The sequence below is a fragment of the Abramis brama genome (assembly GCF_963993115.1).
Source record: "Abramis brama genome assembly, chromosome: 3".
In the NCBI taxonomy this organism is placed as follows: domain Eukaryota; kingdom Metazoa; phylum Chordata; class Actinopteri; order Cypriniformes; family Leuciscidae; genus Abramis; species Abramis brama.
The window spans coordinates 53,121,160-53,379,819 of NC_139965.1; the positions used below are offsets into that span (position 1 = coordinate 53,121,160).

The 258,660-nt window shown below is 37.2% G+C and overlaps 8 protein-coding genes across 10 annotated transcripts; 3 read left to right on the forward strand and 5 right to left on the reverse strand.

Moving 5' to 3' along the window:
• Nucleotides 1-2,735: 2,735 nt before the first annotated feature.
• On the reverse strand, nt 2,736-24,957 carry emilin2b (elastin microfibril interfacer 2b; the record flags this gene model as incomplete). Its single annotated transcript, XM_084110250.1, has 9 exons — nt 2,736-3,192; nt 3,990-4,121; nt 4,204-4,239; nt 5,248-5,295; nt 5,405-5,581; nt 13,804-15,279; nt 17,526-17,716; nt 22,338-22,463; nt 24,809-24,957. The coding sequence occupies 9 exons, from the start codon at nt 24,955-24,957 to the stop codon at nt 2,876-2,878; spliced, it is 2,652 nt and encodes an 883-aa protein (XP_083966376.1). The 3' UTR covers nt 2,736-2,875.
• Nucleotides 24,958-30,512: 5,555 nt separating this feature from the next.
• Nucleotides 30,513-103,181, reverse strand: smchd1 (structural maintenance of chromosomes flexible hinge domain containing 1). 2 transcript variants are annotated; one of them, XM_084109412.1, is made up of 50 exons: nt 103,138-103,181; nt 102,770-102,964; nt 102,584-102,659; nt 101,896-102,054; nt 97,297-97,379; nt 96,469-96,593; nt 95,564-95,678; nt 94,726-94,845; nt 94,454-94,620; nt 93,275-93,365; nt 92,945-93,161; nt 90,043-90,160; nt 87,516-87,699; nt 87,341-87,412; nt 86,651-86,773; nt 84,819-84,932; nt 84,140-84,246; nt 83,285-83,367; nt 83,000-83,107; nt 79,798-79,875; nt 79,499-79,618; nt 78,769-78,913; nt 74,694-74,787; nt 70,304-70,376; nt 70,082-70,221; nt 69,097-69,231; nt 66,098-66,331; nt 65,818-65,963; nt 65,635-65,720; nt 64,651-64,769; nt 63,179-63,340; nt 62,948-63,076; nt 56,045-56,124; nt 55,137-55,294; nt 54,939-55,054; nt 51,114-51,175; nt 50,705-50,792; nt 50,482-50,613; nt 49,453-49,599; nt 48,712-48,838; nt 47,979-48,098; nt 47,558-47,643; nt 47,301-47,423; nt 41,364-41,545; nt 40,367-40,476; nt 38,753-38,823; nt 38,494-38,668; nt 37,273-37,431; nt 36,482-36,580; nt 30,513-30,725 (listed from the first exon to the last, which is right to left on the reverse strand). In XM_084109412.1, the coding sequence occupies exons 2-50, from the start codon at nt 102,920-102,922 to the stop codon at nt 30,718-30,720; spliced, it is 5,919 nt and encodes a 1,972-aa protein (XP_083965538.1). In that variant the 5' UTR covers nt 102,923-102,964; nt 103,138-103,181; the 3' UTR covers nt 30,513-30,717. The 2 variants fall into 2 exon arrangements, with proteins under 2 accessions (XP_083965538.1, XP_083965537.1); XM_084109411.1 differs by lacking the exon at nt 103,138-103,181 and having other exon boundaries at nt 102,770-103,068.
• Nucleotides 103,182-104,150: 969 nt separating this feature from the next.
• Nucleotides 104,151-113,553, forward strand: mettl4 (methyltransferase 4, N6-adenosine). Its single transcript, XM_084109234.1, has 8 exons — nt 104,151-104,560; nt 104,702-104,767; nt 105,824-106,178; nt 108,383-108,452; nt 108,573-108,747; nt 110,334-110,440; nt 110,530-110,615; nt 112,856-113,553. The coding sequence occupies exons 1-8, from the start codon at nt 104,288-104,290 to the stop codon at nt 113,029-113,031; spliced, it is 1,308 nt and encodes a 435-aa protein (XP_083965360.1). The 5' UTR covers nt 104,151-104,287; the 3' UTR covers nt 113,032-113,553.
• Nucleotides 113,554-137,370: 23,817 nt separating this feature from the next.
• adcyap1a (adenylate cyclase activating polypeptide 1a) lies at nt 137,371-208,484 on the reverse strand. 2 transcript variants are annotated; one of them, XM_084110336.1, is made up of 7 exons: nt 208,193-208,484; nt 142,249-142,344; nt 141,328-141,462; nt 140,918-141,022; nt 139,700-139,834; nt 139,125-139,236; nt 137,371-137,821 (listed from the first exon to the last, which is right to left on the reverse strand). In XM_084110336.1, the coding sequence occupies exons 2-7, from the start codon at nt 142,341-142,343 to the stop codon at nt 137,813-137,815; spliced, it is 591 nt and encodes a 196-aa protein (XP_083966462.1). In that variant the 5' UTR covers nt 142,344; nt 208,193-208,484; the 3' UTR covers nt 137,371-137,812. The 2 variants fall into 2 exon arrangements, with proteins under 2 accessions (XP_083966462.1, XP_083966461.1); XM_084110335.1 differs by lacking the exon at nt 208,193-208,484 and adding an exon at nt 142,674-143,059.
• On the reverse strand, nt 158,095-175,980 carry tyms (thymidylate synthetase). The gene is made up of 7 exons (XM_084110334.1): nt 173,412-175,980; nt 172,040-172,113; nt 171,760-171,934; nt 162,123-162,224; nt 161,118-161,293; nt 160,748-160,819; nt 158,095-158,862 (listed from the first exon to the last, which is right to left on the reverse strand). Exons 1-7 carry the CDS (start codon nt 173,701-173,703, stop codon nt 158,725-158,727), a joined length of 1,029 nt encoding a protein of 342 aa, XP_083966460.1. The 5' UTR covers nt 173,704-175,980; the 3' UTR covers nt 158,095-158,724.
• An 18,353-nt stretch (nt 208,485-226,837) lies between the features above and the next one.
• acer2 (alkaline ceramidase 2) lies at nt 226,838-243,565 on the forward strand. The gene is made up of 6 exons (XM_084109518.1): nt 226,838-227,205; nt 227,369-227,483; nt 230,395-230,536; nt 230,662-230,799; nt 237,494-237,631; nt 239,934-243,565. The coding sequence occupies exons 1-6, from the start codon at nt 227,101-227,103 to the stop codon at nt 240,118-240,120; spliced, it is 825 nt and encodes a 274-aa protein (XP_083965644.1). The 5' UTR covers nt 226,838-227,100; the 3' UTR covers nt 240,121-243,565.
• A 3,890-nt stretch (nt 243,566-247,455) lies between these two features.
• On the reverse strand, nt 247,456-250,447 carry ppp1r15a (protein phosphatase 1, regulatory subunit 15A). The gene is made up of 3 exons (XM_084110377.1): nt 250,182-250,447; nt 249,011-249,826; nt 247,456-247,987 (listed from the first exon to the last, which is right to left on the reverse strand). Exons 2-3 carry the CDS (start codon nt 249,806-249,808, stop codon nt 247,772-247,774), a joined length of 1,014 nt encoding a protein of 337 aa, XP_083966503.1. The 5' UTR covers nt 249,809-249,826; nt 250,182-250,447; the 3' UTR covers nt 247,456-247,771.
• Nucleotides 250,448-251,585: 1,138 nt separating this feature from the next.
• On the forward strand, nt 251,586-257,571 carry LOC311080447 (leucine-rich melanocyte differentiation-associated protein). Its single transcript, XM_084110422.1, has 5 exons — nt 251,586-251,646; nt 253,912-254,163; nt 255,596-255,778; nt 255,891-255,968; nt 256,886-257,571. The coding sequence occupies exons 2-5, from the start codon at nt 253,946-253,948 to the stop codon at nt 257,028-257,030; spliced, it is 624 nt and encodes a 207-aa protein (XP_083966548.1). The 5' UTR covers nt 251,586-251,646; nt 253,912-253,945; the 3' UTR covers nt 257,031-257,571.
• Nucleotides 257,572-258,660: the final 1,089 nt, after the last annotated feature.

The window sequence follows — 258,660 nt, forward strand, 5'->3', positions numbered from 1 at the left end:
ATATGGACCGTTGTGAAAAGTCAAGCTATCGAAGAAACTCAAATCACTCATCAGATGTTAACTCTTCAGAATCAACACACAAAAAACAAGACTGATTTTATTCATTTTAACAGTCATTTATTTGCACATATACTTCTGTAGATGAAAAGCACCAGTTCTGACATTCTGCTCCTGTGTAGCTGTATTCTGTATCTATTTCTCTAGAAATTCTGCACAACAGATATGAAGATGGTAGCAATGATGATTCTGTACATTAAATGACAGTGAACTTTAATATGATAACAACAATTACATAAATTGTTATATAAAATACACCTATTCAGGTAGTTGATACTGTAAATAAAAATAACACGGAGCAGTAATTTTCATGTTAACAGTCTACAATATACGTAGCATTTTGCACACATTTCAATCACAAATGATTATGCCATTGATAAAATATCCAACTGGAAGCTCTTGTCACCAAGACAAAAGTCTTGTGTGTGTAAGCATGAACATGTTCTTCACACAAAACATATCTTCCATAAAGAAAATGTATACAAAATTTATTCAAAAAAGGTTCTAATGTAGATCGATTATCTTATAACTGAATGTAGTCTTGGGTCAAAAACTGTGGGTGGAAAGGGTGTAATGTCTGGATTTGAACAACAGTGAGAAAGTTTTCATTCAGTCATTGGGTGAGACGGATTCTTTTTCATGCCTGGTGATGTAATTGAAAAGTGGTGAATAGTGTTATTGTTGAAGTCATGTGTATGTTAAAAAACATCTGTTTTGGGGTGAAGGTTGCCATAATATACCATAGACTGTATATATATATATATAATTATTATTATACTAATTTCTAAGAGAAAAGATTTTTCACAATTATTAATGAAAAGATATAATGCACTGCAACGTACATTATGGATTCTTTTATAATGCATTATACATAAAGTCTTCAAATAGAGAGTAATCAAATTATCTTTGAGGAGCTCATTACCCAAATTTAACTTTAAAGTTCATCATATAAGAATATCCTGTAAGTTACAGAACTGAAAACTTCCTTGTTATTCCAAAAACAACTTTTATTGTTACCAAGCCCAGCGAATGACTTGTCCTGGAATGCCTCTTTATGACGTAATAGAGTAGTGAAAGACCAGTAGAAAATCAACGCCTACTTCATATTGGCGCAACTTTGTAGAGATGACGAGAGGAGAGAGAAGACTTCAAATTTTACTGTTTAATGTTATTTTACAGTATTATTTTTCTTTATTAATGTTCATAATAATTTGTATAATGTATTTTGTGAAGTCAGAGTATGTTGTACGTGTGCTGAGGAGAGATATGGGATGAGTTATATTTTGCATAGAAGTATGTGTGCAATGTACCATGTTCCACTGATGATGATCCATCAAATGTGTACAGTTGGCATATTCTTTACAAGGAAAGGAATGTTCCACTTATGCAAATGTACCACAAATGTATACACTGAGGGATAGTTTCTTAATATGGAAAGTGGATTGTGCCATGTGTAAGCATGAGGTATACGTTCCATTTTAAACATAAGCAACATGTTTTTCTATCTTACAAGGAAGTTGTAAGTCCCTCAGTGGTGTATATAAGCTCAATGCTTATAGTGTAGCACCCAGAGAAACATAGAGGCATGAGGGAAGAGAAACCCCAGACAAACATTATAGCTGGCATGAGGGGGTGAGAGGAAAGAGAAATCTGGAATGAAGACCACCTTCGCCTTTAACCTTCTTCTATGCCTGTTTCTCTCGTATGTCTGACACATGCATATAAAAATAATAAATAATAAATCTCTTGGCAAAATAACTGGTATAGCTTCCGTGATTCAACCATAACGGGGAAAAGCTTAATTTTCAAATCTACAGAGAGCTAACAGGATGGACCACAAATAACATTAACTTCTAAAAGATCCTTATAGGAATGTGGTTATTTTATTTATTTTCAACAATGTGAATGTCTCACTTGAGCATTATTTATTTGTATGTGGTACACTGACTGTACACACACATTTCACAGTGGATTCTTTGGTAACACAGTTGCAATTTTGGCACAGGCTTTGCAAACAGACTTTTTCGATATGGACTCGTCGGTAATGCCACAACATGTAAGTAACTGTTAATTCTAATGCCTGATCTGTGACCAGTGATTTCTGATATGTAATGATACATGTTCAGTCAGATGATCTGAAACCAGTGAGTGACTCAACGGTCTACTTCACAATGTTTCTCTTAGTAGGATGAAAATAATCTGTTATTTAAACTGTGATTAAATTAGATATAGAATGCGATCAAAGAACGCTATCTTTGCAATCGCTGTAGCTGTCAATCAAACAGCGCGTGCTTTTCAGTGACTGAGTTCTGGATAATCAACGGATCTCTTATTTACATTGTGTTTGCACTAGTTATGATGAAAGCATTCGTTGGTGTGCAGAAATCGAATTGCAATGACAAGATCACATTCATGCACTCACTGTGATCGGCTACAATGCTCATCACTGCAACCTTTCATGCCATAGATCTAAATATAATACTATAAAAAAACATTTCATACGATTAGTTAACCTTGAGAGCTGTAATAGTAAAAGCGTGCTAAAAGTTTTCGAGAGAGTACCACTTGTAATACTTATTTCATATACAAGCTGTTAGCCAATCACAGCAGTGGGCGTTTACACTGAAGTCTTTCAGACACGCCCCTTCAAACAGAACGTTCAAACCAGAGGCTGAAATCAGGGTAGTTAAAATGCCTTTATTTCTAAATTATGACAATTTTTGATGTAAAAATCATACTAACATTATAAATGCACCACATGAAACATTATAAAACAATGCAGTTCATGACCCCTTTAATGTTTGCTGTTGGCTGTCGACTATCGCTTGGCTACCGTTGGGTAAAGCAGAACTCCGCTGAATGAAGACAGAATTTCACTGGATGCTGAAATCGCCAGCCTTCCTGATGTGAGCACAAGTCCCGTCCTCTGGCCGCGCTTCAAATGAAGAGCAAGACTTGCAGTGACCGACCCACCACAGACACAGTCCTCAGAGCCTCTGCTCCCCGTCCCAGCAGTGTAAAGCTTCTGGATGTTGCGATTGGCTACTGAGAGAAAGGCCTCGACTCTTTCTCCTGCTGGAGCAGTCAAGACAGCGCTGAGAAGATAACGTCCGTCCATGGGTGCAGTGAACACACCTGTGAAAATAAAGATTCAGATTACAGCAAAGGCATACTGTATGTATGTAGATTGCTGCTGTTGTTGTTGTGTGTGAAGTCAATCTACATTTGTACATTTTCTAAAGACAAGTATAGCATACTTTTAAAAAGAGTACTAGAGAAATAATACGCTTTAAAATAATATATTTAAGTGTAAATTGAATGTAATGTTTTCATTCACTTAATTAATGTTAGTTAACATTTATATTACATGCAGCTAGCTGAACCTTAGAGTGCTTTTTAACCCACTTAAGTAGGACTTAAGTACATCTTTATGTCATTTCATTATTACTTCTATTGTCTTTGAAATATGGTTTGTGAACTGCCGAATATACTGACAAGCATTTGTGATAAGCTAAAATATACTTTATCATGTCATTTCTTTTAAAACCCTGCATGTCATGTATTTAAATATTTTTGTAATTACACATTTGTAATGAGGAAGTGTCAATTTAGTACATTTAAAATACATAAACTTTAGATGTAGTTAAAATTATAATAAAGTACTTGTGCTTTAGTATGTTAGTCAACAAATCAAAATAAGTGTACTTCAAAGCGCAACAAAAGATTATTAAAACAGTTTTTTTAAATGTATTTTGAAATAAAACTTTTAATTTGGCATTATTACAAAGTGCACTCTTAAGAGTGTACTTAAGTGTGTTAAGAAAGATAGTCATGAAAGTAAACTTTCAACACAATTAAGTGCTTTTATTCACAAGAGCGATAGCAAACACCATAAATGGATCATAAAAAAGCATGATTTTAAAACTGTGTACCTGTTTGTGGATCGTAGTGTCTTCCATCATTTAACAGAACATTGTTGAATCGGATGATACCGATTTCTCCAGGAAATGGCACAAGTGTCAGACCAGCCGAAAACGACACATAGGTCATTACACGCCCTTCTCCTGCATAAACACACAAACACACTCACTTTCCCCTCACTCAGTGACAATACAGCGCTGTAAAATACATGTGAGGTTTAGTTACCTGTGGCCATTTGAATGGTCTTCAGTGGAATCTGTGCTGTAGATATGGAAATACGGCATATTGTAAATATCCTGTAAAAATCCTGTTCAGTTTTATAACAACATATTTTGAATGTTCATCTAGTGTTGGGGAAGCTGCTTTAAATTATGGCAAGCTACAGTTTCATAGAACTTAAACTACAGCCAAGCTACTGTATTGAAAAAGTAACTACCAGTTAGCTTCACTACTAGCAGTAGTGCTACACTGCAAGTTGCGAAATGTAGCAAGAAAAATCAACATATTTTTCAATTTTAGAGCTATTTGTCTCAAAATCAATGACTCTCAAATCTCAAATAGGATGATAGCATTGAATAACCAATAAATATACACTCCAAAAACTGACCACACACATGGAATCCCCCTGGATCTGGTGATTTCATGAGCTTAAGGACCAGTGGATCACAGAAAAGAAAGTTCACCTACTTCAGCTGAAAAACTTAAGTTGAGTTGCTGCCTTAAATATAATCAAATTGGCAGAACAAGTCCTTTAAACTGTTTTTTTTAATCACTCATTGATATCATGATACTATTTCCCCAGAATCAAATGTATCCATTTCTGCGAGGAATGTTTTAGAAAAAAATAAATAATAATATTTGCACAAAATTTTATATTTACAATCAACACAACAAGGTCTTGTTTGTTAGCGTTAGTTAATGCATTAGTAAATATTTTTTACAGCATTTATGGGACTTTGTTAATATTAGGTAGCAAAATTAAAATTGTCCATTGTCTCGTCATCTTATTTCCGAGTGTAATTAACTAATGTTAACAGATACAACTTTTAATTAAAAAATGTTTTATTAGTAAATATAGAAATTAGCATTAACTAAGCTTAATAGATGCTGCAGAAGTATTGTTCCTTGTTAGTTTACTAACGTAGTAAACAAATGATAACAAATAAAATGTAAAGTGTTACCCGTGTATCAAAAAGCTCAAACTCTGATAGTTTAATTTATTTAGTAATTCCCCAATACTGTGTTCAGCTATAATAGAGTGTTGAATACCAGAAACAGAATCAGGACTGAGGGCAGCAGCGGGAATCGGAGGATAACCTGTCAAGAACAATACAACAAATACTGTGAGACAGCAGTTGTAAACAGCTTTGTAATGGAACTCAAACATTTGCAATACATAAACACACACATATCTGAACACAATCACCTGGTGCTCCTGCATAGCCAGTAATGGATGTCCCACTCCCATTGATCCCCTTAGGGGTGCGAGATGAGATTTTGGTCACTCGAGGCCCTTCTTCCCCAGACGCCATGGCAGACAGTGATGGGAGTGGTTGAGATCCCTCCATGGAAACTTTTACAGCTGCTGTACCTTCAGAAACACCTGGAGAGAGGTAGAAGAGTGATGGATGAGAAGAAATAAAGAATGCCTGACAGTTAACAGGTGTGACTGGACAACAATTTTTTAGAAGTCGTCTGCTTTAGAGATAAAATTATGCTATTTATTATGTACTTTGATGTTCTGAATTCAAATATGACAATTAAAAAAAAAAAAAAAAAAAAAACTGGCTACTGTTTCCAGTATATTTAAGTTTTTACATTTTACATCAATGTTTATTGTGCAGACAGTACCTGTCGCCTGTCCTGTTTGTGTAAACAAAAGGCAAAAAACTGTTATGTACATAGTTTAATCCTATCCAGTGTCTACTCGGCACTTCTTGGTCTGTCTCTTGTATTCATTAAATGGAGCATCTCTTGTCACTGTCCAGCATTAGTCTGCAAGCATAGATGGGCTCCATTTGAAGTTATCTGCACCCTTCACACAAGTAAGAAACATCTCTGCTCACTTTGGCTAAACAGAAATGTGTCCCGTTGCAAAATCAAACACTGACAAATGAGAGGGCACGACACTGTATGACGGGGGTGAAAAACTCAGCTCCCGAAGGGCCACAGCAAAGCCATTTGGAGGCAAGCCTGCAAGGTTAGCAAAAAAAATAAATAAAATTTTATAAGAGAAGTTACGGACAATTGTGTGACAGGTATGATTCAGCTAATGGCACTTCTCATTCATTTCTGTGTTCTCCCAAAAACAGTGATTGACTGTTGCCTGAAATTCAATGACGTCCAGGCTTTCTCCAATGGTAAAGCCACAGACCCTTGTATCTCCCAATAATAAATTAAACACACCTGATCCAGCTCATCAAGTCCTTAAGGCTTAGGCCTTGTCCACACTAATACATTTTCATTTGAAAACGCATCTTTTTCTCTCCATTTTGGCCTTCTGGCCACACTGAGACTGCGTTTTTGTACGTGAAAACGACGCTTTTTGAAAACGATAAATTTGAAAATGGCGTTTTCGCATAGTGTGGACTGAACTGAGGTACAGTATTTGAAAGCGATGACGCATGTTTAGTCATGTGACGCATATTGAACCAATAGATATCTATGTTTATACCCGTTTTGTTCCTGTTATGTGCTATTCACTTTCACACTGTGTCTAAAGATATGTTATTGTACACTCTTCATTTCACAGTCCTGCAAACATGAAATTTATTCGCAATTGCTGTCCTGCTGCAAAACAAGAGAGCAGCAGCGTTTCAGACCAAACATATAATGGTGAGTGAGTGCGACCTGGACGCATGTATAGTGAGATATTTTGCTAAATAAATGATCCTGCCAGAAGATTAGCATGATAACTTTATGATGTTTGTTCTGTCTGTATCATCTCAGTGAGCTTTTATAAGGTTTTATGCATGCGCTGTACGGTCCATTTAGCATTTCCCGACGTTTCAGGTGGATGAGAATCCTTTGGAAAACACTTGAAAACGCTAGACGGAGAGCGTTTTGAAATGAAAACTCAGTTTTCAAATGTATCCGGATTAATGTAGACGTAGCCTTATTTGAAAACTTCAAGTCAAGGGTCATGTATACTGACCAATTGCATATCTTGAAAACCAATCAGCAACTTTAAGCATCATTTTCGTTCTCAGCGACCCAGAATTAGAACAGTTTGACCATTTATTTCAGAAGCATTTTGGCTGTAGACCAGTGTAATCAACATCTGGTTCTCTTTAGAATTCTTTTTAATTCAGTGAAACAATCTGACTCCAAAATGATTCTCAATGCATCTCAGCTGTGTAAAGACACAAATGAACTAGGAAAGTAAAAGACTTGATGTTAAATTCTGTGCTAAGATTTGCATAAAAGCCAGTAGAAACAGAAACATTTTCAACTGTGCAAAAGTTTTCAAGTTAAACTGTGCAAATGAAATGCTGCATCAGAAAAATCTTAAATTTAATAATCACAGAAGCACACTCCTCCATTCATGCGAATGGATTGTCAGATCAGGTTAAAACCTCACACTTTAATAGTATTTATAGCACCTAAAATAAAACAGGCTGTGTGACTGAGGAATTACCTAAAAATGTATGTCCATATGCAAGTTAATTGATCTTTATTTCAACTAAATTTCAATTAAATTTCAATTAAAAACCTCTTTAGCCAGTGATTATCCCTCCTCACATGCCATTGGTTGCCGACCCCTGACTTTAAAAATACCTGCATATAATTACCGCTGTAATTAATTTCAGTAATTACGTTAATAATTTTTCTGTTGGTCGTCCCTTAAACCTGTCCCTAATCTAACCTTACCCATATCCCGCCTCAATAGAAGCACAAGTGTTTTGCAATGCAACATGAACACAATAAGTACATTGTATGTCTGATGCAAGTACATAGTAGTTAAAAATGGTAGCACTTTAGTTTACAGTCCGGTTCCCCATGTACATATTATGTACTTATTATAGCAATTACAATAACTGGGTAATAACTAGCTACTAATCCTGAACCTATCCCTGAACATAATCTTAACCCATGTAGTTACCTCATATCACCCAGTACTTTCTTAGATAAGAACACTGTAAGTACGTAAGTGCATGTACTGTAAAATAAAGTGCAACCTTAAAAACAGCTCAAATAAATTGGTTCCCAGAATTGTTTGAGAAAGAATTACAATGCATTGGTGAAAAGGTGTGGCCTATTTTGACTATTTGATTCAATACTGTATCTTAACAAGACTGAACATAAAAAAAAACTTGAAACCTGAAGATGTACGGCAAATTTAGTCATATTCTGAACTTGAAGGGTTGGAAAAAAAAAATCCTTATGAACACCTGGATAAAGGTAGAAGAATTCTTATGAGAGGACAGAATGACAAGTAAAGCAGGTCTGACTGTCATATATCAAATAAAAAATGCTTCTACCCATTTTACATATTCATAAACTTAAAATGTTCTGTGTAATCTTAATAATAAAATAATTATAAATGTCAATGTATATGATGGTTTGTATGGTGGTGAGGACTGCTCATTATTATTAATATTTGATCTGAGTGAAAGAAACAAAATGACACCACTGTTTCGAAAGGCCCTACTGAATTTCTGACAAATAGTTTTGGAGATTTATGTCTTTCCCCATTTAAGAAGATAGGAGCTGTATGTCTGTTATTTAGCCTACTTTAAAAACAGCTGGTGGAGGTGTTACCAAGATAGCTGTTAAGTAAACTGATTTACCTTAAAGGTACTTTGGAGTAACAGCCTCAGAGTCCAGGTGTTTTTTGTGTATTTCCCACCAAATACTTTATGTTCAAAAACCCATAATTAGACAACATTGTGCTCAGTGTGTCTAGTTAAGGTCTCTTCAGCTACTGCTTGTGTACCTTTATGCACACAGATGTTTAACGTAGAAAAGTCCTGAAGGGCACAGTAAAAAAAAAAAAAAAGGGTCTTTTTTTTTTTTTTTTTTTTCTAAGGAGAAACTTTTCTAACGATAAGGTGCTGGGGCAACAATCAACATAAGAATGGAAATGTATGAAACAACATATCTTTTGGCTAAGAATGAACTAATAGTATCAACGTATGGCCACTAGACCGCATTGTTAGAAGCCCTGAAATAAGTTCAGCTGAGAGCACTGGTTAACAGTGAACAAAAATTGATATTATGACGCACAAGACATTTTGGGAGTTGCTGCACTGATACTGTGAATTAATATGAATTAAATTGGTACGAATGCTGCAACTCAAATGTTATTCCTGTTGTAATTTTTGGTTATTTTACAGCTCATGTGAAAAGCTACTTTGGAAGGTAAGCTTTATTGAACCACTGAAGCGCTGCCTTGAAGTAGCTTGCTTGTACGTAAAGCAGCGTGATTTAAATACAGTAATTTTAATGTAACTCTTCCATGTTGTTTCCAACAAGTTGCAGTGTAAAGCTATACACTGCTTCCAGTTAGTTGCTCCCTAACAATGAGAGAAATAGAGAGGGAGCAGCTTCACATGTCACACCCGCTTGTTCACATGATCTCATCCAGTGACAGATCTCTGATCATCAACTTCATAGCAGTGACTTATACACAAAAAAACCCTCTGTGCTGAAACACACACACACACACACACACACGTTGGTACTCCTTTTATTTCAAGGACTTTCCATATGCGTAATGGTTTTTATACTGAGCTAATCATATTTTCTGTTCCCTAACAACACCCCTAAACATAACCCTTAAAGAAAATGTAAAAAAGCCGAAGAGAGTGCACGGCACACCTCTCCTAATAAAATTGCACTGGTTGCCAATTGCCGGCTGCTTCAAATTCAAGGCACTGGTGTTAGCTTAACAGAACAACCAGTGGCTCTGCACCCCTATACCTAAACTCACTACTTCAGACCTATGTGCCCTCCAGAAGCTTGAGTTATGCAAGTGAAGGTCGACTTTTGGTGCCAACCCAAAAAGGCAAAAATCCCTTGAGATGGACTGTTACATGCAGCTGTAATGAATGACCTGCCGAACTAAACTCCGAGCTGCTGAGTCTTTAGCCATTTTCAAGAAACGACTGAAGACGCATCTTTTTCATCAACACTTGACCCATTAATACGAACACTTACTATTCTTTATATCTATTTAAAAAAATAGATAGAACTATATATAATAGAACTAGTCACACAGCACTTCCATATTGTTGCATTGTTGCTGGTTTGATTGCTTCTATTGTTCTCCTCATTTATAAGTCGCTTTGGATAAAAGGGTCTGCTAAATGATTAAATGTAAATGTCCCATATGTAAGGGCACTTGGGGCAGTGCCTCACCAAAATATACATCAATAATACATTTTAAATGTGTTCAGCATTCTGAAATAAATATGTTTTGGATTTTCTAGACAATTTTAAGTCATAAAGTGAGCAGGATATGTTAAAATATAACGCATGACTTGCATGGATGTATTATGATACTGAGTGGGACAGCCCTCCCCAGCTCTACAGCGCCCCACTTTTATCCAATGTAAATCTGTGGTGAAAAATGGAACTGCAGCACGCTCTAATTGAGAGCCATTGGGGCAGATTTTTAGACTGCCCACTTATTTTCACGTTGCCTTACATAAACCTAATAACAATATCAATCCGCTTCAGCTGTGTCTGCATCAAATATTGATGTAATATCTATTGAGTAACTAGTTGGCATGTCTGTTCTTCCTATGTGGAGTAAAGTATCAAATTAATGAAAGTATAAATCCTTTAATTGAAACATGCTCATGTGAATAGCCTTTATAGTTCTGTTGTTTCTTTTCCTCACTGGAATTTCTTGGCAACTTGTTCTAAAACAACATTCGGAGGCAATTAATACATGAAGGCAATTTTAATAAAATAGCATTCTATGCGGGTGAACATTAAAATGCCACCCTCAGACTTAACGCAATGTCTGCCAAAAGTGTGTCTGCATGTGTTCAGGGATTAGAATATAAAACGTACAAAATGTTTATCATAAACTACTGCTAATAATCTGCCAATAAAGCAACATTTGAATTAAAATTTAAAATTTAAAGAGAGTGAGAGAGAGTGAGAGAGAGAGAGAGAGAGAGAGAGAGAGAGACTTTACAACTCTTTATTAAAACATGTACTAAAACGCTAAAATATCATATATTTCACCCTTGCAGACATACTGTTACAATATACACATGCGGAAAACGATTCCAAAATAAAAATAGAAACCTAAATAAGAAAAAATTAAAAATAAAAATTGAAATTGAAATTGACCATTAAACATCACCAATTAAACACTATAGTTTCATCTTCACATATTGACAATAAAGCACCATTCACACACCATTTAGACTCAAATTCAAGTACATTTTTTGTAATTTGATAGAATTTATATTCCAATCTGATTCTTGATTCAACCAAGGCAGTAAACATTTTCAGCGCACTCATATTTCTCCCTTCAGCAGCCATTCTGCAAGTCTTCCAAATGGCTAGTTTAGCTTGTCCAACTGCAAAATTTGCTAAAGTACACTGTTCTCTGTGCGTTTTTGAATACTTGCATCCATAAATAAAGAATGTATTGTTAAAACAAAAACCTAAGCTTCCAAGTATTCTTTCCAATAAGGTAAACAGTGGTACTAGCCTTGGACATTCAACAAAAACATGGAACACAGTCTCTGGATTAGTACAAAAATTACAGAAAGTTAAAACAACCGTATTAAACTTAGAAACAAAGCTATTGGTAGGTAACACACAGTGCAATATATCTAGAGAGAGAGAGAGAGAGAGAGAGATTTTTTAAAAATGCCAACCAACATCCTTTGATATCAGAATATAATAGAAATCATCTTAACAAAAAGGAAAAATACAGGGAGAGAACGTAAAACATTATGGGACACCAAATGACGCAGTGGTTATATCAACGTCCACTCTCCCAGAATGGAGTCCCACAAATAGACCTCCAGATAAAATCTATATAAATACATGTGTGAGCTTTGAGAGATGCTGAAAGGAAACTACCATCTCACAGATCAAATGTCACAGCTGCTCACACAGTTTAAAATGTAGGGTCTGTTCCATAAGTAAACATAAGATAATAAGAAATGTTTTAGTTGTATGTAGGCAGCAGACAATATTATTCACTCAACAACAGGGACTGAATCAATTAGATCCACTTAAAAAAGTTAGTTTAGTTCAGTAACAGTGTACTACAAATTGCCTTATATTCAGGCTCATGATGCATTGGATTTCTTTATAGAGCACTTGGGTTTGTCCTTTGGATTTACTTCAAACAAAGCTAAGTTTAAAAATCACTTAGTGGCTATGTCTTATATGCCATTGGATTTTTCTACATTATTCTGAACGCTTCTAGGTAAAACTGCAAGATAACTAATGTGTCCAGAACATCTTGTAAATTACGAACACAAAATCACCAAATGAGAAGCAGATGCCCACATCCATGCTCACACAAGCACAGACACACAATATAATCTCATAAAAGTCCAGACATTGCTCTGAAGCCTGTCCAGTTGAAACATGTGTGTACAATTAAAACGTAAAGGGGAAATACTACTTCCCCTGGGAATTACCTGCTCACAATACATAAACATTCTTCTGCATTTAAAGGAAATCCCTCTAAAACACTACCTTATGTACACTTTAGCCTACATTTGTAGTGTGGAGTTCAAACAGCAGAAGCTTCCAAAGACCAAAAGGAGACCAGCAGGATATATAGTTTTGACTAGTAGTACTGACAAAAACAAACCAGGGGCCAGTTGCATCAACATAGTTACTTTTTTGTGTCTTAAGAACTAGTCTGAACAACTAGCTGTTATCCAAGAGGAAATCAAAATAGATCAATCTGTTGATCTATTGTTTATGTAATTGATCAGTTTCATAAATTCTGACCAGTCTTAATAAAAAATATATATAAAAAAAAACTACATGACTAACTGGTAAGACTAGTCTAAGCAGTTTATGCAACTGTGGCCAGGATGCGTTGGTGTATAAGAAGTCTGCTTTGGCCAATCATAAAGATCTGATGGAGATGTGATTACTGCACACTGTTTACAGTAACATCTGTCACTCGAAAGTCAACAAAAGTTGTTAAATTGGACAGATAGTGAAACAAAAGTGCTTCTCATTTGTGCAGATGAAGAAAAGGGCGCAGTGTGTTTAAAGATCATTTCCAATGATTGAGAACACAGTTTTGGTGCTGATTATGTGTGAATGAGACATTTTTGGAAAGTTGTGGTTCCAAAAATGTGCTTTGTGTGGCTTTTTGTACTGTCCTTTTCATTAAGAACTTTCTTTTTTTCACCTGCAGCCTTTTTCAATAATTTTTTACATGGTCTACGTTAACTTGTCTTGTGAACTGCTGCATCTGAATTGCTCATGTAAATTAGTCGTTCAGCCCTTCGGTCTTGCATATTATGGTGGAGAAGGACAATCTCAATTCTCTACTGATGTCTTTGTCTCATTTTAAATAAACACCCTCCATCAATTTTCCAATAGAAATAGGCTCCCTAAACTCCAAGTTCTTCAAGTACAATTGCCCATGCAAATACTGCACTGCTTCTTTGGATAAACTAGTCTGCAAAATTACAATTTTGTAATTTTCTTCCTGTAGCTCATTAAGCAGAGCATGTAGCTAGCAATGTCAAGGTCATGGGTTCAATTCCCAGGGAAAGCAAGAGCTGATCAAATGTGTCCCTTGATGCAATGTAAGTCACTTTCAACAAAATCATCTGCCAAATGTATAACTATAAATGTTGTCCCTAGAGGAGCATTGCTTACCTGTAGGTGCATTAGTGATCCCATCCTGCCTGTCTTTTGAAAGGTGTGAATTTGCTTTAAACACATTGATGTCTCTTGTATGTGTTAGAACTGTATTGTTCAGTTGACGGACGCAAGTCCACAAGCCGGTAACGTGTTTGTTCAGTCCGTCTTTAATTCGTTTGAGACTATCAGACATTGGCTCAAACCGTCCGCAAATGCCTTCAATGCCAGCCACCCGTCCATCAAGACCATTAAGCAAGCCATTCATTGTCCTCACTTGTTCTTGGCTTCGCCCAAAATCCACGTCTAGATTTTCCACCCGATGCAGCAGAATTTCAAAAGTTATGGATTGATTGAGGTCTGGTACAGAGATCTCGGTCTTAATCTGCTGTGCAAGAGAGCCAACCTTGTCCTGCAGTTGCTGTGTATGCTTCTCCAAGGCATCTAGGCGTTGATCATGACCTAAAACTGTGGTCAGTAGCTGTGAAGTGATGTTTTCATGTTGAACAGCATTTATTTTCTCTTCCAAGGCTATGCTTTGATCTTCATTTTCCTTAAGTCTTTCCCTTCTTAGTTTCTCTTCAAGATAGAGGCAATGTACCTCTGCACTCTTTTCCGCAAGACTAACCCTTGCCTCCAGAATATGCCCTTGTGCATCAATCTGTGCAAGGGTGGCATTCTGTTGCCTAATGGCATCTTTCAATATCTGCTGGGTGTCCTTGAGATTCTGGACCTCATGACTATCCACCCCTGGGTCTTTTCCAATGGGAAGTTGAAGACGCAAGTCTTGGATCTCTTTGCGGAGTTCAGTCTCTTTAGAATCAAGGAGCTCGGCCAAGCTCAAGTAAGAGGTTTCTTGTTCCTCACACTGCTCCTGAACAGACAGCACTTTGTAGTCACATGCACTCTTCATGTCTGCTATTTTGATGTCCATTCCTTGAAGAAGCTCCTCACGAAGGGCAGAAAGCTTCTCAGTGATGTATGCCTGACATGGACACTCATTGGTTGTAGCGGTTGAGGAGGGTTGAAGTGGTCCAGTACTGGCTGATTCTGTTAGTCGGTGCATCTGTCCATCAATGTTTTGGATCCTAATCTGCAGATCTTGGATACTATCAGTATTGGAACTGATTGTGTTGGAGAGCTGGGTAATGTGGTTTTGCAGTTCATCAGTATCTGATGATAAACGGAGGTCTGATGGCAACACAATGGTCTCAATTTCACCCGCCTTGACACCCTGTGGCTGTTGCAAATTCCCCAACGTGTTTAGAATGAATTTGGTAACATCTTCCTGTAAATCTAACCGTAAGTTTGCATTGGCTGACGTCATAGCTTGCAGGTCTAGTACTGTCTGAGAAAGACGCTCCACCTCTTCTTCTAATACCTGAACTCTGCGACTCTCCTGTTGGCGATCTCCATAACCTCCCAGTTGAGTGTTGTGATGCTCTTTCCTCCCAGGTTGAGACCATGGATGTGTCTCAGAGAACACTTCTGGTCCTAGAACAAACCAAAATTACATGCACTTATTAGGGGTGGAAATCATGCCCCATGATACAATATTATCACAATACTTAAGCTAAGCCACGAGATTCGGGCAATCGTTAAGGTAGAGCTTATAGTTATAGTGAAGGGTTGGGTTAGTGGTTGGGGAGGGATACGCGATCGTCAGCGCCAGCTTTACTTTGGGTCTGATGCTGCTGCCCTGGCACTGCTGTCCTCAGACTGCGGTGACGTGTTGTTCTGTGGTTCTGCAGTTAGATATATCTCGCTGTCTTTTTTTGTCAATCATGTTGTATTATGAATGAGTGCACTGGTAGTGTAGATGGCATTATATAGACAGTTTTTTTTTTTTCTAATCACAAGCGAAAGTTTAGTTGCATTCAAGTTTAGTTGCATCCAAGCATGGACCAAGCAGTAAAAACCAGTGCTGGAAAAACCAGCAATGCAGGTTTGAGAGGTCTCGCGAGAATCACGACTTGCTTTACGGCACGATGTCACATACATCAACAACATATGAAGCAGCCTCTATGGAAGACTCTAGCACGCATTTCAGACGTGAATCATGGCAGAGTCGACAAAGAAAACGAAGAAACGCGGTCGGAAGAGTGCAGAGACTGCTCTGCGTGAGTGGTATTTACAACAGTAACCTTAAATACAAGTACTCCACAGCAACTCTAGGGGTCACTGTTTGAGAAAAATGGAAGTTCCTTTAAGTTCTATTTAAACTAATTAGCAGAGAAATTTCAGTTTATATGACACACAATATGTTGATGTAATAATGGGGCTGGGAATTGAAAATTGATACCAGAATTACTTAAGGTCAGGAATCGAATACTTGTTATAAAATGACCAATTAATTACCAATTCCTTTGTGTGCATTCTAATATGACAAGAAGACCCGTGCGCTGTTAATAACTTTCTCTGTGCGCATGCTTTGGATGTGTGCGCAGCACAGAAAAAGTCATTTTAAAAAGAAAATGTGAAATGTGTCAAAATATTCTCGTAAAAACACAGTCGGTTATGTCTTAAATGAACCTAAACAGTTGACAAAGAAAACGCATAACAGTATATTGGATCCGTGCAGCTCTTAAAGTGACAGTAGCCTGATATTCCTCCTGCCGTCTCTATAATAACGTTAATCAAACAACAAAAGACAAAGAAAATTCACAAGCTGTTCTTTACTAAATAACTTTTGTAACTATATTTGTAAAGTATATTTTATTTACTGTATGTAGTGCAGTGTTATTTTATATTTTATAACATTTCATGTATCTGAATACCTGAAAATCTTAAAAACACTTTATTTCAATCATATCTTTGTTTAGTTGTATTTATTTGTGCGATTGCTAAATTATTAAAGCAATAAGCCCCGCAAAGCCGTGATTTACAGTGAATTTAGAACAGCTAAGGGGTGGTGTTAGGCACGACGCCGAGCGTATTTTTAAACCAGGCAAAAGTTCCTTGTGTGTTATTTAGCCTGTTGATTTTTGTTCATGGTATTCAGCTACAATGAAATGTAGTTCAGTAAGACTTAGAATAAATGTGAAAGATATCCAAGTTATTTTTTACATTAATGGAATCGAAATTATGAATCAATAAGAATAGGAATCGATAAGCAGAATCGAAATCATTATTCTTCAAATGATTCCCAACCCTATGTAATAATCAACATTATTATGTCAACAGAACTCATCAAAATAACGTTTAGTTTCAAAAAACTAAAAAGGTCTAATTAAATTGCTTGCAACCATGGATTAATTGAAGTTGTGGTAATTGGACACCTAAATTACTTTTCATGAGTGTACTAATGTGGATTAAAGCTGCAGTCCGTAACTTTTTTTGTATTAAAAATTTACTACATTTATATAAGCGAAGACATCATGAATCCATATTTCAAACCGTGTTTTTGTCTTATCCTGAATCAAAACGGTACACCTATAACAAGTGTTTATAAATGGACTGCAGCTTTAATCTACATGTCTTATGTGGTAAATAAACAGAATATAATATAAATATTGGGACTATTTTAGACTGGGACGGGTCGTCCCACTGTGGAGTAGCCCAGTACCTGCGTGACTCGTCATAGACATAAACAGAGAGAAGTAGCTCGGGCTACAATGTTCTTCCGCAAGACGCATGCAGTTTTGTTTATTAACCGCTACAATGTCAAAAGTTATGGACTGCAGTTTTAGATATTGCTCATTTCATTTTTTTCCAAATCCAAAGTAATTAAAAATACGTACCCAGTATACTTTGTTGGTGACTGTTGGTGGAAGGAGCATCTGGACGTGGTTCCTCAACAACTTTGGGTTTCTCTGGGGTAACTTTCAGCTCTGTACAGTCATGACCTTGATATCCTGGGCAACACCTCCATTCCAGTTCAGTCACTTGTTTGTAGCCTATTTTGTACATGGGTCTCAGGGGAGTATGATACCTAGAAAGACAGTTATGAATTGTGATGTTAAAAGCAGATATATGATTCAGTTTGAACTATGAACTAAAAGTATGCACTTCACATGTACCTGTAATACAATACACTGTTTTGGCCTCAGATTCCTAGCCACTTTTCTGTAACTACATCAAAAAAATCTCTCCCACTGCACAAGGGTTGTGGGAAACATTAGCCAAAAAGCATTCACAGATGCACACTTTGAACGTATACCAACTGGGCACCTTTTGCTCATTATTTTCAACATGCCACATTGAGGGACACTAGTCCTATCCTAAAGTCATGCCAAAAATTGACATATAAGTGTCCAGGTTGAGAAAATAATTTTAATAAAGTAATAAAGTTTTAAGAAATGCACTTTTTGTATTCTTATTGTGAAAAAAAGTGTACTTAATTATACTGAATGTGCACTTTACAATGTGTTCACTTTACTTCAAACAAATTTGTAAAAATGTACTTGCAGATATTAATGAAAAAAAGCAACAGTACACTTTCCTGACTGTTTTTAACACACTTATGTACACTTTAAAAAGTGCACTTTGTAATAATGTCAAATTAAAATGTACATTTTACATCATTATGATTTAATAATATTATGTCGTGCTTTAAAGGTGACATATTATGCCCCTTTTTACAAGATGTATTATAAATCTATGGTGTCCCCAGAATGTGTCTGTGAAATTTCAGCTCAAAATACCCCCCAGATCATTTAATATAGCTGGTCAAAGTTGGCCCTTTTTGGGTGTGAGCAAAATGCTCCGTTTTTGTGTGTCCCTTTAAATGCAAATGAGCTGCAGCTCCTCGTCCCCGTTCAGAAGACGAACGATCCTTTACACGAGCTTCGGATACAATAACAAAACATGCGAATAATCTCACTCATCCAAAATCTCAGAAATAACCAGTAGCGGAGTACAGCCTTACAGAGAGACTCAAGAAGAGATGTGGCACCTGGACGTTTCTGAATGGTTAGTGGATACATTTATGTAATTGTTGTGGAGTTACACTGATTCATCTGTTTCTGAGGGATTTCCGTTGAAAATAAAATGAATCCACTGCTCTCTGGTCTCATCTGAGGCTGGGACTCTAAATAGTGTTCAGTGCTCTTCTGTGCAGCAACGACAGAACAGTTTGCATGCTTTGCTTGAATTTTGCCATTGCGTTAGAACTAGTTACACTGTTGTCGCTTGTGAAACCTGGTGGCGCCGTGGGTGTAAACGTGCAGATTAAGGGATGTTAATATTATAATAAGATCCTCTTCCTACGTCAGAAGGGGAGTGAAATCTGATCGGCTTTTTTTTTTTGACATGCTTGCAGAGAAAGGCTCACCAAAACAAAGTTACTGGGTTTCACTTTTCACATTTTCAGGGTTGGTAGATGCACCGGGGACCTGATTATAGCACTTAAACGCGGAAAAAGTCAGATTTTCATGATATGTCCCCTTTAAAGAAGTACACTTATTTTGACATGTTGACTAACATGGCAATGGCATTTAATATAAATTTAATCTATAATATATTTTCATTTAATTTCTATTAACATGCAATTAAGTGTCTGAAAACATAACATTCAGTTCACACTTAAGTATATTGTTTTTAGGGATGCACCGATCCACATTTTTTCACTTCCGATCCGATCCCTGAATTTGGATATCGGCCGATACCGATAAAATTCCGATACCAGAGCTGTGTTTGCTTTAATATTTTTGTTATCATTATTGTTTATTTTATATGATGCTGAAATAAACTTCTCTCAACAGGCAAGTATGATATGCACGTATGTATGCATGTAGTATGTGTAATCACTGGACGCGCGAATGGATTCAAAATATTCAAGCGTCCAACTACACGCGAATTTGACGCGCTATTCGCGTTTGGTGTGAACGCACAGTAACGTGGTGCTTTTTTAAATGTTTGATTGCGTTCGTTGTGTTGTACGACGCGAGGGAGCTTTAAAGAGCTCTGAATTACGGCATTGCATTTAGCTGTCTTGCTCTGACTGTGTGAAGCATTTACACAAAGCGGACATGTTGGCTAGCCGCAAACTGCGGAACGGATTTATCTCATAACTCTGTGTCTCATTGAGCCCATAGACTGTAAAAGATTGAGCCGCGCCTCTGTTTAGGAAATCCATTCCGCAGTTTGCGGCTAGCAAAAGTGATTCCCGCCAGCGAGTCTGCTAGCTGGCTGCAAACTGCGGAACGGATTTCTCTCATAACTCTGTGTCTCATTGAGCCGCGCCTCTGTTTAGTAAATCCATTCCGCAGTTTGCAGCCAGCTATAGCAGACTCGCCGGCGGGAATCACTTTTGGAGTCATTTCAGCAGACAACGTTAAAGCGCAGACATGACTCATGGATATCGGATATCTCCGCAGGTTGGATCGGGAAAATCCGATACGTGAATTACGCTGGTATCGGTCCCGATACCGATACTGGATCGGATCGGCCCCATCCCTAATTGTTTTAAAGTATATTATTTCCTTAAAGGTGCCTTGTGTAAAAATTAAGGTAAAAATATCCAAAAAATGAGCTACATGCATCAAAAGAATGAGAAGAAATAAGGGCGATGATGTCATTAAAAAAATGTCAAGTTATAGTGCTGCAGAGATATCAACCTGAATTAGCATTAGCATTAATAGCCACGGCCCGACAGATGTCGTAATACCAGTTTCGGCCATGGGAGGCGGTATGCCGGCAACATAACCACCAGCCAAACATGCAATACACGAATAACTCGCACGGCTTGTGGGCGTACTTGAACCTGATGTCAATCGTGTGGAAAGTAGCCTACAGCCCACTACTACATTCAAATAAAATATGATAAAAAAAGGAACAGAACATTGGCACTGCTTTCCATCGCTGGAGACAACTAATGGACATGAAAAAAATGAGGTTTGACTTCGAACTTGCAACATTTCTTTTGGATTGGTAAGTAAGATGCTGTTAGTATTTCGTTAGAAGTTTGTTTTATATGTTTGTGTAGATTTTCGGGAAGTTATAACATAGAAATGTATCGAAGGCTGTTCGATAAACGTATATAACGTTCATAAATACAGTACTGTAATATAGTACACATAGCACAATCTCTATTGCTCTTTTTTTCTTGCCAACTACGTGACCTATATTATGTATATTAAATGGCTTTCCTGAGGTAAATCTGACATAATTGTTCTCCAGCTGTGTTATTGACCTCTTCACGCTGATAAAAAACACTGATTGGTCGATATTATGTATGAGGAATACATTTTGGTAAGTTGTAGCCTAACGTTACTGTATCTTTCAGTGTTCGTGATTTTTTTACTATTAGCTAGTAGAGATGATCGGTTCACATGCGCTAGGGATCTGTCGTGTAACATTTTACAAGCGCCAAAACGGTATTTATTGTTTGAATTGCGTAATAAAATTGACAGAATCTGAGAGCTGAGATTTTTTTATATCATAACTAACCTGCTCTGTCTAGTCTGTCGGTCTCCGTGTCCTCTTTGCTTCGCGATTTTTCTGTGCGTGAGAAAATTGATGTGTGGGGTGAGAGCGTGTGAAAAGTGTTTGCGTGTGTCTCACGGTTAATGCGTGAGAGTTGGAAGCTCTGGTTACGTTGGCGCTAGCTTGGTCAACATCAGCGAATGATGTCTGTCAAATTAATGTAATTCAAACTAACAATAAAAATGTAATATGAACAAAACGAATATGAACATATTCACTGGTAAAGGTGAAGGGGAGTAGCTTGAAGATATTCATACTCTAGAGTAGACCAACTCACTTTCTGGAGGTATACTGCCCCCATCTGGTATGGAATGTGGAGTATGAATTTATTTATTTTTACACAAGGCACCTTTAATAAGTAGGCTACTCTTTTAAAAATGTGTGCTAAGTAGTACTTCTTCTCAAGGGTCATCTTGGTTTCATATTGTTTTGAAAAACCTTTATACCATTTTCAAGAGATTTCGTGCCTTATGGTGAAATGATCAAGTAATGACATTTTCCTTACACCTTGAATACCTTTACAAAAAATTCACACTTGACATTTGTCTACCACAAGTTACACTACTATACTACGACCGACTACTAAGCAGCACATCTCCTGAATGTGTGCTGCATGTTTCAGAGAGAGCAAAGTGACAACATTAGTCCGGTGAGATTTGAGATCTTACTAATTCGCTGTCTAACCACTCTGTTCGCAAAAGGAGGCATTCCTTTTTTTTCATGAGCCATGCAAACATAAACAAAGTGCAGAATTACGTACATAATTTATTATGATTTACTCCAACAGTGACACACATCTGGAGTGCAGCTTTAAAAGCAAGATGTGCATGAACATGCGGGGACATTCTAATTGCAACATTTCTTAAAGGTTCTCAGGAAAATGTACACAAGCTAAAACTGTTTAGTGCGGCCCCTAGCACTTCAGCGGTCATAAATAATTTGGATACTGATAAAACAGTAATGACCTGCCAGTCGACGGGTCCAATTTAACTGCATTGCTTCTTCTACTAGGAGCAATTCCACTTCAATCCATTCTGATCTCATCTAATCTGATCTCTGGTCACTTCCAGCAATAAAAGTGTCTATGCAAACCCCCCGCCTACTGCACGCTCTCCAGAGACACTTACATCAGCCCTTGCGTGCAGTCAGGATGATGCGGCGGACAGGGCAAGAGCTGCGGCTCCATGACGTTTTCGTTCGCCGCCAACACAGTGCATGTCACGTTTTTATGCACTACAAATGCACACCAGTTTCTGCAAAAGAGTAAAGAACAATCAAAACAAATACTGTACACCCAAGAAAATACCCAGCTAACCGGGAACATTCTCAAAAATTTCTGGCAAAAGTTTCTCTTAAAGTTATGAACAAACACTAATACATTTGTTCAAAGTTATCTGGTTTTTAATAATGTTCTCAAAACGCAAGGCAAAAACATTCAATCATTCCACTTTTTTCTTTAGTTGGATATTCGTTTAACTTTTTAAAAATGTTGCAGAACATACTTGTTTCAGAACATTCAGAGAACATTCAAAAGGAACATTCCCATAATGTTCGCACAATGATAAAATGTAATGCTCATTTAATGTTTGTAGAACCAAGAAAAAAAGCTTTTAAAACCTTTTAAAAACTGACGTTTGAATGTTCAGATAGCATTCAGAAAAAACTTCACAGCTTAATGGGAATGGTAACAGAACGTTCTTAGACCATATTTTATTAGCTGGGTAGCACCCATTACCAAATCCTTTAGAAGAAATTACTAATTATTTGGAACAGAAGTGAAGTGAAAAGCATAATTGAAGCAAGACTGAAGAAACCATATGTCTGTGAGGAATAGGGGAAACCGGGTACAAAATACCCACAAATCACCAATTCAAACCTCTGCAAGAATATCACATTTATGGTGTGCCTTTGTTACAATCTAGCCCACGATCAGGGTAAATAGTAACAATTAAGCAAAAGCAGTGGCCACACCATGCAACATCCTTCAAAAACAGGTTTAGTGAAACAATCCAAAAGTATGCCTTTCTTTCTGTGATTGATCACAGCTCAAATACACTTACTGTTTGACTCAAGAGTGTGTGCATGTGTGTGTAATTTAGTCAACTAGAACAAACTTCCTTAACAGTATTTACTGTATGCTTAATGAACACTCGGCTCGACTAAAAAGTGTTTTGAGTTTGTGTGTGAATGTGAATATTCTCAATCAATGGTGAAAAACTAATGTTGTTAACCCTGAAGTGTAGGCTTGGTGGGCCCAGAGACTGCATAAGGCACATTTACCCACACTTCCATAGATAACACAAAAGTTTTTGTTGTCCAAGGTCTCAGAATCCTCAACACTGGCTTTCAACTTTGTCTTTGCAACTGATCTGACTGACCTGCCCTTCTTTGAAACCTCATCAGTTTGTTTTTTTTAATAACACTGGCAGGCACACCTCTATCTATCTTTCTTTTCCACTGACTTGGCATTCTGTACAATTATTTATATAAGAAACTGTTCTTAGTTTTATATATAAGGGGGTGGTTGTAACACTTTTTTAAAGATGTGTTACACCCCACCCCACCCCTGTCAGCCAGTGTCTAGCTAGCCATATTAGCATAATGGTGGGAAATTAGCAGGTTAAAATGCATCATATTTTGCCTGATAAACTACAATTTAATCTAATATAAGTTAAATTATTTTATCTGCAAAAGTTTAAGTAAACAAAATATAGTGTTGGTCAAAAAATGTACATTCTTAACTCAAAATATTGTTTTTCTTTATAAAATCTGCATGTGCCTATTTATAGCATTGACAAGCATTCATATGGGATCTGTGAGGAAGTGAGTAATCCTGATTTGGTGGTGTTACAACACTCCCCATGTTACAACTATACCAGGTCTCCCCTTAAATCAATAAATCACTGCATAGGTTACAATTTTTTTGCCATTTCTGATAACTCGAAATGTTACAGAGCAGTCTCTATGACTATGGATTCAGTGAGAAAAGGACCTAAGCTGTCTTCTTTTTAAGTGGGGCATATAGCAGCATAATAATAATAATGTGAGGGGAAAATAGATAGGCCGACAAATAAGGATGAAGTTCAGAGGGGGAAAAACCAACTCATTTAGAAATTATCCATAGCTAGTTCTAAATAGGAAATAAACTAATTATTAACAGTTTACCTAAATCAAAGGTCTGCTATTACCTGTTGGTGACTTGAACAATCTTGTGTAAGCTATTCGTTAACAGGTTAAAATGTTAATGTAGCGCTAGTCATTTGTCCTGCAGTTTCACATTAATTACTAAACTATATCAAGTTTCTTATACTAGTTCTCCAGAGGCATGCTATTTCTAGTTCGTTAATCTTGCTAGTTAAAAAATGGTAATACTGTACTCATTTGTTCCTGCATTTATTAATTAATCACATAGTTTTGCATAAATATGCTGACATTTACAACCAAGTTCAGTTGCATGACTAGATCCTGTTTTAAAGTTTGAATCCTGTATAGGCCTATAATATAATATAGATATTTATTCTCAAAACATTTCATCTGAGATAACTAAACCCCGGGGGTTTTACCCCAATGCCAGCTCGAGAACAGAAGGGTTACTTACTTGTTTCGTTGTCTTGAAACAGAGCTGGAATAAGCACTGCCCTGAAACAGACTATACCTCGACGGAGTCCCGTGCGCCAAAGGAAAGGTAATAAGACTAATAATAACCCCTGCACAGAAGTGCACGTAACACCCAAGGACGCACTTCATTTCAAATCACTCAACCAGAGTCAGCATCCACCTTATTCGAGTACTTAATATAAGCTCAACTAAAAATGTTTTTAAAGTTTCTTGACAGAAGGATGGCAGTGAAATGTGACAGTGTTGCGAGCTCGCTCGAGCTTCCTCCCGCCCCGCAGAGCGCGCGCAGCTTTCTACTGGATGCTACAAAGCGCGGCATCAGGTTCCCAACTTCATTACTGTTCTCCCAATAAAATGTACAAAGCATACTATTAGACGCTGCTTTTTACGTGGTTATTTTGTTTATGCCATTTCTTTTAAACGTAGGCCTTTCTCTCAGGAAACCCTAGTCAAACAATCTTAGCCGTGAAAACAGTTGATATTTGGGTTGCTGACACGCAGTTTACTCTATCTACAATTTTTGTTTGTATCATTATTTAGCATATTTATGATATTAATTGAAAAACTGTAATCTTAAGTAACTTTAAAAGTTAATTTGACACCACATGACTATTTAATTGATACTATTTAAATGGTAATAAATAGGCTCTAGCTTAGCCTACCTATTTATTTATAAGTAGCCTACCTTTTGGTGTGGATAACGTGTGTTTATGTAGGTTATTATACAACACTCTTTACAGCACATAGGCAACTATTATAATACATAATAAGCATTACAAAAATGTATGTAGAGACTGAGCTTTCCTGTAAAGCAAGTTACCTGAAAACCAAAACGTTTATTTTAGATTTTGGAATAAACGAACGTGGTTTATTTACAGTATATGAGGGGGGAATGTGTTTGGAAAAATAAGTAAAAGAAAAAATTAAAGTAGGTTATTGATGGCTGACGTGTTGATAAGTTTGGCCCCCTTCATTCATTATTTCCTATATACACACAAACATGCACACACATACAGTATCTCACAAAAGTGAGTACACCCCTCACATTTCAGCACACATTTTAGTATCTTCTCAAGGGACGATATAGAAATGAAACTAGGATAGATTTTAGAGTAGTCAATGTGCTGCTTGGATAGCAGTATATATTTACTGTCCTCTGAAAATAACTCAACATACAGCCATTATTGAAAAAATAGCTGGCAACAAAAGTGAGTACACCCTAAGTGAACATGTCAAAACTATGTCGAAAGTGTCAATATTTTGTGTGAACACCATTATCATCTAGCACTGCCTTAATCATGGAGTTCATCACAGGTTGTTGCTGGGATCCTCTTCCACTCCTCCATAATGACATCATGGAGTTGCTGGATGTTAGACACGTGGCGCTTCTCCACTTTCCACTCGAGGACGCCCCACAGGTGCTCAATAGGGTTCAGGTCTGGAGAAATACTTGGCCACTCCATCACCTTCAGCTTCCTCAGCAAGGCAGTTGTCATCTTGGCGGTGTGTTTGGGGTCGTTATCATGCCGAGGGCATCATGTTCTGCTTCAGAATGTCACAGTACATGTTGGAATCCATGTTTCCCTCAATGAAGCGCAGCTCCCCAGTACCAGCAGCACTCATGCAGCCCCAGACCATGATGCTACCACCACCATGCTTGACTGTAGGCAAGACACAATTTTCTTGGTACTCCTTACCAGGGCATCGCCACACATTCTGGACACCATCTGAGCCAAGCAAGTTCATCTTAGTCTCATCAGGCCACAGGACATGGTTCCAGTGATTCATGCTCTTGGCCAGGTTGCTTTCAGCAAACTGTTTGCCGGCTTTCTTGTGAGCCAGCTTCAGACAGGCATCCTTCTGGGACGACGGCCATGCAAACTGACTTGTTGCAGTGTGTGGTGTATGGTCTGAGCACTGACAAGCTGACCTTCCGCTTCTGCAACCTCTAAAGCAATGCTGGCATGATCATGCGTCTGTTTTTTGAAGCCAGCTTCTGCACCTGACGCACAGCACGAGGACTCAACTTCTTTGATTGACCCTCGCGAGGCCTGTTCTGATTGGAACTCGTCTTCGAAAACATCTGTATGACCCTGGCCTGTACTGCAACTCAGTTTCAGGGTGATACCAATCTTCTTATAGTCTAGGTCAACTTTGTGGAGAGTAACAATCCTAATTATCAAATCCTTAGAGTTCTTTGCCATGAGGTGCCATGTTGAACATCCAGTGGTCAGAATGAGAGAATTGTACTCAAAGCACAACTTTTAACTGCTCTAATACAAGATACACAAATTTGTATGGTCCTGTCAAGCAGACAAAAACTTGAACATGATGAATAGGACATGTGGCTTTGCATGGTTAAACGATGTACAGCTATTATCACTTAGGGTGTACTCACTTTTGTTGCCAGCTATTTTGACAATAATGGCTGTATGTTGAGTTATTTTCAGAGGACAGTAAATATATACTGCTATACAAGCAGCACATTGACTACCCTAAAATATATCCCAAGTTTCATTTCTATATTGTTGTCTCTTGAGAAGATATACTAAAATGTTTGCTGAAATGTGAGGGTTGTACTCACTTTCGCAAGATACTGTTCGTATGCTGCGTCCAAAATTGCATACTGTATAGTAGGTTTAATTCAAATGTGGTTTGTACTTTGCGACCATTAAAAAAGTATGTTCTACCTATTATAAATGTGTGTAGTATGCATGAAATTCGGACATACTACATCCACCATTTTGTCATAGTCATGTGACCTACGGCATCAGTTGCGTTGCTTCACTTCCATTCACAAACCCTATCCCATGGGATAGTAAAGTGTCCATCGAAAGCACATTTCAGAATCTCACCGGAAGTATGTGACCCTGGATCACAAAACCACAAGTAGTCACAAGTAGCACGGGTATATTTGTGGCAATAGCCAAAAATACATTGCATGGGTCAAAATGATCGATTTTTCTTTTATGCCAAAAATCATTAGGATATTAAGTAAAGATCATGTTCCACGAACATATTTTGTACATTTCCTACCGTAAATATATAAAACATTTATTTTCACATAAGCACAATCGCGAACATAATTGGACAATTTTAAAGGCGATTTTCTCAACGTTTAGGTTTTTTGGCACCCTCAGATTCCAGATTTTCAAATAGTTGTATTTACTCAGCTTTCAGATGATGTATAAATCTCAATTTAATTTTTTTTTTACCCATGTGACTGGTTTTGTGGTCCAGGGTCAGATATAGTATGGAAGTAGGCATATTCTGACACAGCATCAGTCCACTTTTACTAGTACAGAATAAGGCAGTTGCTAATAAGTGGCTAAATGGGACTAAAGATGTTGTCGGGGACATTAAACATCACTTAAAATGCTAACTTCCGGGTTGGCCTATAAGAACTCATCATCCCTACAACACTCTGTAGACAATATAGACATGGCTGGGAATCCACAGGAGCTCTGGGAGAGCAGGATGGACTCGAGCAGCGGTTAAGGTTACAAACTCCGGGCTCAGAGTGTCTAGCTGGAGTAGCAACAGCGGCAGTAGTGTTTGATCAGTCTGGGACCACTGGCATGTTTTTAATCGTTTTTTTATTTTTTAAAAAAGTCCGTACAAGAATTAGCAAGTAATTTTAAATATATCGAGTCAATATACCTGAATAATTTGATGATGCTCACACAGGCTCCTTCTGTATTAAAGAGTTATCTTGTGATAAAGTTAAAAAGGTGATTATAAACATGAGTAACTCCATGTCTAAGGATATTCACAACATTCATGCTGCATTAATTAAGAGATATGAAAGCTGTCTGTTGGAGCCAATTACTTATTTAGTAAATTTGTCAATACAAGCAAAAATATTCCCAGAGAGCTGGAAAACAGCAATAATTGCACCGGTCTATAAATCGGGAGATAAGTATATAGCAAGTAATTACAGGTCTATTGCTATCCTTCCTGTAGTCTCAAAAGTTCTGGAAAAGATTGTGTCCGAACAATTAGAGGAAGATTTAGAGTCTAACCAGTTGCTTTATCCACAGCAGTTTGGATTTTAGAGACAAATATTCCACAGAAACAGCTAACTGTTATTTGCTTGACAAAATGAAAGAATCACTGGATAAAGGAAATGTTGTCGGGGTAGTGTTCCTGGACCTAAAAAAGGCCTTTGACACTGTTAATCACAGTATCTTGTTACATAAATTAAATCAGAAGCTTTGCAGTGGTTTAGGTCTTATTTGGGCGGGAGACAGCAATGTGTCAGGGTCAATGGGGTGAAGTCACTTCTGCATGCCAACAACATGGGAGTACCGCAAGGGTCTGTACTTGGCCCATTGTTGTTTACAGTGTACATAAATGACCTATCAAAATGCTGTCTGGGCGTCAACTGTCAGATGTATGCTAATGACACTGGGGTCCAGGTTTCCACTAAAACAACCTGACAAAGGCATTACAGAACATCTCTAAATGGCTTGAGTTATCTCATTTATCTCTTAATGTTAAGAAAAGTTTCCATGTGTTTCTCCATGAAATAGGCCTGTATATATTTGAGGTGCAGATCGAAAATGAAGTAATAGAAGCAGTAAATGAAGTCAAGTACCTTGGGATTATTCTGGATACAAATTTCAAATTTGATAATCATCTTAAGTACATCTGCAAGAAGGTCAAACCAAACATAAATTGTTTTCGGGATTTGTCATGTCACACTGCAAAACTATACATGCATGCAATGATATTTTCACATATATCATATTGCGTCACATCATGGTCACAAGCCCTTCCAACTAAATTAAAACCTATTTTCTCAAATTTACAAACAGGCAATAAAAGTTATGGACCGGAAACCTATGAGATGGCATCATTGTGATGTTTTAAGAAAGCATAAGCTTCTTGGCTTTGACAGTTTTATTGATTTTAATTACCTCAAACTGGTTTTTAAATGTCTAAATAATCATGTTTCTCCACTGTTTTCTAAATTAGTCAGTAGGCGTCAAAGTTCTCACAGGGCGAACACACGAGCCACTATCAGAGGTGACTGTCTTGTCCCAAAGTACAAGACCTCTTTTGGTCAGTCTGCTCTCTCTGCAAAGCGGCCAAAACTCTGGAATGCTTTACCTACTAATTTAAAACTAGAGACCGATGGCAATGCTTTTAACGGAGGACTTAAACAATGGCTAAAAACAAAACAACAGTGCTCGCATGAATAACCTACTACTGAGATATTTTCTGATTATGATGCTTTTGCTTTATAGCTTATGTATGTAAACAATTTGAATATGTTATTTATTTATTTTTGCATCTGTAATCAAATGGTATAATTTCTTTATCCTTTTTGTTAGTATTGTTATTATTACTTTTGTTATCAGTATTATTGTATTTTCTTTCTAAAAGCCTCCCGTGGACAGGTGTTGAAAATTAGCATGTGTGCTAAAACACCCAAGCAAATACATATGGTTCGTCCAATGTAATTGTAATGTCCATGTCAAAAAAAACAAAAAACAAAAAATAAATTAAATAGAGCATACACTGAAATGCTAGTGTACACTGTATTCATACGTGTGTGTGTGTGTGTGTGTGTGTGCAAAAACCAAAGTATACATTGGGCTTTACAGTCACAGGAAAAAGATGGCTTTAGTAAAAGTGTGATTGCTGGAAGGTCTGTTGATTAAAAAAAGGATGACAGGACCTGATGTTACTGAAAAAACGTCTTTTTTTTCCTCAAAGAACGATACAAAATATATTAACATTTTCTTGCTTTCTACTTAAATCCTGGAATTTAAAACAATGTGTAAAGAGTGTAAAGTAAAAAAAAGGATTTACAAAGAACACAAAATAATCTTTGATACTCTGAATAAACTCAAAAAGCATTGCTTCAGCTGTCAGCTCGTTGCATCATGAATCTGTGGGGGGAAAAACAACAACAAACTATTAACTTCAGTGAAAAAGCAACAGACAAGGCAGAAAAAAAAACTATTATGCCAATTTCAAGCAGCCATTGTGCTTTCACACAAGATGCGTTTGCAGTGGTAACTAATCTGTGGCTTCTGAATCAATAAAAAGAACTACAACAAAATAAAATAGTTTCATGGCACAAAAAAAAAGTAAACAATATATACTTATACTGATATATATATAACGATGTACTTGTAGCGAAATCGAAGAACTGTTGTGACAATTTCTAACGAAATTCGGTTGGAGTTATAAACAGCTTGACAAAGCAAACTTTGCGGAAAAGTTTGGCTGGTAAACACCTTCAAACTACAATTTGCCCATGATAATAACGTAATAGGTAGGTGTGGCTCTGAAGCTCCGCCTTCTTTGACATGGAAATCTCTGGTTAATTTCTTCTGTTCAGTCAAGGTCAAGTTTAGACAGTAAAAACATGAACACACTGGAGAGCTGCATTGTAGTAGAAAATGAAGCTGTAATTCTTATTGAAAGTGATACTGACAATTTTTTTTTCATGTTTAAAACTGTAAAGCTGCTTGCTTTAAACAATCCATTGTATAAAGTGCTATATAAATAAATGTGACATGACTTGATATCCACATCACTATGATCAGATTTTCTCATGCCAACATTTTTGTGTTTTTATTTTGTTTTTGAGAGGAAAGCATGCAGCACATATTTACATTATAGCAGTGTGGATGTGTTTAACCCCTTTTTTGAGACAATAGTACCTAAATACACCAAAAAAAAAAGAAAAAAGAAAAAAGTGGGACCAAATAGAAGATGTAGGTGACATTAAGATAAAAGAAAAACTTTAGACCTACAGAATAACTTTAAACTACTAACCTATTTTCAACAGAAGAATTAAAAACTTTTTTTATTAACAATAAATTAATAGCATTTAGTGTTATAGAACCATGTAAAACTATAGTAATTAGCGGTGCACACGAGAGGAATCCTGTTCTAATCCATGCTGATGGTAGGATGTAGTTAGAGGAGGTGTTAGATGGTGAGGATGATGGCTCTGGACTTCATGGGAGGAGGTGATAGGGTGGAATGCCAGAAATCCTGTTGTTTATGGGGGCTGGGTACGTGTGGTTTGATGTCGCTGATTTGCATCCTCTAACTCCAGATCTGAAAGGGAGCTGAGGATATAAATGTGTGCCCAGTTCTGGTTCCTAAGCCTGTTAACTTTAGGCACTAAACTGAGAGCAAAATAGTAAATCCCATCATCCTGTCACGGTACATGTGGTTGAGCTGCGGTTGTGGCGTGGGTTATAGTAGCTGTTTGTCTGCTGGACTTGGTGATATTACTCTGCTCCTTTTCTGTCTCTGTCAACCTTTAGACATTAGTGCCGGTGTTCTGGGATGTTTGATGGGGGTATCTGCTTTTTGTGCAGATAATGGAGGAATGGAGGTGCCCAGAGGTGGTGTGGGAGTAGAAGATATTTGACCTTCTGGTGTTAGTGTTGCATGCTACAACAGTAAGGGGACTGTATGGTCAACTTAAATGGCATAATTCTGGTTCCACATCCTCCTGAGTCGTTCTCATATCCACTGGTTTCTCTCTCTCTGGTTCTCTCTGGTTTCAAATATTGAACAAGACACAAGTTATAATTTAGAGGCAGTGTTTTTTAATTCAGTGAAATCTAGAATTTAAATTGATTTTCGATATTTTAAAGCCATGAATGATCTTGTTTCTTTTGATCAGATTTGGTGTAATAAGGGGGCTTTGTGTGAGATTATTTGTGTGATAACCTGCATTTTGCATCCCTCTTAAGATAGTTGTGTCTTGTCTGTTCTGATTTTATTTTAACAGTGTGTTGATTGACTGGACAATGTTTTAAATTTTGTAATAAATGGATTTTGAAACTCAGAAATACTCTCTCTCTATATACATATTATATATATATATATATATATATATATATATATAAACTCCACAATAGAGATTACATTTTTTTTATCATAGACTGTCTTTGGGCAAAGATGGTTGTCGAGTGGACCTTTGGCATTCAACCATCCAGATGGAGAGTGCTGTTGAGTACTGAATGCTGTCTCTTGGTCACTGCAGTATGCATCCTATAATCACAATTACATCCTAAATCCTTCTGAGAACCAATGTAATGCAAAGAAGCCTACAGTATGATGTGCGAAAGATGCTTTGCACATTTTCAGCTCCCCTGAAGGGCGAGTGTCCAGGCAAGACCACATGGTCTAAGACTTACTACCAACCTACTATACTACTTACTACCAACTACCATAAAACGTTGAATCTACAGGACTTTTTGAATTGTAAATAGCTTTGCTTTGTTGTAAAAAAAAAATTAAAAAAAAAATGTATCTGGAAAATTTTACAAAGAGAATAAACACAGCCTAACTGAATCACTGAATTACTTGTTGTATCTTTCTTCCATTCCCCTGCCACTTCCAGGACTGGGTTGTGGTGTCAGCAGGCCAAGTACCCCCCCACATGCCCTTTTCCCTGGCAACTTCCCCCAACTCCCCTTGAAGGATCCCAAAGAGTTCCCAAGCCAGCCGAGAGATATAATCCCTCCAGCACATCCTAAATCTGCCTCTGGGTCTCTTGCTAGATGGACTTGCCCAGAACACCAACATCTGGAATATCACAGACAAGGGACAGCCATGGTGGAGTCCAACACTCACTGGGAACATGCTTAACTTTCTACCGAGAATGCTGATACAGCTCTTGCACTGTTTGTATAGGGACTGGAATGACATGCATAAGCGGCACTGGTACCCCATAAACCAATAGTGTCCCACACAAAACAAAACACCCCTAGGAACATTGTCATAAGCCTTTTTCAAATCCACAAAACACAGGTAGTCTAGATAAGCAAACTCCCATGCCCACTCCAGGATGTTTGCAAGGGTAAAAAGCTAGTCTACTGTTCCACATACAGGACGGAATCTGATTTGTTACTCCTCCAGCCGAGGTTTGACAATTGGGCGGATTCTTCTTTCCAGTATTATGGCATAGGTTTTCCTACCCTTGGTAGGCTGAGAAGTGTGATTCTTGATAATTGGAACACACCCTCCAGTCCCCTTTTTTAATTATGGGAACCACCACACCCATCTGCCAATAGCCAGGTGCTGTCCATGATTCCTGACCACAGCCTGACCACATCCAGGTCATTCAGTATCTCAGAACAAATCTAGTCCACTTTCTAGTCCAGTTTTTGACTACCCTTATGCTGAGTTCACATTGCACCTTTTTCAAAGTCATCAGAAAATGACATGGTGGAGGGTGGAAGGAATTTAAAGGGGTCCTATAATGCCCCTTTTTACAAGATGTAAAATAAGTCTCTAATTTCCCCAGAGTGTGTATGTTAAGTTTTAGCTCAAAATACCCCAATGTGCCGTTTTTTTGTGTGTCCCTTTAAATGCAAATTAGCTGCTGCTCCCGGCACAGAGGGCGGAGATTCAAGATCTCGTGTGTTAACAGCTCCAATTACCTCACACAGACATGCACTGAAAACTTCAAAAACTTTTAGCCTTTTATGTTCAAACCGGAGTCGGACAAAGATGGAGAGATTCAAGAAGATGTGACAACATGTAGAATGCAACAGGACGTTTCTGAACGGATAGCTGATGAATTTTTGTACTGTAGCTGATATGGAGTTAACTATCTTCAAGTCACTGATTAGCATATTCTGTCATGATAATCTATAAATCGCTCCATATATGCTCCATGCAGATAGAACAGTGTTGCGTGTTCCCAGGGGAGGGGTTTATTTCAATTTTAGGGTTTGTGATGTCACTAACCCGGGACGAAGCTTGTTGTAGTCCCTACCAGCCATTTGTTGTAGTCCTTTAAAAGAAAATAACTCTCTTTGCTTTGAACTTGAAGCGTAGTAACTTTGCAGATGGTGTTTATGCTCAAACAGCAACATTACAATAGACTATCATAGACATATTCATGTTTAAAGGTGCCTTATGTAAAAATTGAGGTAAAAATATCCAAAAAATGAGCTACATGCATCAAAAGAATGAGAAGAAATAAGGGCGATGATGTCATTAAAAAAATGTCAAGTTATAGTGCTGCAGAGATATCAACCTGAATTAGCATTAGCATTAATAGCCACGGCCCGACAGGTGTCGTAATACCAGTTTCGGCCATGGGAGGCGGTATGCCGGCAACATAACCACCAGCCAAACATGCAATACACGAATAACTCGCACGGCTTGTGGGCGTACTTGAACCTGATGTCAATCGTGTGGAAAGTTAGCCTACAGCCCACTACTACATTCAAATAAAATATGATAAAAAAGGAACAGAACCAGAGTAAACATTGGCACTGCTTTCCATCGCTGGAGACAACTAATGGACATGAAAAAAATGAGGTTTGACTTCGAACTTGCAACATTTCTTTTGGATTGGTAAGTAAGATGCTGTTAGTATTTCGTTAGAAGTTTGTTTTATATGTTTGTGTAGATTTTCGGGAAGTTATAACATAGAAATGTATCGAAGGCTGTTCGATAAACGTATATAACGTTCATAAATACAGTATTGTAATATAGTACACATAGCACAATCTCTATTGCTCTTTTTTTCTTGCCAACTACGTGACCTATATTATGTATATTAAATGGCTTTCCTGAGGTAAATCTGACATAATTGTTCTCCAGCTGTGTTATTGACCTCTTCACGATGATAAAAAACACTGATTGGTCGATATTATGTATGAGGAATACATTTTGGTAAGTTGTAGCCTAACGTTACTGTATCTTTCAGTGTTCGTGATTTTTTTACTATTAGCTAGTAGAGATGATCGGTTCACATGCGCTAGGGATCTGTCGTGTAACATTTACAAGCGCCAAAACGGTATTTAATTGACAGAATCTGAGAGCTGAGATTTTTTTATATCATAACTAACCTGCTCTGTCTAGTCTGTCGGTCTCCGTGTCCTCTTTGCTTCGCGATTTTTCTGTGCGTGAGAAAATTGATGTGTGGCGTGAGAGCATGTGAAAAGTGTTTGCGTGTGTCTCACGGTTAATGCGTGAGAGTTGGAAGCTCTGGTTACGTTGGCGCTAGCTTGGTCAACATCAGCGAATGCTGTCTGTCAAATTAATGTAATTCAAACTAACAATAAAAATGTAATATGAACAAAACGAATATGAACATATTCACTGGTAAAGGTGAAGGGGAGTAGCTTGAAGATATTCATACTCTAGAGTAGACCAACTCACTTTCTGGAGGTATACTGCCCCCATCTGGTATGGAATGTGGAGTATGAATTTATTTATTTTTACACAAGGCACCTTTAAACAATAAATATAAACTTTATAAAGTCAAAACTTTAAAAAATCATTACTTTTATATAGATTTATACATTAAGTTGCTCAGGCAAGTGGCAAAACATTCAAACATGGTACTTCTCTTACGTGAGAATGTAGCATCACAAATTTTTGAAGAAATACTGCAGGTCATAAATCAATAAAAAAAATCCACTTCCACATTCAGACTAGTGTCATTCATGTCACCTTGTTTCTTAGGTAATAAATAGTGTATTGTATTTCACGAGGAAAAAACATTATATAGAAGCCGTGGATCAACTGCACACTGCAAACGCATCTTATGTAAAAGCACAATGAGCGTGCAGCTTCTGCACCACATAGTACTGCAAACACATCATGTGTGAAACAGGAGTTATAGAGCAAACACTTCAGATGATCATTGATTTACCCAGCTTGCAAGGTTTGCGACGGGTCCGTTTAGGGGGGACTGAGGGCTCAGCCGTTTCAGGCTCAAGGCTTCGTTTCACTCTTTTTTGAGGAGTTCTGGCTGCAAACACACATACATCCACATTTCAGTCAACATTTGTCAGAATTCACCAATTATAGAAATTACTGAGTACGTAGAAGTTAAAGGAATCATTCCTATCTCCATTTGAAGTAATATGTATTAACATTGCTAAGGCACAAAAAGCATCAAATTAGCTGAAAGTTCACACACTTGCAAATACATTGCCATTCAGAAAGTATTCAGACCCCTCCATTTTTTCACATTTTGATAATTTGCAGCCTTATGCTAAAATACACATGAACAATACATTTTTTACACTTTTAGTCTATTGTATACCACTCAATGACAAAAACAAAAGCAAATCATCAAAAGTCTGGTTTTGCGTTCAGTAAAGTATTCAGATCCCTTCATTTGTTTTTAAATGTTGGCATGTTGCAGCCTTATCTAGTCAACAAAAGTAGAAATGTCCATCCAGCCACATCCAGTTAAGGGTCTGGGCTAATGTTGAGATCCCCTTCCAAATCACTGTGATATTGGCCAATAAACTTAACTCCAAGTTTGCAGAGTCAGACTTTTTCTTAAACCTGAATTAAATTATGTCATATAATAATAGACTGTTGTACTAAGGCTGTCGTTTCTTCATGTAAACTCTCAATGCTTAAGTATACAGTACTGCATTACAAGCATGCTGTGCATGAGAAATACCAATCTACAATGGTAAAAACACATACCAAGGGTTTGCTCAAGTTCTCTTAACTCTTCCTCATGCTGCTTGAGCTCTTGTCGTTTCTGTTTCATCTGAGGACTCTGCAGGTACTTAAAATGATTGTTATAGTCGGATTCGACATCAGAGGCCTTCTGCATTGCACCACTGTACTGCTGTAATAACTCTGTAAGTGAACATTCAAATATAAGAGACAGAGATTACATACAGTTTTCATCCATATGAGGAGACACATCATCTTCTCTCACATAAGCATTTTTTATGACAAGACACCACAGGTAAATAGGCAATTATGATTTTCTGAAATGTTATGTTTAAATGTGTAAAGTATGCATCATCTAATTAAATATGCACCAATTTGCATATATTTCCAGAACTAAAATCTGAACACTGAACAATTATTTTCATTTTCTTGTCATATTAGAAATAAAGGTTTTCACAGAGGGGATTTTGAATATCTCTCTTTATCAATTCTGGAAATTTAGCGCATGTAAGTGCTACTGAAGTGGATATTTCTGGTTCAGTGCAGAAAAAAAATCGAATATTGAGAAAAAAGCCTTTAAAGATATGTATTGTAATTGAAATCGATCAGAAATACTGTAGATAAAGTTTAAGAATATAAACACAAAGGTTCACTTTTAAATGAAAATTTTGTCATCATTTACTCGCCCTCAAGTTGTTTGAAACCTGTATGAATTTCTTTCTTCTGCTGAACACAAAGGAAGATATTTTGAAGAATGTCAGTAACCAGAAAGTTGATGTACCACATTGACTTCCATAGTAGAAAACAAAAATACTATGGAAGTCAATGGGGTCTAATCAACTGTTTGGTTACAGACATTCTTCAAAATATCTTCTTGTGTTTCAAACAACTTGAGGGCGAGTAAATGATGACAGAATTTTCATTTTTAAGTGAACTATTCCTTTAAATATGCATTTAGGATGTTTTCTTTCCAATAGTCTGAAATAAGATGTATTATGGAAGCAAAATAGCCCCAAATCTCTAAACTGACCAGTGGTTTTGCCTATAGTGTCTTGCCTAAGAATAAGAAGTACCATAAGAATAATATATGCATTCCAACATTATACTGAAGCAATACAATAATGATTAACACAACTTTTGTTTTTGGTTAACTGTTACGTTTAATATGAGAGAGAAACATACTAAGTCCAGTAAAAAAAAAAAATAATTATTCCACTGCACCAAAAGAGAAAGTGTGTTAGTTACCTATCTGAAGGCATGTATGGTTGTACTCTTTGGGAAATGGTGCTCCGAAGACTTGCCCTCGAAGTTTCTCGATGGATGGAGCCTTGTTCTGCAAACCACCAAACTTCCCATTGCTGCGTATCCGCTCCCCTTGACGTGTTAGGATCGTGGGGCACTGCATCTTATTTTGAACCACCTACCAAATATTCACGTTTATACACGGCGCTGTGGTAAATATTTGAAGATTCTTCAACACAAACACATACACTCAGTCTCTTACCCCCCGACGATAGTGATTAGCAGAATCCAAATCATCAATCAATATGGTGTCTCCAAGAAAGGTTGTAAAAACTGAAAAGAGTCAGAACACATCAATAGCTTCATTATTTGATTATGTTTGCCCTGATCATATTTACAAGTTTTAAAAATAATGCATGCCAAGTTGCCAACATTTACAGGCTGCCAAATATGATTGCTCAATCCACAATACACACACATGCGCACACCATTAGATCATTTGATACTGCCAATATAGCCTCTATGCCAAGACATTTAGCTGTGAAGAAAGATTGCAAAATAGAAAATTCCATTACATCATTCTATGACATAAATATGGCAGTATTCTGGAAAGATTTAAGAAAGTGCAATGTTCATGCATACAAAACTATACAAACTAAGTTAAGACAACAAATAGAATGCATGCTGGGAGAGGGAGGTGTTAGAGTGTGTTTTCATACTCAAACTCATATTCATGCTCTCAAACTCCAAATACCCATTCAAACAGGTCATTCATGCTCTCATTATTTTCCCTCAAATGAGAATGAATCTATTAATTTGTTAATCATGGGTTATTTTCTGGAAAATCTGTTTTGCATCCCTGTAGTGAAAATTCATCATGCTATTTTTCATCAGTATAACCAGGATCCCAGATTAATACTTAGTGAGCACTAAATGAGAGTGAAAATTGGCTTTGGTTAGTAAATGAGACGCAAGTGCAGCAGGGGTGTCAGAGTATGACAGTTGCCATACTTTGGTTGCCTAGTAAATGGCAAAATATTTATTATAAATAAGAGAATTATGTTTTAAATTATTACATTAGTTGTGAATTAAATCATTTTAATTATTAACAGAAGTAAATAAAGAACAATATATTGAGTTAAAAAGCCTATAACAACTATTAATAACTAATTCACGTGTGAACTGTCATTCTGGCTGTCAACTATCAACCGGGGCACAACACAGACAATAGTTCACAAATACTTTATGGAGAATTTTAAGGCCTTGTGTTGCGCGTTTATTAATCTTATTTTCTCATGTGTACTTTTTGTGCTCTCTTCCACACACTGCGGCAATCATGAACGCTACAGAAATGTACACAGGAGATCAGAGGCTAAGGTCAAGATTTTTGCTAAATAACACTTTACGGTGCGTTTCTGAACAAATCCTATAGTGTGCATTTAAAACATTTGCCATATACAGCATGAGTTGCAGGACATTATTGTTTGGCATTCTATTTTTAAGCTTGAAGGTCACCATTCACTGCCATTAAATGGACGAGCAGCGCATTTTTCAAAATTTCTTTTGTTTTCTGAAAAAGACAGAAGGTCATATGGCTTTAGAACAACAAAACTCAAGTAAAAAAAACTCATTGGGGATCAAAGACATTGTGCAGTTTTTTATTGGTGTATTTATTCATTTTGTTTTTTTGAAACAAACTGCTTTTATTGTAGAATCATAAGGTACTTGACTTTGTTATTTTTTATTCATTCATATATCAGCAGCCGCATATAATCTGCCATTTTATGTCTGAATCTGGCAGGAACGGAAAGTTCATTTTTGACTCTAAATCTACCATTGTGTTGTATGCTGTTGTCAGTGAGTGTGAATGACTTGCCTTTATTGCAGCTTTCTACATGCTCAGGAAAAATTAGCAGATCTTTGACAAACACAGGATTTCCAATTGGACGGAAGAGACACGAGCCATTCCTGATGTGAGGCAATTGCCTAAGACACATGAAAAAAAAAAAGCATACAAAAAGCAAATCGATATTGTTAATCCAGCCCTAGCATTGGTTGTTTAAATTTCAGAGCAGCAAATCAGCATTTTATAATTATTCCAAACTTTTGACCAGTAATGTATATGTAATGAATCACTTCTATCATTCAAAACTAGGGCTGCCGGTTAGTCGGTTCGGTTAGTCGCAGAAAAAAAACTTCCACAGGAATTGGCGAAGCCACGCAGTCCTTGACGGACAGATCGTTAACTCAGCTGGTCTATAAGGTAATTATGTAGGGCAGGAAATCCAAACGTTCACCTATCATTCATCAACCTCAAATATGGCATATCATTTGAGGCATGCAAGTAGTAGCCAAACATTATCCACTTTACATGGCCGTTCGCTCAAACTTTAACTTTAACCTAGATAAATGTGTGCCCTTATTTAGCACATATCGTTCGTGTGGAGTGTGGAAGCTAAATTAGTACTGCGCTTACTTCATGCCTAACTTAATGAGCCTTCCTCTCTAAAGGCACATCCACTATACTGTGGAGATGACGAGTCGGCATCGTCAACTTCATTTTTGCAGCCGACATTTACTCAGAAAACACAAGTTTATTAATAAATTGTTAAAATATTCAGTCAGTTTCCTAGCTGTTTTTTCCAACACATTCATTTTTATCTAAAAAAATGGCTAGTATTAATGAAAAAAATTGGTTATTTCGTGGAGCCTCTCTTAAACATGTCTACTCTCTTTTCCGCTCCATAGCACCTTCCAACACATTCATAATTATTACTTTTGTCGGTGCACTAAAATTCCTTCTCAGCCCTACTAAAAAACACTAAGTATCTGGAAATATTTGGATATTTGAGAATGTATGCATGTATGTGTACCTGTCATTTGGTCTCCAGAAGACGGTCTCGAGGGGTAAGACTTGTTGTCGTCCTTGTGTATCATCATAGATTTTCTTGGCAGCAGATGTTGTTTCAGTAACCACACAGTCCATGTCACCAAGGATATGCCAAGAGATCACCTTCGCTGCATCATCATCCTCCACCTGTGCCAGGTGAGCTACCTACAAATCATTACACAAACATCATCACATGAACTAAAATGTCTTTGACAGGTTGATCCAGTGGTTCTCAACTTTTTTGGACGAATGTCCGGGGCCAGATTTAGGTTTGGGCAGGGGTAGTGTTGCACGATGTACCGATACTTCAAAAGTATCGCGATACTCGGAAATTAAAAACGTCACGATACCTAAATTTATCAGTATCGATACTTTAAAATAAAAAACGCCTCCCTATGGACGTCTGTTTTTTTTCCTGACGCACGCAGCAAAGAACCTGCCGCTGTCAGTGTCATATGTGACAAACTACAGCGAGATGGCTGCATGTGCGAGCACAAGTGGTCCACGACTCGTAGAAAAAGATGACGAGAGGAGTGACATATGGAAGTACGTTGCCTACGTTGCCTACCTTGCTCTGTTGCACGGTGCACTGATACTTCAAAAGTAAACCGGAAATTAAAAACGTCACGATTCCTTAATTTATTAGTATCGATACTTCTAAGAATGACCGCGTACCAGATTTGTAAGGCCGGCGACACACTGGCTGCGTGTCGTGTCCGTTATTATTTCGGCTCCCATGTTAACTGCCTGCGTGACACACGCGTCTGGGCGCAGCTCGAGACGCGCGGAAAACGCGTGCATGCTAGAAATAGAACCGACGCCTATTTTTCACGTGACACGCAAGCGTGTTGGAAGCGTTTCCAGGCAAAATAGAATAGGAAAAGATGTTTCTGTCATTTTGACATGAATACATATTAATCAATGACATTTTGATGTTTGAAAGTTTTGACAAATACAATATAAAATGTAATTTGCACCTCTCAATACAGAACGAATTATTCTGTAGCCTATTTTGCCGTCAACACTGCCGACGTTGTCTTTGCTGCTATATATTTATGTTTAACATGAAGTATAGGCCTTCCACAACTCTCTCCCCACGTCAAATATATCACCAATGAGGCTTATCGTATGTTACCAATATTAAACATTGTTTAATATAATCGCTGTTCATATTTTTATTCAAAGTTCAGAATCAAGATAAAGCTCTTATGTTTCTTATGATAAATGAGATAATGCTGCTAACTTTATATATTTTTTTACCTTGAATGTCATTGCTCTAATTTATTTTTTATATTTCATATTTTGTTCAAATGTTTAATATATCTGCTGTTCATATGTTCATTTATTAGTGTGTTATATAATTAGAATCTTGTCCCGGTTTTAAAATAAAGCACAGCAATGATATTTGAGAGTGTTTCTCCCTTTTCAGGAAAAGTATCGAAAAAGTATCGAAATCGCAATACTTGACTTGGTATCGGTATCGAGACAATAATTTTGGTATCGTGACAACACTAGGCAGGGGTGAATTTAGAATTTAAGCACAGATATGTTCTTCTGTTTTTTACGATTTGTGATTTTATTAAAATCTGAGGTGGGCTGTGTGTTGATGAAGGGCTGTAAAATGCACCAACAAGTCAAAAACTAACATCAGAAAATTGAAGTATTTTACTTTTATTAGCTACAAGTAACGGCTCGACGTGTTATACACTCACAACGGCTTCATTCTGCAGCGGAAAAGAAGAGGCTGACAATCACAAGAGCAAAAATGGGCAGAAATATTTGCGTGCTATCAAGGTATAAATTACGGGGAGTTTAGTGCATCTTCATGAATATGTATCTTCATATTTACTTAGAAATGGCAGCAATTTCAATATCGAGTCACGAGCAAAACTTTAAAAAAGTTAATTTACAGGACTTTTAACACCGGTTCGTCTCCATAAGATTTTTTTTCTAATGTTTCCCAATTGTGTTTCTCTAATAAGTCTGAGTCTAATATTGGTACTGTGATGCATATGTTCTAGAGCTGTGACATGATCAAGGTGTACTGGAAAGAGATACATAAAATTGTTCAGAGGACCTATTTAGCGAGAAAATGTATACTTCTGTTGTGGTCCACTCTTTTTCCTACCTTTTAGAAAAACTAACTTGCGACTTATGCCGGAGGTCTAATGATTTCTAGCATATTTAGTCCCCTCTTTGGAATTTTCTTAAAGGTCCCGTATTACGCCCCTTTTCACAAGATGTAAAATAAGTCTCTGATGTCCCCAGAGTGTGTATGTGAAGTTTCAGCTCAAAATACCCAACAGATCATTTTTTACAGCATGTTTAAATTGTCATTTTTTGGGGCTCAGAAAAACACGCTGTTTTAGTGTGTGCCCTTTAAATGCAAATAAGCTGCTGCGCTCAGCACGCGCTCAGTCTCTCAGGACAATTTCATCTCACGGAATGATGATAATATCAGAAACTCTCAGTAACGGTGTTCATTTCGACCCAGAGTCAGACAATAATGCCTACAGAGTCAGAGTGCTGTATAGAGATGGAACAGGTATAGTTTAGTAGTTTAATTACGGTTATAACGTATTTGTCATCTGCTTGTATGTATCCATTATTAATAGCCTACAAGTCTGCTGTTTCGGACCAGGTCCGAATGATGATCAAACATATACTGATGAGTTTAATAAAGATTATTGTACATCACACAAAAGATGAAGCGTCACTTCAGAAAATCACCGTAAGAGCTGAGTAAACACAGTAAGTTATAAGAAGTGCGCAAGTACATAAACGAATTTCGGTAGAGTTGAGGGAGCATTTTCTTTAAAAACAAAATAATTCCTCCTCGTCTTCAGCGGCTGCCTCAGATTTCGGGAGTAAATAGAGAGTGCTATGTGGATTAATACATCCAGCCACACAACACCTACAACTCTTGGGAGACATTCTCGTCAGTGCAGCAGCTGTGAACTCGATCAGGGCGGGTCTATGTTGAAACGGCAGTGTCTGCCAACACTCGTGGGCGGGGCCTGTGCTTAGTGACGTCACTAAAACAGCATTCTGAAAACAGGTTGTTGGTAGACACTGCTTATGATTTATGGGGATTAATAAAAAAGGAGTGAGTGGATTTTTATCACTAGTGGCTGGTTGTGTACACACACTGCCAACACACATTTATGTCCAAACAGCATGCAAAAGTGAATTTTGCATAAGGGACTGTTCGTTTTTTATTTAAGGGGCCACCGGAGGAGTTTTGAGATCTGTTGTCAAAAAAGACATGACCCTCCCTTCGCCAGCAATACATTTTTCTATGACCCTCCAAAATGATTGTGAAAAAAGGCATGACCCTCCCCGATAATTTATTGATTAGCCTACTTCTGTACTGGTTTGCGCTTGGCAAAGATGTTCAGATAGGCTTTTTTTTTTTTTTAAACCATAAACTCTTGCTTTCTCATCTTACTAGGGCTGTAACGATAGACCAAACCTACGATTCGGTTCGTATCACGATTTTTGATTTTAGATTTGAAAAAAAAATCATGTTTTCGGTGCTGATGCGGTGTGACTCGTTCAACATGTGGGTGGCGCTGCAAATAAAGCATCTAAAAGCTGTCACAAAGAACCGGCAAAAGTAATGATTATTAATATGTCAAATAGGCTATAGCAAGGAGACAGACAAAAGGAATAGCCGGTGCAGCACAGATGTCTACTGATTAAAATATTTATTTAAGGTGCATAACAATGAATGACTAACGTTTCGATGTAAAGTTACATCTTCATCAGAGTCCTTACAGAACAGAGAACCTTCTTTTCAATAGCAAGGAGACATTTTGATTGTTTATTAATAAACAAGTGTTTTCTGTGTCGACTGCAAAGATGAAGTTGACAATGCGTCGCGATCTTCCCAGAACGCGCCATAGAGAAATGCACATTTCATAAGCAGAAAGCAGTCTGTTTTCATTCGTTTTGAATTGTTCTGTTTAAAAGTAGACATTTCAAGCTTTCTATATATTTCTCAGGTCTGTGAGGCAAGTAGCATAGCCTATCTTACGCTGAGTTTCGGTTCATTTATGAGACAAGTCCAGTTCACTCGCCCGCGCCTCCGTGTCATGATTATCTATTTTCTACTATATTTACTTCTTAGGCTATTTATTAAATCCAGATGAAACATTGATTAAAATTAAGATACAATTAATGTGCTTTCTGTTTGAGGTCTCTGTGAAATTTTTAAAGTCGCTTTCAGAGCAGTCATGTCCGTAATGGAGAACTGTCACGCCCGTAACATTGTTTTTATTTTATTTTTTTCACATAAATGCGAACACGAAAAATAAAATAAAAATAATATTTTATGTTCTGTGGAGGCCGATCTTTATTCATCCGGTGGGTATATATCTTTTGGTTTGCACAGTGTAATTTATAGAATTACTAAAAAATATTTTGCCACCTAAAAGTTAAAGATTTTTTGTGTCACGTCACATGTGTATTTCCCTCATATTAAATATAAAACGCATTTGTAGACTGATATTTTTCTAATTTCTTGACTCCTTTCAGACGTTTCAAAATATTGGTATTAAATGCGTTTTCTGAGAATTTATATTTCAAGTTTTGACTGCAAATGTCACGTCCATAACACTGGAATCGCCCAATTTTAACGAATTTATCCTCAACTAGTTTTTGTGGTGTAGGTCTACGTATTTTATTATGTTAACTTAAATAATACTAATAGTAATTTAAAGATGTGGTAGCCCTACATCTTACACATCGTGGAAACAAAATAAGAATGGAAACTAAAATATGGTAGTATCGCGCTACAGCACATTCTATCAGCTGCAGTTCTGGCGCCTCAGTCCCAATACTGTAAAACTCGACGTACATTCACATCACATGTTAATGCAGCGGTAGAGTTACACTCACAGGACACTGTGCACTTATTCGCAATCACAAAAGTTCATTATTTGCTCGTGCTTTAAAGCTTTGCCGGGTAAACATTTCTTTGGCATTCTGTTCTAACATGATGCACTTTTTCTGAGCGCGTGAAGTGCGCGCGCACTTCAAACAGCGCCAAACTGGATTTTTGTTGGGTCAGACCCATCTGATATCGAAGGGGGGCTGATAACGCGAGATCAACATGGAGCTAAATGGAAAAAAAATAGCACCAAACAAGCCACTTTGAAATGTTGCTGTTTTCATGAATATAAAAGTTGGGTGACCCTCCCCTTAGACTAAAAAAAGTTGGATGACCCTCCCCTCAACAAAGAATAAAAAGACATGACCCTCCCCTATTTTCCTCCGGTGGCCCCTTCCATAAATACCGAACGGTCCCTAATAGGGGACCTTTAAAAATGTATCTTGAATGTCTTTATTTCTTGACTTTTTTTGTGTGCTATTACCCTTCACTCGATCCTTGAACTACCAGTTGATGGATGATTGTATATGCCGCTATGAGACACCTGTACCACGGTTTTGATACTGTAAAACTATATTTTAAAACAATTTAATAAAAAAAGAAACGGTAGCATTTTATTTAAAGTGAAAATAAGATAAAAACCCTCATATCAGGGAGAGGTGTAAAAATAAATAGAGAATAATCGCCAGTAACCAAGAGAACAGACAACGGAATAAAGTGCTTGAGAAAAATGTGTCATTGCTACACACAAGTATGGAAGCTCATTTCCACCACATATAGATTGATGTTTTGTCATAATTTTGACTTTGTTATAATTATGACTTATGTCTTATTTCAACTTTTTATGTCAGTGATGACTTAGTATGTCGTAATTAAAAAAATGTATGTTATAATTATGCATAACATATGTTAACAGGCCAGTGTTGATGTTTCAATAAGCATGAAACTTTTACAAGATTCATTTCACCCTGCTGACTCCTGGATGTGCACTTGTGATGGGATCACATGATACAAAAATCAAACACATACCTTTCCCAGAACATGCGGACTGCCTTTGAAAGGGTCAGGAATGCTACATTTCCGTCTAGGTTGATTCGTCATCTCGATCAAAATTGTTTTCTTGGCATTTATTACATTCTTTATTACTGATACCTAGACAGATACGTAAACAAAAATACAAACAAACATCTATGATGATTGGAATAAAATGCATGCTTCTACACAGACCAAACAAAATTGAAACAGCATTTATGTCAGTGTTCATGTGTGTGCATGTCCAGACTCACAGTGGTTAGTTCTGAGATGTCTAAGCCACTTTTCATGAGCTCTGGTTTAAGTTCATGTAGTTTGTGGGATGCATCTCGCACCTGACCTGTAGAAAAAATATATATATATATGAGTCACACATGATCTTGATCCTAAATTAATGAATTAATAAAATTAATGAATTAATTAATGCATAAATGAATAAATAAATGCATTAATACATTAAAAACACACACACACGTGTATATATATATAATATATAATATATATATATATATATATATATATATATATATATATATATATACACACACACACATACATATATACGTGTGTGTATGTATATATATATATATATATATATATATATATATATATATATATATATATATATAGTATTTTTTACATATTTATATATATATGAATGAATGAATTGCCTACACTCAAGTTCAGATTTCAGTTGTTCATTGGTCTCAAAGATGTCCCGGTACATCAAAACGGTTTTGGAAAGGTGATCTTTCTTCTTACTGAGATTCGCAATGACTTCCTGATATTCTGCATCTGGAATAGATCAAAATATAATTTGTAGTAAGAATTTAACAGTTGTAGTTTCCCAAAATTGTGACTTTATGGTGGCATTTATAGGTGTTCAACTCGTAAATCCAATCACTCCAACAAGACTTCACAATCACATCATAATGGGTAGCACCGCACACAGTAAAATCTCATTGGTATGAAATTCAAGTCAAGTCCAATTTATTTGTACACTGCTTTTAACAATACACATGGTTTCAAAGCAGCTTTACAGAAAATCATAAAGTTTGCATTTATAAAATCTTAATATCTTCCTGCCTTCGCATTTAGCAGGTAACTACAATTATTAATTACAATTACAATTAATTACAATTCACATTTTGCAATGATAAACAATCAAGACGTTGAGATTTGCAATAAAGCTGGGGTGTCCAAACCTGTTACTTGTCGTAAGAAACCTGTCGCACTCTTTGATTATGAATTTAGTTAATAAAAAAAAAAAAAAATGTAATATTGATTTTATTATGATATGGACTAAATTTGATCGGTTACAGAAATATTACAATTATAATGTCTAGCTCTTAACTGTCATACTCATTAGTAATGTAACGAATATTGGGCTCTTTGTCTGCTGACTAACCATTGCAGAATCTGAAAGGCAGGCTGTATGGCGTGATGGTAACGCTAGTCTGCTGAAACTCAGGATGGAACTGGAGAATGTACTCAGCTCCATCCTCACCAGGACTGTTCTCCAAAAGAACCAAATCCTACAGGACACAAACAATAACACTCATTTACCAACAATGACCAGTGAACAGGACAGGTTTTTCTTTCAAACCAGAGTTCATGTCCATAATCATCTTTAGGCTGCTTTAATAACCAGTTTTAGGAAAAAGAAGAAATCTGATAAGTGTAAATTTGTGTGTATGTGCAAACATTATTTAATCACTTTAATCTATCACTTTAGGATGTGAGCTATAACATGCAAAATAAAATTAAAAGACTTTATCTGTCCTGCTGTATTTAAAAATCAAATGTTACAATAAAATCACAATAATAAATTCTGTCTTTCGAAATGTTTTGAACAAAAATTAACCATATATATATATATTTTTTTTTTTCATTTCTTTTTCCTCAAATCAAGTCAAATTGTGAATTTATCACCATTGATACAAGGTTAACGAAAACTTTGAGTGTTTTAGTTCATTAAAATAAAGCTGAAATAAAATAAAAAAGATAATACATTTTGGATAAAAAAAAAAACTTGCTTACAAAACATAGAACAAACATTTAAAACATTGCCATGGAAATGAACTGAAAAAACAAAATTTGTATAAAATAAAAAAGCTAATTCAATACAGTATATACTCTAAACACTCACAGTAATGAGAGTCTCCCCGTTAGTAAGGCTGTATGACAAACTTTTTTCTCCATTCTCAAACAAAGGAACCACCATGACTCCAGTGCCATTAACTGTAACCACCACTTTTCCATCTATACCTTCACCAGCAGCGTTATCATACTGGTCCTGCAAAGTAAGAAGAAAACACACAACTGTAGGCCTGATGCACAATTTAGGGATGTCCCCATCAAGTTTTTGTGACCCATCCGATCCGAGTCATTGAATACTGAGTATCTGCCAATACAGAGTCCCGATCCACTATTTTTTACTAGTGCTTTGTGCACACTTCAAGTACAAAAAAGTTATTAAAATCAATCCAATGTATACAGGGATGTGTAGAGAGATTCTCTGAGGGTAACATGTAAAAAAGAGGCATTTATCAGTACAGACTAATTCCAATATAACAATTACTACAGAGTAAAGTGCTATTAAACCTTTTTACGCAATAAAAAAAAAGAACTCAAGTCTGTACTTAAGTGTTGTCTGTGAAGCAGCTCTCTGTGAACAAACACCCGAAAGGTATAGCATAGAATGCATCAGATACCACGGCAGCGCCACATTGAGTTCTCAAAAACTCAAACTCAAAATTGAGTTCTCACTAAACACGATAATCACATTGCAGGATGTGCGATGTCAAGTATAGGGATTGTAGTTGATCCATACGTGCCAGCAGCCCCCCCGGTTCGGAACGCATGTGATTTGTGGATTAATTGCAAAGTTTAATCATCATAGAGTTAAAGTTTTTAAGTCCTGTCAGTTTAAACATCAAGTTCAAGAAGACTGGAACTCGCAAGCTGTTTTGTGTAAAGGTTAAAATTGATTAATTACAGAAAAGGATGATAAGTAAAAAAAAGAGGTCAGAATTTTCAGATTTGCATTTGATTTGAAAGCAATAAGGAACAAGGGGTTTTGGGTTCCTACAGGCAATAGGTGGTATTAGGCATCACATGAAGTTCAACATCATCTGTTAACACATGCAAACGCTAGCTCTAGAAGAGACAAACTCACCATGATCTTTAGATTCAAGCGGTCCACCAATGTGCGATTGGCCCGAATGTTACTATTGGAGACAACAGGAGTTGAAGGTGTAGTCTCAGGGGCTAATTTCATTGCTTTATTGGGAACAACGTTTAGTTCAATCTAAGATAGAAACACAAATGAGTATCCTACAGCAAGAAACAGTAAAGTAGCGTTTACAACAAACTGGATGAAATAAATGTTATGTTCCCACCTGTTTGCTCCAAAGATGTTTGGTTTTGTCGAAAGCCAAAACAAATTGGACAACATACTTTCCTGCAAGTTCTGGAATCAGCTTATCCCTGAAAAAAAAAAAGGAAATAAAAACACAAAAACTTTACAATTTTGCATACACTCATCCATCCATCTATCCATCTATCCATCTATCTATCTATCTATCTATCTATCGTATCAATCTGACTCACCGTCACCCTATCAATCATCTATATCTCTCCAATCATCCATCCATCATGTCTGTGTATCTAAAGGTTTTTTAAATATTATTACTAATGATTAAAAACAAACCTGTTTCAATGTTTTTAAGAAATAAAAGACATACAATACTTTGAAGTTCTTATTTCAGGCTTTTAATGAGATGTAATGTGCTCAGTTGTATATATTACCTGAAGCAGAAGCACTCGTCCTTTTCAGTGTCCTTGCGTTTACTACACTTCAGAGCAGAGGCCTAAGGTAAAACATAAAACACTTCGATTTACTCAAACTTTGAAAATCTCATTTCTTATTATGCATTCTCCTTCTAGGCATGCTATTACAATTTAGCCTGTTTGAATTTGATAAAACCAACAAAATTTGAAAGTTGAGACTTCATATTAAAAGTAACAAAGCTTATTGCGATTATTGGATGGCAGGCATGCTATGTTTAGTATAGTTAACTAGAAGATAAATCTTGAGATTTAAGAATCCATATCAGTATTGATTAAAATTAAGTAATCAATATTGTCAACCCAGTCCACACAGCTGACACGTTTAACTGTTGTTGTTTATTTGGAAGCCAAAATTTCAGTGCATCCTAACTCCTAAAATGCCAGTGGCTTTATCCTGTCAGGCATGTAAACAGTACTTCAATGTTGATAATAGTATATTTAATATAGTTTGTATATTTGACTGAATATAATGTAGCATCTTTATAACCTTTAATAAAAATGGTTTCCTCAATCTAAATGGTTCAGACCTTGGTGACTAAGATCTGCAATTTGAACAAACATATGGTCAAAAGATAGTTGAGCTTCACAAAATAAACATTGTATTTCTATATTTCTGCTGGAGGTCCTGGACATCTCGTTCAGATTCATGGCATCATGGATTCTATCAAATCAACAGACAAATAATCTGCTAGAAATCTTATAATGGGCTGTGGTTGGATCTTCCATCAGGACAATGATCCAAAACAAACACCAAATTCAAAAAATGGGTTAAGGCGGGCGTACACGGTGCGAGTTCGGACACTCGGGAGGTTGTGAGATATTGCACACGTTGCAAGTCAGTTTAACTGATAATCGCGTCAAAGCAGCTCGTACACGGCACGACTGTCCTGCACGAATTCTATCCCGAGCCGGCAGCAATCACGTGAGCTTTCGCGCTAAACACAGAGACCGTCAATGTTGCATGCAGGCAAAGCTTCAGATAGAAAAATGACAGAAATGTGTGTGCAAATGATTTGTTGAAAAGCAGAGAACAGTAGCCATTCCTTTCAACATAAAAGAGAGAGAGAGAGAGAGAGAGAGAAGTGTGTGTGTGTATGTATGTATGTATGTATGTATGTGTGTGTGTGTGATAGTGTATGCGCATGCTGTATGGTTGCTGCCACTGAGGTATAGCCCCATCAACGTGGTTGTGTATGATTTGGCAATATCAGCTGTGAAAATCGGGCCGACTCCCCGAATTTTTTAAACATGTTTAAAAATTATCGGGAGGTCGGGGAGGTGCTCGTAACATGCTTGGCTCGTAATTGCTCTCACACGCTGCGAGACGCGACCATGAAAAATCATCTGCGAGCTCGTAAAAACAGCAAAAATCGCACCGTGTACACCCGCCTTTACTGAGCACAAAATTAAGGTTCTGCCATGGGCATCCTAGTCCTCTGACCTGGATCCTATAGAAAACTGAGGAGGAGAGTGTATCAACATGGACTCTGAATCTGAAGGATCTAGAGAGATTCTGTATGGAGGAATGGTTTCTGATCTCTTGTCAGGTGTTCTCCAAACTCATTAGGCATTATAGGAGAAAACTCACGAGCTGTTACAGTGAGGAAAATAAGTATTTGAACACCCTGCTATTTTGCAAGTTCTCCCACTTAGAAATCATGGAGGGGTCTGAAATTGTCATCGTAGGTGCATGTCCACTGTGAGAGACATAATCTAAAAAAAAAAAATCCAGAAATCACAATGTATGATTTTTTAACTATTTATTTGTATGATACAGCTGCAAATAAGTATTTGAACACCTGAGAAAATCAATGTTAATATTTGGTACAGTAGCCTTTGTTTGCAATTACAGAGGTCAAACGTTTTTTGTAGTTTTTCACCAGGTTTGCACACACTGCAGGAGGGATTTTGGCCCACTCCTCCACACAGATCTTCTCTAGATCAGTCAGGTTTCTGGGCTGTCGCTGAGAAACACGGAGTTTGAGCTCCCTCCAAAGATTCTCTATTGGGTTTAGGTCTGGAGACTGGCTAGGCCACGCCAGAACCTTGATATGCTTCTTACAGAGCCACTCCTTGGTTATCCTGGCTGTGTGCTTCAGGTCATTGTCATGTTGGAAGACCCAGCCTCGACCCATCTTCAATGCTCTAACTGAGGGAAGGAGGTTGTTCCCCAAAATCTCGCAATACATGGCCCCGGTCATCCTCTCCTTAATACAGTGCAGTCGCCCTGTCCCATGTGCAGAAAAACACCCCCAAAGCATGATGCTACCACCCCCATGCTTCACAGTAGGGATGGTGTTCTTGGGATGGTACTCATCATTCTTCTTCCTCCAAACACGTTTAGTGGAATTATGACCAAAAAGTTCTATTTTGGTCTCTTCTGACCACATGACTTTCTCCCATGACCCCTCTGGATCATCCAAATGGTCACTGGCAAACTTAAGACGGGCCTTGACATGTGCTGGTTTAAGCAGGGGAACCTTCCGTGCCATGCATGATTTCAAACCATGACGTCTTAGTGTATTACCAACAGTAACCTTGGAAACGGTGGTCCCAGCTCTTTTCAGGTCATTGACCAGCTCCTCCCGTGTAGTTCTGGGCTGATTTCTCACCTTTCTTAGGATCATTGAGACCCCACGAGGTGAGATCTTGCATGGAGCCCCAGTCCGAGGGAGATTGACAGTCATGTTTAGCTTCTTCCATTTTCTAATGATTGCTCCAACAGTGGACCTTTTTTCACCAAGCTGCTTGGCAATTTCCCCGTAGCCCTTTCCAGCCTTGTGGAGGTGTACAATTTTGTCTCTAGTGTCTTTGGACAGCTCTTTGGTCTTGGCCATGTTAGTAGTTGGATTCTTACTGATTGTATGGGGTGGACAGGTGTCTTTATGCAGCTAACGACCTCAAACAGGTGCATCTAATTTAGGATAATAAATGGAGTGGAGGTGGACATTTTAAAGGCAGACTAACAGGTCTTTGAGGGTCAGAATTCTAGCTGATAGACAGGTGTTCAAATACTTATTTGCAGCTGTATCATACAAATAAATAGTTAAAAAATCATATATTGTGATTTCTGGATTTATTTTTTTAGATTATGTCTCTCACAGTGGACATGCACCTACGATGACAATTTCAGACCCCTCCATGATTTCCAAGTGGGAGAACTTGCAAAATAGCAGGGTGTTCAAATACTTATTTTCCTCACTGTATCTTGGCAAAATGAGGTTGCAAAAAGTATTGAATAAAAGGGTGCCATTATTGTGGCCAATGTGTATTAGAGAAACATTTAATAATTAATTGTTTTACTTCACTGAAAGGTTACATTTTTGTGATTTAAAAAAAAAAAAAAGGTCAAAAAAAGAAAGAAAAAAAAGTCAGACCTTTGTGGTTCACTGTCAAAACTGACCGACCAAAGGAAATTAATGGGTAAGTCTCTTAACTCAGAGCAATTGTTTTTAAATATGTGCTGAATAAAATCTATGTATCAGCAAACACATAGGAATGAAATAGTGAGTCTATAAAACATCCAGAGTGGAAAAGATTTGCACACTATTACAGATGTTATACTGCATTGCATTATTGCAAAAATGACACTTCAAAATGATTAAGATACTTAACAATGAAAAAACAATTAGAATGTCTAAATATATATCTGATTGTATAATTTCTAATTTTCTAATTTTACAAACTTCCTGGTCAAAACCTGCGAGCAGCCAAGGTGTGACCAATTTTAAAAAAAACGTTGGAGGGTTATGAAAAATATTGTGAATTTGTTTTTTCACTCACTGTAGCGGGTGGACATAACCCTGAAGCTATGCCTTTCCAGAGCAGCATTGATAGGTTTGCTGGGCAGATGTTTCTCACTGGCCCACCCTCTTCAGGCATCACAACCACTGTAAAAACTTCAGACAATAGAAAAATGTGATTCACATAGTACCCTATACTCGTATTACAATAAAGGCTTTACTATGCATCCACACACACCTGGAAAGACATCTCCTGCACATAAGGTGGCTGCGCTGTCATAATTAATGCAGAGCTCAACAGGTTTGTTGGGATCAGGAATCACATTTAGTTTTATTACTGGCCCTGGAATATCTTTTCTGCCAAAACTTCCCCTGAAATCCAAATGATGCTCCCCTCTATAAAAGAAAAAGAGAGTGAGAGAAAGAGACAGTGAAAGAGAGAAGGACAACAGTGTATTTGTTTTTTTTTACTATTTGCAGTATTTAAAATAGCATGTAAAAATAAATAAATAAATAAAATGGAATAGTTTATTGAGCCTTTAGACAAACTGTTAAAAAAACAAAAAGTTTGCATGTGTGTTGCATTTTTTATTTTTTTTTTGAGTTTTGATACATCAGGCTTTTATGGCTCATAGAGTACAATATAGGATAATGTTTCTCAACCGGTGGGTCGCAACCCAAAAGTCGGAACACTGATATAGAAGAAAAGGCAGCTCATACTCATAGGAAAAAAAACTTCAATTTCATTCTAAGTTATTATTATTATTATTATTATTGTGTATCTTTTCTGTTGTCACACTATTTGCTTGAAATAAATAAAATAAAAATAAACTGAAGAAAACAATTTGGTGCAGATGCTGATATTTATATGGCCAAAAAGTAAGATGAAATCCTTATAGTTTGTAATGAAAATCAGTGAGATCAGTATAGCAATGAGATTAAGAGATGAACAAATGTGCCTCAAAAGCCTGATGTATATTTAATACTCATGATTAAAAAAAAAAAAAAGTATAAATAATAAAGTAAAAGTTGCTTGTGTTCAGTAAATGATGTGTTGAACTGGCTTTTCAGGTTATCATCATGTTGATCAGTTAGAAGCTGTAGAAATTTGTAAAGTTGAATTCATAGAGCTAAATATGTACTTACTTTGGACCACTTATGCTTTCTAGTATGAAGCAAGCTTTTCCTTCTGAATCTACAGGCTGACTCATCACTGAGGATTTTATCTGAAAGAGAAAAATAAAAATGATTCAAAAATTGTATCACCTAAATACAGTAATTGCATTACATCCAGGTTGATCAGTAGGGAATGAGCTCTTATGTTAAGATACAAACTCAGTTTAGATTTTCAGGTCCTACTCTGTAGGAACTTTTGTTTTGATTAGTTTTTTTCATGTGAAGCCATGACGCAGAAATGCAAACAGTCCAAAAATTAGAAAGTGATGGTAATTTTATGTTTCACATTCATGCAATGAGGAAATCACAGGTTTCAGTGATCAGACATAGTGAATTGTATGTCAGTGATCACAAATCACATTTTTTGCATTGAGTTTTTACTTTGGGGCCTGTATTTTCAACATAGTCTTTCTAAAGCATTTGTTTTTTGATTGTTAACCCTCTGAGGTCTGAGCTGTTTTCTGGGCCCTGGAGGTGTTCTGACATGCTCTGACATTTCTGGTTATTTCTGTTACTTGTGACATTTTCATGGCTAAAGTCTAATTACACTGTATTCAGCACAAACTCTGCTACAATAATATATCAGCAGCATGTATGTAAAAGTTTGTAGTTTTGAGATAATGACATTTATGCGTGGTTTTTGAAAATACAAAAAAAAATTCTCACTGAAATAAGGCCATGAAACCCATACTGATTATTTCTTCACAAGACTTTTGAAAATTGTATGACGTAGCCTAGAATATTTGCTGCAAAACTATGTGAAAATCACCCTGACTGCTCATTCAGATAAGACAATATATTGATTTAAAAATTTTACGACGTGTTTTGTGTGAAAAAGCCTTATGCGAGAGCTCATTAATATGTAAGCTTTTCTCACCTGAGAAAGACAAAGAACCTCCCCTAACGGCCCTATTAGGAGCTATCAGGCCCCTATCATTCTGAGCAACCTTGCACAATACTGTAAATGAGGAGATTTAAAAAATAATGGCTTTTAAATTGTTTGGATTTATTTACAACACAACATAATCCAAAGATACACAACAAATGCCAAAAAAGCACTTCAAAGACAGAGACCTTTGTGCCATTCCTAAAAACATTGTACATACCTTTCATTTCCAAGATTTTCACTTTACCATGTTCACGTACTGAGACTCATGTGAATGTTGAAGTCCTCAGTGGCATCTGGGACCTGAAAAAAAAAAAGTGAACATACTGATATCAAGAGAAAGGCCTGCACGATTTTGGAAATAAATATTAGATTTTTCTGGTTAAAATTGCTTTTTAAAATTCCTTTTTAAAATTCACAGAATACACACACACACACACGTTTCCAACGATATATAATATAATGAACACCAGGTTTGTTGTGCCTTGTAGGCATAAGGTATATGCGCAGTGCGGATAAAATAATAATAACAATAAATAACCTATAGCAGCCTATAAATCTTCCAAAAGAAGCTAGAGAAAAATATATTGATTATCATGTTACTTCAAATGTTTCCATCCGTTATGATGATATGAAATGAGATAATAATAAAAACATGAAGCCATTTGGTGCGTTTTGCTTTCATCCAAAATATGATACATTCAAACGCGATCGCTTGCAAAATATGATACATTCAAACGCGATCGCTTGCAAAATATGATACATTCAAACGCGATCACTCTCAAATATAAAACATTATGGTTACCATAAACATATCTATGTTTGAGCAGATATCCACAAACACAGTAAACACATATGATACATTCAAACGCGATCGCTTGCAAAATATGATACATTCAAACGCGATCGCTTGCAAAATATGATACATTCAAACGCGATCGCTTGCAAAATATGATACATTCAAACGCGATCACTCTCAAATATAAAACATTATGGTTACCATAAACATATCTATGTTTGAGCAGATATCCACAAACACAGTAAACACGGGTCTAAATATTATAATATTCCCCATATATCTAGCAACAGTTCAGCTGCAACGTGACATTTATGCAACAATAACAAACTAGGCTATGTAAGAATTTCTTACCTTATCTTTCTTGTCTTCAAATCGCGTTCTTCTTCTTCTGAGGTAGCCTAAATCCAATGTAAGCTCAGGCACGTCTTTCAAACTCGACGAAAAGTGAAGTGAAGTGTTTTGTTGTTGAGGTAACGAGCGCGTTCGCGTTCCATGTGGAGATTTGCATGTGAATATCTTTTGCGCGAGTAGGCGTGGCCAAATTAACTGTAATGAGCAAGCGTTTGAGAAGCTGGACATCTTGTTGGTTTTATACAAATTACTTAAACAGAGAATATTTGTTTTCGTTTTGAATCCGATCATTTAAAAGTACACACTTAAATGTTTATAAAGGTATATGGCTCATAAATGTGTGACAAGTATTCGCTGAGTTTTGTTTCAGTTTATAGACGTGCTCAAGAAAAAAAAGTTCACCGCGACGGAGAGGCAGAACGCACACCCTGTTTATTTTCTTTATTTTACAAAAGCACAATGTTTTGATTTGATTGTAAGTGGACACATACAAAAGGAGAAATATCACAGATTCTTTTTTTATATTTCTTTTTTCTGTATGACCATAAATGATGGAGTAATTTAAGTTTATAGTGCTACAATGTGGAGAAAATCCGGCAAAACGCGTCGGCGCGTTTGTCGACCTCAGAGGGTTAAAGAGGCTACATGCGATTTTCTGAAATTTAAACTCGCGACTGACACCTGTGGCCAAAAAACGGAACTGCTCTTCCTTTCTGCTCGCTCTCGTACGTGCACACTTCACAAGTCATCCGCTGCAAAGAAGTCAACATTATGTTTACAGAGGTAAGAACAGTCAAATACATATATTGTTTGAGAAACTAAGTTTGTTTGCTGACTAGCGGTGGTGGCAGAGTGATCTGAAACGTTTAACATGAACGCGCTTGACGTCACATCCGCAGACAGCGCGCGAAAAATCCGACCCGACAGAAAATAGGAAAAATAGGATACAGGCTTATAGGTGCACCCACTGTGAGCTGACAAGGTGTCAGTATGCTCATCAGGAGATGTTTGAGTCATAAATGGTCAAATAAAAAGGCTATTGTTACGTTTATTTTGGGGAAAAAGTTGCATGTAGCCTCTTTAATTAGAGAAAATACTCTAGTTGTCAACAGAGGTGATACAATTTTGTATCTTTTGGCATTTTAGTGATATTGCACAGGGGTTTACTCACCTCTGTTGTATACTGTATGTTCAGAAAAAAAAGTACTTTCCAAGAACAGTCAAAAACTAGAAAAATGCATTTCCGGGGGAACTGCAAAGTGTGCTTGCTCGGGTGCAGTGCACTAACGTTAGCAGGTAGTGGATAAGGGTGCGTTGAAGTTTGCTTGATCTGAGAATTTCAACAATAGTACTTTTTTCAAGATTGTGCAAAAAGGTGAAAAGTTATGTGCATTAAGAGACATGTCTGCAATGTAGACTAGTGCCAATGGCATTGTTTATGTGGCTTGGTTGTTGGTTTTGAAATAATTGGTTATGAATATACAGCAGAGAGTGGGAGTGTTTTAGGTGAAGAAATAGTATTGAAAAGAAGTTGACAGTCTTAATTTACTGTATCCAATAAGCCAATACAAAACTCACCCAGCTGTTCTGTGGTTGAGTGTTCCCTTTGATTAGGAACAAATTTACTATCTCAAATTAAGGTCTACCGTAATTAGCGATGCTTTGATTGCTGCTGTCAAGATGGTTGTCATCACCTACAAAGAAACGCTGATTTTTATAGCCTACCGTCAGTCCTCATATTGTAATTAAATGAAAAACGCTATCAGTTTCACTATTAGCTTATTCTAGCGATGCAATCGCAACAACATGGATAACGCTGTTTGGCCTTGCCTAACTTTATATGACATATGCGCCATATGCTAGAGTTACACATCCTGCTGCCTATTCAGGGCTTGAATTTTGGTGCGGAAATGTGGGGATTGCGCATAATTTAAACCATTCCCACAAGGTTAGCTTTTATAGTGCGAGAAATTCCCGCACAAATATATTCGCTTCATCTCAGAGCAAATGATTAAAAAATAAATTCACAGATGCGAGAAAAAAGATGTCGAACTGTCTTTTATTTTCGAATTTAATTCCTCAATCAGCGCTGGACCGGCATTTTCTGTCTTCCGCTGAGCCCTGGCCATAGACAGATCATATCACGCTGTCAATGCAGTGGTCTGCATTGCGCTGATCTTATTCACACTATCGTGTGTAGGTGCAGCATTCTAACACTGAGTCATAATGAGCTGTTTGTGAAGAAATGATCCGCTTCCAAATTATGTCATTTTAATCACTAAATTGAAACATTAAAAAACAATTTGCTCTTTATGGTGTGCGAGTGATAGAGCGCGGCAGCAACGAACCAACTGATCAGCTTGCAGCATAACAACATTGAATGTTCAGCCGAACAGCTGATCATCGCTGTACAGGGCGCCTTATTATTTTTCATCTCCATAAATATATCTAGTAGTAAAGCTAATGCAAGGGCTAGAAATCAATTAATCTTTTGCTGATACTTCCTTGTCATCATGGAGAGTGCAGTTCATGGTTGCATAGCAACGACAGACGCCACGGGACAGCAAGCGCTTGTGGAAAGGAGACAGCGGCGCGCTCGCGCTTTCCACTTGTTTTTACACATCTAATGTGCGTTCCATTCGACAGGGTCCATACGCAGTGTTCACTGCTCCCCTACTCCCTGAGCACGGTATATCAGTTGAAGTGGACTTTACTGACAATAACCGCTCATTTGAAATGCCCTGCAAACGTCATCAAAGAAAGTCAACGACGGGGTCGCGCAGATTATGATATAACATAAATATATATAGGACTACATTCATATTTTAATTTTTATTATTATATTATATATTTACAATTATATATTGCACTATTTTGCAACTACCTAAAATAAAATCACTTTACTTCACAAACTAGCTAAGCTGGCTGCATTCACTGAGGTAAATTATAATCATCAAAAGTAGTATATGTAATATTCACAACAATAACCGTTAAAATACTGTCATTTGTATAACAATGGCGAAATGTATGAATACTTACACATACGTAAACTCCTCCATCGTTAGTTATGACCGTTCTGACTGGTGATGACGTGGTGCGCGAAATGACAGTTGGGTGATCATCGCTCTCCACTTCCTGTGAAGTGATGTATCGATGTTCCCTTATTCCCTATGCCGTGCGCAGTGCCCTTCGAACTGAACATGTTCGCTCCCTTCGGATTGGAATCTCATTTAAGATGGCGTAATACCCTGTGATGTCCACTTCGCAGTGCACAACGCACCTCTAGAGCGACGTTGTTGATTGTTTGAGCATGTGACTGCGCATTTCTCCTTGTTTTCTATTGTTATGCGCAGCATATTTCCCGTGCGCACAAACACAGCCACAGACAATGAATTGTCTGTTCGGTTAGCGAAGAAGAGCATGATGTATTTTGTATAAAGTTTTTTTGTTGTTGTTGTTATTAACTGTTTTGAGAACTGGAAATGCACAATTCATGCATACAAATCTGTATATATTAATAAATGAAGATGATTAAATTAGACCGATGCAAAAAACGAAACTCAGGCCCTGCATTTATTAAGACAAACCTAGTAAAAACGAATGCAGTCTATACACTGACTTGGCAGCTCTGTGAAATGTAATACAACAGTGCCACCTACTGTCTAAATGCATTAACATTAAAAGTGTGAGGTGAAACTTTTGCATAGATATAGGTAAATGGGTTTGTCAATTAGCCTGAAATAAAAAAAATAAAAAAAAATACAAAAAAAATCAGATCTTGTGCATCCTCACATTGGAGTCTCGAGTTAATGTACAAAGTTTGGTTTCTATACGTGACAGAGTTCCTGAGATATGGACGACTTCCTGTTTGGCGACTACGCCGCTGATTTCGTTTGGCTGTGACGGGCAAACGCTTCCGAAAATCAAAAATCCTTCTAGTAACTTTTGTGAGGCTTGGTCCAAGGATCATGTACGTCCAGTTTCGTAAAGTTCGGACCAAATTTGTGACCTGTGAAAATTTAGTTTCGCTTTCTGTTCAGTCCAATATTGCGGACGAACGACATGGACTCGTGATGTCATCTTCGCAAGCAACTTACACCAGTACTGACCGGACGTTTTAAAGTTGGAACGGTGTCTCTGTCTCAAAGGGCCTAGGCGCAGGAGCTGGCCAAATAGCTGGGGGGGGGTTTGCCAAATGATGTAAAATTTTGGAATGTTTTTTTTTAATTTTTTATCTTGTACATCCTCAACATTGGAGTCTCGAGTTAATGTACAAAGTTTGGTTTCGATACGTGACAGCGTTCCTGAAATATGAACTACTTCCTGTTTTGGCGACTACACCGTTGGTTTCGTTTGGCTGTGACGGGCAAACGCTTCCGAAAATCAAAAATCCTTCTAGTAACTTTTGTGAGGCTTGGTCCAAGGATCGTGTACGTCCAGTTTCGTAAAGTTCGGACCAAATTTGTGACCTGTGAAAATTTAGTTTCGCTTTCTGTTCAATCCAATATTGCGGACGAACGACATGGACTCGTGATGTCATCTTCGCGAGCAACTTACACCAGTACTGACCGGACGTTTTAAAGTTGGAACGGTGTCTCTGTCTCAAAAGGCCTAGGCGCAGGAGCTGGCCAAAAATTTTCTCCCAGGAATAATAAGAAGAAGAAGAAGAAGAAGAAGAAGAAGAAAACTTAAGAACAATAAGTGTGCTGCTTTCAGCAAGCACACTTAATAATAAGAAGAAAACTTAAGAAGAACAATAAGTGTGCTGCTTTCAGCAAGCACACTTAATAAATGTTTGTCAACACAAATCCACCAGCCTCCCTTCCCTCAACTGTACCTTTAACTCTGAGTACAGAGTCTTCATCTCAATCTCAACCCGCTGATCTGGTGAAGGATTTCCCCATTTATCACACAGCTGCATGACCAATGGTGTGTCCAAGCCATGGCCATTCATGACCTGGAAAGGCTAAAGAGACAAGTTTTGTATTATGAATACAAAAATATATTATTATGCATTATATTCTGAATTCATGAATTTATTTTATTGCATTTCAAATGTGTGACATACTATCTCTGGCTTCTCCAGTAAAATTATCTTTGCCGGATGTCCCGCAGTAACTTCAATCCGCACAAATTCCTCCATGTCCTGATATTTAAAGTACAACTTTTTTGGGCCAAGAGATCCTGTCCTGAACCGGACACCGCGTACGGACAATTTTCCAGTACTGGCCTGAAAAAAAAGGCATACAAATGAAATGCTAAAATAAAAAAATAAAAGATGAAATGCTAAAATAAAAAAATAAAGACGTACATTTTTGCAAGAAAAATCAGTTTGTTTTTGATTTTTTAAGACTTAAAGATAGAAATACAGTGCACTCATATTACTTATGAATGGGAGAAAGTGCAGCAGACAACATGGAGGAATAAATCTCGCTTTCTAAAAAAAAGAGCCAATCGCCGATTGGTCACTGCAGCTGCCGTTAGAAGCTTCCGGTTGCTATAGAAACAGTCAGTGTTTTGAAACTTGCGTTTAGGACTGCGCGTGCGTACTGGCTGCTTTATTAAGTTGAAATAGTTGCCAATTTCCCCTTTAATTGTGAGTTCAGCAAACAATTTTTGAAATTTCAGGATTCCTCTATTCAAATAGATAGGACTTGATCATGGATGCCTGAAATAGTTGCCCGGAGGAGTTGCAAATAAAGCCGCCGAGTGAACAGACTTTCCTTAAAAGGGACTTTGTTTATTCTGGATTAATGTATTAAAAACGTTACAAAAAATAAATTTCATGTACGTTTCATAAATTGAGTTTTATTTTTTCCCCCAACTTCCGTGTTTTCCATTTTAATATTACTGGATTTAATGATTTAACTCAATTTTAATAATCAAAAAGTATGTACATGTATTTTTTTAAAAATTTTTTTACAATAATGGTCTAATGTTTCAATTTTTTCAAAAATACTGTTGTCGGTTTTATTTGTTTCTACATTTCTACAAATGTATAGTCACAAATGGTGGCAATCAAATAAATGCATAAAACTATTTTAAAAATATTAAAAAATATTTAATCTCATGCCATGTAGTACACAAAGTGATTGGCTGGCAGAATGCAAATCAAGAACAATTTATGTTATAGAAGTTTCTATAACTAAACTACAAGTCAAATATATAATTAATTTTAAAACTATAAACAAAGGTGACCTCTGCCAAAAAGTGTTTACAGTTTCATTACTGTACGTGGTGTAACTCAGAGGTTCTCTGTGCCACAGGATACAAACACAAATAATTAATACAATTTTACAATTCAAAAATAATAATTATTAAAATAATTAAGATGTAATAAAACAATCATCAGGCAAAGTGACTCATGGCACTGCGAAATTCACTGGACAAATAGAAAATTAACCCGCATTTGGTTGGTGCTAATTTCAAACCCTGTATTACACATACAAACAACAATTTCGCATTTGAAGTAGTCTGATTTGTTTTAATGTCATTTTTAGTGATAAAAATGTCCATTTGTTTGTGCCTGTGGTTGTTTACCTGCCATTCTACGACCAGAGTTTCTTTATCCAGGTCATCCGCAGACACACTCAAAGTCTTCACATTTTCAGCATTTAGACAGTCTGTTTTATTCCCGTGCTGATCAATCACTTCTACATCTGAGAGGGAAATAGAAGTTTAATCTTCTTTAACAATCACAAAACTTCTGATTGATCTACACATGAAGTGTCTGTTAAGCGACACACATTTAGTTTTAATAGAAATTACATTAAAGTACACTTTATTTTATCATAAATGCCTGTCAGTACATTCGGCAGTAAACAAGACAATAGAATTATGAAATTACATAATATAAAGATGTACTTAACAACTTAAGTGGGTCAAAAGGCAATCTAAAGTTCAACTTATTGTATTAAATATAAATTTAAACTATAATACAATTTTATTTAAGTGCAATTAATATGCAATCAAGTGTCTGAAAACATTATTGACATATTGGCTATTGACCAATCAGAATCAAGGACTGGAACAAACAGTTTTATAATTAAGAATACACTTAAGTGTGAACTGAATGTAAAATATATTATTTTCGTGATATGCACTCTTTTTTTAAAGTATGCTAAAGTTTACTTCTTTTTTACAAGGCTTTCCAAACACATGAATTTCTTTCATCTGTGGATCATAGAAGAAGCAGTTTTGACCAATGTACTCTTCTCCACTCAATTACAATTAACCAAGTCTGATGCTTTAGCAAAAGCAACATAAAGTATCAGGAGAGTTTCATAACAGTAGATCATACAACTTGAGTGCTATATCACAAGTTGCCTGAAGTCATTCAATAGATTTGTGTTACAAACTTGCACTAACGTTCAAAAGATTGAGGTCAGTAAGATTTGTTTATGTATTTGAAAGTAGTCTTTTATATTACATGTTTCTACCAGGCAATGGAGGTTCTTGCGGCGGTCAATGCAAATCAAATTATTATTATTATGAATTATGACGAAACCTATAGATGGTACTTACATATGTTTCCTGACAGAATTTCGCCCATTTTGACAGACGACTCACTGAGGTTGACCCGCAAACGCTCAGGCTCATCTGGACGAGGCCTTTGGAGAGACACATACAGTATAGAGATATGCTTCTGCAAGAATATTTAGGTATATAATGAAAAACAGTCATAAACAGCACATGTGTGTAGCTTACACAATAAAGAATGACATGTTGACCATGTGCTGGTCCTGGAAAGACACATTGTAGTAATGCTCTCTCTGTGCTTGAGGTGGGACACATAACTGTGGCAGTCTTCCCTGAGAAAGTTCTTCTGCATTTAAATTTGAGGTCCAATTCACCTGCAAGACAAGCACAAAGACACACATCTTACACACAAATGAGTACAATAGTATGTTAGTGCAAACAGATCCAGTCTCTAGAAATAAACCTGAATGAAACAAAAAACAAATCAAATATATAATCAAACTTGCACCTTAATCTTGCTGGTAAGTTTTGGCAGAAGAGGAACCAGTCTATTGCCCTCATCGTACAGTCTGAAGTGCAGGTTTCCTAGTGTGTCTCCTGCCGTCCAATCAATGCGCTCTGAATTTTGCAGCACCATGACATCATCAGAGCCTTCTTCCTGTCTGTAGACCTCCAAACGAGATATTTGTGTGCTGGGCAAGATGTGCAGTTGACGTTCCACACACGCCACTGTTCTATGGTTCTATGTGCACATAAATATAATCATGTGGATATCAAGTTAAACGGTTTAAGCAAATTAAACAGTTAATATACTTTACTATGAGCAAAGGAGACTGAAAACAATTACAAGAATTAGTTGAAAACTTATTTTGAACAATATACACTATTCACCAAAAAAATAAAAAAAATAATTTATTGATATTTTTTGTGTGATGACACAAAAAGGGGCAAGCATCATCACATGATGTTTATAATAGAGCTCTGTGATTAACTGAAAATGAGATTCGATATTAGCTTCCAACAAATGAAAATACGACAATCAAGATAAAACGAATATTGTGCTCTATTCCGTTCCTCCTTAAAAGCCCAAACTTAATGTGCAAATCAGTAAAATCATGTGAGGTGAGTTTCATAAAATGGGACATGCTTATTATTAAATGCATAAAAGAGTACTTGCGCTGTTCCTCAAGTGGCTTTCTGTGCACGCTGCAAGCGGAACATGGATAAGCAAAGTGAATTTTGAGCTTCGGTTGCGCGATGTCAAAATGCAGGGCTTGGCGAGTATTCACGTAAACCCAGTCGGTTATGTCTTAAACGGACAGTATGGAATTTTTCGCCACTAGGGGGCGTTAACCTATTTACAATAACAAAGGCGTAGATTGATGATGCAACATTTGCTAAGAATTATGGATCTTGTCGTCAACCCGACCGATCTAATAATGTTTATGGATGAGTAAATACATCGATGTTTTTATCATGACTGTGATATGAAGCAGTTCGGGATTGTTAAGAGACAGCTATCAGCTCCACACGCGACGCGAGTCCCGCGGATATAAAGGAATATGGACATTTCATTCTACCGAACTACACGCAGAATTACTACTCACAGGTCAGTATATTAGACAAATTAAACTTGTGAGGTAACGCAGCGCTGTTTCACTTGGTCTAACATTACACTATCACACTAAACTGCATTTGAATGTGTTTAAATGTACAGTGAGGAAAATAAGTATTTGAACACCCTGCTATTTTGCAAGTTCTCCCACTTGGAAATCATGGAGGGGTCTGAAATTGTCATCGTAGGTGCATGTCCACTGTGAGAGACATAATCTAAAAAAAATTTTTTTTTTAACTATTTATTTGTATGATACAGCTGCAAATAAGTATTTGAACACCTGTCTATCAGCTAGAATTCTGACCCTCAAAGACCTGTTAGTCTGCCTTTAAAATGTCCACCTCCACTCCATTTATTATCCTAAATTAGATGCACCTGTTTGAGGTCGTTAGCTGCATAAAGACACCTGTCCACCCCATACAATCAGTAAGAATCCAACTACTAACATGGCCAAGACCAAAGAGCTGTCCAAAGACACTAGAGACAAAATTGTACACCTCCACAAGGCTGGAAAGGGCTACGGGGAAATTGCCAAGCAGCTTGGTGAAAAAAGGTCCACTGTTGGAGCAATCATTAGAAAATGGAAGAAGCTAAACATGACTGTCAATCTCCCTCGGACTGGGGCACGTAAAACCGCGCAAATTATACTTTGTTCTCAAATTGTAGTGTTAACAACATCAGCATTGCGTGACTACATTTAATGCCCTTCCGATATTATCTTTGTTTTCACATGGCCCGGTTGCAGTCTCTTTTTTTCTGTAGCCACTCTGAAGTACGAACGAAGTCTTTTGCATTTTACAACGGGTGAATCTTGTCACTGGTGAATGTCGTTTGAACCTTTCTGGATCCGCCATCAAATTAATAAGTTTAATTATATCAAGTGCAGTGAGAAAAGGCTATACATCTCCACTTCCAACATCCTCACACGCAACATAGCCTACTAGCCGAGACTCTTCTTTATGTGTGCAGATGTGACGTAATGACGCAGAGACATGCTCGAATTTCCCGCGGAAATCCACCAGTACCACTGGAATTAAAAACATTATTACAAGCTTACCGTTTTGAATCAAGCTAAGGCAAGAAGATAGTTTTGATCACTGGCTGGTTATGTACTTGCTCAAAAATTTATTTTGGATCATTTTGAACCCAAAAAAGTTACGGACTGGAGCTTTAAATGTTAATTCAATAAAAAGAAAATAAGAAAATCACTCACTGCTCTTGACTGAATGACTTTAGTAGCTTTAATAAGAATCAAAGCAAGATTAATTCTTTCAGTGCAGGCTATGCCGTGTTTTACTTTATTAATTTAGTAAGCTGAATATTTATAGACTTGCATGAAAAACTTAAAGCAATGTTTATTTCATTCTTATTTTTTTTCTATTGTATTTGTCCTGGTGTTTGTACTTTGTTTTTTATTGTATTACTGACTGTTTATTTATTTTCAATAATTTGATAACTTTTTTCCTTACATTAGTTAGTCTAGTATTCTGCTGTGATATCAAAATTATAAAAAATTGCCATAGCAACTTTATTTCCAGCAAATATATACTTGATATATTGTTAATAAAAATTACTCATATAAGGGTTTGGTCATATCTCCCACTCATAACCGTGTTAAATAATCGTGAATACAATATTGACCAATTTTTTGGGGATTTTTGCTGTAATCGAGCAGCTCAAAACCCATATCAGTGTGGCTGAATAAATAGTCCATTACTAAAAACAGACACTGAAATTTGAATGCAAAGTAAAAAATAATTTTTTTGATAGAAAAAAAAAACAGATTTTTGTTTTAATGGAAAAGGCCCGTGATTATCTGCTTCCAATATCAGTCAAATCAGACAACACTGACAAAACACTGACGGCAAATGATGATAAAAGCAGCAACTTACAGGAATGTTGAACTTAGCAGTGAGGATTTGTTCAGTGTTTACGGTCTTCAGCAATAGTGGTTTGGTCAGCATGAGTCCAGAGCCAGTGTTACTGCAGTCCACCAAATCCGCGGGCAGATCAGGGGCTCCCAGCAACTACAAACACACACATTGCACCAATCAGAAGACGAACTTTAATCCTGTGCCAAATTAACTCTGATTCGATGTAATTTAATCATTTTAATTACATTTTTAAAAAGTTTAATTATACAATCATTAAAGCTACTTGATTTATCGTTAAAAGATCTCGATTCAAACACTCCAACATGGTCAGAAATTAAAGGGGGATTGTGTCAAAAAGTCACCAAAATTAATACAAATGCCCAAAAAATTCAAGATATGATTGAAAAACAGTACTTTTATGAGATCTTGTTTTTTTATAATAACATATACATGTAATTAAGCAATTTCACAAGAGCAAGAGAGCTGTTTTCATAAATATAAGCATGATAGCGCTATGTAAATGGAGACTGACTTGATTGCAAATGTGATATTGATTTTTTTATAAATGTTCAATAAACAAGAAGTTTATATTAACTCTTCCCCACCATTGACAGAACTTTCCAAATCTGTCAGACTGCATCCCGCAGTACTACAAACCACGCCCCTACTAATTACACCCCCTACAACGAAACAGTCATTCGGGATGTCATCAGATCCCCTCCCTCTGAAATCGCTGATGTCTCACTAGTACTGCTCTTCTTCTACTTCACTTTCCTCACTTTTTAAGCTTCACTATCTCCACCTAGTGATAATGCAAACAGCTCACCAGAGTCATCCTGTTTGTTTTCCTCAGTTTTTTAAAGAATTTTAACAATGAAATTTTATGAAAAGGGTATGTTTAGGGTTAGGTTTAGGGTTGGAGGGTAGATTTTTAGCTATAATTACCATGAGTCTGTATTAATTTGATAGTATAATTTATTTTATATTTGTTCATGAGTTCTACCTGGCAGCGGACCACGAGTTTAGGATGAGTGGTGATATTTTGGTACTCATCGTGAACTTCCACTCTTAAGTTTGCTGGAGTCCTATTCTCGACAGAGAGCACATCTTCATCCGGAAACACTACCAGAGTGTGCGGCGGGCCTGGAAGATAAATTTCATCTGGATTTTACATTCTGATTTACAGGTCTTCTTTCTCTTGCTGTTTCTGTGTTTTTGGTCATACCGGGTTGCAGAAGAATTTGAAGAGACTGGTTGTTCTCCTTCAGTCCTGGGATGTGCACCTTCACTGTGTACATCTGTTAAAAACACACAAACACACAAATATCACATGCAAATCCAAGTTCTGTGCTTATAGTGTCACTGCAAAAATAATTACTGTTATTAAAGAGGTTTTCCGAACACTCGTCCATCATCTTTGTGTGATAAAACCCTCTCAGTCTCTGGCTTTTGAGGCTAAAAAACATTTTTTAAAGTTCTAAAATGGAAATAGTCTGGTGTAACATTCTTTTATGCAGCCCATATTGATTTTTGAATGAAAGAAGTCCCGTAAGGTTGCATTTATTTGATCAAAAAACTGTAATATTGTGAAATATTACAATTTAAAAGAAGTTTTTGATTTTAACATATTTACATGTAATTTACTCCTGTGATGCCAAGCTGTATTTTGAGCATCATTACTCCAACTCTTCAGTCTTCATTGATCCTTCAGAAATTATACTAATATGCTGAATTTGTACTGTGAAACTTCCACAGGAGAGCTGGTTTGCATACTGTCAAAAGTGTTTTTAATGTAGGTCCGACTACATGTACCTCAAGTTAGAAACATTTGTTCTTGTTTAACACAATGCTAGGGAGATTCACCCCAAGGTCAGATCTTGCAGGGCTCATAGAAGCGGCAAAAAAAAAAGAACTGAACTGAAGCAATGTTGTAAAGAAGAGCGGGCCAAAATTTCTCCACAACGAAGTGAAAGACAGATGAAGTCATATAGAAAACGATTACTTCAAGTTATTGCTGCTAAAGGTGGTTCTACAAGCTATCGAATCATAAGGTGTACTTAGTTTGTCACACATGGCTTCTCCATTTTGGCTTTATTTTTGTTAAATAAATGAAGACACTGTTTAATGTCATGTGTTGCAGGGTTCCAGACTGCGACCATTTTTTGAGAATGTGCAAGTTAAAATTGTATGTGGTCGCATTTGTGCGAGTGCATGGTCATGTACTACTCAGTTAAATTCACGCATGCGCAACAGAACGCCGTTGTTTCAGCAGCTGCTGCAGTCCGTAACTTATGTTCAAAATGAACGAGTACATCATGAATCCATTTTCCAAACCGTGTTTTTGACTTATCCCGAATCACTACGGTACGCCTATAATAAGTGTTTATATTCTGACTATTTTATCCCGGGGTCGGCTCGGCTGCGGAGTTGCCCAGTGCGTGCGTGACTCGCAATAGACATTAACGGAAAGAAGTAGCTCCGGCTACAATGTTCTTCCGCAAGACACTTGCAGTTTATTTATTAACGAACGTACACGTCACGCACATTGCACACGGATGGTGAAACGCGCCAATTAGGAATTCAGGAATTACAAGCCAACGAGCCAGCATACAGCCTCAGACACGACTGATGACGAGAACACAGGTGCGGACAGGGAGCAAAGGAATATAACAAATACATATGTTTATGTTTGATTATGCAAAAATTAGGGCTGTAAAAATGAACACGTTAACGCATGCGATTCATTTTTTTAGTTAAACGCGTTAAAAATATTTAACGCAATTAATGCAGCATCAGATTTTTTCTTTCATCCATTGGCTGCTCTATAATATTTTATCACACTATCATTCATTCAATTGCTAATAAACAATTCAAGCGTGATAAAACGCAAAAATAAGAACTTAAATCTGTACTGGTGGCGCGCTGTCTGTAAATCTCCTCTCTGTGTGATACACACACACACACAGAACTCATGCGCACAGAATGCCGCTTCAGACAGCGCGCAGCCGCATTGAGTTCTCTTTCACGCTTGAACGGACAAAAACACACAAAAGTATGCCAAAATGTTCACTTTGTCGAGTATCCTCGTAAGCACAGTATTAAATTAGTTAAAAAGTGTTAAATGAACGCAAAGAGTTGTGACAACATCGGATGCTTGTCAGATCCAGATCCGCATTGAATGCATCAGATCTTAAAGCGACAGCAGCCTAATAAACCCGCTTCTGTGATACATTAATGTAAAAAAATCAAATCAAAGAAAAAGTCAGAGAAAATTACAGTGAAGACTGAGAGGTGTTTGATAACTTTATTCAATTTATGTAGGCTATATTTCCTACCTAATAGATCAAATATTTAAAATATACTTTGTTGTTTCTACATTAATTTGGAGATGTGAAATTATTACAATATAAAAATATATTAAAAACTTTAATGTTATTGTTAAGTGTGATTAATTGTTTTAATCGATTGACAGTACTAAATAAAATACAATCAAACATTAAAAAACATACGGGGCGTTTTTTTGATAGTTATTTTTAATGGTTTTCATTTAAAAGATTAAAACATTTTGCCAACATGAGGTCTTGTGTCACTGTCAGTCTTTTTACATCAGTGCAAAACTAGGGTACGCAGATTAGGACAACTATTCATCAGCATGCATTGATTAATTCAATGTTGTAAAAAAAAAACAATTTGGTGCGACCAAATCATGTGCTGGTGCGACCAACTGAGAAAGTTGGTAGCACCAGTGCAACCAGTGGAAAAGTTAGTCTGGAGCCCTGAATGTGTTGTATTTACCTAATTTATTATGTACTGATACGTAAAACCATAGAATTCAAAAGGGTGTACTTTCTTTTTCACATGATTATTACATATAATATATATATATATAGACTATTCAACAGGGACTCATTTTCTATCACATAATTTGTCTTATGTACACATTTAATCTATTTATTGCATTATGGGGGATGTGCATTGTTTGAATTTCAGCCGTTTGCTGAATATAATGCTGTTACTGATGAGATTCAGGTGTTATGTCAAGTCAAATGTATGGAAGGTCTCTTGTACAAAGCCTAAAAGAACCCTGTGGTAGCAGTGGTACAGTACTCAAACATTTCATATTATTTTCTATATTGAAAACCATTTTTGTTGATTCATTTTGCTCATTTTCTTGAGCAACAAATTAGACGGCACATTAGACTGATTTCTGAAGGATCATGTGCCACTGGCACTGAAGACTGCAGTAAGGATGCTACAAATTCAGCTTTTAAAATATATTAAAAATATAAAATTGTTATTTTTTTTATTTGTAGTCATTTCAAAATAGTATTGTATTTTTGATCAAATAAATGCAGTCTTGGTGCACATAAGAGTCTACTGTAGAAACGTTTGACCAGTAATGTACACTCATTCTCCAAAACCCCTTCATGCATCTGTTTAGCAATAATATGCTCATTATATATGTACATAAAATACATTCTTGACCATTCTTGAGACTTAACAGTAATAACAGTAGATTGACCCCTTTCCTCTTGATTAACAAACATAGATACCTTCTTTTGTTGTGGCGTCTGCTGCGGATTTGATGCCAGAGGACAGATTTCATTATCAAACATACAAAGCCAACTTGGTCTGCAGAGCAATTACAGTATAGAGTCTGTCTTCTCTTTCATATGGTTTTCCATAAGCTCTCCCCCAAGGCGCACCAGTACATTTCATACATGCCACTACTTTTTAGTCTGTTTAGGCCTCAACCTATTTATTAGCAGATTGAGGACATTCCTTTCTCTTACAAGCCTCTTCAAACACACAGTCAATTACATGAAACAATAGTAGAATAACTTAACATAAATGGCTATATACACATTGACTATGCTTGATTAATTTGATCATTTGCACGTGTTTTAGGTCCTGTCAGTTTAAACATTCAAGCAATTTTAAAACATTTGAGCACATGAAGACACGATAGAGAACTCAATTCTGAACTCGTACGCTGCTTTCTGTGCACACAAAGAGAGCAGCACAGACAGCACGCAAACACCAAATTCTGTTCTCTTTCTCAACTATTTGTCCTTGAATGGACAAATGCAAAATGACGTCAAAATGTCACGTCTTGGCAAGGATCCTCATACACACAGTCACTTATGGCTTACTTGACAGAGACAGCAGCCTAATATTAAGCTGGAACTGATCTTTCTGGACTCAGAGAAGGGCTACTCTCTGAGAAAAAATATCCTGTAAGTTTCAAAACTTAAAACTTCCTAGTTAATACAACAGTATTTATTGAAACCAAGCTGCCAGAACGACGTCATGCGTCGACCACCTATGCGTGCACCTATGCACTTAAACTTGAATTTCTCTGTCCAGGTAACACAAAGAAAGAGTAAATATTGTTCATTTACATATACTACCAACATTGCAAATGTTACAATGCAGGCTAAAATTAGCAAACTCACTTTAACTAAAACACTTCATACAAACAGATAATATTGGTTGAGTAAATGTTTCAATGCCGAATTGGTCGTGAATCTCTAACAGAGTTGCCTAGAATGATAAAATTTGCCCAGTAAAATACTTTGCCCAGAATGATAAAATTATGTAAAACACTGCTTTACCTTGCTTTGACGACTGATCTTTCCCATGACCCTCACATTTTTTATGACAGAAGTGGTCCCGAATGCGATCCCTTCATAACTCAACTTTAGTGAACTAAAGAGAAAGAGAAATTTTATCATCAGAAAAACACAGGGAAATGTCAATTTCAAGATAGAAAATTATCTGTAGCCACCTACAAACACATTTAAGCCGGGTGCACACTGTGCGATTTTTGCCGCAATTTGGACGTCTGAGACAAATTTAGCAAATCCTAAAAGAATCCTCTGGTCCTAAAATCTAAAGTTTTTGAACGTTAGTTTGACATGTTCACAGACAGCCGATTACTGACCGCTGCGATCAAATTTTTATCTCTGACGAAATTCTGGCAGTGTCAGAAGATTTGACTCACAGTCCTGCAGTGTGACTTCTCCTAATGCCGAGTTCACACTGCACGATTTTCAAAGTAGTCGGGTCACAGTTCTTTTCACAATGCACGACCATCTGGGGTAACATTCAGTTTCTGGTGTGTGCTCACTGCACGATGGATCAGTGACAGGAGGTTTCACACTGCATGGCTTTACAATAAGAAGAATCGCCGACAACTTCTGTCAGGTCCACAAACTACGTTTCACAACCAAACAGACGCGAGAAGTTATAAGGAAATAACGCAAGATAACGCGTGCGTGAGACTTGAGTTCTCACGCGAGACTGAATTGTCATTAAAAATGATTGCGATCCAAATTGTCTGTGCGCTGATTTGCAGCAAAAAGGAGAAAAAGAAAAACAGATTATGCAGGAGGAAATGTTTGGGGAGACGAGGGGAGCAAGGATTGTGTGTTGTGGGTAAATAAATAATTTTGTAATGTGCTGCTGGTCAAGCAAATGTTTGTGCTTTGTTTCTGTTTGATATAATTGTAAATTTATCTATTAAAATACTGATATTCTGGTCTATAACTCCTCCATGAACATCCCACTGCCCTGTATTGCTCTCTCATTGGCTGTAGGTCTTCACCAATGTAGTTTTCAGTCAGAACACTTTCACACAGCAGGATTTTGAATCAAATTTTTTTTTTAAATTTTAAAACTTTTTAATACTTTAATGACCCGTGGACTTACATTGGTTAATAGCAGTAAAAAGCAATGAAGAGTAATAGGAAAGGCTTGGTAAAGGGTAAATCAATGGTCAGACAATGTTAGAACTGTAATGAGCAGGGCAGGGCAGAGAGCCGGGAAAGCGGAGCGAGGTCGGTGGAGCGACTGCTAATGAGCGTCTCGAGTCCCATGGAGGAGCTCTGGAAGGATAAAAGGACGAGTGACAACAGTGAAGGACGAGAGAGGACCAGACCGGAACCGCCGCTTTACTTTCGCTTTGTTGTTTGTTTATTTTGTAGGGGTGTATCGATGCACTCAGCTCACGATTCTATAAGCATCACGATACTGGATTCACTATTCGATACATATCACAATATTTTGAACAAAATGTAAAAAAATGAAACTGAAATTAATAATTTTCAATAACTTTGTTGTACATACAACTTAATAAAGAATTTACAATATTCAAAATTTAATTGAATCTTCTGTATGTAATTAACAATTGACTAGGTGTGTCACTGAACAATAAAACTGAACCATATTATGAAATTAGAATTAGGATAGCTGAAACCTAAAAGAGAACAGGTCAAGCAGTAAAACAATGGTGACACCAGAATAAAAGTATTCATGATTCTGAACCTGAAAATAAAGAATTCTTCTATTCATAGACTATAAATAATGTAAGCCCTTTTTTCCTGGTAAAATCAGACATTTGGCATTATCAGGATCCACAAATATTGCCCCATTGCATTATTATACATTATATTCAACATTAAATAAAGTAGTTTAATGTAGTACTATTACTGAAACTCTGAAAATTTTTTCTAACGCAGTACCGGTACTTACGCTTTCAACGCAGGCACTTGTTGAATATCTTTTACACAGAAAAGCCACCCGCCCAGATTAATGCACTTACTTATATGAGAAGAATAAACAATCTACAATCTTTGAATCATCACACTACCAAAACTAAAAACGCAATGTGGTGAGTTAAATTTTGCTTTCACTCCGCTCCAGCACGTGTTCGCTTCAGATGATCAGCTCTAATCTCAAGAAAGCGTGTCAAACTAACTATTCCCAAACTGTAAATGGTTAGTTCTAGCCTGGTTAAAACCAGACCATTCTCAGTAGTAACTGAGTTATGGTCTGGCAAAGCTTCATTAATAACTCATTTCCAAAGGGGCGTCACCAACGGAATGTCTCTGGGCGCAATTGGATAGACCTAAAACCAATCAGAGCGATTGTCATCGTGTAAAGCCATATGCTGCGTCCCAATTCGCCTAAGTTACACTACGCCATAAAAGTATGTACTCTTTTTGTGAAGAAAAGGTATTTACTTTTGAATGTCTAGCAAAAAAGTAGGCAAGCTTTGGGACATACTACTTCGTCATCTTTATCGGACGAATCTGTCGCGTGCATCCTGTCACTTAAACTGCCCTGTCAATCATCTTGTCACAGTTAAAATCCTCTATTAAATCTAATTTAATTTCCTACCGTTTCTGAGAGAAATGTTGTAGCACGTTCATCTGCCAGTGGGTCTTTCATGGAGACTGTCCTCATGTGTTTGCAATTTGAATATAATAATGCATTTGATTTAAAAGTTGGTGCACGTCGCTCAAATGCATCTGGGCGCAATTGGATTGACCTAAAACCAATCAGAGCGATCGTCATTGTGTAAAGCCCGCCTCAACGTTTCTGATTGGTGCCGCGATTTCGACGGATTAGAAATGGGCTTGAATGAGCTATACCAGGCTACTTGCAGAGCAAATCTAAATTTGCCGGAAGTTGTCTGGGTTTTCCCAGGCTAGGTTAGTTCAGCCAAAAATTACAATTCTCTCTTCATTTACTCCCTCTCATGTTGTTTTTGCGCGTTACGCACGCATTTGAACATCTGTTTATTACAGTATGCGCGTTGTAAATCTGTTCATAATATAAAGCCATAGGGCCTTTCTCAATCTGTGTTCTTGTCTGTACTTGTGTTCTTGTGAAACGTCATCTTTTGTGGCCCATTCCCAATACACAAGTTTGCATTTTGGCAAGAACGGTTAAAAATCCCGGAAGTGTTCTTGACACGCCCATTTTACAGAGGATGCATCGGTTGGTAACTTGTGTGAACTTGACGGCAGAAATATCCCAGCATTCATTTCGGCATTCGAGGAAGGAGAGGCAGGTCAATACAATAAGTCGTTTTTCTACAATTTCGTACGCTATTTCATCACTAAATTCACTTCTGAGAACATTTGATGCGAGAAATCAACTGTGTTGACATTGTAGTGTACAGTTGTAGAGTAATCCCTTGAGCTGAGGGTAGGCTTGGGCGATAAAGCCTGGCTGTTATCGTCAATAATTCTCGTTATGTTTGGGTACTGCAGACGGCGTCTGTGCGGGGTATTATTGCGCAATACCAGCAAGAACACATCGTCTCAAACTGTCAGCAGCATTCTGTGTGCTCGTCAACTTGTGTGTTCATTCTTCCAAGAGACAACTAGCAAGAGCGTTCTCCCCAAGAACATAAGTCCGTTCTTTGCATTCTTGGTTTTGAGAAACACCCATAGCTTCTCTTCAGGAGACATGGATTTAGATTAGACCACTCGATTAATTATTTTTACGATGCCTTTATGATCTTGTTTTAGATCTTTTAAGATTTAGGAGAATTGACTTAAAATGGAGGAACAGAAATCTCTTAGATTTCATAAAAAATGCCTTTGCTTGTGTTTGGAAGATAAACGAAAAAAATTTAGGTTTGAAATTACATGAGGGTAAGTACATGATGACAATTTACATTTTTGGGTGAAGTATACTTTATAAATACAATAAGCTGATTCTTGGATAAAACTAACTCTGTATTGCGAGTATGTATCGCTACACCCCTATTATTTTGTGAATTATAGTTCCATTGATCATTTGCCGGTTCCCGCCTCCTCTTTTCCTGAACTATGAACATTGTTACAAGGACATTTCTAAAGTATGTACTCTAGCACGTGTGTATCTACTTTGACCTACCTACATTCCAGCTGGGGTTTAATGTTACAGGGTGGCTGAGTGGGATATTCAAACTCATCCTTAAAGTCTAGAGGAATACTGAAGGGAACTCCTACGTAGACAGGAGAAGAAACGATGCCTAGCTTAAAAGATACTGCTTCACCTTCTGTTGGAGAAACACAGAGACAAGAGACAAAGATTAAACATGGAATCTGACAGGAATTATTATTATTTTTACTTCATTCCAGTGTTACTTTAATTATAATTTGGATACTATTGTATTTTCATTCAAAATATTTAACAAAAAAAATATGTCTATATAGTTTTTATAAAATTTTCCTTCAGTTTGAGTTTTAGTTATTTTAGTACATCAAGTTAAAATGAAAATGAGAAATGTTTTGATAACTAACTGAAAAAAGTCTTTTTACATTTTATTTGTTTCAGTTCATGTTTATTTTATTACTAGAAACAAAAATGATTTTTTGATTTTACGTTGTAGTTAACGACAATAACCATGCTTCACTCATATAACAGAATATTTAATAATTTAGCTATTTAAATGATGATCAAAAATGAAAATTCATTAATCGTTAATCACATCATTAACAACTTTTCTTTTCTTTTTTTTCATTAAAATTTTTTCCATAAAACAACAGTTCATAGTCATCATGATAAACAAAAACAAAAAGTAATTTATATAAATTTCTCCTAACAACAAAAAATAAATAAACAGGGCCAATGTGTGTTTTACCTTTAATCGAGAAATTGAGGGTGTAATTGGGTAGTCTTTTTCCAGCCCATTCTTCGGATTGGCTGTCACTCAGAATAGTCTGCAGATGCAGTGTGTACATCCCAAGCTTACTGAGATTCTCTGGAAGAAAAAACACTCCCTTAATGAATCAACTAATATTAACTGACTGAGGAATTCATTTGTTGCCATATTTATTAATCTTTCTTAGTAAAAATACAATAACATGCACATGGTCATAAATTTAGAGGAGTGGAAAAAGTCATGTGACTGAACATATGTGATGATTCACTGATTTTTACCCATGGTCTTGAACCAGTATTCCCATTTGGGTGAATGCACACCAGTGTACGTGTTAGTCTCGACATCTCCTTTAGGAGCTAAAGGAAGAAAAGGATGCAAGCCCATTATTTTTTTTTATTTATTTCAGTAGCATATTCTACATGAACAATACAAAATAACAACAATTTACATTTCATTGGATTCACATAGTTATATAAAATATAATGATGCAGTCTTAAAGGAGAAGTTCACTTTCAAAAAAACTTTTGCTGATAATTTACTCACCCCCATGTCATCCAAGATGTCCATGTCTTTCTTTCTTCAGTCGCAAAGAAATTAAGGTTTTTGATGAAAACATTCCAGGATTTCCCCCCATGTAATGGATTCTATTGGGACCCAAACGGTAGAAGGTCCAAATGCCAGTTTCAGTGCAGCTTCAAAGGGCTTTAAACGATACCAGACGGTGAATAAGGGTCTTATCTAGCGAAACGATCGGTCATTTCCAAAATAAATAAAAAAGTTTAAGTTTTATAAGCACAAACGCTCGCCTTGCTCTGTTCTGTGATGCGCGTTGAAGACGTCACGTAATACGCAATTACGTTGAAAAGGTCACGCTTGACGTGTTTACAAATGTGCGGAAGGAGGACCATATACACATTTTCAAATGTATTTGTGTCAGTTTATCGTTTAAAATGCCCATTCGTGTGCGTATCCTGGGTGTTTTAATATTAAAAAGCCAAAAAGAACATTTTCTTCAGGACAGAAATTTTTCAAGCGTGACCTTTTCAACGTAATTGCGTATTACGTGACGTCACGAACGCGCATCACAGAACAGAGCAAGGCGAACATTTGTGCTTATAAAACTTAAACTTTTTTATTTATTTTTTAAATGACCGATCGTTTCGCTAGATAAGACCCTTATTCATCGTCTGGTATCGTTTAAAGCCCTTTGAAGCTGCACTTAAACTGTCATTTGGACCTTCTACCGTTTGGGTCCCAATAGAATCCATTACATGGGGGGAAATCCTGGAATGTTTTCATCAAAAACCTTAATTTCTTTGCGACTGAAGAAAGAAAGACATGGACATCTTGGATGACATGGGGGTGAGTAAATTATCAGCAAAAGTTTTTTTGAAAGTGAACTTCTCCTTTAAAAAAAATAAAATTCATGTGCTTTTATGTGATCAATTAAGCGGCATTCTGCAGGTACGCTATGAGACTATGGCTGCGTTTACAAGTGGCATTAACATGTGACCTGTGTCCAGATGTATAAAATTACTCTTTTAGTTCGTTTTCTACGGTTCACTGACAAAAAAGCAATCCTGAAAGCGGCCCTGAAGACGATGATTACTCATAACGGTACGGAGCTTCGTTTCTATTTGGATTTGTCAGCTGGCTTGTTGCAGAAACGTTGTGAGTTCGGGGCAGTGAGCAAAGCTCTAGAATCTCGTGGTCTGTATTTTAGGTTCGTTGTATGTTTTATTTGTGTTACTTCTCTGTTTGTATTTGGTATCCAATATTGACAACTTGTATTTTTTTGTATGCTTTTATTCTTTTGATTTGACTTCATCTTGATTTCTTGTATGCAAAATGCTCTTAAATTAGTAACTTGGAATGTGAAGGGCATAGGTCTTGTAATAGTGCTATAGATATACGCTCTTTTTTTGAGAAATGTTAGAATTTTCTTTGTCTTAATTACAAGTAGCTCATCTGTCCAATACGGAACACAATTAGTTGAAAAGAGACTGTGTCTGACCAATTTACTTTTCTCCTTTTACATCAAATAGTAGGGGCACTGCAATTCTTATTAATAAAAACACCCCATTCATTCTCGAGCATGCAGTGTATGATTCTGTATATGCTCCAAATATAGACTGTCCTAATTTTGTCACATGTGGTCCTAAAGTTTAACCAACTTCGTAAGAGTATGGGATTTTTAGGGGGTGATTTCAATTGCGTACTGGTTGGTAATTTGGATAAATCCTCACCCTAGGTCTCTCGGTTCCTAGGCTGTAAATCCTTGTACACTTTACATAATATTTGTACGAATCACTGTCTGGTGAATATTTTGAGGGAGCTGCACCCCATTAGCAGAGATTAAACTTTTTACTGTCATCCCCACAATTCTTATTCAAGGCTGGATTGTTTTTTCATAAAATGGGATGCCCTTAAAGCGACACTGCAGGGCAAGTTAAGGAAACTAAACAAACAAGAGAAATATTTGTCTACCTCAGATTTAACGTTTGATCTGTACATCAGCATCGAGGAATAACATTATAATCTTGTTCACGGTAGAGAAAGCTGCTTACATGGGCAAAACTAACTGTGAATACTTAAAGGTGCTCTAACTAAGCGATATGGGTGACGTCACTTCTTGTTGACGTTCGAAGTTTTGTCAAACAAAACGGAGGCTAGCTCAACCCTCCCTCCTCCTCATCCCGTCCGCTCCCCCTCCCTTCCGTGCTTCCTGAAACAGGCTTTTCTGATGTAAATTTGGGACTTTGCGCGTTCCTTCTCCTTTTCCCTCTTCTTTGCTATTTGTTCATCGGAACGTCTCTTTGGTCGTGTTTCGGCCATATCAAAATTCAAGAAAATATAATTCTAACGTTAGTCGTTGTCTAGGACATCTCTCCTCTAGCTAACTTCCCTCTTCATGCTTCTCTCTCCTCCACTCCCCACACACCCCTTCATGTGCATGCGCACTAACCCCCCAACCCCCACCCCCAAATCATTCTTGGCGGTTATTGGCTGGAACACTGTTTGTCATGTTTCGTGGTCCAGGCTGGGCCAATTTGGTTTTTTTGCTGTTTGTGGAGACTGGGCTGTCTACAGAGACCACGTTTTTTTACAGTGTGTTCAGGGGACAGGCAGCTAGCAGGAAGTGAGGAGATGTTTACTGTATGTGACAAAAATGTTTCGGCCTAAAAAACGTGTGACATCGCTTAGAGCACCTTTAAGTGTAAACACAGCTTTTGTGTCTTTATCAGCTTTTCCATATATACAGGCCCTGATAATCATCAGAAATACTTATTGCTTGCTCCATTTCAGTAAATCCATTTTTATGAATGAATGAATCTCTACCCGTTGCTCTAGTCTTCGTCAACATGCGCTTGCTCCACCTGCTGGACAGCCGACTAATAGCAGATGGAGATCATATATCGGCATTCTATTACTTTTCCTGCAGTTTCCTAACAATAATAAAGAATAATAAATGTGACTCACAGTGCCAGATGACTTTCAGTTCAACTTTCAGTTTCTTAGAATTGACGGCCACAGGCAGTCGAGACATCGATTCTCCATTTTTGTTCAATATCTCCACTTTAATCGGACCTGGACAAGAACAGATTTATACTAAAAACGTTGTGCTGTTGGTAAAAGATAAGGGCATGGGCTTGTGAGAGTATATTTTGAGTTTTATGAAGTAAAGGTTATTACCTGTGGCTAATCTACAGTATATAATGTAAGTTTAGCACTGCAAAGTGTTTGTATGTGTGTGAGTTTGTTTACCCATGGGTGTCCCAGCTGGACGAGCATCTTTCTCAGCCCAAGCGTTTCCCTCAGGCCATGTAACCCTCAACTGGTCTGGAAGTCTGATGATAAGAAAAAGTAATTAAATCACAAACAAAGAGCCAGATTTACTAAACAGGGCAATCTATCAAGAGCAGTGCAAATTAGCGTAGGGTCGCAAACAAGCAGAGCCGCTGAAAATGCGGGTGATCTACAAACACCACAGGCGCAGCAAATTAAAAATAACGTGGCTTGGCGAACGATATGTCCAAATAACGTCTTCCTCTAGCATTCCAAATAAACGAACACAAGAGGAGAAATTCTCTCCCTTCTCTCACACGCTCTCTGTTCTCTGCGATTCCTCTGACAGCAACTATCGCAGCATGACAAGCGCAAAATCGGTTAAGACATGCTTTTTGGGGGCGTTAAATAATGGTGCAAATACCAGTAAATTGACTAGCGCAAACCTTAGTAAATCATGTTGTGTGATTTACTTATACACTCTCCCATGAATTTTGCATCTGAAAGGGAAACTCCTACAAATACATATGCAAAAATGTCAGCCGCAAAAATAACGGTGTCCACGCTTTTCAAGCGTTAAGCGTTTCCTGTTACCTTACCATATGTGGTGGAATTTTTTTTTAAAATGATTTAACATTGCATTATATGTCATTTTTCTGTAAAAACCTGTCCAATTAATTGTTTTTAGAAGTAAAAACTATGAATAATTAATAACTATGAATAATACCAAATAATTTATGGTAAAAAAAAAATTATTATTATAATTTATTCAACAATCCTCCTTGATTGTTCTTTACTGTTAAGGTGAAATACAGAATAAATGGCGAGTCTTACTTTGTGAGCTCATTATCAATGTGTTCCTTAATGAATGCTGCTGTGGCCTGTCTGTCGATCTTAAAGATGGGAATGATTCTTTGCTCATCATACAACTCCTTCGGTTCCTACAGAAACACATCACAGAGACTTGTACAAAAGCAAAAAAAGCCACAAAAGATCCAAAATGTTCTGAGCTTGTTTACAAGTACAAAACACATAGTACAAACATTACATAGTACAAACAACGGATACATACAGTATTGTCTAGGCCATTTTAGGATCTCTTTTAACTACAAAAATTATTATTAAAATGCTGATTACAGGATCTAAGAATGAAGGTTACCAAAGCACTGTCAACCATTTACAAGACCATCTCCGAATTGCTTGACGTTCCTGTGACCGATCCAAGCAAGTGAAGTTCTGGATGAGACATCCATTGGACAGATGAAACAAAATGATTGGCCTATGATTTTTTTTTTTTTTTTTTTACTCAATTCACTCCTGAGGATTAATAAATGGTACTTTGTTAATGTTGGGGTTACAATTCTCCTTTACAAATGAGAGATTCTGCCTAACATCTGCTTTTGTGGTCCAAGAAAGAAAAGAAAAAATACAGGTTTGGATGGACATGAGGGTGAATGGATGAATGGACAAAATCTTCCTAAAAGTGAATAAATTAATTAATATCCTTCCTCACCAGTGCAATTTGGGCATGTCCTCCAGTGGCGTACACATCATCTTCAACGTGTCCGTGAAGCAAGAACTGAACTATAGAGCCATAGAAGATGGGCTGAGTTTTCACTGATTTCACCTGAAAATGAGAAAGAAACACATTTGAGAACACTAGAAATACAACCTGATTCATAAAAATAAAAAAATGGCCTGACTAATACATATATTTTCATGTTATTTATTGTTTACTGACACTACTAAAGATGCGGTAACACTTTATAATAAGGTCTCATTTGTTAACATTAGTTAATGTATTATAACTAACATGTACTAATAATGAGCAATACATTTGTTACAGTTTTTATTAATCTTTGTTAATGTTAGTTAATAAAAATACAGCACTTCATTGTTTGTTCATTTTAGTACACAGCGCATTAACTAATGTTAACATACAATTTTTGATTTTAATAATGTATCAGTAAAAGTTGAAATTAACATTAACTAAGATTAAGAAATGCCGTAGAAGTGTTCATTGATAGTTCATGTTAACTAAAGTAGTTAACTAATGTTGTTAACTAATGAAACCTAATTGTAAAGTGTTACCAAAGATAGTAACTACACACTTATAAACATTATGATGTCTTACAAGCCCTGACTCTTAAAGGGTGTTCATTCAGCTTTTTTACTTCATAGCGAATAAACATAACAGAAATGACACAAGCTGAACAATCTGGCTTTGTGAAACACCTCAAAAAAATGTAAGTCCCCCTGTGGTCAATCATTTTATCCCTTAAAACTCATCTTTGATCACCAGTTACATATTTAAAAAAAAAAAATCCTGTGAAAAAAAAATGTATTCATGCCTTAAAATAACTTGAATGTAACTCTACACACTTGCTTCATTCAGTATACACAGATCCATGAATATGCAAATGAGCCCCGTCTCCACTCACACAAGCTTGTCTACAAGAAGTCGAAGATTCAGAATGTTAATGCGTTTTATCTATCGCTTTCTACAGCGTCGGACACATACCGGTTATTAATATGATTAGCCTTTGACTTGGCCATGTTATCAAACAGCTAATAATGTGTTGCTAATGTTACACAAGCCATGTTCCCGTTCTCCATCTCAGAGTCAGACAGCTGCCTTAAAAAAAATCAGCATCCTTAGAAAAGCTTTGAACAACTCAGAACGTCAGTGAAGAAAGGTATATAGTTCGTCATAACACTCAAATAAACATCATATACATAATTCACCCACTATATTGCTAAATGCAGCCTACCCGATTTTTCATATCAAAAATATACCGGGATAACCTTTGCGACTCGCCTGCTTCGTAACATAGTTAATGATATGCTAAAGCCCAAATCAACCAATCAAGACGTGATTGGTTGGTTAAAAAGTATTTTGTTACGTCAGAAACACCAGCAATTTCAAACTGTGATTTTTGAGACTGTCTTTGATTCACTGCAGTTTTAAGGAGAAAACACTCAGCAATGGTGTTGACTTATGAATTTGCACATGGTTTGTCTTAAATCATATTAAAAACACCACATAGACATTTAAACAACATTTAAAAGTGATTTTCACCACAGGGGGACTTTAAATTAAATTAACACACAACATGGAATCACCAAAGACATTTATTCACGCATCGATTCTTGGGATTTAATAATCAAAATGAGAATCGATTTACAGAAATCAATATTTTCACCCCAGCCCTAAAATTAACGTGACATAATTTTACTTTTTAGGGAGTAATGTAACATTGTAACATATTACTTTTTAAAAGTGTCACTCCCCTACACTGGTGTTGTATATGACTGTGTGAAAATGTAAAAACTACTAGATCTCACTAATTGTCCTTTTTTGTAAATCTTGCCGTCCCACTTAATGGCTTTGAATTGAGCCCAGGGTGACTGAAGCCGTTTCGGGACATCCTCACGTGTCATCACACCCTGAAATCCTTGAAACATCACCTGCACACACACACACACACACACACACACACACACACACACACACACACACACAGAAATAAAGACACAAAAACACAGACACACAAAGAGACAATCAATTGTTGCCATCTAAATGTGAGGACAAAACAGTGACACAAACCTTGTATTTGGGCTTAAATTTTATATTTTCATACTGAATATTATTATAATTACTAAAGTTAAATTAAATACATGAAGGGAGTAAGTGAGTATAATTCATTTGTGTTACAACTATGGAAGCTTCAAAAAAAAAATTGTATCTGTATTTACTGAGAACATAGGCTTATGTTCCAAATGATAATAACAATAATAAATAACATGACTTCTAAAACCACTTTTTTAAATGTCTTGTATTTAAAGATTTCATCTGTCACAATAAATATAATGCCTTTGATTTGGGTGATTTTCTCACCAAATATTTAATATTTATAATGCAAAAGCACATTAAGCATGTTCAATGGAACCATACATAAAGCACTGATCGAGTAGTTACATCTGCTTTTTCTTTGCATCATTTTCATACTTGCCCTCACGCTAGCAGACACATACCTGCTTATCAAAGCGCTCATGACAATCTTTTAACCAGATAGTAAACTCCCTCTCAATCTTCACTCGCTGCTCCTGGATAAAACAGATCAGAATGTGTATACTGGGCTTTGAATCATGTGCATGCAAGCAGTGTTAAACCATGTGTCTTTCAGAGTTCAGGAGTGTGTTTCTGTACCTGGCCATTGTTCACTCTGGTAAAAATGGTCTCTTTGTCACGGAGTTGAAGCTCCAGGTCCATAAAGGTAAGTTTGTTGGTGCTGACTTGGAATCGGTCGTTGGCGAAGAGAGCTCCTGAAATCCGGTTATAACACTCAAAAGGCACCGCACCTGCTTTCTTAGGCCTTTTACACCACTCAAACCTAACACACATACAAATTGTTATTCATGTTAGGTGAAATTGAACATAAAAAAGGAAATTGTTCAAAATATTGTTATCTTTCTGATAGCTTTTTCTAGCATTTCGATGTCAGATATTTCTGTAAAGAACGTGTTCTTGTTTGCCTTAAGCACTATTTTTTATTATTTTTATTATTGGTCTATATGTTCAAAGAATTTGCATTTCAAGTTAAATGCTCTGCTCTGTTACATTCCACCCCATCTAACTGTTTTTGAACATAAGAACATGTCCTGTGTGAATGTACCGTAAAGCAGCATTTCCCAATCACTCCAAAAGCCCCATCAATAAGTGCCCCTTCCATCCATAAATCTCTTATGCTCACCCAGGCTGCATTTATTTGATCAAAACCACAGTAAAAACAGTAATATTGTGCAATATTATTACAATTTAAAATAACTTTTCTATTTTAATGAATATATTATAAAAAAATTAATTTATTCTTGTCATGGCAAATCGTTTTTTATTACATGACCCTTAATTTCATATATATTTTTCCATGCACATTTGACCAATTCCAAACCAAAGTGAAAAAGTACAAGTTTTTTTCTACAAGTAAAATGGGCCAAAAAGAGAGAGATTAAACTGACACAAAAATTATGAAACGGCCATAAGAAGTATTTAGCAATCCAGAAATTTAAGTTAAAACGTGACCATTGAATTTAAAGCCACACCGTGTAACTTTTCAACCTTCATAATATATTTCCAAGACCCTTGTGATGGTACATCGACTTACAATAGGTTGAATGACACGTCTGCCAGAGCCTGACGGGGTCTGTATCGCTTTTACTGGCACTATGTAACTTCGGGGTTCGGGTAGTAACCAGAGCACAAAAAGAACTACAAAATTCGACTGCTTCACGGCATACGTCACTTCCCCCACCACTTCCTCAAATTCGGACATGAGCGTTTATATACTGTCTATGGACGTGAGATGCCAACCAGCGTTTGTTTTCGGCTTTCGTGCGTATGTTTTTGTCATGGGGGCTGTTGTGTTTAGACCTGGCCACTTCATGCGTTTTCTCATGAAAAGACCAGGTTTAAATGCTCTCCGAAACGCATTCAAGACAGATTTGAATCCGATCGCTCAAACCACTTCAGGAGGAGATCTGAGACGCATTCCAGACGAAACTGGACAAGTGTAAATGCATCTGGTTGTTGAAACCACATATGCAAATTGTACTCCTCCCAAAAATGCTAAAAAATAAATAATAAAAAATAAACGTGTGAGAGCGTGTTATAGGCTATATGTTATTGCCAGATATGACGACGCGCTGGAACACGCATCACCGCAGATGAAGCTGAGCATCAATTCATCAAGCCAACGTGCAAACTATCGCAAATCAAAGTGAAAGTAAGACGCTTATCACACAATCATCATCATTAAAAGTAAAGAAACGAAATGATCTTACCAGGGCTGTTACTGCTCTCTCTTATTGCGGTCTTTGATTTTGAAACTTTAGCTGATGATCAATAAAATGCAGCTCATATCTGTTGCTTTCGGTGACGTGGACTCCATTAAATCTGCATATAGCGCGAGAATTGAAGATCGGATTTAAATCCGTTTCGCAAAAACACATTTATGTGACCAGGTGTAAACAGAATCGTTTTGATAAATCTGATAGCTATCCGATCTGAGAAAACGCATGAAGTGGCCAGTAAATAAATCTCTTATTTGTAAACTTGTTTGCATTCTATGTTGTTGCGCTTGCTTGTAGTATGTCATTTTTTTACATGCTGTTCATTCATCCATTGCTGATAATTAGACCAGTCCAATAATTTCCACATATGTCTAGCTAGCTTTCGATTATCAGAGCTGTTAACAGACTTGCTAACAAACACTCGTTTCTCTTACGTGTTTTTTGCGTTGTTTTATTGCCTAGCTATGCCTCACGAACTAGTTTGCCAGCTGAACTCAGGTGTTGTGAGGTGTATTTATCACGTAGTCCTGAGGGATATCAGACGACGCTGTTGACGTTGATTCCTGCGATTATCATGAGAACAGTTTTCAATATCTCACATAATTATCAGGACATAAATAAGCCTAACGTAGAGGTTGTAAATAAACAAGCACAATTTGCAAACTATTATGATAAATTGCAATAATCATGTCTTCGGAGTCTATGTGTGCCTGTTCCATGCCCTACGCAGGTACCGGTGTACAGGGTGGAGGGTGGGGGGGTGGAGGGGTATTTACGACAGTGCAAGTATTCCACAGCGACTCTAGGGGTCGCTGTTTGACAAAAACACAAATTCTCCACAGTGTGCCTTTAAGAATAAAGAATAAGAAAGAAAGAAGAAAACTTACTCCGAGACAGAAGTGTAGGGAATGAGCCGTCCATTCCAAAAGCACTCAAAGATTGGTCGTTTGCCTCGGCCTTCGGGATTCAAAACTACACAATCTTCATCTTCATCCTCTGAAGGACCTAAAATACAACCACACAGACCGATATAGAAAGAAATATCTTGGTATGCACACTATCTTAGCAGTCAAACTGGAATCAGCTATTATTATAGCATCTCTTTCATCACTGCCATTAGTGTGGAATAGACAGTTTATAATTTATTACTGCATTATTATTGTCATTTTTCTATGGTACGCATTACAGAGTAAGTCTATATACAGTATGCGCACCAGTAAACTGTTCATTGAAGAGGTGTGCTAATACTTTTTGAAACAACAGGAGTTACAATTTAAACAAAGACAAAATGTTTATGCGTATGTTACTCCAACATTACAATGACCGCAGATTTATGGCTGTTCCTCTATTAATCTAGACATTGAAAGTGTAAATGAAAACTTACTGTCCCAAATAACCAGAAAATATTTACAGAGGCCATATTATGCCCTTTTACAAAGACTTGATTTTGTTTTTGGGGTCTATTAGAATAGGTTTTGAAGGGGTGGATTCTGAAATATATATCCTTTGACTGATTTCTTATGAGTGATTTGTAAGTTAGCCTATTAATCAATATTTATCCTGCTAAATATTAAATGATTTGAATAACTTTTACAAGCTTTTGAGATTTACGTAGTTATAGAATTACATGTCTATTCACTGAAACAGCGTGCTCGCTCTTTTTTTTGTGGGAAAAGCACCCAACACATGTTAAAACATAAATTTACTCTTCCAGCTGGCCCTGACAGTCTAGGTCACTGGGGTCACTCAGCCCTGTCTCCTACGTGACCAATTCTTAGTTAAAGCATTTACTTTACTTCTCAACTTTAATCACTAGAGAATAAATGACTAAAACTGTCTGAACCTCTAACTGAGAGAAAGTATATCTTGTCAATATGTTTTGGTAAAGTTTCCTGATCAGGGCTAAAGCTCGATCAACTCCACTGTGTGTGTGTGTGCGAGTACAGACAGACACAATGTGACAGACAAACTGGAGCCTAGAAACTCAGATTCGTGACCTCAGTGGGCCACTTTGTGTCTAAACCGGGAACTTGGTTGTCATCCGGAAAATCAATGGAGATATGCTTCTGACTATGAACCCATATGTGGATATTTTCTATTAACCAATCACAATCATCCAACCTGAAGCGATGACATAGTTTAGTGGTCTGTGTTAAGAGTATAATTGCTGCTGTACTGAGTGTTCTGAACTATTCTTTAGTAAAAAAAATAAATGTCTCTGACTCCTGGTCTTCATTCGTCAAATATCTGGTCCTCAGGTCTTAACTGTAAATTCTCGTACAGTTTCCATGCTTGAATGTTCAAAAAACACATTATTTTTCACATACTTTACTTTGTTGCAGCACCTCTCTTCCCAGTCTTGCTCTGTTTAAACCCGGATATACTTAAAGGGACACTTCACCCATTTGCATTAAGCTTTGTATCGTTCATATACATAACCCGGTCATATTTTTGAATGGTCGTGTATTATTCCCTCATTTTCCCCTGAGACGGGAGAAATACGGATTTCAGTGTTGCAGTTCCTGCTTATAATGATGTAAAAATCATAATTTTGCATTATTCTAAGCAGGAAGTCCCATATCTTTGTAGAGGGGTTGAGACTACAAACACTCGTTCCTCATTTTTCCAGGGGGTGGGACCCACTCATGCTACAGACTTATTACAGATCAGTGGGTGGGACTTCACTTGCAGAAACTAAAAGCAATATCCGCCATCTTGTTTGGAAGCTAAGCTAATAGGTGCTGTTGGAGCCAGATGTGAAGTTACGACAATGGCGGAAGGTACTCAATATGATATGGAAGAAGAGGATTTCGAAATCTCGAATAAGATGTCCGTGGCTATCTTTACGAGCCGCAATATAGCGAAGAGCAGCTGAGGCTGATGGAGGAACAGGAGGCGGCTGCTGTGGAGCCCGGACTGGCTCGAGCTGGGGCGGACTGGTGGTGCCTGTGCTCTCACTGTGCACCTACGGACACAGAGATGGAGTCCGTCTGCTGCAAAGAATTTCAACGATGGCAATTTCTCCTGGACGAAATCTCTGAATCAGACAAGGACACGGACGTTTGTGTTGTGAAAATTAGTGGGAGTGGCTTGCGGAGCTGTGCAATGTGGTGCATTGTGGGAGTTGTTGTCTTCCATACAAATGCGCCCTAAAGCTACTTTCTGTCTTTCCTCGGTCAAGAAGGCACCAAATTCAAAATTTATGTTACATTTCGATTACATATATGACCCACTTTCAATAAAGATTAATGTTCCCACGGGTGAAATGCTCCTTTAATTTTCCACTCAATCACACACACAGTCGTGTCTACACAGCTCTCAAAGTATGGATGAGTTTGACACGTGCAGTACATTTTCCTTTTCTTTTACAGGACATTCGCTTGGAAGGATAGAAGAAGAAAAGTAGCGGATCTGCCATTTCATGCAACCAATGCGTATGATATTCTGCTTTGTTTACTGTTCTTGGAACAGCATGTTTGTGGACCATCCTGATGATGAAATTTACATCACATCAAATCAACTACTAACGCAATTGAACCACTGGAGTAACATGGACTATTTTAACGATGTCTTTAGTACCTTTCTGGGCCTTGAAAGTGATAATTAAATTATTGTCTATGGAGGGATCAGAAAGCTCTCGGATTTCATTAAAAATATCTTAATTTGTGGTCCGAAGATGAACGAAGGTCTTTCGGGTTTGGAACGACCTGAGGGTGAGTAATTAATGACTGAAGTAAAAAATTTGGTGAACTAACTTTAAATTGAATTAATGTCACTGATTTACAATACCTGCTGAGGCAGCATATGGATCCACTGGGTATGTTTCTTGATCGTAGAGGAACGGGTGATATCGGATCAATCCCTCCACTAAGGAATCTCTAGCGCCGGTGGCTTTAAACTCAAAAGTAGAAGCACTGGAGCTGACATACAGAGTCTGCATGTCATTATCAACCTCCCTCAGATTCACCACACGGGGAACTCGAGTGGAACGCTCAAACAAACTGATCTGAGAAAACAGAAAGAGAGAAACAAAAAAACAGGGTCATTCTGATGCATAAAAGGAACTCAAAAACTGAATGATCAATGCATTTGGTGCCAGAAATACATAAGCATCTATACCTGAATGTCAATGTTAGAGGAATGGTCAGTTTTCCTCTTTTTTCTCGTGTCATTTCCATCAGCTCCGTGTATATAATAATGGTAAGTATGCCTGAAATAAAACAAACAGTATTAAATGGCCCATGGCTTGCCTTCAAAATAAATTGTAGCTTTTATCAGGGCTCGACAATAATGACTGCCTGAAGGCCAGGGGCCCGCATAAACGACGCTAAGGACAGTTGACGGAATTTTCACTTGCCCGATCGGGCCAGTGCTGTGCATCGTCACTAAAGTTTACCATTTGCATGTGTTTTTCAAGAGCAAGACGACTCGAGTTCTCTTTCAAATTTTGTTGCACTTAAAAGGACATTTTCACACAAAATAATGTCAAAATGGCCATATTGCCAAGTATCTTTGTAAACATATGTCCTAAATGAACGAAAATAGTTGTGTAACAGTATACTGGATCCGTGCAACTCTTAAAGTGACAGCTGCCTAATAAACCAGCTACAATCTGTTTTAATGTTTATCAAACAACAACAGACACAGAAATCTCAAAGCACAAAATCAATAAAACAAATAAATCAAAAATTGTTAATTTACAATATGGTTACATTTGTTGATGACAAAAGTTGTATCTTGAACTAACATGAACAGCTGTATTTTAATTAACTAATCGTAACAAAGATTAATAAATATTGTAACAAATGCATCACTCATTGCTAGATAACGTTAATTAATGCATTAAGTAACGTTAACTAATTGGACCTTGTTGTAAAGTGTTACGAAATAAATAAAAATAAATGCTACCTATAGAAGCACCATGTATTGCCATCTGCAGACGACTGAGTAGTGCATACTGTTGTGTGTACATCACTTTTAATACAGAACTGATGCACATCTCACAGTTCTTAAGGACACATCAACTATGTACTATTATTATATAGTAGTTGTTAGTTTTTTGCACACAACTGAATGAGTTTGAGACTACTTCATTAAAAATAATTGGCTCATAACAGATATTTGTTTGCAGATTCCAAGAGAGTCATTTTTAAAAACTTGCGTTTTCAGGACTCAAAACGCCACTCTCATGTAAATGAATGGCCAGAACGGATAAAAAGTTTTCAGTTTTTAATTGATAATGGTGTGGTTTAAATACCCCCTAAAGGAGGAGTTTGTGTATTAGTTTTTGGGACGTACGCTAACTCTCTGGTCCACAGAGTGAAATACTGTTTGAGGTAGGTGACGTGTTCTGGAAGGATTCCAGTGATGACAACTGCAGTGAAACTCTCCTTCCCATCTTCTTCAATCACAATAGACTGCAGAAACTGCTCATTGCTGACATTCACATGCGAGCAATCCCCAGGCTGCAAAAGAAAACAAAACACACACACACACACACACACACACATATATTTAAAAACAAAATCCAGGAGCCAAAAATGACATGAGATGACTTGTATTTCCCTCACCTTCCTGTTTCTAATGAAGCCAGAGTAAATATCTTCCTTTTTTAACTCCTTGCGCTCAAAGTCGTCTTTAGACATGACAAATTCATGAACATCTGGAGAGCCTGCAGGTTTACTGATCATCTGAAACACACATTACAAGAATATTTCATTAAAAAATTTTAACATGTAACAAAAGGGTTATTAACTCAAAATCTTTACCTCTGCCACAAACTACTATGCAACTTTTATAGTGCCCTTTTTTGGTGTTTCTCCCCTTTTTGGAGGTTGACAGCCATATGAGGCACTGTGAACATTTTTTTTTTTTTATGTAAAGAGATGCATAAGTGTTCAGAGACTAACATGAGGGCGAGTAAATAATGAGGTCAACTATTCCTTAAATAAACCATGTAAATTATAAAAAAAACAATTAACCAATCATTTGCAAAATCACTACCTGTTTTAAACACCCCATGGTTTGTTCAAGTTCAGCGTGAGCTTACTGACTGTCCATGCAAACTCTCACAAACAATTTATAAAACTTTGCATCTACACTGCAAAATAAAACTCTTATTTTTAACTGTAACTTTGCCTGGTTGATTTTAACTGAAGCATTCACGATAATGCAAAACTCAAGCGTGGACAGTCAGTGGGCTTGAGCTGAACAAAACTTGAAAACGACACACATATGTGGATCAGACCGCTTAATCCAACCTGGTTTATGGATCATTTTAACAAAAATCTTTAATTTGCCATTCCTTAATGGACATATCTGTTCTGCTTTATTGAAAAGGGATGTAACAAATCTACTGTATTAATTTGCAAGTATGATACTTGTTGAAAAAAATGCATGCAAACATACTCTGACAGACTGGCCAATGTAAAACACGGCCTGTTTGCCTCCGACTCCAAAATATGAGATGTCACTGTTCAGACTGCGTGGAACTGGACTTGGTCGCACATAACCGGGTTTTTCGCTATGTCAACAACAAAGAGGAGAAAAAAAGCTGATGGTTATCAAGGCAAGCTTTATAAGACAATTAGTATTTGAATCTATGTCCGCATTTACATTACATGGCTCAAGTGACCCAATTCCGATTTTTTCTGCCACTGTGGTATAGATCGGATATGACCCATGAACGTGTAAGCAGGAAAAAAAGCACATGGATTCCAATATTCTCAGAGTGGTTTCAGGCCTTATTCATATGGGGAAATAAATCTGATCTGAATCGGATACACGGATTTGCGTCTGCCATGTAAGCGGACAGATCGGATAAACCAATGGTGGCGAATGACGTCAATTCAGGTGGACACAAACCACAGCGGTTACAGCAGTGATCATTGCTTCATTCGCCCAGGCTGCACCAAGGGCTCTCCTATGTTTTCACCGCCTTAAGAGACCAATGTTTTGCTGACCTTTAAAGATGGTGTGGAAAGAAAAAGCTTGTATTATCATTTTGTATGCGTCCATTGCGTCATTTTCACTTCTTATACGGCCTAAGCTTTTCCAGGTAAATTCGAATTTGGGTCACTTTTAAAAGAACATGTAAGCTGGTAATCCAAAAAAATCAGATTTAGTCAACAAATCGGAATTGGGCATCAAGACCTGCAGTGTAAATGCGGCCCATAATAGGCATCATACAATGAGCACAGGTCAGCTGGATGTTATTTCAAATATGAAGAGGGCATTTTGGATGCAAATATCCTTGTTTTAACATTATAAGTACCAGCATGAATAGAATTATGAGTAGTTTTGGAGTAGCTCACATATCATTTTCTCGTATAAACTTTGACAGACGGTAAACGGCCCAGTTGTTCAGCTGTTTAGATGTCATTCCACATCCATTATCTATCACCACAACAGCAGGTCCTCCCTGAGACTCATCGAAAAGCTGAAAAACACACAGAGAACAAAACATCTGGATCATGGAAACTAATAGTAGGTCAATGTGCAATAAGTGCCACAAAAAGTAGATTACTGCATAATTCACTGAATGTGAACTGAATAAAATTTTTCTCAGATAACAATAAAATGTGTAATATCTGATATTTGAATGTGGTACTCCAGAGAAAATGCAGGCAAATGCATTAGCATGACCATCAGCATGGCTGTTTTAAAATAAATAGCTAAATATATTTTTTTCTAAAAAAAAATTTTTCAGGCAGAAAAGTTACACTCCTTTATAAGGGGTCTTGTTTGTTTTGATAGATGATAGAGCAGAAAGGTCTGAAAATGGATGCCGAGGTTGCTTCGTTTCTGTTCGATATGTGAGTAACATTAGTTTTGCTAGTTTCACAGAATATAGTGTTATTGTTGTTGAATAACAGTGGATTCACCCATGCTTGAGCAAGCTGTCTGATGCGGCATCTTTAGTTGTTGCCTGTGTTGCATTTTGTTCATTATTTTGGGAGCGGAAAAATGAAGGGAGGGTGTGTTTCTGTTGGTTAAGGGTGTGTTTGTTTTGTTTTGGTTTTTTTTCAGAAATGTCTTATTAAAAATGACTTCCAGTCACACCTTTATAACGTATGCCACTGACACTGAGACAGTTCACTAAGGTTTGTAATAAAGAGTGAGGGTCAGTGTTGAATTCTCACCAATCTGATTTCAATTCTCCTGATTCCCGTGTTTTTTCCTGTGGCTGACAGCGCGTTATCAATGAGCTCAGCAAAAGCATAGGCTGCAACACAACAAAAAGAGAAACACAGCACACATTAAACTGGCACAGTGTACATTAGGGTCATGCCGATATAGACAATAATACTGTGTATCGACGATAGCCAGAGATATCATCAAAAGCATCAGCAATAGGCAATATTGAGAGGATTTGGCATTTCCAATTAATGTATTCAATTATTATTATTATTATTATCAAAATTAATATTAGAATTCATTTGTCGTGCCATAATTTCATAGGAAATTACCACATACACGCTCTGCAAGTATAATAAAAGCTTAGATAGATTAGCTTCCATTACTGTAATCATAATTAATTCTCTAATGACTGGGCAGGATCCATTGACCCTTAAGACAGCGTCAATCACACCAGTTCCTAAAAAGCCTGGGTGTGATGCTGATACTTAAGCAACTATAGGCCTATAGCGAATCTACCTTTTCTGGCAAAGGTCTTCGAACAGGTTGTGGTTGGTCAGTTACAGAAATATTGGTAATATCTCTATTACACAAATAATCTTTTAGAGCAATTTCAGTCTGGATTTAGATCAGGACACAGAACCGCTCTTGTCCGAATGACCTTCTCACCTTATCTGACCTGACAAGGGTGCTTGCAGAATTTTAGTTTTGTTAGACTTTAGCGCTGCATTTGACACTGTATGTCATTCCATCCTCTTTAAAAGGATGCGTGTGTGGACAGGCATCTCTGGTGTTGTGTTTGATTTAGGGTTTTTCCCTGGCTCAAAATGAGGCGGAGGTGGTAAAATCCTAATAATGTATTTTAATAATAAGGTAATTAAATTAGTATTTTTCGTAGATCATTATATAGCCTAATGTGTTTCCCACATTATTTTTGTGGGTGGAGCTCGGTACATCTAGGGGGGTCAGGGGGAAATTTTTTTACATAATTTTAACAGAAATTTTTTTACATTTTAAAGATAAATTCATTAATCTGGTGCACTTTGAGTCACCCAAATCTAATGTTAAAAATAAATAATCCACCCGCAAACCGCCCATATTCTTTGATTTAGATATCTGCATCTGATCATCACATTACAATTATTCAAATTCTCAGTGTTAAGCATGATGATATGGTTTACTCCCTTCAAACTTAAATTGTCAATGTTTCATTACATCACTGTTGGAAAACACTTTTGTACCTTTATCAGGGTTCGTACAGATTCTGTAAAATGAAATTCCAGGACTTTCAAGGACTTTTCAAGCACTACTTTTTTGGATTTCAAGGACTTCAATCAGCACTTATCAAACAATGTATTTGTTTTATTTTTTTACTCAAATTACATATATAGCTCTATATCTCAGACAGGCTGCAGCGTTAATTTAGCGTGAAAAGATTGTATTTTTTCAACAACAACATTTTTTTAATTAGGGATGCACCGATACCACTTTTTGCAGAACGAGTCTGATACCCATTCTTTAATTTCTGGTACTCGCCGATACCAATTATCGATACCTGAATTTTCACTGCATTTGTAATTTTTAAATGTATTAGTAGATAAACCAAAATAATATAAATCATATTAGTTGGCTTAATTTGTTCATCAAATATATATTTATTTCAGTTATTTTCATGCTTAATTAAGCCTGCTAAAATGCATTGTATAAGCTTCTGTTACTGTCACTGTTCATTCTATTGCTCTATCATATTTTATCTATCATTTATTAACACAGCACGTATATTTAGAGCAGCTCCAGAAGGGCTCAGTGCTGAGGATTGGGTCAGTGTAACAAATGTTTAGATACCAGTGAAATATCAATTATTTAATCCAATTTTGATACAACAAAAACTACCAGACTAATTAATGTGAATTTAAAACATTATTAAAGACAAGTAAGCAATCAGTAACAAAATAAGAACAAATAATCGAATTACAAATAGGACAAATAAATACAATAGAACAAAGAAAGGCTACAAATGAAATAGTGTTTTTAGAGTTTTTCAGGTAGATCTAACAGGTACAGAAATTTGAATAAAGTAATCAAATGTGAAAAAAATGCATATTCATTACTGTATAAATTATATATAGATGGATATTTTTTTAAAGTTGAAAAGGGTAGCCTATTTAGTCAATAGCAGTGAGTAATTTATTTGTCCTTTGTTTGAACATTAAAACACAGCAGCAGGTTTATTAGCTGTCCCTTTAAGACCGAACGCATGGCTCCCATTTGAACATGGCTACGTTCACTTGAGATATAACCGACTTTGTTTACTGGGATACTCACCTAGACAGGCGTTTTTACATAAACTTGTGTGAATTCGTACGTTTAAGCGCAAGACGTGAAAGACAATTCAATACAGTATTCGCGCGCTGTCTATCAAGACGTTGGTTTGCGGAGCGCACGCTTCGGATGTTTGTTTGGGGATTAAACTTCTTGACCTGCAAACGTCCTGTGATAATGTAGGGAACCACTCGTTATACATAAATCAGGTAACAGTTCATGTTTTACTTTACTTACATATACAATTTAGTTTTAATCCAAATGACACGTGCTGAGTGAACGATCAGCAATCAAGAGCATTCAACAGAAGTGCGCGCTCTCTCTCGTCATTTAACGTTAATAATAAGCTACATGCCTCGTTTTATTTTCTTTGCCATTTACATCCGACTGAACAAACTTTCCACTGATGTCTGTTTAAAGGGATGTGCTCGACCAGCTCGCGCATCTGTGCCGGTGCGCGCTCAATCCACTGCGCGTTTTTCTCTAATCAGCTCGCGCACCACAGCTGTGTTACTATATACACGCTGCCTGGTAGGCCTATCGGTTGTTGGTATCGGAGCATTTTTACGAGTACGAATACATGAGATCGGTATCGGTGCATCCCTATTTTTAATAATATTTTTAATAATAATTTTCAAGTACCTCTTAAAAAATATGGCTGTTTTCAAGGGTTTTCCAGGACTTAAAGTTCAAAAAGTCAAATTCAAGTACTTCAAGCACCTTGTACGAACCCTGCTTTATAAAGGCCATTTTTCCCCTAATTGTATTAAATGTTTGCTCCATCTTTCATTTCAAATTCTTAAATTTGATCAATATATTCAATTAAAATAATAAGACACTAGGCTGTTACCAATCAAATTAAATAATTTACACTGAAAAATTATAACTGTATTAAATGAGATTATTTTCATTCGAAAGTTTGGTCTGGGGTGTCATTATGCTGACGATACACATTTATGTCAGTTACGCACCCTGACCTTACCTCTACAATTACACTTTTCACAAATTGTTTGGATGAAATTAAAGCTTGGATGCAAGAAAATTCTCTTAAACTCAATGAGTCAAAAACTGAAAGTCTACGTGAGATGGCTCTGCATAAGAGATGGCTCCAGAGATGGCGTCAATGGATCCTGCCCATGGCTCTCTCCAGAGATGGCTCTGCATAAACTTAATTTCAATTTCAACTGATTCAATTCAGTATTTCCATTGTTTCAAGTGTGCAATCTAGGCATTATTTTTGATGCACAGTTGACATTAAATGCCCATATTAAAATGATCTGAAAAACTGGAAATATTGCCAGACTTAGACCTTCTCTCGCCTTGCCCATGGCGGGAAGGCCTGTTCATGCCTTTTATTATGTCTAGGCTTGATTATTGCAATGCACTTCACTCTGGTCTTCCTGATAGATCCATTAAGAAACTGCAATATATTCCCATAAAGGCATCTATCGATTTTAAACCTGATTTTGACATATCTCTGTAACCTAGCTATTGCGTATACTCCAACTCTGTCTCTTCGCTCTTCTAATTCTTGTACTCTTCAGCAGCCCTCATTTAAATTAAAGTCTATGTGGGGGTCGAGCATTCTCTGTTTCAGCTCCAAGGTTATAAGCAAGCTTTATTTCAAACACTGACCTTTAAAAACAACTTGTTTAACACAATATACTTCTCATTTATTCAGTACGTATGGGCCACAAGAGAAATATTAACAAAATTAATTAAGACAGTTATATAGCCTACTGTTATCAGCATATGTTTAAGTAGATTCATCTCTCGTCGTCTCTGAGAGAATATGCGCTGTTAATGCAGCATGAGCGGCCATGCTTAGTCATTTTTTACTTTTACTTTCTGTAATGAATAATTGACTGTGGTTTGAGACTTCTTTACCGGCATAGCTCTCACATAGATTTGCACATTGCTTGTGTGATATCCACTGGCTCGCTTCATGGTTTAAAACTGAAATGTTTCCAATATTGTGACATGACATTTTTCTTTATCATCAACTTTATTTTTTTAGTTCGCAAATTGATGGAAAATTATTCACATTTTGTGTGTGTCATTTCCTGTGATAATAAAAGCAAATAATCAATTATATTAATAAATAAAAAAGTAAATTAAGGATAGAATAAAATAGCAGAAAAATAAAAAAAAGCCCCCCACACACACCGCACGATAATATTGTGTTTCAGCGATCTCACACACTAACGATAGGATGATTTGACTATGAGGATGTATATGTGTATATGTAAGCCAGCATGGCAGAGGTGAGTGTGCAAACTTACGCAACGCTTTCTGTCCTTCACTAGCGTAGTACTCATACATGCCACATTGCACTAGAGTATGGTAGTGCGGCAGATACTCAATCCGCTCTTGAGTCGCCATAGGCAGCTCCTGATTTACAGATTTCAACAGTTGCAAGGTTTTCCCATCAACCAGCTCCTCTGTTACATCAAAACACAAACAAATCCACATCAGTACATAAGAAAGACATTTTTAAAAACCAACTATTTTTACATTTTTATATGTAAAACAACTAAATTAACATAAGTCAATAATAATTTTAAATATACATTTAAAAAAACATTTTCATTTTTGAAAAATATACTGTATATTTAAAAAAAATTAACATAAAAAATTAACATATGTAAATAAAAAACACTATTTACTTTTTACATGTTTTAAATAAAACAAAACTACACTGAAAAACTTTCATTTAACTTAAAAACTTCAAATATTTTCTAGACTTACATGATACATCAGATATTTTCTTTACTTTTTTTACAGTTTTGAAATAAAATAAAAATGATATGAAAATGAAAATAAATAAACATAATATTTATTTAAAAACGTAGAAAGCCCTTACTGTTAAAAAAAATATGTAAATACAAAACTATTCACCGGTTTGGCACGCAAAAAATATATATATTAAAAAACTGCAACCAATAAAATGATAGCTTTCAGAGCTCTTACTGTAAAGTTCTTCGTCAATCTCTTTTCGGTCCGTCGTGCTAATAACGAAACTCTCATTTGTCGACAGTGAAAACTCCTAAAATGAAAAGAAAACCCAGTCCTGTTAACAAGATGTATGACAGATGTCATCATGTTACAGCGTGCGGGTAATTTACCCTGGTAAGTTAAACAGAGCAGCTGTTTTACCTGTCTCAGAGCCTGAAGAAAGCCATTGTAATCGATGTTCGCGATGTCTAGCGTCCTCTCCGGCGCTGCGCTGCTGTCCGGGCGACAGTCATAAACACAAACCGATTTCGAGGTCTTTTTCCCCCGGTCTCGCTCCGCTCCGGCCTCGGTCATGTTCGTATCGTCACACGTTAACGTTACTGCGTAGCCAGCAACCTTTGATACAGAAACAAACAGAAACTCATCGCTTCCTCACTGACATGTTTATCTTGAGGTTTAGATTTGTTCTGTCGTTCACCAGGCTAATATATATGCTAATATTCACGTGTAACGAGGTATTTTGATGGAGGATATAAACTTAAAGATTTCGCGCCAGGAACATCACCCACATAAATTCCTCTAGTTCGTGTGCAGCATCCTTCGGTACTTCTTCTATAGTATTTTATGGCGATTAGCAAAAAGCTTTTGATGCATTACCGCCTCCTACCGGGATGGAGTGTGAAGAAGAAGAAGAAGAAAAAGAAGAATGTTGATGTTATTATTATACAATTATTTTATATATAGGCCCTACATCATGTATACAATAATAATAATACATATGCAAACATTTATAACGAGTAAAATTATTCTTAATTGCTATTTTCTTCTAATTCTATAACTTAAGAATAAAGTTAAGAATATTTTGCATTCCCAAAATTCATTTTTTAAGAAAGTTCTTTTTTTTTTTGGCTTAAGATTGTTCGAAAATGCTCTTAAAAATCATTGTAAATGACCCCTTATAGTTAGAATATAGCATCCAATGTGTCTTAAGTGTAAGATATTTAATGAATTTGTTTCAGATATTAAATACTATGGCCAAATGTACTGGAGGTGACTTTCCATTCCTTATTAGCGCTCAGAGTTGATCACAGTTTGTGGACTTCTGCTCGTCTTTGAGGATTGACCACAGGTTCACTTGGGGAGTTGCCTAAAATCATGCTTTTTAAAAATATAATTATGACATATACAATTTATATAAAATATAAAAGTCATAATTATGACACACTAAGTCATAATTATGAGATGAAAAGTTGAAATTTAAAAGTCATAATTATGGCATTCAAATTTTAATTATGTCTTAAAAAGTCGAAATTATGACATACAAGGTCAAAATAATTATCATAATTTCGACTCTAATAATTTAACTTTAAAATGTCTGTCATAACTCATAATTTCGGCATGTCGTAACTTAGAATTTTTAATCTCATAATTATGACTTAATATGTCATACTTTTAATGTCATAATTATTACTTTTTATAATTGAGATTTACAAAAGCATGATTTCCCCATTCTGGCTTGACGTTGATTCTCCACACTGGTCCAGTCGGTGGCAGTAATGCGCCAAAAGCAAGCTTGCCAACCGCAATTAAACATTAAAAGAAGAAGCAGCAGCAGCATTTATTTATGCTGAAATGAGATGAAACCTGTTTTTATATATATATAGTATATGAATGAAACCGTTGGAATAATTTGACAGTCATTATACTAGTATTGTGTAAATGTCTGTTGTGTGTGGGAACTCCTGGGGCTGGCTGGTGGACTCTTGCACTCACATAGATGAGGGTTTGCAGCGCTGTGTTTGTTATAATAGTGCTGGGCTTGAAAAGCCGACATACTTCAAAAACTGTTTCAAGAGGGAATATTTTAATATTTTGAAGCCCCACGTTCAAATTCGACAAAACACAGGTATCTTGACAGGCAGTATTCCGCTACACACGGCAAAAAAAAGCACTGGTGATGAACTTGCAAAGATTGATCTTCAAACACGAAAGGTATACAACGGAAAAAGCGACACAAAGACAGCCGCATTTATTTATTGTTGGTTATTATTTTAGTTGATATACAGTGCTCGATTATAGGGTCTTTGGAGATTGCTGTATGACTCTTAACAGTTTGTTTGTTTTTATTTGCAGAAACGAAAAAGAAAGCAGCGTGATCTCAATGCAGGGGAGTTAGATGCCCATATTTATCATGGAAAGGTGACATGCTTTATTTATTTCTTAAATTACCGTGTCAACAAAACTTAAAGGAATCTGTACAGATTTCTATTGTATTTACATAACAACGTCATCATTTGGAACTTAATGGGAACAAATTAGATCAAATTTGCCAATCTTGTTTCATTATTATATATTTTTTAAGAGTTCTTTTGGATGTTGTCTAATATTTGTGTGCCATTATTTTCAGTTAAACGCACAGCTAAAGTAGTTTGCAGGCAGGTTTGACCGCATTACAGTTCCATATCACTTTGCTAAATGATTTTAGTTTTTTCAAACGTCCTTCCAGACTAAAACAACAGCAAAATAACCAAAACCCACAATAACACTCACCTAGCAAATAAATATAGTAGACAATAGGATAAAAATGACAAATTTTTTGCCACAAAAGTATATTTTATGTACGGAAACTGTACGAAGATCTTTTTAATGAAATCTGAGGGCTTTTTGTCTCTCCATTGACAACTATGCAACTACCACTTCCAAGCCCCAGAAAGGTAGTAAAGGCATCATTAAAGTAATCCATGTGACCAAAGTGGTTTAACCTCAGTTTTATGAAGTGACGTGGGTGATTTGCGTGTTGGAGATTAATATTTTGTAAATAAAGTGCTAAATTATGAGATCAAAGATGAACGAAAGTCTTATGGGTTTGGAATGACGTTAGGGTGAGTAAGTAATGACAGTTTTCTTTTTCTTCTATTTTTGGTGAGCTTTCAGAATTTCTTTCTACCTCACTTACTTTCATAACCAACTGCATTAATGACCTAAAAAAATGTGACTTTTTGAAACTAACATTTAAATGACATTTGATCCCTTGCTCAGTTTTCCTTGCTCATATTAACCACCTCATCGGGTCCTCATTTTTTCATCTTCTCCATATTGCTTGTCTTGTTTTATAAATGTTGTGAATCTTTCATGTACTCAGTGCATACTAAAATGGATCCTTTAGGATTTGGTTTTTGCTTGCCGTTCTAGCATACAGATTTCCTCTCACACACTCTTTTTGTGCATGTGTTGTTTTGATTTTTTTCTTCTCAGGTCAGGTCAGTGGTTCTGGAGGGCTCTCAGGCTCTTCTGGAAGCTGGACGTCAGTGTGGATACTTGACCGAGGCTTTGAACGCACCACCCTCTGAATCCCTGCCAACGCACGAGTGCCAGCTTGCTGCCTTATGTGACATGGCCAAACAGCTCCCATTAACAGACGAGTCTGTGGCACCAGTGCAGAGGCTGAACGGAGATGGTCTGGATCCACCACTTGACCTATTCTCATACATCACAGAAAACCCATTCGACTGTGCTTATGAGGTCACGTTGATGAGGGAGAAGTACCTATTGCCCCCCCGCAGCCGATTCCTGTTGTCTGACATCACACGTATGCATCCACTTGTCAACAGTGAGTTTTAATTTACTATTCTATTACATAATAGAGTATTTTCTATGTTATGTAGAGCAGCTAAATTGCTTAAAGCGTTCAAGACCAGTGTTATTTTAGTATTATTTATATGCTATTATAGTATTTATTAATATTTTGAATTAGTTTTTATTTGTATATGTTACAGTTTAATTTGAATTTCAGGGTAAAAATAAGGTTCCATTGGTTAACATTAGTTAATTACATTGGTTAACATTAAAAATAAAAAAAATATTTCAAAAGCATTTATTAATCTTAGGTAAAATTAAAGGTCCCCTATTATGCAAAATTCACTTTTGCATGCTGTTTGGACATAAATGTGTGTTGGCAGTGTGTGTACACAACCAGCCACTAGTGATAAAAATCCACTCACTCCTTTTTTATTAATCCCCATAAATCATAAGCAGTGTCTACCAACGACCTGTTTTCAGAATGCTGTTTTAGTGACGTCACTAAGCACAGGCCCTGCCCACGAGTGTTGACAGACACTGCCGTTTCAACATAGACCCGCCCTGATCGAGTTCACAGCTGCTGCACTGATGAGAATGTCTCCCAAGAGTTGTAGGTGTTGTGTGGCTGGATTTATTAATCCACATAGCACTCTCTATTTACTCCCGAAATCTGAGGCAGCCGCTGAAGACGAGGAGGAATTATTTTGTTTTTAAAGAAAATGCTCCCTCAACTCTACCGAAATTCGTTTATGTACTTGCGCACTTCTTATACTGTGTTTACTCAGCTCTTACGGTGATTTTCTGAAGTAAAACTGACGCTTCATCTTTTGTGTGATGTACAATAATCTTTATTAAACTCATCAGTATATGTTTGATCATCATTCGGACCTGGTCCGAAACAGTAGACTTGTAGGCTATTAATAATGGATGCATACAAGCAGATGACAAATACGTTATAACCGTAATTAAACTACTAAACTATACCTGTTCCATCTCTATACAGCACTCTGACTCTGTAGGCATTATTGTCTGACTCTGGGTCGAAATGAACACCGTTACTGAGAGTTTCTGATATTATCATCATTCCGTGAGATGAAATTGTCCTGAGAGACTGAGCGCGAGCTCATGAAGCTCCGCCCCCTGGGTCGTCCAGCAGCAGCTTATTTGCATTTAAAGGGCACACACTAAAACAGCGCGTTTTTCTGAGCCCCAAAAAATGACAATTTAAACATGCTGTAAAAAATGATCTGTTGGGTATTTTGAGCTGAAACTTCACATACACACTCTGGGGACATCAGAGACTTATTTTACATCTTGTGAAAAGGGGCATAATACGGGACCTTTAAATTTAACATTTACTAATACAGTGTATTATTAGAATCAAAAGTATCTGTTGTTATTATTTAATGGACCTGAGCTAACATGAATTAACAAACAGTTGTATTTTTATAAACTAACATTAACAAAGATTATTAAATACTGTAACATATTGTTACTTATTCTTAGTTATTACATGACTCTGTGGAATACTTGATTCTGATTGGTCAATAGCGGCATCCAGCGGTAAGTTATTCCCAAATAACAACCGCTCAAAACAGATAACGCCGGCTCATCCGGGTCACTGAAGTCAGCAGCGCTATACGCCTGCTAGGAACGGTTTTTCTTCGTGGAAGTTTTGTATTTGGTGAGCTAATAAAGTATTCAAACGCAGTCGAATCAATATTTTGTGTACAGTTACTTAATTATGGACTCGCTCTCTCTTGTTTCATACAAACGCAGCTGCTGCCATTTTGTGACTATTGTTTTGTACACTGTTGGATTATGAGATACAAACAGGTACGAATTTAAAACAGTTTAATCTGAAAACAATATATCTTATCCCCATAATTATTTATGTGGTGAAATGCTGTGTAATAAGTGGTATGACTGTATAGCAACTGCTCTCCACGGAAGCTTTGCGTTTAAACACCTAATAAAATATTTCAACTCAGATCAATATTTCATGGCAAGTACCTGCGGGTACTTGCTTACCTCCGCTTCGCGTCAGGGTCCTCATCACCCTGTCGGGGGTTATTCTGAGAGAACCACCGGCTGAATGTACATTATCCCTTGCTTAATGCATTAACCAAAGTAACTAATTGGAACTTATTGCAAAGTGTTTATTGGTCATTAGTCATTTTGTTATACTACTTTAGATGTTTCCAATTTTGCATCCAGTTTTGCATATTGCTACAGGTGGAGACAAGTTTGACCTTATCATCCTTGATCCGCCATGGGAAAACAAATCTGTCAAAAGAAGCAACAGGTAACGTGACTCCACATAGACATGCATGCATACCGAGTTAATGTGGCTATGAAATTATTAAATCTCTGCCTGCAATGAGAAACTGCTCTGCCTGAAATCATATCATGGTATGATTGACAGATACAGTTCTCTGCCGTCTTCTCAGCTCAAGCAGCTTCCTGTGCCAGCACTGGCTGCTCCAGAATGTTTGGTGGTTACGTGGGTAACTAACCGGGCAAAGCATCTGCGTTTCGTCAAAGAAGAGCTCTACCCACACTGGGCAGTTGAAGTGCTAGCAGAGTGGCTCTGGGTCAAGGTACACACAGAACACAACTGCACAAGAAGAGGAAAAGCACCCTGAAACACTAATTAGGAGGAAGAAACACCATTAACCACAGGGGTCACACTTATGATACCCTGAGGTCAAAATAGACTGAAGACAATAAGCATATTTAGGAAAAAAGATTTTTTTCAATAATATTTTTTCTTTAATTATTTTGTATTTTGAAGGGAATTTTGTTGTACTCGACAACATTCACCCCAAAATGATGCACAATGTATATCTATATAAAATAAATATTAGAAAAATATTTTCCAATATTTTCAATTAATTCAGTGATTAAATTCAAATTATAACATAGATATTTAATATATAATATTATATATACAGTACCAGTCAAAAGTTTGGAAACATTACTATTTTTAATGTTTTTGAAAGAAGTCTCTTATGCTCATCAAGCCTGCAGTTAAAAAAAAAAAAAAAAACAGTAATATTATGAAATATTATTACAATTTAAAATAATGGTTCTCTTTTTTAATATACTTTAAAATGTAATTTATTTTTGTCTTCATCAGCAAGTACTCCAGTCTTTGGTGTCTTATGATCCTTCAGAAATCATTCTAATATGATGATTTATGATCAATGTTGGAAACAGTTGTGCTGCTTAATATTTTTTTTATAACCTGTTTATTTAGAATAGAAATCTTTTGTAACAATATACACTACCGTTCAAAAGTTTGGGAACAATAACTTTTTTTTTTTAAAGAAATTAGTACTTTAATTCAACAAGGATGCGTTAAATTGATAAAAGGTGATGGTAACGATTTATATTGTTAGAAATGTTTTTATTTTGAATAAATGCTGTTTTTATGAATAAATGCTGTTAACGTTTTACTCATCAATGAATCCTGAAAAAAGTATTCCAAAAAAATATATTAAACAGCACAACTGTTTCCATCATTGATAATAACTGAGTATCAAATCATCATATTAGAATGATTTCTGAAGGATCATAAGACACCAAAGACTGGAGTACTTGCTGATGAAAATTCAGCTTTATATATATATATATAAAGCCTTATATATATATATATAGGGATGTGTATTCCTTTGTTGCTTATAATAGTATTTTCGGACATAACTACTTTTATTAGATTTTGCATCTTTGTGGACCATTTCACCTTTTCTAATCTTTCCACACGCGCGTTCATATAGCAATTGCAAGTTTCAAACCATTCTGATGAAGTAAAAAAAAAAAAAGTTGAAGTTGTTCAATTAACATGATTGAAGACCACCAGATGGTTAAAGGGACAGTTCACCCAAAATTCTGTCATCATTTAATCATTCTCATGTTATTCCAAACCTGTATCACATTTGTTCATCTTCAAAACACAAATCAGGTTATTTTTAATAAAACCTGAGAGATTTCTATCCATCCATTGAAAGTTCATTCAAAATGTTGAGTCTTCTGAAGTAACTAATGGGTATTCATGAAGTAACAACAAAACATAATAATTAATTACTTGATTTAAGGAGGACTGCAATAATGTAACTTGTTACTTTTGAAAGTAAAAGTCCCCAACACTGCTCAGCTTGTGATGACATTTTGTCTGAATCTCCAGGTGACCCGAACAGGGGAGTTTGTGTTTCCTCTGGATTCACAGCACAAGAAGCCTTATGAAGTGCTGGTGCTTGGCAAGTATCGCTCTCGCACTGACCACACAGTCAGGTAATGTGTGTATGTTTCACATTGGACTCTTCTTTCCTTCCATCTTTTTGTATTGTAATCTCCAAAGCTTCCAAAATTGTGTGTTCCAGGTCTTTAGCAGTGGATGAGCTTCCAGAGCAACGGCTTCTGATCAGCGTCCCCTCAGTGCTGCACTCTCATAAGCCTTCATTGTCAGGTGCACACGCTTAAAACAAATCTGTGCTTCTGCAATATAAAGCTCATTTGTGGTTCATATATCAGATTATACTTCATTTTGGTCTCTGCCTGCCTATCCTTTTGAAAAGGTAACACTTTTTGTACTCACAAAAATAATGCACTTTAAAAACTTAATGTTTTTAGAGACTCAATTGATCTGCATGTTAATTGCAATCAAATGGAAATTAATTATATTTTAAATTAATAAAATGTTAGCTGAACTTCAAAGTGCTTTTTGACCTTAAGTAGGACTTGAGTACATTTTGATATATAATTTTATAATTAATTGTATTGTTATTTAAATATGTATACTGATGAATGTACAAATACATGTTGTGTATTTAAATATAATTGTAATTACACATTTGTAATTAACTTTTTATTACATATAGGCCTTGTTTCACAGCCAGGGCTTAGATTAAGCCAGGATTAGGCTTTAGTTCAATTGGGACAAATAAATGCTTTTATAAACATGTGCATCTTGAGACAAATAATGACACTAACATATTTTAACCCCTTAGCCCCTTAGCCCTTTTTGAGAATGGACATTAAAATGCACTATTCAAGCTTAAATGGTTGTAATTCAAGAATGCTTTGGAGTATAGACCTAAGTTTGGTCTTGTTTTAAAGGTAAAAAATAGCAGATTATTGCTGAAGTGAAAGCACATCAAAAAATTAAAGTATGGAAGTTTAAATTTACATTAAATCAAATATAATTTATTTAATATTTTTATTTTATATAAAATATATATTTTACAAAATATGTTTTACAAAAAAATTACTATAAAATCAAAGCCAAATATCTAACCAAGCTGTGTTCCAAATTTGGAGTTGATATCACAAAAAATGAAGTTCCCATGAGATTTTGTTTAGGCGTATTACCAAAAATAGCCACCGGGTGTCATTGAATTCCATTGAATTTTACTGTATGCATTCTACCATAACAAATTAATAAATTTCTGTCCAAATATCACTTCTGTCACAAAATATGGAACCTTGAGACTCAGACCTTTCTGACAATATGTGTTTTGTCAAGATTAGAAAATATTTTGATCATAAATTATGAAACATAAGGATGCCCAAAAGGGGAGGAGCCTGATAAAATAATTTAGAGTACAGTTTCTATGGTAACACAATGTCCAATTTCAAAACAGTTTTCACAGGATGAATTCTGAGATCATAAGCTTTCAAATTATACCTAATTTATGATAACTAATAAAATATGTAATATAATAAAAAAAAGCGATAAAAAAATATAATACAATATTTTAGAGGATAATATATATATTATACTTTTTAGAAGATAATATTATTTTATATTTTTTTATTGACAAATACTAGATTATATATTTTCTAATGAAATTTTAGCATAAAAACCAACATATCAATTATTAAAAGTGTGTGCGTCAACTTTTTGTGACGAAGGTCAGAACTCCTGTTATTACGTAGATTTTTTGAGGTGCACTCTTGTCATAAATTCATCTATTTCTGTTCCTACATAATTTATAACAAAAAAACAGTCCTAAATATCTATTTAGGAGTCTTAGAACTTTCCAACGATATATAGTTTGTCATAATTAGATTAGGATTAAATAGTAATATAGGGAAGTAAAGTTAGGCGTCCCGTATCGGTCAGTGCATGTTGCTTTCACTTACAAAACTAGGCTTAACGCTTGTCTGTGAAACTGGGGTTAAATGGGGTTATTAATAATTATATAAACTTTAAATGTAATATTGAATACCACACTACAGTTGAAATTATAATAAGGTACTTTACATGTGCTTTAGTAGGCTATGTAAGACAACACTTCTTTTTTAAAGCATGACAAAGGATTATCAAAACATGACCTAACTTTTAATTTGACATTCTTACAAACTGCATTTTTTTAAGTGTACTTAAGTTTAAGAAACATAGTGAATCAGTGATGAAAGTGTACTCTCTTTAAATACTCTTAAGTGGCCTTTTATTTCATTGCTGTTATATTATCTGCAAGTACAGTTTCTTAAGAATATTCTTTTAAGATTTGAAGTAAAAGTGCACATTCAATACAATTAAGCGCACTTCTTTTTCACACAAGTGTATCTTCTGCGTGGAAAAACCCCAGTTGTTTTGTTACTGTTCACTATGGGACGTTTTGTCCTGCTGATGTTGAGGGTCCGGGTCTGCAAACTTCCCTGATTTCTAGCTTTCGTGCTAATTCTTTCTCTTTTGTACTACAGCTGTGCTAAAGCCGTACATTAGCCACAAGCCCAAGTGTTTAGAGTTGTTTGCCCGAAGTCTCCAGTGTGACTGGACCAGCTGGGGAAACGAAGTCATCAAGTTCCAGCACAGCAGCTATTTTACCAGAGAGAGGGCCGAGGATCCGGCCAGGACATCCGAAACACTTGCACAGTAGCTCATGGACTTTTTTTACAAGAATACAAGAAACTAGTGTAAGAAAGTTTGTATTATATACATGGATATGAACTTTCAGTTCAACATGTAAAATGCAGTACAATTGTGTTTTCGTCTGAATAGTGTATTTTATACCAAGCAGAAACAACTATATTTTTGTATGCAAAGAGTACTGTCAGTATTTTACTACATACATTTTAGCAATTCATTATGGGGCTCCACAATAAGGATTTTTCCTTTCTGCGAGCCTGGTCTGGCCAGTAGTTGGGATTGTACTTGGCCTTCCAATAATTTGTCTGTTTTTAGAAACATTTTTAAGTATGTGTGTCAGAAATGTTATGGTATTTTAAGAAAATATATAAAAAATAGTTTTTTGACTTTAACAAATGGACCACATACTTTGTGCGCTAACTGTTTGACTTCCATTGTCTCATGATGGTTGCAGAAATTATGGATCAAAATGTTAACTGTAAAACTTCTTTAACTAAAATTTGCCATTAAACTTTATATGAAAACACCATGTAATTATTTTTGTGCTGTGGTTGTTTCAATATTGTTTCCACTATTTAGTTCTATTCAGTGTTTTATCATTTTGTTTGTATACTTAAAAAGTCTCATTGCACCAGTCTTGGTTAAGTTATACAGGCTGTGACATTTCATGGTACATTTTAGAGTAAAGGATGCCTTAAATTTGCTTAAATTATAAATATTTTTGATAAGCTAATTCACTTTTATTTTAGCAGGTTCCTTGAGATTACAATCTCTCGGGGTTTTTTTAAACATAGCCTAAATAAATGGTATTAAATATTAGAAAAATAGGCATAAAACAAATGGTCAAGTGTAAAAAGAGCAAATTATGTTGAACTTGAGAACGAAATAAACTGGGTAAATTTACGAAGTACACATTACACTGACACTAGTCTACATTTTATAAATAAATTTTATGATAAAACGATTAAAGAACTAAAACTAAATGGAAATATAGAGGCAATACATAATGAAAGATACAAGGTTTTTGTTTCAAGCAGTTGAAGTGGTTTTTTTTAATGTGCAAAATCAGTTCAGTCTATTTCATATTATTAAATGATGACGTTTCTTGATTTTTTGAGTTTGTCATGACTCAAAAGTCAAGGTACAGGTTTGTCACCATATTTTGAGAGTGTACTTTTTATTAAATTGTTTTCTAATCATTTCTTTGATATTGGGGAAACAAAAAATGTACTAGGGGAACAAATGCATTAGCTATCTTTCCTATTTTGTTTTGGGGCATTTTTGAATTGTGACCAAAGCCCATTCATAAGGTTCATCCACATTCCCTATGAGCCGTGCATGATGATATATTTAACAAGCATCTCTTCCATTATTAAAATCTTTTTAAATCATCTTCAGAAATTCACTAGGCTAATAAATTATTTGTAACTTAATGTTATCTATAGTCACTATACATTTCCTTTTTTTTCTATGAACCTAAATAAATCCAGAAGAGTGGAATTACTGTTTTAGGGCAGGATCCTGTAAGTTGGCAAATGCCATCATGCCCATATTCTCAAAATGCCCAAAAGCAATGCGAAAGTGAAAGGTAAATGTTTGTGTTTCTAAGACCTGACATTCTGTCAACTGATGTGGAGACAGGTGGACATGGAATTGCAAGTTTAATTGAAATAAACAAATAAATAAATATGCTGTCGACATGATTGACAGGAGAAGAAAATACACGTCGACTTCACAATCATTGATGCATGACTGAAATCCATTGCTTGACACTTCCACCTGAAATAACCCTTATTAATGAGAACAGGCTTTTTGTGTCTGCTTCCCCTTTTCATTAAAAGAATTGATAATATTTTCCATTTCGATGTCAGTTAGGGTTGTAAGATAGCACAATGTGAATAAAATAATACCATAAAACAATTAACTCCTGTAATATCAACAAGCAATATTAATATCCTGTAGACCGTTCCATTGCATTATGATTAAAAGCAGTATCAATCATACATATATATACTGTATATATATATATATGGTATCAATAATGTCAAAAATGTGATGTGCAGTCAAATGTGTGTTGTTTAAACGAGTGTTCTCACCGATACACTTGTTGTGTCTTTTATTTTATTAATATTATTAAGTACATTTAGGATTTGAAGTGCACTACAAGTGCACATTCAACTTCTTTTTCACAAACATTTTTCAAATAACCATGAACATTTAAATACAATAAAGCAATACACAATATAACAGATATCAAACAGATTAAAGAGCAAAAGAACACAATAAAAAATTTAATTTTCAACCAATATCTATCTTTTCTGGGCAAATTTTTACATTTTTGGTCTTGTGGGTTATATGTTAATTGCTATGTGAAATAGCTTTTTTCGGGAAGTCCTAAATAAAAAAACAATATGAAATTTCTGATCCCTCTTATTATTTTTTAATTGTCAGTATTTTGCAGATTCCGAGTGTAAACTGTAAATGTTTTAAACGCCTGCATTGGGTGGTGTGTCACAGAAATAAAGTGTACATCGTCTATATGTGTGCGGTTTTTGGAGAAATGAAGATGACAAGGAGACCTTTATTAAATTTGTGTTGCGAATGAGATGTGTGTGACTTGTGAGTGTGTATCTACCCACAGTGGCAACAGGGGTTCTTTCTCACTATGCAGAAGGGCAAATGTCCCAGAATGCCTCTCAGCGAGACAGGCTTGTCACTGCTGTTGACCTCCAACCCCATGGAGCTCTTTCAGCTGACAGAATCCAACACATCAGACGCCTCTTGGTTCCAAACACTATTTGACGTGCCCCTATGGAGGTCAAGAATACATTTTCTCTCAGAATGTCTCAGTCACTTAGAAGCAAAATTGCAGTGAGCACATGAAGAGAATACATGACACACAAAGAAAAAAAAGTCCTTGTTTGTGAAAATGTTCACCTATAGGGTGGCGGACCCCTGTTTGAGGTCACACCTTGTCATAGGTAGTTTATAGGAATACTTCAAATGATTGAACACTTATCAAAACTAGCTGATCATCACATCCTTTAACTCGATACAAGGTCTCCCACCTGCCGATCACATTTTTATGATGCAAAAGACACGAGTGTGCCTCGTATTTAGAATAGTCTCTCAGTGTCCACCGTCCGTGAAAAAATATCACGGTTACATAGTACTGATTTACATTACAAAAACAGCTTAAAAAGATGAGCTTTAGTGATCCATTTTGAAAAGAAGTGCACTTTAATATACTTTTAAAATGAGTAGGCAGGCTAGTTATGATGAGTATACGTACTTGTTAATAATATACTTCACAAGGATATATTTCAGTGCAAACTGAATGCAATGTTTTCAGACAGCATGTTAAGTGCAATTAAAATAAAATGCATTATAGTTGAGGACCCAGTTACTTAAGTACATCTCATGTCTATACTTTCAGAATTACTTCTATTCTCTAATGGTGAAATATGGTTAAAGTGAACTGTTAAATACAGACAAACATTGATGGCAAACTAAAAATATGCTTTATTGTCAATTCTATTGAAACTTGTATGTCATGTATTTAGGCTATTTTCTAATTACAAAGGTGCAATTTAATTAGGGATGCACCGCCACCGATATAAACATTTCGGCCGATACCGATAATTCTTTATATTTGAAAGCCCATAACCGATATATTGGCCCATAAATCTAAATAAAATTTTTGAGAGCCCTATTACAAAAACAAAAGTCTCATCATCAAAAGACATGTCCCAAGCACACAATTATAATGTTCTCAGTATAATTTTATGTAGCCGATGTGACAGCACATGTCGCACTTTTTTTGAAGTGATTCCAATCTTTCAATCATATTTTAAGCAATTCAAAACCATCATGGCGAGTAGTGTTCATCTGAAATGTCTCAGCTGAAGGACATAATCCATTATTTATCGGCTTTAATATACCAGCCAAATTTTCTTATTGGGCCAATAATGATAAAATTAAAAATGAACATATATGGGCCGATACCGATAAGGTGGCCGATATATCGTGCATCCTTTTAAATTTAAAAGTGAACTTTAAATGTATTATTGAATAATATTAGTATGTTAGTCAATGCATCAAAATATCACATTCAACTTAAGTTAACTCAACTAATTTGCTCCAATTAAAGTCAACTCAAATACTTTTTTTTCCCATCTAATGAGTAATAGGTAGTATTTTGAACTTGAAAATTAATGTCAAGGCAATTAAAGATTGTTTGGCATTTAGCAATGCAGGCGGTTACAATCATTGTTCTTTCCTCTTCTTTCATTCTGTTTGATTTTCAAAGCTACATGATATCAACATTATTTGCCTCTTAAAACAAGAGGCAAACATTTTACCCTGATAGGAAAATAAATTGCATACAAACGTTGCAGTGAGATGCACATACGTATACCTCAACTCAACACAAATCTCAATGGTGATGATCAACAAATGTTAATTCAATAGAAATATGAACTCTGAAACATATGACAGCTAGTGACAATAACAGTTGCAGCATACATTTAGCCAGTAAATGTAAAGCAATGGTAATTTTTTAAATAATAGTTTCAAAGTTAAGGACAACATTTAGACAAATTTTGGATCTAAATAAGGTCATCAAAGCAACTTTTGTTAGCAACATGTTTAGAGTATTCTTGTGACTCATCCTACTAAATCTTTGTTCAAGCAACTTTTTTTTCAGTATTGAATGTATGACAAAAATAAAGCCCCCTGTAGTCATCTTTGATCACCAAAATAAAATATCTAAATGTTTTTTCCTTGTCATGCCTTAAAATAGCTTGAATGTAACTCTACACCCTTGCCTCATTTATGCAAATTAGCCCCGCCTCCACTCACTCACACCAGCTCAGAGATCCACTCGTTGACGATCACTTTTAATTTGACATTAGAGAGCAAAATAACACAACTATAAATAACAATAATAAAGAATCAGAACATTTTCAACCAATATCTTTTCTGAAAATGCATGTTTTAGTCCAGATCATAATGTAAAAGGTGTTTCTCGTTGATATACGAAACCATACAGTCCTAATAAAAATCACTCATAAAACTCATGTCAAATATAATTTCAAGCACGCACAGAGAAGAAAAATCTGCTTTGATGTTACATTCCAACACAAATTCAATAATTCAGTTACAAAACACAGCAAACCTTGTGGTTATGCGTGTTGATCAGGACATGTGCTTCCCACTGGAGTACCAGATGCCTCAGAGTGAGGAAAGAAGTCAATATTTTATCTGCATCTGTCTGCCAAAACATTTGCGTACACGCATATATAAGCCAGGATTTGTTCTTAATGTTTAATGTTTCTTTCCTGTTTTAATTCACATATTACGGTGAAAGGAAATACAGAGGAAGTTTGCGCTCAAATATATGTAAACACACATACAAAATCAAGTCTTTTCACAATACACATCATTTCAAAGCAGTTTTATAGAAAGTCATATTGTATGTCTATACAGTAGTGTATTGTGTGTTAGACTGGAAAAAGTATCCTGGTATAACCAGTTTTGTGGATATTTGTGTATAGGTCATTTATGTGCAAGAATGTGACCATATACAAAAACAAATATGTGAAGAGCAAAAGGAGTTTCTGTGTTTACCATATTTGAAATTAAATTTGCTTATATGTACATAAAGCAATCATATCTCTTCAGAAGACTAAAGCACTCGATTCATGTGGATTACTTTTACAATACCTTTTTGCACTTTTTGAAGCGTGAACATTTTAGTTGTGTGGACTTTTTTAATGGATGGACAAAAATAATGGGGGAATATTAGAAATATCTTTATTTTAGTTCCAAATATGAGGGAAAGTTATGGGTTTGGAACAAAATGATGGTGAGTAAATGACAGAATTTTCATTTTGGTGAACTATATCTCTTTCTATATCATGGTCACACTAGACTTCACAGTCCATTCACTTTCACTGCTGCATGGTGAAAAAGCAATACACTTTAGGATAAAAAAAGAGTACTTATAGAAATTATGTTCTTTAAAAGAATAAACTCAAGTGCAAGCTGAATGTTTTCAGATTTAATTGCATGTTAATAGCACTGAAAGGAAAATGTTTAAATTTGTAAATGCAATAAGCTGAAATCTAAAGTTCTATTTTTGACCCACTTAAGTAGAACTTAAGTACATTTTTATATGTTATTTCATAATACCTTCTTTTGTGTTTGAAATATGGTTAAAGTGAACTGTCAAGTATTTATGTTAAACTAAAGAATGATTAAATGTAATTTGTTGCAAGTTACAGTTTAGTGCATCTAAAATATATTAACCATAAATGTTATTAATTGTAACTTTAACATCTGATTTAAAAGTCCATCCATCCATTCTTCAAACCTCTTGTCCTATGGGTAAAGTAAAACGTTTAATTTGACACTGTACTTAGGTGACTTAGTCATAAACGTGTGCTCTTTAAGTATTAGTTTATTTCATTAATATTATATTGTCTGCAAGTTCACTTATTTGCAAGTTGCACATTCAATACAATTAAGCGCACTTCTTTTTCACAAGGGCAGCTCATGTAAAGAAGTTTCCTCTAACTGCAGATAAAGAATAGTTGGGAGCCTGTCAAATTGGACTTGTTCTTGTGCCCAAGTGTTGCTCAACGCATGAATAAGAAAGGACAGGCATCTTATAAAGTTGAACTACATGTAACTTCCTTTTCAAAAAAAAGCTCTTCCTTTTACAGCAGTGTTCACCAATCTCGGTCCTGGAGGGCCGCTGTCCTGCAGAGTTTAGCTCCAACCCCAATTAAACACACCTGAACCAACTAATCAAGGTCTCACTAGGCATACTAGAAACTTTCAAACAGGTGTGTTGGAGCTGGTTGGAGCTAAACTCTGCAGGACAGCGGCCCTCCAGGACCGAGACTGGTGAACCCTGTTTTACAGCACGTCCTCCATGCAAGCCTAGCCTGGTAATACCAAACTCTGCTACTTCGCTTTGCTTCGTAGTGAACATGGCTGTGAACGACTTTTGCAGATTATGTGAAGTAAATCTACGCATCCACGGTACAATCAGCATCTACGTCACGGCTCTCAGCCCGCCCTCTGTTCGTTGATTGGCCGGCTGTTTTCAGGCCGGAGGAAAACGGAAAGCTATGACGCTGTCTCAGACTGAGTACAGAAGCGAAATGAAATTGAGCGGAAGTACGAAGTCTGACGTAGTCAGGCTAATGCAAGCCATCACAATTCACAACACCTCCAGGATCCTGTAAAAGAGGAAGCATCTTTGTTTTAGTGCCAACCACGCGCGTGTTTTGAGTAAATTATGAATATGTTCCAGCTCTTTCTACAAGACGACCAGGAAAAGCATCAGCACACTAGATAACAAAATGATGTGAGTGAGTGACCTATGCGAGATTAATATGATTTTTCCATTGGCTTTTGGATTATTGCAGAAAACAAGCTCTGTGATTCTTACATGTTTTGTACATTATGATAATCTTCACATAAGCATATGTGCCTGAATACAAAGCTAACTGTAGGCTATAAACGAACATACGGTCACATGATTTCAACATCACCATCACTTAAGCTTCCAACTCTTTCAGTCTTTAAAAACATTTTCCCTCAAAGTATAAATCATAATAGTTTGCAAGAGCGTGAATATAAACACAACGAGGCTGTAAAAGTGGACTAGTGAGATGAGTTTGATGAGAACACTGTGATGACGTTTAATCAACCTCTGACGTCCCATTTAGCCACTTGTTATTCAAATCAAGAAAAAGCTTTTTAAAAAATCACAAGGGGGTATTACTGATGTATTTTTATGTTGTAGAATAAAACATGAACATATATTGAGCTTGTGGTCACCACAAACCTAATTTCAAAGATTTTAAAATCAAAAACCCATTGACCTCAGGACGATGGAAGCATAAGTGCTAAAATGCTAACTCCTTTCTGGCTTTTGGCTTACAAAAATGCATCATCCCTGCAGCAATAAGTGGCAACTGCAGCAGTCATTCTGCAGAAAGTCTTTCTTATTTATACTTTATTCATAATAATAATAATATGTTTTATAAATAATTTATATACAGTAAGAACATCCCTCAAAAAATGAAAGTTACAAGGGAACTATTACCTGGTTAACTGGTATGCCATGAAGATGTCCTTCTTTGTTGATTGGTGGTAGTGTGTAAATCAGACCGGTAAGTATTTCTCCCAGCATGCAGCTGCTGATCCTATTTTTGTGTTTCAGTATCCCACAGTGCAGTCATCTGCTCATTCTGAACAGTGTGTTAAATGCCATTAGCCAATTAGCCTCCTATAGCCTGAAATGTCACACACAGTATGAGGGTTTACTCACCGTGAAATAAAAATGGACAATTCTTACTTTTTAAAGGAATATTGCAGTATTTATTATAAATGATTTATCCATGCACATCATTATTATTTTTTAACCCTCTGGTGCTCTTCTATCGTTTTTGATTAATTTTTTTTTATTTTTTTTTTACTTCATCGGAATGGTACAAAACTTTGTAAAGGTTTTGGCACTTGCTATGTGAAAAAAAAAAAATCATGGATTCGAAAAGGTTAATGGTCCTGAAAACAATATTCATACATGTGCTCCAAATGACCTCATTGGAAATGAATGGGAGACGAATTTCATCTAGTGAAAACTTTTGGTACTGCGGCCCAAACAAAATCTTACTGAAAGCTCTTTTTTTTTTTTTTTTTTTTTTGACATCAAACTCAAATTTGGAACACAAATATATATTTTATATACAAATTGAAAATAGTTTTTTGTGCATTTTTCATAACAATAAATGTAAAGTTCTGCAACTTTTTTTAAGTTCACTTTTTTAAACTTTTTCACTTCTGAAGTAATTTGCCAAGTGTCGTCTTTGAAAAGAGATCAAACTTAAAGGGATGGTTCGGAGTAATTTCAACCTAGGGTCCTTTGCACTATGACCTCGAGCCAAACACCCCCCCAGAAGCTTTTTTCCCCTTGGTCGAACATTATTAAAGTTAGAGCTTATTTAGAGATATCAGCCGAATGGCTTAGTGCAGGCGCTAATGGATCCAAGGATGTATCTCATAAATTACCCCACTAATAATGCTCAGAATGGTACCAAACTTTTACAGTAGTACAAATAGGTTCTGTACTCATAAAATGAGGCATTAGAAAGTTTGTAAGTACATCAGGAGTTTATTTAAATAACACTTGCCTGATGGCTCATGCTACCGCTAATCACTTCCGTGATTTGGGAAAAGCCCGTAAAAGTCCTGGCAGAAAGCGATGCATAAGGATGTGTAACGACGCCCAGTTCCAGGAATGCACTAATATTTTGTTGGTAGTACCAGTTTGCAACAATTACTAGTTAACACTAAGTTATCAACACTTTGGAAAAAATAATAAAAATGCATCGCTTTCTGCCAGGACTTTTACAGGCTTTTACCAAATCACTGAAGTGACCTCGACATCCGGGTTAGCGGTAGCATAAGCCATCAGGCAAGTGTTATTTAAAATTTAACTTTAATTTTTTTTCCCTTTAGGAATTTGTTTAATGCAGCATCCAAATGTATATATGTGTGTTTGGGTTGTTTTAAATAAATAAAAAAATTATAATTAATAGGACCCTAGGTTGAAATTACTCCGAAGTCCGAGCCATCCCTTTAAGCCTCTAGATTTAGCATTCAAGATTTACGACAGCCACAACCATCCAATCAATTCCTCATGAACAAAATCAAACCCCGCCCCATTTTTTCTTGTTCGAGAAGCCAGTTCACTCGAGGATACATCACAACAGGGAAGAATAGACTATCTCAACTTCCGTTTTATGCAGACTTTAAAAATTATAATATAACCTTTTTTTTCTAATATCTGTGTTCCATATAAATAAATGGTGCATGATTGTTGCAATGCGGTGACTGTTAATTTGCAATAATGAGCTTTGATGCGGTTCTAAGAAACCTCATATTTTCAGTTTCATGTTATTATTCCATATTTACATTGGACATCAAGTGCCCATTACGGTAATTGAACACTTTTCAAATACATCACATCACGTAAGTAAAATGGTTTGTAATTACTATTTCATATTCACTAGTGCAAAATGCCCATGCAAAATCAGTTTTTGTGTGCGTTTTTAGTAATTGTTGGTTTGGTGCCCGTGAAAGAGACTGTGAACGCATTGAATTCAGGGAGCAGGCTAGGTTACTACAAATTATGGCTGTGAATAAACTTTAATATTCAGAAGTGAACAGTGTAGCTGACTGAGTGTTTATGTATACCACAACCTTCTAAGTGCTAGTGCAAAATGCCCGTGCAAAATCAGTTTTTGAGTGTGTTTTTAGTAATTGTTGGTTTGGTGTGTTTGAGTGCTCATTGTTACAATTACACAGCAAAAGTTCAGTGACATTTTTATTTGTGCATGGTAGAAAGCACACAGTGAACTCCGAGAAAACGCTATGTTTGAGGAAACAGTTTGTGAATAGGCTACTACAAATGATGCCCGTGAAAGAGACTGTGAACGAATTGAATAGGATATGTTTAGTTGGTGAATAGCATAGGCTACTATTACACAGTAGCGATAACTCTAAGCGCACCAGAATGAAATATAATATTCAGAATTAAACAGCATAGCTGACTTACAGATTCAGTTAACATCCACAAATCAATAAGCGCGTCGATTCAGGGAGCAGTGCAAAGTGCCCGTGCAAAATCAGTTTTTGTTTGGATTTGAATTTTTTATGATATTATAACCTAAAGATGCTATGTGAAAGTTTGAAACAGAAAATAGTGGTTTTCATCTTGCCACTTTCTTGGTAAAGAAAACACATTTTTACTCAAATTAATCAAAATGGATTTATCACGTTCTGGAACCAAACTATAATATTCAGAAGTAAACAGTGTAGCTGACAGAGTGTTTATGTCAGAATGTTTATTTTTAAACCACAACCTTCTTGGGGCTTCTTTGACCGATACAACCCTCTAATGTCAGAGTGTTTATTTTTAAACCACAACCTTTTAAAAATTATATATTTAACGATATCTTTAGCATTTCTCATCCAAACAACGTCAAACTTGACACTGCACTTACTCGTGCCTGTGGCAAGACACCTGTCGAATTTGAAATCCATCAGACTAACGGTTCGAGAGATATGTGGTTAACACACACACACCCACACACAGACAGACAGACAGACACACAGACACACAGACAGACAGACATTCCTGTAATTTATAGAGAAATGTCAAAGACACTGACATGACACAAGGAGAGGAAGAGAATCAAAAAGAAGATCCTGAGATGTGACCATAAATTAAAACAAAACCTCAGTGAGAAAAAGTAAATCATGGTGAAAAATATAAAGGAAAGAAAGAAGTTAAGGGGCTGACAATTAGAGGGGGTGAAAGTGTAGCAGAAGAAAGAGTACTTCTCTTTGGATAAGGTCTCGGTCATTAGGGCTTCTTTCTTTCCTGCAAATGTTATACCATTGACATTTCCAGCAAGATTAGTCTTTTATTCCTCTGTAATGACCTCCTAAAGGTTAATTATCCTGTTTAATCTCAAACCCTCGCCCTTTACTGTCCTGAGTCAGCTATCTTTTATAACAAAGCTTTGTTGACAGCTCTCTGCAAACCTTTAAATAAATGTAAGTCTAAAAGCAAGTTACTGTCTGATAAATTAAAAATCAATTGAGAAGCATATTGCTCCTCAGATCACCACGTAAACACTGATACTGAAAAGTACTAAACTTCTCAAAGAGGTATTTCTCTCTTTGTCTATGAACACTGATATATGATTTGTTTGCTTTTCATTGGGAGTCGTTTTATTACATCACTGCAAGGATTTTATTGAAGTGGACTTTCTGTGGCCATAAAAATATTGTCTCTACCATAACAGGATATTACATTTAGATATATTCAAAAATGGTTTTGTAGTTGTGTGTACACTAGATTTAATGTAACTTTGCTGAGTAAATATATATAGCCAATCACAGATGTTATAAAGTGCTTATTGAAACTTAATATTGCAGTATTGTAATATTGTGTTGTAAATGTAAATACCAAACGAAGCTCTTTCAGTCCTTAACCCACAATTAATGTTTTATTGTTGAATGTTGTTAATCGTAATAGCCTTTGGTAAAGTAATCTTTTAAAATCTTGCGTCATTCACAACTTTCCAATAATAGAATTAGAAATCTCTACGCATGAAGGTTAATGCATACACCCACACACGGTATTTTTACACACACACGGTATGGCCCAACTGATGTGGCGCAGAACTATGTCATTTGATTAAAATGCTCTATTACTTTCAATATGATGGGATTCACTATAGAACTACAGGGCACGTTAAAAGCACCTAACTGTTTTTAATATCTGAAATACGGCACAGTTTTTATTTAAGAGATGTAAGAGAAATAGAAACAAAGACAGAAAGAGATACAGATGTAGCTAATTTTGATGAAATATGTATGCAGGGCTTAAATTCTGCCAATGGCCGGTGCCAAAATGTACCGGACAGAAATATTTTATACCAGCCATGATACAAAAACAGGCAGTTTTGACATCAAAATATTTGATACCAGTGAAAATTGACATTCCTCTATTCCAATTTGACACCTAAAACTACTAGCTTAACTAATATAAATTTAATAGCCTACATTTTTTAAAGACAAGTAAACAGTCAACAATACAATACATACAAATGAAGTGCTCTTCAGCCAGTTCTAATAGTTTTCAGGTACCGGAATTTAATAAAGTAGGCTAATCAAATAAATAACACTGCATAGGCTTCATATCCTTTTTAAAGTTCAAGAGCAGTGAGTGAACTTATTTATTTATTGTCCTTTGTTGTCTGGTTAACATTTAAAACGCATACAGTGGCAGGATTATTAGGATGCTGTCACTATTCACCCTCCGTAATATCATTGAGCAGTCCATCAAGTTCAAGCGGTCCCTTTCCATTCATTTTATCGACTTCAAGAAGGCCTTTGATAGTGTCCATTGGGATTTGCTGTGGAGTATTCTTCACCTGTGTGGCATCCCGCCACGATTCATCGCCATTTTCAAGAACCTTTATTTGAACTCCAGTTGCGCAATCAAGACCGAAACTGGGAAACTGGGTCAAGACCGAAACTCCAGTTGCGCGATCAAGAGTATTCAAAATACAAAGTTTCAGACATTGCTATAGCATAAGCCAGACAAGGGAGGAAATCAAGGAAAATTTTGAATGAGGTTAAGTGCTCGCGGAAGAGATGAGTTTTCAGCTGTGTTTTGAAAGTTGACAGGGATTCTGCATTCCAGATGAGGGTGGGGAGAGCATTCCACCAGTAACCGTGAATGAGAATGTTCTGGAGAGTGATTTTGTGGCTCTCTGTGATGGAACCACGAGCCGGCGCTCATTGACCGACCGTAGGCTTCTGGTAGGGATGTAGACTCGTAAGATCGAGTGGAAGTAGGAGGGAGCTGAGCCTGTGATAGATCTGTAAGCAAGTGTCAATGCCTTGAACTTGATGCGAGCAGCGAGTGGTAGCCAGTGCAGAGAGATGAACGGAGGAGTGACGTGGGCCCTTTTGGGCTCGTTGAAGACAAGACGTGCTGCAGCGTTCTGGATCATTTGTAGAGGTTTAATTGCACATGATGGAAGGCCAGCCAGAAGAGCATTGCAGTAATCAAGCCTAGAAATTACCAGGGCCTGGACGAGAAGTTGTGTTGCATGCTCAGTTAGGAAAGGCCTGATCTTCTTGATGTTGTGTAGTGCAACCTGGATGATCGAGTTGTCTTTGCAATGGTAAAAGTGTATTGAGGTTGTAACATATTATTATTGTGCAAGCTGTGAAAAGAAGAGTATGGCGAGCTGGATGAGGCTGAGTGCCGTGAGAACGTAGCGAGGCCGGTGGCGTGATCGATGAGCGTGATGCTCGACGCATCGCCGTGATCAAGCCGTGATCGATGATCGACGGCTGCGTGCCGCGCCGGTCTCGTATCTCATCTGCCCCTGTAACCAAATGTGTGTGTTTATTGCCACTAGTGTTCATTTCAGATGGAAATAACTATAGCTAATTGGTCCTGCTGGACAAGTGAGATCACACTGGCACTGAAGAGCCACAGCTCTAAAGTACAAGAGGTATTAAATGAGACCGGCTCTCTGCATGATGAGTGCAGAGAGGATGCCCTCATATGAATATTTCATAAGGATGTGCCAACTCTTGTATATAAAAATGGAAGAGTTTGACAGTGACACCTTATGCATGTACCCCATTGATCAATATTACAGCATAGAGCCCAACACAAATCCACCCACTTAGCTGCATTTGCACAGCCCACAAACACACACACTGGCTGTGGAAATTAATAATTAAAATGCTCATTAAGCTGGTGATTAAAACGAGTAGATAATGGAATACGAGAGCGGGAAAAGAAGAAGTGGAGGATAAGAAAGAGAACAAAGGCAATTTATCATGCGCAAATAAATATTTCTGTTCCGGTAGGCTGGTTTATTTACCTGAACAGACAATGTTTGAAGAGGGGGAGAAGGAAGGTAGAACGAGGAGAAAGGAAGTAGAAAGAGCTTGTTTTCCCTTAAGGCACTTTAATTCAATCACATGCACTTTCATTTTCAGAAAGAGCCTCATTTTTGTGGCACCATCTTTATTTATTATTTAAGATTTGGAAATGGTGCCACTATTTATTTGCTGTTGTTGTTGTAGCCACTGTAGTACTCTGCTTCATTTTATAAGCAACCACTTTTCAGGGAAGTAACATAATTCTAGAACAGTCTATGTGGCTACATTTTTGCAAAACTCAAAAAACACCTATACAGTTTTCTGACATGGACACTAGCAGTAAAATACCAAATTTTTATCTAAAAAAACAAACAACCAGCATAATAAAATGTTAATGGGTGCTTCTCAAATGGAAGGCTGCATCCTATTGAGACTGTGTCCTTACTAGTCCAGTCTTAGGCGTGTTGTCCTCCTCAGATAAAATGCTAGAATGAGACAGTCTAGTAGTTTTTCTTGATTTACCCAGAAATAATGTGAATGTGAAGTGAAATGTGACAACATGCCCCATAGGTTGGGTACATTGTAACATGCGAGGGACATATTGTAACATGACCATATGACAGCTTAAAATGTTATCTGATCTAATCAATATATATATATATACAAGACACACTAAAATATTTTATCAAAAAATACAATTATTAACTTTTTTATATAAAATAATGGCATTTTTTTTAATAATTAAACCTAATTTTTTGGAGTTTGACAACGAACACATCGGAAAACACAGCTATACAGCATAGTTCAAAATTGAATAATAATTAATAAATTCTTACCATGGACTCTCAGTCTTTATTCACCTTTTTCTCATAGTTTCTCATTAGAATTCATAAAAGTATAGAACAGAATTGCATAGTTCTAATAGGGGCACATTGTAACGCAGTATTACAACATTCCCCACCTGCACAACAGGGATTTAAACCCTGCTAGTGTCTTCTGCTGGTTAGCGAAGCATTAACCCTTTGATGCACAAGCGATGCAAACCCCTTCTAATGCACAACATAGGTCTAAAAAGACCCTGCAGTGGTGGAAAGTAACTAATTACAAATACTTTCGTTACAGTACTTGAGTAGATTTTTAGATTTTTTCTACTTTCTTGAGTATAATTAAATTGTGGTACTTTTACTTTTACTTGAGTAGAATTCAAATAAAGTATTCAACTTCGCTACATTTATTTTTCACCAAAAGTACAGAGTACTTTGACAAAGGTGCCGACGGAGCAACAGAGCGAGCTTACATTTCACAAACACTTTTCAAACGACTGCGTGCGGTGGAGGCTGAGCCCTCAGCCCTGCGCTTCAGCCAATAACAGACAGTTCTAAAAGCGCTTCAGCCAATAACAGACAGTTCTGAAGCGCTTCAGCCAATAACAGACAGGTCTGACTCGGGTGCAAAACCAATCAAAACGTCCAGTTCAGCTGGGGGGCGGGGCGTTCAAATCGCGCATTGGCATTCAATCACTGGCGCTTGTGTTTAGAATCCGTATTGCTAACGTTTCAATATTTTATTGAATATAAGTGAGCTATGCTCATATTCTGATTTTAAAATGTAATTGTGGCAACTCCTGAAATGGGTCATCCCATTGATATTACCAGAGCATTGAGTAGTTGAAGTAAATAAAAAACTCGGCTCATAACATGGACACCGTTATTGCATGGACGGAGCAAGAACAATGTAAGTGTCTTGAAAACATTAACACAGTTCAACTGAAAGGTAAAGCTCGCCCTCTTTAACAATACAGTTAAACTAAATGTACGAAACAAACTTTGTACAAAGCTGAAAAACCCTCAACAACAGTGAAATAAGATCGCATGATTTGTCTGTCAATCAGATGCATGTAAAAGCAATAGTAGGCTCCCAGCACATTTTCGGTAGAACGAAAAAAAAGAGCATTTAATTTAACGTTAACCATACCCCACTTAATTTTTTTTTTTTTTTTTTTTTTTTTTTTACTGGCACTTTTTTATTCATACTACATCTCTCTTTTTTATCGGACTTTTCACTTAACCTTCTTTGCTTTCAAATATGAAATTATTCAAACCTGGACTTACTTTTAAAGATTAGTAATAAAACATTTTCTCTTGACAACAGGGAAAGCTAGTATGTTTGCTTAGCATACCGTCAAAAACTACAATTTATGAGTTTAATATCATGTTTTGCTTCAAAATCAAAATTACTTGAAATTACTTCTGTGGTTTCATGTGTGAGAATATATTATTTTATTAAATTCTATAATACAGGCTATGTTGATTAGCATTGCATTAATGGGTTAGTTCACCCAAAAATGAAAATTAGCCCATGATTTACTCACACATAATTACAAATCCAGTGAAAAATGAACCTAGGGGTAATTAACACATGGTTACCGAGTCGATCGTTCCCTGCGATGCGTTTTCATGAAAATCGAATGTATAGAGTTTTATCTTTAAAAACAGATTAGCTCATAACACTAGTATATGGGGCACAGAGTAAGTAAAAGTAAATCGCTAGTTAATACCACTAACAAGGCTCAAAATAGCCTCACACTAACAAGGTAGCATAATGAGGGTCCCTACATGCAAACCGAAGCATTGAGAACTTTGTAAGTGTACAGACAGTTTAATAAGAAGATACTTTATAAAGACAGTACATTATGCGTTTACAGACAGGCGTCATCTTGGAAAACACCAAGTTAGTGTGTTAGTGTGAGGCTATTTTGAGCCTTGTTAGTGGTATTAACTAGCGATTTACTTTTACTTACTCTGTGCCCCATATACTAGTGTTATGAGCTAATCTGTTTTTAAAGATAAAACTCTATACATTCGATTTTCATGAAAACGCATCGCAGGGAACGATCGACTCGGTAACCATGTGTTAATTACTCCTAGGTTAATTTTTCACTGGATTTGTCCTTTAATAAAGGCCTTCGGAAGCGAAGCCATGGGTTTTTGAAAAATACCCATATTTATAACTTTATAATCTAAAATAACTAGCTTCCGCCAGATGATCGTACGCATACTAAGCAAATTGACTTGCACCATAAGAGTAACCTGTGACACATGTATGATGTAGAATGTAGGAGTGTCGTAAGGTTAGACGCCTCTCGTGGTTTAAACAAATAGGGCTGTGCAACAAACTGAAGCTCCTCTTCTATAATATACACTGCTCAAAAAAATAAAGGGAACACTTTTTAATCAGAGAATAGCATCAAGTCAGTTAAACTCCTGGGATATTGATCTGGTCAGTTAAGTAACAGAGGGGGTTGGTAATCAGTTTCAGCTGCTTTAGTGTTAATGAAATTAACAGCAGGTGCACTAGATGGGCAACAGTGAGACAACCCCCAAAACAGGAATGGTTTTACAGGTGGAGGCCACTGACATTTTTTCCCTACTCATCTTTTCAGACTGTTTTTCACCAGTTTTGCATTTGGCTAGGGTCAGTGTCACTACTGGTAGCATGAGGCGATACCTGGACCCTACAGAGTCCAGCTCCTTCAGGATGGCTCATCAATACGTGCCATTGCCAGAAGGTTTACTGTGTCTCCCAGCACAGTCTCAAGAGCATGGAGGAGATTCCAGGAAGACAGACAGCTACTCTAGGAGAGCTGGACAGGGCGGTAGAAGGTCCTTAACCCATCAGCAGGACCGGTATCTGCTCCTTTGTGCGAGGAGCATGATGAGCACTGCCAGAACCCTACAAAATGACCTCCAGCAGGCCACTGGTGTGAATGTCTCTGACCAAACAATCAGAAACAGACTTCAGGAGGGTGGCCTGAGGGCCCGACGTCTTCTAGTGGGCCCTGTGCTCACTGCCCAGCACCAGGGAGCTCGATTGGCATTTCCCATTGAACACCAGAATTGGCAGGTGGAATCACTGGTGCCCTGTGGTTTTCACAAATGAGAGCAGGTTCACCCTGAGCACGTGACAGACAGGAAAGGGTCTTGAGAGAAGCCGTGGAGAATGTTATGCTGCCTGTAACATCGTTCAGCATGACCGGTTTGGTGGTGGGTCAGTAAGGGTCTGGGGAGGCATATCCATGGAGGGACGCACAGACCTCTGCAGGCTAGACAATGGCACCCTGACTGCCATTAGGTATTGGGATGAAATCCTTGGATCCATTGTCAGACCCTATGCTGGTGCAGTGGGTCCTGGGTTCCTCCTGGTGCACAACAATGCCCGGCCTCATGTGGCGAGAGCATGCAGGCAGTTCCTGGAGGATGAAGGAATGATACCATTGAAGGGCCACCACGCTCACCTGAACTACATCCAATAGAACACCTCTGGGACATTGTGTTTCGGTCCATCTCTGACATCACCTGGTTGCACCTCAGACTGTCCAGGAGCTCAGTGATGCACTGGTCCAGATCTGGGAGGAAATACCCCAGGACACCATCCGTCGTCTCATTAGGAGCATGCCCCGACGTTGTCAGGCATGCATACAAGCACGTGGGGGCCATACAAACTACTGAGTACCATTTTGAGTTGCTGCAATGAAATTTCAGCAAAATTGACAAGCCTGCTGCATCATTTTTTCACTTAGATTTCCGGGGTGTCTTTGAATTCAATCCTCTGTAGGTTGATCATTTTCATTTCCATCAAACGATGTGGCATCCTTTCGTTCATAACACATTACCCAGTCCATATTAGTATAGATATCCAGCATGATATTTTTCCCCATTGAGATCTGATGTGTTTTCAAAGTGTTCCTTTAATTTTTTTGAGCAGTGTATATACGTTGTGCGTCGAGTCAGGGGTTCCACCGTAAATCGATGCGTATGGTCGGTCGTCTGGCTGAAGCTAGTTATTTTAGATTATAAAGTTATAAATATGGGTATTTTCCTTACACAAACACATGGCTTCACTTCAGAAGGCCTTTATTAACCCCCTGGAGTAAAAGTGGAGCACTTTTATCATTATAAAGGAAGAGCCAGGACATTTTTTAATATAACTCTGATTGTATTCATCTGAAAGAAGAATGTCATATACACCTAGGATGGCTTGAGGGTGAATAAATCAGGGGCTAATTTTCCTTTTTTGGTGAACTATCCCTTTAAAGACATACATCATTCTTATGAAAATACCTTGGATATCGCTATCATGTGTTTGTCTTCATGTTTCTTCAGTCAAATGTCTCTATTTGCATGTTATTATATCCATATTGGCATTTCCTGAAACGTCATAAGTGAATCACTTCTATGAATCTCACTTGTGGACTTTCTGCGCGAGGTATGAATCAGTGTGTACTGGGCTTCCAGTATGAATGAAACAGAATTGACATGAGAGTGTTTAGCGCTCCATATCGCTATCATCTCCCCATTTTGGGTAAAAATAGAAAAATAATACTAAAGTACTTTGTAACGTAGTTACTTGAGTAGTTTTTAAGCAAACTACTTATTTACTCTTACTTGAGTCATATTATTTTTCAGTACTTATACTTGTACTCAAGTAAATTATTACTTAAGTAGCAATACTTTTACTTAAGTACAATTATTTAGTACTCTTTCCACCACTGCCTGTAACGCAGTTAGATGTTGTAGGAAGAAGGAGGCGGGAACCGGCAAACATTCAAAGACTTTAATAAATAAACAAATACAAAATGAAAGTAAAAGTAAAAGACAGCAGCCCCTCACGGACGACTGTTGTCACATAAAACACAGCATAAGTCCAAGCCTGGTCCCCTCTCAATCTTCACTGTCGTCGCTCCTCCATGAGAGATACGAGACAGGTGCTTCGAACGTATCTTGTTTTCAGTGATCACAAATTATTATTTGAATATTTTCTAGGTTTTGTGTTACTACATCAAGTTAACACACATGGGTCAAAAATGACCCATCTATGCAAGCGTGATAAAATAGAAGAATAAAGACAACATTTTGTTAAAATAACCATTTTAGCAGTTACTTAGATCAACACATTTACTGTAACACTTGAAATATGTTTTATTTGCCACTTTGTCACATATAACATACACATATAACCAATAATACTGAAATTGAACTGTAGTGTTGTGCAACTGTTGTGAATTGTGGTGAATGTGACCGAATGAAAAAACAACTGACAAAATAAAATCACACAGGTATTTTCTCTACACACACACACAATATTTTCTCTATATAGTGTTGATATAGCAACTAGTAAATACACTAAGTTTCATCATGTGTGGATGTATTTAACACAAGTGTGTTACAACCCGCGTTAGTTTGTGTCCCGCTCACCCCTATGTTTTTGACCAACGTTTTCCACTTTTGATGTCATTTCTAGCAAGAAATTACCATTGTAGTAATTAAAGACCCCGTGGTGAAAATCAAGTTTTTAATATTGTTTATATGTCTACGTGGTGTTTTTAAGACAAACCATGTGCAAATTCATAAGTCAACACCATTGCTGAGTATTTTGTCTTTAAAACTGCAGTGAAAAAAGACTGCGGTTTTAAGGAGAATGCGGTTTAAAATCGCCAGTGTTTCTGACGTCACAAACTACCTAGGAACCAATCACGTCAATGTGCAGGACGGGCTTTAGCATATAATTAACGGCAAACTAGCAGGGGAGTCTCAAGAGAAAAACTTTTCTTGTTGATATGAAAAATCAGGAACATTTAGCAATATAGCGAGGAAATTATGTATATGATGCTACAATGTTATGATGAACTATATACCTTTCTCCACTGACGTTCTGAGTTGTTCAAAGCTTTCTGTGGAAGCTGATTTTTAGAAGGCAGCTGTCTGACTCTGAGATGGAGAACGGGAACATGGCTTATGTAACAAACAACACATTATTAACTGTCTGATAACGTAGTCAAACCAAAGGCTAATCATATTAATAACCGTTATGCGTCCAATGTTGTAAAGAGCGATAGCTACATAAAATGCATTAACGTTACCATTCTGATACATCGACTTGTAGACGAGCCTGTATGAGTGAGTGGAGGCGGGGCTTATTTGCATCTTCATGGATCCACGTATACGAAATAAAGAAGGGTGTAGTTACATTCAAGCTATTTTGAGGCATGAATAAAAAAATTAGAGGAAAAAACTTTTAAATATGTAATTTTGGTGATCAAAGAGGAGTTTCAAGGGATAAAATTATTAACTACAACATGGGGACTTTAAATATTTGCTAAGTTATCACCAAAGCTCCCTCTATTTTGCTGTAGATCATTAAACCGTTATGCTGCCTCAGAAGTCTGTCAGAAATCAATTTCATGAGGTACCTTCGTGCGCAAACGGTGCCTGCAGTGTCATTCAGTCCTTCAGACTGACGGCAGAGGGTCTGGACTCCATCGCAGCTTTCATTTTTTAAGGACCGACATGTAAAGCAACAAATCACAGTTTGTTTTGTTCCACGTCATGTTTAGGGGCATGAAAATGTTGAAGTCCATACGATATCAGACAGGCATGCATCTAATAAATTATTAATTCAACTGAGTTCTTCTTCTAATTTTCTACAAAATCCTGTAGAATTCAACCAATCTAATGACAACTTCGAAACTCCTGAAGTGTTTCCCTAATGTTTTCCTAATGCATCAGGCATTCAGCCAACAGTCCATGGGTGTGACATCTGAGGCTGAGACTATACTTGATGCATCCTTCAAAATGAGCTGAATGAAGGACGCGAAACGAAGGGGACCTTCCAATATTGGCCGCAAAGGGGGCGCTTAGGAGCACCCTTCTGAAACCTAAAATGACAAATGGGACACCCGCAAGTTATATTGATATTAACAATGGAGGCTTGTAGGAGCACCACATTTAAAGTATTTGTGTATGCAATAACGATTACAGAGAGAGAGAGAGAGAGAGAGAGAGAAATGCATGACTCATTTGACAAGAACATTTGAGAATGAATTTTAATCAAGTCAGGTGTTGAGTGTTCATTAGTGCCACACCTTCTCTGGGAGTCGTTGGGCTCTTTGGAAAAAACGCTATTGATTTTGGCCCATTTGTCTTCATGGCAAACCTTTGGTTTTCTTCAAAAGCTGACACTATACTGAATAACTGTCTGTTCTACTCTTTTTTTATTTTATATATAAATTCTTCTTTACTTTATTTATTAGAAGAATTCAATCACATTGGCGAGCCACGAAACACCTGCTCAGCGATTATGAACCTTTAAATAAAATTAATACTAATCATCCTGTTTAACCCACATTACAAAATTCTGACAGTGTGTACAATGCATGTTTACATGCAATCAGTCAACTAGCTAAACGGACATGTAATAGAGATTGTAAAGGTCAGTGTTTTTGCCTGCTGTGCTACATCTTTGTAGGGGTCCAATGTGAGATTATTAGCTCTGATCTGTTCTGACGGGAACTAAAAGGTTCTCCTTATCCAGGTGTCTCTGTATAACACCAGTCACAGCCTGAGAATACACACAAATACATACACATTCGTAGACATGTACTTTCTCTTTCGCCTTTCTTTGTCAGCCATACTTTCGGCTCCCACTCTTAGAAATAAGGTTCAGTGGGTTTCTATATATATATATATATATGTATATATATATATGTCCCTCCATTGATAGTCTACACAACTACCACTCTCAAGCCCCAGAAAGGTACAGTAATAAAGACATCATAAAAGTAATCCATGAATCCAGTGGTTTAACCTCAATTTTATGAAGCGACACAAGTGCTTTGCGCAAAATAAGCACAATTTACCACTTTATTAACAAAATATTAAACTCCAACATAAAACAGGAGTCACATGGATTACTTTAATGATCTCTTGACTACCTTTCTGGGGGGCTTGAAAGTGGTAGTTGCATAGGCTGTCAATGGAGGGACAGAAAGCTCTCAGATTTCATTAAGAGGATCATTATTTGTGTTCCGAAGATGAACGAATGTCTTACAGGTTTGGAATGAAATGAGGGTGAGTAATTAATGACAGAATCTTCATTTTTGGGTGAACTATCACTTGATTAAAAGTAAATCCATAATGATAAATGAAAAAGAATCCTTTAAGGTTCTACAACCTTTTCTTCTAAACAATTAAATATGTCTTTGTATTATCTGGTCACATGAAGCATTCATTTTTGCTAATCTTATAATATTTTAAAATATTTTGCTTATTTTTTTATTATCTGATGCATCATATAGTTTCTGGAATTTTTGTTGATGGCATGTTACATTTTGATTGTGAAGATATGGGATCTTGCAAGTGTGTTATATTTACAGTACTGTACATGTATTTATGGTCCACTCCTATGGAGTTTCCTTTGTGTCTTTTTTATTCAATCAAACATACTGCATTTGAGAGTAAAACTAATTATTTTGTAATTAAAAAAATTAAAAGATTGCAAAAAAGTCTTCTTAAGGCTCAAAAATAAAGAAGTTGATAACAAAATTATTTGCAGTGCATGTAAATCTTTGAAAACCTTTATGTTTCTTTGTGCATTCCGAACACTTTTCATCACAAACGCACAAATTTGTCTCTCTTTTCTGCTGTATTTTTTGCGGGTCTAAATCTTTTGCTTGCAGGTTGAAAAGTTTTGCTTGCGAGATGAAGCTGTGTCTCAGTGGGCGGTCTCTACCAACCAGGATGAAAGGCCCTTTTCTATTGGTCACTCTGGATCGAAGTGACAGGTTGACCACGCCCACTACGTTTCCCCGCTGCTGCCGCTCGCGCAGTGTGTCTGAGAGAAGAGCGAACTTTGAACATGGCGAGCAACAGGTCCTTTACTGTAACACAATTATTGTATTATACAATAACACAATTATAGTTATTGTATTGTTACACAATAACACAAATACTTGTGTTAGTGAGTACGTCATTCCCCATAACTTAGGAAGAGTTTCAAAGATTAGACGAAATTGTATTGTTTACAAAAATTTATTCATACAAATCTTACAACACAGTTTTTTGTTTTAGTTTTTTTTGTTTCTTACATATATAATGGTGACCTTGTGTGGCTCCCATGTGTTATATTGTACTAATGATCAACACAAGACACAGAGATTTATCTTAACATTTAAGTAAGGCTTTGGGCACTATCAGTCTCTGCACACAAAATGCGTTTCAAGGCTGAGAATGTTTAATGAATGCTGTACAGATAACTACACACTATGCATAAAGAAGTTCAATCGAAAAAAATGGAAAGGCAGGGCCAGGTGGCATTTTAACAAATTATGTTATGTGAGAAATAGGAGGTGTGTGAGCAGATGATTGCAGCATTTGGAGGGCCACTAATATGCCATCTGAAATTGGTGGCCATTATAAAGATGAAGCAAAGGCACCCAAGCCGCTTAGCTGTCTCCTGTGTCACAAAGCCTGCAGGAGAATGCAGAATTAAACACAGATTGGTTTCACATGTTTGCACATACTAACATGCAAACAAACATGTACATATCACTGACAAGCTTAAGCATATATAACGTTGTCAAAAACTTGCAGAATCAGAGAAAATTATGCAAGTTGGTTTTACCTCAAACCGGTGCACCATTCATTTGACCTTTGGGAAATTCTTTGTCTTGCATGCATAGAGGGATCATTACAGAATACCTCTTTATGTCATACCCAACAAGCTCCTATACAGCTGTGCAATTACTGATATTTATAACCACATACAGTAGATGTGACAGAAAATGGTAACTCTGAACTTCAAAATGCAGAGACGCATATTATCTCCATTGATTAACAGCTTAATGGACGAATAACAGACATTTGACACTGATATGAGAAGAGTGCAATATGAGAAAGATAGAAAACTGAGAAACAGAACAAAGAAAAGAATGAAATTCTATGAAATTTTTAAATACCATATATACCTTTCAAAAGTTTGGGGTCAGTAGTTTTTTTTGTTTTGTTTTTTTACTTTTATACAGACATTAAATTTATAAAAAGTGATAGTAAAGACATGTATATTGTCAAAAGTGAATGCCATCTATCAAAGAATCCTGGAAAAAGGATTCCTCAAAAATATGAAGCAGCACAACATTGTTTCAACATTGATACTAATAAGAAATATTTCTTGTGCAGCAAATAATCATATCAGAATGATTTCTGAAGGATCATGTGACACTGAAGAATGGAGTAAGGATGTTGATTTCAGTTATATTAATTTGTAATAATATTTCACAATATTACTGTTTATTTTCAGTATTTTTAATCACATAAATGCAGCCTTTGTGAGCATAGAAGACTTCTTTTAAAAACATGAACAAATTGACCCCAGACTTTTTGAAGGTAGTGAAGGTCTGAACCACTGGAATCAATTCTAATGCACATGACACACACATTCATAGACAGGGACTTCAGTTCCTTTTGTGAGATTTCAAAAGGGAACAGACGCATGCTCAGTGAAAAGCAGGAAGGACTGGACAGTGTTTAAAAAAGAGTGTTTGAAGATGCAGATTTAATTTAAGTTTATAAGCACAGGAAAGAGCTCATTTTTTTCAGATACATCTATAGAAGTTAAGGTGTTCATAATATTTGAAAGGTGTGTGCAAGAAAGGAAACCGTGTTGAACGGCTTGAGAGATTTTTAGCCATAGATGACAGTGGGAAGAACTTGACGTGAGTAAAAGAGCGTGGAAGGGACGAGAGGCGTTCCTCACCGAGCCGTAGAAACTCACCGGGAATTCAGGAGGAAACTGTCTCAGCCAATCCAACAAAATTGCCTCTATCTCATCCCCATCCGGGAGCTCACCAAAGTATATGTCTTGTGGCAAATCTATATCGTCAGGGCTGTTGTAAATAAAAAAAACTTCTTTCTTAATTTCAGGAGTGAAAGAAAGAAGGTATCATTCAATGTAATGATTGTCTTTGAGACTATTTATTTACTCATATTCAGACTGATGTATTTAATAGACAAAGTATTGAAGCAAGCATGAATTAATAAACAAACAAACAAATTGTTATTTTGCTCAAACTAAAGGACTGGTCCACAAGGCATATCGTTGCATTATCAGGTGCTTCAGTACAAAAGAAAAACAATATTATTATCAAAATATTCGTTTTAATGTCTTTACTTCATACATAAATACATGTTTATAAAGGACACAGGTGCGATCAAATGATCATCATAGTAGTCTTAGTGATGACTAACTTGCTACAAGAGCTGTACATGTACATGATAGTTAGAGACGAATTTGAAAAAGGCTACAAATAGGCGAGCCGCCGTCCTTTGCTTCTATATCTCTGTCTATACCTTTTGCCCAGGACCGTGGCCAGATACTTCTTTACGGCCATTTGCTTCCGGTAGCGAGTGTAGCTGTCCGTGAAAACCCCGTCCGAGTGACGCTTTGAGAGCGGCTCGTTGTCGTCATCTATTGTGGTCCTTCCTCTGTATTAGAGAAAAAGAACAAAGCGTTCTAGAACCCAGGATATTACAGAAACACTTGACACTGACTTAGTGAAAAAAAGTCACATTTGTCTGGATTTAAAGGGATAGTTCACCCAAAAATGAAAACTCTGTCATCATTTACTCACCCTTATGTTGTTTCAAACCTGTATGGACTTTGTGCTGAACACAAAAGAAGATATTTTGAAGAGTGACGGTAAGTAAACAGTTTGACTTCCATAGTATTTTTTCCATACTAAATGGTGCCCCACAATAGTTTATTGCAAACATTCTGCAAAATATCTTCTTTTGTGTTCAGCAGAAGAACGAAATTCATACAGGTTTGGAACAACTTGATGGTGAGTAAATGATGACACAATGTTCATTTTTGGGTGAACTATCCCTTTAAGTGTGCAAATATTAATTTAAAAAAATAAATACAAAAAAAATTAAACTATTTGTGGCAAAAACTTTGTTTCATTTAGTAAATAAGTTGTATATGCTTTTGTATATAAAAACTTTTAGAATAGGCCTATATATAAAAAAGAATACGTTTTGTAAAAAAGAAAAAAAAAGAGTGACAATGGGCAGTTCACACAGGGTTCGTTATCCTAGCTAACACAAAATATGTTCTAAGAACTTATTTTTCTGTGGAATCATTTAAGGGAACATTCCATTTTATCATTCTACAAATATTTTGGTATCGTAAGCTACTTTTGAATGTTCTCTGAACATTCTGAAACAATTAGTAGGCTAACATTTAAAAAAAAAATGTTACACGAACATCCAACTAAAATGTTTCATGGGGGAAAAAAGTTGCATAAACAGTGTAGCCTATCATTTTATTTCTAATGTTTTGAGAACATTATTTAAGTCCAGAAAACTTTACTGAAACGTTACTGTTACCGAAGAACGAACGGACTGTGGGAACGCCCTCTTATTATTCCACAAATCTAATGAATGTTGATAACTGGATGATACATAGTAATAACTATAAATTAGGCATAGCAACTAACCCTAAACCAAATTAGCGATATTTATTTTTAGAGAGAGCAAGATGGGTGGAGAGAAAGGAACTGTTCTTACCCCACGCGTTTTTCCATCAGTGTATGCAGGTATTTCCGCGCTGATAAATGAGCAAGCGCTTTCCTGTAGGCTTTATTAAACATCCCGTCAGCATGCCTTTCCAATCTGCGTGACAAAATACCAGATTGTACAACGACGTTTCAGTGAGGGTTTAAAATTAGGTCAGCCTTATAGCTGCAATATTCCCAAATTATAGGCTAGCACTCGTAACATCCTCAGGCCGGTCGTTGAGAAACATTTTTTATTAGGCTATTCTATTTCGTAATTCAACTCGACACAACTCAAACAAGCAAAAGCGGCAGCCTCGAATGTCTTTGTAACTAGAACAATCACAGTAATAAACAAACATAACTAGGCAATAGAGTAGGCTATCCCGTTTTGGAGTCCGGGTTATGGAAAAGTATAATCACCTTATCGAGGGAGGACTATATAACGTGTATGCGTCTTCAGTGACTGAAGGAGAGCTTCGAATAGTGATCTGGTCACTGTCAAAGGTTAGATCCGTTAATCCCTTGCCCTCCTCGTCAAATCCCGCAGTCTCCATTCTGTAAGACATGAAGTCATTTCATTCTCAAGTAATTACTGTGAAGTATAAGGCCACTCTGCACTTTCAAGACTTATTCGCATATGCTCTAAATATTTAAGTAGCCTATAGCTATTTAAATGCATACTAGCCTATATTAGTCTATAACCTTTAATAACAAGATATAGGAGATATTTCTGTAAAACTGCTTAAGCTAATTAATAGGCTATCAGTGCTATATATTTTTTCTTGCTTATATTGTGAAATCCGCCATAAGTCAGAAAAGATCAAAAGATTATAGTCGTGTCTTTTAGAATTATTTACAATCATATACAAATCAATCCGATTCTACGTGAAAAAAGAATGCACATGCAAATGATGAAAGCCTACTTATTAAAAATGGTTCGTAATCATTTCTTATTAGGTAGCATACGCTCTTAAAAAAAAGGTTCCAAATCATGCCTTTGGGTTCCCCATGCAAAGAGCCTTTCATTTATCTTTTTATTTTTGTGAAGAACATTTTAATAATCTGAAGAACCTATAAAGGAACTTTTGTGCATTGAAAGGGTTCCATGGACGTTAAAGGTTCTTCATGGAACAATGCCAATAAAGAACGTTTGTTTTCAAGAGTGTATAGCCAACAAAACAAGATCTGTTGAAAATGTGTGACACTTGTCAATAAAACGTGTATCTACGTTTTTGTTTTTTTTTAACAGCCTTAGTAGCCAAAAGTCCTGTTTCGCCATCCAGCTGCACTATCCGAAATCCACAAGATCATCGAGATGAGACAGATGTGCAGTTTCCGTACCTGATGTTCGGATGGTTCAGAGGCGAACACACGTTGCATTGTACGAGGAGCCCGTAGATAAGGAGGGCAAGAGTCGTTTTGCTGCTCGTCATCATTCTGTAGAATAAAGATATAAATTAGTAGTAATAGGCTAGATCTTAATCGATTAGAACCATCGTCTCTAACCGCATACAGAGAGGTCTTTAAAACTTTCAGTCTTTGAAGGTCCAACTGCTCTCGCTCCATTCTCTCCCTGTTAGGCTACAGTATCAGGTGTCTCTGATAGCTCGCTGACTTTTTTTTTTTAAATTATGCTTCAAATTTTCCAACAGAAGCAAGCTCAAAACAACCCACTTTCATCTCAAACTGAATTATTTCACACAGAATAGCCTATAGAATCCCACAAAGTCACGTTCCTTTCAGAAGTGGTTCTTCACATAGCCTACCTACGGCTGCTGTCCAGTGGAAGCTGCAACCAAGAATGGGATGAAAATCTCAAGCTCGCTCTAAGACTCTCTCCTAGGCTGCTCTTTAAACTTTTATACGCGTCACTCTGTTATCCTTATGAGCACAGCGTAGATTCTATTTTTCCCCCTCAGATCTCCATATAATGTCAGTCGAACGGATCTGAAACGAGCTATCATTTGTCTTCATCGCTCATTATATTATCGCGAGTTTTATTCCCCCTGCCCTTTCTTCTGGACCCTTTTCACTCCCCACTTTAGAGATCTTGTCGACGTCATCCTCCCTTACTATGGAGAGATGGAAAGATCACTGTACTTTTCCTTTCTCCATATATGGAGGAAGGGAAAGTAGGCTACAGTGATCTCCACACAGGACCCATTTTATGAAATTATACAAATATTTACAATAGTATTTGCTGCTTCATTTGAGTTAGTAAATATTTTCGTAGTAGCCTAGTTTTATCTTTCTTAATTAGCATATTCAATACCACATACTGTATGTAGTGCATACAAATAATTTCTTCAAATAAAATAGCAATCATTTAATAATAATCAAACATTTAAAGGTTTATTTTAAATTCCATTTAGTTTAATTTTAAGAAATTCTTTCATTTCAGTGCACATTAAACATATGATTCAAAAGGTGTTAAAAATCATATAGGCTTCATGATTTAAGGTCACCATGAAGTCAAAATGGACAATTATTGTTTTTATTTATGGAAAACTGCTGTAATTTTTTATGATAAATGATTTATCCGTGTATATCATTATTATTGTTTTTTAATATATGTGTCCTCATAGTCTTTAATTAAAAAAAACTTCCTCTCCCTCTTGCATTGACATCTCTTCTCTCTACTGGTGCGAGGGCAGGGCAACCTGTCACTTACATGAGATTGACTAATAGCAAACCACAACCATCCATCTAATTCCTCATAGACAAAATCAAATCCCATCCTACATTTGCTGTTGCTTGTGCAGTCGTTTTTGATAAGTCACAATAGAGAAGAATGACAATAGGGAAAATTTCATGGTGACTTTAGATCGAAGAATCCTCTTACAGGCTGTTTTGCAAAAGCATCTTAACTTAAAGGGATAGTTCACCCAAAAATGAAAATTAGCCCATGATTTACTCACCCTGAAATAATCCTAGGTGTATATGACATTCTTCTTTCAGACGAATACAATCGGAGTTATATTAAAAAATGTCCTGGCTCCAAGCCTGATAATGGGAGTGAATGGCTGTTTGACTTTAGAAGTCCATTAAAGCGCATCTATTCATGATTAAAGTGCTCGAAACGGTTCTGCGGTGGTTAATAAAGGCCTTCTGAAGTGAAGCGTTCGTGTAAGAAAAATATCCATGTTTAAAACTTTATCGACTAAAATAATAGCTTCCGGCAGACGGCCGTACGCATCGATTTACGCCACAAGAGTAACCCTTGAACTTGACGCACAACGTAATGACGGCAATTGACGCCTCTCGCGGTTCAAACAAAGAGGACTGGGCAACCATGTTCATCATTACGTTGTGCGTCAACCCCCGCAGAGCTGTTTCAAGCACTTTTATCATAAATTACTGCGCATACTTCAAAAAACGAGAACCTGTGAGAACACTGATGGCGTGCACATGCGTATTACAAGTTCAGTCTATAGGTATGTGCGTTTGAATATATGTGCGCAGGCGTGTAGTCCTTCCCTACAAACCAACCCTCAACAAACTACTTGTCTGGCCTTAAAATTTATAATACAGAATTTTTATTGCTTCCGCGTAGCCACGCAAACCATAATTATCCCGACAACGTTTTATCTGTACAGAGGTAAAGGGAAGGGAAGGAGGCCTTCACAAGGGAGAGACTAGCTGACACTTCAGGACTGCGTTGTCGTCGCGTCCAGGCGCAGGTCCTTCATCAGATCTGGATACACCCTGGATCCGGCGGACTGCGGTAAACCTCGGGATAAACAGAGAGACTCATATTAGCGTAGACGCCATTCTTCTTTGATGTAACGAGTACATCAGGATTTATGGGAAGTGTTCCCATAACAGGGTCATACTTCCTGGTTCTGGTAAGAACTCAAGCTGCTGCGTTTTGAACTAGCTGTAGTTTATTTATTAAGCATGCAGGGCAACCACCCATAATAGCATTACAATAATCTAGCCTTGAGGTCATGAACGCGTGAACTATTTGTTCCGCATTTGTCAATGAGAGCATATGACGTAATTTATAAGATTTGCGAAGGAATCACTCTCAACTAATCTGTTTGTAAAAAGGTCTAAAATTGTTTACGATTCTGTTTCATTAGGACAGCTCACCCACGCGGTGAATTGTTTGAAGCAGTTTCTTTCACTGAAATAGTATGTGAATTACAGTAATTTATAATTGTGTACTGTACTTTTATATAGGGAGGTATAAAGGGGTTAGTTAGCCACTTTCATTCATCTTCGGAACACAAATGAAGATATTTTTTATGAAATTTGAGAGCTTTCTGTCCCTCCATTGACAGCTACGCAACTGAAACTTTGACACTTCAAAAAGTTCATAAAAAGATCGTAAAACTAATCCATATGAATTCAGCGCTTTAGTCCAAATCTTCTAAAGAGACTCGATCTCTTTATATGATGAACAGTGTTATGAAACGGCTCCGAGACTCGAAGGTGAAGATCCAAATGCAGTTTATTTACAGAGTAGTCGTACAGGCAGGGTCATCAACAGCGAACAGATCAAAGGAGGAAACACAGAGAATATCCAAATAACAGGCAGAGGTCAGGGCAGGCAGCAATAATCAGAGTCCAATAAACAATCCGAGTCAGGCCAGGCAGAGAAACGATCAGGAAACGGTGAAACAGTCCAAGGTCAGCAAAACAAGAATCAAACACAGGTAAATAACGCTCAGAAATGTAGTAACAGTAAAACAAGACTTCACAGTGAGGGTGAGAATGTGCGAGACATAAATAGTCCATAGAATGAGGATCAGGTGTGACTGTAATCAGGAACAGTGCAGGTGAATAATGCAGTGCAGGTGTATGAAGTAATCAGTCCAGGTAGATGCAGGATGGGAAATGTAGTTTATGAGGAAGTGATCCTAGTCTATTGTGGAGCGCCCTCTGGTGGCTCTCGAGGGCACTCCAGCTGGTTATCGTTACAAACAGATTGAATTTGAAACGATTTTGAGACAAAGAACATCTGACTGTACATGAATCATTACATATAAGAAATCAATGACCACAGTAATTCTAACAGGCATTACAATTAACACGGTAACTTACATGTTGTGGCATTACTGTCAGGTCCATATCTTATAGTAAAAGTCTGTTTGCAAGACTTTGTCGTGTCGAAATTGTGACTGATTTACCGAAGAATCCACAGTTAAATGTACCGGACACAAAAGATGCTCTACTGATACATTCATAGATGAAAATAGGCCAGGCCAAAGAAGCAATGATGTAGAAGTAGGCGGGGATCCGATTCTGCAAAGGTGGTCTTTCGTCACACTATCATGTCATAATGTGACAAAATCCAAAATGATCCAGTTTCAGAGCATGGTTTCAAGAAAAAGCTGGTTTTGGACTAACAAGGAAGGTTTGAGTTGTAATACATTGACATTTCACATGTCAAAAGATAAAAGAAAAATATTTTTCGCAATTCATGACCCCTTTAAAAGTAATTTTAATTCAAACTTGGACATTTTAACGTAATTGGAAAAATTGTCAGATGGTCCACTTTTATGAATCATGCACTGTGATATCGTTTCAAAGCATTCTTGGCTATAAATATGCAGCTATAATAAGCGTTGTCGGTTGTGAGTGAATGTTTCACGTTGATATGCAATAGTTGCATATTGTTAAAACTAATTGTGGTTTTAATATTTGTAAGACTGTCGAGTCTATTGAAAAGGGTAAAGGGAAATCGAATGTCTGACGATGGTAGATTCTGGAAACTGCAGAGATATCCCATAAAAGAATTATGCTTATGCAAACACACTAATATATATTTAATTAGAGTTGATTGGTATACTGCGTCAAGTAGTGTCAGTCATAACCTATCCAGTTTTGTCCTGTGCAATAACCTGTTTGCTTTTATGGCTCATTTGAACATATGTCTCTGTTTGCCTTAATTAGTAACGTATGCTTGTGTCTGTTCTTTATGAGGTAAATATGACATTTATTATATCCACAAGGAAGTGTGCATAACATACTCAACCTGAGTGCAAGTTAAGCAAATAGTGGGGTAATATCATTGTTCAAATTAAAAGGATATTTGGATTCTTCATGCTCATTAGACCATTAATCTCTTTCTTATGTGTTATATACATATATACGTATATATATATATATACTGTATATTGTAACTGATTTACCAAAGAATCCACAGTGAAATGTACCGAACAAACATATAATTCTCTACTGGGACAATCACAGATGAAAATAAATAACCACTTTCCTAGCATTAGGATTCTCATCTCATCCTTCATTCTTGCTAAAGAATCACGAGACATAGTGCTGAGTAACAATACACCAGTCTTGGCAGCAGGTCGTAAATGGAGGCCAGCCAGTGCAGTGGAGGAGGCGATAGCAGCAATCAAACATGCGGCAATTGTGGGGCATGTTCAGCAAGGGAGAGGAGGCTTTGGATTAACAACGAGACGTCCAGAGTGGAACAAATCCATATCACCAGAGCTGAGGAAGATGGTGGTGGAGGAAACACATAGACAGGAGAAAGCAGCAAGGTGGGCTAAGGCAGTCTCCTGTGGTAAACAAGGACACTGGACACGGTGGGATAGGGTGGAGAAAACATCATTCCAACACCAACTAATCTCCATCAGTGGTTGGGTGAAGATGCAGGGTGTGCTCTTTGCTCCAGCCCAGCTTCGCTCAAGCACATACTGACAGGGTGTTAAGTCAGCCTCACCCAGGATCGTTACACGTGGCGTCATGACCAAGTCCTTAATAATAAACCAGATCTTAAACCAGATGGAACTGGATAACATGCTGATTGTTCCAATCCAATCTAACTTCTGACCTATAATGCTGCTTGAATCATAATCTTACAATGTTCGTTCATTGGAACAGTTGGACGATGACATCATGGTTCTCTTACGAGAGGTCTCTCGTACTGCGTAAGTATCTTACGCTAGGGGAAAATCCCTTTTCTGCGAGATATTGAAGCCAAAAAATTATCCTTAATTTTGTATTATTGTAAAACGCATTGCGGCAGCATACAGACATAGGCAAGACGGCTCGTGTGCCTATTGGCTGTTCTGCGGCAACTGCAGCAGCCTATCGAGCGAGGCCTAGCGTGACGTCAGACCCAATGAGGGTGCTTCGCACCCACTGCGTCACGTCCCGCCGAAACGGGCGTGGCTTAGGCCTATAAATCCAGCTCGCAGGCAGCTGATATCTGATTTTTCATCTCTTCAGCGAAGCACACACATCGCTGGATCCGGAGAGAAGCCGCGCCGTCTGAGGAAGCCTTTGCAGCGGGACGAGTCGTCACTGAAGTCGCTGGCCGCGCCACCTTCAATCGCCTTCCTGCTGCGCTGTCCGGCGCCTATATCCTTTACACTCTCTGCTGTGTGTGTGTTCGCCGCCGCGACACACACTGTCTAAAAGAGCTTGCGCCTTTTTTAAGATGCCTTCCTGCGGCTCGTGCAGAGCCATACTCAGCGACGGGGACCGCCATGTGATCTGCGTTTCCTGCCTGGGTGAGGATCATGCAGCTCTCGCGCTCGCTGACGGCGGCTGCCCTCATTGCGAGCTACTGCCTATGGCGACTCTGAGGACTCGCCTGGCATATTTCGCTGAGACTGCACCTCCGCCCGGCGCCCGCTGTAGTGCCGCGCCGTAAAAAGCGCCGTGCTCAGCGGGTCCCGGAGCCTTCCCCCACCCGTCAAAGCTCGCCGGTTCGCCTGCCAGCTTCACCGGCTTCGTCAGTGTCTCTTCCTGACGGACAGCGGCCGCCGTCTGCCGCCGCTTCCGTCGACGACGCTGATGAGAAAGCCGTGTCGGGGGAGGATGATTCCTGCTCTCTCCTGGCATCGGGCAGTGAGGATTGGGCGAGCTCTGTGGATCTCGCGCCCTCTGCTCGTGCATCGTCAGGCAAAAGAGCTAGCATCGAGTCAGAGCTGATTCGCATACTCGCACAGGCCGCGGCGAGCCTCAGCCTCGAGTGGTCTACGCCTGAACAGCCTGCTCACAACCGGCTGGATGGATACTTTCTTCCTGGGGAGCGCCCTTCGCCTGCATCCAGACCAGCGCCTTTTCTTCCTGAGTTACACGAAGAAGTCGCTAAGTCTTGGAACGCCCCCTTCTCAGCTAGAATGCGCTCTTCTGTTTCGCTAGCATTCTCCGCTGTTGACGATGCTAAAAACAGAGGGCACCATTCGCTGCCGCCGGTCGAAGAAGCGATAGCAGCCCACCTATGCCCGCCCTCCGCTGGACGGCGCGCTAAGCTGGCGCTACCTTCAAAAGCTTGCCGCATGGCGTCAACCCTGCTCGGTCGCGCTTTCTCCGCCGCTGGGCAGGCTGCGTCAGCGCTGCATACTATGGCCACACTGCAAATTTTCAGATGCAATTTGCGTGCCAGACTTGAGAAGTGCTACGGACCTCGCTCTCCGCGCTACTAAGTCTGCTGCACAGGCCATAGGACGGAGCATGGCCTCTCTCACTGTGACACACCTGTGGCTAACGCTCTCTGAGATGTCTGAGTCTGAGCACGCCGCGTTCCTCGACACTCCGCTTTCTCCTGCTGGCCTCTTCGGAACTTCCGTCAAAGATTTCGCGGAAAGATTCGCCGAGGTACAGAAAGCGTGACAGGCTATGAAGCACTTCCTGCCGAAGCGCTCCAGTTCTGCAGCAGGCCGTGCAAAACCATCTGCTCAGAGCTCACAGCCTCAGCCTCCGCCCACCGCCGCCACTTCGTAGCGCCGACAGGCCCGAAGCGCGAGCCCGCGCTCTCGCTCATCTGTGCACGAGGAATGTTATGTTGCAGCACACCGAACCCCTAGCCATTCGTGCAGATGCATGAGCAAGGCTACCCGGGGTTTCGAAGTGGGTGCTAGACATTATAGAAAGAGGCTATTCGCTACAGTTTCGCCAACGCCCTCGCCGCTATGCGACGCACGTCGAGACCACGGTAAAAACAGAAGTAGCACACCTACTTTGAGCCGAAATTTTGAAACTGTTTAGCAAAGGGGCCATAGAGTCGTTATCTCAAGCTCAGAGCGAAGGAGGGCTATACAGCAGATACTTCCTGGTACCGAAAAAAGACGGGGGTCTCAGACCCATACTAGATCTAAGGCAACTGAACAGAGTGCTTGCAAAGCGACAGTTCAGAATGCTCACGACCAGAAAAATCCTCGCGCAGATTCGCCGAGGAGATTGGTTTGTGTCAATAGATCTGAAAGACGCGTATTTTCAAATACAGATAGCGTCACGTCACAGGCGATATTTGAGATTCGCCTTCGAGGGCCAGGCATATCAGTACACAGTCCTACCGTTCGGCTTGTCCCTAGCACCCCGTACATTTACGATGTGCATGGATGCAGCGCTCGCACCCCTCAGACTACAGGGCATGCGAGTATTGAACTACTTGGACGATTGGCTGATTCTAGCTCAATCTCACTCGGTGCTCATAGAGCACAGGACCATTTTACTCGATCACCTCGAGAATCTGGGTCTCAGAGTCAATTGGGCGAAGAGTTCTCTGTCCCCCAGACAGATAATATCTTTTTTGGGCACAGAACTGGACTCGCTGTCTATGATAGCGCGACTGTCACCACAGCGCGTACTAGACATTTAGCGCGCAGCGAGCTCTTTCCGCTGCGGCGCATCTGTCCCGCTCAAGAAATTCCAGAGGATGCTAGGTCTCATGGCCTCAGCATCATCAGTACTTCAGCTGGGCTTGCTTCGCATGCGCCCGCTACAGTTCTGGCTGAAAGCGCGAGTACCGCGCCGAGCATGGGCTTCCGGTGTGCTTCGTCTCAAGGTCAATCAGAAATGCATCGCAGCTCTGAAACCTTGGAAAGCAAACGACTGGTACCAATCAGGTGTAAGCCTGGGGACTTCCTCGAGTGTGAAGGTAGTGTCTACGGATGCATCCACCTCGGGATGGGGAGCGCTGCTCGATGGCAGACCGTTCTTCGGCCAATGGTCAGAACGGGAGAAGCTTCTACACATAAACTGCCTCGAAATGTTGGCAGTAGACAACACGCTGACGCGTTTTTGTCCCCAAATACGAGGACACCACGTCCTGGTCCGCTCGGACAACATGTCAGTGGTGTCCTACATAAATCGCCAGGGCGGCCTCAGGTCCCGAAACCTGCACAGGCTGACAGAACGCCTCCTGGTGTGGGCTCAGCGCAACCTGCTCTCGCTGAGAGCAGCGCATGTGCCAGGGCTCCTAAACGTAGGACCGGACAGACTGTCCAGGAACAATGTTCCGACAGGCGAGTGGTCTCTACACCCACAGACAGTCCAGAAGCTGTGGAAGAAATTCGGCAGAGCGGAAGTAGACCTTTTCGCGTCTCAAGAAAACGCTCACTGTCTGGAATTTTTCTCCAAGAGCAGGGACGCGCTGGCTCATGTATGGCCCCGCCGCCCGCTCTATGCCTTTCCTCCCGTCTCTCTCCTGCCTCAGGTGATAGAACGGATCAGGGAAGAAGGATGCTCAGTGCTACTCGTAGCGCCGTTCTGGAGAAACCAACCCTGGTTCCCAGTTCTGATGCAGCTAGCGAGCACTGCCCCATGGCCAGTGCCAGTGAGGAGGGACCTCCTCTCTCAGGCCAAGGGCTCGATTTGGCATCCGTGCCCAGAGCTGTGGTCCCTTCATGTTTGGGCCATCAACGGGTACCCGCTGACCTCCCAAGCGGAGTGTTAAACACGATCACGCAGGCTAGAGCTCCGTCTACGCGATGTCTCTATTCCTCGATATGGTCAGTGTTCTCCAGCTGGTGCACAGCTCCAGACTGTGGGGTGACGGAGGTTCTCTCCTTCCTACAAGAGCTGCTGGACAAGGGCAGGACCCCTTCCACGCTCAAAGTTTATGTGGCGGCCATAGCAGCGTTCTCAAAAACAACACTTGGTCAGTCAATAGGAAGGAAGGATTTAGTCATCCGCTTCCTTAGAGGAGCTAAGAGACTGAATCCTCCCAGACCTCCCTCAGTCCCTGTATGGGACCTTTCTACGGTGCTGGAAGCCATGAAAGGTGACCCATTCGAGCCTTTACAGACGATTAATCTTCAAGACAGATCTTTCAAGACAGTGTTTCTTCTGGCTCTCGCTTCAGTGAAGCGCATAGGGGACTTACACGCGCTCTCAGTAAGCGCGACGTGCATGGAGTTTGGGCCTAATGACTCAAGAGTTATGCTCAAACCAAAGCACGGTTATGTTCCAAAATCCCTCAACACACCGTTTAGGGCGCAGGTCATTTCCCTGTCAGCCCTACCGGTCTCTGACGAGGAAGGAGACGCGAGCTTCCTTTGTCCAGTCAGGGCATTAAGAGCTTATGTGTCTCGCTCATCTGTCTTCAGACAGACGGAGCAGCTCTTTGTTTCATTCAGCGGACGTTCCAAGGGACTAGCCGCGTCGAAACAGAGCCTATCCAGATGGATAGTTGACGCCATTGCGCTGGCGTACACTTCCAAGGGTATGCAGTGCCCGTTGGGTGTCAGAGCGCACTCCACGAGAAGCATGGCTTCCTCGTGGGCCTGGTCAAGTGGGATTGCCTTGCAAGATATACAGTGAGGAAAATAAGTATTTGAACACCCTGCTATTTTGCAAGTTCTCCCACTTGGAAATCATGGAGGGGTCTGAAATTGTCATCGTAGGTGCATGTCCACTGTGAGAGACATAATAAAATAAAAAAATCCAGAAATCACAATATATGATTTTTTAACTATTTATTTGTATGATACAGCTGCAAATAAGTATTTGAACACCTGTCTATCAGCTAGAATTCTGACCCTCAAAGACCTGTTAGTCTGCCTTTAAAATGTCCACCTCCACTCCATTTATTATCCTAAATTAGATGCACCTGTTTAAGGTAGTTAGCTGCATAAAGACACCTGTCCACCCCATACAATCAGTAAGAATCCAACTACTAACATGGCCAAGACCAAAGAGCTGTCCAAAGACACTAGAGACAAAATTGTACACCTCCACAAGGCTGGAAAGGGCTACGGGGAAATTGCCAAGCAGCTTGGTGAAAAAAGGTCCACTGTTGGAGCAATCATTAGAAAATGGAAGAAGCTAAACATGACTGTCAATCTCCCTCGGACTGGGGCTCCATGCAAGATCTCACCTCGTGGTGTCTCAATGATCCTAAGAAAGGTGAGAAATCAGCCCAGAACTACACAGGAGGAGCTGGTCAATGACCTGAAAAGAGCTGGGACCACCGTTTCCAAGGTTACTGTTGGTAATACACTAAGACGTCATGGTTTGAAATCATGCATGGCACGGTTCCCCTGCTTAAACCAGCACATGTCAAGGCCCGTCATAAGTTTGCCAATGACCATTTGGATGATCCAGAGGAGTCATGGGAGAAAGTCATGTGGTCAGATGAGACCAAAATAGAACTTTTTGGTCATAATTCCACTAAACGTGTTTGGAGGAAGAAGAATGATGAGTACCATCCCAAGAACACCATCCCTACTGTGAAGCATGGGGATGGTAGCATCATGCTTTGGGGGTGTTTTTCTGCACATGGGAAAGGGCGACTGCACTGTATTAAGGAGAGGATGACCGGGGCCATGTATTGCGAGATTTTGGGGAACAACCTCCTTCCCTCAGTTAGAGCATTGAAGATGGGTCGAGGCTGGGTCTTCCAACATGACAATGACCCGAAGCACACAGCCAGGATAACCAAGGAGTGGCTCTGTAAGAAGCATATCAAGGTTCTGGCGTGGCCTAGCCAGTCTCCAGACCTAAACCCAATAGAGAATCTTTGGAGGGAGCTCAAACTCCGTGTTTCTCAGCGACAGCCCAGAAACCTGACTGATCTAGAGAAGATCTGTGTGGAGGAGTGGGCCAAAATCCCTCCTGCAGTGTGTGCAAACCTGGTGAAAAACTACAGGAAACGTTTGACCTCTGTAATTGCAAACAAAGGCTACTGTACCAAATATTAACATTGATTTTCTCAGGTGTTCAAATACTTATTTGCAGCTGTATCATACAAATAAATAGTTAAAAAAATCATACATTGTGATTTCTGGATTTTTTTTTTTAGATTATGTCTCTCACAGTGGACATGCACCTACGATGACAATTTCAGACCCCTCCATGATTTCTAAGTGGGAGAACTTGCAAAATAGCAGGGTGTTCAAATACTTATTTTCCTCACCGCCCCTCCCTCTTCCCGGACTCCCTGTGAGTTCCCCTGGTGATTATGCACTGTATGAACCCCGGGCTTTCGCCCTTGGGTCTTTGGTGTCAGATCCCAGCACGCACAGCGTTTTACATTGGGTCCCCTAGCGTAAGATACTTACGCAGTACGAGAGACCTCTCGTAAGAGAATGTACTCGGTTACTAACGTAACCTCGGTTCTCTCTAGAAGAGGGAACGAGTACTGCGTATCTTGCCGTGCATGCACACGCTCTGGTTAGCTTCGGCGATGAAAAACCAGATATCAGCTGCCTGCGAGCTGGATTTATAGGCCTAAGCCACGCCCGTTTCGCCGCTAGGCCTCGCTCGATAGGCTGCTGCAGTTGCCGCAGAACAGCCAATAGGCACACGAGCCGTCTTGCCTATGTCTGTATGCTGCCGCAACGCGTTTTACAATAATACAAAATTAAGGATAATTTTTTGGCTTCAATATCTCGCGGAAAAGGGATTTTCCCCTAGCGTAAGATACTTACACAGTACTCGTTCCCTCTTGTAGAGAGAACCGAGGTTACATGAGTAACCGAGTACGTTTTTTCCAGAGTGGCTTTATATATATAAATGAACTAAATTAATAACTTTTTTACAACAAAAATGAAACATCACTGAATTTACTTAAGCTGGACTGTGACGCTATTTTACTGTGATGGCCAATGGGCAAATTTGACCAGGGTTAAACCCCTACTCTTTTTCTAAAGGACATCCTGGGATTTTTAATGACCACAGAGTGTCAGGACCTCAGTTAACATCTCATCTGAAGGACGGTGCTTTTTGACAGTATAGGGTCCCCATTACTATACTGGGGTGTTACAGTCCACAGGGTGAGCACCCCCTGCTGGCCTCACTAACAGCTCCACCAGCAGTAACTTAGTTTTCTCAGGAGGTCTCCCATCCAGGTACTGACCAGGCTCAACTCTGCTTAGTTCAGTGGGCAACCAGTCTTGAGCTACAGGGTGATATGGCTGCTAGTCATAAGAGCCTTGCCCCCACCCTTGAGGAAAAACTTATTACCATCAATTCTTTACCACCAGCGAGTGAGTCCTGGTTGGTTCCTGTGACACCAGTTATCACTGTTGAGCCCTCTGGAGATGAGATGGGCTCATTCACGAAACATCAGTGAAAGAGGGTGCCCACCTGTTGACATACATACCCTCCCATATTTATTGACATTTTTGTCTCCCATAATTCCAATCCTATCCTGCAACATCAAAGTGCCTGCAAATTTCAAGACCAAGGATTTAATTGGTACGTGCTCCCACATAAAGGATGTTTACATCTCATCCTGTTTAAAAACTGATTATTTGAGTGTGCTGTATGCAGATGAAACTGAATATACTAGTTGTGAGTTGGGTTATTAATTTGTACTAGTGCAAAGTGCCCATGTAAAATCAGTTTTTATGTGTGTTTTTAGTAATTGTTGGATGGGTGTGAATAGCATAGGCTACTATTATACAGTAGCGATAACGTTAAGCGCACCAGAATAAAATATAATATTCAGAAGTAAACAGTGTAGCTGACTTACAGATTCAGTTAACATCCACGAATGAATAAGAGCGACGATTCAGGAAGCAGGCTACACAGTAAACTCAGAGAAAGCGCTACGCTTGAGCAAACAGTTTGTGAATAGGCTACTACAAATGTTGGCCGTGAATAAAATATAATATTCAAAAGTAAACAGTGTAGATAACTTTATGTTTAGCTGACAGAGTGTTTATGTCAGAATGTTTATTTTTAAAACACAACCTTCTAAACATCATCTAAACATCTTCAATGTGTGCTTATTTTACCGATATATTTTGCATTTTTAATCCAAACAACATCAAATTTTGCACTGCACTTACTCGTGCCCATAGCAAGACACCTGTCAAGTTTTAAATCCATCGGACTTATGGTTCGAGAGATATGCCAATAACAGACACACACAGGCAGACAGACATTCCTGTAATTTATAGATAGATATGCAGTAATATAGAGGATTATGAAATCTGTAAGGTTTTGTACAATTTATAACAACTTGGTATACTGACAAGCCAAATGACTACTTGGTGATGTGTATCACTACCATTGTTAAATGATGCATATAAACAACAGGATTTCAGATTTTGGTAATTTTTGTCACTCACCTGTTTAACTAAAAAGTTAACTGAAAGTGATGCATGGCATGATGCTTAGTAAATACTACAAAATATCTTTATTGTCCATACACTCTTAAAGGGGCCAGTCTATCAGTAAGTTAATTTATTCCAATGTACATGAAGTCTTGAAAGTACTGAAGTACCAGTACTCAGTGTTGTAGATGAGCCTATAAATGTGTTGAATGTTTAGCATTATGTTTATCTTTGAGTATACACTAGTTATGAAAGCTATTGCATTAAAATAATGCAGAAATCCATTGCTCTTTTAAATATATTGTTAAAAGCCAAAAGGGGGCAGCAAAGTAGAAGTAATTTTTTTTTGATTTGCTAAGCATGTTTTGTCATGTTTAACTCTACTCTGAAGCACTTGCCCAAGGATGAACTAGATTTAAAGGGATGGTTCGGAGTAAAATTAACCTAGGGGCCTCTGCACCATGACCTTGAGCCAAACACCCCCCCAGAAGCCTTTTTCCCCTTGGTCGAACATTATTAATGTTAGAGCTTATTTAGAAATATCAGCCGAATGGCTTAGTGCAGGCGCTAATGGATCCAAGGATGTATCTCATAAATTACCCCACTAACAATGCTCAGAATGGTACCAAACTTATACAGTAGTACAAATAGGTTCTGTACTCATAAAATGAGGCATTGGAAAGTTTGTAAGTACATCAGGAGTTTATTTAAACAACACTTGCCTGATGGCTCATGCTACCGCCAACCCGAGTGTCGAGGTCACTTCAGTGATTTGTGAAAAACACGTAAAAGTCCTTGCAGAAAGCGATGCATAAGGATGTAGTGTAACGACAAATTATTATTTTTTCCGAAGTGTTGACAACTTAATGTTAACTAATAATTATGGCAAACTGGTACTACCAACAAAATATTAGTGCATTCCTGGAAATGGGCATCGTTACACTAAATCCTTGTGATCACTTTCTGCCAGGACTTTTACGTGCTTTTCCCAAACCACTGAATTGACCTTGACTTTGCAGATTTGCAAAATGACATTCGTAGATGCAACAACTGGGTGCTTTTGAGTCAAACGGTGTTGACTAATAAGTCAAAAGTAAAAAATTTAGACATTTCAACCACATATCACTTCAATTAAAACATTAATTTGGTCCTAAGAATATGGCTGCATTTTGCAGGGGGTTTACAAGACCTCTGATCTGTTCAATGATTGATGCCAACCAACGATGGGACGTTATTGAAGCAGATGGGTAACCAAGCTGGCAGAGTTTCACCCACATCTCTCGGTCATGCTTTCATCTCTAAGGTAAACTGGCTTATCATGTTCATCATTCGTCTGTTAGTGAGGTTTTTTTGCAATTCATGTTTATCTTTTTTAGTTCTTTGTGTGTAAAGGTCATTGCAGGTGATTGGTATTAGAGTTGCCACTAGAGAGCAGTTGAGTGTGATTTTTTTTTTTCTCAATTGAATTGTTATTGAACTCCTTTGAACTATTGAATAGTTCACCCATAAATGAAAATGTACCCTCATGTTGTTACAAATCTGTATGCATTTCTTTCTTCTGCAGAAGATGGGAGGGACAAACCTACATATTTCCAAAATTAACAAGTTGGTGCATGGTTTGTCTGAACAACTAATCAACTAAATTTGACTCTAATGTTTGGTCAAGAAAACTAGTTAACAAAATAAACTGTTAAAGGATTGGGATGGTTTGACATACTCTGACATACATTTACTTATAGTTTCAAGATTCAAAACAGGAAAACCATTATGATTTCATTTGTATGAAAAGTGTTGCAACTTTCCCTTAAGAAACAACTACTGAAGGTAGGTAATTCCCATAATAATTTGGCTGGCTTTGGATTCACCTCATCCCAATGAAATTTTATGGGTTATTCTTCAATTGAAATGAGACAGAATTATTGCCATGTAAAATCAAGTCAATTTAATTTTGTATAGCACATTTTCATAATACACAATGAATCAACATAGCTTTACAAAAAATCATTATGTTAATGTTTATAATATTCGTATGCCGTAGTCACATTTATCAGATTAGAGCAGGGCGATAATAGTTAACATTTTGCAATTATACAAGCAATAAATCCCAGGATTACTCTCATGTACGGTGCAGGGGGGAGATTTTTACATGAAATCTCAAACTTAAATATGTTAAAACACAAATTTTAGTATGTTATGTATGTATATGTTAAAAGTACAAATATGCAACCCTTTTATTATTTATTGGTATTTCAAGTTTATTTCAAACATTGCAAAGTAGAAAGACAGCACTTGCCACTGCCAGGGTTCCTACACATTTTCAATCTCAAAATTCCATTGCTACTTTTCCAGACTAAAATTTCCAAACCTCTCTAGAATTTTCAGACCATATTCAACATTAAGGCATATTCAACATTTTCAGTACTGATACCAACTTGGCGTTCTCGCTCTCTTCTCTCTGATGGCAAATTGTGGGACACATTATGTAAAATGCCCATCTCTGCAAGTATTTTTAAATTTTTATTTATTTTATTTTATATTTAAAAGATGAATATAAGGTCTAAACAGCCATTTGCATTTTGATTGGAGGATGGGGGTCATAGTCGTAGATCTCAAAATCCTCCGCAGAGAAGTCATTAATTTGTTCAACTTTGCGTTTGATCTTGAGTTTGGGGAACGGACGTGGCTCTCGCTGAATCTGTGGGTACAGGACATGTTAGAAACACACTTTTTACACTGTAGATAAGTACACACACCATTATGTCACGATTTCCCATGTCTTGTGTGTTCTAGGACTTTAATTATGAAGTCTATTTTAGGTTTTCAATTAGGGCTGGGTATTGACAAAAATTGACAATTCGATTCGATTCCGATTCACAAGCTTGCAATTCGATTCGATTTCGATTACGATTCGATTCAGTATCGATTATTTTGGATATCAGGTACAATAAATTGCAAATTTTCTCAAGGAAAACAAATCTCTTAACTATTATTGTAAACTATGGGAGTCAGTTGTAGCCAATAGGCTTCACTAGCTTACTATAATATTGAAGGTAAAAATGAACTGATTTGTATACAAACACTTAAAATACACTTATTTATTTTTATAATAAAGTTATATGAAATTATATAAAAAATCTAAATGGTGGCTGTCATAAAAAACTTTCCAGATTTATTCAAACATGCATTAAATATTGAAGAACATTAAAAATTATAATGAATATGTAATATGATGCATTTATTTAACAAAATGCTCCTCTCTAGACTTAATTTTTCTAGCTGACTAACGAGTTTATGGTCACTGGATATGTTTTTTCTGAGGTAAATGTGACGTTACATGACATTGTTTACTAACGTCTTTCCACGGTTGAAACACTGATTGAGCGATTCCATGTCACATGATACGGACTTCGATAAGTTGTACTCTCTTTTAACTCACTTTCAGATGCTCATTCATGTTTATTTCGCGCTGTAACTGGTATTATTAAGGCAGAAGAGAAGATAACGTGCGCTCAGCGCTGCTGCTTCTCTTAAGCTGAGCTGAGCCAGAGCGATCTCATGCCACAGCGCCAAAACGATAATTATGTTTTTGAATTTCGTAAGAAAATGGACGTAATTTTGTAATCTGAGACTTTGTTTCATATCAATAATAACAAAGCACAAAGATTATTGCGATTTATTGGATGGGATGCGCGCAACAATGTTCCATTCATTCATCAACTGAAAACAGGATGACTAATCGATTATTGGGATTTAAGAATCGATATCGTTTCGTAAAAATGAGAATCGATTAAAATCGAGAAATCAATATTTTTTACCCAGCCCTATTTTCAATGTTCCCTTTGTTCACTTCCTGTTGTTCGTTCCTGTTTGCCTTTGTTTCTATAGTTACCCTTGTTTGTTTCCATGGCAATTTATTACCCACACCTGTTCCTTGTTAGGCTTTTGTTACCCAGTGTATACATATACCCCTGTGTTTCAGTTGCCTTTTGTTGGTCGTTGTCTTTACATACATGTTTATAAAGCTGTTGTGTTTCTGTTCCCCATTTGGATTATTATCATCATCTTCCCTGTTTGGAGTCATGTTTCACTAGGATTATTGTCATTGTCATGACTGTTTGGATTATCTGGCTTATCTTTGTCTATATGTTTGTTAATAAACTATTGTTGCAAACAGATCCTCACCTCTCCTCTTCCCTACACAACCATAACAAATATGTTCATAATATATAGGAATATTGATATTGGAATTTTATTTGTAGTTATTGATGGGTGAAGGTGAAAATTTAACAATGAAAGTTTAATTCAAAAATACCAACAGAAATCCAAATGCCTATTAAAGATACTAAAGATAAGTAGATCCCCAGAATTAACTTCCTACAGTTATTTCTTATTTATCATCAATCTCTTACATGGACGAAGAATTTTCCTCCCTTTCCAATATCTATATGCCCTAATGTTTTGAAAAATGAGAGAGGAAAAAACAACACACAATACACTTTTTAATGGGGTGTACTTTGGCTTTTTCACACCACTGTAGATAAATGTAGATAGATTAGTTTTATGGAATTTATGAAACATACCTGCTCTTTCAAAGGCTCAATGTGGTTGGTATAGATGTGGGCATCACCTATTGTATGCACAAAATCTCCAGGCTAGGGAAAATAAAAATGAGTACAAAATATATTCAACTAGTTCAAGTTTGGTTAGTCTGTCCATAAAATAGTATGAATGCAGATTTCACAAGCTATGATCTTCATGAAATTGATTAAATAAAATTAAATAAAACAAGTTGGATTAATGGATACACACGCATATATATTTACTTCCTTTGTGAAAAATTAGTGTTTAATTGTAATCAAATCATGCATAATAATGGACTTTGTGATGATTACCAGATAAGTGTACATAATCCCTTACATTTACAGTATGCAGGAACTAAAATATGTTCACCTTGAGTCCAGTGATGTGGGCAATCATGTAGGTGAGTAGTGCGTAGCTGGCAATGTTGAATGGCACACCCAGACCAATGTCACCAGAGCGCTGGTACAGCTGGCACGACAACTCACCGTCTGACACATAAAACTGGCATAACGCATGGCAGGGGGGCAATGCCATCATAGGGAGATCTGTCAATAAAATGGATCCTTTTGTCATCATGCATACATGTCAAATAAAACAATATTAGATGAAAAAAGGTTTCATTAGTTAACTTTAGGTAACTACATTAGTTAAACTAATAATGAACAACACTTCTACAGCATTTATTAATCTTAGTTAATGTTTCAGCATTTACTAATACATTATTAAAACCCAAATTTGTTAACATTAGTTAATGCACTGTGAACAAACATGAACAAACTGTATTTTTATACAGTATATGTAACAAGTGTATTGTTGACTGTTAGTTCATGGTAATTAATACATTAACTAATATTAACAAATAAGACCTTAGTAAGACCATAGTAAAAGTGTCACCAAAAGACTTCTTTAAAAAAAAACTTAAACTTAAATATTTGACAAACTTAAACTAAAAAGAAACCAAAAAAAAAAAAACTTAACCCTTGGCAACTAACTGAACTATAGTTACTATACTAGTTGCCAACTAAAATTAAAACAAACTATTACAAATCATTTTAATAACTAAAACAACAGTGAAATAAAATATTAGATGAAAAACAAATGAAAATTAAAAATGTTGCCTCAGCAACTAACTGAAAAATGAAAAGGTAAATAAAAAACTTCAACTTAAAAACTTAAAAATAAATGAAAGCTAAATAGAAATATTAAAAAAAACAAAAACTAATAAAAATGATAAACACACTTACCATCCTAAAATTTAAATTAAATGAAAACTGAAAACAACTAAAAGCAAATTCAAAATATTAATAGATACCATAGAAGTATATAAATTATATTAAAATAACACTGCTGGAAGGTTATATATTTGATTGAGACCTTTGGGGTTCCAAGCACACATGATGATCCTCCTGTCTTCTGGGTTTGACTTGATGGTGTCAATCACTTTCTGTAACTGGTCAACACCTTGCCCAGAGTAATCTTCATAGAGAGATGAAAACACAAATTCTTACCATACATACATTAAAAGAAATTTTAAATTTCTCTCAGTTAATGAGGTCTTAAATACTGTATGAATAATAATCGGTGTCTACAGTCACACTATGCAACCTAATGGCTTGACCTGCCCTGGTAACAATTATACAACAATTTTAAAGTGCCCCATTATGCTTTTGCAGATATGATAGTGTGCATTGCAATATAGTTGTTTGTGAATGTAAAAGGTCTGCAAAGTAGGGGTGTGCCATATCATACTGGTATAAATTATTACATGATAAAAAAAAGTGTCATATCGCGATATCACTGATATAGCGACGCAATGACGTATGGCGCATTACGTTCCCTAGCACGCACAACCATAGATATCATATATAAAGGCTAGGGCTGTTTCTCAATTCCAAGAACGCAGAGAACGGACTTGTGTTCTCCTGGAGACCGGTCTTGCCAAGCTTCCTTGGAAGAACGAACTCGGAACCGGCCGCAATGACTTCTGGGACACCAGGCGAGTACTAGCTCAAGTCTGCATTCGATGCATCCTCGGTATCAAGAACACATCCGGGTTCTTTCATGCGTCCTCTGTACTTGCGTTCTTGAGAATTGGGTCTGAACTTCGACGGTTAATGATGACGTAAAACGAGAACACAAGGACGCAAGATCGCTGAAGAACGCATATTGAGAAACACCCTAGATGTCTCGTGCGCGCTGCTGGCCAATGGAGGTCGACGTTCGCACGTGGCGGCCATCTTGCCACAGTGTTCTCGCTCACTCGTTTAATGGTGCATGTATTTTAAAATAACCATAACTTGCTCAATTTTCTACCGATTTTCAAAAGGTTTGGTTTGTTATAAACGTCAGAGATGTAGTTATGACACTGCATACATACACTGCATACATATGAATAATTATCACATACATGTTCAAGCATTCGGAATTACACCCACGTTAATAACGTTTGTAAGAAACCAAACCGTTTGTAAATCCGTCAAGATTTCAGCGAGATAAATGGATTTGTGTGCATGCTGATCATTCACCTTAATTCACTGCTTCACTGTGACAAGATGGCCGAACGGTGATGCCGGAAGTGACTGCGCCATAAGACATCTAGCGTTTATATATGATATCTATGCGCACAACAACACCTGTCTGAGCGCGAGAGCAGCAAGTCAGCCTCCAATGACGATTTAATACCTAAAAAGGAGCTACTTCAATAGTATTTTAATAATTCCCACAGGTCTACCACTTATAATGCGTACACTTATAATTCCCCCGCAAACACTGACTCACTTTAGCATGTACATTGTATGAGTAGCCTAAATGAATCCATACAGATTCTAAAATCAAATCATTGATCGTTGTCCTTGTAGTATGTGATTGGCTGAAGCTTTTTCTGTCGTCGCAAAAGTAAAAAAAAAAAGTAAAAAAGTAAAAAAAAAAAAGTAAAAATTTTTTTTTAAAAAAATCGACAAAAATAAATAAAAGTCGTTTTTTCGCCGCAGCACATTCGCGTTCGGTGTGGAAGCACTCATTACACAAACAGCTGATCAAAAAATAAAACCATCGCGCGAATTATTCGTGCGTCAAAATCGCGTCCAGTGTGAAAGGGCCTTAACAAAAGTTATTTTTCGCGGATTATATTGCTTTAACGGGGGGAAAAAAATGCAAAATTGTGTAAAAATTCCGGTCATGGTTAGTATACTCGTAAACACAGTCGGTTATGTCTGAAATAAGCTTAAAACGCGTGTGACAGTGTGACAGACAGTATAATGAAAACAGTAATGGATCCGGGCACTAGCTCTAAAAGTGACAGCAGCATTAATGTTGTCGTCAAAACAACAAAAGATAGCTTTAATTGTAAGAAATCAGAATTAATAGCCTATGTATTTAATTTAGTCAGGACTGAGGACTAGTGTTATTTTACATTTGATTACCTTATTCAGTTTCTGTAGTATTTCTGAATACTAGTGTTAGACCTACCCAAAAACTTATTTTATTTTTATTATTTTGTATATATTTTTTGCTACTTTTTTCAATTTAATTCAAAGATTGAAATCAAGCTTCCTTGTGTTGTGTAAACTCTTAAAAACAAAATTACCCAATTGTAAAAACGCGTCATTGTGCGTCACTTCCGGATAAATGAAAATGGGCAAAGAGGCGGGATTAGCTGAGGTGACGTGACAGCTAACAGACAGCAGACAAACGGCTAGTAGTGACAGTTAGAACTTTTTCAGAGTTAAAAAAAAAGCACCCTCCTCACAGTTGTCATGAAGAAACAAAACACTTTTTGTACCAGGCTGTAGGGGTGTGGGTGATATATTACAACTGTTGTTTTAACAATGTGCATTTGACATTGTCGAGTATAGCCTATCCCTCACACACACAGAGAGAGTGCATGCATACTCTGCGTGATTTAGTCTTGTAGATTACACTAGTGCACGCTTTCACTGCCTGATTTAGTCTTTATTTATATCATTTAGCAATAAATATCACAAGAGTGCAGTTTTTCTACAAATATCGTGATATTGATTTGATAAGTTTAATAAACAAGAAATGAATATTAAGTGACTTACATTTTAGACACCATATTGCCTGTTTTTGCTCTATTTCACCAATGAAAATAGTTCAAAACAAAGCAACACACAGCAGTGTTTCCTTACTGAGTGAATCAGCTTTTTGAAGAATCAGTTGACTATGATAGATTAAGATAGTCAAATGCTTCTTTCCTTGAACGAATCAGCCGTTTGAATGAATCTCAATGGTTCGCTCATTAACAGTGACTTGCTGCCACCTACTGGCTGTTTCAATCTCACATTTAAAGTATATTTTCTTGTTTTAAATATCAATATTCAATATTGCAAAGATGAATTTTTGTTAATACTGATTTAATTTGATTGGTAACAGCCCTATTGTGTCTTATTTTTATAATTGAATTTGATTAAATTTATGAAATTGACACCAAAGATGAAGCATGCATTTAATTAGGTTTAAAAAATGGCTTTTTATAAAGGTAAAAATGCCCATATTAGGTAAAAATCTATTATTTCTTTTTTTTATTTATTATTATTACAAACAAGAATGAAGTTACAAACAAAATGTAACAATACAATAGACATAAGAGTACTACACCAAACAATAAACACATGTACACTAGACAAAAGACATATCTTGACATGACATTGACTTGACATATCTTGATATGACATAACATTTAACAACAGCTATAGAGGCTGATAATTATTGTAAACAGGGTTGATTAATGGGTGTGTGGGGATGGTCGTGTGTTAGTTTGTGTGTGTGCGGGTGTATATAAGGAGAAATGCAGGGTTGTTGTTTGGCCGGGAATATGGAAGCAGGATCACCTAGGAGGGTTACAGAGAAGAAAAAATTTTTTTTGATTGATTGGCTGACTGAATAAACAAACTGCCTGGGCTTCCATGCATAGCCACATTGCTGCCCGGCCCCCGCACAAGGTATAGAGCTGGTAAGTCCCGCCCCTTCCGCTAACCCCACTACCTCTAGGTTGAAAAATCATCAATGCAAGTGAATGTGAGAAAATAATTATTTTCTGGTCTTTTTTTTGCCATGAATGTGAACATATGTTGTCTGTTAATTTTTAATATAATTTTTCGTGTGAAGAATGCTACAATTTAACGGGTAGAAGTTTGATACGGTTAGACTTTGTGTGAGAGCACTTTGTGGACTACAACTAGTTTTTACATCAGACGGGAATCTGAAGAAAGAACAGCCCATTTGGTTTGAATGGTGACATTTGGGTACAAAACACACAGGCATCTCGATCTGTCTCCATAGATTATCGCAGCATTAGCACCGTGATTTGACAAGTGGAGGGAAAATGTGTAATGGGGTGACGTCACATTAGGCGACATGTAGTCTTTCTCGTTATGTCTTTTCCACAACTGCTAGCCAAAGAATCATACAATATACTGTCAAACTCGTGACATGAAAAATTATATAAAAAATTCACAGACAACATATGTTCACATTCATGGCACAATTCAAACGGGACCAGAAAATAATTATTTTCTCACATTCACAAAATATCGTTTAATAATCGTTAGAGAAAATCCCAGAAAATATTGAAATATAATCATTTGTCAATATCGCACACCCCTACCAAGCTGTAAAATAATAATAATAATAATAATAATAATAATAATTCTTAAAATGCGGGGTATATGGAATTAACTCTCTTTTGGCCAGTTGATGAATTACAGTTTAAGTCACTTCCGTGATTCAAGAGAGAGACCGGGAAGGTTGCCACTTGTTTCCAACATGTGCAGTAAGCAGTAGACCAATCAAAACAGACTGGGCGACCAATCAGAGCAGAGTAGGCTCTCAGAGAGGAGGGGTTAAGAGAGTAAAGGCCAGTTCACACCAAGGGCAATAACTATGAAGATATTAACGAATAGCAGCGTTTAGACCACAGCTAAAAGGATAACGGCACAGAGAAACGATATTGTTGAAATCACTTTCAGAACAATTTTAACAAGCTGATGAACGATAAAAACATTGACAGCCAATCAGAATTCATCCTGCTGTAACAAGCTTGAGCTTTTAAAGCGGCAGACAAGCACGTGTTTAGAATAAACAGAACGATATCGCCTGCTGGTGTGGACTCTAATATAGTTCTTGTTATAGTTATTTTATAGTTATCATTCTTGGTGAGAATGTGCCTTAAGAATTAGGGCTGGAACGAAGCGGCAATGTAATCGATTATGTAAATTAGTCGATTTGCGTGGAATGTGACGCTGTTTATGGTCATCCCTAATAATGATGACGAGACAGTGTAAGCATTTGAACAAAATAGTGATTTTTTTACACAGCACTATATGGTTTTCAGTCCCATAATTTGGGTCTAATATGGCTGCGTTCACACAGCATTCAGTTTTAAACGAGCTTCAGTGAGTGCGAGGCTACGAGACTACGAAATGTATTCTCTGCAACATACTCAAGCAGCAACTTTAATCTCCTGAATGAACAAAACATTTCAGGATTCACACTTGTAAGTAGAGCTGCACGATTAATCCTTAAAAGACCAAGACCTCGATTCAAACACCCACGCGATCTTATGCCTAAATGACGATGATTCTGCTATGTCTTTTTACACCTGTTTCACATCGCAAGCTTCAGCGGAGCATGAACAGCGCATATTTTGTCGCTGCCCATGTTAATGAATGAGAGTGTTGACCGTCACACTTCCGATGTTACCATATTTATAGATATTGTTTTTTCCTAGGGTATGTTGCAACACACTTATTGCGTTTCTATATTTTTATTTGTTCAAAATAAAGAATAAAGACAAAAGAGACAAGACAAAGACTTTAGGGCCTTTGGTTAATCTTCTGCCTTCAGCTTATGTTTGCTTTTGCAGCGAGCTTAACAAAGGCTTAGTTAAAGTCGTAGACAGTTGTCAGGGTCAAACTTTCTTTACTGAAGCCCAATTTGTGAAACTGTAACACAAATGAACAATGATATAAAAAAAAATCTCTCTTAAACCGTTACATTCAGTTCACAAAAATCAAAACAATATTTAAGATGCACATAAATCACCCTTACATAACTTAGAAGATAGCTGTGTTAAGAAGAACAATCAAGCATCACAATTACGGGCCTCGGCTACATCCATGACATGGATTATTTTATTTTATAATGTTTCCTGGGGTGCCCTTATAATGTTAGTATGTTTTTAAGATCAAAAATTGTAATAATTTAGAAATAAAAGGCATTTTTCCTAGCCTGATTTTAGCCTCTGATTTAAACACTCTGTTTGAAGGGGCGTGTCTGCTGTGAGACTTCAGTGTAAACGCCCACTGCTGTGATTGGCTGACATGCTTGCATATGAAATATTTAGCATTACATGTGGAACTCTCTCAAATACTTTTACTATTACAGCTATTATTAGGGGTGTGCCGGTTTCAGAATTGGTGATGGCGGTTATGACACGAGTCAAATGTGACGGTTCGTAACATAACCGTCGGGGGGTGTGGGATGCGACGTTCGTCTGTTATAGGACAACTTAGTTTGAATAAAATTAATATTTGTGTAGTGTTCAATGTTGTTATCAATAGAGATACGCGGATGGGGTATTATTTCATCCGCAACCGCATCACAAAACTCATCATGCGCACCAACGTTTTTTGACCAGATTTCAAAGCTGCACCCGCCCGCCATCCGCTGATTGTTTTGCGGTCTATGGACAATGCAATGCTCTGCTGATGCGAGCCGCAAGAAAGCCCTTGTCTGTTCTAGAAAGGATGCAGCAAAGATATTTAATGCTAATGTATGAGGCATAGGCCTATGCTGAGTTTCATTCATTTACGATGAGATCAACTTCACAATGCAATGCAAGTGAACGCGGCGCATCGGAGCCTCGATGACACGGTTATTATATTGTCTCCTATATTTGCTTTTTATTTATTAAATACATGCAATTGGTTGATGAAACATTTTGTACAAGATGCAATTTGTACAAAACGAAATTCGCTTTAAAGAAATCATGTCTGACGATTTACAAAACAAAACTTCATTAAGTGGTAAAAACCATGTCTCCCGATTGCAAATGTTCATTGCTAATGTTTATTATTGCAAATGTTTTTCATTTGTTTAATAAATCTCATAATGATGGCACATCACTATATCATAGCTTTTATTTCTATCTCAAATGATTGGCGGTCAGTCAAGGGGTACTTGGCAAAGAATCAAATACAGTTGGAAACGACGTAGACCATTAATAATAGACTGTTAACAGATGTTTAGTATTTAGTAATTAGTATTTAAACATTCTCTATGATAAAAAATGTTTGTAAAAAACATTTTAACACGGTTTTGGCGGTTATAGAGTTCTAATGACGGTGTTCAACTATAACCGTCGGTCTCACGGTTATATACTAACCATCACACCCCTAGCTATTATACGTGTTTACTATTACAGCTATCGATATTAACAAATTGTGAGAAGTTTTAAGTATTTAGATCTATTCCCATCACATAAAAGGTTGCAGTGATGAGCATTGAGCAGATGACAGCCTGTTGATTGCGTGAATCAAGATCTTATCATTGCAACGCAGTTTCTGCACTCTCACTAATGCTTTCACCAATGCAAACATGAGGTAAGTACAGTAAGAGCTTCATTGTGCGTAACAGCATCATTGATTTCATAACGAGTTTTGGAAAGTGTCCAGATAAACTCACGCTGTGTGATTGACAGCTTGGGCGACTGGAAAGGGATTGTTCTTTGATCGCTTTCTGTATATTTAATCACAGTTTAAATAAGATTATTTTCATCCTACTAAGAGAAACGATGTGAAGTTGATATTTTAGTCACTGGCTTGATTTACTGATGCATAAACCGTATTGAACGATTTTGAGAAAGATTATCTGTCTGAACTTGAACAATTGCACATCAGAAATTCACATAACCCACTGGTTCTTCAGAGGCTCAGATGAAGGAACTAAAAAAATATTTTGTGTTCATTTGTACATCCAAACACTGACCAGCTGCCATGCTTCGCTCGTTTGCAAGCCATGATGTCTCTCGAGGAAAAACCAATATCGCACTCACGCAGATCATTTTCTCATGGGCGGGCCAAATTCTCTTTGCGGGCAAAGAAGAGAAAGGGGAGGTAACCTTTCCCCTTATGACGACATAAGGGGAAGATTCAAGATTTGCCCGTCTGAGCTTTCATTTTCTCAAAAATACCCAGGGATTGGTTTACACCCATCAAAATGTCTAGCCACTCGGGGACCATAGGCAGGCTAGGGGAACTCATATTAATGTTAAAAAACCTCATAAAGTGAAATTTTCATGTCATGGGACCTTTAACATGTCACATGCAAATCGTTCTCAAACATATGTATAACCTATCAGAATACATGTAATTGTATTTTACCGCTTAGATTAGTCTTTTAAACTTACAGATTGTGCTGTTTCAAGAGCAAAACAAGAAGGATGGACGTGGATGCACCTCTATACTCTGCACCGTGAGCTCTAAAATCCAAAATGGCTGATATATTATTAAAGGCGACGTACTACTTAAAGTGACCACAAGGTGTCAGTATTGACAAAGTAAACTATAACTAAGGCCAGGATAGTTAACCTCTGAAAGTACGATCATCACTCTGCAACATTCAGATCTGTGTTCGCGCAGCTGCTGATCAGGAGCCTCATTTATAACTGTTGCGTTCGCACAAAACAGGCCCTGAAAGAGGCGTTGTGTTGTCATTTTTAAAAACAAACTTGACGGGAAAATTTGTGCACCTGCACGCAAACTCTGACCCATGCGTACAAACATTTTGGAGACGGAGCAGTTTGGCGACACCGGTGGTGAGCTGAGTGACTGACGGCAGATGAAGGAAAACCACTTTAAATCTTTATTGAGTCCTAATCATAAATACAGTGCATGTTCACAATAACAGTTTAAATAAATAAAATAATGATTTAAACTATGCTTTAGGCTACATCTGATATACACATTTATATTTAATATGCCATTCTCAATGGAGTTAAGCACTTAAATGACATGAAATCATTACCAAGAAGTTCCAACATTTTTATATTATAATAAATATAAATATTTGTAGTGGATGTGATGCTTTTGAACACTTTTCCTGTGGCATGCTGTGTTTTAATGTTTTAACTACAGTGAGGATTACTTAGCGCATGATATGGTCTGAGGAAATAATTTCGTGCAAATAATGATAAAAAAACTGCGCAATTTTGCTCACACCCAAAAAGGGCCAACTTTGACAAGCTATAATAAATGATCTGGGGGGTATTTTGAGCTAAACTTTCACAGACACATTCTGGAGATATCACAGATTTATAATACATCTTGTGAAAAGGGGCATAATATGTCACCTTTAAAGTGTATTTTGACCTTAGATGCATGTAAACATTGTAGGAGACTACAAAATTGTACAATAGGGGCACTTTAAAATATAGTTTACTGTTAAAATATGTTAATTCAGTATACATTGTTGCTATATGTAAACTGTCTATATAGGGCTGTGAAAAGATTAATTGCGATTAATCGCATCCAAAATAAAAGTTTGTGTTTATATAATATATGTGTGTATACTGTGTATAATTATTTTGTATATATAAATACACATTTGCATGCATATATTTAAGAACAATGTGTTTATATATAAAATATTTATATTTATATATAATATAAATTATATATAAATATATACAGTATATAGATGCATATACTTCTTAAATAAATACATGCATGTGTGTGTATTTATATATACAAAATAATTATACACAGTATACACACATATATTATATAAACACAAACTTTTATTTTGGATGCGATTAATCACGATTAATCTTTTCACAGCCATTGTATATATATATGGAGAGAGAGATTGTTGCTATATGTAAACTGTCTATATATATATATATATATATATATATATATATATATATATATATATATATATATATATATATGGAGAGAGAGAGAGAGAGAGAGAGAGAGAGATGGATAGTTACCAGTGTGCATGTCATTGTATTCAGCTCCAAAGTGCCTCCACTGAAAGCCATACACTGGGCCAAGGTCTCCTTCCTCACGATCAGTGAAGCCATTTTTATCCAGAAACTCCCTGGAGCCATTAGCATCCCAGATTCTCACACCCTTTTGTGACAGCTCTTTGGCATTTGTTGAACCCTAAAGTTGGATGAACAAAAAGCAATTTAAAAAATGCGAAATGAACAAAAACCAAAGAAAAATAAATACAGAAATAAGATACAAAAAGTTTGGAGTATACTGTACCTTGATAAACCACAGCAGCTCCTCCAGTATGCCTTTCCAGAAAACCTTTTTGGTCGTCAGCAAAGGAAACTTATCTGCGAGGCGCATGATGAAACCAATTTTTGAATTATGATAACATTTCAACATTAGTTGAATTAATTTAATCCCATAAAGCATTCTCTCAGATGATATGATGATGATGTCTTGTGCATAAGAATTAGCACATATATATATATGTGAACACTTACTGGACTGAAGCGACATGGGTTTACTTGATTATCAACATTTTTTGTAAAAATCCTGTTCAAATGTGAGTATCTTATATGATCCATTACGTTTTTGAGGCACATTTATTTGTTCATCTCTCAATCATCATTGTATTGCATTGCATTGTTTTAAAACTACAGAGCTTTGATCATAAATCTAAGCATTTAAATACATTAAGACATATTTACATAGATATCTCTCTCTATATAGCCTATATCTAGTACACAATATACAACATATTTATTTCTATAGTGACAACTGATATTTATATGCATTTTATGCAAGTAGTCTGCTATACATTACATCCTATCAGAATTTCATTATACTTTTTGACCATATCAGCAACTGCATCAAATCACATATTTGTGCTCAGTTTGGTTCTTTTGATTTTTAAACCGAGGTGTTTTATCCTCTTTGAGAATGAGCTCCATATTCTCAAGCCTATATCATATTATATGAGCCATAAAAGTCTGATGTACTATATGATACTCAACAAAAACCACAAGCAAACTTTTTTTTAAAGATATTTACAGAGTAGACTTTACAGAGTAAAAGGGTTTTAGTTCACCCACAAATGAAAATTCTGTCATAATTTGATGACAGAACTAACTCATATGAATTGAACGGATTAGTCCAAATTGTCTGAAGAGGCACAATCTCTTTATATGATGAACAGATTGAATTTAGGCTTTATTCACATATAAACATTCATGTTGCGAAGATGAAAGACCTACGGGTTTGGAATGTACTAAAGTTATTGTTTTTGGGTAAACTTTACCTTTAAGTCACTCTTTATGTATGAATGCCATTTTAACCGTAGAAAATGACATTTTACTTTAAATTAATGTTTTCTCACTGCTTTTTTTATGTTTAGGATCCGAAATGTAATACATTTTTGATTAACCTGTTGCTTTTCATTCAAGTTTTTAATACATGCCTCTGATGATCTCTGTTGTATCAAAGTAGGTTCGCACACAGAAGATCAATAAGATACACTTAACATAAGAAAACACACTGCATTCGTTTTTATACCTGTGCTTATCTGTTTTCCTCTTAAACTTGCATTTATAATCATTTGTCATGAAGTTAAATGCTATGAAGTGTTAATGAAACACGTTTGTCTCACCTCTGAGACTGTATCTGGCCTGTGTCCCGAACACAGAGATCACTCCAGTCCCTGTCCTGTCTCCTTTGCGCCTTCCCTGCTCCAGAATGTACTCGACCAGGTTCAAGTAGCCCTGCTCGTCACAAAACAGAGAAAAGTCTTTTTTTCCTCCACCTGCACCTTCTCTCGTGTTTTCTACGCCAGCACAATGCCCATTTGTCTTTTGCACTTCGGCATTCGGCATTTTCTTCAGTTTAAGATCGAACTCAAAGTCAAAACTATTGCAGGCAAAACCTGTAGCGCGCAAAAACATTTATTATTCCCGCGATTTTCGTCTTCCTCTTCTTCTTCTGGCGGAACCGTGTAAAAATGCATACTGCAGTGCCACCTACGATACTGGAGTATGTAAAAACCATATGGTAAAAACCAAACAAGTCCTGCGTCCCAATGTGCATACTATCCACCCTATCTACCCTAAATAGTATTGACAATTACTAATGTCACATACTATTTAGGATGGATAGTATGCACATTGGGACGCAATCTTCTTCTTCTTCTTCTTAAGGTTTTATTGGCGGTTGACAAGCAACAAAATGGTGTATTACCGTCACCAACTGGTAGGCTATGGAGTGTGGATCAAAATGACATTTTATATCCTCTCATACAAATTATTTATTCTAAGATACTGAAAAATAAAACTATAACATTCATTTCCAGATTTATTTTGTAAAATATCCCCTAGTATAAATTGCATTTTTATTTTTCTTAATTTTTCTATTAAAATCCTTCTTTCAAACTCGTATTTCTGACAGTATATCATAACATGTTCCACAGTTTCTTCTTGCCCACAAAATGTACACCTTCCCGTATCATGTTTACCCATTTTATAAAGTGTACCGTTTAATCTTGTATGTCCAAATCTCATCCTTGATATTACTATCTCATCTCTCCTGTTTTTTCCTGCACTTCTCATCTCTCCCACTTTCCTTTGAATTCTGTAAAACCATCGACCTTTCTTCTCCATATCCCATTGTTTTTGCCACCTTACCTTCAACCTTTCCTTAATAATACTCTTGATTTCATTCTTACTTATACTAACACTTAAGTTAATTTCATTATTTTTAATGGCTTCCTTTGCTGCCTTATCTGCCATTTCATTTCCTTGGATACCAATATGTGCAGGTAGGTACCCATAAGAAATTCACTGTAAGTCCTAGGGCTGGATGATTAATCGAAAAGTAATCGAAACCAAGTCGGTTATTTCGTTTTTTTAATCCTATTAATATTTCCGCCCAATGTGTGTTAATGTACTTTCCCCTTAAAACATATTACCGCGTGTGTAGTCACGTGACTCCGCCCTGTCCCTTAGCTCTGAACGCGCGTCTATTTCGCTTCAAACTCGCTTCCGCGTCCTATTCGCTTTGGACGCGCGAATGGATTCAAAATGTTTAAGCGTAGAACTAGACGCGATAGACGCGAATTTGAATGTGTGTGTGTCAGAGAGAGAGAGAGAGGCACGGACGCGATCTAATAGTGGAAACATAAAAACATCATTCGTCATTATAACATCAACGTCAATTTGTTCATACAGGACATCATTAAAACTGCAAAGTGTTTAGCCTACTTATATTTGTGTAAAACATAGTGCTTTTGTCAAACTGTAAACTCTTGTCAAACTGTAACCTACAACTGTCACCCAACCAAAATCACACACACATTGTGTACACTGTGTACATTTTTTTATATAAAAATATCAAATGATCTCATCTTTTGGACATTCATCATATTGCATTGGTTTCCATTTCTTGTCCTAAAACAGAGCACTAATCTTTTTATTTTTAAGTAACACATTCTACATTGATTAAAAAATAAAATCAAATGTGTTTTTAATGGTAGGCTAGTATTATTTTATACAGAAATAAATTATTTATAATTCAGATGAGAAGTTAAAGTTAATTTAAATTGTAAGGAAACAAATATATTGATCTGAAATATAGCTAATTAATTTTAAATTCATTCAGGTTACCAAACATATCTCAAGGTCTTTTGAATAAAGGGTGGCAGTCTTTCATTATCCAACTGTTGTTGTGGATTATATACTGGAGAAGTATTTGTTCTCCATTTGAGTGAGATGTTTTTATGTGGCTAATTGAGCATACTTTATTACTAGTAGTATTAGTTCAAGAATAAAATAAAGATATCGGATAGATATCGGTATCGGCAAATAGCCAAAGCTGCGGTATCGGTATCGTATCGGAAGTGAAAAAGTGGTATTGGGACATCCCTAAATCTTTCATTAGAAAAAATAACCGTGAACGTATTTACAGTATAAGCCTTGCCAGTGACATAGGATTTTTTTTTAAAATAATCGTTCAATAATCGTAATCGAGGTAACTTGTTTGATTAATTGCGATTATGATTTTAGCCAAAATCGTCCAGCCCTAGTAAGTCCCATCATTTGTATTCTGTATAATGTTTGCTGTATTTCTATTAAAATATCTGGTCTACTTTCCGAATGACTGTATTGTAAGCTAGCCAATGACGAACTCGAGTCCGAACAAACAACTGATTTTAAAGGTCTTATCTCCTCTATCCACTGTATTGCTAATAATATTGCAATCATTTCCCCTGTATAAACCGATAACTCATCACTAATCCTTTTCCTTATTGCTAACTTAAACTCTGGAACAGTAAAAGCGACTCCTACCCTATTGTCTATATTCTTTGATGCGTCTGTATATATCTGAACATAGCTGTGGTAATCATTAATATATTTCTGCACATTACATGAATTCCATTCTTTGTCCCTGTTTTTCTTTTCTAACAATGTAAAATCTACTGTAGTATCTGAGAGTAACCATGGTTTTATTACTGGTAGCGGAATAGTTGGACTATTAACTGATTAACTTTGAATTCTATTGCTTTCTGTATTACTGTCCATCCGAAACTTTTAGTTTTTCTCCTCTCCTTTTCCCAACAGGGCTTTAAAGTGTCTTGTGTAGGATGCTCTTGACTCTGGCCTTGTAAATTAGCCCAATAACTCAATGATAACTGTATCCTTCTCATTTCTAATGACATTTCCCCCATTTCTACCTGTAGTGCTACGATTGGTGTAGTTTTTACAGCTCCTGTACATAATCTCAATACCTGATACTGAACACTGTCTAACTTTCTAAGCGATGTATCTGCTGCTGATCCATACACCACACAACCATAATCAAATACAGATCTAATCAGCCCACTATATATGGCTTTTAATGCCTTCCTATCAGCCCCCCATTCACTTCCTACTGAACACCTCATTATATTTAACACTTTCTTACATTTGTCCAGTATTTTCTGGATATGTATTGCCCATGTAACTCTTTCGTCAGACCACAACCCTAAAAACTTAAAACTTTTCACTCTTTCCAGTACTTGATTATATAATTTTAGATTTACCTCACCTCCAACTTTTTTCCTTGTAAAAAACATTATCTTTGTCTTGTCTACTGAAAATTTAAAACCCCACCTATATGACCATTCTTCAACTACTTTAATAGCCTCCTGTACTTTTTTAACAATAAAATCAATGTTCCTTCCCCTTTTCCAGATTGCCCCATCATCAGCAAAAAGCGAGAACCCCAACCCATTCTCCAGATCCTCAAACACATCATTTATCATTATCGAAAATAATAAAGGACTAACTATACTTCCTTGAGGAGTTCCATTTTCTATCATAAATTTCTCTGAATAACTGTTTCCTATTCTAACTTTTATTGCTCTCCCTAATAAAAAATCCTTAATCCATCTATACATTTGACCTTTAATACCTTACTTACCTAATTTGATTAACAGCAATTCTCTCCACATCATGTTGTATGCTTTCTCTATATCAAAGAAAACAGCCACAACACTCTCTCTATTTATTTGTGCTTTTCTTATATCATGTTCTAAACATACAGCTGGATCCATGGTATTTCTCCCTATCCTAAAACCACTCTGATATTTGGATAAATATTTTTTATTTTCCACATAATACATTAACCTTTCATTTATCATTTTTTCCATTATTTTACAGACATTAGATGTCAAAGCTATTGGTCTATAATTTTCTGGATTTGTGCAATCTTTCCCTGGTTTGCGTATTGGAACAATCACCGCCTCCTTCCAACTTTGTGGTAATTTTCCTTCCTCCCAAATTTTATTGTACATTTTTAATAAAACATCCTTGGATGATTCACTGAGCTGATTTATCATTATATAGCAAATCTGATCCATGCCTGGAGCTGATTTCTTGGTTTTTCTGAGAGCACGATTTAATTCTGTCTTTGTAAATAACATATTTAATTGGTCATTATTGTATTCCTCATTCTGTAATAGTTCTTTATACTCCTCCAATGTACTTTCCCTTCCTCTTTTTCCCTCTTCACTAATATTGTTTGAGTTATGAATTTTAACAAAATTTGTAACCAGCATTTCTGCTTTCTCCTCATCTCTTACTGCTGTTGTTTCTCCATCCCTTAATATTGGATACCCAAATTCTCTTTTTATCCCATTCATTCTTTTTATCATTCCCCATACTTTACCAATTTCTGTTTCCCTTCCCACTGTGTTACAAAATTTCCTCCAAAAATCCTTCTTTGTATTTTTTATGATTCTCCTTACATTTGCTTGCCTCCTTTAATATTCAATAAAATTCTGAAAACTGTGATTCTTTTTTAACATTTTAAAAGCTTTATTTCTAGATTTAATTGCTTTATCACATTCATTTGTCCACCATGGTACAATCTTATTCTTTTTTATACCCCCTTTCTTCGGTATAGTCTGACTTGCCGCTAATAATATCGCATTACAAATATAATTATTAACATTAACAACACCTTCTTCAATATCAATTTTTTCCATTTCTTGCTCACTAATATACCTAAAAGACAATCCCAGACTCCCAATCAGCATTTTCAAAAAAACATTTGTCCACTCCTCCTGTATTACCTTCTTCTATACTTAAATTAACTTCCACTACTATAGGGTAATGATCACTTCCTATAGTCATTTCTCTATTTACATCCCTAAGCATACCCCCGCAAGTGAATTTGATACAAGTGTAAGATCAATAGCTGATTCTGTGCCTGTTCTGACATTAATCCTTGCACCCCTTCCATCATTTAAACATACTAGATCTTTAATCTCCATTAACTCTTCAATCACTGTTCCATTCCCATCATTGCAATTATCCCATAAAGTGCTATGGGCATTAAAATCTCCACAACATATAATTTTTCCTTCTAAATGTACAGTAAGTTCATCCATTTACTCTAGTGATAATCTTTTACATGGATTATAAAAATTAATAATTTTAACATTTCCTTCAAAACTTCTAATACTATAAATTCCAACTCATTACCTTTCTCAATAACCCTATATTGTATTCCATTTTTTACAAATATTATACACCCTCCCCCAATATCCTCCTCTCTATCTCTGCGTAGCTTCATCGATCAATGCTTATTTTCTCCTTATAAGAAGAGTTTCATGTACAAATGTAAGTACGCCATAACAACTCCCATTGGTGAGTTTTGATAAAACGATCTTTAAGTTCTTATGTACATGAACTAACAAATAAACAACATTTTTTACTATACATTTATTAACCTTAATGTTAATTCTGCAAATGTTTATGTTAACTCACAGTGCATTAACTAATGTTAATAAATACAACTTTTGATCTTAAAATATGTGAGATTAGATTATCATTAACTAAGATTAATAAATGCTGTAATAGGAGTATTTTTCATTGTTAGTTTATTAACTAATGTAGATTTATCTTCATTTTTCAGCTATTTCATATCTTTGAATTCCTCTGAGCTGGGATCAATTGACCTAGTTTTTCTAAATTTGGAAGTGAAGTGTATATTTCTATTAAAACGTCATGTTGTTTTACTTGTAATTTCTCTAAATTTGATTTGGCTGCAGCTCCATATAGGCTGTCATACACACGTCCGTATAATCATAGATCTCATCAGTTCAAAACCAGACACAGCTTGTTCGATTTTGCACATTGTTACACTTTGTTTTTCAATATGCGTTCTCCACTTTTTTTTATCATTTCAGGTCATGGTTAGTTTTGTGCCCCAGCCGATAACATTTTAAACGGATAGTTCACCCAAAAATGTAACCCTCATTCTTCCCTCGCAATTTGTAACATGTTTCCCTCGCAGGTCAAAATGACCCGAAGTCCTAAAATTACTTCTTTTTTTTGTTTGTTTAGAGCGCTTATTTTATTTTATTTTATTTTATTTTATTTTATTTTATTTTATTTTATTTTGATAATATTTTTTCATTTTTTTAAGGCAACTTTTTTGGGAGATTTTTTTGTTCTTTACCTTTAAAAGACTAGATTTGATAAATAAATAATAGCACATTCCTCACATTGTTTTAATTTAAAACAAAATAACTCACAATTCCATGCCTATCCTCGTCACAAGCTTGTGTGGTCGATTGTGACGTCAGTCGCATTCTTCAGACCGTGAGTATTACGAAGTGCAGCGGATTTATTCTTTTAGTAGCAAGTTGGTGATTGTGTGAGTATGCTTTTTACACAGGGTTTGGGGATCTGAATTTAATCTTTTCATAATTTACTGTGGAATGTTATTGTCTCGATTTGCTGTAGATTTACATTTAGATAGGCATGGTAACTAAGTTAGGCTACAAAGTGGTGGGTTGTGTGGAAATGAGAGGATGATATGTGAATCAATATTGATCAAATCTTTATATATATATAATTGTTGATAATTTATATTTCATTGACAAAATTATAGCAGATCTGATGACACACTGAATGCTTATTGGCCTTAAGCTGATTCGAGTTAGCAATCAAATTTGCCTCGACAACTGGGCATAAAATGACTATAGGCTTTTAGGGATGGGACGATTAAGTTACAGGTTTCACTATAAACCGTGTTTGTTTATTGCGATTTTAATAACTGGCTGTAAATCCTGTCCAGCCAGCAACAGGCTGACGCAAGTGCGCGCGCAATGTTGTTTTTTTATTCGAGAAGTAATGGCGGAAGGCAGATTAAGTTAATGTTTTAAATCTTACATGATCACAAAAATATTATCCAACTCAGTAAACAAATCAACTCTGATTTCATTTTCAATACAATCAAAAACGGAGACGCAAGACGGCAAATTGTATTTGAATGAAACGAGATGTGCGCTGTGTTATTTGCGTTGTTATTGACGACGGTCATTTTAAGGAAGGAAATGCCACAGAATATAATCTTGCTTAAAAAAGTGCATAGAGCTGCTTTTTTTATTTGTTGTTTGTTGAATTTCAAATATAAAACTTGTTGAAATGTCTTCAAATATAAAACTTGAAATGTTTTCAGTGTTAGCATCAGTTATTTTTGAACACTTTCATCTCGTTTTAACAAAACCGTGATAATATTGATAATCACAATAATTTTGGTTTCAGGTTCTTGTACTGTATGTTTACTCAAATCATCACTTCCCTTTCTCTTTCTTTCATTGTGTTTCACAGATATAAATTGCAAAAAGTATTGCTCACTTCTAGTTAATCTTCTACATCCAACATCAATATGAGTATGTCAATTATGACCACCATTTTTGAGAGTGATAAGGAGTCCTCATCTCCTAAAATCTCAGATGAGCTCATTACGGCCCTTGCTGCGGGGATGTGGTGGGCGATAGTGGAAGCTCAGGAACTCATATTTGAGCATCCTGAGTATGGACACCTCATCTCAGGCCAGTGGGGGGCAGGAGAAACATCATGCCCCACATCCCTGGTCTTCAGTGATGCATCTGAGAAGGCTCATTCCCAGCACTCGGACGTCTCTGATGCAACAGTGAAGACCACACCGCAGGGGAGGCAGAAGATGACGCAGGGAGCCCCCCTTTCTTCCAGGTCCACAGTCTCCACACAGGGAGCACCTGTGCCTGCCAAGACCACAGGGCAGTGGAGAAAGCGGAGGCCTGGGAAATACGAGGAGGGAGAACTGAAGACCACACCGCAGGGGAGGCAGGAGATGACGCAGGGAGCCCCCCTTTCTTCCAGGTCCACAGTCTCCACACAGGGAGCACCTGTGCCTGCCAAGACCACAGGGCAGTGGAGAAAGCGGAGGCCTGGGAAATACGAGGAGGGAGAACTGAAGACCACACCGCAGGGGAGGCAGGAGATGACGCAGGGAGCCCCCCTTTCTTCCAGGTCCACAGTCTCCACACAGGGAGCACCTGTGCCTGCCAAGACCACAGGGCAGTGGAGAAAGCGGAGGCCTGGGAAATACGAGGAGGGAGAACTGAAGACCATGAAGCAGTGGAGGCAGCAGACACCGAAAGCACCTGTGCCTGACAGGTCCAAACAGGGAGAATGTATGCTTGTCCGGTCCCAGCAGAACTCTCCCAGTTCTAAAAAAGTGGATCTCCCCTCATCCCTGGTCTTCAGTTCCCCAAAGGAAGCGCCAGTGCCCATAGGATCCCAAAAAAGAGGAAATCTCAGGATCCCTGATCATTTGACTAAATATCTGATTAAGGCCGCTTTAGAAACACCCATGCCCATCCAGTCTCAACAGAGGGCACCAGTGGCTGCCTCAAAGGTGCTCAAATGCTCTTCACATGGAGCACCAATTGGAGCACCAATGCCAGATAAGACCGAAGATGGGCCAAAACTAAAGACCCCTGAGCCACTAGGGCAGGAGCTGCTGCAGCAGAAGCCTCAAGCAGAAGTCCCTGTGCCTGAGATACCGCCTGTGTGTTGCGCACAGGGAGCACCTGTTATTAACAAGATCTCAGAGAGGAGCACAGAAGCTTCTGTAAGTCCCTTATATCTCTTGTTTTTACTTATTTTAAAATGTATTCAGACAAGTAAACATTGCCTTTAACTATGCTACTATGTTTTCTAGGTCCTCAATTTAAAATCCTTTTATATTTCAAAATGATATAAAAAAAAAAAAACGCCTTTAGATTTAGTCTAAGAAGCAGCCATTAAACCTGCCCAGCACTGCACGATTATATCTGTTCTCTCAACAGGACAACGAAGGTCTGTGTCAGGCACCTCCACAAAAACTGTGTGTGGAACTGAGGCGCAACAACCATCCAGCCCCTCAGAAAACCACTTCACAACCGAACCCGGGAACTCCGAACAGACTTCAGTCCAGGTCCCAGCCGACCCGGAAAAGAGCATTGGTTAGACCCTCCTCCTATCTCTCAATTTTACTAAGATTTAGAAATCAAATACTTTAATAATTTAATCAGGGATGCAAATCATATCCTTTTCAATTCAGACGCCTCATATCGAAATGGTAGAAGCAATTTTTCTTTAGATTTTCTTTAAGAATCATTTATTAAATCCTTTAAGAATCGTTTATTAAATTTATTAAATCCAGCGTTACATGATTATGTCTGTTCCTTCAACAGGACAATGCAGGAATAGAGTGGTCACCCCCACAAAACAACCAGCGGATGGAGATCAAAGTCAACAGCCCACAGTCGGATTCAGGCAGCTTAGACCAAACTGATGATTTATGTAGCATGTTTGCAAAATGTTGTGTAATTTCAGATATTACCATGCCTGACAACATCTCAAAGAGGCAAAAACAAAAGATCCCTGAGCCTGAGATACCGCCTGTGTCTTGTGCACTGGGAGCACCTGTTATTAACAAGATCTCAGAGAGGAGCACAGAAGCTTCTGTAAGTCCCTAATATCTCTTGTTTTTACTTATTTTAAAATGTATTCAAACAAGTAAACATTGCCTTTAACTATGCTACTGTGTTTTCTAGGTCCTCAATTTAAAATCCTTTTATGTTTCAAAATGATAAAAAAAAAGATACGCCTTTAGATTTAGTCTAAGAAGCAGCCATTAAACCTGCCCAGCACTGCACGATTATATCTGTTCTCTCAACAGGACAACGCAGGTCTGTGTCAGGCACCTCCACAAAAACTGTGTGTGGAACTGAGGCGCAACAACCATCCAGCCCCTCAGATAACCACTTCACAACCGAACCCGGGAACTCCGAACAGACTTCAGTCCAGGTCCCAGCCGACCCGGAAAAGAGCATTGGTTAGACCCTCCTCCTATCTCTCAATTTTACTAAGATTTAGAAACGAAATACTTTATTAATTTAATCAGGGATGCAAATCATATCCTTTTCAATTCAGACGCCTCATATCGAAATGGTAGAAGCAATTTTTCTGTAGATTTTCTTTAAGAATCATTTATTAAATCCTTTAAGAATCATTTATTAAATTTATTAAATCCAGCGTTACATGATTATGTCTGTTCCTTCAACAGGACAGTGCAGAAATGGAGTGGTCACCCCCACAAAACAACCAGAGGATGGAGATCAAAGTCAACAGCCCACAGTCGGATTCAGGCAGCTTAGACCAAATTGATGATTTATGTAGCATGTCTGCAAAATGTTGTGTAATTTCAGATATTACCATGCCTGACAACATCTCAAAGAGGCAAAAACAAAAGATCCCTGAGCCTGAGATACCGCCTGTGTCTTGTGCACTGGGAGCACCTGTTATTAACAAGATCTCAGAGAGGAGCACAGAAGCTTCTGTAAGTCCCTTATATCTCTTGTTTTTACTTATTTTAAAATGTATTCAAACAAGTAAACATTGCCTTTAACTATGCTACTGTGTTTTCTAGGTCCTCAATTTAAAATCCTTTTATGTTTCAAAATGATAAAAAAAAGATACGCCTTTAGATTTAGTCTAAGAAGCAGCCATTAAACCTGCCCAGCACTGCACGATTATATCTGTTCTCTCAACAGGACAACGAAGGTCTGTGTCAGGCACCTCCACAAAAACTGTGTGTGGAACTGAGGCGCAACAACCATCCAGCCCCTCAGATAACCACTTCACAACCGAACCCGGGAACTCCGAACAGACTTCAGTCCAGGTCCCAGCCGACCCGGAAAAGAGCATTGGTTAGACCCTCCTCCTATCTCTCAATTTTACTAAGATTTAGAAACGAAATACTTTATTAATTTAATCAGGGATGCAAATCATATCCTTTTCAATTCAGACGCCTCATATCGAAATGGTAGAAGCAATTTTTCTGTAGATTTTCTTTAAGAATCATTTATTAAATCCTTTAAGAATCATTTATTAAATTTATTAAATCCAGCGTTACATGATTATGTCTGTTCCTTCAACAGGACAGTGCAGAAATGGAGTGGTCACCCTCAGAAAACAACCAGCGGAGGGAGATCAAAGTCAACAGCCCACAGTCGGATTCAGGCAGCTTAGACCAAACTGATGATTTATGTAGCATGTCTGCAAAACGTTGTGTAATTTCAGATATTACCATGCCTGACAACATCTCAAAGAGGCAAAAACAAAAGATCCCTGAGCCTGAGATACCGCCTGTGTCTTGTGCACTGGGAGCACCTGTTATTAACAAGATCTCAGAGAGGAGCACAGAAGCTTCTGTAAGTCCCTTATATCTCTTGTTTTTACTTATTTTAAAATGTATTCAAACAAGTAAACATTGCCTTTAACTATGCTACTGTGTTTTCTAGGTCCTCAATTTAAAATCCTTTTATGTTTCAAAATGATAAAAAAAAAGATACGCCTTTAGATTTAGCCTAAGAAGCAGCCATTAAACCTGCCCAGCACTGCACGATTATATCTGTTCTCTCAACAGGACAACGAAGGTCTGTGTCAGGCACCTCCACAAAAACTGTGTGTGGAACTGAGGCGCAACAACCATCCAGCCCCTCAGAAAACCACTTCACAACCGAACCCGGGAACTCCGAACAGACTTCAGTCCAGGTCCCAGCCGACCCGGAAAAGAGCATTGGTTAGACCCTCCTCCTATCTCTCAATTTTACTAAGATTTAGAAACGAAATACTTTATTAATTTAATCAGGGATGCAAATCATATCCTTTTCAATTCAGACGCCTCATATCAAAATGGTAGAAGCAATTTTTCTGTAGATTTTCTTTAAGAATCATTTATTAAATCCTTTAAGAATCATTTATTAAATTTATTAAATCCAGCGTTACATGATTATGTCTGTTCCTTCAACAGGACAGTGCAGAAATAGAGTGGTCACCCCCACAAAACAACCAGAGGATGGAGATCAAAGTCAACAGCCCACAGTCGGATTCAGGCAGCTTAGACCAAACTGATGATTTATGTAGCATGTCTGCAAAACGTTGTGTAATTTCAGATATTACCATGCCTGACAACATCTCAAAGAGGCAAAAACAAAAGATCCCTGAGCCTGAGATACCGCCTGTGTCTTGTGCACTGGGAGCACCTGTTATTAACAAGATCTCAGAGAGGAGCACAGAAGCTTCTGTAAGTCCCTTATATCTCTTGTTTTTACTTATTTTAAAATGTATTCAAACAAGTAAACATTGCCTTTAACTATGCTACTGTGTTTTCTAGGTCCTCAATTTAAAATCCTTTTATGTTTCAAAATGATAAAAAAAAAGATACGCCTTTAGATTTAGTCTAAGAAGCAGCCATTAAACCTGCCCAGCACTGCACGATTATATCTGTTCTCTCAACAGGACAACGAAGGTCTGTGTCAGGCACCTCCACAAAAACTGTGTGTGGAACTGAGGCGCAACAACCATCCAGCCCCTCAGATAACCACTTCACAACCGAACCCGGGAACTCCGAACAGACTTCAGTCCAGGTCCCAGCCGACCCGGAAAAGAGCATTGGTTAGACCCTCCTCCTATCTCTCAATTTTACTAAGATTTAGAAACGAAATACTTTATTAATTTAATCAGGGATGCAAATCATATCCTTTTCAATTCAGACGCCTCATATCGAAATGGTAGAAGCAATTTTTCTGTAGATTTTCTTTAAGAATCATTTATTAAATCCTTTAAGAATCATTTATTAAATTTATTAAATCCAGCGTTACATGATTATGTCTGTTCCTTCAACAGGACAGTGCAGAAATGGAGTGGTCACCCTCAGAAAACAACCAGCGGAGGGAGATCAAAGTCAACAGCCCACAGTCGGATTCAGGCAGCTTAGACCAAACTGATGATTTATGTAGCATGTCTGCAAAACGTTGTGTAATTTCAGATATTACCATGCCTGACAACATCTCAAAGAGGCAAAAACAAAAGATCCCTGAGCCTGAGATACCGCCTGTGTCTTGTGCACTGGGAGCACCTGTTATTAACAAGATCTCAGAGAGGAGCACAGAAGCTTCTGTAAGTCCCTTATATCTCTTGTTTTTACTTATTTTAATATGTATTCAAACAAGTAAACATTGCCTTTAACTATGCTACTATGTTTTCTAGGTCCTCAATTTAAAATCCTTTTATGTTTCAAAATGATAAAAAAAAAGATACGCCTTTAGATTTAGTCTAAGAAGCAGCCATTAAACCTGCCCAGCACTGCACGATTATATCTGTTCTCTCAACAGGACAACGAAGGTCTGTGTCAGGCACCTCCACAAAAACTGTGTGTGGAACTGAGGCGCAACAACCATCCAGCCCCTCAGAAAACCACTTCACAACCGAACCCGGGAACTCCGAACAGACTTCAGTCCAGGTCCCAGCCGACCCGGAAAAGAGCATTGGTTAGACCCTCCTCCTATCTCTCAATTTTACTAAGATTTAGAAACGAAATACTTTATTAATTTAATCAGGGATGCAAATCATATCCTTTTCAATTCAGACGCCTCATATCGAAATGGTAGAAGCAATTTTTCTGTAGATTTTTTTTTTTAAGAATCATTTATTAAATCCTTTAAGAATCATTTATTAAATTTATTAAATCCAGCGTTACATGATTATGTCTGTTCCTTCAACAGGACAGTGCAGAAATAGAGTGGTCACCCCCACAAAACAACCAGCGGAGGGAGATCAAAGTCAACAGCCCACAGTCGGATTCAGGCAGCTTAGACCAAACTGATGATTTATGTAGCATGTCTGCAAAACGTTGTGTAATTTCAGATATTACCATGCCTGACAACATCTCAAAGAGGCAAAAACAAAAGATCCCTGAGCCTGAGATACCGCCTGTGTCTTGTGCACTGGGAGCACCTGTTATTAACAAGATCTCAGAGAGGAGCACAGAAGCTTCTGTAAGTCCCTAATATCTCTTGTTTTTACTTATTTTAAAATGTATTCAAACAAGTAAACATTGCCTTTAACTATGCTACTGTGTTTTCTAGGTCCTCAATTTAAAATCCTTTTATGTTTCAAAATGATAAAAAAAAGATACGCCTTTAGATTTAGTCTAAGAAGCAGCCATTAAACCTGCCCAGCACTGCACGATTATATCTGTTCTCTCAACAGGACAACGAAGGTCTGTGTCAGGCACCTCCACAAAAACTGTGTGTGGAACTGAGGCACAACAAACATCCAGCCCCTCAGAAAACCACTTCACAACCGAACCCGGGAACTCCGAACAGACTTCAGTCCAGGTCCCAGCCGACCCGGAAAAGAGCATTGGTTAGACCCTCCTCCTATCTCTCAATTTTACTAAGATTTAGAAACGAAATACTTTATTAATTTAATCAGGGATGCAAATCATATCCTTTTCAATTCAGACGCCTCATATCGAAATGGTAGAAGCAATTTTTCTGTAGATTTTCTTTAAGAATCATTTATTAAATCCTTTAAGAATCATTTATTAAATTTATTAAATCCAGCGTTACATGATTATGTCTGTTCCTTCAACAGGACAGTGCAGAAATGGAGTGGTCACCCCCAGAAAACAACCAGCGGAGGGAGATCAAAGTCAACAGCCCACAGTCGGATTCAGGCAGCTTAGACCAAACTGATGATTTATGTAGCATGTCTGCAAAACGTTGTGTAATTTCAGATATTACCATGCCTGACAACATCTCAAAGAGGCAAAAACAAAAGATCCCTGAGCCTGAGATACCGCCTGTGTCTTGTGCACTGGGAGCACCTGTTATTAACAAGATCTCAGAGAGGAGCACAGAAGCTTCTGTAAGTCCCTTATATCTCTTGTTTTTACTTATTTTAAAATGTATTCAAACAAGTAAACATTGCCTTTAACTATGCTACTATGTTTTCTAGGTCCTCAATTTAAAATCCTTTTATGTTTCAAAATGATTAAAAAAAAGATACGCCTTTAGATTTAGTCTAAGAAGCAGCCATTAAACCTGCCCAGCACTGCACGATTATATATGTTCTCTCAACAGGACAACGCAGGTCTGTGTCAGGCACCTCCACAAAAACTGTGTGTGGAACTGAGGCGCAACAACCATCCAGCCCCTCAGAAAACCACTTCACAACCGAACCCGGGAACTCCGAACAGACTTCAGTCCAGGTCCCAGCCGACCCGGAAAAGAGCATTGGTTAGACCCTCCTCCTATCTCTCAATTTTTCTAAGATTTAGAAACGAAATTAGAGATGCACCGATTACAATTTTCTAGGCTGATTCCGATTTTTCATTGAGTTTGACCTGCCGATACCGATTTTAGCCGATTCCGATTAATTTTTTTCTAACCACTTTACACAGCACGCACAAATATTTTTTTTTGATCTTTTCTTTAACCCTTTCACGCGCAAGTTTAAAATATTGTAACTGACACCCCCTACCCCCAGAGTGAGTTTTTTCAAGGCGAACGTTACCTTTAATGTTTCCATGGCGACGTGTCACGCGATACACCGCAGCCATAATAATACTGTATGACAGATGTGTCGCTTTTATTTCGCTTTTCCTTTTTTATTCAAAATATTCACAAACTTGCTTACCATGTCATCAACTAGCCTATCTGATATTCCGATTCTCAAATACGTGTAAGTGAGTGTGTTTGGTCGTTTAAAAACCTTTATAAATAATCTTGATCTATAAGTTAACATGAGATGGGCGCCGCAATGTTGTCCTGTCAGTTGGATTTACAGCACGTGAATTCATTAGTTTCTCCCGAAATAAATGCAAGAAAGTGGCCGGTGAACTGAGAAGAATAGAGTAAACTTTATAGTTACTTCCACTATGTTTGTCTGATATGAATAACATATGTCGGCAAATTATATTTGAATAGATTGTTATTGCTGCTTCCACAGACATCAGTGTGTATTTTACAAACTCCAAATATATTGTTTTACTCGTGCTTATGTGTATTTAAATATCTGAAACCTAAAATAAACATTATGAGGTTGAAAACACTGCTTAGTTGTGATATATGACAGCTCTGAACGCGTCCGACTCTGGCTCAGCGCCAGCCAACGTGCGAAAGCACAGTTTGAATCTGGCAGTTCTGCGACGTCACTGAACATTCTAAATGTGGCGCCGTACTCTCAGGAGCACAGAAATAAAAATCCCATATATGAGACCGTACCGCTCAAAAGGTTAATCATGCGGCGCCCGAGTGCATTTGACCGGCATAAAATCGGCATATGTCAGACTGACCGGCCAGTCGCCGGTCATGGCCGATCACGTGAAAATCGGCCAATTCCAGTCACCAGCCGATCAATCGGTGCATCTCTAAACGTAATACTTTAATCATTTAATCAGGTATGCAAATCATATCCTTTTCAATTCAGACGCCTCATATCGAAATGGTAGAAGCAATTTTTCTTTAGATTTTCTTTGAATCATTTATAAAATCCAGCGTTACATGATTATGTCTGTTCCTTCAACAGGACAGTGCAGGAGTGGACTGGTCACCCCCACAAAAAAAGCAGCGGATGGAAATCATAGTCAACAGCCCACAGTCGGATCCAGGCAGCTCGGACCAAATTGACGATGTATGTAGCATGTTTGCAAAATGTTGTGTAATTTCAGATATTACCATGCCTGACAACATCAGATAACCCCTCAGATAACCACTTCACAACCGAACCCGGGAACTCCGAACAGACTTCAGTCCAGGTCCCAGCTGACCCGGAAAAGAGCATTGGTTAGACCCTCCTCCTATCTCTCAATTTTACTAAGATTTAGAAACGAAATACTTTAATAATTTAATCTGGGATGCAAATCATATCCTTTTCAATTCAGACGCCTCATATCGAAATGGTAGAAGCAATTTTTCTTTAGATTTTCTTTAAGAATCATTTATTAAATCCTTTAAAGAATCATTTATTAAATTTATTAAATCCAGTGTTACATGATTATGTCTGTTCCTTCAACAGGACAGTGCAGGAATGGACTGGTCACCCCCACAAAAAAAGCAGCGGATGGAAATCATAGTCAACAGCCCACAGTCGGATCCAGGCAGCTCGGACCAAATTGACGATGTATGTAGCATGTTTGCAGTGTAATTTCAGATATTACCATGCCTGACAACATCAGATAACCCCTCAGATAACCACTTCACAACCGAACCCGGGAACTCCGAACAGACTTCAGTCCAGGTCCCAGCCGACCCGGAAAAGAGCATTGGTTAGACCCTCCTCCTATCTCTCAATTTTACTAAGATTTAGAAACGAAATACTTTAATAATTTAATCTGGGATGCAAATCATATCCTTTTCAATTCAGACGCCTCATATCGAAATGGTAGAAGCAATTTTTCTTTAGATTTTCTTTGAATCATTTATAAAATCCAGTCAGCGTTACATTTGTCTGTTCCTTCAACAGGACAGTGCAGGAGTGGACTGGTCACCCCCACGAAAAAAGCAGCGGATGGAAATTAAAGTCAACAGCCCACAGTCGGATCCATGCAGCTAAGGCCAAATTGACGATTTATGTAGCATGTTTGCAAAATGTTGTGTAATTTCAGATATTACCATGCCTGACAACATCTCAAAGAGGCAAAAACGTCTCCGGTTACTATCGTAACCTCGGTTCCCTGAGAGGTGGGAACTCCTCCCTTCTCCACTTTCGCTGAAATCTTATGGGCTAACGCCAGCTGGGGACAGCTGGCCAATTGATGTGAAGCATGCAAATACTGACAGGTTAGCGGGCAGTATAAAATGCATGGGCGCGGAAACGACGTCAGAATCTCTTTCTTCACGCTAGAAGTCTTATCTAAGTCATCATGGAAGTTGCAATAGAGGACTACTCACCCGATTTTCCTCTCCGCATCCGATGGCTGCTACATTCCAGATATGTGCGGGTCCCATTGACCCGCCCGACCTTCACCAGTTCTGTGTCACCTGCCTGGACCTCGCCGAGGCGGCACTCACGGACGACACGTGTGCCCACTGCGCCGGGCTGCCAGTGCACGCCCTCAGAGGCAGAAGAGAAGTTGCTCGGGCAACACCGGGGATGAGGCACACTGCTGCCAGCGAGCCGCTGGTGGGTCCTCCCCTGCCCGAAGACGAGTTTGACACTGTCAACTTCGCGGACGATAGCTCGAACCCCCCCCCCCCCCCCCCCCACGTCGTTGTGAACTTCGTCTCCTTCGGAGCTGGCAAGGAAGACGACTCCATGTCGCTCTCGGTGTCGGAAAAGGATTGGGCATCTCAGTCGGACCGCCCCGACCAAGAGGGCCCTGCAGACCTCCAGGAGGAGCTTGTCAGCTTCCTTGGCAAGGCCGTCACGGAGCTGGACCTCGCTTGGAACGCACCGGACAAGCCTGTGAAAAGTAAGTTGGACTTGTGGTTCCTCCAGTCAAGCCACCGCCAGGCCGCATCGAGGAGAAGAACCCCGTTCTTTCCAGACGTGCATGAGAATGTGGTGAACTCGTGGGCTGCACCCCAATCGGCGCGCACCCACTCTGCCACGCAGGCCATGTTCGCGCACGTGGACCGGGCGGAAGCCCACGGGTATGTGCACATGCCCCCCATCGAGGAGACTGTTGCCGCGCACCTGTGCCCGTCTTCCTCTGCAGTGGGTTCGGACCGCAGCCTGCCTTTCAAGCCGTGCAGGTTGAGTGCACGGTGAAACGCCCGGGATAGCCCTCCACGCATCCAGGAAGTGACATAGCGGACGTGTTAGCTCTACGGCCACCGTAGCCACTGATGGCGTGTTTTGACCGGTGTGGTGAACAAATGAGTCCTATTGAAGAGATGAGTCCGAGCTTAGGACCCCATTAGAATGCCTGATCTAAATCTGTTCTCGTGACAACTTGTAGCTAACGTGAGCTGTTTTAGTGTTGTTATGTGGTAGCTTTATGTAGAACTAGTGCAAAATGCCCGTGCAAAATCAGTTTTTGTGTGTGTTTTTAGTAATTGTTGGTTTAGTGTATTTGAGTGCTCATTGTTACAATTAAACAGCAAAAGTTCAGTGACATTTTTATTTGTGCATGGTAGAAAGCACACAGTGAACTCGCTACGCTTGAGCAAACAGTTTGTGAATAGGCTACTACAAATGATACCCGTGAAAGAGACTGTGAACGCATTGAATAGGATATGTTTAGTTGGTGAATAGCATAGGCTACTATTACACAGTAGTGATAACGTTAAGCGCACCAGAATGAAATATAATATTTAGAAGTAAACAGCATAGTAGGGCTGGGCGATATATCGCATGACATTGTTAGGCGCATCTCGTCAGTAAAGCCGTTTCCTTGATTAGTAGTAAATCGCCATCACCTGCTTTCAGATGGAGCGGCATTTACAACACAGAGCCGTAGTTCACTGACAAGCTGAGCCATATCATATTAATTATCGCAGGCGATACGTCCCCGATAATTAATGCGATATGGCTCAGGGAGCAGTGCAAAGTGCCCGTGCAAAATCAGTTTTTGTGTGTGTTTTTAGTAATTGTTGGTTTGGTGTATTTGAGTGCTCATTGTTACAATTACACAGCAAAAGTTCAGTGACATTTTTATTTGTGCATGGTAGAAAGCAAATACTGATACCGACATAATGACAAACAATAAATGTGGAAAATTTAACACTAACAACGAGAAATGTTTAATTTCACAATCTATAGCTTCGGTTAAATACTAGTATATGAAACATAAGTTAAAATACATTAATGACTCATTATAACGTAGTACAAACGTCTTCTATAATAAAGTGATTTTGTATGATTTGTATCCAGGCACTAAAGCGATTACCCATAAAACGTGCTTTGAACCAATCGGATTGCTTGGATCTCTTCAGTAGGACTCATTTGTTCACCACACCGGAGCCCCGTCCCTGCGAGGCTAGAAGCACTGGCGGGAGGGCGGCTTGCAGCGGGCATTGTGTGGTGTTGGCACTCTCGCGCCCTCGAGACGCCATTATAATCATGGGTTGTGGCTCTGCGGCACAGTGTTGGGTGCAAGAGGAAGAAAAAGCTCTTTTTGTGAATGGATACATGTTTTTATTGTGGAACTCACACAAACAGCATTTAAATACATAGCAATCGTCGCCCATAGGAACATGGGGGACATGATGCATTTGAACATGGTGCTTGGGGGGCGGGGCTTCCAGCGCACTTTCTCTCTTCCTCTTGATCACTCCGTCAGGAAGACAGCTTTGTAGCCGAGGATGACGCGCTGGCTCTCTCGCGACGCGGGCTCCTCCTCCAACCCTGACGTTTCCTTCCAGGCCATGACCACTGCTTGTTTCACCTGAACATTTCACCTGAACATTTCACCTGCTACACCTTGTTTCCGGTTTGGGGCGGGGTGCCACGGCGTGCTGTCTAGCCGGTCCTTGAGCCTGGCTAGATGCCGAAGAAGAGCGGGACCTCGCAGATGACTGGAGTGAGTGACGGGGCATCACGTGTCTCATCGCCTTGACGCGCTTTTGCGTCTCGGAAAAACGCTCCGTTACCGACTCCACGGCGTCACCAAAGAGGCCGGAGGGAGTGACTGGAGCGTTTAAGAGCGTATTGCGGTCCAAGTCCTTCAGGTCAGCTAGGGTAAGCCATAGGTGCCTGTTAAAGCCCATGTTGCAGGTTAACCACCACTGTCGATTAATGGGTACATAAATCACTCAAAATATGTATATCATTCTTAAAGACCAGTTTTTACGTTTTTTGGTATTAGCGGGGGTTTTTTTACGCAATTCGGTGATGACGTCACGTTGGGGAGAAGTGGAGGAAAGGTAGCCTCAGCCTAGTATTAGAACTATGGAGAATGAGTAGAGAGTTGGTGAAGTGTCCTGGTGAGTTGCTATCATTTAGCATGCAGCAATGAGCACTGGAGGTAGTCTACGAGCAGCAGTGCACAATAACGACACATTTTTTTTTTTTACTGTCATTGAATAGCACCGAGTGAAAAATCAACGTTTTCTTTATATCTAGTGGCAGTGATCATGACGTTAGTTCAGATAAGTACCGGTAACCTTTGTCATAGTGCTGTAGTACTGGTAAACTTTGTCTTTGTCATCTAGAAATAGAAGGCATCATGCTAGCTATATGGGCGTTTTTAAGCGTTTATCTCTTCCTCCGGTGAAAATGTTGTTGCAAATGTAGCCGCTGCGTGTCTGTCGCTGTGTTTGGCAGGTACTTGTGTGGGCGGTGCCGTCCCATGGAAACTGCGTTGGAAAGCTTGTGCTGTAGGGAAGTGACTGAGTGCGTTTTGGTCGCTGGTCGAGGAGCTCACCCCGCGATCAGATGTCAATCTACCTACTATATATTTCTATCTATTTATCTATCTAGCTGCTAGCTATCTATGCTAATGTTATGCTATCTGGCTGTCTGCCTATCTCTCTCTATACTAGCCTATCTATATCTATCTATCTATCTGTCTGTCTATCTATATATCTAGTCTATCTATCTATATCTATGTATTAACCTATTAATCTATAATCTGCGCTATCTGAATACTCTTGTCTACGACTCGTGTCTCTCTAGTCACTCTCAATGCTCTCAAGGCGGGCTTTGGTAAATTCTCTCCCCAAGGTGACGTAATGCAATGCATTGTGGGGGAAAGGAGAATCGTTGCAAACCGCTGTAAGATAGTACCTACTTTTTCATATTATATTCCGTTTTGTGATACCCAACAACATAAAATACAATGGATAACAGTTTAAATGTTTATTACCAACAAGCAAATTGCACAGATTCGTTGAAAAATTAACCCTGCAACACGGCCTTTAAGGACGATAACAGGCCGCGCGCAGATCCCTGATGACATCCGCGTTAGCTGCGCCGCCGCTGAGGGATTGAAGCAGTTTTGCCTGGAACACCTGGAGTATTGCCATGGCGTGAAGAGCAGAAGCTGCCTCCCTTGCAGATGCATAGGCTTTGTTCGCCTGGTGGGCCGTGAACCTGCACGGCTTGGAAGGCAGGCTGCGGTCCGAACCCAATGCAGAGGAAGACGGGCACAGGTGCGCGGCAACAGTCTCCTCGACGGGGGGCATGCGCACATACCCGTGGGTTTCCGCCCTGTCCATGTGCGCCAACATGGCCTGCGTGGCAGAGTGGGTGCGCGCCGATTGGGGTGCAGCCCACGACTTCACCACGTGCTCATGCACGTCTGGAAAGAACGGGGTTCTTCTCCTCGATGCAGCCTGGCGGTGGCTTGACTGGAGGAACCACAAGTCCAACTTACTTTTCACAGGCTTGTCCGGTGCGTTCCAAGCGAGGTCCAGCTCCGTGACGGCCTTGCCGAGGAACCTGACGAGCTCCTCCTGGAGGTCTGCAGGGCCCTCTTGGTCGGGGCGGTTCAACTGAGACGCCCAATCCTTTTCCGACGGCGAGAGCGACATGGAGTCGTCTTCCTTGCCAGCTCCGAAGAAGACGAAGTTCGCGACGGCGTGTGGGGGGGGATTGGGGTTCGAGCTATCGTCCGCGAAGTTGACAGTGTCGAACTCGTCTTCGGGCGGGGGGAGGACCCACCAGCGGCTCGCTGGCAGCAGTGTGCCTCATCCCCGAGCCACTTCTCCTCTGGCTCTGAGGGCGCGCACTGGAAGCTCGGCGCAGTGGGCGCACGTGTCGTCCGTGAGTGCCGCCTCGGCGTGGGCGAGGCCCAGGCAGGTGACACAGAACTGGTGAAGGTCGGGCGGGTCAATGGGACCCGCACATATCTGGAATGTAGCAGCCATCGGATGCGGAGAGGAAAAACAGAGGTGAGTAGTCCTCTATTGCAACTTCCACGATGACTTAGATAAGACTTCTAGCGTGAAGAAAGAGATTCTGACGTCATTTTCGCGCCCATGCATTTTATACTGTCCGCTAACCTGTCAGTATTTGCATGCATATTCAGTGAAATCGACACTATAATCCGACAGAACAACATAAATAAGGTGGTTTTAGAAAAAAACTCCACCTGGAGCGTGTTATTTGTTGTGCAAAAATACACCGCTCCCGGATCATCGGGTCCAATCAGCGCAGGAGGGTGTGAGATCTGACTGTCAATCACAGGTCGTGCACACGCCACAGATCCCACTCCCCCCTCGCGCACGTTACAATCACATGCACACGCCTGAAGTTCGCACAGTAACGAAGAGTGATGGCGGAAAAGATTCCAATTCCTCGGTTAACCTCAAGAGCTAGGAGGTCAGAGCTTGCAACGTTTCTTCTCGACAGGTAATTGTGCTTTATCAACCATTTACTTTATGAGTACTCCATGGTGTTGATCGATGCTGATGAGACTGGGGCGTTCACAGAAAATCTGGTGCACACGCAATGACCAGCACAAACTTGATGGGAGGGTATTAGTTGATAGTGGGGGAGGGGCATGAGAGTTGTAAACATTCAAAATTTTGGCTAAGTCCACTCAATCTTCCAGGGTTGCCGACGGCAGCTTTAACAAAATCTCAGAGAGGAGCACAGAAGCTTCTGTAAGTCTCTTATATCTCTTGTTTTTACTTATTTTAAAATGTATTCAGACAAGTAAACATTGCCTTTAACAATGAAAAAAAAGATAAGCCTTTAGATTTAATCTAAAGCCCCTTTCACACAGCGCAATGATCCCGGCAAATTACCAGGAAATTGCCAGAACGCCTTCTGTGTGAACGCAACCATGACCCGGGATTGATGCCGGCATCGATGCCGGGTTGGGGACCTAGTAACATTGCCGTGTTCAGTCCCGGAACGTGCGCTGTGTGAACAAAAGCCGTAATAATGGTTAAAGGTTCTATAAAGGTTTTTAAGCAGTAACTCATCCAATTAATAATTTGTCTTTCAATTAATTTTACCATTATTTGTTTTATTTTTTAGGTAATATTTTTTTCGTTCAAAACATTGTTCAATGTAAATATTTTTCATTTAGAGCTCAACTAAGAAATATTTTTTTCGACCAATGTACAATTTCAAGGTTACACAAAGGCCAGCGCATGGGCATTTACACAAATCTCAACCAGTCACCAGACCGCTCTTCAAGTCTACGTTCCGTGGATCATTTTCCTGCACCGGAGAGAATCATTGGATGCATCGCGGATAAACTGAAGTAAGTGAAACAAACAACCATTTAAATGTGCTGCTGTATTAAGTAGCCTGTAAATTTTATGCCAGACATGTTGCTCTACTGACTTTCTCTGGTAGATAAGTACATGTACGTTACGTTAGCTTGAAAATGTTAACTTGGTGTTAGCTAGCTTAGTTTACACTAGGTAAGTTAACGTTAATATGTAGACGTTAATCAATTCCTGACCGATTGCAAAAGGGAGCATAAGTTTACCCGTGGCTTATTTTGATTTTACAATGGTAGTTAACGTGAATGTTTAATCATTGAACGTATCTCGAGTCAGCGTCATAAGAATAAAAACCGAAGAAGTTAACCTGATCAACAACTAACTTAAGTGAATGAGCTACATGTAAAGGGACTGGCTCACACGTGTAATTAATGGTAACGTTAGCTAACAGTTGTGACTTGTGACACACACAATGGTCATTTATTTATGGCTTGTATGCATAGCAGTTGCTGCACTGGCGCCATTCGGTTGATGTCAGTATGTCAGTTGGTTTTCAAAAAAGTGTAGTGCAGAGACACTGGGGGGCAGTAAAAAAAAATAATTAATTAATAGGGTTGACGCACTATTGAATCATATTGTAATGATTATTATATCAACTGATAATGTATGGGAGGAGCTAGAGCTCCAGCTTCCCCTCCTTGGATCTAGTGGGCGGGGCCGCGCAGGCGCAGGTATAGTCCGTTTGTACTACCTGTGCAACTTCTATCTCACGGTAAGAAAACTTTGAACTTTGATATGTATATAAAATCTCAATCTTACATGTATTGGTGTCTCGATATGACTATTAATGTTATTATTTTCTGACTCCCTGCAATATTAATCGGGAGTAGGTTAACTTTCGCGATAAACATTATTGATTGCTAATATGTGCTAGCATTCTCCCATCCCCCACAAGTGGTATGTAGTGTGTTTAATCATAGTTTTTATTTATTTTATTTAAATATTTGTTTAACCTGCACAGATGCATCAGACAATACTTTTGCGAGGACAGGATCCCCCGCTGTCTAACGAGAGATGCACAGTGTGCTGCTTAAAATATCACTGTGCATACTGTTAATCGGTGTACAGATGGTGCCCAACCCGAATGAGACTTTTACCGCCGCCGTTCCCGCGGCGGTAAAATTGGGATGTGTATTTGCTGCCTTTTACCGCTGAGTGGCGCTGTAATCACAGACTTTGAAAAGTGTCAGTTTATTCTCTTTATGACGTAATATGCCGCGGCAGTAATCTGAGCTGAGGTCACAGATAAATTCAAGATTACGGTGACGCATTGCTGCCACATACATATTATTTTTTCCCCTCAATTATGTCGTAATAACGAGATCTTATGTCGTTTTAACGACATCTTTTCTCGTAATAACGAGATCTTATGTCGTTTTAACGACATCTTTTTCTCGTAATAACGAGATCCATATGTCGTTAAAACGACATCTTTTTCTCGTAATAATGAGATGCTATGTCGTTAAAACAACATATTTTTTTGCCCTTATAAGGACATGTGTAGTCATGTACAAAATATGCCTTTATCCACATAAAATTGACAGCCTATCGCGCCTTTATCACACTTTTACGTTCAAAAAGCTTAAGCAAACATAGCAGCCCCCAATCATGCAAAATTAATCAATGAGGCCCTTTTTTTAAAATATATTTTATATAGGCCTATAAGTTGTTGTTTTTTTATATGATATATTAGGCTATATAATAAGATTTATTTTGTTAATAGGCTATATCTTAATTACCTAGAGATATAATTAAACAAAAAGTTGTCAAAACACATCTAACAGAACATAGCCTAAGTTGTTTATTTTTTACAACATTGTGTTCTTATTTTGTTTAATTAACGAAATGTCAATCTTCGTCTTTATAACAGAAGATACAATACAATACAAAAATCTTCAAGATGTATAACGGATTGTCATCTTATAAACAGTCCTTTGGAATGGAATAATAAACCCTTATAATAAAGAAAAAGCTTCAGTGATAAAGATCAATTGCTGTACACACAGAAAAGCAGATGAGCCCAGAATATGAACGCAATGCATTTAATTATACGTTAAGCGGTTTCCTTCCATAGAAACCCTTTATTATAAAGAAAATAAAGGTGGCTCTTAACGTGTCTTTCTATGGGAGGATGGGATTGCGATGCAGCAAATCCTTTAAATGGTATTCAATGCAAAACAAAAATGAAAAATACAAGTAGCCAATAAAATAAACAAATTATTGTGGCATTAATTAGCCCATAAACAATATTTATTTTAAAGCCTAAACGAATTTGTTTAAAGAAAAACACCAGCGTTGGGCGTTTATCTGTATAGGCTAAGTGTTTCAGCCGCCCTTTTCAAACTGGCGCAAGAAAATGCAATAGAATTTGATTTGTTAAACATGAAGAGGACTTATCAGTCTGGCATGGCCGCTCGCTCTAACGTTAACCTAGATAAATGTTCGCTATTATTAAGCGCATATCCGAGTGTTTGTGCGGAGTGTGGAGCGCGCACTGCATGACATGGATGCGCCGGTGCCATCACTCGCATTTTCCTATCAACAGTGGAAACAACTTAAAATACTCCATTTCTGGTCATACAGAATATAATAATACATCAGTCGCAACTACTTTTATTTGTGTAAACTCACAACAACAAGAAAACGTTGTGCTTTTGTAAAATAAAAGAAAACGAACAGGACGCGCTTTCATGATCTGTGAATTGGAGCGCGCCTCACAGACATGAGAAATATAACTAACTATATAAAGTTTATTAAAAAAAAATTTCCACCAACGAAAAAAATCCAATCGAAAGCAAATACGGTACCATCTGATTATGTAATCCTGTCCGTGATAGGCGCATATGGGCTACATTACAGCGGAGATGTATGGAGATATGTTTGCAGGGTGCCTAACCGCACTGATTTAGAAAAGACTAGGTCATTAATAAACAATTAAAATGCTTTGTTATTTTTTTCAGACACATTTATTATATCATTAGTCTACTTTTGCCAGTGCTTTGCGGCAAGTTTTGCATGCGCTTGAGCGCGGAATGGCTATAGCCATATATGAACACAGGATTGAATATAAACGTGTGATTAGTCCTAATTGCTTAAATGAATGACTACTAGTCTAGAAAATCCTTTAGTCTATGGCAACTCTAATCAATAGCCTACATTTAATATTTGACATTATTTAATTAGTAGGCTAATTAGTATCCAGCTCTTTACATTAAATTAGTTGAGTTAGCATAATTAGTTAATGAACTAATAAAATAATAAAATAAAGTTTAAATTAAGATAATACCGGTAACCATATATTTCTTTATTCCACCACCACACAAAGGACTGTTTATAAGGTGACAATCCGTTACATGTGAAGATTGTATATGGCTGTATCTTGAAGATTTTTGTATTGTATTGTATCTTCTGTTATAAAGACGAAGATTGACATTTCGTTAATTAAACAAAATAAGAACACAATGTTGTAAAATATAAACAACTTAGGCTATGTTCTGTTAGATGTGTTTTGACAACTTTTTGTTTAATTATATCTCTAGGTAATGAAGATATAGCCTATTAACAAAATAAATCTTATTATATAGCCTAATATATCATATAAAAAAAAAACTTAGGCCTATATAAAATATATTTTTAAAAAAGGGCCTCATTGATTAATTTTGCATGATTGGGGGCTGCTACTGTTTGCTTAAGCTTTTTGAACGTAAAAGTGTGATAAAGGCGCGATAGGCTGTCAATTTTATGTGGATAAAGGCATATTTTGTACATGACTACACATGTCCTTATAAGGGCAAAAAAATAGCCTATGTTGTTTTAACGACATAGCATCTCATTATTACGAGAAAAAGATGTCGTTTTAACGACATATGGATCTCGTTATTACGAGAAAAAGATGTCGTTTTAACGACATAAGATCTCGTTATTACGAGAAAAAGATGTCGTTAAAACGACATAAGATCTCGTTATTACGAGAAAATATGTCGTTTTAACGACATAAGATCTCGTTATTACGAGAAAAGATGTTGTTAAAACGACATAAGATCTCGTTATTACGACATAATTGAGGGAAAAAAATAATATGTATGTGGCAGCAATGCGTCACCGTACAAGATAAATATTGTGGTTAAATGAATTCAAATTCATTAAATTTAAACAAAGTAGACACACGTTAACATTGTGTGCCCAGTTTTTCTATAATTTAGAAAGGCTATGTCAATAGGTTACTTGTCATTTACTTCGTGTTGTTTTAATGTGTTTGTAGATTTATTAACTGAAACATAACAGTGAAATAAATTAAAATAATTTACCGTAAAATTAAAACATTTTCAGGACTTGCAGTTACTAACCGATGTTAGTCGGTTTAAGCATTCTTTGTTATATTCAGAATTAAATAGGCTTACATGTTGTTATGATTATCAATTGAATTCTTTAATAAATAATCAATCACAATGCCTATTACTGCCGCAGCAAAAATAAACCAGTCGAATTTCAAAGTCGTTCGCGAAATGACTAGGCTAAACAAAACAGCAGCAACTGCGGCATTTTAAAAGGTAAGTTTCCTATATGTTTATTTTAAAAAAAATAATAAAAAAAACATGACGCAAGATCTTGTAAAAAAAAAAAACGTTTTTCATTATTTGAACAAAAATGAGACTGATTGAATATGTAAAAATATAAACAAACAAAGCAGAGAATAAAACAAACTTTTAGGGAAAAAATATAGGCCTATTATGCTACAACAGAATTGGTTAACATTAACGAAAGCAAAATATGTAAAAATACATTTCAAACAAACTAAAACAAAACAAATTCGTGGCCGAGTGGTAGGCTATAACTTACATTTCAATAATTCAGATGACACGGGTTCTAATCCCGAACAAACATGGGCTACTTTTTTATTATTAATGCAGAGAGATTTGATAGTTCTAAAATATTGCTACACCATATTGTTTTTTTCTCCTATAGCCTATATTAAATATTTTATATTTATAAAATAAAATTACCATTCATTTCCATTTTACATTAGGGACAATTTTTATCCAACAGAATGGCTGAATTAACATCTGCATAATAATAATAATAATAAATAAATAAATAAACAGCACAAGGTCTTGTAAAAACACTTTTTTTATAATTTTTTCGACACATAATTTCGAGACAGTAAATTGCCAATGTTAAAAAACATAAGCAAATAAAAAAAGAATATAACAAACTTTTAAAACAGAGAAAATAGTAGACCTAGGCTATTCAGACGATAGCTCTGTGGTCAATGCATTAACAATAGCCTCTCGGAGCTTCAAACGATCTGAGATCGAATCTCAGTGTAGCCGACAGTGTTTATGTTTTTCCATTCTTGATGCTTAAATATGCATCTGTTTATTAAAGTCAATCATCTTGTTTAATTATCAATTTACAAAGTAAATTTGCTACATTCCAGTTGAGCCGCTGCAAAGACGACACATCTGATGAAGGAAGACTGTCAGCCGATTGCACCAGAAAATTAAGATGATGAAGCACTCTTTAATCTGCTAAATTATTTTTTTTGTGTGTGTGAATCATTCACGAGATTGAGATGACTGACAGTGATACCCGGCCATAGCAACAGAAGACATTTTTCAAAACAGATCGAACAAATCAGAAAAATACTTTCAATACAGTATTGCTTTCAATTAAAAAATAAACAATGAAAATGTAAAAGAAAAAGAAAATTAATTAAGTTTGAAAACCCATCGCACATTTCAAGGTATGAATAAAGTGTCGGAACAGTTTATTTATTTAAACAGGGTTGCATCGATAGAGTTTATTCCCTTTGTGATGCAAAATAAGAAACACAATCTTATTCTTGCAACATTTTAAATTTCTATTGTCAAAGAAATTGCAGCTAAATTAAAAAATTAAAACGGTACAAAACGAAAAAAGTTCAAAGCAACATAAATTAAGAACAGGCGTTTTTCTTTGTCTCTCTCTCTCGCGCTGGATATTTTTTTAGTAAGTTTGGTCTCCCTCACTGCGCGCGGCGGGTCTTTCTCGAAATTAAGCATTTCAGCGTAAAAAAACACCATACAGCTGATAATACTGTATATGTCGCTGTGTGTCATCCACACAAATCACGAAAGAAAAAACTGTAACAAATAGCTTTTGTTCCTTCAAAGATACAACATGCCTTGCTGAATTCACCTTACAATAAAACGAGGTGGGTCGCGAATTAAAGAGCTCTGTATCTGCTAAATTGAAATTGTGTGTGGAAAACCTTTAAATACAATCAATAAAACTACAATATATAATTTAATAAGATATAGGGCCTACTGTACATAGACTATGGACTTTTGGAGATTTTGAGATTAATCCTTAAAAGAACTTTGCCTTTGCCTACTCATCAGGCTGGCTCCGACACTCTCCATATGAAAGACGGAACATTAACACCTCTGTCCTGCACCCCCACGATAAAGCAACTATTGCTTTCTCCAAACCCCCCACAGACTAGCTGAGTTTGCAAAACAAAACAAAGAGTTTGCCACTCGTCGTGGTGTGCCAAAACACTTCATTATAAACTTCAATATTTCATTCAAAACAATCTCAAAACGCTTTGTGACATTTTGAAAAGCCGCAGATGCATTACTGCCACTGGAACCATGAACGCAAATACTGGTTCTGATTTTATTGTTTGTCGTTTAAACGTCATACATATATTTTAACAGAACTGCTTTTGAAATTACGATTGGAATTTTTATAGGCTACAGAAGTAAAGTCATTGTATAATATTTGTTCCTTAGTGTAAAATGGAAATGCATGGTGATTTTATTTTGTAAATAGGCTATAAGCAAAAAACTATGTTTTAGAACTAGACAAATCTCTCTGCATCAACAATAGACTATAAAATGCATTAATAGGCTAATATAAAAATATCAGTAGTCCAAGTTAGTTCGGGATTCGAACCCGTGTCATCTAAATGATCGTAACGTAAGTTCAACCACTCGGCCACGATTCACTCGTTGCGACATGGCCTAACGTTCCAGTGTGTGTTCGCTCACAAGAGCGAGAAGCGCTCTTCATTCAAATGAACGCGCCGCCGCGTTTGTCGAACACTATCAACATGCCAGAATAAAACCTGGCTTTAGAACAATGCATAGCGTGAGACATAAGGTGTCTCAACTGTACACAGTCTACCCTATACAGTGTGAATTCGTTACAAGGTTTCATTTAATTAAATTAATGTGCAGCAATTTGTACAAATAGAGTATATAGGCCTACTATACTGTTGTAGCCATTAAATAATCTCATTAAGTATCATATTTGTTAAAATATTATAATGTTATTTTGTTCCATCTATGTTGAATATGAAAAGTGAACAGCACGAGTAAGATAGGATGCATTATATCGAGAGATGGATATGGAGTGGGTCAGACATGATTTTGACCACTTCATTAAGTTTTGTTTAGTAGAAAACCTTTCTTTAAAGTGAATTTCGTTTTCTATAAATTGTATCTTAATTTTAATCAATTTTTCATCAACCAATTGCCTGTATTTAATAAGTAAGAGAAGCAAATATAACAGACACTAATCATGGAGGCGCCCGCGCGGTCACTTGCATTGCATGTCAGCTGGAGCGCATCTCATCCTCCTAACTTAACGAAACTCAGCGTATGCCTCACACAGACATGAGAAATACATAAAATACACAAAGCTTGAAATGTCTTCAAACGAAATAATTCAAAACGAAAATAAAAAGGCTACTCTCTGATTATGTCTTTATGTGCATTTCTCTCTAGGTGCGTTCACTACAAATTTGGCGATCGTCAACTTCATCTTTGCAGTCGACACTGTCAGAAAACACTAGTTTATTGATAAAAATCAATGCACGCATCACCGGATTTACAAATACACATCTTGCTTGTTGCACGCACACATATTATGTCGAAAAAACGAAATATTATGTTGAAATAACATTATTATTAATAATACATCTTTTAGAATATTTGATTAAATGCTGATGGTTGCGCTTGTTCAATTTAATAAAATTAAAACTTTAATTGTGATAATTAAAATAATTGAAAATTAAATATTTAGTGGCCAAGTTTTGCTAATTTATTATATAGGCTATTATATGCCTATTGCCTATATTAAGTAGGTCATATTAAGACAAGGCATATATTAAGTTATTTTAGCTGTTATAAAAATAAATCTAACGAAATCTAAAATCTAAATCTAATAAATCTAAAAAAAAAATCTAACGCCAATTCAACATGCCAGAATAAAACCTGATTTTTGAACAATGTGTAACGCCACTCGGCCTGGTGTGCCATAGGGCTGTCAACGAATATTCTAAATTCGAATATATATTCGAATAGTTTTAAAAAACAGGAATTCGAACGTGAAAATTAATATTCGAATGTGAATTTCGAATATGGAAAAACACGCCCGCGGAAGCAGAGGCGCGGCTGTCTGCTTTGCGAGTGGGCGCGCGCGCTGCCTGAGGGACATCACACGAGTCGCACTGTCTAGCACAGCGTCACTGCTGAAAGTTGACAGTGCACTAAAAAGACAATGGAATAAATTGCAGTCAGTTTTTCCTTTTTTTAATACAAGCACCAAGAATGTAAGTAGCCTTTTTCTTTTTTAATAGCACTTTATTTTTTATGAACCTCAGGGTAAAATTTCTTTGTTGTCACATTTCTCGGAATTGTGTGCCTCATTTTATTTAACGTTAAACAGAAAAGTTCCATGTTTACCACAGCACAGCTCGCTCGGAGCGTTCAATGTCGGTTATACTGTAAAACTTCAATTAATGTTAATAAATTTGTTTCAATCACTGAATAAATCCTGCTATATTTGGGACAAGAGTCGCGACCTTAAATTGCTTGCACAAAACTCTTGATCAGCACTCAACATGTGCTTATTGTTGTTGTTAATTTAAACCGTTATGCGCAGAGAGAGAGAGAGAGAGAGATCGAGAGAGAGAGAGAGAGAGATCTATCTGCGGCCTTGGCCATTAGTTTATTTACTTGGTTTTGTGTTGGTAATACTAATACATTGTCAAATATGTTTAAACTTAAATTTACTACCTATACAAGTAGTTATGTCTCTTTGTATTAATTTGTCCTGTTATTGACGTAATGCGCATCATTGACAAAATGCGCAACCAGATGTTCGAATAGTTCGAATATTCGTGTGTTTTTTAGAGGGAATATTCGAACGTCATTTTTGAGCAATTTTGACAGCCCTAGTGTGCCAAAACACTACATTTTAAACTTCAATGTTTAATTCAAAACAATCTCAAAACGCGTTGTGACATTTTTTTAAAGCAGTAGCCTAGCCAATATAGATTAAGGGCATTGAAACCAGGATCTTAACTAAAACGCATTCCGCGTATTATGCCACACTACTCCATGTATTTTTTTTTTTTAAGGACTGCTTTTGAAATCACTATAAATTACTATCCGATTGTATCGCTCACGAGAGCTCTTCATTTATCTAATTCCTCAATAGAATAGTAAAAATATTCAGCGTCATTGCTCCTAATATCGTCTCTATTTTTAACTTTTGATTCTATTTTTTCAGTTCTAAAATTGATTCTATCTTTGGTTCTATTCTGTTGTAGCCTTATAGGCCTATTTATATATATGAAAAATATGCCTATTAGGCTTAGGGTTTTATATTCAACCCACTTACATTTTAAAATACGGCAATTGCTGCTGATTTGCACAATGTCCCTTTGCGCCACCTGGCGGTCATTTCGGGAACGACTTTGAAATGCGGCTGGTTTATTTTCGCCGCGGCGGCTGGCGCGGCGGTAATAGGCATTCTGGTTGGGCACCATCTGTATAACCATTTACACGAGCTCAGAAATCATGTAGCTAATCACATGCGAAATGCAGTGCAACAAGAAGGTATGTGAATTATTTAAATTATACTGTGTGTGAAAAACATGTTTGTTGAACATTTCTGTTTTTGCATGTCATAGTAATTTCTTCCTAGCATTTAAAACTAAAAACATTGTTCATTTAGGCTAATATCGTTTCAGACTAAGTCGTTTGAGTACGTGTGTGTTGTGAGTTATCTGTGAGTTATCTGAGTTCTTATATCAGTGTTAAAGGGATAGTTCACCCAAAAATGAAAATTCTGTCATCATTTACTCACCCTCAAGTTGTTCCAAACCTGTATGAGTTTCTTTGTTCTGCTGAACACAAAGGAAGATATTTGGAAGAATGTTTGTAACCAAACAGATCTCGGTCCCCATTGACTACCATAGTATATTTTTTTCCTACTATGGAAGTCAATGGGGACCGAGATCTGTTGATTACAAACATTCTTCCAAATATATTCCTTTGTGTTCAGCAGAACAAAGAAACTCATACAGGTTTGGAACAACTTGAGGGTGAGTAAATGATGACAGAATTTTCATTTTTGGGTGAACTATCCCTTTAACTTCTCGTTCTCTTGTTGGACAAAAGTGCCACATTAATACTAACAAAGTGCGATCGTAAATCCTTCAATTTATGGTCTAAGCACAACAGTTAGTATCTCCGTGCTGTCAACTGGACCTTATATCAAGCGTGGCTTGTATTTCTGACGGCTTTCGCAGGTCTGGAGGACTTGGATTATCCTACCTGGCTGGACTGTGGAAGCTGTCTTGGTGAAGCTGTCTGTAGAAGCTGTCCGTGTGGTCTTTATGGATACGAATCCTTCAAGATGAATGGAAGTGCTTCTTTTTGCCTCTGATGTGGTTTTATTTTTATTTTTATTGTTTTAGACCTTGCTGTTCTTGATTTTATCTTATTTTCCATAGCATCGCGTAACTTCACTGTGCCCATTTTCCTGTTTACATCTGACGTCAAGTACCTCTTTTCATCCGTCCCAGGAGAGCGAATAACTGGAGTGGATTACCTACAAAGTGGATTTGGATTCCACTGCTGCACTCGCCTACCGGTACTTTACTATGGAGGGCTTTATTGGTGCTTTTGGAGAAAAGATGAAGGGGTTGACTCGAATGCTGTGTTTTTTCATTGTACTGTGCCTATTTAGCCATTACAGTACTGAAGGTGGTTTTCACGGGTATGACAAACCATATTTAGCGACTCCACTTATGGTCACAGCACACAGAGGAACGTGTGCATCTGGCTTTGCACTAGAGGTGCCGTGTGCCAGACTGTCCTCTATACTCCAGTCCTGTTTTTGCATCGAAGACCTGGGGCCCTATCTTGCACCCAGCGCAATTGACTTTGTACACCGACGCATGTATCATTCCTATTTTGCACCCGCGCAAAGCGCGCTTTTCCCTCCACAAAAGCACGTCGCTAAACTAGGGAATGAACTTGCGCTCCCTGGGCGGTTCAGCGCAAAAAAGGAGGCGTGTTCCGGCGTAAACGTTCCTTCATGCTATTTTGCAGGTTTAGAAAACAATTGCGCCACTAACCAGGAAAAAATAGTTTAAAGTCAATGGCGGGTTATTCATATGCTATTTTAAGGGCGCATGCTTGGCCATAATCAATGTAGCGTGTGCACAGCGCGCATACACTTTGATTCTCTCATCTACACAGAAGCAGCAGTTTTCATTTTTGCAAATCATATATTATTACGATAGATAGATAGATAGATAGATAGATAGATAGATAGATAGACAATTTATTATAAAAGCATAGGCTACATCTAGCTTACACATTTACCCAAATTATCATACGCCTTTTTAACCGAAGTAAATTTTAATCCCCAACGTCCCTGACGAGAGCGTTGCTCTCCTTGGCTGTGAACCGCTTCTGGCGCGCGCCTGGCAAATCCGCCGTTATAATAGGAATCCGCTTTAGAACAAAGCGCGCCTGCTCTTAAAGGGAATGTGAGATGACGCTCTGATTGGTTTATTTCACGATACGCCCAAACCACACCTATGAATAATGAAGCTACTTCAGACCAACCCATTTTAGATTTGCGCCTGGCGCAAGAGTCATTTATCCCGCCGGGAAAATAGCAACAGCGCCAAGACCCGCCCACAAAGTTACTTGCGCTTTGCGCTTTGACACTTGCGTTTCAGATCGTTAAAATAGGGCCCCTGGTCTGTTTGTCCAGTGTTATGGCTCTTCAGGATAATTTTGCAATCTCTATAAGTGCAGAGGCGTCGCAATAGGGCAGGCAAGCCAGGCAATTGCCTGGGGCCCCGCATTTTAAGGGAGCCCCTGAGGGCTGATCATTCAAACAATCAGGAATGTTAATATAAAGACGCAGCAACATCTCCGCATCCCCCTTATTGGGGCCCCTCTCTCGTTACCTGTTTATGCTTTTACCGTCTCGCCTCAGCAGCCTTTTTCAAACTGGAGCAGCGATAAATGTTCACTATTATTAGGCGCATATCCAAGTGTTTGAGCAGAGTGTGGAGCGCGCACTGCATGACATGGAGGCGCCGACGCGATTACTTGCATTTTCCTATAAACAGTGGAAATAACTTAAAATACTAAATTTCTGGCCATACAGAAAAGAATAATGCATCAGTCACAACTACTTTTATTTGTGTAAACTCACAATAACAAGAAAACTTTGTGCTTTTGTAAAATAAAATGAAACAATCAGGTTTTTCCTTTCATGGACTGTGAATTGGAGCGCGTCTCAAAAATAAACAGAAACACAGCATATAGGCTACTAGCCTCACATACATGAGAAATATATCTATATAAAGCTTGAAATGTCCACTTTTAAACAATACTTTTTCTATAGTTGACATTATTTCATTAGTAATAAGTATCCAGCTCTTTACATTAAACTTGAGTAAACAATTAGTTAATGAACTAATAAAACAATAAAACAAATATTAAATTAAGATGCTAACTATATATTTCTAAATATACTTTTCTGTTATAAAGATGAAGATTGACATTTCGTTAATTAAAAAAATAAGCACACAGTGTTGTAAAAAATAAACAACTTATGTTCTGTTAGATATTCTGTTTTGACTACTTTTTGAATTTTGTATAATAATATCTCTAGGCAATGATATATTAACATAAAAAAAGATATATTAACAAAAAAATCTTATATATTATATAAAACATATATAAAATACATATATATAAAAAGGGCCTCATTGATTAATTTTGCCTGGGGCCCCCACTCAGTGTTGGTTCGCCTCTGTATAAGTGACCACTGGAATTTTAAAATAGTAGAGACAAATTCTAAAGATTATAATGTTAACTCATTTAGGCAGAGGTGCTTGATTGTTTTATTAGGGGTTCAAGCACGAAGTGCTGAAACCCTATTGTAATTGTCCTGATTTTTATTAGGGGTTCAAGCACGAAGTGCTTGAGTTTGAGCACCTATTAGACAAGGTTAACGGAGGCTGATCGGAACGAAACTCGATGGGCATGTTCGACTCATGGCCCAAGAGGTCTGTAAGAATTTTGAAAGAAATCGGCCACTAGTTGGCGCTAACGAGTTTTTTCGGCTCTGTAATCACGTGGTGTTGCATACATCCACACAATATGCATATCAGTTGATAGATCTCCTCATACTGAACAACTTTGCCTCAAGAACCATTGCTGTCAATCAAACCGTTCATTTAATATTCGCAAACATGTTAAAAACCTACTTTTGCGAACTAGTCCTAGGTTTTTTGCCCAATCGGAACCAAACCAGTCTAGGACAATTCTCTGGACTCTCTAGATCAATAATTATCAAAAAAAAGTTGAACTTTTGCATTTGGATGGCTGTAATAGGGTCATTTATAAAATGGGCGTGGCAAAATACACTAAAAAGCCTATAAATCCTAAATGAAAACTCAAAACTTCACAAAAATTGGTGAGCATATGTCACATAACATCATTAACAAGCATGCCGAATTTTATGGACATCGGACCAAAGGTGGCACTATAACTGTTAAAAAGCTTTAAAACCACATATTTCCTATGGTAAATTGCCTGTATTGGCTGTAAATGGACTTTTCAATCTATTATTTCAGTGGTTAAAAGCTTTCTAAATAAACCTTAATGTCTTAAATGCTTATGTGCTTAAAGGCCTTAAATGCTTGAACCCCGATAAATGCTGCTTGCAGCTTTAATTATTATTATTCTTCTGCCGTAAAACGCATCGTGCAGCCCAAACCATAAGTGTTGGAGACTTGAAACTTTGCCAGATGGTAGTACAAAAATCGAGGAAAGGTTCAGAGATTATGACCTCGATTGGCCCATAGGTGGCACTATAGCAACCAAAAGCGCGAAACTGCTCATAACTCCTAGACCGTATGTAGTAGACTCAAATGTCTTAGATCACTGGAAAGCTGGACACCTGACGAACAAAACGTATATCACCGATTTCATTTCCGGTATGCAAATTTTTCCGCCATTTTGAATTTTGTCAAAAACCTACTTTTGCGAACTAGTCCGTGGTTTTTTGACCGATCGGAACCAAACCAGTGCAGAAATGTTCTCTGGAGTCTGATTATCAATAATCATCGAAAAAAGGTTGAAATTTCGATTCACGGTCGCAAGGGGGCGCAGAATTAACGTTGTGGGAGGAGCCTATTTTACTAAAACGGCTTTAACTCCAGAAGTAAATGAGGTATCTTCACCAAACTCAGTACACATGTGTAATAGGTCAATCTGAGGTTACAGTAAAAAAATTGCGACAATTGGCCACATGGTGGCGCTAAAACATGAAAAAAACATAAAACAGGCTATAACCACCTGACTGTTAGTCCGATTGACTTGAAAATTGGTATGCAGTGTCTTGGTCCAAGGTGCCATGTATGTCTATGAGGACATTGGTGTATCTCGAAAAACATGGCCGCCATTGGCCAATGAATTTGAGCACCTATTAGACAAGGTTAACAGAGACCGATCGGAACGAAACTTGCTGGGCATGTTTGACTCATGGCACTAGAGGTCTGTAAGAATTTTGAAAGAAATCGGCCACTAGTTGGCGCTAACGAGTTTTATGGCTCTGTAATCACGTGGTGTAACACTCATCCACACAATATGCATATCATTTAATAGACCTGCTCATGCTGAACAACTTTGCCTCAAGAACCATTGCAGTCAATCAAACCGTTCGTTAAATATTCGTAATTATGTTAAAAACCTACTTTTGCGAACTAGTCCTAGGTTTTTCGCCCGATCGGAATCAAATCAATCTAGGACAATTCTCTGGACTCTCCTGATCAATAATTATCAAAAAAAGTTTAACTTTTGCATTTTTCGCATGGCTATAATAGGGTCATAAAGAAATTGGGCATGGCAAAATGCACTCAAAAGCCTATAAATCCTAAACGAAAACTCAGAACTTCACAAAAATCGATGAGCATATGTGTCATAACATGCTAAAGAAGCATGGGAAATTTTATGGAGATCGGACCAAAGGTGGCGCTATAACTGTTAAAACGCTTTAAAACCATATATTTCCTATGGCAAATTGCCTGTATTGCCTGTGAATGGTCTTTTCCATCTATGATCTTATAATTTTCATATAATAATGTTCAAAACCAGTGCAGTACAATTCTCTGGACTCTCTAGATCAATAATTATAAGAAAAAGTTGAACTTATTCATTTGGATGGCTATAATAGGGTCACATCAAAATGTAGCCTTGACCAATGTCCCTGAAAGCCTTCAGATATTATTAAAAACAAGTCAGAACATAATATTACTCTTAATAAGCATGAAAAATTTCACACAGATCGGACAAAATTTGCCTCTATAACAGTTAAAAAGGTCAAAATGATATAACATGTCATATTAAGCCAATAAGTGGTATTTTACTGCCCCCTGCTGTCATTTCATCATACTACTCCCTAATATTGTTATATAATTCATATTTAGACTTTATAAAATCATTATTTTAACATTTATAATCACATTTTGTCAAAACTCATCTATTGGAGTATTACTTGACAATTATGTCACACTGACATATGGAAATGGACGAAAATAAATGAATGAAATGAAACGAAAGTAAAACAGCATTTAAGCCATGCCCCCGTATACAAATTCATTCATAACTCGAAAACGGAAAGTCGTTGCATGCTCAAATTTTGATGGTAAGGACCTCTCCGGGCTCTTGATCGAAACGTGTCGTCGCGGGCCTCGGGAGCGCGCCCCCCGCGTCCGCGACCTGACCCAGACCACCCCAAACCTTGTGTGAGAGCTCGTTGGAAAGGGCCCGTCCTTGGCTAGCTTCGATTCAAATGTGGTGTAATTTGCCCAGGGCATTCCAGAGATAAAAGCCCCAAAATATTTGCATTTGAACAGTCCTAACAGTACAGTACAAACAGTCGGACGAACATTGGCACAGTGCTCATTCATTAAATGCATAGCTAAACAGAAGTGTTTTGAGTCTGGATTTGAAAGTGACTATTGTAGGAGCACGTCTGATCTCCTCTGGAAGCTGGTTCCAGCTGCGGCTGGCATAATAGCTAAAAGCGGACTCGCCATGCTTTGAGTGAACCCTTGGTATTTCTAGCTGATATGATCCTAGTGATCTGAGTGATCTGTTGATCACTATAGTGATGACTAGTGATCACTATAACTGTTAAAAAGCTTTAAAACCATATATTTCACATAGTAAACTGCCTGTATTGGCTGTAAATGGTCTTTTCCATCTATTATGTCAGTGGTTACATCACTAGCGGCGCCAGGATTTTGATTGTAGGTGGGCCTTCAGAAAACTGGATGGGCCAGTTAAAATAAGCCACAAAAAAAAAAAGAAAAGGGGGTTCCCCTTCATCTCCGTTTCAGCGCTTTTCTGCGGCACGTAGGACAGCAACTCATAGCCTACCTGAATTTAATGCGTAATACAGGTTTAAAAAAAAAAAAGAAAATCTTAGGAATTTTTTGTTGCTTTTTTTAATAAAATTACAATTTAATTGAATGTATTGTTTAATAAAATTATAGGCCTATTATTTTTAGTTTATTAACAGCAGCAACAGCTGTAAAGATGAAGTTGTCGATCGTCATCTCCGTGAACGCGCCTATAGAGAGAAATGCACATCATGGATTGCATAATCAGAGAGTAGGCCTAGCCTTTTTCTTTTCGTTTTAAATTGTTAAAAAGACATTTCAAGCTTTAAGATATATTTCATGTCTGTGAGGCATATGCTGAGTTTCGTTAAGTTAGGATTAGATGCGCTCCTGTGTTTACGAGCAATGCAAGTGACCGCGCGGGCGCCTCTATGATTATATTGTCTCCTATATTTATCCAGGCAATTGGTTGATAAAAAAAATATTAAAATTAAGATACAATTTATACAAAACGAAATTCACTTAAAAAAGGCCTTTCTAACTTAATTAAGTGGTCAAAATCATGTCTGACCCGCTCCATGTCTCTCGATATTGCGTATCCTATCTTACTCGTGCGGTTCACTTTTCATAATCAACTTAGATGAAAAAATAACATTATAATATTTTAACAAATATGAAACTAAATGAGCTTGATGGCTACAACACATATAGGCCTACAGACTCTCTATTTGTACAAATTGCTGCACATTAATTTTATTCTGAATTTTGCACACAAGGCATTTGTTTGTTCATGCATAGTAAAACATATCTGCAACATTTATCAAGTTCACTGATAATTATGCGTGCATTTATTATTATCTTAATGAATAATGTAACAAGGACGAATGAAGGCTAAACTGCGTTGTTTGTTTAGAATGGAATGGATCGCAAATAGATCCGAATGAAGGAATGTACAAAACCATAGTAGAAAATGGGTGGGCCCACCCGGGCCCAATGGTAGCGCCGCGGCTGGGTTACATGCTTGCTAAATAAATCTTAATAACTTTTTATGCTTTTGTGCTTAAATGTCTTAAAGGCCTTAACTGCTTGAAGCCCGATAAATGCTGCTTGCAGCTTTAATTATTATTATTCTTCTGCCGTAAAACGCATCGTGCAGCCCAAACCGTAAGTGCTGGAGACTTGAAACTTTGCCAGATGGTAGTACAAAAATCGAGGAAAGGTTCAGAGATTATGACCCTGATTGGCCCATAGGTGGCGCTATAGCAACCAAAAGCGCGAAACTGCTCATAACTCCTAGACCGTATGTCGTAGACTCAAATATCTTATATCACTGGAAAGCTGGACACTTGACGAACAAAACGTATATCTCCGATTTCATTTCCGGTATGCAAATTTTTCCGCCATTTTGAATTTTGTCAAAAACCTACTTTTGCTAACTACTCCTTGGTTTTTTGACCGATTGGAACCAAACCAGTGCAGAAATGTTCTCTGGAGTCTGATGATCAATAATCATCGAAAAAAGGTTGAAATTTCGATTCACGGTCGCTAGGGGGCGCAAAATTAATGTTGTGGGAGGAGCCAGTTTTACTAAAACGGCTATAACTCGTGAACGAAATGAGATATTTTCACCAAACTAGGTACACATATGTCGGAGCTCAACATGAGGTAACAGTAAAAAAATCGCGGCGATTGGCCACATGGTGGCGCTATAACATGAAAAAACATAAAATAGGCTTTAACCACCTGACTGTTAGTCCGATTGACTTGAAAATTGGTATGCAGTGTCTTGGCCCAAGGTGTCATGTATGTCTATGAGGACATTGGTGTATCTCAAAAAACATGGCCGCCATTGGCCAATGAATTTGAGCACTTATTAGACAAGGTTAACGGAGACCGATCGGAACGAAACTCGCTGGGCATGTTCGACTCATGGCCCTAGAGGTCTGTAAGAATTTTGAAAGAAATCGGCCACTAGTTGGCGCTAACGAGTTTTATGGCTCTGTAATCACGTGGTGTTAAACTTATCGTTACAAAATGCATATCATTTAATAGATCTGCTCATGCTGAACAACTTTGCCTCAAGAACTATTGCTGCCAATCAAACCGTTCATTAAATATTCGTAATTATGTTAAAAACCTACTTTTGCGAACTAGTCCTAGGTTTTTCGCCCGATCGGAACCAAACGAGTCTAGGACAATTCTCTGGACTCTCTAGATAAATAATTATCAAAAAAAAGTTGAAATTTTGCATTTTTTGCATGGGTATATTGGGTCATAAAGAAATGGCAAAATGCACTCAAAAGCCTATAAATCCTAAATAAAAACTCAGAACTTCACAAAAATTGGTGAACATATGTGACATAACATTCTAAACAAGCATGGACATTTTTATGGAGATCGGAACATAGGTGGCGCTATAACTGTTAAAAAGCTTTATAAACCATATATTTCCTATGGTGAATTGCCTGTATTGGCTGTAAATGGTGTTTTGGTGTAATGGTGTAAATGTTCATATAGTAATATTCAAAACCAGTGCAGTGCAATTCTCTGGACTCTCCAGATCAATAATTATCAGAAAAAGTATAACTTCTTCATTTGGATGGCCATAATAGGGTCAGTTCAATATGTAGTCTTGACCAAGTGTCCACAAAAGCCTATATCTCTTAAATGACCTTAAAAACAAGTCAGAATAAGCATGACAAATTTCAGACAGATCGGACAAAATTTGCCTCTATAACAGTTAATAAAAAAGGTGAAAATGAATAACATTGGCATAAGCCAATAAGTGGTATTTTACTGCCCCCTGCTGCCATTTCATCATACTACTCCATAATAGTGTTCTATAATTCATATTTAGACTTTATAAAATCATTATTTTAACATTTACAATCACATTTTGTCAAAATTCATCTATTGGAGTATTACAATATTATTACTATTGACAATATTCACTTCTTAATGTGACTATTGAGTCACATTAAGAAGTGAATACTGAAACTGGAAGTAAAACGGCTATTTAAGCCACGCCCCCGAATACAAATTCACTCATAACTCGAAAACAGAAAGTCGTTGCGCGCTCAAATTTTGATGGTAAGGTCCTCTCCGGGCTCTTGATCGAAACGTGTCGTCGCGGGCCTCGGGAGCGCGCCCCCGCGTCCGCGGGACCCCCGATTTTGAACGGCCGTAACTCCCGACCCAGACCACCCCGAACCTTGTGTGAGAGCTCGTTGGAAAGGGCCCGTCCTTGGCTAACTTCGATTCAAATGTGGTGTAATTTGCCCTCGGCATTCCAGAGATAAAAGCCCCCAAATATTTGCATTTGAACAGTCATAACTCCCAGCCCCAATCGCCCAAAAACACCTTGATGGTCTCATTCAACAGGGCTCCTCAAGCACTATATATGCTCTGAGTTTCAGAATTTTTCGCCTTCCGGTTCCCGAGATATAAGTGAAAAACCAAATTCCCATTCATTAATTCATTCAATCACTTCAACTGTAAGATGGAAGCTGTAATACCACTGTCCACTAGAGGGAGCAGCAGGATTACAGATTACCTTTTTATTCACTTTCAGTATTGGAAAACAAACAAATGCTTTAAAAAGAAATCTTTTTTATTATGATGTACTGCTATAGGGCTGTAGCTATCGATTATTTTAGTAATCGAGTATTCTATTCAAGTAATCGGATAAAAAAATGTGGTAAAAAATAGATTCAAGTTAACAACCGCCTTTAAAATGACTTAAAATACAAATATATAATAACAAGCAATAATGATTGGTTCAAGTAAAGTATCAAAGTAAGTAATTATATGGGTTTTATTGAACAACACTGTTAAAATATACCCATGTAACATAAATGATATAAACTAATATAGAGATAACTTATGTACATGAATAACAAATGCCTGCAGAGGGCACCAGCGGCCTGGTTGTTGTTACACTAAGCCTGGCATTATCAAATCCTTGTTTATTGGCAAACAACATTAAATTCAAATGTCAACTTAACCTTTAATATTTGGCCACTTCTGTACGATAGAAGTGCTACAGCCACTGTAATTTCTTGAACAAGAACATGTGCACATCAAAACATGCAAACTCAGAGCGAGAGTTTAAACTTTTATTTTGAAATCGCGATGTTTAAACTTTTATTTTGAAATCGCGATGAACAGCAGTTTGAGAAACCCAGATGTGCTCCACAAATGATAACAGTGCAACTATGAAACACAAACTGCGTCCGACTTGCGTTCCCATATTTGCACGTTATTGGAAACCTAAACAAACAGCACTGCAGAGACTGAGTTTGCTTGGAGCAGCGTACTGTGGACGGAGCTGAGGTAATTTTAACATGTAGGCTAATCTGCACTCATGTAATTGAAGCGTCTTCTCTGTGAAAAAAAACAAACAAACAAAAAACAGAGGATATATTTATTTAACTGAATCACAGCCTTTGTGATTTCACAATGGCACTATGCTATATTATGACTGTAAATGGTGGGCTCCAGACTGCGACCAATTGGTCGCATTTTGCGACCATTTTTCCTGCCGGTGCGACCAAATATTTATTTAGGTCGCGCTGGCGCGACCACAACGTTGCCGAGCAGCGAATCCATACAAAATGAAAGCGGAACGAAAATGCGCTAACTTACTCCTTTATGCTTCACAGACCGTTTATTAGTTCGAATCAATAATAGACAGCGCAGCCCATAGATATAATATATAAACGCGTTTATATATGATATCTATGGCGCAGCGCAGCCTATGAGCGCAGCAGCCCGAACTTGCCAGTCGCGGGCCGATCTCGATCACGCGACACTGTTACTAGGAGATCCAGACTCTGGAGATCCAGTGAAGAAATCCATTGAATTCGCCTCAGAATTAATAACATAATCAGATATCAGATCAAACAGCGCTGATGTGGAAACCAGGAGAAACACTGGGCTTTCAGACCACAAATCAGCGACATTCACCATGGATTTAATGTAGTAACTGTAACCATAATGTGACAGAAATAGTCAAACGCTTACAAGTACTAAGTTAACTGTTAGGCTACTCATCTTTTTCCAGCACTTCAAAACTATCATATATAAATGTTATTTTTAATGTGATGACCAACACATTTTTTTTGTTCATCCTTGAAAAATGGTCTTATTTAAACTCTTATTTATACACTTATTTAAAAATAATAAAATAAATAAATTACCATTGTAAACAGTAGGATGCTTATTGGCTCTAATATTGGCCCTAATATAATTTATTTCACTCGGTTTGCTTTTTAATTAATATTAAGACATTATGAATGATAATAATTAAAGTTAATTTCATCTACACCCTAAACTAAGCTTAGTGCTTTATTGTCAGCCCCAGTGCTACCAGATATTTTTTTGTAAAACTCAGTGTCTGCGGTGCCGCTGCCCTCAGATGTTAGTCTGGTGCCTGTGAACTTAAAATAAAACTGCACATTGTAATATCTGTACATTAAGTCTATTTATTATTAAATAATAAATAAATAATTTGTCAGTAGTTATTTTGGGGGAAATTTGAATAATTGCATTGCAAGTTGATTTAAGGTATGCCCCTAAATTTTCTGCTTGTGCTCCTAAAATTTTCAGTCAGGGGCTACAGCGCTCCTAGTAAAAAAAGTTAGTCTGGAGCCCTTAAATATCGCGTTGTCCTAGAAAACGGTAATTCTGCGGTTGTTGGATTCTCGTCTGTGGAATGCACCACTTTCAGTATTTTGCCAATTACTCGAGGGGTAAATTGCAATCAAGGATTTTTTTAAATCGAGTACTTGACTATAATCGAGGAATCTTTACAGCCCTATACTGGTAACATAGTTTTATATTATTAGATCACAAAGAAATGCCTATTTTTATACAATTAAATATATTTTCTCAATAACATATCCAAAAAACATATTTGTGTGTGTGTGTGTGTGTGTAAGCATGCATTATTGAGTTAACATGGAAAGACTGGTTTGATTTAGTGCAGAAAACTGGTGCAAATCATGAAGTTTAAAGTGAAAGTGAGCCAATAAGTGGTCTTCTACTGGCTTCTGCTGGCCATTCTACTTATTAATGAAGTCTTTTCACATGTGCTTTTGGATTCATTCATATTTAGAGTAGACACTGAAAAAAATCACTTGTATAACAATAACTATTATAACACAATCATATTTTGTCAGTGTTTATCACTTCATTTGCACTGACACTTCACATAATTGCTAGTAATGTGGTAAATCATGGTAAATCACGCTAGAAACATGGTAAGTCATAGTAAATAATAGTAGAATGTGGTGTATCAAGGTAAATCATGTAAGAATCCTAGTAAATCATTCTAGAACGTGGTATATCATGCTAGAACATGGTAAATCATGGTAAACTATGCTAGAACAGGGTAAATCATGGTAAACCATGATAAATCATGATGAACTATGGTAAATCATTTTAGAATGTGGTATATCATGGTAAATCATGTTAGAACATGATCTTTTCCATCTATGATGTCAGTGGTTACATGCTTGCTAAATAAAACTTAACTTTTTATGCTTTTGTGCTTTAAGGCCTTAATTGCTTGAACCCCGATAAATGCTGCTTGCAGCTTTAATTACTTTTGATTTCGGGAAACGTTCAACCTAATCCAGGCCCAGTTTCTGACTCTGCATCAAGCTTAGAAACACCTGCAGATTTTAAATCAAGGTGCGGACTTGGTTTTATTCATTTGAATGTTCGGAGCTTAATTTCTAAAATGGATATGGTTCGTATTTGGGCACAGTCCACTGATGCGGATGTAATTGTTCTAACTGAAACTTGGCTAAGCAAAGCTGTTTTAGGATGTTTGTATTAATGGTTATAATGTATATAGGTCTGACTGACCAATAAGGGATGGGGGCTTAGCAATATTTATAAAAAAAAAAAAAGGTTTCATGTTAAAGTACTGCTTTTTAAATCAGTGAGTAAACAATTTGAATTTTTAGCTCTCGATCTTGAGGTTTCTAAATCTCTCAGCATAACAGTTGTTGGTTGCTATAGAACACCGTCTGCTGATAGTAGTGCGCTCCCTTCTTTATTCCAGCTCTTTTCAGCTCTTGATGCTAAAGCATTGGTAGTTCTAGATGATTTAAACTGGCATTGGCATTCAGCAACTGATGAATTTAAAACCTATTGTGATGCATTGAATCTTTTTCAGATTGTTGACAAGCCCACTAGACCGAACCTAAAATGTCCAGAAAAATCATCACTAATAGATCTATTCTTAACAAACACTCCCCATAAGTATTCAACTGCATCCATATTTGTGAATGACATCAGTGACCACTGTGTCATCGCAACAGTTAGAAACACAAAAATTCCTAAAACTAAACCAAACATCATAACGAAGCGTGACATGAAACATTTCTCAGAAAAAGGGTTTCTACACAATTTGAATAATTTGGAGTGGGAACAAATTAATTTAATTCCTGACCTTGAAATAGCCTGGGAATTTTTTTATGCAAATCTTTCTGCTTTAGTCAATAAACATGCTCCTCGCAAAAGGTACAGGGTGAAGGGTCGAAGGGAAAAAGTGTTAAATCATTAACTGAAAATAATAAAGGTATAGAACTTCCATCATGTATTAATAAGGGCTCTGATACAATCAGAGCCAAAGTAAATATGCTTAATTGTTTTAATGAACACTTCATAGCTTCTGTTTTTTTGTTTGATTCAGTTAATGGTGCTCATGTGAACCCTTTGAGTGTTCAGTCAGAGAGCTTAGTGTCTAGTCAGTCATTCAACTTTTCACCAATTGCAATCTCTGAGGTGTGCAAAGCCCTTAAATCTTTAGATGTTTTGAAATCGGCAGGTCCTGATCATTTAGAACCTTACTTTTTTAAACTAGCAGCTGATTTTATTGCCCCACCTCTGACTCATATTTTTAACCTTTTACTTGACTTAAATGAATTTCCACTTATATGGAAATCAGCTTTTGTCCTTCCCCTGTTTAAAGGCAGAGATCCCACACACCCAAATAATTACCGGCCCATTTCCAAGCTGTCAGTCTTGGCCAAAGTCCGCGAAACATTTGTCAGCAATCAATTAAAAGAATTTCTGTCTGTTAATAATACCCTGTCTGATTTTCAATCTGGTTTTAGAAAACAACATAGCACAAATACGGCAGCCTAAAGGTACTAAATGATTTTATTGAATCTGTTGAAAACAAGAAACACTGTGCAGCCTTATTCATCGATCTATCAAAAGCATTTGATACTGTTGATCATACTTTACTGATACAACGACTTGTCAGTATAGGATTATCTAAACATAAGATTGGTTGGTTTAATAACTATCTTTCAAACAGAACTCAATGTGTACAGGCAGAAGGTTTTATCTCTGGTTCACTCAATGTCACTAAAGGTGTGCCACAGGGCTCAGTCCTTGGACCACTCCTATTTACTCTATATATAAATAATATTGATCATAATGTTCATAATGTAAAGTTTCATTATTACGCTGATGATAGTTATATATAGTTCAGCATCCACACCCAATCTGGCTCTCTCTCAGTTACAGCTGGCATTTGATATTGTTCAGCGTAACTTATTTGAATTAAAACTAATTCAAGTTGATAAACAAAATTCATGTTGTTTTCTAAATCCAAATCAATCCCTCATAATAATCTTCTGCCTATTACTACGTCCCAAGGTTCAGAAATTGAGTTTGTGTCTCAGTATAGGTATCTGGGGATTTTAATTGATGACGCCCTCATGTCCAGCAACTGGTGAAAAGATTGAAAGTGAAATTGGGTTTTTACTTTAGAATCAAATTGTGTCTTTCCTTTGAGGCAAAAAAGAGGCTTGTTGCAGCCACTTTTATGTCTGTACTGGACTACGGTGATGTTATATATTATATGCATGCATCATCACAGTGTTTACATGCTTTAGACACTGTTTATCATGGGGCACTGAGGTTCATAACAAATCTTAAAACCCTCACTCATCATTGTGTGTTGTATGCTCGGGTTGGCTGGTCTGCGTTGTCCATCCGAAGACAAAAACACTGGCATGATTTTATTTATAAATCTTTTTACTTTACTCTTTTTCATTTACTTTAGAAGGATGTCCTGTTACTTTATCCACTACAGTAAAAGACCTGGGTGTTATATTAGACCGCAACTTGTCTTTTGAAAATCATATTTCATATGTTACAAGAACAGCCTTTTTCCACCTTAGAAACATTGCTAAGCTACGTAATATGCTATCAGTTTCTGATGCAGAAAAGTTCATTCAGGTTGTCCTGCATCTTCAATAATCAAAGCTACAGTTAGTCCAAAATGCAGCTGCTAGAGTTCTTACTAGGTCAAGGAAATATGATCATATAACACCAATTCTATCATCTCTACATTGGTTACCTATAAAGTTCCGTATCAATTACAAAGTATTACTAATGACCTATAAAGCCCTAAATGGTTTAGCTCCTGGGTATTTAACGGAACTTCTATCGCCCTACAATCCATCGCGCTCTTTAAGATCACTAAATTCGAGGCTTCTGGTCATTCCTAGGATATCTAAGTCCACTAAAGGAGGGAGGGCTTTTTCACATTTAGCTCCTAAACTGTGGAATGGCCTTCCTGATATTGTTCGAGGCTCAGACTCGCTGTAAAACTAGATTAAAGACGCATTTCTTTAGCCAAGCATTCACATAATACTTACCTTTTATACTACAGTTGAATCAGATTGAATGCATTATTTTTATGAACAGCAGCTACGCTAATTATTTCCCATCTGCTTTTCTGTTGTTATCTCGGGACGCTAGTCCCGAGGTAAATACAGATTGTCAGCTCCAGTTTGTATCCAGCCTCCCATGGAAACTACAGATGCCCCAACACCCGTGCAGAGACGACTCGAAGCCTGTGAAGAGACGACTCGACGCTGGCGATATGTTTATGCCCTAAATTAATGCATGATTAATTAACTAACTGTATTTTTCTATGTACATTTCTGAAATGCACTTTCTGTAAAGCTGCTTTGAAACAATATGTATTGTGAAAAGCGCTATACAAATACATTTTGAATTGAATTGAATTGAAATCTATCCTGGGTTTACTTCCTTCATATCTTTGTACATACATCTGTAAAAAGTATGCTTGTAGCTATAGCCTCCGGTCACAGGAATTATTTTTACTGTCTGTTCCAGTGGTACGTACTGAATTTGGGAAAAAGGCATTTAAATTTGCTGCTCCCTCTGCCTGGAATTGTTTGCAAAGTACATTGAAATCTACCAGTGGGGTACTATAATGTAAATAAATATTGATTGAGTTTTGTAAAATACCATTACAATTTTATGTGAAGTGTGTTCTTGAAATATATTCATAATATTTGTTATTTTATCTTATTATACCATTAAAATGTTGTGTGGAAAAAAACTTGTGTTCTTGGAATATATTTGTTATTTTTATACTTATAACATTTTATCTAGATTTAAGATTCATTTTATGAAGATGTTTTACATTTTAGATGAACATTTTGCTAATTAAGGCTAATAGAAACAAATAAATCCAACTCAACACTTGTAGGAGAGTGGAGTATGTGACTATTAAATTACATTTATCTTCTCCCAAATGTTTTTGAAATGGATGCCTCACTAATCTCGGAGCACATTTGTTAGCTTGTTTTTCCTCTAGTGTGGGAAGTCACATGGCTGGTTTTAGACTACTGGACTGCTTGTCCAGGTTGAGTCTATCCAAAATTACAGTAAATATTCCATTTAAATTGACAATATAACAAAAAAATTACAACTAGCCTGTTGGAGTTCACGACACGCTTTCAGTTAACGGTCATATAGTGCGAGTCAGGCCTTCGAGATGTAAGTAGCTAAACCAAACAACTGTTTACGAGAGAAGTATTAAACGAGTAACAGAAACAGTCAGTTTGCAAAGACTATCAATCAAAGCTCAGCTTTAGGAAGATAAGATATACAGGTAAAGATTAGGAGACTGCGAGAAGAAGAAAGAGAGAATGTGACGGAAATGAGAGCGGAAGAGCAGGTATTCCATACTGTGCCCATGAGATTAACATTATTACAATGTATTCCTATTTAAGACATATAAATGTTCTTTAATAATAAAATATAAGCTCAATTTAAAAACACAAGCACCTATCAATTATTATGCCATAATAGTAGTATTGTATAAATACGACTCCAGAAGCCACTGTAGCGTATTTAGAAGGGTTTTTTTTAAAAGAAAATCTAGTTCCTACATTATTTTTCTATACATTGACTCATTGGGTCTTCTAACCTGCAACATGCTCTTTAAATGAACAGATTGGTCAAAAAAACAAGTTGCTGAAACCAATCTTTGATGCTCATATAAATTGCTCATTTGCCTCTGGACACAGAAGTATTGCATTGGAAATTGATTGAAATGTAACATGCAAAATTACTATGCAAAATAATCCTTGAATCATTTCTAATTTAATATGTGATCGTGTTTTGTCAACAATAAGCATTTCCATTTTGTAGTGTGGATCATTCATTGCAGCATTTAAACCGATTCTCATGTTTAAGAATCTGTTATCGCCTTGACAAATAATTTATGCCACGGCTACTGTTTACACTGCTACACCTTAAAATGCAGATGAAAATTATTATTTTTTATTTACCTTTAAATTACTAGATTTGATCAATAAATAATAAATAAATAGTAATTTAAGCACATTCCTCACATTGTTTCAACTTAAAATAAATAACTCACAATTTCATGCCTAACCCTTTTAATTCAGCTCAAAATATCTTACATTGGATGTCTTTGCCGAAAAAAAATTATATAACATGATATTGTATGACTATTGCCACTAGATGGCCTTATAGCTCTATTTGGAGCAAATGAGCTGTTCCGCTGGGTCATAAAGTCCGTTTTTCTTCAGTATGCACATGTAGACATTATAAAATATTTTTTTGGTAAAGTTTAGTTTGCATTTTTAGGTTTTTCTATGTGTACTGAAGTGTTCCTCGCATTCCATTAATTCCTATGGGGGTCAAGTTGACCCGCGAGGAAAGGATTTAATACTTTTTCAACCACAAAACTTTTTGTGTATTCGTGCTTCAAGTGCGACAAAAGTCATAGGGTGTTGGACCCCTCTGATGAACACTCAATGAATAATGTAGGTGTCTTTTTTTCTTCAGTAGAAAAATAAAGATTTTTAGCTGAAACCGTAGTCCTTGATGATTCATATAAATGGCTACCGTCACGAGAGTCAAAAAATCATATACAGGCAAAACAAAATTAAATAAATGTGGAAATAAATAAATGGAAAAAAATAAATAAATGTGAAAAAATACAATTATTCATAAATAAGGAGATAAAAGTATAAATACACATTTTCTTATTTATTTATGTGTTTATTGAATTATTATTTCGGCAGCTTTGGCATTCCATAGTAGACCACACAATTACTTGAGCAGCTGGTGAAATGTGACTGAGAAATATTGTAAGTATTATTAAGCAAACTAGAGTACTACTTGGAAAAAAGCGCTGATTTTTGTCCCCAGTGCCGCTCTGCGCATGCGCGAATCACATGTTGCTCTGCTGTTATTGCTAGTGCTTGTACAGTCAGTGAAGGACAGAAAGCGGTACGCGCGCGCACACAGGCGAGCTGGATTAGACTGGGACTGGATCTGGCAGGATGACATGCTCAGATAAGAAGACTAACGTTACACACGAGTCACTGATTAAAACAAACTGTCGCCGCATGCGTACGTTACAGCTGTCGACGGCGCTTTGTGTAAAGACATTCAGCCAGTGTCACGATCGCATCTAGTGCACGCGCAGAGATGGACGCGCATCTGTGGGATCAGCTCCAGGCTGGCAGCTCGGAGGTGGATTGGTGTGAAGGGAATTATCTCATATATCCTGGAATAGCGGAATTTTATAACACGGTACGTCGGTCTGCACTCTCTTTGTTTTGTTTCATGTGCCATATTGTGTCATTAACATATGAGCGGCTGGCAGTTCGAAGTCTAAACTTTAGGACTGCTTTGCCTGTGCTCTGCTTAACTTGCATCAAATACGATGTTCAAACATGTTTCTGTCTCTTTTCAGATAAGCAACGTGCTGTTTTTCGTCTTGCCTCCAATCCTCATGTGTCTGTTTCGTCAGTACGCCACACATTTCAACAGTGGCATCTATCTCATATGGACTCTGCTGGTAGTTGTTGGTAAATTTCATCAATCATCATTATTTCCAGCTGTTAAGAGTGGCCGTGACCTAAAGTAACTTCTTACACAAGTATGCCCGAGCTTTTTCAGCATATAGGAGGTGGCAGTTAGTGAACTCGTTCTTTCTCCTTTTCTGGAATATTGCTAGTATTCAGGAAATAGCTGAGCAGTTCAGGAAGGGCTACTGAGGAAATACGTTATCTCAGTAAAATATTCAGCATTACAGCACAGTTATATATCCGTGGCATGCAGTGATGTTCTGAAATGTCCTCAGTTTCAAAAAAATAAGTTTTTGTTTAAAAATAAAATAAAAAATCAAATGTAAAATTATGTCCCAGTTCAGTGCCGGTACTAGACTTCTGGCGGCCCTAAGCAAAACTTTGTGACCCCCAACCCTTTAATCTGTTATTTCTGAGCAGTTTCACTGTCAACAAACATCAGTGAGTTGAGTTGAAATGTTCAGTAATGCAATAAAAAAAGAAGAAAATTACCCTACAAAAATAATAAGCTACTATACAGAAATTAAATAATCACATTTAACAAAATAAAACACTGCATAGTCTTCACTGAATGAATTCAGTAACCATTTAAACACTATATTTTATTTGTGAATTTTGTGATTTGTCAACTTATTTTCAACTCAGTCATCAAGCTCAGTAAACACTGGTCACAGTGGTTAAAAAGTATATATTTATTTATTTAGAAAATGTCCGATCGTTTCGCTAGATAAGACCCTTATTCCTCGGCTAGGATCATGTAGAGCCCTTTGAAGCTGCATTGAAACTGCAATTTGGAAATTTTAATTCCGGAGTGAACCAATCCTTTAATTCACCAAGTTTACTGCTCACTAAACCCCCCCACAGTCATCATGTTTTCAAGCCATTTCAAGTCTGATTTTGACGTGTCATAAAGTCTGATTTTGACGTGATATCCAAGTGGGTGAGCTGTTTACTCACTTTTTAATCAGTCTTCCTCATTAACGCAATCAATTTGTTCATTGAGACTGATTCACGAATGTGGAACATGCACGAAAACAAAAGGTGGGATTTACTGCATGAACCAATCACATCTAATCACAACCAATCATATCCAATCATTTTTTGAAGAGGCACTGCCTCCCTTGCCTCCTCGGAGGAAACTTGCTCTGCTCTGGATAAGTGTGACACATTTTTGGCTGGTTTCACAGACAGGGTTTAGATTAAGCCAGGATTATGCATTAGTTCAATTAAAACATTTAAGTTGCTTTTATAAACGTGCCCTAGAAAAACATTACTGGTGTGCATCTTGAGAACAAAACAATGACACTGACATTTTAAGATCTGTCAGTTCAAGTTGGTTTCAGTTAAAATGGCTCAAACATGCATTTTAGTCTGGGACTAGCTTAAGCCTTGTCTGTGAAACCAGGGGTTCATTACCCAGGGTTAAAAATGACCTTTACCCGGAGTTACAAAGGACATTAATCCTGGGTTAAGGACAGCATGAGTCGATCCCTTGTCATTAGAGCTTTTTGTTCATTTTACAGAAGGCCTCACAGACCACATTTCACTTGGTCTTCTGCATGTGTTAATATTCGCATGACCCGAGCGCTTCACAAGTCTGCATTTGTGAAGCGTAACATATTTTAAACAATGAAGCTCTATGTCCCTGTCAGTTTTAGGTTTACAAAAGCTTCCCTTCTCACACTGGTGTCACCCTGACTGCTTACTGACAACCAGAGCTGCAGTTTTATCAAGCTTCTTCCTTTTTACTTACTATTTGGGGCTGCTTTATATTCTGTCCTGTAACCACAAAGGTTAAGACAATCACTTGGGAAATTGGTCCGGGATTTGGGAAGGAGTGTGACTTGTTCCCAACAAACCGCTGGTGTATTTAAAGCTCGCTGGCAGTCCTGTCTGTGGAGCAGCATGGGAAAGAAGCCAGCTCAGCACAAACACTGCTCTGTACAAATGTCTTCAGAGTTTTTCCGCTCTAAAAGAAGCTGCTGACTTAATTAATCCGGGTGGGATTTTGAATCAAAGTCCTCCTTGCCGTCATCTAATACAGTGAGTTTAGTCAAAGGATTAGACACAGACATAGCTGAATTCATTCGGGACATACCTTTAGGTGATTCAGCGCTGTTCGCGGCGATGGAGGCATGTTTTAAGAACACTTTGAAGACTTTTAACTGGGATTTAATTGGCAAATTATTGTGTGCTTTTGGATAAATGGTGGCTGAAATACAAACATCTTCTAAGAATATAATTAAAATCAAGTCACATTGATTTATAGAGCGCTATACAATACAGATTGTTTTAAAACCGCTTCACACTAATAAGATGGAAAAAAGAAGTACACTTATTTTGATGTGTTGACTAACATACTAAGGCACATGGAGAGAGTATTTAAAAATGTACTAATACAGTATTTATAACTGTATTGTGTTATTTGAGATTACATTTAAATATATTAATTATTTTAAATGCTCTAAATTGCAACTTCATCATTACAAATACAAATACATGACACAAGTTTCAATAGATTTGACATTGAAGTATATTTAAGTTTGCAGTAAATGCTTGTCAAGATATTCAGCAGTACACTTTAACCATTTTTCAAAGACAATAGAAGTAATACTGAAAATAATATAAAGATCTACTTAGAGTGGTTAAAAAAAGCATTAAGTTCAGCTAATTGCATTTAATATAAATGTAAGCTATAGTAACATGCATTTAACGGTCCGAAAACATTATTATATTATATATTTAAAATAAACATATCAGTACTCCTATTAATAATATGCTAAAGTGTAGTTCTTTTCAAGAGAAGTCAATGAAATGGAGCGCTTTACTCCAAAATGTAACATTATTTAAAATTAAATTCAAAACATTTGTTTGTTCGTTTTTAATGTACAATCATACGGCTGTTCTTTAGGTATTGGCTCCACTTATTTCCATGCTACGCTGAGCTTCCTGGGACAGATGCTGGATGAACTGGCCATTCTGTGGGTGCTCATGTGTGCCATCGGCATGTGGTTTCCCAAGAGATATCTTCCCAGGATATTCCGTAAAGACAGGTGTGCTCTCATATCCACAAGCACACACATTTTGATCGAAATTTACTTGTAGATAGTGATTCTGCACAACTTTTCTCTTGTTTCTCCATGTTTTATTCCTATTGTCTTTCCCTGTTTGTCACTAGATCGAGGTTTAAGATGGTCATCGGCATTCTCTCAGGGATCACCACCTGTCTGGCCTTCATCAAGCCAGCGATAAACTCCATCTCTCTCATGACGCTGGGAATCCCGTGCACTGCTCTTCTCATCACTGAGCTAAAGAGGTCAGTGCGCTTGTTGAAACTCAGCATCAGTCCTCTAGTGCTTTCCATATTATCGCATTACATATTTATTGCTGTGCATGTTCATTTCAAATCACAGTGACAGCTCTCTTTAAATAGCAACTATACTTGCCACTTGTTGTTGGTTCAGAAGGAAAGGTTGTTAGGTTGTTGCTGTTTGCCTGCCATTCTCGCTCTGTCATTGATGACGTATGATGTCTGCGTGAACAGGCTGCGCAGGCAAATGCACGTTGACTGATAGCAAACTATCATTTCATTTGGACCGGATGCAATTATTAAACTATCATTTTATGGTCCTACACCTTCCACAGATAATACAAATCTATAAAAATACTTTTAAACTGCTTAAAGGGATAGTTCACCCAAAAATGAAAATTCTATCATTGTTTACTCACCCTCAAGTTGTTCCAAACCTGTATGAGTTTCTTTGTTCTGCTGAACACAAAGGAAGATATTTGGAAGAATGTTTGTAATCAACAGATCTCGGTCCCCATTGACTTCCATAGTAGGAAAAAATATATACTATGGTAGTCAATGGGGACCGAGATCTGTTGATTACAAACATTCTTCCAAATATCTTCCTTTGTGTTCAGCAGAACAAAGAAATTCATACAGGTTTGGAACAACTTGAAGGTGAGTAAATGATGACAGAATTTTCAGGATATGAGAAGACTTTCAACCAGCATAACGAAAATGGTTCTGTGTAGAGAATCACCTATTGCACATTTAAAGTAAAACTTTTAATTTGACTTTATTAAGAAATGCTCTTTTTAAAAGTGTACTTAAGTGTGTTAAGAGACATAGTTAATAAAATGTGCTCTCATTAAGTAAACTTAGGTGGCCTTTTATTTAATTAATAATATAGTATCTGCAAGTACATTTTTTTTAAATATAATTTTAAGATTTCAATTACACTACAAGTTTTCATTCAATAGAGTTAAGCACACTTTTTTTTCACAGTGGGTGAAAGAGGCCTGACTTATGATTTGCACCTGGAAGACCATAAAACAGTAAAAAATACATTAAACGAGGGACCCATCTTGATGGTGGGCCACTCACATTTTCTTCAGAACATCCAAAATGTAGTTTATTAAAGGAACACTCCACCGTTTTTTGAAATAGGGCTTATTCACCTTCTTTCCCACATTTAGATAGATGGGTAAATGCATTTTTGTCTCAGTGCATGCATTGTTTTAGTTTGCCAGGGTCGGCGCTAGCTTAGCTTAGCTTAATGAATGGAATCATTTGTTGCCAGCTAGCATGGCCTGAGTAAAAGTGATCCAAAAAAAACACAAAAAACACCTAATTACTTCTTGTGGCCTGCGTATTCACAACGAGTACAAATAGTGATGCAGATTAACACTAGGCGATTTCCTAGGCAGATATTGACTTGGGACTATATTAGGGGGAAGCACAGGCGAAGCACGGCTACTTGGGCTAGCAGTGATATCACGCAACACATGAAATGTGAATATGTGGTATAATATGTGAATGTGAATACAGGTATAATATGGGTCGATCTATACATGCGTCATGTTTAAAATAATCACTTACTCTGTGGACAGCTGTCCATTTGGTCCATTCGGCGTGGGGCTTTTTTTCCAGTTCACTTTATCACACCGGGAAAAAAAATAGAGTAAAAGTTACTGCAGGATGGATCAACGCCGTGAAATCCTCGGTAGCTGTGACACAACTGCGGGCACGCTCATCTTGATCTGACGCGCTGAGCCTGGTCATCGATGGCAGAAACTTGTCCCACTCTCCACAGCACAGACACTATTTCAGTCGGGATAGATTGGCGCATTTCCCCACATTCACACCACCAGTTCGTGTTGGCTCTCATCCTCACGTCCTCAGGCTGTTGAGCGATCGCAACCTCCTCCTCCTGTCGTTCTATTTCCAAAGCACGCAGCTCATCTTCTGAAAACTCAGGTATGGTTCTGGCTCTGGCTCTTGACTGTCTGAGAAGTCACAAAATTAGCCATGTTCATTGCCATTCATGTACTGTAGGAAAAATAGCCAGCTACTATTCACGCCGGTATGTTGACGGAAGTCGTGGGATTTCATGTGTTGCGTGATATCTCTGCGCCCAAGTAGCAGTGCTTCGCCTGTGCTTCCCCATAATATAGTCCCAAGTCAATATCTGCCTAGGAAATCACCTAGTGTTAATCTGCATTGCTATTTGTACTTGTGAATATGCAGGCCACAAGAAGTAATTAGGTGGGGGGTTTTTTTTGATCACTTTTACTCAGGACATGCTAGCTGGCAACAAAGGATTCCATTCATTAAGCTAAGCTAAGCTAGTGCCGACCCTGTCAAACTAAAACAATGCATGCACTGAGACAAAAATGCATTTGCCCACCTATCTAAATGTAGGAAAGAAGGTGAATAAGCCCTATTTCAAAAAACGGTCGAGTGTTCCTTTAAAGGGATAGTTCACCCCAAAATGAAAATTCTGTCATCATTTACTCACCCTCAGTTTGTTCCAAACCTGTTCAAATTTTTGTTCTGCTAAACACAAAAGAAGATATTTTGAAGACGGTTTGTACCCAGGCTGCTTTGGGGCACCATTGACTACCATAGTAGAAAAAAAAACAGTTTCTCACACTCTTCTAAATATCTTCCTTTGTGTTCAACAGAACAAAGACATTTATACAGGTTTGGAACAACATGAGGGTGAGTAAATGATTACAGAATTTTCATTTTTGGGTGAATGATCTCTTTAAGTTAAATTTCAAACTGTCTATTGACCTTTGAACAAAAGTTCAACTAAACAGACAGTGTGGTCATCCTAAAACACAACACCACACTGGTACTTTTTGTTCTTAAAGAGAGTCAATGTGAAATTTGTTCTTTAGCACACATGCTTGAAATCCTCTGGCCTCTGGAAACCCTGTCCAGATATGCATAGAGTTCATTTGCTTTGCTCTGTAGATGAAGAAACAGGCTTATCAGCGGCTTCCTGAAAATGAGATGCACTTCTGTGGTTTTCCTGATAGCATGTCTCTCTGCGTTCAGACCGGTTAGATGTAGCTTTATCTTACAGCAAACCATGTATGAGTTTGTAGTTTTAGTTAGGCTATGTACAACAGATCACCGTGTGCATATACATTAGGAACTAACGCATGTCAACTTTCCTCTATTTACAAGAATTAAAACTGAATTTTGTTAAATGTTTCTCAAATATATATGTACAGTGTATATATATATATATATATATATATATATGTGTGTGTGTGTGTGTGTGTGTGTGTGTACAGTATACGTATACTGTACATTAGGGTATGTTTAATTTCTACCGTTCCTGTCTCCTAAAGATCTTGGATTGTATCTATTGCTGTTTGTTTTGGCCCTAGTCGTCATGCGTCCTCCTGCTTAATGGACAGTCATAAATTAAAAGAATGCAAAATTCTTTCTAAGGTCAAGATTGTGTTATTAATATCCAGAAAATGTTGTAAAACAAATACAGGAAGTACAACAACAGGGCGTTTTTCAAGCAGTAATAGACTGAGATGGAATACTTGATTATAATTTTAACTGTAGTGTGTTATATTACATTTAAACTTAATATATTGCAACACTTTATTTTAAGGTGATGTAGTTACACATTACTACATGTACTTACTATAGTAGTAACAGTAAATTATGCATAATTAAAAAGAACTAACCCTAAACCAAACCCTAACTATAACTCTATAGTAAGTACATGTAATTAATTAATATTACTCAGTACTTATGAGTAAGTACAATGTTACTACGTATCACCTTAAAATAAATTGCAACCTTAAAAAGTACTGAATTGCAACTTCATAGTTACAAGTGTGTGATTACAAATATTTAAATACATGGCATTCAAGTTTCAATAGAAATGGCTTTAAAGTATATTTGTTTTTAGATGCTTGTCAGTACATTCTGCAGTACACTTTAACAATATTTCAAAGACAATAGAAGAAATTATGAAATTACATATAAAGATATGCCAAAGTCCTACTTAAATGTCTTAAATGTGTCTTAAATATAAATTTAAACTATAGTGCAGTCAATGTGTCCAAAATCGCTCTATTCAGTTCACACTTAAGTATATGATTTCCGTAATAAGTACTCTTTGTTAGTACTGTTTTCAGTTTGTCTTAGTTACAGACACTTCCTGTCTCTCTCTCTCTCTCGCTCTCTCGCTCTCGCTCTCTCGCTCTCGCTCTCTCTCTCTCTCTCTCTCTCTCTCTCTCTCTCTCTCTCTCTCTCTCTCTCTCTCTCTCTCTCTCTCTCTCTCTCTCTCTCTCTCTGCTAGCACACCACCTCACACCACCACTGCTAGCTCTCTATTTTCATTCTCAACACAGTGCCTTCAGCATTGTTTTCATCACTCAAAAAACATTTTTATTATAGAGCTCTTTTTAAAAATGGTTTTTCATTGGCCACTGCACTGATCATTTACAATTCAAGTATTTATTAATATTTTGAAGTTTATTTTAATTTAAGTTTAAGTAATTTTGTAATCTGCTAGTAAATTTTAAATATTTCTGTTTAGCTTTATTTTTATTGCAGTAAGTTGCCATGGAACATTACTAATTAGGGTTTTTTTACTTTTGTAAACTTTTTTACTGCATGCATTTTGTGAATGTACATTGTTTTGGTTGTGCTTTGGCTCTGTGCGACCGTGCGGATGATTGTGGTTCTTTCTCATAACTAAAAAAAGAGAGAGATTATCATACTGCTCATATCCAACGTTCACCTCAAGGCTAAAGAGATATAACCAGTTTAGATGGAAAGGATCTCAAGCTGACTAGCTGAAGATGTTAATGTAGCTACACCCATTAATAAACACAGAACTTCCTTGAAAATAAATTCCAGCACAGCGCTACAACAACGCATAATTAAATTACCCTTCACAATAGATAATGCTTTACAATGAGCTCTCATCCAATGAGATGCCGGGTTCAGACTACACAATATTTTGGTCTGTTATTATAGTCACTGTCAATTCATGCGATTTTGACTCCTAAATTCATGTTGTGTCGTGGACAAGAAACATGTCAGACTACACGTTGCTTCCCGACCAATCATCGCTTGCCGTCTTTGACTACGTGTGTGATGTCATTGAGAAGGCGGAACTAGCGACTGACTTACGGAAACAAGAACCTAAACAAACAGGCTACCGAAGCAGTGTTGAATGCAGCTTGCACTGACAAATTAAAAATATGTCACTGCCATTGTTTTGTCTCGAGATGCACATCAGATGTTTTTTCTCTAAGGCACGTTTATAACAGCTACTTAAATGTCCTAATTGAACTAAGGCCTAATTCTGGCTTAATTTAAGCCCTGTCTGTGAAACCAGGCCATAATCTTTCACATTAAACCACTCTTTGGCAATTGCTACTATTAAAACACTGGGAGAGGGAATGAGACAAGTGGGAAAGTCAGCGTGCTATGATCAACAAAATGTGGAAAAGATTAAAAAGCAGCATACACATGTCAAGAGATGCACAGCATACACACGTCAAAGTGACAACGTTTTTCTATTTACAGATATGACTAGACTAAGGGTGGAAATCACCAGAGGCTCATGATACTATATTATCACGATACTTAATCCACGGTATGATATTATTGGAATTTCAAACATTTTGTGATATGCAGAGTATTGTGATCATATATAGCAATATATTACGATTTATTAAAAAAAAAAAATCCAACTGCAAACTTTGTCCACATATATTTTTATCTAATACGATAAAGTTCTCAGTGCATTCATTTCACATCCATGTCCTTTGTCCCTTCCTTGTTCAATATCCGTCTCCTCGTTTGCTTTCGTAACACTTCCACGGCTATCTTAATTATGTCTGTGCAAGAAACATTCATCTGTTAGCCGCTGTGTTTGTTTACCGTTATAAGAAGAGAGATTTGGTTGGTTGTGTTTGGGCAGGACTGTGAAAATGATCAACAGCGTGATCCCATCTGGGAAAAATCGTGACCTAAGATCACTCTCGAATGAAACAACATCATTTACAGTTATTTAATGTCAAGCAAACAGGCTGTTGGCCATTTTATCCAATGCTAAATCAGATGTACTGGATATAATCGTGAGTGCAATCACTTAGAAAAGTAATAGTGCACTATTTCACTGGTTGTGTGGCACGTTATATTAGTATCATTGAGATACTATTTTCTATTTATATAGGTTTTTTTATTTTTATTTATTTGAATTTATATCTATTAGATCTATTTATTTCAGTTTGTTGTGTTTAGTTATTTTAGTACTTCAAGTTAAACTAAATGAAAATGAGAAGTGTTGCTGAAATAAAATTATTTTAATTTATTTTATTTCAGTTAACATTTATTTTATTTCAAGTTAAAAGTGGTTTTAGTAATAAGATTTTACAATAAGAATTCATTTGTTAACATTAATTAACTACTTAGTAAATGTTTTAGAAGTATTTTTCATTAGTTAACTAATACATTATTAAAATTAAAAGTTGTATCTGTTAATATTATTTAATGGACCTGAGCTAACATGAACTAACAATGAATAGTTGTATTTTATTAACTAACGTTAAGAAAGATGAATAGATACTGTAACATGTATTGCTCATACTATAATAACCCTGTTGTTGAAGGAAGTATGACCAGTAGCACCTGTTAATCAAACACATCCTGTTTGTGTTTATAATGTCTGTAGGTGCGACAACCTGCGTGTGTTCAAGCTGGGTCTGCTCTCGGGTCTGTGGTGGACTCTCGCACTCGTGTGCTGGATTAGTGATCGCATTTTCTGTGAGATGTGGTCATCTGTCAACTTCCCATATCTTCACTGTGCCTGGTAAGTGCACTTGTCACATCATATATAGCACCTAGTGTGCATGCTCAGTGTGCTGCACATACAGGTAAGCCACCGTGAGCATTATCAACACACTGCAACATTGCTTTGCTCTATGTACTTTTCCTGTAGAGCAGGGTTTCCCAAACTGGTGTTCGTGAGTGAAGTGAGGGGGGTTATGAAATCACAAAAGTGAAAAATTAAAATGAATAAATTTAAAAAATGCATGTCATATGACCATTAAACAAGATTTGAGAACCGTGAATGTGTCGTTGAATTAGTAAAGTTAAATGCTTTTTAGTAAAGTTTACATTTAGTATATGTCAAATGGGGTTCAGCTCAAAAAAAAGTTTGTAAATGTTAATTACCAATCCAGTTAGGGATGCACCGATACCATTTTTTCAGAATCGATCCAATCCGATACCAAAAATTCTGAGTATCGACCGATACCGATACCAGCGCAGGTTTTTTTTTTTTTTAATCAAGTAGAATTTCTATAACTTTGTATTGTATTTGTATTGTTGTAAAATACATTCATGAAAAACAAGATAACAGAAATCAAAAATAACAATTATTTTATAGCCTACTATAAATTTGAGACATTTTTTAAATGTATAGCACAGCTGTTTAATGAGGTAGCAACATATGATAGATAGGACAGAACAAGAACGGCTATTAATAATCTTTCATTGCGTCACTGTATTATGTGATATGAAAGGCTCCAATACAGTGCGGCACAAAGCGCTTATGCGCATCCCGAGCACAGAATGATGCGCTTGAAGCAACATGAGTCACAGCGCGCAGCGCGTCGAGTCCGCATTGAAAAGTTTAAAGCAATAGTTATGCAATAGTCTATTCAGCATTTTCTTTTAACAGTTTTAAATTTCAGTTACTGTGCGCGTGAAGAACAAATAGTGCTCTGACTTTACTCCAGTGTTGTGATCCTAACAGACACCCGGTAGAAAGTAACATGATTAAGGTACAGCAATAAAGTCCAGCAAGATAAAATTGTTTTATGCGAAACCATAGACCTTTATCTACAGATCAAGTATAATAATAGTAACATTGAATCATCCTGGAGAGAGTTTCATCGTGTTAACTGTCGTAACCGAACACGACGCGCTGTTTGAATGCCGAATGGAGAATGACAGCCGCAGCTGAGGGAAACGTTTACGTGAACTTGAATTTAACGACTTAAATATTAATTTCTATCTCACATTATACTATATAATGGCTTCAGAACACTTATAATATTGTGCACGAAAACTTATGGTGCTTTATAATGTTTGTGTGCCTTTTCTGGGGCTTAACAATAACACTGAATAGTGTACGCACAATATCGGATTTGGATCGGCCTCGTCTGACCGATACCCGATCCGGCAAAAATGGCAGTATCGGAGCCGATACCGATACTGAGTATCGGATCGGTGCATCCCTAAATCCAGTTGAACATGAATGCAGTTTAGGGTTATTATATTACTAAAATTAAAACTAGAACTAAAACCATGAAAAACTTTTTACTTTAACTGAAGTGAAAAAAATATTTTTATTTCAACTAGTTGCCAAGGCGACCTTGATGCACTAAAACAACACATTAAAACTGAAATAAAAAATTATATAGACATATTTTTAAAAACAAAAAATAATAAGAATGTCAAAACAGAATGACAAAAAACACTAACTAAAATGAAAATGAACACAGAAAATACAAAAATGAAAACATTCAAAGAATTGATAGAATTATATTAGTTTTTATATATTAATATAAAATAAAAGTGTCTAAATATTATTTTTTATATATTATATGATAATTAATATAAAATAAAATAGTGTCTAAATGATATTAAAATAACACTGATGTACTTTAATAAATGTAATACAGAATACCTTATTTAACTTTTATTTTTTATAGTTTCTATTTTTGTACTTAACATTTTCCACCTACATTTAAACGGATACACTGTAAAAAATATAATTTTTAAATAAAAGATTGTAAGAATGCATTTTACAAGAAACTTTTTACTTCAAAATTTCATATTTAATTCAATGCTTTACTTGCATTTTCTTTGTAATTATTACTGAAGTTTCTGAGTGAAAACTATACCACTTTTTTTCCCCAGCGTAGTTCACCCAAAAGTGAAGATTCTGATATGTTTGTAAACTGAAAACGTTATGTCTCATATAACTGTACAGATTTGTGGGCTGAGATCCACTGTAAAATAAAATCAGTAAATTAATATTATTTGATTGTTGTTATAATGTATAATTTGCTGTACATTTCTCCCCTTTATGCATCTGTTTATAGGCATATCCTCATCTGCTTGGCGTCCTACCTGGGATGTGTTTGTTTTGCTTATTTTGACGCGGCGTCCGAGGCTCCAGAGCAGGGGCCCGTTGTCAAATTCTGGCCCAGCGAGAAATGGGCTTTTATCGGGGTGCCATACGTCACTCTTCTCTGTGTGCACAGGAAGCCCTCTATTAAGGTGACTTAACCTGTGCTTCCTAAGGTGTCCGACTACACTTCAATGCACTTTGTTATAGACATTCACACAAAGGAGAATCTTGTTTTTGCATGTGCATTTGTAAGGTTTTGTTTTTGGGGGAAGATTCAGAGTATTTAGTGTCTTAACAGCACAAATAGAGCTTTAAGTTTACTTTGGGATAAATTCTGAGTGATCCAGGATTTCATGTTATAACTATACATGGTGTTATACTGTAACCTGTCTAAAGTTTGGAATAATTAAAGATTTTTTTAATGTTTTTGAAAGAAGACTCTTCTGCTCACCAAGGGTGCATTCATCTGATTGCTGAAATAACTGTTTGAATATATTTTAAAATGTAATTTATTCCTGTGATGCAAAGCATCATTACTCGTCTTCAGTGTCACATGATCCTTCATCATTCTAATATGCTGATTTGATGCTCAAGAAACATTTCTTATTATAATCAATTTTGAAACCAGTTTTTGCTGCTTAAAAGTTTGGGGGGTTATTAGTAAGATTAAAAAAAAACTTTTATTCAGCAAGGATGCATTAAATTGATCAAAAGTGACAATAAAGTCATTTATAATGTTACAAAAGTGTATTTTTGGTTAAATAACAGCAGCCTTGGAGCAGAAGAGACTTCTTTCAAAAACATTTTAAAAAACTTGATTCTTCCGAACTTTTAGCCTGTAGTTTATATAAGAAATATAGCAATTGAGGCTGAAATTAAATATGATAATAGTAATGTTTTTTGTACATTAACATTGTTAAAATCTTATTTAAACTTCACCTATAATAAGGCAGCACAGCCATAGACTAATATTATATAACTATGTTAACACAAAGCATGTTTTTTCTCAGTACTTCTACTAGTTACCTTTTTTGACATAACAGTGTATACATTTAAAATGAAAAGGTGCACTAAGTGTTTTTTCTTTGTTTTACTGACTGATATGACAATGGTCTCGGACTTTATACTGAATCTGACACCTATAGGTGTGGATGGAAAAGAAAACGTTTTCAGGTTTCATCAATTCACAAAATTGATTTCAATAACATTCATTTATTAACAATTTATTTATTTCTATTCAGGAGGAGTTTTTTTTTTACCGTTGTATTATTCAGCTGGCCATGTGATCCTGCAACTTGCCTTATTAACAGCTTTACTAAGCCACTGACAAGACTGGAGTCTTTATCTCATGGTACATCATTTTAAACATATTTGCCAAAAGAGCTAATAATACATTTAGGTTTAAAACTTTAAGTGGAAAAAAATGACTTAGTGCACCTTTATTATGAATTGCTGTAGGACACACAATCATCTTCACCAACAGTCAGAGTTAATACAGGAAAAGGCCTGATACCTCTATGCTGAGTTTATGATGTTAATGTTTAACGCAGTATAAACTGGATGTTTTTATCTAGATATTTTAAGCTATGTTGCACTACTGTGAAAATGAATGGAGTGTATTGGACAGAAGACTTTAAAAATGCATGAAAATAGTTTGGTGAACTAAATGTAAAGGAATGTTCTCTTGAGAATGAAAGTTTGTCCTTTACTGAATGTTTTCAGATAGAAATGTATATATTTATATATAGCCTATTGTTAGTATTGCCTTCTCATAGACGAACGTTAATTTGACCTTTTATTTCCTCACTTAGTCTAACCTTACATTACTGTAAAAAGGCCTTTGCAGTTTGTATCTTTATCTGTCAAAGAACAAATTGCCATTGATCGATGGATCATGAATTTGTACGGCAAAATAGAGTGGTGCAGGTATGATGTCACTTTGTAGGCCAACCGACAGTTAGCATAACACTGGTTCCCTCAACAAAATTTTTCCATAGGCTTTTGGATTATCGCAAAAAACAAGCTTTGTGATCAACAAAAGTTTATGATACTCACAGATTTTGTCCATCAAGATAATTGATAAAAAGATTAACACAACTTTTATGAATTTTGAAGCCTAAATGCAGTTTCCAGAAGTTATACGCTGAAGGAGGCTATAAACGAACTACAACACGGTCGCTCGACTTCAACGTCACCATCACTAAGCTTCCGACAACTCTTTCAGTTTTTATCTAAAAACATTTTCCCAGAACGTTTGCATAAGAATAGTTTCTAAGAGCACAATTATAAGCATAACGATGCTGTAAAAGCAGATTGATCTTACCTTTTCAGCATTATGATGTTTAATCTCCCCGACAGCCTCTGTAGTCCCTTTTAGCCACTTGTTAGCAATCACCTTTTTCAAGACACTTAAAAGCTTAAAAGAACCACAAGTAGGGTAGTACAGATTTTATGTTGTAGAATAAAAAGTGAAAGCGTCTTGAGCTCGTGTTTACCACAGACCTTATTTCAGCCATTTAACCAAAACCCCATTCAAAAAACCTGTTGACTTCGGAACGATGGAACCAGAAGTGCTAACTCGCTTCCATGTTTTGGAACTGCACCACTCTATATAATCTAGTTAAATAAGGGGTGTCCAGTCCTGCTCCGGGAGGGCCACTGTCCTGCTGAGTTTAGCTACAACACCAATTAAACACACCTTAGACCAGCTGATCAAGATCTTACTAGGCATACTAGAAACAGAGATAGTTTTATTATTGGAAGATATGATGAGGGTCCGTGGCTCTACCATTGGAGAAAGCGTAACGGCTAACTTGGATCACATGTGCCTTGATAACCAAATACATTACAGCCTGGATGTCATTGAATTCCAGGCAACAGTCAATCACTGTTTGCAGATACCATAGAAATGAATGAGAAATGCCGTGAACTGAATCATACCTGTCGCGCAATTGTCCGTAACTTCTCTTATAAAACAGCATTTTTTTTCAGTGTAAACTCTAAAAATAGATCAATCGTAAACAATCGCAAGTGAATTGCTAGAAACATCCTGGCATGTGTGTTGAGGCAAGTTGGAGCTAAACTCTGCAGGACCGTGGCCCTCCAGGAGCAGATTGGACCCCTGATCTAAATGATTTATTATTGAAGGATGAAATACCAAAAACACAGTATGCAATAAAAACACAAATTCAGTTGTGGTTTATACACAATTGACACGTTCTATGACTTCTTGCTGCTTTCTTCCAATGCCACAAAATTGCATCAATATTAAGAGAAACTGAACAGTTTCTTAATGTTTTTGCCACTTATCCAGGTTTTTTTCAAGGAGCAGCAGAGAGATTTTGTATTTTTGTGTAACTTTCTGCTCAAGCAATGCACAATATGTACTGTAAGCCATTCAATGGCTGTAACTTGTGTGAATATATGTGTGTGTGCGTGTGTCACCCGGACCCAGACGCAACCCAGGGACCAAGTATACAAAGACTATTTATTTTTGCGATAACCAATTAATAATTTTGTAACTACCACTGATTCATGATTTTGTAACCAAATGAGTTTGATTGTATTTTTACACTGATTTAATAAAAACATGCTGCAAATTAACACGTTTGAACAGTGCATGTCTTTCTTAATATGTTCATGCTGAAACAAGCAACCTAACCTTATGCACATTCCCTTCTAAAAACACTTTCTAACATGGACATGTACTGACCCCTTGAATAATGTGCCAGCTTATTTTTGAGTAGAAGTATAAAAAGTAATGTTTTACAATATTGAGCTACTCCCTAAAAAAGTAACTTTGCCTTACTAAGTTACTTTTTATGGAAAGTAATGCATTGCATTAATTTTTCTCACCTGGGCTGGGCTTGTTTTGTGTTATAATAACAAAGAAAGTTCTGTTTATGGCAAATGTAAAGACCCTTTCACACCAAGGGTGCTTTTCAATACTCAAATATATGTTTCCTCGCTCCTCCGTCCTCCAGCCCGTGACCCTGAAACCGATTAAATTCAGCCATCTTGAAGGACATCTCACTTCTTTTGGCTTCCTGAGGAGTCATGAGCGAGGAAACATACAGTACCTCACGAAAGTGACTACACCCCTCACATTTCAGCAAACATTTTAGTATATCTTCTCAAGGGACTACACTAGAGAAATGAAACTTGGATAGATTCAGTGAGTTGAGTTGTCAGTGTGCTGCTTGTATAGCAGTATATATTGACTGTCCTCTGAAAATAACTCAACATACAGCCATTATTGTCAAAATAGCTGGCAACAAAAGTGAGTACACCCCAAGTGATAATAGCTGTACATCGTTTAACCATGCAAAGCCACATGTCCTATTCATCATGTTCATCAAGTTTTTGTCTGCTTGACAGGACCATACAAATTTGTGTATCTTGTATTAGAGCAGTTCAAATTTGTGCTTTGAGTACAATTCTCTCATTCTGACCACTGGATGTTCAACATGGCACCTCATGGCAAAGAACTCTCTAAGGATTTGAGAATTAGAATTGTTGCTCTCCACAAAGATGGCCTAGGCTAGTCTGGCTATCTCCAGACCAAGCTCAATCTTTTAAGACTGAACATTGGTCTGAGGAGTCTGCTATGTATTTTCTACTGCACAAGAGGCGTGATCAACGGGCATAGTTCAAATGACTCTGTACGCAATTGGATAGTCCTTCAACCAATCAGACCAACGATTCAGGTGACGTACTTTGCAGAGCGATGCGACAGTTCCAGGCAGGAAATGTGTAACCAAACGTGTTGATCAGCAGTTTGCAGAGACAGCAATGGAATCAACAGATTTTTGCAGGTTGTGCAAAAAAAACATGAAAGTTAATGGTATTTCCACCCACTCAAGCGATTTGTTTGCGAAAAAGAAGCCATTGAGCATCGTTGAGAGGTTAAAAGGAATTGGACAGAGCTGTAACAGGCAAATCAAAATCGCCGGCAGATCTGGCTGGGTTTACCCAGCCTAGGCCTAGGCTATAAGAAGATTGGTATCACCCTGAAACTGAGTTGCAGTACAGGCCAGGGTCATACAGAGGTTTTCCAAGATGGATTCCACTCAGAACAGGCCTCGCGAGGGTCAATCAAAGAAGTTGAGTCCTCGTGCTGTGCGTCAGGTGCAGAAGCTGGCTTCAAAAAACAGACGCATGATCGTGCCAGCATTGCTTTAGAGCAGGGGTGTCAAACTCAGTTCCTGGAGGGCCACAGCCCTGCAGAGTTTAGCTTCAACCCTAATTAAACACACCTGATCAGCTAATCAAGTCCTTCAGGCTTATTTGAAAACTGCAGGTGTGGGTGTGTTGAAGCAAGGTTGGAACAAAACTCTGTAGGGCTGTGGCCCTCCAGGAACTGAGTTTGACACCTGTGCTTTAGAGGTTGCAGAAGTGGAAGTTCAGCTTGTCAGTGCTCAGACCATACACCACACACTGCAACAAGTCAGTTTGCATGGCCGTCGTCCCAGAAGGATGCCTGAAGCTGGCTCACAATAAAGCCGGCAAACAGTTTGCTGAAAGCAACCTGGCCAAGAGCATGAATCACTGGAACCATGTCCTGTGGCCTGATGAGACTAAGATGAACTTGCTTGGCTCAGATGGTGTCCAGAATGTGTGGCGATGCCCTGGTAAGGAGTACCAAGAAGACTGTGTCTTGCCTACAGTCAAGCATGGTGGTGGTAGCATCATGGTCTGGGGCTGCATGAGTGCTGCTGGTACTGGGGAGCTGCGCTTCATTGAGGGAAACATGGATTCCAACATGTACTGTGACATTCTGAAGCAGAACATGATGCCCTCGGCATGATAACGACCCCAAACACACCGCCAAGATGACAACTGCCTTGCTGAGGAAGCTGAAGGTGATGGAGTGGCCAAGTATTTCTCCAGACCTGAACCCTATTGAGCACCTGTGGGGCGTCCTCAAGTGGAAAGTGGAGAAGCGCCACGTGTCGAGCAGCTCCATGATGTCATTATGGAGGAGTGGAAGAGGATCCCAGCAACAACCTGTGCAGCTCTGGTGAACTCCATGCCTAGGAGGATTAAGGCAGTGCTAGATAACAATGGTGCTCACACAAAATATTGACACTTTCGACACTGTTTTGACATGTTCACTTAGGGTGTACTCACTTTTGTTGCCAGCTATTTTTTCAATAATGGCTGTATGTTGAGTTATTTTCAGAGGACAGTAAATGTATGCTATCCAAGCAGCACATTGACTACTCTAAAATCTATCCAAGTTTCATTTCTATAGTATTGTCCCTTGAGAAGATACTAAAGTGTTTGCTGAAATGTGAGGGGTGTACTCACTTTTGTGAGATACTGTAGGTGTGTCTGTCCCTCGCATTCTAAGGGTGTGGAGCTAAGACGCCAGGAATGCACAAAGCCTCAGACTGAAGGAAATGCAAACTCATGCCTGTACAGTAGAGGGAGCATTTCAAATAAACCTTTCAGCTGTGTTGCATTTTGAATCGCAGAAAAATAGGACGCAGGAGAAGAAACTTCAAGGCTGCGTCCGATATCGCATACTTATTAATAATTACTTCACAACAGCTAAAAAGTATGTTCTATATACATAAGTGTTTGAATGTAATCTGGACCTACCAGCGTCAGTTACCTCGCTTCACTGCCATTCATAAATCCTCTCCCGTGGCCTCATGGGATAGTAAAGTGTCGATCATATGCACACTTCAGGATCTTGCCAGAAGTAGTAGGTCATCCAGGTACTTTTTGCCAACTCTTTTATGAATTATAGATTAGCTGAATTATACATACTGGTTTTGTAACATACTGTTTTTCGCCTACTAGGGAAGTATGCGATTTCTGATGCAGCCTCTTACTTCAGCAATAAAACCAAAAAATGAAGCAAAAATGTGATGCCATTTTTGTTTATTAGTATGGTTGAATTGGATTATTTAAGTTCAGCAGCAAATACATTAATTAATAACTTATTTGTTATTTAAAATATTTAATTACAGATTTGTGTAATATTCTGAGTTTGCATTTCAGTTTTTATTCATTTTGAGGAATATAAAATCTGTTTTTGTGCAAGTGAGATGAGTAAATGCATGCTCACATTAGTCTAATAACATGCTTACAATAACATCATGTTTACACAGCGCACACAACGCCTCTGCACTTACTCACAATGTTTCTCAACATGGGGAGGGGGGAGAGGTGTCAGTCAATAAATGGGAAAAAGTAAATTGCGTTACTTGCTTGAAAAAGTAACTTGGTAACTTTGTAAAAGTAACTTAAAGTAATCTGATTACATAACTCACATTACTTGTAATGCATTACTCAAACACTGTTGATACTATGGTGAAAAGGTGACATTGTGAATGGCTGCATGAAATGTTTCTATATTTGTAATATACTGACATTTTCTAGCAGTGACATCAGTGTAACATGCTGCTTCTCAAAAAACAACAACTTGTGTGTTATATTTGATAACCTATGCATAGAAAAAAAAATTCAACTCACAAACAACAGGATAAATGTTGGAAAAGTTTAATATTTTTCAACTGTTACTCTATAAAATATGCAGTGTGTAAAGAATTTGTGTTTTGTAGAACAATACAATTATACATGTGCAAATATAATATGAATATACAATATTATATAAAATGAAACCCCAATAAGACAAAGATTCATAAAAATCAAATTCACCACAATATTGAAAAAATATAAATAACACAGTAAAAAACAACAACAACAACATTCAGTGTTCGGAGATAAAGCACCAAAAATCACAGCATATTTCAAACATCGACTGCAACATTATGTTAAAAAATACATCAAGTTGGAGTATTATGACAATGTTCTTCTCTGAAGTCTCTCCCACACGCTGGCTCTGTGTTCAGGTGTCAGGCAGGGTTTAATGACATTCTCAATGTTCTCCACTCTTCTTCTGAAACGCTCTCGGTCTCTGGCCATCTGCAGCCAACAAGAGCCGTCCCGTGCCTCCCTGCTAGCAAAACTCCAAGCCACCAGGGGGTGTACAGTCACCTCATCACTGAAACACACCTGAAATAAAACAAAAGACAAAAGCATGTTAACCCATAGACAGTATAAGAAGTGTTAACCTTAAACCTAGTTAGTCATGCAGCACGAGTCACATGTCACATGACATCCTGACTTACAGGAACTGGTTTGACTACTAGCTGCCGTCAGCTGTTGTCATGGAAGAGGGATGATTCAATGTTTTCAGCCTTCTTATAGCAACCACAATATGAACCCCTGTTTGTTGACTTTTTCTTATGGGCATTTAATTTCTGGCATCTTCTTATCTTGCATAACTTCTGCTTTCTTTTAAAATTATCTATAATTTAGAATACCATAAATACAGGTTAATTATTATCTTATTACTGCTCATTTATTTGTTACCATTTATATTATTTTAATTAATTATTTAAATGAACACTGTTGTATATAACAAATTTTCCTATATCCGCTTCCAGGTTGGGGAACCAACTTTCAGTCAAAATTCGGGAAGCACAGCCTCTTGGGATTTTTAAAACACATTTAAAAAAAAAAAAAATTTTTTTTTTAAGTTGGCTTACAGTTAATTGTGGTAATCATCACTGGTTTCTTGTTTTGTTTGGTTTTAATCCACCTATGGATATGATTTATTCACATATGTTCTTTTGTTGATTTATTCTGTATTTTGTTTTATTTACTTTACACTGTAAAGCACTTTAAGAAGCTCCTTTAAAGGCGCTATAGAAACTAAAGAAAAAAAAGTTATTTTATTCATTTAAAAGTTTGTTTCCATTGGTGTTATGGTTAATTAAAACTTAAAAACTGCTTTTGTTAGCTGAAATAAAATAAAATATTCAATGAAAAACTTAAACTATTTTTTTTTTTTTAGCTTGGCAACTAACTGAAATAAAATAAGTCTAAAGTTTAACTATTACTATTAAACTAAAACCGAATTAAAAATAAACCAAAGCTAAATATTAAAAAAACTAAAAGCACATACAATTACTAAAAATAATTCAACATATGAATAAATACTATAAATAACACCGGTTTCCATGAAATGTTTACCTTCTTCCCTCCCTCCTTTGAGTTTGGTTTCGGATGACACTCTTCTGGCCTTGTAGCTGGTGTAGGTGGAGCTTTATTCTGTGAGCTCAGAGTTAGTTGGTTCTGCTTAGTGTTTGTTCTGGAGCCGGTGGACGAGCAGAAGCTCAGAGGGTTGTAGGGGTCATTGCTGTTGAGGAAGGATTCCCAAAGCTCAAGGCTCTCAGCTGATGCCTCAGAGTCATCATCATCATCATCTGACCATTCAGAATCCACATCCTGTGGCTCACAGTCTTCCTCTTCATTGTCCTCATCATCTTCTTCCTCATCAGTTTCTTCATCAGACTCCCATTCTGAGAGCCTGGCTTCATCATCTTCCTCTTCATCCGAATCAATCAGTGAGGATTCCCGCTCAACAGCAGGCTCGATCAACTCATCCTCATCATCCAACTTCATAACAACCTTCATCTCTGGATCCTGCCCATCCCAGATTTCCCTTTCCAGGGCCTCCACACCTCTCTTCTTCAACTCGCCGGTCATGGTCATGTTTTTTCCCACACAAACGAAGAAAAACATCTTGGAGCAGAAAAGCTCTGCTACACTCGTACAGCAGTTCACAACTCTTTGGATGACCTGCCACAGATGGAGTCTGATCTTCATGATGGACGTTTTGTGATTATAATTAAGATGTAGATCTTCAAGCGTTCCAGGTTTACTGGACGAAAGCTCAGGACTCATCTTGGATTGCATGAATAGAGCTTCCTGAGGTAGACGGCACTGATATGGCAGTGGACGATGTGGGGAAATGGTGAATGGTGCCATAATCACACTCAACTCAATCTGTAAAAAACAACAACAAAAAAACACCATAAAACAATCAATATTTTTAATTATATAAATGTTAAAACCAGTGAAAGATTTCTCAGTCCTCAAAAGGGTGTTGTTTGCATTGTTGCTACAACATAAAGTACTATGACACACCAATGTGACACAGCCTGCCTTTCACTGCGTGCTGTCTAATACATAACAATAAACAATACCCATGATACCAAGGTAATACCATGGACAAATGATAAACCATTGTAAATATGTTTAACTTAATTGCTTCATTTATTGGTAGGCTACATCTAATAAAATATTTTAATTTTCCAACATCACGAGCGTTATTAATAGACATGATCTACAAGGTTCTTACCTTTGTGAGTTTGTCAGCCTGTCGCTTGGCAGTCGCTCCAGCGAAGATTTGGTTCTCCAATGTTCAATGTACTAACGTACCCTAAAACACTGTTTGAGCAATACGACGACTTCAATTTAAACATAAACTCCATGTTCGCTTTGTTCATCAACATCTCGCGCTTGGTTCGTATTTCATGTATGTCATTATTCTTTGCCGTAAATAGAAATGCTGCTGTGAGTGACGGCGAGTGTTTATATAAACCGTGATGACGTCGTCACGCGGAGGCGGGACTTGCGACTGCTGGGAAATCACGTAGCCCACGTTTCGTTACGTTTCGAGAAACTCCTGTGGTGGGCGGGGCTTGGCCAGCAGGGTCTGGTTGAGACTGGATTGCATCATACCCTAATAAGGAAAGTGAAGTCCAGAACAAAACAGTCTGGAGTGTGAAACTGTAAACAAAAACATCTATATCAAGGGGACTTTCTTTAGGGGATGACATTATGATTTTAAATTAAAATGGAAATGAAAATGGAAAACACCAAAGAAGCCACAATGCATAGGGTTAAATAAACCAATCCTTAATTTTCTTTTATATCATAAAATGTATTGATAAGCAAACAGAGGTATAAAACAGATGGGTCAAAGTAACTCAGTGGCCTGTGACTGATAATCTGATGCTATATTGACAGTACACAGTGCCATATACACACAGACACACACAATAGAATAAAAATGCAATAAACATTAACTCAGCAACATAAAATGTAAGCTAGCATAAAAACATCCTATAATATAGGACACAACTCATGAAAAAAATAAGAAACATATAGGGTCTTTTGAAAACAGCTTTTGCACTCTAAATTATAGCCTAATGTGAAGTTTTACATGACTAATATATATATATATATATATATATATATATATATATATATATATATATATATTATTTTATTTTATTTTTTATTTTATTTTTTTGCAAAAGCATGTATTATCTTGTTGGACATAATATAGATTTCAAATGAAAATGATATAACAATTAATATTTTTTACATTAAAAAAACAATTTACAGTATTTTACAGTACATCACCATGTATTATTTCATAGACTAATATTATTCTGCCAACTTTCTCTCCTAAAACCTGGCACTATCAGATATTTATGATCTGTGCTGTTTCAGATCCATCTAAAAAAAAAATCCTTGCAGCTCAAACTGTTCAAGAATTAATTCCGTTCTACACAAATCATTCATTGTGAAAAGAGTCAGATATGAGTTAAAAACTGGCAATCTTTTTAGCATCAGCTGCTTCATAAAAGCTGATGACCTATTTTAGACACTTTTGTGACGTTCATGTGAACCCCATAAGGAAAGGGTTAACAGGCAATGTGATTATCCCATCTTGTGATCCCATTTCCAGCCATGAAAGAAGGTATTTTATTTGTGCAGGACGTATCTCACCACACACTGGAGAGCTGCTAACCCCGGTAAGTGTTAAGATTCTGACTATAGGAATTCCAAATGCGAGATTCTTGTGACTGTATGAATTTTTATTACTTACCACTCTTGAAGGTTTATTGGCATCTCTGGTTCCATGCAGAACCTTTAACATCCATGGAATCTTTCCGTTCCACAAAAGGTTCTTTATAATGGAAAAAGGTTCCTTACATTTTTTAAATGTTCTTTACAAGAAATTATTTTTATTTTTTTAAACTGTTCACTGAATGGTTCTTTGGGGAACCCAAAATTGTTCTTTTATGGCATCACTGCAAAAAAAAAGAAAAAAAAAGAAGAAAAAAGCTTTTTGAAGTAGGCTAAATATCACAGGGGTCATTGAAATGACTGCACTTTTTTTTTCTGTAATCCTATATCTTCTTCACAATTGTGGTTGATTCTTTGTAACATAAGGATTTCTGAATCTGTGTTGTGGGGAAATTCTGATGAATGATGTTAGTTTCTGATAATAATAATAAATAAATAAATAAATAAAAAACTGTAAAAAATTGCTCCAGATTTTAAAAGAGCAACTTCACATTAAAATATAAATGGCCTTGGCTTTTCTATGGTTAATGAATTTTATTTGGCCATCATGTTGGCCACTGAATCTTTCCATTTAATATGCATCTAATCATGGATTTGATTTTTTTTATATTTGATGGTGACCTCACATTACATTGCTTTCATTTTCTGGATCATTTCTTTGTTAGAATGTGAATTTGAAGAAATTGCTAGTAACTTTCAGTAATAACAAATGAATGGCAAGTACACTCTTAAATAATTCCTATGGGGGTTTTCACAGTGATGCAATAGAAGAACCATTTTTGGTTCCCAAAAGGACTTTAATGTTATCAGTTCTTTGAAAAAAAAAAAAAAAAAAATCTTTGTGTGAAGAACATTTTAATGCAAGTGTATTTTTAAGTTGTATGCAAGTTTTAGTGCAAGCTCAGAGGGGACCGTGCTTTTGTGGCAGCTCCTAAACTGTCCGTTAGACAAGCCTTTTCACTGTCTGGTTTTAAAACCCACCTTTTCTCCTTGGCTTTTGACACCACCTGACATTGTTTATTTTTCCTATGTTTTATGTCTCTTGATTTGTTTTATCTGTAGTATATGCTTTACATAAAGTATGTATTTTATGTTTTTTTTGTTGTTTATTTGTCCGTACAGCACTTTGGTCAACTTTTTGACCAAAACGGTTGTTTTAAAGTGCTTTATAAATAAAGTTTGATTTGATTTTAAAGATCTAAAGAACCTTTTTCCAGTAGAACCTTTCATGGAATGGAAGTTTCCATAGATCTTAAAGTTCTAAAAGTTCTGTAAAACGTAAAATTTGGAAATAGAAAGACTTTAACAGTATGTTCTTATAAAATGCACAGTAACTACTCCAATAATCTTTATTTACATTTACAATTTTTTACAGCGTAGTTACAGCAAATGTGCTGAGACTTTTTGGCAAAAACTACCAAATATCTAACTAAAAATAACTGAAACCTTAACTCTTTCCTCAACAAACACGGAATTTTCCGGGTTTCTGTGTTTTCACTGTCATATGGTAGGGGGCGCTATGACACATCTCCTGAAAGAGTACTAAATCTCCTGCTCAAACACATGCGAAGAAGACGCAGAAACAAGGGCTGCGTTCCAGTCCACTTTTAGACACACACTTGCAAACTTCCCTAAGCACTCCCCATATTGAAGTGCATTCCACTTCGTGAAGTGGACGAGGGAAGTTTGTATGGACAGACCCTCGCTCTTGATTCTACTTCATATACATTTCAGGCATTTCATGACAATTTTGGACTGGAACACAGCCAAGCTATCTCATATGTATATGCAAATGTAAAATAACACGATCATCAACATTAAACAGCATATAAATCAAATTTGCCTAATGTTTCTGAATGAAATGTCGACCCAGGACGAGCTAGGACTGTGAAGCATTAGGGGAGCTGATGTAGGCCTACTCGTTTTACTCCGTCTATGTTAGATCATCTTTCTGTGTCCGCTCCATTCTTTGAAAAAAAACCTTGATTTTCTCAGCTTTTTGCTCAAAAATTTAGCTTTTTTTAATGAAACATAGATATTCAAGTGTTGATTAAAAAAATGCATGAAGCTAGAAGCTATCTTTTTTATATATATATTGCATGTTCAGATATTCATACAACAAAATATTCTGGGGGCCATGGAATTTTTGTGAAAATGATCAAAAATTCTGGCAGCGAAAGAGATAACATTCACAAAATATTTTTTTACAGAGTTAAGAGGTCGATCAGCTCATTATGTGTCCTGATGCCGTGGTGGTGGGATGCCGACCGTATTGAAGAGTGTGAGAGCAGTGACATGGAGACCGGGCCCCGGCCCCCGAGCCCTGCTGGTCCTGCTGTGGTGTTGGGTCCCCAGAGGCTCTCTTTTGCCTACCAGGACCTCTTGGAGATTCCCTATGACACCATTCTTCAGCATCAGGACACTCTGGAGGTTCTGGACCTCAGTTACAACTTGCTGGATGAGTATCCTTTTGGGAATCAGATGTCTTGGTCATATGTTCAAAATCTTACTAACATATTTATTTTGTAAATATGTATAGGTTACAAGGACATAGAGATTTTTTTTTTTTTTTTACACAGATTGCAAAAATTGGAATGTTAACTCTGTATTGCCTGACATGAAATGGCATTTTTTTTAAATGGAACATTTTGTTGCATTTTCAAACAAAATCTAAAAAACAGTTTGCATTTTTGTCGAGTATCATATTTGATACATCAGGCTTTTACGGCTCATCTGATATAATGAAAATATGGAGCTTATACTCGAGGAGGAAACAAACAGCTTCATTTTATTCAGAGGCCCAAAATGTAAAAATGTATACTTTAGAGCAGTTGTGGATATTTATATGGCCAAAAAGATAAAATTCTGATTGTTGTAAAAAAAAGAAAAAGAAAACCTTAAATTTTTAAGTACACTCAACTTATGTTTATGTCATTTCAACTTAAATTACATTAAACAGACTTTTTTAGTTTAATCTAAAATAACATAAAAAAGTAAAAAATTGCTTAATTTATTTAGATGAGTTAAGCAATGTAAAAACATATGTTGTCATAACTTATTGATCATATAATTTTTTTACAGTGTGATGTAAATAAATGAGATCATTATAACAGTGTAGATATCAGTTGTCACTCTATATCACCCAATAATAGGCCTATGTTTTAGGAAGATGCTATTTAAATGTTTAGTTTTACGACTAAGCTCTGTAGTTTTTCTATAGGCTAATGCAACACAATACAATGAAGATTGAGATATGAACAAATAAAGTTCCTCAAAAGCCTGATGTATCATATTTAGGCCAATACTCACATTTTAACATGATTAAAATAAAAAGAAAAAAAAGAATGATGCATATATGATCAACAAGTAAGTAACTAAGTTGCCTCTGTCCATAAATGTTATTCTTGAAATATTTACTTTAAAATCAGTAAAGATTTCACAGCCTGAAATCACAACCTGAAGGGGGATGGGTTTTTTAACAATTAGGCCAAAAGGCCTTTTATTTGCTTAAAAAAGTATAAACTATCAATCAAACGACAGAAGGCATGTAAGATTGTGAACAACAGGTGTTTCAGCAAAGTTTTGATCGCATTGATAAATTAGAGGCCTTAGAAATTTGGGTTTTAAATATGATGCAGTAGACTTTACAGGGTTAAAAACAGAAGTATTGTCATCGAACCTCTTCATTGCACAAAAGGTTCTAATAGATGATTAAAACGGATGATTAAAATGTTCACTGAAAGGTTCTTTGAGGAACCAAAAATGGTTCTTCTATCTATGGCATTGCTGCAAAAAAAAAAAACTTTTGGAACCTTTATTTATTTTAGAAGAAGGCTTTTAAACAAGAACACACACAAGCTTATCATGTGATTGCCCTTAACCGAGCTGCTGACGGAACCCTGCTCTTTTGGGGGGTCTGGAGAAGCTCAGCACACTCATCCTGGACTGCAACAACTACAACGCACATGTCAAATTCCCCTACATGCCCAGCCTCACCACCTTGTGGATCAACAAGAACAAAATCAGCAACCTGCCCATTATTGTGGAAGAGATCTCCTGCAAGTTCCCAAATATCAAGTGAGTTCACCCATTCACCCAAGAACATCCACTGATGCATTAGCTCAATAGACATGATCATGTTTTCTTTACACGTGACTTCCAGTAATTGACCTGTTTGGTTTCATTGTAGAATTCTTAGTATGATGAACAATGAAGCAGCACCCAGTTACTTTAATGGAGGCAGTCGGACGCAGTATATCGATTACAGGTAAGCGTGAGAAGAACCGGTGTATGAAATCTGGTAGTACAGTAAACATTCAGCCTGTGCTTTTTGGTCTGTTTTTAGAACTTCAAAAGAAGCGCACCTTAGCATACTTTTAAAAAGAATAGTTATTACAGAAATAATCAAAAAGATATTTAAGTGTGAATGTTTTCAGACAATTAATTGCAATTAAACTAAAATATTCTTGTTTAAATGTATATCAAATGCAATTAGCAGAACTTTAGACTGCTTTCCTAAGTAGGATTTAATTACATCTTTATATGTAATTTCATAATTCTATTGTGTTTGAAATATGGTTAAAGTGTACTGCTGAATACACTGACAAGCATCTATGGTCAACTAAAATATACTTTAATGTCATTTTTATTCAAACTTGTATGCCATGTATTTAAGTATATTTGTAATTACACATTTGTAATAATGAAGTTTAAAATATTAAAACTTTAAATGTAATATTAAATAACACACTACAGTTAAAACGATAATCAAGTAGTCAGTACGTCAAAATAAGTGTACTTCTTTACAGCATGATAAAAGATTATTATTAACATATTTAATGTACATTAAAGGGAAACTTAATTTGACAGTATGAAGTGCTCTTTTTAAGAAACAGTCATGAAAGTGTACTATCTTTAAGCATACTTAAAGTTTTTGATCATATACTTTTAATATTTGAAGTATACAAGTGAACATCTAGACAATTAAGCAGACTTATTTTTCACTAGGGTATACTACCATCTAGTGGTCATGTTTTGCTAAAGCAGATTTCAGTGCAATAACAAACCAAGCTGTGCTGTAGTATTTGTGCCAGCAAGTTCAGCATTCATTTACAGTCTGATTCTGATACAATCTAACACATAGAGTCCATACTAACTACTAATACGTATATCTCTCTATGACAGGCAGTATGTGATCAGTCAGATATCCAGTCTGGAGGTGCTGGATGACACAGAGGTGCAGGTAAAAGAGCGGGAACTGGCCCGAAAGACCTACAGGATGCAGAGAATCAAAGAAGGCCGCAGCAGGAGGAAGGAGCTTCATCGCTAACAGAGAATTGTTCATCATTTCACACGCTTTTCCCGAGATGTATGCCAAGACACTTAGTACTATCCCACAACAATCCAAGCGTTCATTCCAGACTTCATGAGCTTCAAAGCTTGTTGACAGGAAGTGAATTTACTCATGCACCAGATCATATTTCAACTTGGATTTGAAGTCGCAACAAATAAATATGAAGTGGCATTGGAAATATTTGTACTGCTTTTTTTTCTTTTTAAAACAATGATTTGAACAACTATAATGATCTGCATAACAATGAGGAGTTTAAAAATAAATAAATACTGCATATAAAACAATTAAGAAACAAACTTATTTAAATATTTAAAGTAACTGCCACACACTTTTTATCTAGAGAAATCTTTTAATAGTATAGACTACTAAAACACAAATTTGATTGAATGAGACACATTCAAAGCCACTGTAAATACTGCACACAATTTGAATTCTATATTATTGTGACAAGCTTACGGTTATATTACATGGAAGAATAGAATCTAACTATTAAACTATTAAAGTCCACACAAATTCAAAATTGGCATTTCTTGTTTTGTTTTGTTTGTTATGGAAGAATATTCCGTTTCATGCTGACTTTAATGTGACATGTTGCAAAGCAACCGCAAACAGCTTATGTTTAGGATTAATGAACTATGCATGGAGGAATAGAATATAACAGGCGTAAATTATCAATTGTATCTTCATTTGCTGTTGACACTATTTTATAACAGCAATAGGCCCTAATCCAATTATATAGGTGCAATCTATATCTTATTGTTTTGATATCACTGCTGCTAAAGCAGATTATTGATAGCAAATAAAAATTGCATGAAGGCTCTTGTGAAAAAACAAGTCAGGTTGGCAAAATAATTGCAGCCACCAATTTCACCAACAGCCATTCTGATAACCGCTCCGTAGAAACCAAAACATGTGCTATATTTATCTCTGTTGTGATGTTTTAGCATCTTCATGTACAGTATGTTCTTAAAAACAATCAGATTACAGTTCCCTCCCCTCACAGGCCTAATGCACTGCAGGAAGATTTGTTACTGATCATGTTAACAGACCTCAAATTATTTTTGTAGCTACCGAATTCATGCACATCTCCCAGACCACTAAATTATGTAAGTGTGAAAAACTAATGTTAAACACGTGCTTTTTGGTGGTTATTATAGTAGCAATGAACTAAATATGACCTTTAGCACACATTCATAACAGAGCTAAGAAACAGGGCAGAACCGCTGAATCATTACCGTAATACACAGAATAATTTTACACAATTGTTTAATGTCTTTAATGACAAAAATTATAGTGTAGAAATGTAAACGTATTTTATGGCCACCGTTTTAACATATCTGTTTAGAACTAAATGCTATCTTTTTTATTTTTTATTATTAGTAAGAAGTTTTCCATTTCACTTGTACAACGACGTAAAAAATCAAGAATTTCGAGAATAAAGTAGCCTAATACAAATTTAAAATTAAGTAAAAAATATGCGAATAAAGCAACACGAGCATAAAATCTTAGCAACACGAGAATAAAGTCGTAGGTTAATATTTTGAGAATAAAATAGCATTGTGAGATTAAAATCTTAAAATTTCGAAAATAATGTCAAAATTACAAT

Coding starts and splice junctions, on each gene's coding strand:
- smchd1 (XM_084109412.1), bottom strand. CDS start 102,922: ATGACCGAGGCCGGAGCGGAGCGAGACCGGGGGAAAAAGACCTCGAAA. Junction 63,341..64,650: donor CTCTGGTCGTAGAATGGCAG/GTAAACAACCAC, acceptor CTTTTTTTTCAG/GCCAGTACTGGAAAATTGTC. Junction 50,614..50,704: donor AACATCTTTGGAGCAAACAG/GTGGGAACATAA, acceptor TTTCTATCTTAG/ATTGAACTAAACGTTGTTCC.
- mettl4 (XM_084109234.1), top strand. CDS start 104,288: ATGTCTGTTGTGTGTGGGAACTCCTGGGGCTGGCTGGTGGACTCTTGC. Junction 104,561..104,701: donor TTGATCTTCAAACACGAAAG/GTATACAACGGA, acceptor TTTTATTTGCAG/AAACGAAAAAGAAAGCAGCG. Junction 106,179..108,382: donor TATGCATCCACTTGTCAACA/GTGAGTTTTAAT, acceptor ATATTGCTACAG/GTGGAGACAAGTTTGACCTT.
- adcyap1a (XM_084110336.1), bottom strand. CDS start 142,343: ATGATGACGAGCAGCAAAACGACTCTTGCCCTCCTTATCTACGGGCTC. Junction 141,023..141,327: donor TATAGTCCTCCCTCGATAAG/GTGATTATACTT, acceptor TTTGTCACGCAG/ATTGGAAAGGCATGCTGACG. Junction 139,237..139,699: donor GCCACGGTCCTGGGCAAAAG/GTATAGACAGAG, acceptor TATTTACAACAG/CCCTGACGATATAGATTTGC.
- tyms (XM_084110334.1), bottom strand. CDS start 173,703: ATGTTTTTGCGCGCTACAGGTTTTGCCTGCAATAGTTTTGACTTTGAG. Junction 162,225..171,759: donor ATACAATGACATGCACACTG/GTAACTATCCAT, acceptor CTCTCTATGAAG/ATTACTCTGGGCAAGGTGTT. Junction 160,820..161,117: donor CCCACATCACTGGACTCAAG/GTGAACATATTT, acceptor TATTTTCCCTAG/CCTGGAGATTTTGTGCATAC.
- acer2 (XM_084109518.1), top strand. CDS start 227,101: ATGGACGCGCATCTGTGGGATCAGCTCCAGGCTGGCAGCTCGGAGGTG. Junction 230,537..230,661: donor AGGATATTCCGTAAAGACAG/GTGTGCTCTCAT, acceptor GTTTGTCACTAG/ATCGAGGTTTAAGATGGTCA. Junction 237,632..239,933: donor CCATATCTTCACTGTGCCTG/GTAAGTGCACTT, acceptor ATCTGTTTATAG/GCATATCCTCATCTGCTTGG.
- ppp1r15a (XM_084110377.1), bottom strand. CDS start 249,808: ATGGCACCATTCACCATTTCCCCACATCGTCCACTGCCATATCAGTGC. Junction 247,988..249,010: donor CAAAGGAGGGAGGGAAGAAG/GTAAACATTTCA, acceptor GTTTTATTTCAG/GTGTGTTTCAGTGATGAGGT.
- LOC311080447 (XM_084110422.1), top strand. CDS start 253,946: ATGCCGTGGTGGTGGGATGCCGACCGTATTGAAGAGTGTGAGAGCAGT. Junction 254,164..255,595: donor AGTTACAACTTGCTGGATGA/GTATCCTTTTGG, acceptor GAGCTGCTGACG/GAACCCTGCTCTTTTGGGGG. Junction 255,779..255,890: donor TGCAAGTTCCCAAATATCAA/GTGAGTTCACCC, acceptor GTTTCATTGTAG/AATTCTTAGTATGATGAACA.